The following is a 288,358-nucleotide window of genomic DNA, read 5'->3' as shown; positions in this document are numbered from 1 at the left end:
GTCGGCCGTTGCGCATTTGGCGATAATAAGCGACGCTTGTTATGAATTATAAATGAAGGCATCAGCAACTTTGTTTCCTTTGTTTTCCACTCTCGAACATTACATCGCAAGAAAATAATCCAAAAGTTTTAGGGGCTTCACACACACGTTTCACTTGCTTGCAGAACTTTCAGACAAATTTTAACAGTCGAATTTAAAATAATGGTTAAATGAATTTTTTATCTTAATATGATAAGTCGATACACTTACCTTATTGTGTATAATATTAGGTCAAAGATCAGCTTGCAAAAACTCAGACTGATATTTTCTTGAATATTCTTTTACGAACGTTGCATTTGAATTCGGGCACATGCACGCTAGTTGCAACAAATGACAATCGTAATCGATTGCATTCATCGTCAATATATGGCAAAATCACGATTCTTTAACCTTTAACAGAATAGTATACTTTCATAACACAAACGTATAGAAATCATTATTATATAAGAATAAATTATTATTATTATTTCCTCAATTCTGCAATAGTAGAAAAATATATTGTTGACCTCGAATAAATCAAATCCTATATATAATTATTGAACAATAAATTTGAAAGTTACAGCTGCAAGGGTCGGTTGTCGACTAGACAATTTTTTATAAAATTAATTAAAACAATATGTAGTTTCAATTCGGAGAAATTGTTTGTTAAAATTGTGCATTTCTCGGGAATTCCCCGAAAAATGTTATTCTAGAAATGTCATAGTACTATGAAATTAAACATTTGTGTCATTTTTATAGTTTTTTTTCCAAATATATTTTATTTGAGAAATAGTAAATTAATTTAAAATTTATTTTTAAACACCTCACCGTTGGTCTTCAAACCCTGCAAAAAGAATAATTCCGCTAAACTATTTTTTCGACTGCTTTTATCGCTGTAAAAACAAAAATGAGTCGAGAAGTCTCTACTATACTGTTAAAGGTTAATATTACGGTGATCAAAATTAGGAACGTGTTTCATATTAGGGCAACTGACCCTATACGTTGATTGCAGGATTTAGAAGAATTTACTCTAGTTCAAAGTAAGCGTAGGCGGAAAGAATGTGAACTATCATCGAGCGAATCTCGCTTTAAAAACCTGTGTTCGGTAATTGAACGTGCGTGTTTTATCCGTTTTAGGTAAGTTTTTCGTATTCAAATTCTCGGTAACAACTTTCGCGAAAGTTCTTCATCCCCGAAACACCCGGCGTGGAATTGCATCTGATTTTAAGCGAGTACGAAGGATTGTAGGCAAAATTGTACAAAACACAACCAGTCGAAGGAGAAATCGGATATCTAACTAAATAATTTAGGCGTGAAGAAGCACTTGCGCAAACTATTACGTTTGAGAAACGAAGTTAGTGTCGTCGACTTGGCGACGAAATAATAACGCACGTATTTTACAAGTATTACCGGTAGCAAACAGTCTGGTTATTCGGTGAGTCTTGATTATCTAAAAAATGTTTCGAATAAAAAAAAGGGTTGTTGGTAATATTGATCGCGCGAGACTCTTAAGGTTGCGACAAAAGGATCAATTGGATTTTTCTTTGACTATACACAATGGTAGGGATGGTGGTACGGGATCGTTGAATCCCGGCTAGCCACGTAATGGGTATCGAGAGACATCGTTAAGCGTCGATATCTTCTCCCAAAGTGACCTGGCGCCTCGTTTCTACTTTCCTTTTCCCCTATTCTCTTCCTTCCATTCGAGGGCCTTCCATCTGTTCTCTGTTATTTTCTCTTTATGATATCATTTATTTATTTTCAACCACCCATCAGAGAGATCTTCAATAGCTGCTTTTATATTCATGAAAGATACAGTAGTCACCGTGTAAATCTCAGAATTTTCACTGATATAGAAATCTTATAAGGAATATATATACCAACGAATGTGTAAATAACAAATTTACTTCTCAAATTTAGTTCCCCACTGACGTTCTTCGCTGCACCCTATCTTGACATCTTCCACCTTCTGCTTCCTTGTCCTCCAATGCGTATTTCCTATACCGTTTCATAAATTCATCGTTGCATTTTCTTCGCTTGCTTCAACTTCTGTAAACCTCTCTCCGCCACGGTTTCGTTCTCACAACCCTCCCCCCGTCCTACATTTCATTTTCTTCTCGTTTCTTTTCATATACTTCTCGTTCTTCACAATCAATTCGTCCCTCTCTCGCAGACACCTTTCCTTCTTCTACGCTTTCCTTCCCCATTCGTTTCGTATTTCTCTCGCATACGCGTCTTTACCCTCCCCCTCCTGGTTCCCTCGCTCTTTCTACTATCAGTCTTTCGCCCCTCCGGCCCTTCGTCTTGCTCGTATCCGCCGGAGAGGGTGCTGTAAGGCTATGTCAGTGCAGGTTTCGCTATAGATCGCGATGGAGTCTGCGAAGGTGGAGGACGGTAGGTTGAGGTAGATGGATGCCAAGGAGTGGGGAGGAATGGGGGATAAACCATGATGTCGTTGATTAATACGGTTTACCAGTAAGTGTAACGGAGTGTGCAGAACGCGCGTCTCTGCCCCACCACGAGGAGCTTCTTCTCCTTGTCCTCCTCCACCTCCTTCGACACTGCCACCACCACGGTCAGATTCGAGGGAAGCAAAAGCTGCACCCTCCACCCACGTTGGAATCCGTTGAACCAACCCGGAGCCACGTGCCGATCAATGGCGTCTTGTCTCTGGTTGGTCGAACCAGGAACAACCCCCTCGCGTCGTTTCGACCCTCTCCCTCTGGCTCCTCCTCTGTCTCTGTCGCTCCTACGTAGTACACGTTCCCTGCTCGTCTCTTCTCCACGCAAACAGACTTTCCCCTCTCTGGCTTTTCCCCTCTCCAGCCTTTCTCCGTTACACCCGTTTCTCTCGTTCTGTCTGAAATAGATCTTCCCCTCCCTGTCTCGTTTCATCTTACGGATGTTCTCGCTTGTCGTCTTCTATGCTAGCTCTGTCTCCCCACCTAACTAGCTCGTGCCTCTCCTCCTTTTTGTAGATACAGACCTCACCGCGTACTCCAGAGGAGGGTTGATCCCATAAGAGAGGGTGAGCTTTTCTTATGAGGAGCATTGATTGCCAACAACCCCTTCCGCTGGCCCTGCCAACCCTCCCTCGCAGCCAAGTTTCACCCGATGCTGTCCTCTTCTTCTATTCTTTCCCGCTGTTCGTCCCGTCTTAGGTTCTCGGAGGCGTGCCACGTTTAAAAATCCGTCATTTTTCGAGGATCAGCCGACGAAAGTGGTTTCGAACGGAACACTGATGCGATCAGAGTTCTGATAGCCTATCTGCTCTCCGGCGGTGTTATTTGCGGGGTAATAAATTTTCGAGCTAGTTGCACGAAGACTTTAGGGGGTTAATCTAGCCTAAAAACAATATCAGTTCGACGCTTTGCACCAATTACTAGTTTAGAAGATGCAAATAATTTTTTTTCCTGTTATTTCCTATCTTTGTTAAATGTAATTCCGTTAGTGCATCGTTTGCAGAAAATGATCGCGAGACAATCGAGCAAGTTTAATATCTCTAACTGTGCTTGCATCGTTTCAAACTGATTAGGAATATATCAGCAAACACACGTTGACGATCAATCCTCTCCTTTGTAGATCGGTTATAATTCAACGCTCAATTGCTATTAGATGTTGGTACTCCAGCAAATCTCTCTGATAGGTTCACCATAGCCTTTGATCACTGAGTTGATTCGAGGGATCCCTTAAGTGAACACCTGATCCTTGACAATATACCGCATCGGGTATGTCCTGAAAATTTTAGTCTGTAAGTCTAATAAGTTATAAAATTAATGAGAATCTTGGCTAGGTAACAAAGTACCTCTGAAATCTTGTTTCAAAATAAAATTAATAGTTATCGAAAAGATAAAGTTCTCGGTAAGTACGTTATACTCAAACTGAAGCTGCGACGCGTCGTGTCGCTGATACAAAATAGTATAAATGTTACTTTTACCTAGACTAGCGTCAACCTGAATTTTTTCTTTGCGGTCCGCGTTTCGTGCATAAATTTGCACTCGCGTGCGGTATTAAAAAAAAACAGAAATTTCAACTCTCGTCGCACGTAGGTCATTTTAGATGGCGACAACAAATAAAAGTGTTTTTTATTAATCTTCCGATAAATAAGGGAATGCTCGAGGACTGCTTTCAGAGCAAAATATGCACAATTTTTTTAACGAAATAATTAAATTGCATGCTTCACACGTATAATTTAGAATTTCTTAAACTTTCCAGAGCATTCTACCTCGGATCTAATTTTTAATTTTACGTTTCTACGCTAACATTTGTACTCGCGTTCCGAACACGCTGCAATGCGGGATGGGAATTAAAGAGGCCAGAAAAGACAACAGTTTTTACACAGGCTTATCACGAGAGAACAAGTTTATTCGATAATTCACTACCCACAATTCAGGATACATAATAGTCGCTAGTCTGTAACATGCTGTTATTAGATTATCCTTGATTAGCAATGACAATTCACCGGGATGTAATATACAGGTCTCTACTAGTATCTACGTTCCTTCCGTCGTTATACCTCGGTTCCGTAATCCAGAAGAACAACGGTAATCATATTGCAACGCGAACAAAACGATTTTTACCATTACGAGCATAACTGCCGAGATATCAAAGTGAATTCACGCGATCGTTTTCAGAGTTTCACGATTTTATACCATTGTTCTTCGCGTGTTCCTCTATACGCTCGACTTAGACTCTGCGATTAATAGTATTCGTACAGCAGTAATCTCCCCCCCTCTTAGATTTTTCTAAAATTATATCAATAAATCATTGGCAAGTACATCGTAAGGCATGCACGAATAGCCATCGACTCGTGGGCAATTTGCACATTTTCTACGACTGTGTCGCGTGATCCTGATTCAGGATTTCTGAACGATACTCGAGAACCCTTGATCGTTAGGTCAGGCACGGAAAACTGGAGATTCTTTCGTATTTTGTCGCACGGTATACACATATGTTTTTGGGTTTCAATATTTAGTATCGTACTATCGTATCGATTTAAATATATCGTAATAAATATTGGAAGTGTCAGAAATACTGCACGACTCAAAATAATTAGATCGTCTACACAAGAAATATACACCGATACATTAAAAATCACTGGATAGTAAATATATTGTAATGTTCTCCTAGGTGCCAAAGAAATTGCTTCTTATGCACTAATTTTTAGGATCGATAAGAAGAAATGAATTTTACAAAAGTTTGTATTGTTACAGAATAGTACTTCTTTAATTTTTGGTATCCAATTCGTTTTTAACTAATTATTTGGTTCGTTCCTTCTTTAACATTTCGAAAAATTTCGCAAATATTAACGTTGCAGAGGAATTAATTTATACTATTTTTAAAACAAACTAATTATACCGATTCGAAAGTATTGAACGGATTTATAAATTATTTAGCATAATGTTAATCCTCGATGAAAATAACATTTATATTGAAAATACGAAATCCAGCCGATGAATTCGTAAACCAACAAATTTTTGTACGTTTTGCTAACAGGAAAAACGAAAAGCTTTTGCGTTAATAAAGTTATCAAACGATGTAAAAAATGACAAACGGTTGTGGAACACATTGCTGTGATCCTAAACGAGAAATATTTATTTTATAATTTAAAACAGTCGAATAGTTTGAACCTTTGTTTATGAACGATGAATTTGTTATGAACGATTTATTTCAAATCTTAATTGAAGAACTCTCCAAGCTCCAGTTACCTGTTTTAGGGTTACGAGTATCCACGAATCCGTGCATCCGAATATAAGAGAAACCATGTTGTTTCGCAACGATATCCCTATATTGGCACAATGAAAAAGAAATTTTCATCTATGGAAATATTATTTCTGTTGGCGCGTGCTTGGATCGCGCGATTAAAGCGGATGTCCGTGTTACACGGGTAATACGGATATCCGTATTATTTGAATAATATGATAGAGTAATCATATAATTCAAGAAAATTGTCGTAGACTCGATTTAAGTGTGATATAAATTATTCTATCGCAATATAAATTATCTTGTATATTCAATAGTTTGATTGGGTTGCAACGCACGAGGTATTACCTTTTTGGTAGAAGAAAACTCTTTTTAATTAAACGATTTCATTACCAACGCGTTCATCGATTGAATCGTGATTCTTCAGCCAGCGATTCGGAAAGCTTAGATTCATCAAAGATTCAAATAATTTTACAGAATTCTGGTATTATAAATACTACGAGTTTAAAAAATATTCTGACGAACATATAAATTGTACTGGAATAAATGGAATTATTTCTATAATATTTATGCATGAATTTTAAAGAATTACTTAATGAATATTGTTGGAAATATATTTTATTATCGCGATAAGTTCACCAAACTGGGATGAATTTTTACGTGTTTTTTCCCAACAGTCCAAAAAAGACCAAGAGCTCAAAAATAATTGAATCTGATTGGTAATTTGCGACTGTTGTTTCAATATTGACAACGTATATTTGGATGTTGATTCACAGACACGATTTTTACTGCTTTGTTTGTCGGATAATTAAGTATAGAGCGCATCAGGCACGTATTGGTCTTTCGCAATCGATGATTCGTCTTCACTTTGATCCAAGGAAACTGATTTTTGTACATTTATCTTTTAAACGGAGGGATATTTGTAAAATAAATATTTGATGCAACTATTTGATTATTCATTTCGGTGGACCGTTTATTAGACGCGTCGAACTCGTATTTTTTGATTCTGAAATAAATTCCAAGGAGCTGGGTGAAAGAGCTTCGGTTGCACCATATTTTGATTATATCATCGTTATCGAATTTTAATTAAAATGCGTCGTTTATTTTCTTTAAAACGACTGTACTCCAAGTAAATTTAAAACCCATTATTTTGGAATTAAATTTTGAAATTACTAATACGTAGTTTAAAGCGAATTAAGAAGACACGTTTGAAGAAAATCCATCGATGATACTGGTAAATAGAGACGTCTTTTAAATTAGCAAACGTTTCAGAATATTTAATGTGGAACATTGTAAGATCTACGAATGGGATAAAAAACAGCTGTATATTAAAAAAGAAATTATATTGTCAAATAAGCAGCAGCAAACAGAATCAGATTTCAAAAGTTTAAATCTACTATCGAAGTCTCATCCTCTAGCACTCTCCGTTAATACTCGTCAATGTAAAATGCTATACCATCGTAATCAATGTTACTTACAATTTTTCTTCTTCCTCGTCGAGAATTCAGGTAAAAATATTCGAGGACAACTATCAAACGTAAACATACAAAACCAGGGAACCTGTAAAAGTCGAAGTCTCCTATGGTTTTATAAATTAAAATTCAAAAATTACCCAAACAACTTTAATGCTCGCGAAATTCTAAATTCGACGAAATAGACAAACACAATAGAAAAGAAACGAGATTTCACCCCGAAATATTCGAATTAAAGACTATCTCAAGTAAACAGTTTCCCAACAACTGCATCAACAACACGAGCACGCGTGCCTCTAAAGATCTCGAATGCTCCCAAACACGTTAAGGAAGACAACCATGGCGTCGAATTGAAAAAGTAAGGCAATTTTTGCGGATATTTCCAAGCTCTGGAAAGCTTTTATATTAATTTATCGACGTGCTAAAAATTTTTTATAGCTGCTCGACGAGAAGATCCATCGTCCGTGTGAAATAGTGTTAAATAGTAAAATTTGTGAAAAGAGATAAAACATACGTCTCGATCCTGCACCGTGGTTATCCCCTTTAAATCATACTCTTGCACCGTCGACCGATTCGGAGACCCTCCAACCTTGTCTAAAACATGATCGTCCATAAACGATAGAAAAAGAACAACAGAAACCAGTGTTCAGAAACGTATACGTGCCCAGTTGCAAGGGCCGTGGTGGCCAAAGGTTCAATCAGCTATTATGCGAGTGGCGCCGCGAGCGACGATCTTAGGGATCCTCTTTCGTGGTCGGTTGTATCTGGTGCACTATACTGGGTAGATGGTGATGATGGTGCTCCGGCCTCCTGGAGAGTCCCAGCAGGGGCGGCAGCAATGGCAGATGCAGGGGCAAGGGTAGTCCGCCGGGAAATCCGGCGAGACCGCCGAGAAGCGCGGAAGCGGTCGAATGTTCCTGAGCTTTTCTTCTGAGCTCGGCTAGGCTACTGTTTCTATGAAGATCACCGGTTCCAGGCTTGCAGCAACCGCACATGGAGCCTGGCCAGCCTGCCGGGGACCAGGACAACATGTCCTGCAGGCTGCTGGGTCGATGATCGCTCGTAGTCCACAGCGAAGGAGTCGTCGAGGTTAAAGATGTCGGCGCGCTGCTGACCACCTTGTTACCGAACAGTGGCGGCGAGAATTGGGCCGCCAAGTGCGGGGAGAAGAAGAGCGACGTTGGTGGTTCGACTGGCCTGAAACCCGCTGCCAATCCTGGAGTGCTGGAAAATTCACGAAAACGATATTTATTAATTCATTGCTCCTGGAGGAGAGCTAATTTCCCGTACATGTGTCGGTTCCTGCGTCCATTGCCAGGTGTCAATTATTGGTTTGGCAACTATGTAATTGACTACATAGTTATACATTATATGCATTAATGTATTCGAAACGTGAAACCCATATATCTGATAGTACTTTAATTGTCATTCAGAAGAAACGTTGTATCGATCGATTGTGTAGTTTTGTTTTGGCGTCGGTTGAACAATGGAAATTCGAAACGAGCCGTCATATTTTGTTTTATTACTTCCGTGAAGGAAAAAACGCATCGCAAGCTCGCAAAAAGTTATTTGCTGTGTATGACGACGAAGTCTTAAAAGAGCCTTACATTTCATTTTGATGATTTTTCACTCAAAAGATAAACGTTCAGGCCGTCCAGTTGAAGTTGACGACGACCAAATCAAAGCATTAATCGATTCGGATCGTCGTAGTACAACGCGTGAAATTGCAGGGAAGCTCGATGTATCGGGTACATGCATCGAAATGCGTTTAAAACAACTTGGCTACATAAAGAAACTCGATGTATGAGTTCCTCGAGAACTCAAAGAAATCCACTTAAAACAACGCATTGACATCTGTGATTTGCTTATGAAAACATGTTTACAACAGTATCGATCGGAACAGATCGTGGAGCAAGCAAGATGAACCGGCTCAAACGACAACCAAAGTCGATATTCGTGTAAAGAAGACTATGTTATCAGTTTGGTGGGATTACAAAGGAATTATCTACTTTGAGCTTTGACTATTCAACTAAACGATCAACTCGAATGTGTACATTCAACAAACTAACCAAACTGAATAATGCAATTCAAGAAAAGCAGCCAGAATTCGTCAATCGTAAAGGTATCGTGTTCAGTTTTTTATCAGAACTTTTGTGAACGTGGAATTATGATGCTGTCTGAAAGATGGCAAAAGGTCATTGTTAAAAATGGACAATACATTACTGAGTAAAGTTATTTCATTCCATGAAAGAATTGTTTTTTATTTTATTAAAAAAATTCGCAATTACTTAGTTGCCAAATCAATAATAACGATGGAGAAGCTCTATACTCCTGCGTTAGCTTCATTTTTAAATACACTGCGTGTCATAACTAAAAAACCACTCTAAAATTTTCACTTTTCATATGTTGCTGTGAAAATAATGAAAAGCAAAGTGTGCCATATTTGAAATTGTTTTAAGAAACGATATTCTGTCAAAGAAGGATAAATTGTATCCACTAGAAAGAGGAAGAATTACAGAAAGCTGATTTAATCTTGTTTCATAACTATAAAATCGGAATATCGGGGTATCCTTATTAAACAAATTATACAAATATTGCGCTGAGAATACAATTTAATTAAGCTATAACAATAATTTAATAACGTGTAGGACCTCCTTTATTTTCAACAATTTCAATTAGTCGATTTCTCATACTTCTTATTAGATTTTGTCGTATTGTATTTTGTACTTCGCCCCACGCTGTTGTAATTGTATTTCTTAGTTCAGATATATTTTGATACTGTTTATTACCAGTATAGATTTTTTGAGCAACAATGCTCAGGTTGTTCCCTATTGGATTCTGATCAGGTAAACACGCTGGTTACTTTAACCCTTTGAACTCCTATGTTGAGTGTGACATCAGTTTTTATTTCAGGAGCCCCTTTGTCGAATCCCACTAGACATTTTTTAAGTCCAAATCAAAGAGACATTATACACTTGAAAATTAAAAAATACAATAATAGTGTAAATAAAACAGATATTTAATTGAATTTGTTTGTACCTCTAATTGTTTAAATTGCTCCATTTTTTAGTTAACGTAAATTTCAAATAAAACACTTAAAAGCGTTGGGAGCTGCTGGTACCAAAATTGAAGTATAATCCGGAGTGCAGAGGGTTAAAACTTCAATATTATGGTCCCGTAGCCATGCTACAGTTGCACGACTGTCATTAACGGAGGCGTTGACTTGTTGAAAAGTCCAATTTGTTTCTTACTATTTTAATATATTCGTTGCTATTCATTTTTGTCGTTGGAAATCCTAGAAGTAGGATACTGCCTTTTAACTTTATATACAGGGTGTCTGGATACTCCTGGGAAAAATTTTAATGAGAGATTCTGGAGGCCAAAATAAGATAAAAATCAAAAATATCAATTTTTTCATTGAGGCTTCGTTAGGTTATTAAAAAATTAAATTCAACAATTTTAAATCATTCACGGAAAAATTATTTTCGGTTGCGGGGGTCAATTACAATAATTTTTGGTGAATAGACATATACCTGAATTCCTACGCACTTTCGAGAAAAAAATTCATTACTGAAAATATAATGTCTGACCATAACTGTCTGGTTATACTGAAAAAAAAGACTTTCGAATCGTTCTGAAAAAATTATTTTCGATTGCAGGGATCAATTGCAACTATTTTTGGTCAACAGACATACCCCCGAAATCCTACTCAGTTTCGAGAAAAAAATTCCTTACCGAAAATATAATTTCTGGCCAGAAATGTCTGCCCGAATTTTCATGCGAATCTTTGAAACATCATAACTTTTGAATGGATTGGAGGATTTTAATGTTCGAAAAGGCAAACTACGCGTATTTTGATGGAGAATATGTGGAAATTCAAAAAATATTCCAAAAGTTGTTCCTTGACCCCGCAAAATGAGAAAACCCCCATAAAAATGGTCCAATCTTCAAACAGCCATAACTCTTACAATTGTGAATATATTTCAATGAAATTTTTTTGCAAACTAGAGCTCATATGTACCTAGAAAAAAGTATTACACAACTTTTCTGTAGGGCGTCAAATAAAATTATTAAAAATCAGAAATCAGTTTTTAAGAAAAATCAACAGAGGGTAGCTGCTGAAATTTTTCGGCGAAAAAAAATATTTCAAATCGTTCTGGAAAAATTATTTTCGGTTGCGGGGGTCAAGTACAATAATTTTTGGTGAATAGACCTACCCATGAAATCCTACTCATTTCCTAGAAAAAAATTCGATAAGGTGTGAAATTTTTCGACAAAATTAAAAAATTTCAAATCGTTCTGGAAAAATTATTTTCGGTTGCGGGGGTCAATTACAATAATTTTTGGTGAATAGACCTACCCCCGAAATCCTACCCACTTTCTAGAAAAAAATTCAGTACGGCGGAACTTTAAACGTTAATAACTTTTTAACGAAGTCTCCATCAACAAATTGATATTCTTGATTTTCGTCCTCTTTTGGTCTCTAGAATCCCCCATTAAAATTTTTCCCAGGGGTGGCCGAACACTCTGTATAAAGTTGAAAATTTTAGTGTAGTTTTATAGTTATGACACGCAGTATAGTTATGAAAGTAGATTTTTATATTCAAGCATCGAATAAAATGCTTGCGTTCGGTTTTGCTTTTTATCGTGCGTCTGTATTTGTCTAGACGTCTATGAAATTGTATCAAAACGTTGTCAGACTGTTGAGATGCGGATGATTCGTCCGAGAAGAAATTACAGTTTCCGTCCCTACGAAGTTGTGGGTAAGAGAATGACGAAGGGAGGAGTAAGGGAAAGGCAGAAGGGCCCATGAAAGCGCTAACCCGATTAGCACGCGCGCTATTCCGCATCCTCCGCCAGCCAGCAGAAGCTGCTTCGAGGCGCTGATGATTATCTCAAATATTAATCGCAAATATTGTTTAATTAATGTAACGAGCCCGAGGTGAAGCTCGAGACAGAGTGCAAGAAGGACGGGAACGTCGGTGCAGCGAAAGCTTCGGGGCCGAAGGGGAAAGATAGTTAATTCGACGGAGAGGAACGAAACGAAGCAAGTAAACAGAGAGATACGACGCTAGACAAACATAAACATATACAAGTGGATACAGCGGTTTTGGGGAGGGGAAAAAAAGAAAATTAAGGAGATCTAAGTGGAACTGCGGGAACTCCGAGATTGGGGGAAAAGAGTAAATAATTTTATGAAGATGCCGCTACGGGGAAAGAAAATTGAAGAGCAATATGAGCTTAACGATCGGAATTTCGAACCGAGGAGACGCGAAATTGTAAAATAATCGAGTTAAACTTTTGCAAAGACGAGCGAGAACGATTCGAAATGATTAATTTTAAACCGTTAAATATTGTTACGCGTAGAAGAATTAATTAACATAGAACGGAAAAGAAGCGATTTAAAATTTAGTGGTTTGCGAGTAACTTCTATTTGTAAAAGTTAAAAGGTTTCTTTCGATGGTTGGAGAGACAGTAACGAAATAGGCGGATGACAGTCGCTGGATCGTTACGCGAAAGCGGAAACGGAAGTGGTAGAGTCTATGAGCATCCGGAGAACATGAGTCGAAACAGATTTTAGTTGACGGAAGAAAACTGTGCTAGGGAAACTGCGGCAGGTCGACGCGCGGGGGTGGAGCAGAGGGCGAAGGAGGCAGAAGGCGGCGGTGGAAGCGCAAAGAGGAAAGCCTGAACTGCGGTAAGTGCGATAATTAGCGGCAATTAGCCGCGTATCCTAGCGTGCGCCTTGCTTACATGCGCTCGTTTGCCTCCCTCGCGTACACGCAATTAATTTCTTCGTCTCCATGCGTTTAACCACGACGTCTACACAGTTTCCACGGTTTCAGACCCGTCAACGTCGCTGTAAAAGTGCTTTCAACGTATCGATGCCAAAGTTTTCAACGTTGATCTCACTATAGCGGACGTAATTGTTCCCGTTGTTACCGAGAAGGGAAACAAAATTATTCTTGAAACTTTATCGTCACACCTCGAATATAACCTGCTTTTACATTCACAAGGAAAGCACGTATAAAATGTATAAATAAAAATTTAGTACATATTCGATCGATCGTTTCAATAACGCGCATTTCATAGATAAATTAGCTTGTTCTATTGCGACGTTTCTTTCCAGCTGATGTTTCAAATTTCCTCCCATTTGCATACACTGCTCCAGATAATTCTCTCCAAGAATTTTCTATTCTAGCACGCAAGTAGTATTTCTTTTTTGTCCACGAGTGTAATTAACCCATGCGAATCCGCCGTATATAGGGGAACGAAAATTATTCGACTCAACACAATGTTTTCGCGTGTTTGCTAGTTCTCTGCAGGAATATGAGAAAATTGCGTTTGAAAGTACCGTTCCCGTTTATTAAGCGTAATTTGGGAGTTTCGCGATGTCGGAGATTAGTATTAATCTCGGAAAAGTGCGAGGAAAATGTTTCCTTCTGCTGAATTGTTTTACCAACCAATTATCGTAAGGGCGTTGACCTATGATTTAATTCCAAATTGTATGTCAAATCTTTACTATTTAATTTTGTTTAAATTTCTTTCAAAGAGGTATGGCCATGAAAAAGAATAGATTTGTTTTACGAATACCTCGCGAACCCTGGGAAAAATTTTACTGAGAGATTCTAGAGACCGAAATAAGACGAAAATCAAGAATATCAATTTCTTGATTGAGGTTTCGTTAAAAAGTTATTAAAAAATTAAATTAAAAAATTTCAAATATTTCTAAAAAAATTATTTTTAGCTGCGGGGGGAAATTAAAATCATTTTTCGTGAATAGACATACCCCCGAAATCCTAGGCACTTTCGAGAAAAAAATTTATTACTGAAAATATAATGTCTGACCATAACTGTCTGATTACACTGAAAAAAAAAAAATTTCAAATCGTTCTGTAAAATTATGTTTAGTTGGAGGGGTCAATTACGATCATTTTTGGTGAATACACATACCTCCAAAATCCTATCCACTTTCGAGAAAAAAATTCTTTACCGAAAATATTCTGTGTGGCCGGAAATGTTCCTATAACTTTTTAACGAAGCCTCAATCAACAAATTAGTATCCTTGATTTTCGTCTTATTTTGGCCTCTAGAATCTCCCATTAAAATTTTTCCAGCGGTGGTCGAACACCCTGTATAAGACTCGATGACAAGGGAGTTGCTTCATAATTGTGAAACTTGACATTAAGGACTTGGATTAAACAGACAATACATCGAAAGAAATTTCTGATACTTGAAACTCGTTGTAAACACATAAGATCGATACGGAAATTCAACGAGCAAAGATAGACGTAGACGGAAACGGATCGCGGTGGGCCAAACGCAAACCAATTCCACTGAAGATTACGTTTCCCGTGAGTAATTTAAATCCCACGCTAAGAACGTTATCGTAAAACAAGGAAGATGTGGGGTAAAAGAAAGACGAGCCCCTTCCAGCGTGTAACCCCAGATCCGCCCTTGTTCCGCGAATCGACTGCACGGAGCGAGACTTCTAGGTTGGATGTTAGGTAAGGAGGAACGCAAAGCATACACCCCTGCAGTCGAGAAGCTGCCGAGCCCCTGAATAAATGATGAGGATATATTTACGGCGAGCGGTTTTAAATAAATTACAACTGCGGAGACGGCGAAGGAGTATCTTCGTACCGTTTCGCCCCCTCTCCAAAACGCCCTGTTCTTTGGCCTGTTCCACCATCTTGACTCGAGTCAGCCGTCTCCGAGTATATTCCGTGTGTCTACCTTTTCGGTATTGTTCTTACCTCCCCGTCGATTCGAGGGGAATCCTGTCTGGGATTATAAAAACCTACTGTCGGATACTTGCTGCCCGTTGAAATACAAGGTTTTCCAACAACGGGGATGGAACTTTCAATTTTCGTAGCCGCCATATTTGTTATTCGTTTGTTCGAGTCAATCACCACTAGATACTACTTCAAGTTTTATAAGTCATAATCACATATTTTGCGAGGAACGTGAGTTCGTCTGGCTTGGTTCGACCGGGAAAATAAAATCGATTTTCTTTTTTCGCGTTTTCGAAAAGTTTGAAGTCTTAAAAACGTAATTGTAAAGTATTATGGTGAAATTTGAAAAATTGGCCAAGTTGCGGGTCTTCGAACCGAACTTCTTATACATACGTGTACTGTGACGATGCAGGCCAAACTTTAAAGCTATTTTTCTCGAAACAACATTTTTCAAGCTTCTCGACGTTCCATCTTGGGCACAAATGGACCGAATTAACTTGAAATTTTATACGCGAATAAAATAACATATCGTTCATCGTCTTCGTTGAGATTTTTTTTTTAAGGCTAGTAAAAAATTTGTAGTAGTTTACTCCAAAAAAAGTTACAAGGGTCATGAAACTTACAAAGCTAAGAACTAAATATAACCTTCAAAGGGGTTTTCTGATGTAGAGGATCGAAAATATTGATTTTTGGATTATTGCATTTTCTCCAAGTTTAGACTCCCGGGTATATTCCTAAAGTAGTAGAGCAAAATTCGCAAAGTTCCCAAAGTTATAGATGTTTGAATATTTAGTAATTATAAAGTTTACAAAGATTTATTCTGATCTATTTTGTGTTTTCTCGGCCGTCATTGAACTTGTTTCCATAAATCATAGGTTTAACCTACCGGGACCGATCAAACGACCGACAAAATGATTTTTTAAATTTCGTTTAGAATTCATAACAGACAATATTATTTTAGCACTCCACTTTCATTCTTATTGTATAATAAAATTCTCTATTCACTTCTATTCTTATTGTTTGTTTTCTGAGAAAAATATGTAGTTTGTAGTTTATATTTTAACTGGACAAAATTTGGTATCAAATTCTGGTTAGCTTCCAATGTAGGAGAGAATCTTCAGTTTCCACTTTCTTAGAACAGTCATACAACGCATATTAAAATAGTTAAATCATAGACGCGTGCTGTTCCGAAACTAGTAGTATTTTGTTAATTATTAAGCCATTGTTGGAAGCGGTAAACCTTCCCCTTTAAAATGGTTTTTGGTTTATGTCGATCCGAATTTTCGTTTTTGAGATATCGTAATTTATGTAAAACACCTCTCTCTCGCACGTGAGTCGTGACCAAGTGACTGTTTACTATTCACGCGCGCGAGATCAATGAACTTGCGACGTAAACAATAAAACGTAAACAAACCCTATCTCCGGAACTAACCACGCGATCGACTTGAAACTAAAATCGCTATATCTCCGGACCTAATAAAGCTATCGACTTGTTCGAACGCTCGTTTTAAAGGGCATTCCATCCTCTATCCACTGAATATATCACCTATTATAATTTGTGCCATCTTCTATGTTTATTTTGAAATTTACTTTGACGCTACATACCCAAAGAAGTTTCAGCAAATCCTACTGATCGTACGACTATTGTACGATAAAACTGGATCATAAATCGTTTATTTAATTGAAAATTAATTCAAATTTAAATACAGGATGTTTGCGTTATTACTAGCCAGCACTTTTTCTTAAAAAGGTGCATGTAATTAGTAATTAAATTAAATGTTCGAACTGCATTCCACTTTCTGCAACACAAAGTTCCATTCTTTGTAATAAAGTCTTCTGTGTAAGTTCAATTAGAGAACTTCTTTGTACATTTCTACGTATTTTGTATACATTTTGTATAAATTTTCCTTTTACTTTGTGTGCTAGGTTTTGAAGCTGAATAAATAACCATTCGTAATGTTTACGTTCATTTGTTTACGTCTAAATGCGAGGCCTTGATGTTATATATCGCCGAATTATTTCAAATATTGTGGCAATAAATTCATAGCAATTTTCCCTTCAATGTCATCTAAAAGTTATCGTGTAATATGTAGGTCGCTTAATTCGTCTCGACGTCGCCTACGATACTACGAAATTAAAGATACCTAGTTCCACTTAAAAATATAACAGTGACCTTAATTTTTTATTGAAAATCAATGTGTTTCTAAATTTAAGCAACTGCAATTTCTTGTCGGTTAAATACTGATTAACGTTTGATAGGAAACATTCTTTTGTCAGACTATCGAAAGGGACTAGTTCGTGACTCACCCTGTACAATATATAAAACTCAAGTGCACAATAGTTATACTACTTTGGTTAAATTTAATTTATACGTATTTCATTCACCTGTCCTCTTAATTCTGTCCACGACTGTATATAACTTCAGAATCCCCCGGGGGGGGGGGGGGCGGTAGTGTTCGCGTGAAATGCGCGGCCATCAAAGCGTTGAAACGCGAGGCTTCGTTGAATCGAAGCGGAGAAGCTCGCGGAATCTCTGCCCGTACGCAAGAGGGGTCCGATAGCGATTTAACGAGGCGACGATTATCGCGATTATACGAGTGGCAGCGACTGTCGGATCGAGGAGCGCGCGGCAGGAGGGTTGGGAGGCAGTGAAAGAGGGAGAGCACGGAGGAAGCTGCGAGGAGTGGTTTAATGGCGCGTATCAAGCATCCGGTCGACGTGTTCAGCGGTGCTTGGACCGTGGAATCGCAAGTGACTCTGGATGGCCGGCGACGAAGCGGGAGCAGAGGGGAAGGAAGATATTTCCTAAAGACGTAAATACAAACGAAGCTAAAAGCTCACCTCTCGGCGGGTGGTCCGAGGCCCCCCACGGTGCTAGGTGGTGGCGGTGGCGCCCTTATGGGGGTTGGCGGTGGCGTCGAGACGCCACCCAGGGACGGCTGACTCTGCTGGGGCCGCGGACTGACCGAGGCGGAAGTCGTGCTGGGGCTCCTCGATCCTCCAGCTCCATCTGGGCCGGCGTCCTCCGCGTCTGGGGCGCTGCTGCTCGTTGTACCTTTCGAGGAAAGAACCAGGAATTACGTCAATACGATTTATTCGACGTCGGGTCGGGTTGCATCAAGTGGTTTTTAAAATAACGATGCGTCTTTGGGCGAACCTGACGAGAAGGTACACCCTCACCGATTTCGATAAGGTTAATATTAGGGCGTTCCATACGTTCGTGCCGTTCGATATTCTGAAATTTGTAATTTAATGAAATACAAACAAAATTTGTTAGTTCAGGGGATTTCTGAAATTGTAAACATACTAACAGCAATTCATATAAATTTAAAACAAATAGATATTGTGTCTAAGCTCGAAGTTTGGAATCCACACTGGCTCACGGAACGAAATTTTCTTGATGGTGCTTGAGCCTGATTGCATGAATCTCATGAAGTTCTCATTCCAGGCTTATTAGTGAGTAAAGAATTTGAAAACGTCAACGTTTTAATAAAAAATCAAATAAGTTTTGTAGCGACTAGACAATGGCTTCGCCAAAGGAAGGGGAGACAGTTGTCGAACGAAAAGAGGCTTATTGTTCAAAATATTGTTTTAAATTGTACAAAACTCGGCACGAACATATGGAACGACCTGATATATCATTTCCAATAATATTTCCTTTTCGTATGGAAGACGATCGGGTTTAGTTTCTGAGTTAATCCATTTTTTCGAAAACCGATAGCCCGAACCCGAATTAATATCCTGTGATTATTCCCATTGTTTACCCAGTAATGATATTCAAATATAAGAAGGCATACCGTTAAAACAATTCTCTCGTATAAGTTTGAAAGTAACATCGACCGCCCTATATACGAATAAAAGACACCGTTCGAATCGTTGCGCGAAAGTGTTGGTAAGCGCAAGAAGCTTGTGAACTGTTTTTATTCGCGTACCTTCAGGATCGTGTCCGGTGGGACTTGGACCCGCCGATGAAGACGATGGTGGTGCCAGCCCTGTCGTTTCTAATGTACCAGCACCTCCTCCACCCTCGCGTTTCCTCTGCTCCTCCAGCATACGTTCGGTTTTCCGCCACTTTGCTCTGCGATTTTGGAACCATACCTAAAAATTTACAGTATACCTGTTATTCGGTGTTGCGCAATTTTCGAACAATCAATGGTAAGAAGAGTATCGGAATCGAGCGATTAAAATTTGTCTGTAATTTCTCGAGCATCGAATTATCATCGAGGACTATGTGTGGCCTAATCAGCCTGGAACAGCCACCTACGACGGAAGTGGAAGAGGGCCGTGAAGAAGGTGACGCAAAGGGAAGAAAAAAGGAAACGAGAGTAAGATGAGGAACGGCGCTGAAGGCGGCACTTAAGCTGCTTTAACTACACCTGGCTCTCGTGCGCGAATATGAAAGGATAATTGCATGTACGGGGTGGCATTCGTAGCTGGTCAGAGGGGTGGTCTCTTGCCGGTGTACATGTTCAACGAGCCGACAGCAACCACGGCGGTCGAGTGTTTTTTAAAAAGCTCGAGTTCCGCTAACGAGGCTAACTTGACATAATACCAACTGAAATAGCCTTTATTATACCCAGCGGCCCGCTACGACTCCACGGCTATCTTCACCTAGACAATGTGGCGCGCTATTGCTTTCGATCATCGCACGGAGGACAGTATCCTCGAATTCTCGATGATGATCCTCGCGTGAACGAGATGAAAGCGATTTCCTTGAATTTCATTGACATCGATACTCATTACGAGGAATTAAAATGTATTTTTTATTTGGACAATTCTGTGAATACGTAGCATACTTATCGTACGATTTTGCTCTATCTTTACGTGGAACAGAGATACAGCCTCACCCTGTATAGAACGCAAGATATAAATTAAGGAGGGATTCTCGTGTAACAGCAGTATAAACACATGACTTTTATATAATTCTTCTCTAGCAAACTATTAATAATATTGGCTTAGGCTTTCTAAGGTGTAAAAAGATATTCATAAAGTGCAAACAAAATTTTTTGTTTCTTCTTTTTATTATGAGAGTGAATTTAACGCAATTTTTGTAATCCTTTCTGACGATGTAACTATTATCGGCGTGCCATGCAGTATGTGTAAAAATAAAAAATGAAAAATATGTGTAGGAATTGTTTTACCTTTTATGGAAACAACAATTGAGTTTCTTGATCTGTTACTCGAGAATCCCCCCTGAAGTCTTTACAAACCCGCGAATTTTCATCGAAATCTCGATACGAGGCTATTTCGTTTCAGTCTTCATTTCCCTGTAAATATCACGATAAACGGGTTTCGCTTTTTTCGTTTCTTAATTAACCTCGTTTTAAGTAACTTCGTTATTGCGTAAAGAAATTTCCATTAGTTTTCTTTTTTCATTCCGCAGAGTTAAACGAACGAAACAGTCCAAGGAAGCACGGACGAACGGAACGGGCTCATTAATAGATTTAAATCGATAATAAAATAAACGTAGCTCCGGCGAAGTCGATTACGGTCGTGTAAACAGATTTGCCTCCGGAAGACAAAACGTATTATAGACGGAGCCACGGAAATGATTATCCTTCGTTCGGTAGGAAAAGTTTCACGTCGGGAAGCTTGGGAAATGGTTTAATAAAATAAATACGACGAGCGCCGCGGCTCCGATGGCTCCGAATTCGAGCTCGCGGAAAAAGGACGGGGGATGCTGGTCGACGGGGGAGAGATATAATAATATCCTCAAGGTTACGGGGGCGAGTAATAGCTGAGAACAAAGCCGCAGTTCCGCCGGGACCAGTCGTTCTTCTCTCTCTCTCTCTGTCTCGTTCGTTCCTTTTCTCTCTTCCGCCATTTTTTCCCCAATACGAATTTAATCCGAAAGACGTCGGTAATGGCGCCGGGTTCGCTACCCCGCAAAATAAACGTATTTAATCTTTCGACACTTGTTACTCAATTTTATGAGGGCTTTACGCCGAACGCGTCGACACTACGCTTCGCCAGATGTTTTCCATAATAGCGACTATAAAAATAACCAGTAATTACATCGATACGATAGTTTGTTATCGGATAAGAATAATTGAAACAATATCGCTCTTGAACCTTTTATTCACAAATTATTAAAAACTCATAAGGACTTGTTTATATTTTCGTGTACAGACTGAATGGCAGATTTTTTTTACGAAACACATTTTATCGGAATTTATAAATAAATGTTAAAGTATTTACAGGATTGAATATTTAAATGAGAGTAAAGCTTGAAAAATTGCTCGACTTAAAAAATTAACAGAATTTCTAACAAGTAAATCGCATTGTAAATTTATACTGTACGGTTAAAAACTGCGTGCAAAATTCGTTTGTCAAAGCCTCTTAACTCTTCATTACGCTTACGTTGAAAGAACTAAAAGGAATATTTTTGCGTGTAAATTTGTAAGCGCATTAGTACGACACATAATTTAATGGCAGAAGGTATTGTTATTTTTCTCTCTTGAGTATTTCGCGCGTTCCCTTCTCCGTCATACCTCTGTTCTTTCATAACCTTCTTCCTTTTATTCTTTTTAAATACATTTAATCCAACGTATGCGGATAATGGACGTTACTCCGCTTTGCCCTAAGTTAAATACTTAATATTTCGACACCTGCTATCCGAATCTGCTTTTAATCGTTAATAGATAAAGCATTTCATGATTCAGATTGTTCGAATGAAATTCATGCAGTTTTAATTCAAAGAGCTTGTGCAACGGAGTTGATTTTTCATTTAAGGAAATTCAGTTTGTTCGAGTAATAATTTCTGTGCGTTGTAACGATAGTTTAATGAGGATCGAAAAGCTTCGTGATTATAATTTTAGAGTATCATTTTTTCTACTCATTTTGTGATTTTTTTTTTAATGATAGGCGAGCTGTTTTGTAGTGAGATTTTACAGATATATCTATTCATCTTATAAGTATGCACAATATTTTTTTGATCATAAAATATTTAAAATTGTGGGAGTTATGCTTGCTTAAATGCGTTTTCTTAAACTGACTTTCATGATATTTCAAGATCTAGCAGACCGATTGACTTCGAATTTGGAGAGAATATTCAGAAGACACGCCTTTATCGCTGAAACTACATATTTTAAAAAATATAGAGTTTTACTATTTTGTTTAATATGCTAAAGATAAAAGAAAGGTTAAACAATAGAAATTCGAAACTTGAAGTGCCGTTATTCTTTCATTTATCGGTACTTTGACTTCTCCCTAATTTCTGCTACAATTACACTGGTCCTTATGAAGATATTTTAGCTTTAATTGACTTTATCGTCGAAGCCAGTGGAGCACCCTTTTCAGAAGAGCCGTTAAACAAGAAGTTATAACTCTTACAATTTTTAATATTTTGTGATGAAAAAAATACTGTACACGCTTATAAGATGAATAAATATATCTGCAAAATCTCAGTACAAAACAGTATACCTACCATTAAAGAAAAAATAACAAAAAATGCCAAAAATATGACAGTCTAGACAGCTAATACTCTCTTAAGGGAACCAGGCAGTCAAATGATAAAGTTTCATGACCTGGTGAAAAATAAGAATACGTAAAAAGTGTTCCTTTATGCACTGAACCTCAGTATGAATCTGTAAAAACTTCTAATTTCAGAAAAAAAAATTTATAAGACAAGTTGTTTATCTTAAAATCTCCATTTTCCGTATTTGATGCGCTATTTTCACAATTTTGATTTTTGTCAATATTTAAATAGGTTCAGTGCAAAGCGGGGTTCATTCCCAGTATTTTGCTATTTGGTAGATTCGATTCGCTTCATCTGGAAAAGAGAAATCACTGCAAAATAAAAATAATATCTATTTGTTTAAGTGCTCGCTACATGGTTGTTTGACAAGATTTTGCAATAAAAAATTTGTATTGAAATACATTTCAAGCTATCAAAACATCGTGTAAAAGGGGAATTATTTATACCTAACCATTTTTTTGTAATAAATTTTTACAAAAAGACTTAATCTGTCTGCCTGGTCCCCTTAACACTTTGACTGCCATATCAGCCATATATGAGTAGCAGGATTTTCCACTATGGAACTAGAAAAATTCATTCTCAAGTTGAGATGTCGAGGGAAATAAATTTAGATAGGATTTGTGGATTTTAGCAAACTTACTAAAATAAGTATCGAAACAAATTTTAGGTTGTGCAGTTTACAATCGTCTAAAATTAAAATTTTGGTCTTGCAAAATATTGTACGGTTTTGATCTGCCAGTGAATGTGTTAATCAAGATAAAGTGTACGAGGTGTGTAAATTAAGTAATGAGACTGATTTAAAAAAATTTTTTTATTCGAATAGAATTACAATTCAATATTGTCTCCCTCAAAATAACTTCCTTGGGAAGCCACACAGCGCTGAAGACATTTTTTCCAATCCTCATAGCAGTGCTGGAACTCAGATACTGGTATACATAGCCTTCAGCTGGTCGGTTACAGCCGCAATATGTTATCGTGTGTCCCAAAATGACGTCTCTTGAGGTGATTTTTCAATTTCGGGAAGAGGAAAAAATCACAAGGACTCAAGTCAGGCGAATAAAAGGAGGCTGAGGAGCAAAAACTCATTTACTGAGATTGCTGTGTGACAAGGCGCATTGTTGTTCATCGAACACCCAGTTGTTCTTGATGTTTACCTTCACACGCATGACCCTTTTTCTAGAACTTCTTGGTAAAAGTGTTGATTGACCGTTTGGCCTTGAGGCACAAACTGTTTGTGGACGATTCTCTAGCTATCGAAAAAGCAAATCGGCATGACTTTGGCTCATTCTTAGAACGCACTAGAAAGAACTGTTTTACGAAAACAATTGCTACGAACAACCAAATGACTCTAGCGGGTATAAACTTGTATCGAAGGCGTATCACACGTCCCAAATATTGACAGATTGAACACTACGTTACCAATCTCATTACTTAATTTACACACCTCGTATTTCGAGTGAAAATATCGTTAAAATTCTTCGCAGATCGTATTGTTGTATTATTCAAATATGAAATGCTATAATTCACTTCACGAACATGTGTTTTCTTCGTATAGAAATAGAAAATCCGTCGTCTGAGGTCGCAATCGTCGGGCCGGAAACGACTCGGCTCCGTCGTCTAACCATTCCGCCATTCGAGTGTTAATCGTTTGCAACAAGGAAGAGGCGCTTGGCAACGAGACCAAGAATATCATGCTCGGTGTCGCGACGTTGAAAATTCAGCGTCGGAAAAGCGGCGCGAAAGGCTTCCGGGGTACACAGAGGCAGGTGTGTCGGCTCCCATCTCGTTGGCCCGTAATTCGTATTATTACACGCTTTGAAATTCAAACGGACCAGAGCACGCGACGTCGTGCTCGTCCAGGTTTACTACGCGCATGCTCCTCGGTAGTTTCTGCCGGTGTGCGGCATATAATTGTCAAGCACGGTGCACACAGGCGACGAACAAATGTCAGTAGTGCGCGCCCTCGCAGGGAACCTGCCTCCGACGATCTACCGGGCGATGCTGGCCCACCCCCGCGCGCCCTTCCCCGCACGAGGCTCTAATTGGAGTAGGAGAAGAGAACCGGCACTGCATAAACGCGCCTATTTGTCCATTATTTCAGATTCCCTTTGTCTTCCCTAATGAAACAATGAGTCTGCGCCGTAATTGCGTCATAGCCGCCCTGTCCCTACCTTCCTCCCATTGTGTACACCGCTGACTAGCATGGCCTTCTCGTCTTATAATCCGGACAATGCATTGGGATAATACCGTGACCCTCCGCTGGACGCGACGCTGAAGGATTCTTTGCCAAACTCTCCACCATTGTTCTCGATTTTTCTCGACGATTACCACTGCGGTGGCCCTGTTAATTCCTCGATTTTCGATCAGACGTCGAATTCTCATCTTTCCTTTCCTCTATTCGAGCTTCAATAAACGCTAGAGATATTAGGAAAATCTTGCACTTGGCTAACACTGATGTACAACTATCCTCGATAATATTTCAAAGGCAATTCGGAGTCGTATCGCGTCCAGGTTAACTCGTCGACGACCACGAGGTTCGAGGGTACATGTGGCCTCTCACGCACGTGGTCGCGATGACCAACGGACTGTCATGATTCGAATCCACGCGTACTCGAGACGAAGCAACTTTGACCCTAAATACGAAACTATTTTTTACATGTTCGTTTACATCCTGCGTACCTTAATTGTATATTCGTCTATTGTATGATAACATAGATGTCGCGATTAACCCCACGAATTTCCATGTTCCAACAGTTACGTACCGATGATTAAATTTAGAAACAAACGAGAAAAAGTCCCTCGCAGAATTCCGGCAGCGTTAACGCGCGTAAAGAGTGGGCGGAATTAAAAATTCGACATCGGCGATCAGATATCCTGCAGATGTTCCAACAGGAGTTCGGTAGGAAATCGCTATTACTGCAGGGATTCTCTGCAGCGCGAATTACGCGCGGTGCGAGTAAATATGGCCAGGAGGACGTAGCCAAGGGTACAAAGTAATCCCGGAGATTACCGGCTTACTCTGTCAGCAGATTATGTCAGGTCGAGGGTGTCAGCAGCTTCCTCGGGCATTCGATGTACCCTAAACCTACCCTGCACCTTGTGCTCTTGCCCTTACGGCGGTGATCCACCGTCGCGCATTAAAACAATCGATCATTGCAGTTCGTCCGATTGACCCCTCGTGTTCTGACATTGCTACGCGTTGTTATACACATCGACGAGTTTAACTATTTCCTTTCTGGTTGATTGTTTATGGATTTTCGCCGAAAGTAATTCTGATGATAAAGTCAATAACTTAATTTTAGTAATCAACGCACTTCGTTGAATCGATTAATTCGTAATTTCTACGTAATCTTTTTATTACCCTTTTTCTCAATTTTTGAAGTTGATGTGGGATCACTCAATTCTGTCAAATATAAGAGATTGTAGAATTTTTTAAGCGTTGCACTACTTCATCTATGTGTTTGTATTGATATAAATTGTTTAAAAAATGGAAATCTAATCGTGGTACTATCGCGATTGGTACGAATCCAAGCTAAAATGTATAAAACTAAAAAAATACAAATACTTTGAATTTGTAGTTTCTCATTACATAAGAGAAATTCATTTCGAAGAATATGTATTTTTAAACAATATGTACGGTGTTCGGCCACCTCTGGGAAAAAATAATTTTAAATCGTTCTGAAAAAATTATTTTCGATTGCAGGGATCAATTACAATCATTTTTGGTCATTACACATAACCCCGAAATTCTACGTATTTTCGAGAAAAAAATTCCTTACCGAAAACAATTTCAGGCCAGAAATCTCTGCCCGAATTTTCATGCGAATCTTTAAAACGTCATAACTTCTGAACGGCTTGGACGATTTTAATGTTTAAAAAAGCAAACTACGCGTATTTTAGTAGAGAATATGTACAAATCGCAAAAATATTCGAAAAGTTGGTCTTTGACCCAGCAAAATGAGAAAAACCCCATAAAAATGGTCCAATATTCAAACAGCCATAACTCCTACAATAGTGAAAATATTTCAATGAAACTTTTTTGAGAAGTAGAGCCCATGGGTAGCTACAAAAAAGTATTAGACAACTTTTCTGTAACGTGTCAACAAAATTTATTAAAAATGAAAAACGAATTTTTAAGAAAAATTGACAGGGGGTAGCTGCCTAAATTTTTCAACGAAATCGAAAGGTTTCAAATCGTTCGAAAAAAATTATTTTCGGTTGCGGGGGCTAATTACAATTATTTTTGGTGAATAAACATATCCCCAAAATCCTAAGCACTTTCCAGAAAAAAATAATAGTAGGTGTTAAAATTTTTGGGTAAAATTACATAATTTCAAATCGTTCTAAAAAAATTATTTTCGGTTGCGGGGGTCAATTACAATCATTTTTGGTCAATACACATACCCCCAAAATCCTACGCAGTTTCGAAAAAAAAATTCTTTACTGCAAATATAATGTGTGGCCAGAGATCTGTGATTATATTGCTCGTTTTTATCACTTCATATATAGATATACTCCAATTAATAGGCATATAAAATTTTAATGGGAGATTTTAAAAGCCAAAAGAAGACGAAAATCAAGAATACCAATTTGTTGATTGAAGCTCCGTTAAAAAGTTATTAACGTTTAAAGTTCTGCTTGTAGTATTGGTTCTCACTGAGCATGAGAAATTCATACTTTTACTGACGTATCGACAGTCTTACAGTTTTCTGAGTGAGAACCACTAATTTAAACTAGTATACATATATTAACTAACTTGAAACGTTAATAACTTTTTAAGAAAACCTCAATCAACAAATTGGTGTCCTTGATTTTCGTCTTATTTTGATCTCTAGAATCGCCCATTAAAATTTTTCCTAGAGGTGGCGAAACACCCTGTGTATTTATTTAAACTGTTGTGCTAACCTGAACTCTAGCCTCTGTGAGGTGAATCTTTATTGCCAGATCCTCTCTCGTGAAGACATCCGGGTAGTGCGTCTGCCTAAACGCAGACTCTAGTTCCTCCAGTTGTTGAAGGGTGAACGTGGTTCTGTTTCTCCTTTGTTTTCGCCTTCCGAAGGATTCGTCGCCGACGCCGTGCAGAGCAGGGTGATACGGAGAATAACTGGTATCTGAAACAAAACAGAACGACGCTTTATGGGCTGTCCCAGAAATAAGCAAATCTGGATTATTATTCCAGTTCGAGTTAATCTCACAATATCACTTTCAGAGCTACAGTTTGACATACACAGTTTTATTGTTCGAAGTTTCAATAGCATTCGTAGGGTCGCTTGCTCTAATATGGAATACTTTTATAAAAACTTAAATATTATGAATTTATAGGAAATTTTACGCACTTTTGACTGGTAACAGTCAAATTTAAAATATAACAATGGTTTAGAAAATGTTTACTTTTTTTACCAAAGTCCTAACTTTCCATATTAGGCTCTTAGTGCTTATAATACTATATAATATATCGAATTTACACTTTTATAATTCTGTAATATTCTATAATATTGCAACTGACCCTATACTTTGGCGAGCCTCTATAACGCTGTACAATATAATTGCTCGGTTCGCGATTCAAACGTTGAACGGCTCATTTGCCGGCGAATTACGAAAATACAGACGCGTTGTTTACAAATTCAAAAACCGTAGACTGTCCCGATGATGGTTGAACCACGCGCGGGCAAAAGGACGAGGGGGGGTGGGGGGAGACGACGGTATTGGGCGCACGTAGAACCAGAGAGAATCCGCCGCCCGGCAGGGGCGAACGTTACGAAACCCAGAGAACCGCTTATTAATGATGCAGAGCAATCAGCGCAATTAATTACCGCGGCGCTGAGCCGGGGCTTAGCGAAAAACACAAATTAATTTCCTAAGCTCATAAAAATTCATGCGGTTCGCTCGCTGCCGAACGACAGTCAGGGCCTGCGGAGATCCGCTATCGACTGCATAACATTGTTCACCGCTCGTCCGCGCTCGGTGCATCCACGCGCAACTTTGCGTTTAATTACGAATTTTGCCGTTTTTACTTTTCTACCAGGGCCCTTCGTATCTCGCGTGCGTTTCTCTCTTTACGAAAAGGGCGAAACGACACTAACGGATCTTTAATTAAAATAAAACGAGAGTTCATTGTTTTATTTTTGTACACATTCGACGATATCGTCATGTATACGGGCACCAAATGAGCTCGTTCATAAAATTTACCTTTAACTGCGTTACCGTTAAAATTGACGATAATTACATTTTAACGGTGAATATTTTTTGCAGTTTAAACGTTTCGAGAAACATTCTGAAACGCGAAATTCGATAAAACGCCGGACACGTAAGCAACGTTGGGGAGAGCTTTCTGCGTGAAAAATGCACGGAAAAATTGAAGCTGCGAATTAATAATAAAATTGAGGCAATTACAGGGAATGTTCCGAGGGACATATTTTCCACGATGAAAAGACTGCCATTAAACGCGAGGGTAGGGCATCGATCGCGGGAAATTGAATTGGAAAGTCATATATGCTGCACGCGAAAATCCTCGCGAACGGTCGTATTAATTTTGCAGACGCGAGAGACTATCGCCAGTGACACGATACGGGTTTGCTCAACGGTATAATTGTTCCATGGTAGTTACGAAAGTTTGCCCCCGCTCGTAGACTTGTTGCAAACAGGTCCCCGATACAGGCGAATTTAATCCTTGAATTTTATCTTCTCGTAGACAAACAGTCGTCGATTTCGGTAGGGGGAACGCGTAATAAATACGATATTATTTTTTGTTACTCTATGATAGCTTTTTACAGCTTGATGGGTGTAGGAATTGTTGTTTGTTAGCGTCTTTGTTAAAAACAAGTTGCATGATAGTTTTGCACGTTCCCGGATAGAAATTAGTTTCCAAGTCAATCCTTAATTTGTGTATCTCTCGCGTACTAGAGGCTACTAAATACATTAGTAATCAAAATAACTGCAGTATTTACTCCTGCAATTTCGAAACATTAATGATCGTGGTTCCTGTTGATACTGCGCTGGGCCATGAGCTAAAGACTTCAGGGCAATGAAATACTAGTGGAACTCGTAAGAAGCAGTAATGCGCTATCCATTTACACAGATGGAAGCAAAATTTCAGGCAATAATTGTGTCTGTGCGGCATGCTGGTGTCCCGAGATGAATACTGAAATCACTGTAAGTATAAACAAGATCGCTTCTGTGTTTACGGTCGAGTGACACTGTTGAGACATTGCTTTAAGCAATAAACACCGCAATATATACATTTCTTCCGACGCTCTTAGTGCCCTACAGAGCTTGCAGACCACAAAAATCTCAATCAAAACAAACTCGTACACTCTCGACATTAAGAAACAGTTTAATGGCTTTATTCACAACAATACGAACAATAGTTTTCTTAAAATCTGAGTGTCGTCGCATATAGGAATTCTTGATAATGAGAAAGTAGATAATTTGGCCAAAATAGCTACACACTCGTATAACTTGGATATTTTAAAAATTCCTTTCATCGATATTTTTGAAATTTATAAAGAAAAAGCCAGACAGAACGCTCTGAGTATGATCAAAGACCAGGGTGCCTTTAAAGGGATGAAATACTTTCAATTATGTTTCAATGGCAGTAGCAGACCTTGGTACTATTGAGGTAAACACACAAGAGAATATATTGTCACGATAAACCATATTAGTTCTGGGCACTATAATCTTGCTGCCTATATGTAAATGCAACCATGAAATCGAAGATATCAATCATGTGGTTTGGCAAGGCAAGCTCTACGACAGTTTAAGAATCAAGTTAATAAAAAAGCTCCAAAATATGAAACTGTTTCTCCTACTTAATGTTGAATCGCTAGTTGCTGAACCAAATATTGCAGCTTGCCTGTGTATTTTTTATTTTTTAAAAGAATGTAAACTGCTGATATAATGTACACGTAAACATACATACCACTGTATACAGGGTATTCGGCCACCCCCTGGGAAAAATTTTAATGGGGGATTCTAGAGGCCAAAATAAGACGAAAATCAAGAATACCAATTTGTTGATGAAGGCTTCGTTAAACAGTTATTAACGTTTGAAGTTCCGATCATACTGAATTTTTTTCTCGAAAATGCGCAAGATTTCGGGGGTATGTCTACTGACCAAAAATGATTGTAATTGACCCCTGCAACTAAAAATAATTTTTCCAAGACGATTTGAAAGTCTTTTTTTTCACCCAAAACTTTCAGCACTTACTCGAATTTTTTTCTCGAAAGTGCGTAGGATTTCGGGGGTATGTGTAATGACAAGAAATGATTGCAATTGACCCCCGGAACCGAAAATAATTTTTTTAGAATTAATTAAGAATTTTTTTTTTCGTCGAAAAATTTAGGCACCTACCCCCTGTTGATTTTTCTTAAAACTTCCTTTTTCATTTTTAGAAATTTTGTTTCACACCCTACAGAAAAGTTGTCTAATACTTTTTTGTAGGTACCCATGAGCTCTACTTCAGGAAAAAATTTCATTGAAATATATTCACAATTGTAGGAGTTATGGTTGTTTGAAAATTGTACCATTTTTATTGGGTTTTTCTCATTTTGCGGGGTCAAGGACCAACTTTTCGAATATTTTTGCGATTTGTATATATTCTCCACCAAAATACGCGTAGTTTGCTTTTTTAAACATTAAAATCGTCCAATCCGTTCAGAAGTTATGACGTTTTAAAGATACGCACGAAATTTTGGAGTGACATTTCTGGCCAGAAATTATATTTTCGGTAAGGAATTTTTTTCTCGAAACTGAGTAGGATTTCGGGGGTATGTCTATTCACCAAAAATGATTGTAATTGACCCTCGCAACCGAAAATAATTTTTCCAAAACGATTTGAAACCTTTCGATTTCGTCGAAAAATTTAGGCACCTACCCCCCTGTTGATTTTTCTTAAAACTTCCTTTTTCATTTTTAGAAATTTTGTTTCACACCCTACAGAAAAGTTGTCTAATACTTTTTTGTAGGTACCCATGAGCTCTACTTCAGGAAAAAGTTTCGTTGAAATATATTCACAATTGTAGGAGTTAAGGCTGTTTGAAAATTGGGCCATTTTTATGAAGTTTTTCTCATTTTGCGGTGTCAAGGACCAACTATTCGAATATTTTTGTGATTTGTACATATTCTCCACCCAAATACGCGTAGTTTGCTTTTTTAAACATTAAAATCGTCCAATCCGTTCAGAAGTTATGACGTTTTAAAGATACGCACGAAATTTTGGAGTGACATTTCTGGCCTGAAATTATATTTTCTGTAAGGAATTTTTTTCTCGAAACTGAGTAGGATTGCGGGGGTATGTCTGTTGACCAAAAATGCTTGTAATTGACCCCTGCAACTATAAATAATTTTTTCAAGACGATTCGAAAGTCTTTTTTTTCACCCAAAACTTTCAGCACTGACTCGAATTTTTTTCTCGAAAGTGGTTAGGATTTCGAAAGTATGTGTATTCACCAAAAATGATTGTAATTGATCCCCGCAACCGAAAATAATTTTTCCAAGACGATTTGAAATTTTTGACTTTAATTATCAATAACTTTTTAACGAAGCCCCCATCAACAAATTGGTATTCTTGATTTTCGTGTTATTTTGGCCTCTAGAATCCTCTATTAAAATTTTTCCCAGGGTTGGCCGAACACCCTGTATACTCTTACCTGAGGTTTTCAAATGAAGAAAAAAAAATACGATATTAGACAATTTTCTGGTGTCGATTGCTAGGTGTACGTTTACTCTACGCCTCGTGAATCAATATTTCTTTCGTTGATCGTGTTCTTGAAAATCACGGTTCCCAGACTTCAATTTACACTTAACTCTCCGTAACGGTGTCGTCCCCCGATCGGGAGCGTCGCCCAAAATGATTCGTAGGACAGAAAATTGCGAAGGGCGAAGAATCGAGACCGGTTGGTCGGCTAAGTACATTTATCGACGGCCGAAACCGAAATCCACTCAAGATCTTCGATTAGACTCGGGGCCGAAGTAAAGCCAGATCCCAGACAACTCGTGCAACTCATCGAGAGCCGGCTTGATCCAATTTATTAGCGTGTACCCGGGGCACGGAAGAAAGGCTCCCGCGTTTCCCCGCTGACTTTTGCGCTTTGCACACGCCTGTACTTCGCCTCGTCGACAGCGAGCTTTGTTTCCCCTGGCCCCGTTGGAAAACAATAGGGGGATTAATTTCTTGTCGCTAAGAAAGGACAGAGACGGAACGCACGCACGTGACCCGTCGACGTGCTACGTGCGCCTTTAAAACACTTTGTCCTGTCCTGTCTGTCCTGCGAGGACCGCCCTTGATTTGCTTCCGCTCGGAACGCGTGCTTCGTCGAGGCTACGGGGGTGGCGTAACCCTCTTGATGGCCTTCAACCAGGTACGGCTAAAAGTCTCGACGACAATTTTTCTAATTTGCGAACACCGCGTCGAAGTGGGTCGGTTCGTTAAAGGTGCCGACTAGATTTGCAATAATTCGAATGGAAACTTGTTTTTGCAAAATATACAGTGGTTCGTTTTGTTATAATGTTATAATCGAAAATGTGGAGTAACATTTTTTCGTACCGGAGTTTCTTTTTTGAATAAATCGATATTAAATGTTCGTAGAGTACATGTATATTTGCATACGATTTCACTTATTTACGTTTACGTCTGAATGGTGAAGGATATCACTGTGTTATTCGATTGCTTAGCTTAGATGCCAAGGGATAAACATTGAAATGGAACTACTTTTTGATCAAGAATTTTAAGGTGATTCTCGTGTAACAGGTTAAAAAAATCAATTTTTTTTTGTTTCCATAAATTAAAAGTACGACAAGTTAACTCGAAAAATATGTAATTTGGTCTGGACGTCTCATAAAATAAAGTCTACGCGTCGATCGAAATTGTCGAAAAATTTTACGATTCTATTTATATAGATATCTCTTGATATACTAAAAAATTCTCCAATATCTCGTTATCGCGATATGTCCCTTCATCCCCTGCTTTTGTAATAAAAGTATAAGCAGCATCCAGGTTCACCCGGAAGTTAACACGGTACGAGGACGGAGCTCGGAGAAGGTTCCGTGGAAAAACTAGACACAGAACGAAATCTAATGACACCCCGACCGTTACTAATGACACTAACAAGGTAGTTAGATGTTACAGCGAACGTCGGTGGGTTCGGAGCTGGACCGTGGGCCGAGTGAACCCACTTACCGACTTATCACGTAGTTACCTAATCTGTTTATCCCAACGGGGGGTGAAGGAGGACGAAGCTGCGACCAGGGGACGCTAGAAGGGTGTATGGACGTCCCCGAGGACACCCCTTCACCGCCCCTTTTGCACGAGATCATCTAGCAGGCGTCACTTCGACGCACATGTGCGAACTTACGCGTCTCACATTTTCCAGGGAGCGAAGGCAATCGTTGCGGTTGAATTAATCAAAGGTATCGAAGGCTTATTCGATGCTAAACGAACGTTTGGAACACAAACGTATCTGATACTATTTGTTTCAATTTTTATCCAACACTTTTTCGATTTAAAACAATCGTTACAACGATTAACATTTCGACCCTTTTGACGTTTAATTCGCAGTTCCTAATCTTCTTCTTTTTAATACCGCATCGACGTAAGCTCTGAAATAATTAATGGAGAAAAACTGTATAGCCCACAACAAGATGAAACTTTATAAACGAGTATCCGCTTAAAATTAACTTGCAATTTCGCGTTAAGAGGTTTTTTGCGTAAAACCTAGCCCGATCGTTTTTCAATTTAATACTCAAGCTGCGCGTTGTAACCCGCCGCAATAAATTGCATACATTTCGCGTAATTGTAAGTGGAAGTATCGAGAACATCAACGATAAAGAGAATAATAAATACCCATTAAAAACGTAATTTCAATTTGCGCGGGTGAAATCAATATTTTATTTAAACTATATTTCGAGCCTAGATGGAAGGGCACTTACACGTCCCTGAGGATGGCGGTCTTCTCTTCCCTCCTACACCTATGATCCCCATTCGATTATCTACCTACCACCTCATTAAGGTTCATAATATGCAATAAAGTGAGCATACACGTACATCGATCAACCGTATTCCTAAAGTATACAAATATATCGAACCCCTTTCGTTGCTCCATTTCGTCTCATAATTGTGTCAAGTAAGAATTTTAATCCAAATCTGCGAACTGTCGATTCTATTTTCGATTTCTCGAATATTATACACTTTAATACAAATTTTACTGCTGTGTTTTTGTCAGAGGCATTTGGAGCCCATTGTTCATTTAATTGTTTTGAGGTGGCTTTTCTCATATTCTTCACAATTTTACGTAGTCTTCTGTCATCCCTTTTAGTAGTTACACGAGGATGACCACAACTCTTGCGATTAGACACACTGCTTGTTCCATCGTATTTCCTTTTTAAATCATAATTTCTCTGTGTGTTTCCTTCCTTGAGGAGCTCAATTATTCTTATTTTTATATCTTTTGAATACAATTTACGCGATGGCATTTTGCACACTTCTGTCTTATTTGTTCATTGAATGAAAGGCTACTAACTAGTTTGCTTACATTTTTGCGAACTCATCTTATGTTTACACTTACCCTCCACGGTTCAAACACTCGTAGAACTAATTATTTCAGTCATGATCTTCGAAAATAAATGAAAATTTGTGTTATTTTGTTACTTCCTTCCATTTCTCATCGGTCTTAATTATATGCAATAACATTTTACAATCATAAAACACGAAACTTTCTGCCAGGTTTTGTACTTATTTAATAAAAAGATCAAACAAGAGTAAATTGTACAATTCTTAGTTTTAGTAATTTCTTTTGTCTGAAACATATTTTAGAGGATTGGAGACTTTAGTTAATAGTCGATCCTGTTTGAAAGAGACATCGAAGCAAATCGGTGGAAGATTCAATTTCTGTTAGCGTCGGTGGACGTTTTAAATTGGCATTATCGAGCGTCGCAGAATATCTGCAAACGTGGGGTAACATTCCTCCGACAGAAAACGAGATTCGACTTGGAAAACGATCGTCGAATAGACGGGCACGCTGCCGTCCAAGTTCCGAAGAGCGACTCGGCACCGCCGTCGGGACGCGGTTTAACCGGAAGTTGGTTCGAAGTGCAAATTAAGTTTAGCGACCGTCCAGTTTGTAGCGTCCACTTTGCGTAACTCGGTCTAGTCGGTAATGTAACTTCATCGATGTGTTCCGCCAGAGCAAGTGCCGGTACAATCAATCTCCCTTTTCTCTCTTCCTCCCCCTTTTCCTCGCCATCTACCACCCATACACCTTTTGTGGTCACTGGTATTTCATTCTTTCGCGAACTCTTTTTTATCGAATCCTGTAAAAAGTTCTCCCTTTTTTTTCCACTGCACATTTCAACGTTCGTTTTCAGTTACCGTAGAATCTAGAGTCTAGACAACCAAGAATCATGTATAAACATTTCGGTAATTTATCGAAAGCTTTTTATATCAAATTTAATCCTTGAACGAGCATGGAACATTCGCTAATATTGATAAAGGAGGAATTCAATGCGGACTTTATGCTGATGCTATTTTATGGCTCTTGTTATGTCTAAGGTAACGTGGAAAATTGTATCAAGCGGGAGTTGGACAATTTTTCATGATGTAGCTCGTTTTAAAGTCTACCCCGCAGCGGCTATAGTGAAATTGGGGATGAATAGTGAGGGAGGAAATAGATGAAAAAATGTAAGATTATGGACGGAATCAAATTTTTCTTACAGGGGTAAATCGGGACGAAACAGTACTCTGGGGAGATTGGTAATCGTGTCGCTGGAGGGTACGAAGGAACTTTGATAGAAGAACATGTTTGCAGACTCGATTATTATATTTCACGATCTGTAATATTGGTTTCTTGAGGAACTAATATTTTTTCGAACTACTGGTTCACGTTTTCTTCTCCATAGAATTGGATACGTTTAATAAATAACCATATTCAGCATCATAATCGACCATTTTCATGTTTCATCGAATAATTTTCCAGCTAACAGTCTGAACAAATTTTGCTATCTAATGCGAAGGTGATCGTAATAAATGGTAATCAGTCAAAGCCACGTGTGGACTGTAGAGAGGATGAGTCAGCACTTCCTAACCTAAATCCTTAATTTTCTGTTGGCTGGCTCTCGAAATGCGTAGGCGAGCACTATTATGCAACGGAAATACTTCGGTTTCTGTTTTCAAGCGTCAAACAATTTTCCATTTAATAACCGTTGAGCACGGTCCAACTGTTAATAACATACATTCGAGGTCACGTTGGGAAACGATATTAATTTTTTACAGTCCAATGAAACGTTTTATCCTTTTTTCTCTGAAGTTAAATCGACGCGTACAGTAGGAGCAAAACCAACTGACAGCTCAAAGCCGTGGAGGGGTTATCCATGTCATACGCTCCCTGACGTCTAAAAAAGAGGCAAACTGGCTGGTATAAAAGGGGACGAGTCGTATCTGACGTGATTCATGTCAGGCCTTGAGCGGTCAGTTGATTTTAATACCACCATAGTCGAATACACGCGTAACCAGGGTTTCTTTAAAGTCAACTGTCTCGAACACCGAGCCCCAAATCAAAAGAATACGTTCCATGCTTTCAATCTATTTTCACACGAGTCATTTTGTATACTTTTGTCGAAGAAGAGTGCCGATAAACAGGAGATGGGTCGATTGTTATGGTGTTGCTGGTCCATATTTTGACCCACGGGTTATAGGTTACCGATCAGTGTAGCGGAATATTAGAACAGATGGATTGTCTACTTACAGGGGTGAGTGGCGGTGAAGGGGTAGTCAAGGGAAGGTGGTAATCGCGGTGTTGGGAGACCCGGGGGGCAGTGGTAGCAGAACATACCCCCAGCCCTGGCCACCGTGCCACCCCCCGGCCCTCCACCCCCTCCGACTCCAGGCACCTGCGGCTGACTCGACTGTTGTTGTTGCTGTTGCTGCTGCTGCTGATGGTGCGGGTGATGATGGTTATTGTTTGGTTGGTGGGTGTGAACAGTTCCAATCTGCAACAAATACACGTTCTCGTATAACTCACTGAATCTTCACCGAGACTAATTGTAAGTAGACAATTTCAAGTAGACGTCTTAGGGGGACCAGGCAGTCAGATTGAGCCTTTTTGGAAGAGCTTATTAAAAAAAATTGATTAGGTATTAATAATTTCTCTTTTTTCTATTTTCATACGAAGAAAACACATGTTCGTGAAGTGAATTATAGCATTTCATATTTCAATAATATAACAATACGGTCTACGAAGAATTTTAACATTCACCGCCGGATCAAAACCATACAATATTCTGCAAAAAATTGTATGGCTTTGCCAAACATGCAAAATTACTTTAAAGACATCAACGGGAAGTGCTGGTTTGTGTTTATAGCTGTGTTTTGGGCCTTGTTTTGCTCGCCGCTTGACTAACTGTTCCGACATCTCCGACTTCCGCGCTCGACAATTTCATCTCCTAAATTCTTATTTTTCGCCAGAACGTCATGAAACATTAGCATTTAATTTCTTAATAGTATTACTTTCGAAAAAAAGGAATTAAAAAAAATCGATTTTCTGACTGTCTGGTCCCCTTAAAGTAGAAAAACATACACTTGGTCAGACAGTCCGCTTGCAAGTACGATAGAATTTCCGTTGTTTAAACAGACGGACAACAAGACTGATCGGTTAAACGATACTTACTCTTGTCACATTGATAATTTTATATTTAAAATAACAATAACAATAACAGAAACAAAAAAGAAATACGAATCGAAAGTTTACGAATCCCAGACGATAAAGGTTGGCTAGTAAGGTCACGTACGCGTGATAGCGGCTGTCGACGACTTCGATTTTGTCGAGTGGTACAGAAATGAAAGAAACGCAACGTTTCGAACTCGATAACCCTCAACGTCTTGCCCGTTCTTTGGGTACGTCTACGACAACCTGAGCAACTAGAGCGATTCCTCGGAACGTCCAAATCACCCCCGAAATTCCATTTACTCCCTCTGAAAGGAAACTACGTGCATACGTAAAGCGAAACCCGAGCCGGTAATCCGTCGTCGTGGAAGGTCAGGCAGCCGAAACGAAAATTGGCTGAATTTCGTTAAGTTTGGCAGCAATTACTTTTGATACCCGACACGCGGCCGTAATTGCGTTGGGCCAAGCAGAAGCAAGAGAGGGGTAATAATTCGCTAATATCAATTTCAAATTTCAATTAGTATCATCTCGACGTCTGCTCCGCCCGTTCCCCTCCCGTCCCCCCCCCCCCACCATCTCTCGTCCCCCGCTCAGGTCCCTCGGTTCTCGTGGACCCCAGAAGAGCACGGCATGATCTAAAATTCAATTTGTCCCTTGTAGCGGAGCCGCAAAGGGTGAAGGAGGGACGAAGAGGGGGGGGCGGAAGGAGAAGAAGAAAGAGAGAGAGCGAGAGAGATCGGGGTGGCGACGCGAGGGAGGGTAGGAAGCAAGCAACGCAGAATCGCGCGGCTGCAGAAGCGGGGTGGGGGGGTGGACGTAGTTAGAATACACCGAGTTTAAAGCCACTCGCGTGCACGACGTTATGTAACCAGAGCTACGGCCCTGTAGGCACGCGCATGCGCGACACACCGACCCATTATAAATTGATAACTACGCCGTTTATTAAGTTCCACGACCGATGGCTGCTTAGGCAAAGAGCCCTCCACGCTCCTCGCCGATACGTGCATTATTTATTTACGGGAGTTTACAATCCCTCTAATGGAGATCGGCGTAATCGGCCGCCCATACGCCTCTCCCCCTCCCTCCCTCAACCCCCCACCGCCGGTCGTGAACGGTCACCCTCCATGGTGCCACCCCTGTCGCGTTCCCTCTTAATCGTGTTTCACCCCGCTTTCGAAAATCCGCGTGTCGCCGGTGCTACGGGGAAATCGGAAGTAGCCGGGCCATCGGCGCGCTACGTCCTTCGAACGGGGGTGGAAAGTGTTTGGGAGCTGCAGCCCGAGGAAAATGGGTTTCCACGGACCCGACTAGAGATTATCGAGAACCGTTGAACCTCGATTTTTCGTTCCTTAAGGGGAGGGACTCATGTAAAATGGTAAAACAAGAAGAACATGAGGGTTCGATAAAATTTTTCGCCACTTTCCACATATATTTTTCAACATTTCATGATAGAAATATTTCTTTTTCGTTACGTTTTATCGACTTTGGATGAAATAATTAATCTTATTCCTTATGTTAATGTCTAGCATTTTTTTCCTTTGATTTAGAATAAAGAATCGAACGATATTTTGTTCGTAATAGTACTACGCGTCGTATGAACTAAAATCTTCCCTAAAAAATGAAAAATTGTCGAAGATACGCGGCTCTGAACTCAAAAAAAAAATGATTCTTACAATAAATTTCTAATTTAATTATGCACTAAACATAGTTTATATAATTAGTATTATGAAGAATGTTAGTTTGCAAAGCGATTAAATAAGTATGCAAAGAAATGTTTTTAATACGTAAAGTCAATGCGTTTAGATTTTGTTATGTTATTCCAACTGCGATTAATGTTTGTGTATGAAAATTCTCGTCTAGCTTCTTTACGCCGACTTAATAGTCGTGGAGCCTTAAACTTTTGTCTTCTTATGTGAGAACTCCTTGTAATGATTCGATGTATCGTCGAACGTGACACATTGTGAGTTTCTTTGCAATTTACTAAATATAAACTTGAACAATAGTTCAAAATTCGATGACAACAAAAACTAAACTCTGATTTATAACAAAATTGACTAATTTATAATAAAATAAAGTCAGTCTTCTGCAAGCATTCGATATTGTGAGTTTCTTTGCAATTTACTGAACATAAACTTGTACAATAAAATTTTATAACAACAAAAAGTTATCATCAAAGAAAGAGTACTTCAGTACCTAAGATAAACGATAGAAACTAAACTCTGATAAAGAAATGTTTAAATTATCCACATAATTTTACGTTAAAAATATTTCTTCGTGCCTCGACTAGCAGTTGCTCTCTTCAAACAAAATTTTAGTTTTGTTTGTTTGGTAAATAAAAAGACATCACATTTCATATTTTTCTCATAACTTCTGAACAAAGCATTTATGAATTTTTTGTTACATAACACTTTAGTCTTATTTTTACTTGTAGAATACATTCCTGAAGTATGTTCGGAAAAAACCGCAACATTCTGTATATAAAATTGAAAATTTTAGGGTGGTTTTACAGTTACGACACGCAGTGTATAATTAAAAATTATAAACGTATGAATTTTATAAAGTCCTTCTTCTTTTGTTTCTCGGGTAAAATGTATACACGGTGTACCTATGTATACCCAGATCATTTTAGCCCATCACAGAATTTAGTTTAACTTTTGATTTCATTAGAATTTCAGAACTTTCTCCTAAACTTCCTGTACAGTTCAACTACTATTGTACAGAATTAAATGCATTCCAGAATTTACATGTTGTATAAAAATGATCAAAACAAACGCGTTACGTTTGCTCTCGATACACTTCCATTTACGATGCTGTTGCATCTAAAAAGAAACATCTCCATCTCGAAACGAATGCTTATAACACAATTTCGCCTCACGATGGTTGTTCGTTTCAAAAACAAGTTAACCCTTGGACTTCGAATTACAGATGGCCCTCCTACAACACGATAAGAAAATTGCGAAAACCTTTGTACAACACTGTACTTCTATAGCACTGGATAATATGATTTTTGCTTAGCATATTTAAAAACTAAATTACCTTAAAATAATGAGCTATAGTAGTTTTACATGAAAATATATAAACAAATTATAATTTATTAAATTAAGGTTGTGTTAAATATAAAATAATATTTTGTGTTATACATACATTTATATTTTTCATAAAAATTAAGTTGCTTATGCAGAAATAAAAAAAAAATATTTGTTTTCAATAAGTTTTCGGAACGAGTTCCCCTTTTTATGCTGGCACAGAGTCTCATATAACACGGTTTCACACAACACGGCATTTTCTAGGAACCTATCTACCGTGTTATAGGAGGGTTACCTGTATATACATTTGCGAACAGACGTCGATACCCAGTAACACCGGTTAAACGGATCAGCCGATTTGTCGCAGGTAGAAAGAACACCGAATCATCGAAGGGCCCCCCATCCCCCCTTTTCGAATCGATCTACCCTGTAGGCGTTCGCGTTCGTAACATAGTGGTACGTAATATAGTGGTACGTGTAATGACGGAACATACGCGCCGACAGAAGGGACGAAATGTAGCGAGGCTAATCCGCGATGAGTCCCCGAGGGTGTCCCCCGGAGCTGAGTATCCAAGAGTGGAGAGTGGGGGGCTCGCAGCAAGTCTTTGGCCCCTAAATACACGAGCATACGTGACCCTGCAGCCCCTAAAAAATAAACCTGCATGCGGTACGGGGGTATATTTGCGGTGTTCAACCAGCCGGGCGAAACATTATGCCAGTGTTTTATTGTGCTACCATCCGACTGCACCCTGCATCGGAAGGGATTGTGGCTACGAGTGGTGTGTGTTTACACATCGCCACACGCGTTGGATTTGTTACACGCTCGTTATACTCGTTGCTCTTGTTGCGCGTACGATCGCGTAATCGTTCGTTATACGATCGGGGATCGTCAAGTACGCGGAAATGGAATTCGAATCGATCAGGTTTCGCTAATTCGCACGCAACTGTTGATTCAAGGGTGTCCTCGAGCATTCAATGTATCGAGAAGTTTCCGTACACGGAGTTTTTTTTAAAACTTTCACGGCTTTTCATCTCGAGTTTAATAACACACCGAAGACGGAGCGACGGGTGGTTTCCGATCGAATTGATAGAACAAATATCGTTAGCGTTGCAGTTGCGACTGAAAAGAGTAAACCTCGGCGAATGGAGGTGGAGAAAGCGCGAGGAAACTCGAGATCGACTATAACTGGTTTACTTTATCGAGATCGATAAATTAACACTTTGATGGTCGCTCTATGAGATTGTCTGGATGACCGAGCGAACGGAGGAGGAAACGGAAGCACAGATACGGTTAAACGTGACGTAGAAATAAGGAACGGGTACCGTAGACAATTAGGGGAGGCAATACGCTTTATTAGCTGAATTTGGCAGGTGTGAGAGAAGAAATTGTGTGAGTTCGATGACTTCGAACGTAAACTTGACGGAGACTCGGTCCAGATCAGAAAATTCCAATGTAGGGTTTATTTGCATAGAAAATAAAATTTCAACAAATGTTTCATGAACCTCCGATAAAATATGCAAATTGCATCGTTACGGCGGAACGGAACCATCGATGCTAACGTTGATATCGACGCGCGCGAATAACGTCCATATTGGTCCACTACGAAGTTTACGAAAATTATAGCGACGTTAGTCTCGTATTTCTGTGTGAGTAATGTACACATCCAATGGTTCGGTAACCCGGATTATGGGCATATCCGGGAATGCCAGTATTAAATTATTTGGGTACACGTACGAATATCTTGTTACTCGCAATTCTAATTGTGCAGTGCTTGTGTTATCGAGTTATCGCAGTTTAACGTCCTTCCAAGTAGCGTGCATCGTTCGTCAAAACGGTATATTATTAACGATTCGACGAGGAACCGGCAGTGTATAAACAAACATTCGTGCATAGATTTTCGTCGAGGGCATAAAATGATAAAACTTTATACGAAAAGAACTTGAGAGATTCTTTTTAATAATTTCAATGATTGAAAAGATGAATATTTGCAGCACGAGGGAGGGGGATGCAAATGTTCCCTGGCAAAGTGCTCCACCACGAATAATTAAAGATGAAACTTGGATTACAGGCGTTTTTTTTTTTGTACACATAACCTAGACCTAACCCAGAAATAAGCAAAGAATATTTATTCCAGTCCATTCGAGTTAGTCTTATAATATCACTTTCCGAGCTTGAGTTTAACGAGCACATTTTTATTGTTCAAAGATTCAGTAGCGTTCGTAGGGTCAATTGCTCTAATTTGGAATACTTTTTTTATACACATGTTTCACTTGCTTGCAGAATTTGTATAAAAACTTAAATATTATGAATTTATGAAAAATCTTACGTTGCTTTGACTGGTAAGAATTAAATTTAAAATATAATAACGGTTTAGGAAATGTTTACTTTTTTTACTGAGGTCCTTATTTTCCATATTAGGCTCACAGTGATCGTAATATGGAATATTATACAGGATGTTACGTTTAAATGCGAATGCTGGAATATCCCATGAGGTACTGAAGGTATCAAAAAAGTGTTCTTACAAAAGTTGTTTTACTTAAAGGAGCAAATTATGTGGTATAAATAATTTTTGTATGGGTGGAATGGTGGGGAAGATTTCAAGGTCAATTTTTTTAAATCGAACCATATATTTTTTTGTTCATAGTATGGTAGATCAACGGAAATCATTAGTCAAACCTAACCTAACCCATTCGTATGAAATATTTACCACATCAGAAATAATAAAAGAGTTTCAAACGAGTGTCCCGAAGTAAACAGCAGTTAGTTTCAAGCGTTAGACATATTAAATTCTCTACATCTACTAAATCTTCTGAAACTATACCATTCTTGGGAATTTTACTTTAATATTTTACGGGGTCATTCCTAAAACATTGAAAAGATATAAAAAAAAATTTCGATATTTTTAATCCGTCACAGTGGTTTCCATCCTCAACCCCTTGCCGTACAATAACGACTCTAACTCGTTACAAGTTTCACAATCATGAGGCTACTCACTCATCAAGTCTTATACATATATTAAAATCAACACATTTGTACATTGACGAGGTATTCATGAAACAAATCTATTCCTTTTCGTGGCCACTGTACGAACAAATTTAAATAAAATTGATTAGTATACGTTTGAAAAATTATTTGGAATTAAATCGTACGCGAAAGGGTTAAAACAGTCGTCTTTGAAATCTCAAAGATCAAAGGTCAACAATCTGTTTAACGGTTAAATTTTTATCGACACGTTGTAAAATCTAGATTCTGTAATTGAAATTTATATAGGATGTTCCGCAATTTTCCGTATACAACCGTATATGTTAATTTTAGTAAATTTATTTATTTGATAAATAAAAAAACATCACATTTCATATTTTTGTCATAAGTTTTTAACAAAGCATTTATCGATTTTTTGTTATATAACATTTTAATCTTAGTTTTACTTAAAGAACACACTGCTGAAGTGTATACAAAAATGTGTGGAACAGCTTCTATAATATTTTTATGTACCAAGCGTGGGATGCATAGTCGTTTGTCTTTTAATATTTTCAATTCGTCACAATGGTTTCCCCCTTTAACACTAGATTTACGGGCATCGATCGTACATATATTTATTGATACCTTTCATGTTGACGATTACCTTAAAATACGATTTTTCTTTTAATTAGAATATATATTCACGCCATTGCATCAATCAAATTCAACATAAGTTATTAAAAAATAATATTTACGCGATCTGCAATTTTTAATATGGAATCTGACATCTGACAATACTGTTTCAAATTAGGAATGTATTCCAATATTATGGCAACTGGCCCCACGCGTTACGTTTGGCGACTCCATAAATCTGCGACGCTCTCTAAAAATCGTGGATGGACCCTGCTTGGCAGATGTTCCTTGCAAGTTGCTCGATCATTAATTCAGCGATTCCTTCAATCAACGCCACCGCGCGGTGTCTGTTCGCGGGGGAGTGAAAGAGAGACAGTAGGAATCACACCCGTAGACGTAATATTTGTTCCCGGCTTCAACCCCCCTTCTGTGGCGTAGTCGAATCGGAGGGTGGAAGCGCTCGAGAGGGAAAGAGGGAGGGAAGGTGGCGGGGCTGAGCGTGACGGCAAGCTAATTATAGAATTATCGCTTTTAATTGCGATTCGTGCTATTTGCGCAATGGCAGCGCGATTGTCGTCGCGTGCCGAATTATTGGATGTTGACGTCACCCGATGCGGCACCGCTTTGCTCGTAATTGCCGGCACCAATTATGCAATTAGCGCCGCTCTCTAATGAGCGCAGTGTTATACGCGCGGAATCTAAACACTCGGTTATTCGACTATCGTAACGCCGCGTTGCGTGTATCGTGCTTTTCTACCATCTTACGCGAACTTTCTTCCAGATACAAAATATAGATTATCTCCTGATAAAACGATAGTTTCCGCAGAAGGGTGGCACGTGGGTACCATCTTGCTCTGTTGGGATGGTGTTTGGTTCAGGCCACTCACTATTATACTTAACAATAAACGTACATATCTCTCCACGTGTTCTCTCATATCGCCATTACTCACTACCGGGCGCTCTGCCACGGTATTCCCCCTCATATCTCCGTTCCAACGCTACCAACTACAAACAGTAAAAGTAACTACACACTCACCTCCCTAATTTTTATTGATTTTCAATCTCTAAAATTTTCTTTACATTATTTAACTGTCATTTTATTTCCCGGTACATGCAATACCTCTAAATTTTCCTTAATCACAATTTCCTTTATATAATGACATTTTCTATTTAATAATTTTGATTTTGCTCTGAAATTTTCTCCATTCGCCAATTCTTTTTTACTCTGCTTCCTAATCCTATTTCCTCTAACAGTCTATTGCACCATATTACTTCTTTAACACCTTCGAGCATTGCATCAAGTTCACTCTCTGTTGATGACAATGCTACTGTTGCTTCTTTTTTACTTCGATGTATTAAATCTCCATTCCTATACAATAATAATCCAGTGAAGGATTTTGCGTCCTTGGTACTATTCCACTATCCTATTACCAAAAAACTGTTTCAAACTCGTCATATGCATCATCAAGCAACTCACTGTAAACGATATATCTGGTCTCGCGTATACTGAGATACATAAGTCTTCCCAAGAGTTCTTGGTACTCCTCTCTATTGCACTCATGACTATCTTTGTCATTATCCATTTTTGTTTTGTGAGAGAACACGTGGCGAGATATGTAGGTTTATTGTTAAATTTCAAAGTTAAAATGTATTTAAGTATAATAGTGAGTTGTTTAAAATCAGTGGCTTGAACCAAATGCCGTTCCAACATATTCAAACCACGTCTTGGACAAATCAAATCCACACGAGTCGCGTCAAAGAAAAGATGAAATCGTCTACACTGTCTTCGTTTCGAAGAAAAACAAGGGTCAATAACTCCGTCAGTCAAAAAACCACACCATATGGTAACATTTGGGGGATGCAAGGGTTGCTTGACTATCGATCGAGGATTAGCAGCTCCCCAAATTAGACAATTTTGTTCATTGACAAAGGATCAGTCTCGTCTGCTCTAGAGAACAGTTTCTTTTATATTTAAATTGTCGGTAGAGCAGAATAGATCAGTAGACGGTTTTAGAACTGAGAATGAGGATAAATAAAAATGGAAGTAATTTTTCAGAAAAGTTGCACGTTCGTGCGCTTGTTTGTTATTTGTAGACGAGTAGAAATAAGTTCGTAATTGGAGTAAATTGAGTTAAATTAAGCAAGGTAACCGACTGAATCAGTTGTTATATAAATAATTGACGTTGCTAGATCTTGATACCAACGACACTGTCTTCCAGACATTTCGTATCGTGCTACGTATCGGGGAAATTAATAGTAACAGAGTTATCGAAATACCGTGTATATTAATGTAATACACAGTGAAAAGTAACAAGAACGATATTAAACGATAAAATAAAAGATTAATCGTAAAATAATATTTTCGTACGCTACAGATTATTTTAACTTGTGTATGATTTTGCATTGAATATACAGATAAATTGTATTTCGATATTTTGATAAGCGATAAACACAGAGACAAAATTACCAATTAAATCTAACAGAATTGACATTAGCAGTACTGACGATATTAACAGTAATTAATATTACTTTAAAATGTTAATATTGATATTGTGATTACTGATTTTACCCAGTATTTTCTCGTCCATGGTATAAATAAATAAATAAAATATTCTGACAAAAATATTAAATTTCGACTCGTTTGAGAAAATAACTTTTTTCAAAAGGTATTACTTTGACTTCTGTATGCCTTCGCAAATACTAAACTCTAACTTTTGTTAATTTTACTAATAAAGGGCTTCTTTCTTGGTGTTCGATCATGCAAATTTTCACCTCTCAATATTCTTCGACAAATTTCAACAGAAACCTTCTTATCGAACATGTCGTTACACATTGTAGCTAACTTAGGTGCACTAAAGTTGAGGATTTTGTTGCACTTCACGTATTATAATTTTTCTTTCTCGAATGATTAAAATCTTTGGCCTTTCAGTACATTCGTTATTTAACAAACTATCACTTGTTTTTATTCGTTTAATTATGAATTGGATAGTCGATTTACTTCTGCCCATTATTTTTGCTGTTTCAACATAACTTTTGCCATCTCGGTGTAATTTAAAAATTATTTCACGCTCTTCTAGAGTAGTCTCTAGAGTAGTATTACTACTTTTTTGGCGCTCACTAAACCGATTCTGAATTGTGATTATTATTTTCGATGTGTAATAATATTAAACAAAAGGAAATCGACTTTGCTAAGAATGGTACGAATACTTTAGTAGACTATTATTACGTACTATGTAGAGTAAAATCAATTTTGTTATCAGTTAATAAATTTTGTTATAATTTGGTATAAATAACCTTTATACATGTGTTCACTTGTAGCAAAAAGTTTATTGCAAAATCTTACATGCGTCGTTTGATTTCAACGAGCAATGAAGGTAAGAATACTTATGAAAGAAAAAATAAAGGAAATTATTTTCGATGTGTAATGACATTAAACAAAAGAAAATTGACTTTGCTACGAATGTTACGAATACTTTACTGGACTGTTGTTACGTACTATGTAGAGTAAAATCAATTTTGTTATCAGTTAACAAATTTTGTTATAATTTGGTATAAATAACCTTTATACATGTGTTCATTTATAGCAAAAAGTTTATTGCAAAATCTTGTATGCGTTGTTTGATTTCAACGAGCAATGAAGGTACGAATACTTATGGGATTAACTGTATGCCCAAGAAGCACGAGAGCGTTTGCCCGCATTTTGTCGCGTTCTAGCTGCGAGAAATTCGTGGAGCGTCAATTGGACGATGTCGCTGTACGCTGGAAAACTTGACGAAGACGCGATTAACGAAGATTTCATTAGGAACAATATTGCGGTGGCATCGGCGCTCGTTGACCGCCGGGCCCTGGTTTCTTTATTGGCCGGTCCCGGGGAATAAATTGGAGGGAATTAATTAAGCGGCACAAATTGGATGCAGCGCGTTAGCCCTTATTCCTGGATGATACAGCTTAATAAGAGTCGCCTCTTGTGAACCGGGCGAGTCCTACGTTGGCCAAGCCGACAGGAATGCGGGACGAGGAAACGCAAGGTCGAAGGGCAAAGAAAGGAAGTTTGTGCGTGCTCGGTTAATTGTATTTATCGCGTCACGAGGCAACGGCTGGCTTCTATTTCTGCAGGAACTTCGGTACCGTTTAATACTTGTTTCGCTTCTGCGTAACCGTCGTGAAATACTTGAGAAAATTACGGCGTGCAATATTTCTCCCACTGTGTGGGGTCGGTTCGTGCAAATTTTGCTCGACGAAGCTGCGCATGAAATTAAGCGCTCCTCGAGGTATCTCGATAATAGATATGGAATTTGTTTTGAAGCGGCCTGAGAAATAAAAATGTGGATTTAAGAGCAAGCTTGCTCGAGCTTCCTCGTTTGTTGGAAAACGAACGTTCCTCCGAGAACTGTTTGGCTAGTGGTGGTGCAGCGTCACACATACGCCACTTGAGACGTAAAACATCAAGTGGAACTTCTCCAATAGTTCATTCAATTGACCGCTCAAGAAATTGACACAAGATCGACCCGTTAATTTCCCGTCGAGGAAAACGGGTCCGATCGGATTATCGCCAATTATTTCTGCCCGTACATTTGCACTGAATTGTTGCTGGTGATTCGATCGAAGAATAGTTCTGAAAATCGACTTGGGATTCTATCGCGCGGAGCCGGGCCAATTTTATTCGCGATCAACGAACACTAATTTTTAGATTCGCTCGTTGACTAGCTTCTTCCCCGACTCAATGTCGGTTTAAAAAATCCATGAATGGAGTTTAGTTTGTAAATGAATTTAGCTTGTGAACGAAAACTAAGAAGCGTCGAAAACTGTTCCGACGTATTGGTTTGGCAACTATGTAATTACGAATTTCACGGGTAGATAGCTTTAGTTGAATTGTTACGTATTTGTATCTAGAGGGAGTTCCCCTAGAACAGGACTAATATTATATGATATTTCATGCCTCCTATACTGTTTTATTTCTAATTTAACAATATTAGAAATCGATATAAAGCAACAAAACAAATAATATTATTATAATAGTTAACTGAAACTTTGGTGAAACTTTGGTATAGAATTTGAACAGATCATTAGGTGTCCCCTAGTACCGAGCATTAATTCAGAATGTAACTCAAAACAGTTTCAATGTAATTTACAACGATCTTAAACATAATTATCCACACGTTCAGGGATATCAGCATAAGCTTCGTGTGTTAGAAATTCACTTCACGACTTTTCTTATAGTATACGTGCAATGAATTTTACAATATTCATTATTGTTTGTTTTCTGAGAAAAATATGTAGCCTGTCTTGCCTACCACGACCAGTCATCTGACGGGTTGAATGCTTTATATTTGAACTGGTCAAAATTTGATATCAAATTCTGATTAACTTACGATTTAAATAGGAAATACATGTATAATAAAGACGAAAGGAGAGAATCTACAGTTTCCACTGTCTTAGAACAGTCTAATAACGCGTGTTAAAAATAGTTAAACTTTAGACGCGTGCAGTTTCGAACCTACTCATGTTTTCTGCATAATTGAGCCACCATTGGAAGCGATAAACCTTCCCCCTTAAAATGGTTTTTGGTTTCTGTCGATCCGACTTTCCGTTTTCGAGATATCGTAATTTATGTAAAAGGTGATTTTTAAAGTTCTGGTCTCCGCCTTACGAAAGCCTATTAATGCGTATTAAAAATCATAAAACTTTAGATGCGTGCAGTTCTGAAACTATTAGTGATTTATTAATAATTGAACTACTGTTGGCAGCGGCAAAGCCTCCCCTTTAAAATGGCTTTTGGTTTTTGTCGATCCGACTTTCCGTTTTCGAGATATCGCAATTTATGTAAAAGGTAATTTTTTTAATTCCGCTGTCTCTCGCTATTAGTGCGTATTAAAAATACTAAAAGTTTAGACGCGTGCAGTTCCGAAACTATTAGTATTTTGTTAATTATTGAGGCATTGTTAGAAGCGGCAAAGCCTCCCCTTTAAAATGGCTTTTGATTTTTATCGATCCGACTTTCCGTTTTCGAGATATCGCAATTTATGTAAAAGGTAATTTTTTTAATTCCGCTGTCTCTCGCTATTAGTGCGTATTAAAAATACTAAAAGTTTAGACGCGTGCAGTTCCGAAACTATTAGTATTTTGTTAATTATTGAGGCATTGTTAGAAGCGGCAAAGCCTCCCCTTTAAAATGGCTTTTTGTTTTTGTCGATCCGACTTTCCGTTTTCGAGATATCGCAATTTATGTAAAAGGTAATTTTTTTAATTCCGCTATCTCTCGCTATTAGTGCGTATTAAACATACTAAAAGTTTAGACGCGTGCAGTTCCGAAACTATTAGTATTTTGTTAATTATTGAGGCATTGTTAGAAGCGGCAAAGCCTCCCCTTTAAAATGGCTTTTGGTTTTTGTCGATCCGACTTTCCGTTTTCGAGATATCGCAATTTATGTAAAAGGTAATTTTTTTAATTCCGCTATCTCTCGCTATTAGTGCGTATTAAACATACTAAAAGTTTAGACGCGTGCAGTTCCGAAACTATTAGTATTTTGTTAATTATTGAGGCATTGTTAGAAGCGGCAAAGCCTCCCCTTTAAAATGGCTTTTGGTTTTTGTCGATCCGACTTTCCGTTTTCGAGATATCGCAATTTATGTAAATGGTAATTTTTTTAATTCGGCTATCTCTGTCTTCGTCTAGCGGAGTCGGACCTCCTTGTCGCACGTGCGTGGTGCTGACCTACCTCGCGTACGTGACTGTCGTGACCTAGTTTCGGGGCGTAGTATTTCCAAGAATTTACTACGCATTGATCAATGAACTCGCGAGCGCAACAGTGAAACGTAAACAAACTTCGAACCCTTATATCTCCGTAACTAGCCACCGCATCGACTTGAAACTAAAATCGCTATATCTCTGGAACTAATAAAGCTATCGACTCGTACGAACGCTCATTTTAAAGGGCATTTCATTCTCTATCCAATGACTATACTAGCTACTATAATTTATGCTGTCTTCCATGTTTATTTTGACATTTACTTTGACTTTATATGTTTAAAGAAGTTTAAGAAATTCCTATTGATCATACGACTGATGTGGGATAAAACTTTATTATAAATTGTTTATTTAATTGAAAATGAATTTAAATACAGGTTGTTTGCGTAATTACTAACTAGCACTTTTTCTTAAATAGTTGTTTTCTCTAGAACTAACTACGGTATCGACTTGGAACAAAATTTATTTCCAAGAGTGTTTTATCTTCTATTCGATGAAAATTAAAAAATTTTTTTACTTAGAAAAAAAGATATTTTACGAATAAACATCAAAACACAACTGTCTATACATATAATGCAAAAATTAGAAGTATGTTGCCTCGTAAAATAGAAAAAGGAAAGTCATTTGACCGGTCGTGGTAAGAATGGGTATACATCAAGTGTCGCTAGGTTTAGTGTTAAAAATATTGATAATTGGATAAGAATTTCAATAATGATGATGATATCGAATCACACTTGGTTCAGTTTGTTGTCGATAAAAACCAGAACTTTTATGTACCTGGAACTATGATGTTACCTGAAAGATGGCAAAAGGTCATTGTTAAAAATGAATAATACAATACTAAATAAAGTTATTTCGTACCACGAAACAATTGTCATTCGTTTTATTAAACAAATCCGCAATTACTTAGTTGCCAAACCAATATTAATCTCCGTTAACTTTAGGTTGCACCTAGCTTGCTAAATTTCTGGGTGCGCGATCGACGTAACTACTCGCTGGAATCGTGATCCAATAAACGCAGAGCCAAGCGACGCGTTTCTCGCGTCGGTTTGCTTTCAGAATCTCTCCGATCGAGCAACACGTCGCCGTGCAGCGACATTCTCCGTGGCAGTGTTTCGATTGGCACGGGTCAAGAGAGAAGAGCGCGCCCCAGAACGTAATATCGTGTCGCGCACAATACAATTGTGGATCGGCTTCTTCAATAATATTACGGCCTTAGGCGGTTAACGGGTTAAGAGCGCGCATTGTCGTCTCGTTGAAAAGAAATCGAGGACGAAACGAACTGTGGGTAAATATGCGCGGCGTAAGGCCATTTTCTGCCAATTAGATCCAGCTCCGTGTACGGGGTGTTAATAAATCTCTCAGAAACTTTGTCAGTTCTTTCAAACTCCGCGGTGAAAACTTTCCGTAATCGAGTCCGTAATGTCGTTTCTATTTGTAAAATTTGGCAGGGTAACGCGTTAAAATAAAAAAGTTATTACGAAAAGTTCGATATGAAGTAGATCATTTTTTAAGTTGCAAAGATATTTAGGCGCGAACCATTTTTAAGTTACGACGGAATAAACTAGACGAACGATATCGTAGTTTTCATTTCATTTCGATTCAAAGCTCTGTCGGTCTTGTCGGGCAAACCGTTGGCTTGAAGATCGTTTACGTCTAATCGGGTACATGCGAATACGAACTTCACGGATTGTTTTATTCGTTAACACCCTGTAGAGTACCGTGCGGCCCGGTTTGTGGACCGCATCGAGTACGGTGTAATGTACTTTAGTTAAGCGCATCGGAGCATGCTCGTCGCCGAGTTAACGCATTTAATGGAGGTTAATTTTGCATATGGTATTGCTCCCCCGTGCCCTAACCTCTTTACTCGCGTACGCTCAACCATCCCCTGCATCGTAAGCTCACGACCAAACTACCCGAAATTACGGCCGCAGTACGGGGATCATTATTAAACCGGTCGCTCGATCTTTCCGCGTGATCAAATTATACGGTTAAGTATTACGCTACTTCGATCACGGAATTCTGAGGACAAAGGGGGTGGGAAGAGGAATTAACAGTTCGTTGTTTAACTCGTGTTTGTTTTGCAAATCTGATAAAATCGAACATCGACTTAAACGAGGTTTTCTTTCTGACGAGACAACCCTTTTTGCTATTGCAATACCACATTGGAACTGAAATGCAACCCTTAAATTAGTTAGGCAAATTTTATTCACGAACAACGAACGTATATTGATTCGTAGAGTAACTCCTTTCTACGCTTCATTCGTAAAACAGAAGCTATCAACACGTTCCTTGAACCAATATTTAAATAAGCAAAAATTAACCCTCAAGCACACACGCTCAAATACTTACGTAGAGACACAACTGGATCTTCGATCGCTTATATCTCGAACTGTACTGCATGGATTCAAGTGTCTTTTTTTTTAATCGATACGCCAAGAATTTAAGAATAACACTGTGTTTGTATATTTATCAAAACGTGAAAGATAAAATGAAACATACAAAGGTTGCTGTCTTAGTATCTCAGCAGCTTGACAAGAACTAAGACTACCATGTTGTGGAATACCTGCTAGAACTTTCAAACTTTTTTCAATCGTGTGCTTGAGAGTTTGTGGTGCCTGTTAGAATAATGATTGTGAAGGCATCTATACAAACTCGCGGGAATTAGGTTTTACAAGTTACTGTTGGTGGAGAAGATTTATATATTTATTCCACTTGTTTTTATTTGATATTTATTTATTTTTATTAATTTAAACAAAAGTTTTAATTCATTCTGTCACAAGCTCTCAATGTACAAGCTTATATACATTTGTTGTTAATAAAATGTTCAATGTTTAATGTTTAATTAACGTCTCTATTTAATTTGGTACAAAGTCTGCCATAAGTTAGGTTACGAATAAATGTGATATTTTACTCTGACTGTACTGCATGGATTCAAGTGTCTTTTTTTTAATCGATACGCCAAAGATTTAAAAATAACACTGTGTTTGTACAGTAAAGATATTTATCAAAAAGTGAAAGATAAAATGAAACATACAAAGGTTGCTGTCTTATTATTTCAGCAGCTTGACAAGAACTAAGGCTACCATGTTGTGAAATACCTGCTAGAATCCTCGTACTTTTTTCCAGTCGTGTGCTTGAGAGTTAGGTTACGAATGAATGTGATATTTTACTCGGACTGTACTGCATGAATTCAAGTGTCTTTTTTTTTAATCGATACGCCAAGGATTGAAGGGAGTATTGCTGTTTAGGCTGCCATTTCTTCGGCCTTTTTTGTGATTTTTTTTTAACGATAGGTAGGTTGTTTTGTAGTGACATTTTGCAGATATATTTATTCGTCTTATAGGTATGTACATTATTTTTTTCATCAAAAAATATTAAAAATTGCGAGAGTTATAGCTTTTACTTTTTAAACCAGCTTATATGATATTTCAAGATCTAGCAGACCGATTGACTTCAAATTTGGAGAGAATATTCAGCAGACACGCCTTTATAGCTGGAACTAGAGATTTAAAAAAATATTGAGTTTTCATTTCTTTATTTATCAGGATTTTGACGTCTCCCTGGTTCCTGCTATAACTACAACCTTCCTTATGAAGATACTTTAACCCCCTCTGTTTCAAATTATCTGGAATCCTGGAAGCCATTGGAGCACCTTTTCCAAAAGAGCCATTAAATAAGAAGTTATAATTCCCACGATTTTTAATATTTTTCCATGAAAAAAATATTGTATGTGCTTATAAGATGAATAAATATATCTACGAAGTCTCAGTACAAAACAGCCTACCTATCATTAGAAAAAAAATCACAAAAAGGGCCGTGAAATTGACAGTCTAGACAGCAATACCTCCTTAAGAATAACACTGTGTTTGTACAGTAAAGATATTTATCAAAAAGTAAAAGATAAAATGAAACATACAAAGGTTGCTGTCTTAGTATTTCAGTAGCTTAACAAGAACTAAGGCTACCATGTTGTGGAATACCTGCTAGAACTTTCAAACTTTTTTTCAGTCGTGTGCTTGAGAGTTAGGTTACTAATGAATGTGATATTTTACTCGCGTTAGAAGTAAAAACTATGAAAGATCATAACTATGGAGTTTGTCGATAGCGTGTGTAAGAGAAACGCGTAGCATCCGATTGAATTTCGTTGAAAAGGTCAATCGTCGGATGCATGGAAATTTATTACGAAACAATCAAGATGTCCATTTCGAGATCACTGGCCGCGACAATGGCGATGCATAGTAGGGGAGGGCATTTAAGGGCTATAAACGCATACCGAACGGAACGTTGTCCGGAAGCGGAATCTCTTCTGACCCATCGACCGGAACGAAATCGTGTGGGTTGCTTCTGCTCCGTTGGAGGGTGCTGTGCGTGCCATTAATTGACGGGGGGAATGAATAGAGTACATGATAAATAGATCGTAAAGAGGTGTCAAGAAACCAGAAGTCACGAAATTCCGGGCCACGTGTGTCCCCGAATCGCGTTTGGTTCACTGGAGCGTGGTTGCGGGTGAACCAGAATCACCAACATGAATTTTTTAAGGCTTCCGATAAATGTCGATCGTTTCAAAAATATAAATTTCGCAATATTTAAATCTACAGATACGTCTAAATTAATAAAATCTAATAAGATATTTATACGAACTATTCTATCGAACGAACGTTGTTGCTTGATTATTTAGCAAATAGAATGAACATTTATTTGCCAATACAATAATTTATTAACACTTCGAATATATTAATATAAATCAAGTTAACAGGAAATATCAAATGGGGATATACGGTAAGGAGCTTAACTGAACCAATAACCACAAGTTTTGTATAAATCATTATTTATTGCTAAGAATGTAAGAGAATATTGAAAAATAAACGTTACTTTTATCAGATAAATAACATTCCACGACGTTTAAAAGCAATTTGCAGCAGAGGGTGGTCATACTACATATTGATTTTATATTTTTGTATATTTTGTATATTCTTAAGATAGTAAAGTTCCAAATTCCTTAAATGTAATTCCGGTAAATTCGGTGCAGTTAACTAATTTGAAGAGTCTTAATCCCGTATGTACCAAAACTGTTGACTACGGGATATCTCGTAGTGTCTTTTTTTTCTATAAAAATTACTGTAAATGCCATATCAATACTAAATCTGTAACTTAGTATTATCATATTTTGAAAAATTTCACGTTTTCATTAAAATAAAATCTTGGCTCCCAAAATGCTCTAAATCAGCCTGGCAGTCAATGGATTAAACCCTCGTACTATTAATATTTGAAAGGAATGAAGAACCCGTTCTAAGCTGTTCGACGATAACCACGTTTGGAGTTCCAAACAAACGTGATATTTCTTACGTAATCGCATTAGTTTGTCCAGGTCCCGTAACCCTAATATTGCAAAACTTAATAATTATCGGGATCGTTAGTAGAATGACACTTTTTCTTAAAAATAAAAGCTTTGAATTTCACGTTTTCATAAAAATAAAATCTTGGCTCCCAAAATGCTCTAAATCAGCCTGGCAGTCAATGGATTAAACCCTCCTACTATTAATATTTGAAAGGAATGAAGAACCCGTTCTAAGCTGCTCGACGATAACCATGTTTGGAGTTCCAAACAAACGTGATATTTCTTACGTAATCGCATTAGTTTGTCCAGGTCCCGTAACCCTAATATTGCAAAACGTAATAATTGTCGGGATCGTTAGTAGAATGACACTTTTTCTTAAAAATAAAAGCTTTGAATTTCACGTTTTCATAAAAATAAAATCTTGGCTCCCAAAATGCTCTAAATCAGCCTGGCAGTAAATGGATTAAACCCTCGTACTATTAATATTTGAAAAGAATGAAGAACCCGTTCTAAGCTGTTCGACGATAACCATGTTTGGAGTTCCAAACAAACGTGATATTTCTTACGTAATCGCATTAGTTTGTCCAGGTCCCGTAACCCTAATATTGCAAAACTTAATAATTGTCGGGATCGTTAGTAGAATGACACTTTTCGAGTAAGCAGTCATGCACACCCTGCAGGGGTTAGTGGGTAAGAGAAACAGAGACGGAAGCACTGTTTGTAGGGAGGATAAGACCAGGGGGTAATAAACACTTGATTCAACACCACTCATCTTCCTCTTGTCTATTCGCACCGGTAACGAACTCCATTTGACTTTTGGCTCCACTCGATTCCACCGCATTGCACACGCCCTTACCGATGTGTACACTACAGCGAACATCTATGCTACTTCCTGCGCCCCCTCTGATTCTCACCCCTTCGTACTCTTTCCCTGTCTCTCCGTTGGCTTCTGCCACTCGTCGCTCCCTTCGTTCACCGTTCTCTGTTATTATTTTTTTCCCTCTTCTTCTTCCACACGGTCGTGCATTTTTTTCGCTTTCGTCCCCATTCTATCGCGCCCTCGTGACCACCCTCGACGTGCAACCAGCTCGAGGACCGCTCGATCGTACCCGTCGCACGCTTCTGTTCCTTCGATCCGCCCCGGTGCTCGGTGGTTTTCGGTTTATTTCCCGCTTATCCATTTACATTTGATTTATTTCGTCTGTCGCGTGTCCCTTTCACGATTTACGCCTCGATGATCGCGATGCTCGGCTATTGTCGCGCGTACCGACGCCTCGGCCGTCGATCCCTTTACGTACGATTTAATTGCAATTGCTCGAACGTGCCCCATTCAACTTCTGTTTGCGTCGGAATTGCCGCAAAAGAGGACCGATTCGCTTTAGGAATACCTGGCGAACGCGAAAATGTGTTGATATTAATGTAGGTGATTTGTGCCGCGCTGTAGTTTTGTTAAATGTTAATTTATGTGCAAAAAGAGTTGAAGGTGAATAGATAATAACAGAGTGAGAAAAACGTGTGGTGAAAAACAAACGTGATTTCTATTTAATATTAATTTGTGTAAAGGAAATATCTGCTCATTATGTTTTAATTTGTACAATTATATTGTTTTTATATTTGTTTCAAATACAATTTTCTTCCTTAAATTCTACAAATTTGAGAACGCATAAGTGATTTTAAAGGCTCTCAATTTCAGACAGATTCAGTAGAATATAAAGCTAAATTAATATATGCTACTGGTTTACGTTATAGCAATTTGGTATCTTGTAATATCCTATACTTGGATTGTAGAGTTTGCACTGGTTCAATGGATTTACGTTCTCTGTGTTCCACTACGGAACGTGATACTGAAGACGATGAAGTCGATGGAGTCATTGAAGATGATCAGAGTGAGAATGTTGAAACATCTGTTAAATTCGAAGATATAAATGCATATAACTTTGCTTGTTAATTTGTTAAATTTTACATACATCGAGAGAGTTCGAAAATGCTCTATTATCGTTCTGTGAACATCAAAATCGTAGTTGAACGACGCGCAGTGGTTATTAGCTATTAACAAATACGGTATCTGTGCATATTTTACTGTTAGTTTTAATGTTTTAGTGGCAAACCTTTTGAAGATACTCCAATTCTAAATAGATCATCTTGATTTAGGAAGTAATTTTGAAGCTGATGTAGAAACTATCATGTTTGTTTATCAAAGCAAGTATTATACAGGGTACTCCGGCCACCCCTGGGAAAAATTTTAATGGTAGATTCTAGAGGACAAAAGAAGACGAAAATCAAGAATACCAATTTGTTGATGAATACTTCGTTAAGAAGTTATTAAAATTTAAAGTTCCACTCGTACTGAATTTTTTTTTCGAAAATGTGCAGGATTTCGTGGGTATGTGTAATGACCAAAAATGATTTTAATCGACTCTTGCAACCGAAAATAATTTTTTTAGAACGATTTGGAATTTTTTTTATCGCTGAAAAATTTGGGCACCTACCCCCTGTCGATTTTTCTTAAAAATTCATTTTTGGTTTTTAGTAATTTTGTTTGACGCCCTACAGAAAAGTTGTCTAATACTTTTTTGTAGGTACCCATGAGCTCTACTTTCCCCCAAAATTTCATTGAAATATATTCACTATTGTAGAAGTTATAGTCATTTGAAAATTGAACCACTTTTATGGGGTTCTTCTCATTTTACAGGGTCAAAGAACAACTTTTTCATTATTGTTAGAATTTCTGCATATTCTGCATCAAAATACGCGTCTTTTGCTTTTTTAAACATTAAAATCGCCCCATCCGTTCAGGAGTTATGACGTTTTAAAGATATACACGAAATTTTGGAGTGACATTTCTGGCCTGAAATTATATTTTCGGTAAGGAATTTTTTTCTCAAAAATGCGTAGGATTTCTGGGTTATATGTAATGACCAAAAATGATTGCAATTGACCCCCGCAACTGAAAATAATTTTTTTGGTGCGATTTGAAAAATTTTATTTTTCGTCGAAAAATTTCAACACATACCCGAATTTTTTTCTCGAAAGCGGGTAGGATTTCGGGGGTATGTGTATTCACCAAAAATTATTGTAATTAATTTCCGTAATCAAAAATAATTTTTTCAGAATGATTTGAAATTTTTTAATTTAATTTTTTAATAACTTTTTAACGAAACCTCAATCAAGAAATTGATATTCTTGATTTTCCTCTTTTTTTGGCCTCTAGAATCTCCCATTAAAATTATTCCCAAGGGTGGCCGAACACTTTGTATATTATAATAAAGTATCGTATAAACTATAATTTACTTAAAATTAGAACTCACTTATAGCTTTTACCAGCCAAGAAAATTGACATTTATTGATAATAACACACTATATATTGAATTCCAAAAACATTTTTATATGACATTACATGTTGAAATAACATTCTAAATCAATTGAAAAAACTGTGTATCTTTAGGATGAAATACCCTCTACAGAGGTGGTTCTACAAACTTTGTTTTCCTATCTAAAAAATGACGTCAAAATCAGATTCTACAGGTCAAACAACCCCTAATATCCACCTACTTGTAACAAATAACGTATAACTAATAAAGATATAAATTTTGTCCACGTTTTCATGAAAATGAGCCACTGTGTTCCTCTTTCGTTGGCGAATAAATTCCATAAACGCACGGGTGAAGAGAGGATCCACAATGGCTCTCGGTCGAATCACATTCTAAAACAATTGAGAAAACTGTGTATCTTTAGGATGAAATACCCTCTACAGGGGTGGTTCTACAAACTTGGTCTTCCTATTAAAAAAATGACGCCAAACTCAGATTCTACAGGTCAAACAACCTCTAATATCCACCTACTTGTAACAAATAACGTACAACTAATAAAGATATAAATTTTGTCCACGTTTTCATGAAAATGAACCACTGTGTTCCTCTTTCGTTGGCGAATAAATTCCATAAACGTACAGGCGAAGAGAGGACCCGATAAAAATGATCCGCAATGGCTCTCGGTCGAATCACATTCCAAATCAATTGAGAAAACTGTATCTTTAGGATGAAATACCCTCTACAGGGTATTGTTTTACAAACTTGGTCTTCCTATTAAAAAAATGACGCCAAAATCAGATTCTACAGGTCAAACAACCCCTAATATCCACCTACTTGTAACAAATAACGTATAACTAATAAAGATATAAATTTTGTCCACGTTTTCATGAAAATGAACCACTGTGTTCCTCTTTCGTTGGTGAATAAATTCCATAAACGCTCGGGTGAAGAGAGGATCCACAATGGCTCTCGGTCGAATCACATTCCAAATCAATTGAGAAAACTGTATCTTTAGGATGAAATACCCTCTACAAGGGTGGATCTACAAACTTGGTCTTCCTATTAAAAAAATGACGCCAAAATCAGATTCTACAGGTCAAACAACCCCTAATATCCACCTACTTGTAACAAATAACGTACAACTAATAAAGATATAAATTTTGTCCACGTTTTCATGAAAATGAACCACTGTGTTCCTCTTTCGTTGGCGAATAAATTCCATAAACGTACAGGCGAAGAGAGGACCCGATAAAAATGATCCACAATGGCTCTCGGTCGAATCACATTCTAAATCAATTGAGAAAACTGTATCTTTAGGATGAAATACCCTCTACAGGGATGGTTTTACAAACTTGGTCTTCCTATTAAAAAAATGACGCCAAAATCAGATTCTACAGGTCAAACAACCCCTAATATCCACCTACTTGTAACAAATAACGTATAACTAATAAAGATATAAATTTTGTCCACGTTTTCATGAAAATGAACCACTGTGTTCCTCTTTCGTTGGCGAATAAATTCCATAAACGTACAGGCGAAGAGAGGACCCGATAAAAATGATCCGCAATGGCTCTCGGTCGAATCACATTCCAAATCAATTGAGAAAACTGTATCTTTAGGATGAAATACCCTCTACAGGGTATTGTTTTACAAACTTGGTCTTCCTATTAAAAAAATGACGCCAAAATCAGATTCTACGGGTCAAACAACCCCTAATATCCACCTACTTGTAACAAATAACGTACAACTAATAAAGATATAAATTTTGTCTACGTTTTCATGAAAATGAACCACTGTGTTCCTCTTTCGTTGGAGAATAAGTTCCATAAACGTACAGGCGAAGAGAGGACCCGATAAAAATGATCCGCAATGGCTCTCGGTCGACGCAGCGATATACATTAACGGGGAACCTAAACGAGAACGAGAGCCCGGGACGAAGAAGCATTGGCTGTGATTGAATTAATCTGTCAATTTGCCAATTACACGGATGAGTTTGTTTGGTGGCTGCGGTACGCGTACGTCTCTCCGTTGCGTCTCCGCTGCGTTCATCGATCGCAAGTGGATCGTCTGGTGCGTGTGTCTGCGTGAAATTCGGCTGGCGTGTGCGTGCACGCAACCGTTGCACGGACACGCAGAGACGCGGCTGTGCGCGGATCGGGCATACGTAACCGCGTGGCTCGGGGCACAGATTCAACGAGCTCAATTGGTGCACCGAACGAGGAGGAGGATCGTATTGATTCTCCGGTTACATAGTCGCGAAGTAGAGACGGCTACGAACCGTGTGCCGCCTCGAGCAATCGCTCTCCGCTCAACGCTTTTCCTGCCGCGTGCGACACTCTCCGCCGTGGAATTAAAAAAGTTAATTTCGCAACGGGGTTGTCGAAAGCGATATAGGGGGAGGGACCACCTGGAAAACCCTGTTTTTCTTATCTTAAATAGTGTTGTTGACTCCCACAAAATCCGCGGAACCGAGTTATGTAGCAAATAGATGAGTAACAATAACTATTTACAAACACCTTTTTATTAAGATATATTTATACATATATAAATGGTTCGTAAATTTCTTGACGTCTAAACCGTTCAAAATTTGTTCTATTACACTCTTGTATAATATGTATCTGTAACTGATCTCTGTTCTATTGTAACTTGTCAAGTGTTCTGACTGCCATTTTTAATGTTCTGGATGTAACTGAGTTCTGTTCTTTTGATTATATACTGATTTCAAAAATAGGAGGATTAACAAATCCGAAGTTTGCCCATCCCTCGTGGGCCAGTCCTCCCGAGACTCCAAAATTCCACCCACTGAGGGTTGTACGGGGGTGGACGTCCGCGGTCCCAGGGGGCAGATAAATGGGCCCAAATTACGATGAAACTAATTAAGTGTACTGAATGGCTTTATGATACGGAAATTCCTATTGTCAAAAAGGTACAATGTAATAACAATAATAATGTTTGGAATTCCAAACAAGTGTGCAGTAGCGCATGGTAGTTAGAACAAACGAAATTTGGATTTTGATTTATTTTGTGTTAGTTTTGAAGAGAATAGATTGACTCGGATTTATGTGTATGCTCTTAGCGGTTATTAGCTCTCTGCAATATTCTACAAATATGTACCTAGTACTAATTGACAGTCACAGATGTTGCATAACTATTAACCCATTTGCATCATTGAGCGAAATAATCCGCACACGATAACTATTGCTTATCACTCAAAAGGGAATATTCAAAAAAAAAAAGATCAAGCATTCTACGTTTATAAACAAATTGAACAATATTGTAAAAACGAAAAGATTAGAGAGGTTTTATCTACCAATAGCTCAATAACGAGATAGTCGCCATTTTTATACACGAATACGAATATTAGCCTCCAACAGAAGGTAAAAAAAGAAGGATACCTAAACAATGTAATGTAAATCGATATCAATTAGAAAAGAAACTGTTTGCTATATTTTATTATGTATCGATCATTTTGAAAATAATCATACCGATTAAAAAATTTTACCATCTACTTTAAGATTATTTACCTTACAGCAACGTAAAAAGATAAATATTTATGTTACAACACTACATAAAATGATTCCATTTTAAAATATGTGTAATTTTTTAAAGACTTTCAGTCAAGCTTCTCTGATTAATAAAGCGGGCTTCACATTTTGAGTGAAGATGCAAATGGGTTAACAAGTATTTAAATAAAAAATAAATTCTTCATTATCGACACCTTTAGGTAGGCATCTTATATTTATACACACATAACATTTTGTAAACGAGAACCAAGAATAACGAGGAAATTGATACCTATTACTAATTGTCAGTCACAGATGTTGCATAACTGTTAACAAGTACATAGACTAAATTCTTTATTATCCACACCGTTAGTTAGGTATCTTATATTTATACACACATAACATTTTGTAAACGAAAATCAAGAATAACGAGAAAATTGATATCTATTACTAATTATCAGTCACAGATGTTGCATAACTATTAACAAGTATATAGACTAACTTCTTTATTATCCACACCTTTAGTTAGGTATCTTATATTTATACAAACATAACATTTTGTAAACGAGAATCGAGAATAACGAAGAAATTGATACCTACTACTAATTATCAGTCACAGATGTTGCATAACTATTAACAAGTATATAGACTAACTTCTTTATTATCCACACCTTTAGTTAGGTATCTTATATTTATACATACACAACATTTTGTAAACGAGAACCAAGAATAACGAGGAAATTGATACCTATTACTAATCGTCAGTCACAGATGTTGTATAACTATTAACAAGTATATAGACTAAATTCTTTATTATCCACACCTTTAGGCAGGTATCTTATATTTATACACACACAACATTTTGTAAACGAAAATCAAGAATAACGAGAAAATTGATATCTATTACTAATTATCAGTCACAGATGTTGCATAACTATTAACAAGTATATAGACTAACTTCTTTATTATCCACACCTTTAGTTAGGTATCTTATATTTATACACACATAACATTTTGTAAACGAAAATCGAGAATAACGAGGAAATTGATACCTATTACTAATTGTCAGATGTTGCATAACTGTTAACAAGTACATAGACCAAATTCTTTATTACTTACACCTTTAGTTAGGTATTTTATATTTATACATACAACATTTTGTAAACGAGAGAATAACGAGGAAATTGATACGAGTTGTGAGGAGCCTGTCGAGGAACAAAAATGATATTCTCAGACGATATCACTGTTAAAACAGCCCAAACAGAAAATGTTCTTCGAATCGACAAACATACTGGAATCCTCCGCAAATCGTACGTCCCGGCCGATTACGGCAAAGAGAATACCAAATTACGCTATCGTATTTACCCAGCATACTATTGTACTCGTAGCTGTATCTAATTTGAAGTTCGTTCCAAGACGAGAGAGAACTTGGACTCTCGTCTGCAAGTAGATAGGCTTCCCGGTGATATAATACCGTGGTACCGTCGTGATGGGAGAGGGGGAGGGGGGTGGAAACCCGGTACCAGAGGGTGGGAGGGAGGGTGGAAGTGGCAGGATCGAGTGGCGGCGGTGATAGAGCCGGAGGGTGCGAGGGAACAGAGATAGGGGATGCGCAGTCGAAGGTTTCGCTTCCCGGTTTTGCCCCGGGGGCACCATTTCCAACGGAACCAAGCGTAAGTCGGTAGGGACGGGATCTGGATCCGCTATATTCCAATTGCTTCCCCGTTTGATATGCGCCAATTTCGTCCAATATGTCGCGCCCCCTACGCCCACGCTTCCCAATCTTTCGAGTAATGGTAACCAACCCCCTTGCAATCCTTTCTCGTGCAGCGAATCGACGGCAAGAATTGTTTCGTCGTGCCTTTCTCGCGTGGACTAACGCAAATATGTTTGTTATTGTATCGCTGTTAAGTATTTTCCGCATTTATTTAATCCACTGGTTACGAAACCCTTAAGTGGACTCTCGATCTCAACTGAGTTATTTTACTTAATGTTGATTTTTACCAAATTAGTAAATGGAAATCAATTTTCTTTTAAAGCATTTCAAAAATAATGGAGGATTACATAGATTTTCAAATAATTACATATATTATACGGTATTAGTTTAAACTTGCCCAGGGCCCCAATAATCCACTTAAAGGTGAGACCCATGTAAAATGGTAAAACGAGATGTAATATTTGACGATATTTTCTCAGCATAAGGGTTTGACGAAACTTTTTGTCACTTTCTACGTACATTTTTAACATTTCGAGATACAAATATTTTTTTTCGCTACGTTTTATCAACTTTGGATGAAATGATATATGTTACTCCTTATGTCAATGTCTAGCCTTCTTTTCTTTGATCTAAAATAAAAAATCCAAAGACATTTTGTTCATAATAGTACTATGCGTCATATGAACTAACATCCTTCATAATAATAATTATTTAAACTATGTTTATTGCATAATTAAATTACAAGTTTGTTGCAAGAATCATTTTTTTGCATTTTTAAGGATTTTTTATTCTAGATCAAGGGAAAAAGATGCTAGACATTGTCATAAGGAATAACATTTATTATTTCATCCAAAGTCGATAAAACGTAGCGAAAAAAAATATTTATATCTTGAAATGTTAAAGAATATTGTGGAAAGTGGCGAAAAGTTTCATCAAACCCTTATGCTGTAAAAAAATTGTCAAATATCGCTTCTCGTTTTACCATTTCGCATGAGACTCCCCCCTTATGGGTCAAAATATTCTAAATTGAAAATCATAGTACTTGCTTTATTCTTTTCACCGTTTCTATACCTCGCGGTCAACCCCCTTTTAGGGTCTGTGTCGAATTCGATGAACCATTTCCTGTTCGACCCCGAAATTCGCTGGTCACGTGCTGACGAGTGACCATTTCTCTGCTTGGTCGTCGCATTTTCACGTTAGAACATCATTTACATAGTTTATGGGCCCGCTGTGCTTTTGGACCCTGATCGTGGATATCTGACTAAATAATAGATAAGAGGTTTTCCCATGATTGTACGCGACCGCGTCCCCTGTGAATTCCGATAATGCCAACCACTTTGCGACGTGATTTCGTAGAAATTCGAGCACGTTTAGACGCACAAATTAATAATTAACACGATAATTGCGTGGAAAACGTAAGAATTGTTTTCCATCAAACGTTAATTTAACCTTAAAATGGGAAAAATACGGTGAGGGCTGAAAATAAAGGCAATTTTCAAGAATTTTTTGGCCGTAACTATGAAACTTTTTCTAATAAATGTTCAATGTTTCCGAAAGTACATTTCTTGAGCTACTTCTTGGAAAAATTTCGTATAAAAATATTAATTATTATATCACTGCAAGTTGTGAAACAAGTTATCATGCAATTTTCTTAAACCATAAAACAGTAGCTTCAGTTGTGCGTACGAATTTAAAAAAATAATTAAAAATCTGGAAAAACTCTAATAAAATCATAAATCTGTAACTTTGTAATTTTTGTGAATTTTATTTTAATATTTTAAGAGGTAATTCTTAAACCCTTATGCATTGGAAAGAGATAAAAAAAGTTTCGACTTTTTCAATTCGTCACAGTGGTTTCTCCCCCTAAACGTAAACGACAGAATTATCTTCTAATTTCAGTAATTATCAGAATAGTATTAAGATTTTCAGTGACATTTGCTCGCGACAGGAATGGCAAAGATTGATGGTGACCCATTTTGAAGAGATCATGCAGGCTCGATGAAGCGGAGTGAACTCACTCGACGGAAGCTACGCAGTGGGGATAGCTTGTAAATGTGACATAATGAGCTAGAGAGGGGAATAAGCCAAATTTCCACCGCCACGTTTGCAGCCAACCCTCGCTGCGTACTCTAAAAATCTTGACTGGGCCTCGATCGTTATCAATATTATTTTTAATAATATCTTATTCGCGAGTGACAACATTTACGTTTACTTCCTATCAATCGGTTGTACATTCCACGCGAAAGGAAATCCGTATATTTCGTGTTCCGTTAAATCTGAAAAATTATTCTTTGAACGTGAGCCTCGTCTTATCTGCATGAAAATCCCCATATAATCTTGATTTAGCCTTCCGTGACTTCTTCGTAACAAGATCAAGGAAAGATTAGAAGAACGTCGTTTCGAGTGGCATGAGGACGCAATTGTGTCACTTCAGGAGGATGTAGATCCTCTATTAAAAGAAGCTGAATAACTGCTTCCAGTGGATCTGACTGACAATGACGCAATTACCGCAATTACTAGAAAGACAATATACATATCTTGCAAAAGTTGAATAGACAATTTCGCAGCGAATCTGTTTGTCACGACATGGATACGCGAACTGGTGATTTCAATAGCGATTGTTTATAAATTATTTCAATAGTACTAAGAGAAAGAACTCTGGCGCTCTTTTCATTTATCTCAAATTTTCTTTTGTAATGTAACAAAAGTCCTTTTGGTAGATTTCTAATTTAACTACGCGTTAAATTTATTTTTATTTTAACAAGTAAAGGATCTTGGGCGTTGAAGGTTTAAGGAGAATGTGGCACGATGATTAAGTAGAATGCGTCGCGCAACTCCACCGTACGAAGTCTGACTGTAATGTCTGACCCAGTACGTCTTGCGCGGAAGATCTCGTTTGCTCCGCGGAACAGTAAGGAAACCGACGTAAGTAGAAACAGTAATTAATGGACAGACACATTAGCCAAGGAGTGCTCTAATCGCGCGGCAGACGGATTTTCAGTCTCGATTTTCTCTCGAAAACGAAGCCTCGCTGTACAAAATTTTATTCCACATTTTCGATTTATTCTTCTAAGAAGAATCAAAGTCCAGAATATATTTAAAGACAACAACGAAACAATGATATATTAACACTTGCGTGCACGTGTTCGCCAGAAACTAAGAAAGCCACCGATAATCGGCAATTTCTAGGGCCCAAGTCCCTCGTCACCGTAGCTAATTAGATTCATGGACATAGATTGCAGCTGTCTCTGAAAAACTATGCCTATCAGGCGACCACGTCGTATACCCATGTTGTAAAGTCTTTAACACCTTGTAAAAACATAAATACTGTACAGTCATTGTCCTCGACGAGCTTACGACGACGATATCCGACTTGGATTTTTTTAGGACATCAACTCGATGCGAGACAATCATAGTTTGATACGTATTGCACAGAATGTTCACGATACGAGAAGAATTTGTTCTTTTGTCTATCAAATACATTTCCACGATAGTAATACAGTCGATGCTTTATAAGACTAGAAAGGTGTAGCCCGAATAGGGGGTTAAATCTTGATCCAACTGTAGAGCATCAAAATCAAACATCCTAATTTTCGACCCTCTATTTTGTTTGGAAGGGTAGTTATAGGGATAATTCGAATTATCGAATCTGTGCTTATTTTCCGTATTCAATCGAGTACGAGACTTACGCAAAAAATTTGGTGCATTGTGGTTATCGACACACGTGTTCAAGAATTTTTTCCGATTCTTCGATTCCAAATCCTAGGCGTGAAAAATTAAAAACGTAAACAAATACGGATTTCGTATTGGAGCGTTCGAAATGCTGGATATACAGGGTGTTCGGCCACCCCTGGGAAAAATTTTAATAGAGGATTCTAGAGGCCAAAACAAGACGAAAATCAAAAATACCAATTTGTTGATGGAGGCTTCGTTAAAAAGTTATTAACAATTAAATTCAAAAATTTCAAATCGTTCTGGAAAAATTATTTTCGGTTGCGGGGGTCAATTACAATCATATTTTATGAATACACATACTTCCGAAATCCTACCTACTTTCGAGAAAAAAATTCGAGTAAGTGCTGAAAGTTTTGGGTGAAAAAAAAAAACTTTCGAATCGTCTTGGAAAAATTATTTTTAGTTGCAGGGGTCAATTGCAAGCATTTTTGGTCAACGGACATACCCCCGAAATCCTACTCAGTTTCGAGAAAAAAATTCTTTACCATAAATATAATTTCTGGCCAGAAATGTCTGCCCGAATTTTCATGCGAATCTTTAAAACGTTATAACTTCTGAACGGATTGGACGATTTTAATGTTTAAAAAAGCAAACTACGCGTATTTTGATGGAGAATATGTGCAAATCGCAAAAATATTCGAAAAGTTGGTCCTTGACCTCGCAAAATGAGAAAAACCCCATAAAAATGGTCCAATTTTCAAACAGTAGTAACTCCTACAATTGTGAATATATTTCAATGAAACTTTTTTCTGAAGTAGAGCTCATAGGTACCTAGAAAAAAGTATTAGACAACTTTTCTGTAAGGCGTCAAACAAAATTACTAAAAATGAAAAAGGAATTTTTAAAAAAAATCGACAGGGGGTAGGTGCTTAAATTTTTCGGCGAAAAAAAAAATTTCAAATCTTTCTGGAAAAATTATTTTCGGTTGCGGGGGTCGATTACAATCATTTTTGGTGAATAAACATACCCCCGAAATCCTACCCACTTTCTAGAAAAAAATTCAAGAAGGTGTGAAATTTTTCCCCGGAAAAAAAAATTTCAAATCCTTTTGGAAAAATTATTTTCGGTTGTGGTGGTCAATTACGATAATTTTCGGTGAATAGACGTACCCCCAAAATCTTACGCATTTTCGAGAAAAAAATTCAGGATAGGCGGAACTTTAAACGTTAATAACTTTTTAACAAAGCCTCCATCAGCAAATTGATATTTTTGATTTTTGCCTTATTTTGGCCTCTAGAATCCTCCATTAAAATTTTTCCCAAGGGTGGCCGAACACCCTGTATATAACTACTGTAAATGCGTATTGTCATTGGTTATGTCCCTGGATTTTTTTAGATTTTGTGATAGAGCGAGTCAAGGATCAATTTCTTCGGCGTTTTTCACGTGAAAAAGCAACTTATACTTTGAATTTTTGTATTCCCTTTAATGGATAACTATATTCTATGGTTTTAAACAAGTCCGTAATTGCAAAAAATCAAGGACCGATTTTTTCGACGTTTTTCGCGTGAAAAGGCAACTTATACGTTCTACTTCGCGTTTCGGTTGGGTACGTTGAAGGGATCGTCAGAAGTTTAGCGGTCTAATATCAATGTTTTTGAAAAAGTGTAATGAGAGAAAATTATTCACCTATTAACACTAATCTTCAAACAGTCCATAATAGAAGAAAAATTACAGATATTACGTTTGTAAGTAAGTTAATCAAAGGTCATATTTCGTGATCAACGATTACTCAATCTATAAATCATCAAGATATTTAAGAAATCACTTTCTAATTTATTCTGAAAGTTACCGCACAACGTTTGGATCTCAGAATTGTGTAAATAGAGTGATTAGTCATGCAAATTTTGTCCACGCTAAAACTGATATAATTGAACGATCATTAGAAAGTCTAAAATTATCCTTGCAACGTATTGCGAATTAATTTATTTTGTTAAAACTTTATAAGCTATAATATTTGACTATGTAAAATCCTAATCTGTAGTTTCCTACATATTACATTTTTTGTACTAAAGGGTTTATTCCCGTTAATAAATGAACACTAATAACAGTAATAAAATGTAAATGAAACTGTGTAAGAAATGGAAAACGTGGTGTCAAAGGGCACCCCAGTAAAGAAAAACTGACACTGAAATGTCTTCCAACTTTTCAGTACGCGTACGCAACTTTTGTCCAGCGTCAGGATGATGTTCCAAGATCCCCAAGATTCCCAAGATTCCTCGTTGATTTCGTAGTCGTCGTAAAATTGTCCGGTACAATGATTTTCCAAGAAGTCGTTCGAGGCACGATATAAAGCGCGCCAGGGTACGAGATGGTCTGGCCAGGGTTTCCGTGGGGCGCCACGGGGGTGGAGGACTAAAGAAAATGCTCGAGGAAGAGGTGGAAGCAGTCAGTCAGGTAGAGAAGAAACCGGGAACGTGCCGGGAATGTATGTAGGCTCCCTTACTGTTACTCGACCGGGTGGAGCTTCCTCCTCGCCCCTGACCCCGGTGGCCTTCCACCCCCGCGCGAGACGCTAGTACGCCGCTGCTCCTGTATTATTGCCCGACCGTAAATTTCACCCGGAAAGCGATTTAGCGAGGAAGCGGCAGGGATAAATCTTGAAAAAGTCGAAAAGCGTAAAACAGGAGCCTCGGGGCTGAAAGTGGGGGTGGGGAAGAGGTGGTCGGTTCGAAGGGGCGAGGGGGAGGGTGGTGAAGAGGGAGAGAGCCTCCGGGAGTACCGATATAAGGAGCCGCTCTCGTTCCACCTTTCGCTTCCCCCTTTTGCCCACGGTTTCTTTTTTCCAGGAGCTATCTTCCCTTAACCTTTCCTACCCCGTGCACCTTTTGCGAGGCAGGGGCGTGTCTGCGCTCTCCTTCCAACCCCTAACCCCCATGTGTGCGCATTTCCCCGTGTAAACGGGCCGCTGTCCCCCTTCGCGTCCCCTCTGATCTTACGCCGTGCTGCACTCCTCCGAGGGAAGAAGCGTTCCCGTCGTTTCCAGGGCTGCTGGTTTGCATGCGTTTAAAGACGTACGCGGGGCGGTGAATTGAACCACTTAATTTTTGACACGGTCTGTCTGGCAAATCCTTTCCTCGCGCGGCACGGCTACGCGGGCGTAGGTTCGGAGCTTACGCTATTCCGCATCGCTATACTGATTTCGCGTACGAGACTGTTCGATCTTTTCGCGACTGTGTAGCTGATTTCATTCAGCCTTAAGGGAGTATTGCTGTCCAGACTGTCATTTTTTCAGCCATTTTGTGACTTTTAACAGTAGGTAGGCTGTTTTATACTGAGATTTTGCAGATATATTTATTCATGCTTATGTACAGTATTTTTTCCATTAAAACATATTAAAAATTGTGGGAGTTATAGCTTTTTGTTTAATGGATCTTCTCAAAAAGGTGCTCCAATGGTTTCCACGATTCCAGCAGATTCGCTAATGTGAAACAGAGGGGGCTAAAGTATTTTCATAAGGAAGGGTGTAGTTATAGTAGGAATTAGGGAGAAATCGAAATCTCGATAAATAAAGGAATGGTGGCACTTTAAGTTTCGAATTTCTATTCTTTAACCTTTCTTTTGTCTTTAGCATGTTTAAAAAAATAGTACAACTCAATATTTTTAAAAACCTCTAGCTTCAATGATAAAGGCATGTCTGCTGAATATTCTCTCCAAATTTGAAGTGAATCGATCTGTTAGATCTTGAAATGTCATGGAAGTTTAAAAAAAAAACGTTTATACAAGAAGTTATTATATCTCCCACAATTTTTAATACTTTTTGATGAAAAAAGTTCTACGCATACTTATAAGATACTTATAAGATAAATATATCTGCAAAATCTCAGAACAAAACAATCTGCCTATCATTAAAAAAAAAATCACAAAGAGGCGAAGACAACAATACCCCCTTAAATAGCACGTGTGCAAAAACGTTCAAAACAAAATGAAGCAAAATGGCATTTTTCAAAGTAACGAATATTGTTGATTATTGAATTTCTTGATTGAGGCTTCGTTAAAAATGATTCTGAGTGTGTCTACATTTTGGTTCATTTATTTTACGCTTCGATTTGTTCTTCTATCTCAGCACTGCTCCAATTCGACTAAAATTGGCAATTCCAGAAAAATCGATGATCGTTAACAGTTCCAGGAAATATCGAACGATTTCAATGATTAAATTAATCTTGACCATTAAACGATTTATTTATTATTAAATTATGTTTTTACTGCCTATTTTTAAGAAAGAATGTAAATATTCCTACAATCTTTTGAAACATGCACGAATAAATTAAAAAATCTTAAAATTTTCTTAGCTTTTTAGCTCGACGCACTGTACGCCGTCCCAAAAGCAATTTATTCGTTGACTTTTTCATTTATTACCAACTTTCTATTTGTCTTTCCATTTGTTTACTCTCGAATCGTAAATTACGAAAGATATACTGAGTGTATACTTAACAAAGATGATTTTACTCTGAAAAATAACAAAGTTAGACTCGCCAGAATTGAAAAGGTTAAATTAAAAAAATTCCTATGTTATTCCTCGATCGAATCACCAGCAACAATTCAGTGTAAATGCATGGGCAGGAATAATTGGCGATAATCTGATCGGACCCGTTTTTCTTTAAGGGAAATTAACGGGTCAATCCTATGTCAATTTCTTGCGCAGCCAATTGAATGAACTATTGGAAGAAGTTCCACTTGATGTTTTACGTCTCCAATGGTATATACATATGTGACAGTGCGCTATAATGTTTCAACCGAGTAGCCAAGATAGTTCTTCAACGAATGATTTCTCAACGAACAGATGACGCGAATTCTATTAACTGACCTTCTCGATCCTCGCACTTAAATCCTCGGAATTTTCATTTGTGGAAAACAATCTATTTAATACGTATTGTCAGACAAACATCTGGAATTCCTGAAAGATCAAGAAGCGACACGACACGATGACTGCACACTTACATTCAAGTTAAACGACTTCTGGCTGTTCTCAAAATTGAAAGTATCGGAAAGTGAACATGGGGAAATCACAATTGGATACAAAAATAAATCAAAATGTTTCTTTATAAATGGAACGAGAAACCAGATGAAGTGTACGTTAAAAAATAAATGTACATACAAATTTTAATGGGAGATTCTAGAGGCTAAAATAAGACGAAAATCAAGAATATCAATTTGATTGAGGCTTCGTTGAAAAGTTATTAAAAAATTAAATTAAAAAATTTCAAAACATTCACGGAAAAATTATTTTCGGCTGCGGGGGTCAATTACAATCATTTTTGGTCAATACACATTCCCCCGAAATCCTACGCACCTTCGAGAAAAAAATTCTTTACCGAAAATATAATTTCTGGCCAGCAATGCTTCCTCGAAATTTCATGCAAATGTTTAAAATATCATAACTTCTGAACGGATTGGAGGATTTTAATGTTTCAAACGGTAAACAACGCGTATTTAGGTGAAGAACATGTAGAAATTCCAAAAATATTGGAAAAGTTGGTCCCTAACTCCGTAAAGTGAGATAACCCCCTTAAAACTGGTCCAATTTTCAATCAGCCATAACTCTTACAATAGTAAATATATTTCAATGAAACTGTTTTCTCAATTAGAGCTTGTGAGTACCTATAAAAAAGTATTAGACAACATTTCAGTGGGACGTCAAAGAAATTTATTAAAAATGAAAAACGAAGTTTTAAGAAAACTCGATAGGGGCTAGCTGCTGAAATTTTTCAGCGTAAAAAAAAATTTCAAATCGTTCTGAAAAAATTATTTTTGATTGCAGGGGTCAATTGCAATCATTTTTGGTGAATAGACATACCCCCGAAATCCTTCGCACTTTCGAGAAAAAAATTCATTAATAAAAATATAATGTCTGACCATAACTGTCTGGTTAACCTGAAAAAGAAAATTTCAAATCGTTCTGAAAAAATTATTTTTGATTGCAGGGGTCAATTACAATCATGTTTGGTGAATACACATACCCTCGAAATCCTACGGACCTTCGAGAAAAAAATTCTTTACCGAAAATATAATTTCTGGCCAGAAATGCTTCCTCGAAATTTCATGCGTATCTTTAAAACACTATAACTCTTGAACGGATTGGACGATTTTGCTGTTTAAAAAAGCAAACAACGTGTATTTTAATGAAGAATGTGTAGAAATTGCAAAAATATTCGAAAAGTTGATCCTTGATACCACAAAATGAGAAAAACCCCATAAATATGGTCCAATTTTCAAACAGCCGTAACTCCTACAATAGTGAATATATTTCAATGAAACTTTTTTCTGAAGTGGAGCTCATGGGTACCTACAAAAAAGTATAAGACAACTTTTCTGTAGGGCGTCAAACAAAATTATTAAAAATGAAAAACGAATTTTTAAGAAAAATCGACAGGGGGTAGGTGCCTAAAATTGGCGAAAAAAAAAAATTTCAAATCGTTCTAAAAAAATTATTTTCTGTAGCGGGGGTCAATTACAATCATTTTTGGTAAATACACATACCCCCGAAATCCTACGTACTTTCGAGAAAAAAATTCTTGGAGCCTCAATCAACAAATTAGTATCCTTGATTTTCGTCTTATTTTGGCCTCTAGAATCTCCCATTAAAATTTTTTTCACGGGTGCCCAAACATCCTCTATATGTTTGAGATCAGTTTCATTAATTCCTCGGAGATGTTTTATAAAAAGTGGTATCTTGGTTCTTAATTTCGTAGTCACGTGTGTGATCGTTTTACTCGGTGGCACAATTAAACACAGTTCAGAGCGATCGTTACGCGTTGTGTCAGCATCCGTTAAGCTCTCGATCGAACGGTTCGATCCGAGGAGTGTTTGCAAAGACTTTCGCGCGCGGATGTATCTGGCCAAGAACGAAATTGGCTCTTAATTGCAGTGGCGCCACGCGGGCATGAATAATTGGCGGCGTCAGGGACGAATTCGACGACGGATAATGCAGCGATCCCCGAATCGGGGCGTATCATTTATTCAGCAACCCATAGCCGGCGGTGGCCGTAGCTGTGGATTTGCAAATCGTATTAACCCGAGCGCGAAAAAAAAAATCAACCCCTTCCATCCTCCGCGACCCCTCCACACCACCCCCCTCCCGTTCCGCAGGGATCAAAGCGCCGCGATTTTCATTTGCTCTTAACGCGAGTGCCTGCCGCGATTTTTCCCCGTTGTCGTTGATTTAACCCCCTGATAATCTGCTGACATTCCTCGTTACCTTTCAGCGTCCCTGTTTTCCTTCTTTTTCGACTCTATTTAATTAAATAAAATTCCATGTACATTGATAACTAAGAGTCCAAGCCTTGGTAAATATTTAAAAAATACGTTCATTCGAGAATATCGAGTCGCTTATGATACAAACAAATTTAATGGTAAATTGGGCTCGATGGTTCCTGTTATCTATGTATGTTGTTTAATTTGGCCCTTATTAATTTCTATCAGTATTCATTAATATGTTATTTTACAGAATGGAGACCAATATAATACATACTATTACTGTATTATGCATTTCCAATTGCATTTATTATCAATAAATGAACTAGTCTATTTGGTCATAGTTGTGGGATTCATAATCTAAAGCTATTAATTACGTAATGATAAATTAACATATACTTTATATTCCTGATACATTTTTTAAAAAATTGATAACTTGAGAGGAAAAATAGATTATTTACAACAATGTCGATCGAAAAAGATCAAACAACAATTAAAGTTGATATTCCTGTAAAGAAGACTATGTTATCAGTTCGATGGTATTACAAAGGAATCATCTACTTTGAACTTTTACCACGCAACCAAACCATCGACTCAAACGTGTACATTCAACGACTAACCAAACTAAATAATGCAACTAAAGAAAAACAACCAGAATTGATAAATCGTAAAGGTATTGCGTTCCACCGTGCCAATGCAGACCACACGCATCTTCGATTTACGTTTTCGTGATAAAAAAAAAAAGAAGACACCGTTGAAATTTAATAATGCCTTCTAATCGTCTTCACTTAGTCCCATCAGCATCGTCGTGGCTGCATTTTATCCAATTTTCCTTCATTCCCATTCAACCGTTGCACAAGTACCCGTAATACAATGTTACGCCCGTATCGAATTAAATATTACCAACGGAGACACCGATGAACCAATGCGAAATTAAATTAAATTTAAGTTACTTAAGCGCAATTTAGAGCGAGCTATCTGCTTTGCTTCAAGCGCATTAAACGTATCAGGCATTCTAAGCGCGTCGTTCAATTCTCGTCCATGCGAGAACGATTAAATTTTCGTGCTGGCTGTCCATTTTTTGAACGTTCGAGATTTTTCGAATCCGACGGTCGTCACCAGCGCGGCAGCGAGCGCTCGCAAACAAATCGACCAATTTGTAATTAAATCAGAGAGCTCGTTGCACTCTCTGCAAACGCTACGGTCAACACTGGGCGCCGTCGATTTATTTAAATTCGATTCGAATCTCGGCGAGCTGTGTACTTTTCGCCCCGAAAATAATTAAACAGCCCCCCGGAAAAATGTTTATTCCTTTTTTTTTACCCTGATTGTAATTGGCGAAACCGAAACGGAGGCGGAGATCGGATTAAAAGGACAGCTCGCGGAACGGTTAATTCTGTCGCTGTATCCGCCGATAGTTTATTGAATAAACTCGAGCAGTTCCGCCGACCGAGTTTCGAGAAGATTTCGAGTCATCGGAACTTTTTATCGGATTACCGGAACGACTTTTACCGGTTTCTTATGAAACTGGAACACTGTATTTAATACTTAAACGATTTCGCATTAATCGATGCATGGCCCGTTAGCTTCGATAAGTTTCCACCAGCGTGCCGTGTGCTTCGACTGAAGTTTTTTTCTCAGAAATCAATGACGATATCGACTTCGTATTTTCGTTATTAACACTAGGTTTACGGTACGCGTCAATTTGACGCATTCAGATTCTAAACTTAACGTTATAGAACTCGTAAATATTATTTGTTAGCAATTTATGTTGAATTGATGGAATGATATGGATGTATCCTCTGATTAAAAGAAAAACTGCATTTTAATGCAACTGTCAACGTAGCGAATTATAATGAAAATATGCGCAACGAGTGCCCGTAAACCTAGTGTTAAGGATGATCAGATAAAGGAACGAGATTTTCACTTTAATATCTACACTCCACTGAATCGTTTATTCCGTATAATATTAAATCATTTTGACGATTCGTTAATTTTATAAAATCTACAGCCTCTTCGTCTTGAGGGTTACATTTTAGCGATGAACTTCTGACGGATGACTTGTCAATTGCCAATTGTTTTGCTCAATTTTTCGAATCGATCTACATTAACACTAGGTTTGACGCACTCAGATTCTAATCTTAACGTTATAGGACTCGTAAATATTATTTGTTAGCAATTTATGTTGAATTGAATTGATGGAATGATATGGATGTATCCTCTGATTAAAAGAAAAACTGCATTTTAATGCAACTGTCAACGTAGCGAATTATAATAAAAATATGCGCTACGAGTACCCGTAAACCTAGTGTTACGGATGATCAGATAAAGGAACGAGATTTTCACTTTAATATCTACACTCCACTGGATCGTTTATTCCGTATAATATTAAATCATTTTGACGATTCGTTAATTCTATGACATCTACAGCCTCTTCGCCTTGAGGGTTACATTTTAGCGATGAACTTCTGACGGATGACTTGTCAATTGCCAATTGTTTTACTCAATTTTTCGAATCGATCTACATTAACACTAGGTTTGACGCATTCAGATTCTAAACTTAACGTTATAGAACTCGTAAATATTATTTGTTAGCAATTTATGTTGAATTGATGGAATGATATGGATGTATCCTCTGATTAAAAGAAAAACTGCATTTTAATGCAACTGTCAACGTAGCGAATTATAATGAAAATATGCGCAACGAGTGCCCGTAAACCTAGTGTTAAGGATGATCAGATAAAGAAACGAGATTTTCACTTTAATATCTACACTCCACTGAATCGTTTATTCCGTATAATATTAAATCATTTTGACGATTCGTTAATTTTATAAAATCTACAGCCTCTTCGTCTTGAGGGTTACATTTTAGCGATGAACTTCTGACGGATGACTTGTCAATTGCCAATTGTTTTGCTCAATTTTTCGAATCGATCTACATTAACACTAGGTTTGACGCATTCAGATTCTAAACTTAACGTTATAGAACTCGAAAATATTATTTGTTAGCAATTTATGTTGAATTGATGGAATGATATGGATGTATCCTCTAATTAAAAGAAAAACTGCATTTTAATGCAACTGTCAACGTAGCGAATTATAATAAAAATATGCGCAACGAGTGCCCGTAAACCTAGTGTTAATAAAAAAAAAAATAGCTAAATAATTAGTAATAATTAAAGATTCTCTAACAGCTGCTTTAGGGATGCGAATGTAATATGAAACTGAAATGTTGAAATATAGTCCGGTGTGAATATTCGTTTAATTTTATTTATTAAGGGAGAAGAGGACCTTTAATGAAAAAAAACCTAACAAGGTTCAATTTTGTTGGTTTTAGTAATCTGAATTATTTAAATACTGGATGACAGAACAGAGATATCGTGTTGAAAAATCAGTTCAATCGTACTTTCATTCCAATAGACTCCATGTATTTATCAAAATTTAAGTGGGAAGAGGAACTTTAATAAAAAAGAATAATTAAAAATTCCCTAACAGCTGCCTTAGGGATTTAAATAAACGAGGGGCGAATGAATCGACGAGAATGAGTCGCGTTCTGATTCGGACGTGGGCATCGCGTGATTGATTTCGAAAATATATTTAAGAAACGTTTCGAATAAGTTTATTTCTTAAACGAAATCGCTAACGTTCTCAAATGACTAACAATTCGCGTTCGGATATCCACTGTCTAATGACAGTTGCGATTGAAGCAATCCGTAGTAAAAAGGCTAGGTGCTCTAAACAGAGGAGGACTTTATAACCCAATTGACGTAATTGTTTAGAGGTTTGCATTGCCGCGTATGGTCTTGCGTTATCGTGGAGCAGAATTGACCCGGTATTATTCACTAAAGTCGACCGGTATATAGATAGTCTTTGATGCACGATGTCAAGTTCATTGCAATATTTTTCTGCAACGACGTATTCTTAGATAGCGTGAGTAATAACTCCTTTTTGCAACATTAACACTAGGTTTACGGACACTCGTTGTACATATTTTTATTGTAATTCGCTCTGTTAACAGTTGCATTAAAATGCAATTTTTCTTTTAATTAGAGTGTATATTCATATCATTACATCAATTAAATCCAACATAAATTGCTAACAAATAATATTTATGAGTTCTGTAACGTTAGGTTTAGAATCTTAAGAAAATTGACGTATTCCGTAAACCTGGTGTTAAATTTCGAGTACTTTTCTGTAATACTTAAATTTTAGAGGTAGATATGATTGAAACATGCGATTTTAAACGCTTCGAATATGATTCCTATTATTATTTATTATAATATAAAGAAGCTATCGATCGACGCTGTTAATTACGTCGCGTTTCTACTAACGATTCAGGTAAAAAGTTTATTAATATCAGCAATATTATCGCATATGTAATTTATCGGCAAATTGCTATGTAACAGTGTTATATTTTAATCGACTTTGCCTCCAGAGTAAAAAAAAGGCTTGCGATACTTTCTGATTAACCAAATAATAATTACAGTTCGATTGATTTCTTTCGTTCCATTTCACATTTTGCTCGTTTCTCGAGAATCGCGGAGTCTGATTACCTCGATAAAGTTTATTGACGCCATTAATGAGGAACGAATATAAATTACAGAAAATCGATCGTCGAGCTTGTAACATGGCGAATCCTATGTTGTCGACATTAAATAGGAATTAATGGGTATATTGTCTAAATATTTATCGGTTTGGTAGATACAAATTGTTACGAATTTAACTATAACGTTGTTCGGATCGATACAATTGTTGACGCGAGTTAATTTTGCACAAAAGTGAAGATTTCAATTCCCCGTTAATTCATAACTCAGAAATAGTTTGTAACGAAATTTTCATAAAATTGATATTTGCACGTTTGCTCGATGATAAAAATACACAGAGCAAATATTTGAATATTTACAAAATGGTGAATTTAAAAATCTCGTTATATCCATAACAGTCATAACATTTTTCAGGGTTCTCGTAACAGTTCCAGTAACTGAAACCAACATTAAAACGATTCTCAACCCCCCAAACAATAAGCACAAGATACATTTAATAAAATTGATATTCGCACGTTTGCTCAATAATAAAAATACACAAAACTAATATTTGAATATTTACAAAATGTTGAATTTAAAAATCTCGTTATATCTATAACAGTCACAACATTTCTCACGGTTCCAACAACTGAAACCAACATTAAAACGATTCTTAACCCCTCAAACAATAAGCATAAGACACATCTAAGCGAATGGTTTGAAAAATTCATGATACTCGATTAATTTCTTCCGATAATAAATTTCAATTCCCCATTAATTCATAACTCAGAAATAGTTCGTAACGAAAGTTTCTGTGAACAAAGAAACATACAAACTTGTTCTCTCTGATTTCAAAAACAATATCAACGAGCTACGTGATTTAATAAAATTGATATTCGCACGTTTGTTTAATGATAAAAATACACAGAGCTAATATTTGAATATTTACAAAATGTTGAATTTAAAAATCTCGTTATAACCATAACAGTCACAACATTTTTCACAATTCTCGTAACAATTCCAGTAACTGAAACCAAGATTAAAACGATTCTCAACCCCCCAAACAATAAGCACAAGACACATTTAATAAAATTGATATTCGCACGTTTGCTTAATGATAAAAATACACAGAGCTAATATTTAAATATTTACAAAATGTTGAATTTAAAAATCTCGTTATATCCATTATAGTCATAACATTTTTCTCGTAAGAGTTCTAGTAACTGAAATCAAAACTAAAACGATTCTCAACCCCCCAAACAATAAGCATAAGACACATATAAGCGAATGGTTTGAAAAATTCATGATACTCGATTAATTTCTTCCGATAATAAATTTCAATTCCCCATTAATTCATAACTCAGAAATAGTTTGTAACGAAAGTTTCTGTGAACGAAGAATCATACAAACTTGTTCTCTCTGATATCAAAAACAATACCAACGAGCTACGCGATTTAATGAAATTGATATTCGCACGTTTGCTCAATGATAAAAATACACAAAACTAATATTTGAATATTTACAAAATATTGAATTTAAAAATCTCGTTATATCCATAACAGTCATAACATTTTTCACAATTCTCGTAACAATTCCAGTAACTGAAACCAAGATTAAAACGATTCTCAACCCCCCAAACAATAAGCACAAGACACATTTAATAAAATTGATATTCGCACGTTTGCTCAATGATAAAAATACACAGAGCTAATATTTAAATATTTACAAAATGTTGAATTTAAAAATCTCGTTATATCCATAATAGTCATAACATTTTTCTCGTAACTGTTCTAGTAACTGAAATCAAAATTAAAACGATTCTCATCCCCCCAAACAATAAGCATAAGACACATATAAGCGAATGGTTTGAAAAATTCATGATACTCGATTAATTTCTTCCGATAATAAATTTCAATTCCCCATTAATTCATAACTCAGAAATAGTTTGTAACGAAAGTTTCTGTGAACGAAGAATCATACAAACTTGTTCTCTCTGATATCAAAAACAATACCAACGAGCTACGCGATTTAATGAAATTGATATTCGCACGTTTGCTCAATGATAAAAATACACAAAACTAATATTTGAATATTTACAAAATATTGAATTTAAAAATCTCGTTATATCCATAACAGTCATAACATTTTTCACAATTCTCGTAACAATTCCAGTAACTGAAACCAAGATTAAAACGATTCTCAACCCCCCAAACAATAAGCACAAGACACATTTAATAAAATTGATATTCGCACGTTTGCTCAATGATAAAAATACACAGAGCTAATATTTAAATATTTACAAAATGTTGAATTTAAAAATCTCGTTATATCCATAATAGTCATAACATTTTTCTCGTAACTGTTCTAGTAACTGAAATCAAAATTAAAACGATTCTCATCCCCCCAAACAATAAGCATAAGACACATATAAGCGAATGGTTTGAAAAATTCATGATACTCGATTAATTTCTTCCGATAATAAATTTCAATTCCCCATTAATTCATAACTCAGAAATAGTTTGTAACGAAAGTTTCTGTGAACGAAGAATCATACAAACTTGTTCTCTCTGATATCAAAAACAATACCAACGAGCTACGCGATTTAATGAAATTGATATTCGCACGTTTGCTCAATGATAAAAATACACAGAGCTAATATTTAAATATTTACAAAATGTTGAATTTAAAAATCTCGTTATATCCATAATAGTCATAACATTTTTCTCGTAACTGTTCTAGTAACTGAAATCAAAATTAAAACGATTCTCAACCCCTCAAACAATAAGCACAAGACACATCTAAGCGAATGGTTTGAAAAATTCATGATACTCGATTAGTTTCTTCCGATAATAAATTTATCTCGCGATCGATCATCGACTGTATCGTCGCGTTCGGTCGTTCGCCCCGATTATTTCGAAAGCAGCGGAAAATGGCGCAGCGCAACGCCGCGCGGAGGAAAATCTTGGGCAATGTCGAAAGGTGAATCTCGCTCGTCGAGATTTCACGACCTCGCGAATGTCCTCATCCTCTGGTTATGTAGTCATACATACGCGTCTAGAGGAAGTCACCACACCGTGCACGGCGTAGAATAAACGGTCAGTGACGCGCGGTAATGGCCGACATCCTAATCCTGGCCCCCTACAGCTTAATGCCATACACTCCGCAATGATAATGCTGCATGTGCTTTTTGTCATTACCAGTCGCCATGCTATCCCGTAATGAGCACCGCCGCGGGCTCCTTCGCTATTAGGATTCTCGGCCCGGAAGACCTTGCCTCCTCTTCGAACAGAATCCTCCAACCCAGCTGATGGGCCCGATATCCTACAGGTTTATCCAAAAGTACCTTTAGGATACTCGTTTGTTTCTTGTCGCTTTCTTTTATTTCTAACGTACAATGATAGACAATTTCAACAATGGAGTCGTATATAATCGAAGAGAGTATTAAAGTTATTAGAATTTATTTTGAACATCAGTGTTCAATAAAAAATACCCATCGTGAATTACATACGTGATTTTTTATACATAATCGTCCATCTGAGCAAACAATTCGATATTTGGTTAAAATATTTGACGAAACTGGAAACCAAAGTCTAGCAGACCAAAAACAGCTCGTTCGAACGAAAACATTGCTGCTGAACCATCAACATCAATTCAACATCAAGAATTGAGCATTTCTTATGGCAGTTTATGGCGGATTTTGTATAAAGATTTGCAATTTGCATGCTTACAAAATTCAATTAACACTAGAATTGAAAGAACGCGACCATTTGCAACGCAGAAATTTCGCTGACTATTTGTTAGAACATCCTTCGATCGATGCATTGTTTTTACGCGACATCATTTTCAGTGATGAATCTCATTTCCTATTGAATGGACGCGTCAGTGAGCAAAATTCTCGCATATAAAGAGATGAAAATCCAAGAACCGTTCAAGGAAATTCACTTCGTCCAGAAAAAGTTACCGTTTGGTGTGGATTTTAGTCGAAAGGCATAATCGGTGCATTCTTTTTCGAAAACGAGAATGAAGATGCAGTTACAGCGAATGGTGCATGTTGTAATGAAACTGTTACTGATTATCGCTGAAATTAAATGGAATCGACGTAAGCAATGTTTATTTTCAACAAGACGGAGCTACGCTACACACAACATGTGAAAACATCACTTTATTGTGATCGAAATTCAATGGTCGATTAATTTCAAGAAACGGTGACGCGAATTCGCCATCTCGTTCGTGTGATTTCACCCCAGTGGACTTTTTTCTGTGGGGTTATTTGAAAAGCAAAGTTTAATCCAATTAACCAGCAACGGTTCATAACCTGAATTAGAAATGAAATTGTTGAATTAAGCGAGCAAATATACCAATATGTCATCGAAAATTTCCACGTTCGAATTGATGTCTGTAAACGTGGTGAATACTCGATAATTGAGTAAAAAAACCAATAAAATTCAGAATAGTTTGTTTTTTATTTAAAATAAAACTTGCTATAGTTTATTTTCGATTACTCTATATGAATCATTATGGTGCCAAACAGGTGGCAAATTATCGTTGATTTCATACGACGAATTGGCTGATATTTTTGATGATATCGAGACAACAGAAGCAACAATTGAGATTTTCTGTAAAGTAATACGGCTTCCTTATTTACTTATATATATACTATTTAACAAAGGCTATCAAAATGACGAAAGAATAAACCACCCTTCAGTTGAAGAAACCTATAGCATTCAACAAAAGAATTAACCAGCCTGCATCATGGAAAAGAGAGTCTTATAATTTGTATTGTATCGAAATTTTCTACATTTTTACAAATCTCTGTTTTGAAAATTGTCAGACCAACTACGAATCGTTTACTATTTAGTGTTTGGGTTAGGTTTTCTATAAAGTAATACGACTTCCTTATTTATAATACCAAATCCCATAAAAATTACTGAGTATCGACGAAAATCGCAAAACTGTATGCAACAAAAAAAAATTATCAGTTTGACAAGAACTATCCAAATGACGAAAGAATAATATCAGCCCCCACTTGAATAAATCTGAAGAACTTACCAAAACAATTAATCCACCTTGGACCCTGGAAAAGGGAGTCTTACAATTTGCATTCTATCGAACAAATTTTCTACATTTTTGCAAATCTGTGTCTCGAAAAATGTCAGACCAACTAAGTAACCGTTTGCTATTTAGTGTCTGAGTTAGGTCTGGGTTAGGTTTTCTATAAAGTAATACGACTTCCTTATTTATAATACCAAAACCCATAAAACTAACTATGAGTATCGACAAAAATCGCAAAAATGTATCTAGGCAATAAAAAAAAAATTATCAGCTTGACAGGGCTATCGAAATGACGAAAGAATAATATCACCCCTCACTTGAGTAAATCTGAAGGACTTACCAAAACAATTAATCCACCTTGGATCCTGGAAGAGGGAGTCTTACAATTTGCATTCTATCGAGCAAATTTTCTACATTTTTGCAAATCTGTGTCTCGAAAATTGTCAGACCAACTAAGTAACCGTTTGCTATTTAGTGTCTGAGTTAGGTCTGGGTTAGGTTTTCTATAAAGTAATACGACTTCCTTATTTATAATACCAAAACCCATAAAACTAACTATGAGTATCGACAAAAATCACAAAAATGTATCTAGGCAATAAAAAAAAAATTATCAGTTTGACAAGAACTATCCAAATGACGAAAGAATACTACAACCCTCCACTTAAACAAATAGGACTTCCCAAAAGAATTAGCCAGCCTGGAACATGGAAAAGAGAGTCTTATAATTTGTATTGTATCAAAGTTTTCTACATTTTTGCAAATCTCTGTTTTGAAAGTTGTCAGACCAACTACAAATCGTTTACTATTTAGTGTCTGGGTTAAGTTTTCTATAAAGTAATACGACTTCCTTATTTATAATACCAAAACCCATAAAACTAACTATGAGTATCGACAAAAATCGCAAAAATGTATCTAGGCAATAAAAAAAAACATTATCAGTTTGACAAGGGCTATCCAAATGACGAAAGAATACTACAACCCTCCACTTAAACGAATAGGACTTCCCAAAAGAATTAGCCACCCTAGACCCTGGAAATGGGATTCTTATAATTTGTATCCTATTGAAGTTTTCTGCATTTTTGCAAATCTGTGTCTCGAAAGTTGTCAGACCAACTAACTAACCGTATGTTATTTAGTGTCTGAGTTAGGTCTGGGTTAGATTTTCTATAAAGTAATACGACTTCCTTATTTATAATACCAAAACCCATAAAACTAACTATGAGTATCGACGAAAATCGCAAAACTGTATCTAAGCAACAAAAAAAAATTATCAGTTTGACAAGAGCTATCCAAATGACGAAAGAATAATATCAGCCCCCACTTGAATAAATCTGAAGAACGTACCAAAACAATTAATTCACCTTGGACCCTGGAAGTGGGAGTCTTACAATTTGCTTTCTATCGAACAAATTTTCTGCATTTTTGCAAATCTGTGTCACGAAAGTTGTCAGACCAACTAAGTAACCGTTTACTATTTAATGTCTATAATATCGTGGAACGATCGATCGAAAAAGTAGTCTTGAACTGTCGCCCGTTATCGTACATGAAACTGATCCACAAAATATGGAGTCGATGTAGTTCATAACGAAAAGACACCGATTAACGTCTCGCAGTTGTTCGGAAGACGGGAAAACGTGCGGGTTGTCGCGAGTGGATCCGTGTGATCGTCGCAAGAAATGACGTCACGGGTCTTGACCCCCCCATGGTAGATATGTATATAGAGTGGCGTCCCGAGCGTCATCTGCGGGCCCAGAGTAGACGAAGAAAGACGCAGAAGACGAGGGAAGGAGAGGTGGCCCGCAGCTGCCGCCCTGGCTGCCAACACAATAATATCTAATTAATTTATTAATGAGGTTAAGTTGGCAGGATTGGACGGCAGACAGCGCGAGCCAGCAGTTCGACCGCGGTTGGGGCCTTTTTCTGGAACGACGTTCTGTTCTCTTTCGCTGCTCGTCGGGAGAATGAATTAAGCTTAATCAGAGCGAACGTGTCGGGCGCGTGTGCGAGCTACTCGCAGGGCCGCAAGGGCCCTTCGTTCCCTCCTCGTGCACCTTCCCTTTTCACCTTTTTTGGGGGTAAAAATTCCGGGATCGGGACCAGAATATGCTCGGGAGCGATACACTCTTTTATTTCTAATATTCTTGACTGTCAACCCTTCTAGAACACTATTAATTTAATCTGTGTTAAGCAAAATGTAAAAGATCGATTCTGATGGGTCGATCGCGTATCATCAAACTTAGTATTATTATTGCGAATCTTTATGTAAAATATTTTTATTAATGGAAATAATGAAACGGGGGTAGAGGGTTGTTTCGACCTGTAAATGGAATAATTCGTATCTTACTTTAAGCATTTCTTACATTTTTTAAATTTCCCATAAGTGCATAAATATCCGCAGTCTATAATTACACTGTTCTACAAATAAAATGTTTTTTCTGTTTTTCAATATCCACTAGGTAATTCTTATAGAGCTTAGTTCCCTAAACACGAATCTGGAAACGGAATTGCTGTATCACCCTCAGTTTTCGAAAAACACAAGTTTTTGTAAAAACGCTCAATTTTGAGCAAAAACGAGGTATTACGCGAAAATTAAAAACATCAGAAAGTTCCACTTTGTCTTAAGAGATAGAGGAGAGATTCCGTTTAGAAGCACAAAATATTATAACTATTGATGTTAGCATATTCAGGAATCTCTCCTCTATCTTTTAAGACTAAGTGGAACTTTCTGATGTTTTTAATTTTCGCGTAATACCTCGTTTTTGCTCAAAATTGAGCGTTTTTACAAAAACTCGTGTTTTTCGAAAACTGAGGGTGATACAGCAATTCCATTTTCAGATTCGTGTTTAGGAAACAGAGCTCTACAAGAATCACCTAGTGGTTATAAGAAAACAAAATTCGTGTTGAACAGTGTTATCATCCATTCAATTCTATATAGTTTCTATTCTCCGAAATTATTATGCACTTTAATGCAATGAAAAATAAATCACCTCGTGTCTGTACACGGGGTGCCCCGTAGCGTGTCCGCTTCAGAGACGAAGTCTGCGCAAGAAAACAATAACGAAAGCTCTTGACACACTGTCTTCATGAAAATTGCTTATAATAGCACACATTCAAGTGCATTCTGTAGTATTTTGGGAATTAAAATCTCCCATAAACGTATAAACGTCCGCAGTCTAATTATTATACACGCTAACCCAGTATCGATGGTGCATCAAAACAAATCGAAACTAAATAATAAAATCGACGCGTTTCGTAAATAAAAAAGGTATTAGTAAATCTCGTTCGATCGAAGCCGCGCGAAACAGCTAGTTAACAAATAAACCAATTCGCAACTCGGTCCCCCTCGAAACCAGTTCATTTCGCGATCTCGCGGCGGTGAGCCGGGACAGACGCAAAGCCCGGTGAAGTATCATTTGACAAAAATCATACCGCGTTAAGTTTCGACGAGCTTTTCCAACGGGAGCTTTAGCCGTAGACAGCTGCCGCTTGGGCTCCCGGAGGGATTCACCGCGTTGCCTGACGAAAACGAGTTCGGACAGCCGTCCTTATACCCATCATCGTCAACCTCTTTCTCTCTCTTTCGACTGCCTTTCTATCTCTCTCTTCGCTGTTCATGAAAATCCCCTTGAACGGGCGGTCGGTTATTACGTGACCATAAAGAGCAGCCGCTTTCCCAACGACGGTATCGCATTGCGCGCGTCGCGACGAATACCGACGCCGTCTTTGATTCCCGGAAGCAGAAGGGAAACTGGGTTCGAGTCGCGCGGGACAGGGAAACACCAACAAACGCGAATCGATGGTTCGTGGCAGGACAGTACGAGTTTACAGTAATTTCTTTCAAAGTGTCAGGATTTTCCTCGTTCGAGGTGCCACAAAGTTATCCCCGCCGCACAGAACGAAGGAAAATAGCATTCTTCAAAGTAACGAATATTGTTGATTGAAGAATTTCTTGATTGAGGTTTCGTTAGTTATTAAAATATTACATTAAAAAATTTAAAATCATTCTGAAAAAATTATTTTCGGTTGCGAGGTTCAATTACGACCATTTTTGGTGAATAGACATACACCCGAAATCCTACACACATTCGAAAAAAAAATTCAGGTGTGTGTTGAAATTTTTTGAGGAAAAAAATTTTTCAAATCGCTCTAAAAAAATTATTTTCAGATACGAGGGTCGCTTACAATCATTTTTGGTTATTACACATGTCCCCGAATTCCTACGCGTTTTCGAGAAAAAAATTCCTTACAGAAAATATAATTTCTGGTCAGAAATGATTGCCTGAGATTTTATGCGAATCTTTAAAACATCATAACTCCTGAACGGATTGGACGATTTTAAATTTAAAAAATGCAAACAACGCGTATTTTGATGCAGAATATGTAGAAAATCCAAAAATGTCGGAAAAGTTGTTTCTTAACCCCGTAAAGTGAGAAAAACCCTATACAAATGGTCCAATTTTCAAACGGCCATAACTCCTATAATAATGAATATATTTCAATGAAATTTTTTCCTGAAGTAGAGCCCATAGATACCTGCAAGAAAGTATTAGGCAATTTTTCTGAAGGGCGTCAAATAAAATTACTAAAAATCAAAAACGAATTTTTAAGAAAAATCGACCAGGGGTAGTTAAATTTTTCGACGAAAAAGAAAAATTGTAAATCGTTATGAAAAAATTATTTTCGGTTACGAGGGTTAATTACAATAATTTTTAGTCATTAGACATACCCTCGAAATCTTACTCACTTTCGAAAAAAAAATTCCTCACTGAAAATATTATTTCTGGCCAGAATTGTTATCCCGAAAGTTCATGTGTAGCTTTAAAACGTCATAACTTCTGAACGGATTGGACGATTTTAATGTTTAAAAAAGCAAACTACGCGTATTTTAATGTAGAATATGTACAAATCGCAAAAATATTCGAAAAGTTGGTCCTTGACCCCGCAAAATGAGAAAAACCCCATAAAAATGATCCAATATTCAAACAGCCATAACTTCTACAATAGTGAATATATTTCAATGAAACTTTTTTCTGAAGTAGAGCTCATGGGTACCTATAAAAAAGTATTAGACAAAATTTCCGTAGGACGTCAAACAAAATTGTTAAAAATAAAAAACGAATTTTTAAGAAAAATCGACAGGGGGTAGGTACCTAAATTTTTCAGCGAAATTGAAAAGTTTCAAATCGTTCTGGGAAAATTATTTTCGGTTGCAGGGGTTAATTACAATCATTTTTGGTGAATAGACACACCCCCAAAATCCTACGCACTTTCGAGAAAAAAATTCGAGTAGATGGACAAAGTCGACAAAATTAAAAAATTTCAAATCGTTCTGGAAAAATTATTATTGGTTGCAGGGGTCAATTACAATTATTTTTGATGGATAAACATACCCCCAAAATCCTACGCATTTTCAAGAAAAAAAATTCTTTCTCATAGCGTGTAAAAACATCTGAAACGCGGACAAAATGAGCAAAATGACATTTTTCAAAGCAACGAATATTATTTATGCGAGTTAGTATGTCATTAGTTAATAGTTCAAGCTACAAGAAATCATAAAAATTAACGAGAAAAGTACGAACTTGTCGAATCATAGTTTTATGTCTTTTATTCGTTCAATTGATTTGAAAGGTAATGGGAATTTATTGAATCTGCCTTTAATGTGTACACTTAGGAACACTATTTTTGATTGAAAATGGTACTTCTGGTGATTGCATAATGAAATAGTAGCATTAGTATTACTTTCCTGATCCTGTTTAAGAACATGCGGAGCTTAAGAATTACAATTTTGCGAAGAAAAATCAGTTTCACTAACTTTCATTCTCACTATAAAAAACAGATACACGGATGTACACTCTGGTTTTGCATGAAAATGATTTCTGATTATCTACATTAATATTAAAAAAGAAAATCTTGCAGAAGTTTGCCGAGGAAAAAGAAAATCGTGATTTAAGTGTTAGTGATTTACACTTGTTCCGAATTTATTACGTCCGCGTTCGTATTTGGCATAGTTGCAACGAATTCACTCACAGTAATTATACCTGAAATATTTTCTGTGAATTTGTGCAAGAGTATTTTCAATCTGATCAGCAATTAAATGTACACATACGTATAGAGTTATTGTTTCCAATAAATAACATTTCAATGTTATTAACTGCTTCATTCAGATCCTTATATTTCTCTTTCTGGTACAAACTTGAAAAAAACTAAAAATAAGATATCATCTGATGTTTGGGTGATGCTGTTAGAAAATAAATCATTTTTATGCAAAATTGTTTCTCTCCGTTCGTTGCAAAGCCGAGCTTAGCTCGCTTGCATTTAACAGATCGTAGTTATCGAACGAATTTCATTATCTAACATTGCATTTCAAACGACCTTGGGCTCTGGTCTCCCTATAACTAATCATGCTCCCATCTGCGTGCCTTATTTAATTTACGAGTACATTATACCTCTTCCACCGACTTATCGATGATACCATTAAGATATCGATATTATTACTAAGTGTTATAACGCAATAGAGAGTTCATAAGCCCGTTAACGGTTGCTAACGACGTCAGCGTGAAGTATTTTGCAAACCCTTGATTTCCACCCTATCTTAAGGGCCCTGTGTATTGTTAAAAAACGTAACTTTCAATTTACAATTACGGAGTGAATCGATTACGAGTCTATTCAGCCATCAAACGAATAACCTACAGCAATTTCATACAACCTCAATCATTAGAGTGCACTATTGTCTAAAAATTCCATCGTTCAAACCGAACATATTATTAATTCTCGTATTGCGTTTGACATTATCTTGCAGTTTCCAAACTATCGCGCTCGAGACGTTCGGACTGCAATCCGTCGGGCGAGAAACTGGAAGCCCGCTCGAAGTTAATTTTAAATAAACTTGTTTTACAAATACTTCGCGAAGGATAACGTACACAGTTGTTTGTACATCGCGGTCTACATCCGTCGTTGTAATAATCGTGACACTAAAAGATACAAATTAAACAAGAGTAAGGAAGTGGCGACGTAACAGCTTCGAAGAAAGCTATTCTAAACTTGTAAATTAAAATTCGTAATTTATTAGTATATTAATCCGTGTCATTTAGAATTAACAGTTTCTAGCAACACGATTGTAACAAAATGATCGAAACACTTGCTCCTTCCTAATATCATCCAATTTTCTCAAGCACCCCATCAAACATAATTGAAAAAATAGCCAAATGTCATTACAGCGGGTTCAAACCGGTAGATTAATTCGGTTCAAACCAGTTATGTTTCGAGAAATCCCTTACTGAATTAATTTGTTTCCGGCTATGCTAGAACAATTTTACATCTTTCAAACCACAGCCAAATAACTTTTCTTCCTCAGAAGATAGCATAAATTACTCTTGATCAGTGCAATTGTTCACCCAAAATCCGAATTTTCTCAAGCACCCTATCAAACATAATTGAAAAAATAGCCAAATGTCATTACAGCGGGTTCAAACCGGTAGATTAATTCGGTTCAAACCAGTTATGTTTCGAGAAATCCCTTACTGAATTAATTTGTTTCTGGCTATATTAGAACAATTTTACATCTTTCAAACCACAACCAAATAACTTTTCTTCTTCAGAAGATAGCATAAATCATTCTTGATCAGTGCAATTGTTCACCCAAAATTCGAATTTTCTTAAGCACCCCATCAAACATAATTGAAAAAATAGCCAAATGTCATTACAGCGGGTTCAAACCGGTAGATTAACTCGGTTCAAACCAGTTATGTTTCGAGAAATCCCTTACTGAATTAATTTGTTTCTGGGTATGCTAGAACAATTTTACATCTTTCAAACCACAACCAAATAACTTTTCTTCCTCAGAAGATAGCATAAATTATTCTTGATCAGTGCAATTGTTCACCCAAAATCCGAATAACGAATAAAAGACAAACGACTACCCATCTCACACTCGTTACATAAAAACACAAGGTGTTCTGCACATTTCTGTATACACTTCAACACCGTGTTGTACAAGTAAAACTAAGACTAAAATGTTATATAACAAAAAATGCTTTGTTAAGAAATTATGACAAAAACATGAACTGTAAAACTCGGTTGAGATTCAGGACATTAAAATGAGAAAAGAATTTATAATAAAATGAAATTAATCTGTCGCAAGCTTTCGATATCGTGAGTTTCTTTGCAATTTACTGAACATAAACTTGAACAATAGTTCAAAATTTTATAACAACAAAAAGTTATCATCGAAGGAAGAATACTTCAGCACCCAAGATAAACGATAGAAACTAAACTCTGATAAAAAAACGTTTAAGTTATCCACATAATTCTACGTTAAAAATATTTCTTCGTGCCTCGACTAGAAGTTGCTCTCTTCAAACAAAATTTTAGTAAATTTGTTTGTTCAGTAAATAAAAAAACATCACATTTCATATTTTTCTTACAATTTCTTAACAAAGCATTTATGAATTTTTTGTTGCATAACACTTTAGTCTTGTTTTTGCTTGTAAAATACACTGCTATAGTGTATACGGAAAAATACGGAACATCTTATATAAATTTCAATTACAGAATCTAGATTTTACAACGTGTCGATAAAAATTTAACCATTCGAACGAACCTCACGGACAGATTGTTGACCTTTGATCTTTGACATTTCAAAGATGATTGTTTTAATCTCTTGGCGTACGATTTAATTCCAAATAATTTTTCAAACGTATACTAATCAATTTTATTTAAATTTGTTCGTACAGTGGCCACGAAAAGGAATAGATTTGTTTCATGAATACCTCGTCAACGTAAAAGTGTGTTGATTTTAATATATGTATAAGACTTGATGAGTGTGTAGCCTCAGTTATTGTACGGCAAGGGGTTGAGAGAGGAAACCACTGTGACGGATTAAAAATATCGAAATTTTTTTTTTATATCTTTTCAATGTTTTAGGAATGACCCTGTAAAATATTAAAGAAAATTTCCCAAAAATGGCAAAGTTTCAGAAGATTTAGTAGATATAGAACATATAATATGTGTAACGCTTGAAGTTAACTATTCTTTATTTCGAGACATTCATTTGAAACTCTTATTATTTTTGATGTGGTAAACGTTTCATATGAATGGGAAGTGTTTTGGTCGAGATAATTATGTGAATCAAGAGTATTTAGTTTAGAGCGATAAGTGGTGTGAACGAAATGTACCGATACACGACTAAAGTGCTCCAATTGGCAATTTATTTAGCCATAATCCAATTTAACGATGGCTATTCAGGATTATTACAAATAATAAAGGTCATCGATATTACAATTGGACCACAGGCAGACGCATATCGACGCAAACAGGGCACGCTTCGCCTTTCCGCTGCTCAGCGAAATCACAAAACAGCGACGCATGACGTTCGGTTGAAGGAAAAAGGAGATATAAATGACGATGATCAATCTACAGAAGATACCCTTTAGAAATTTCAAAAACTCCAGCGTTATTTCATAGATAATTTGTTGCAAAACTTTAAACGCGTTTTTTTCAAAACCACATTTTTCAAACTGGACGGCTCGATAACTCAGTCACTTTTCATCCCATTTACTTAAAATTTTGTATGATGGTTCCTAATACTATTCTCTTCAGTTGCACTTATGGAATTTCCGATCGAATAATTAGTTTCGACGTGGTGTTAAAAGAAATATTGATTTTGTGTTTTGAGATTCTTCCTTCAAACTTCCACCATTTTATAATAACTAATTATTTTTTAAAATCCGGTACGTGCAACCAAAGCTACCGTCTTATGTCTTGTTTCACAACTTGCAGTAGAAAATTACACGTCCACCCGTTTCTAACAAATTTTAGGAGCCCTCTCACGCTGGTTCCTATTATATCTACAATAATTAATATTTTTATAAGTTTTACAAGAACTAGTTCAAGAAAGGTACTTTCGGAAAACATTAAACATTTATCAGAAAAAGTTTCATAGTTACGCCCAAAAAATTCTTGAAGATTGCCTTTCACAGTGGTTTCCTCCCTTAATACAAACAATGGAAAGTAATTTTATTTCACCGATCAGTAGAATACCGTAGTCGCGATCGTTTCAGTTTCCTGTAACCTAAGGACTACGGGACAAATATCATACCTTGACCAGTGGTGGACTGTGCGCTGGTGGATGATAGTGTCCCGAAGAAGGGCTCGCGGGCGGCCCCGCGCCCCCGGGCGAAATGGTACCGCCTCCGGGGGTGAGAATCCTGGACTCGTGGCTGAACAACACTTTCCTGATTTCCTCCGCACCCTCGCGGACCACCGTCGACCTACGGAGCCGCTTTTTTCGACCGAAACGATCGCGATCTCCACAATCTACCTGAACCGCGCGGTCCCGTGGAGCCTGATCACTGTCGGAGTCTGAAAGCACGACTCGAAAGTCTGTCTCGTTCCTCACTGGCACCGGTTGTCGTCGAATAATTCGACGAACGAGCAGTTTACCGTCGACACTCGTGAAACATCGGACTGGCGTTGCTCGATCTCGCCCGTCTTCGAGCGCGCCGATTTTTAAACACTCGTGGCTAACTCTTGGAGGGAAGTGTTGGGTATCCTTCGGAGCAATACCGTATCAACGATCCGCGAAAGTCTATCTGGAGTCTACAGTAGAGCCTTCGGAGTCCAGAAACGGAAGAAGAAGTGAGAGGACGGTTCCTGGAGCCAACCGATCGCGGTCGAAGAGGACACAATCGAAGGCATAACCTTGCTCGAGCCTCGACGAAGGAATCACGTTCTACTTCCGCCACTGGGGTTCCCCGATCCTTCGTGAATACATGTTCGGGGTAAAATTCCTTCCTCGGTTAGGATCTCCGTCTGACCAGGTTTCCAGTAAACGATCGAAGGGAAACTTCCACTCTGGAGCGCGTCCGGTTGAGAGTAAAACTATCACTGATCTCGAGTCTGACGGTAACCGTGAATCGCGGGTATATCGTGGAGGCCGAGAAACCGGAGGTATCGCGTTCGAACCGTCCAAGAAGGTCCCAGCTGGATTGTGTCGCGTTCTGTGTCGCGTTAGACAGCCGTGGAAAGCGTGCTCGATAGGCGGAACCACGCAGGCGTCGAGCAGCTCGCGAGGCGTGGTCTACGATCTCTTCTCTTTATTCGACCATAGCTGGCGATCGTCTCTCTACGACGTTCCGTGCGGGGGTGGTGGAGCCACCACGTGGTTTTATTGGCCAAATAACGCGTACGACAAACATCCCTGCTTCTGTGCGGAGTGTCTCCCTGTGTTGTAACTCACCCTCGCTCTGGCTACGCGTAGCCCTTTGGACGAGAGGAGAGGCAATAGTCGTCATGGTGTAAATCGTGTTTACCCCTCGTCCATAGTGATTCTCGTGTGTATCAGCTACCGACGCTCCACCTCGAGTTATATCCTCTACGCTCGGCCCGCCGCTTCGTTCCACGCTCGTTTTCCTTTTATCGCTTTTTCTTTCGCCTTCTCTCTTCTCTTCCGCGACACGCTTGTCCTCGCGGCGGTTACTTCCTCCCGGCTGTTTCTTGGACGCCGACTACGCGATACGCGTTTCAACCGTGACGTTTGGCCACCAGACGGATTCGTCACTTCTGTAACCTACGAGCTTACCCCGTAATACAAACACCATTTGTTTCTTCGCGGTTCTTGCGCTCGCGTCTTCTTACGCCAGTCTTGACATTTACTATTGGAAACAGGTGGTGGAATAAAAATAAAACACACAGTTTAAATATCTTTTTAAACTGAACTTTGTCTTTATTCGAAACACTTGGAATGGGATATCCACGGACCCAATCGGTCCTATTCATTGTCTAAATAAGCCAAGGAAGGGGCACGACTGCACCCTCTTGACTTGTGTCTCGAAACATGAAACGCAACACGCACTTTGAGTCACGACTCGATAAAATATGGCGGGTTTTGTGATCGCGTACTCAGAAAACGAGCACGTCGATGGTTTTTGTAAATGAAAGAAAACTCCCTCTTTTTGAAAGAGACAAACCAACGTTTACGAACAATTGTTGAGAATAAGCATTGCATGCATGTATTTCTAATGAAGTATCCATTGGTGCAGTCCCCACCTTTGCAAAGGTCAGTACTACCTGAAGAGGACACTCGTTTATTGCACCCCCTGAGCGTCTCGTTTCTTTTAACCAACCGTCAAGCTAAGAACAGCATTTTCGTTTTGCAAAACTACGTACTTGGGTCGAAACTGTGTTGTATTTATTTAGCAAATAAATATTCACTATAAATACTCTTGGTTCATGATACAGGGTTATCCAAAATAGACTATAGGAAGTTCTTTTTTAAATAAAAAACTGGGTTGTTCGGAGAGTAGTTTCGTTTTCTTATCGACAGAGACGTTAATTGTGTTTTTAATCAGCCAACTTTATTCTAAATCGTATTCTTATTATGTATATTCACAGCTGACGCTTCAAGGCTTATTTGTAGAAAATTTTGTTCGATTCTGAGCAATTGTATTTTTTTGGTGTCCCGTCAAATATGAAAAATCAGAGGTATTTTTATTACAGAAAAGGTAAGAATGCTGTTCGAGCAAGAATACAATTGTGTGACGTGTATGGAGATGTTTTAACAGAATGGCAGTGCCAAAACTCGTTCGCAAATGTTTTCGTTCGAACGAGCTGTTTTTGGTCTCCCAGACTTTGGTTTATCACGAACAGATCCAGTTTCGTCAAGCATTTTAACCAAATATCGAATTGTTTGCTCAGATGGACTCTAATTTACGATGGGTATTTTTTATTCAACACTGATTTTCAAAATAAATTCTAATAACTTTAACACTCTGTTCGATCATATACGACTCCATTGTTGAAATTATCTATCATTGTAGATTAAAAATAAATGAAAGTAACAAGGAACAAACATGGCGTTTGACAGATATTCTCATTGAACATCCTAAAGGTACTTTTGGACGGCTAGGATGGCCCTTATTTTTGATTATCGAAATTTTTATGGACTCTCTTGATTTGGATTTGTTCAACTTGATGAAAAAATAATTTCCGCAAAAGGGGAAGTCGATTGTACAATGGGAAAGGGTGACACAATTGACTTAAAGTTTGGGAATTTCTGTAATTTTACTTCAATACTATCTGTAACTCTATTTCAAAATTTCGCATGAAATTAATGAACTTTGTGAAACTAATGTTCTTACCTAATAAGTGTTATTATCAACAATAACAAATAGTAAAACAAGAATACCACACTGGAAGAATACATTTAATTCCTATATAATGGTTCAATCGTAATTAATTTAGAATCCTTCAGAGAAGAATGTTCGAAAATTGATGGTTTGGTTTCGTAAAAGAAAATCATTCCATAAATATCGTACGTATACAGGGTGTTCGGCCACCCCTGGGAAAAATTTTAACGAGGGATTCTAGAGGCCAAAATAAGACGAAAATAAAGAATACCAATTTGTTGATCGATGCTTCGTTAAAAAGTTATTAACGTTTAAAGTTCCGACCATACTGAATTTTTTTCTCGAAAATGCGCAAGATTTCGGGGGTACATTTATTCACCAAAAGTGATTGCAATTGACCCTCACAGCTAACAATATTTTTTTCAGAACGATTTGAAATATTTTAATTTCGTCGAAAAATTTCACACCTTTCGAATTTTTTTCTAGAAAGTGGGTAGGATTTCGGGGGTATGTCTATTCACCAAAAATGATTGTAATTGACCCCCGCAACAAAAAACAATTTTTCCAGAATGATTTCAAACTCTTCAATTTTCAGGGTGACAGACAGTTATGGTCAGACATATTTTTAGTAATAAATTTTTTTCTCGAAAATGCGTAGGATTTTGGAGGTGTGTCTATTCACCAAAAATGATTGTAATCGACCCCCGCAGCCGAAAATAATTTTTCCAGAACGATTTGAAATTTTTTTTTTCCCCTGAAAAATTTCAGCAGCTACCCCCTGTCGATTTTTCTTAAAAATTCGTTTTCCATTTTTAATAAATTTGTTTGACGCACTACGGAAAAGTTGTCTAATTCTTTTTTGTAGGTACCCATGAGCTCTACTTCAGAAAAAAGTTTCATTGAAATATATTCGCAATTGCAGGAGTTATGGCTGTTTGAAAATTGGACCATTTTTATGGGGTTTTTTCTCATTTTCGAGTGTCAAAGAACAACTTTTCGAATATTTTTAGAATTTCTACATATTCTACACTAAAATACGCGTCCTTTGCTTTTTTAAACGTTAAAATCGTCCAATCCATTCAGAAGTTATGACGTTTTAAAGATTCGCATGAAAATTCGGGCAGACATTTCTGGCCAGAAATTATATTTTCGGTAAGGAATTTTTTTCTCGAAAGTGAATAGGATTTCGAAGGTATGTGTATTCACCAAAAATGATTGTAATTATCCATCAACAAATTGGTATTCTTGATTTTCATCTTATTTTGGCCTCTAGAATCCCCCATTAAAATTTTTCCCCAGGGTGGCCGAACACCCTGTATAAATCGATGGCAGTTAACTAGATATTTTCGATAGAAGCTGTATCAAATAGGGTGGGCAAGGTATGAGATTCCCGACTATGTAGTTACGCGTGGTACATGTACTCTGTGTGCACCGTGTACATAGTTCGAAAGCATGGCGTGGTGTAATCTAGTCACCACGAAACAAGATTATTCTCCTAACTCGGCGTCTAGCTCTTTCTGTACCTCGTTCCCTCTCCCTTTCCCGATTTCTTCCTTCCACGTTCTTCAATTGCTTCAGTCGAGTTTCAGTTTCGCTGCCTCCAACAATAAATACTCGCCCCCTCCGCGGTAACTACCCTTATTTTCGCGTTCACCTTGTATCCCGTTTCGTCGTTCCGCCGTTGATATTCTACTCGCGGTTATCTTTACATTTCCGTATCCGTAATGTGTTTACCGGAACGCTAGAATTTCGATAGTAATGTTTCCCCTTCGAATCAATGCCATCCGACAGTGTTTTCCTATCGCGTCGACTTATGTGCGCTCTCAGGCATCGAAAATCGTAGTATCCCCGAAGGGTTGAAAGAATCGAATAGAAAGAGAATATATGGACAAGGATAAGTGCGTGCTCGACGTTGGTATTCGACTCGAAACCGTCATTCGGCGATGCTTCTACGTTTTTGCGAGCGATATACGAGAATCTTGAATTCCCGGCAAAGTACGATTCGATAGGGGATGAAATTGGAGTCGATCAAACCCGGGGAAATTGCGGAAAAATCGAGACACCTGATTTCCTCTATCAGATTGCATTCCTATCCGTTTCTTTCTCCTATAATTTTTATTTATTCGTGTATTCTTAGAAAACTTGCGATAACCTGATGAATATGCAGAGTGTTCAGCCACCCCTGGGAAAAATTTTAACAGGAGATTCTAGAAGCTAAAATAAGACGAAAATGAAGAATATCAATTTCTTGACTGAGATTTCGTTAAAAAATATTAAAAAATTAAATTAAGAAATTTCGAATCATTCTGACAAAATTATTTTCAGTTGCAAGGGTCGATTACAACCATCTTTGGTAATTACAAATATTCCCGAAATCCTACTCACTTTCGAGAAAAAAAATTCATTCCTGAAAATCTGATGTGAAGCCAGAAATGCTCCCCTGAAATTGCATGCGAATCTTTAAAATGTCATAACTACTAAACGGATTGAAGGATTTTAGTGTTTAAAAAAGCAAACGACGCGTATTTTAGTGTAGAATATGTAGAAATTCTAACAATATTGAAAAAGTTGTTCCTTGACCCCGTAAAGTGAGAAAACCCCCATATAACTGGTTCATTTTTCAAACAGCCATAACTCGTACAATAGTGAATATATTGCAATGAAACTTTTTTCGAAAGTAGAGCCCATGGGTAGCTACAAAAAAGTATTAAACAACTTTTCTGTAGGGCGTCAAACAAAATTATTAAAAATCAAAAATGAATTTCTAAGAAAACTCGATAGGGGGTAGCTGCTGAAATTTTTCAGGGAAACAAAAAATTTTAAATCGTTTTGGAAAAATTATTTTATGTTGCACGGGTGGATTACAATCATTTTTGGTCATTACGCATATCCCCGAAATCCTACCCGCTTTTGAGAAAAAAATTCGAGTATGTGCTGAAAGTTTTGGGTGAAAAAAAAGACTTTCGAATCGTTATGGAAAAATTATTCTTAGTTGCACTGATCAATTGCAAGCGTCTTTGGTCAACAGACATACCCCCGAAATTCTACTCAGTTTTGAGAAAAAAATTCCTTACTGAAAATATAATTTCTGGCCAGAAATGTCTGCCCGAATTTTCTTGCGAATCTTTAAAACGTCATAACTTCTGAACGGATTGAAGGATTTTAATGTTTAAAAAAGCAAACGACGCGTATTTTAGTGTAGAATATGTAGAAATTCTAACAATATTGAAAAAGTTGTTCCTTGACCCCGTAAAGTGAGAAAACCCCCATATAATTGGTCCAATTTTCAAACAACCATAACTCCTACGATTGTGAATATATTTCAATGAAATTTTTTTTTGAAGTAGAGCTCATGGGTACCTACAAAAAAGTATTAGACAATATTTCCATACCGCGTCAAACAAAATTACTAAAAATCAAAAACGAATTTTGAAGAGAAATCGACAGGGGGTAGCTGCTGAAATTTTTCAACGAAAAAAAAAATTTCAAATCTTTCTGGAAAAATTATTTTCGGTTGCGGGGGTCGATTACAATCATTTTTGGTGAATAGACATACCCCCGAAATCCTGCTCATTTTCGAGAAAAAAATTCAGAACGGGTGGAACTTTAAACGTTAATAACTTTTTAACGAAGCCTCCACCAACAAATTTGTATTCTTACAATCTTACATTTCTTACAATCTTTTTTCAAAACAAATTTAACATTTGTGATACCATTATTATTTCTCTTCTTGCAATTTTTTTTCGTGTATTCGGTTTTGCACCGCAGCTAATTTTTAGTAAACATTTCGGATTTTGCTATACTTAATATTTCGTTCGTAAACCTTTAACCTTGATAATTGTTTCGATACGTTTAGACATATTAAATACTATATTTTCGTAATACTCTGGTGCGATAGAATCGCATAAATATAACGTCATGAAACCATTATCTAAAGATATAAAGAATAATATAATTTTCCAATTAAAGTTGAGTTTATCAACGCAAGTAATTGCTAGAAAATTTGCTGTTAGTCAGGGAGTCTCTGCATCTTTTCGATGCCTTTCAAAATTGTTATCTTGTCAGGACAAGTGAAGATTGACAGGATACATTACTTCAGAAATTGCAACGACAGCATTAATAACTGCAAAGCTATTAGAAAGCGATTTTGGAAAGGAAATTAGTAAATGGACATTAAAAGAAGCCAATTTTACAGCAATTGAGAAGAAAAAAAGAACCTGAATGTCAAGATCTGTCTGAATTTTTCAAAAAAACATTTAAGCTTGTATATGGAGCAATGGAAAAAAGTAATTACTTCCAACAAATCAAAAATCAATCGTATTTCATCGGATGAACGTTGTTGGTGTTGGAAAAAGCAAGACAAATCTCTTTTATTGAGTCATATCAAGCAAACAGTGTTTGGTGGTGATTCACTTATAGTGTTGGGGTACTTAGTAATTATTAATTATTATTACTGCGTACAGTGTAGATTCACTACATTAAATAGATGATACGGTGAACCATTATACGTATAAGGATATTTTAGAAAAAAATTTACTAAAAACCATTGAAAATATACCGGTACCAGAGTGTGATGTATTCCAACATGACAATGCTTCCAGTTGTCATGTCAAAATTAATTGTGGTGCAAAATTGACTACTTGTACGAAGCCAAATAATAAATGTTAAATTTGTTTTAAAAAGCCAGAAGATTGTAGATAATACTAAGTATTTTGTTTTTTTTGTATTCTACATGCAAATATTGAATGAAAAATTCAGTATATAAATATAGTATTCCACATTACGAGGACTATGAGCCTAATATGGAGAATGAGGATCTCAGTAAAGAAAGTAAACATTTCCTAAACCGTTATTATATTTTAAATTTGACTGTTGACAGTCAAAAGAGCATAAAATTTCCTATAAATTCACAATATTTAAGGTTTTATAAAGATTCTGCAGGCAAGTGAAACACGTGTACAAAGAAGAATGTTCCACGCTAGGGCAACTAACCCTAATTAAATTAAATATTCCCCGACAATAACACTGTTGAAGGAATACGGTCGAGATGTCCTAACGGATAACGACAACGAAGCCATCTCCGTCGCAACGATAATGCCCCGAGCGTTCAGATTTCCGATCGAGCGCCCGCATCAGGGTTCCACCATGCCGTAGAATTCGTCTGTGATCCTTGTCGTTAAATACGAGGGTCGTTCAATAAGTCCTTAGAAAAGAATAGAAAAACAAATTATTTTAGCTAGATTTTTTTGTTATTTTTCAACACAATCTCCTTTTATCTCTATACACTTTTCCAGGCGTTTCTCCAACTTTTTTAAGCCATCTAAAAAGTAAGATTTCAAAAGTTCCTGAAAATAGGCACCTGTTTGAGCGGTGACCTCCTCGATCGACCTGAACCGTTGTCCACCGAGGCATTCTATTAAGTTTGGAAATAAAAAGAGTCGCTGGGGGTCAAATCCGGTAGATACGGTGGATGTTGTAATAACTCGACCTTTAATTCCATGATTTTGGCCATCGAAACTGCACAGTGCACCCGTGCATTGCCTTGATGCAAGAGGAAGTTTCTTGCTTCGATCGACGATAAAAATGAAACCATGTTGGGGATATAACTGAGACTTTGACAGGTGTCTAATGAGCGATGATACTTGCTAAGGTCTTGGATTATCTAAGGACTTGTTGAACCACCCTCGTACTTCGATGGCATCCGTGTTGGCTGGTCCGTTTTCCTCGCGTTCGAACACGACCGCCTAAAATGATTCCGCCACGTGCGGAAGTATCCGGGTGCATCGTCGTTGAGGATGCTCGGTCGCGGTCTCCCCCCGCCCCCCTCCGTGGCCCCCGTCGTTCCACCTAGAATTCCAGCGACGCGGGGAAGAGGCGGAAGTTGTTTAATAAAATAACCTCGTTACGCCGCAGTCATAGGAGGGCGAGAGAGGACTGGGAGAGGGGGCGAGAGAAGCGGGTTGCGGGGGCATCGCACGAGGGGGTGCGAGAGGATCCGTCGGAGTGTAAAAGACTGAGTCGAACCGTGGCTGGCGGGGGGATGGCTAATGTAGCAGCGGTGGCTGTTCGCCTTGGCTGCCAGTAGGAAACGAGCAGACCAGATGAACGAACAGGGTGGTCGAGGGGGCGATGGGGGGTTACTGCGGATCGTCGAAAGGGGGAACGCGGAGGGGGACGACCATGAGAGAGAGAGAGAGAGAGAGAGAGGTCCGCGGGAGGGGTACTAATACATAAAGTAGCTTAAAGTAGAAAATTGTGGAAGCGTCGTGATGCCTGGTGATTGCGTTACCTCCGGGGCTTTGATTTAAAATGCAACGAGGGGCCAACCAGGCGCCGTGGGTGGGGGTGTCGGAGAAAACGGGGCGAGCTGGGGGCTGAGCGGGGGCGGCTGGGAAGGATGGTTCCTGCCTGGGAGCCATGTTCCTCCTGCGGGAACGTCAGCCAGCCTCCGGTGTGGAAGAGCAAAAGGGACGGCGGGGAGAAAGAGAGCGAAGAAGGGCAGAAAGAAGAAGGTGGTGGTGGTGGTGGTGGTAGTGGCGGTAGCGGCGGGTTAGTGGTTGTGCCGGGAGCGTAGGGGTTGCTGGAAGCTTCCACGTCGAAGGGCAAGGGGCTGGAATTCTTTCCCGAAACGCGCCGGATCGACTGCTTTGTTGCTCCATCCTTTTATTTGCCTCCCCTCCCGCGCTAACAACTTCGACGCGGGGGCAATAATGCCTCGCGTTGGGTCAACCTTTTTATCATTCGCTTCTACGTTCAACTTCTTTGTTCCCGCGGTTTATTCGCGACAGCGAAATCGTGGGAATTTCTGTCCGCTTCTTTTTCGCTTTGCGACCTGCAGCCGGGGGATTGAAAACTGTTACGATATCGAGTCTCGAAACGGGTACGTGTTACGACGAGATGTTATACAGGGTGTGTCGTAGTATGTGGGACCCACTTCAGGACTAGATTCTACATATGAAAGCAATAAATAAAAGTCCTATTCGACCTTGTTTTCGAGCTATGACAAGTTGTATGTTGGTATATTCATTGGTTTTACAACTATGTAATTGCGGATTTTACTGATGGATGGCTTTAGTTGAATTGTTACGTATTTGTATGTGTTTTTATAGACCTAGGAAATGGTTTTATAAAAAGAAGCTTACTAAGAAAATAGTTACAGTCAGCCGCCTAAGATCGAATCATTATGACTCAACAGAATCTCTAGCTTCAAGACTAGATTCTACAAATGAAAACAATATAAAAAAGTCCTATTCGACCTTGTTTTCGAGCTATGACAAGTTGTATGTTGGTATATTCATTGGTTTTATAACTATGTAATTGTGGATCTCACTGATGGATGGCTTTAGTTGAATTGTTACATGTTTCTATGTGTTTTTATAGACCTAGGAAAAAACCATGGTTTTATAAAAAGAAGCTTACTAAGAAATTTATAGTTACAGTCAGTCGTCTAAGATCGAATCGCTATAACTCACAGCAGCAGAATCTCTAGCTTCAAGACTAGATTCTACAAATGAAAACAATATAAAAAAGTCCTATTCGACCTTGTTTTCGAGCTATGACAAGTTGTATGTTGGTATATTCATTGGTTTTACAACTATGTAATTGCGGATCTCACTGATGGATAGCTTTAGTTGAATTGTTACATGTTTCTATGTGTTTTTATAGACCTAGGAAAAAACCATGGTTTTATAAAAAGAAGCTTACTAAGAAATTTATAGTTACAGTCAGCAGTCTAAGATCGAATCATTATGACTCAACAGAATCTCTAGCTTCAAGACTAGATTCTACAAATGAAAACAATATAAAAAAGTCCTATTCGACCTTGTTTTCGAGCTATGACAAGTTGTATGTTGGTATATTCATTGGTTTTACAACTATGTAATTGCGGATTTCACTGATGGATGGCTTTAATTGGATTGTTACATATTTGTATGTGTTTTTATAGACCTAGGAAATGGTTTTATAAAAAGAAGCTTACTAAGAAAATAGTTACAGTCAGGCGCCTAAGATCGAATCATTATGACTCAACAGAATCTCTAGCTTCAAGACTAGATTCTACAAATGAAAACAATATAAAAAAGTCCTATTCAACTTTGTTTTCGAGTTATGACGAGTTGTATGTTGGTATATTCATTGGTTTTACAACTATGTAATTGCGGATCTCACTGATGGATGGCTTTAGTTGAATTGTTACATGTTTCTATGTGTTTTTATAGACCTAGGAAAAAACCATGGTTTTATAAAAAGAAGCTTACTAAGAAATTTATAGTTACAGTCAGTCGTCTAAGATCGAATCGCTATAACTCACAGCAGCAGAATCTCTAGCTAGATTAGGTATAATTGAATGTACCCACCCCATCCAAGATATCAGTCATATAATATGGAAATGTCCACTGTTAACCCATTATAGAGATACTATGATTTCTAAACTGGAAAAAGCAAACTTCAAGCCTCAAACCTAATGTACAAGCACTTAATATTATCCATGAGTTTCTTGATAATCGTAACATTAAATTATAATTATGGTTTATTGTAATATTAAGTTGTATATGTGGTCTGTAAAAGTTAGCTAAGAGACATATACACTGATGTGATGTGAGTAAATATAAAAATGTATTAAAAGCTTGCTGCAATGCATGAATGTGTGCAGTAGATAAGATAAAGAATGTACATTCTATCTTTTTACCTGTGGATCTGAGGAAAAACTAAGGCTTATTAATAAAAAAAAAATTCAATTACTTAGTTGCCAAACCAATATTTCGAAAGATATTAACGAATGAACTACGCGAAATTGCATATGGCTCCCATGAAATTCAAACAATTTCTGAACAAATGGAAAGAGTAAGAAAGTTGATAAAACGTCCCCAAGCCTCATTTCGAATATTTGTTGCGAAGGTGAGCAAACACGGTGTGTTAACCCCTTGACGTACGATTTAATTTCAAATAATTTATCAAACCTGTACTATTTAATTTTGTTTAAATTTCTTCGTACAAGGAATAGATTAGTTTTATGAATACTTCGTAAATGTAAAAATGTGTTGATTTTAATACATAAGACTTAACGACGAGTGAGTAACCTTACGATTGTGAAACTTGACATGAAGAACTTATATCGAACAGGACTTTTTTATTGTTTTAATGTGTAGAATCTATTTCTGACACCTTGTATATTCAATTACTACTATTCCGGTTCCATAAGGGTTCGAAAACGATAATTATGCGATTTCCATTTAAAACTTTCGAAATAAATAAAATTCCAAAAAATTATTTTCATTCTCGAAAGTACGCCAATGCTCTGTCGAACCGATGCAACGTTGCTTTAAGCAGAGCGGAGCACGCAAACGAGGTCAGATCGTTGACAGAGACAGTGTCCTTTTAATAAATTGCTCTCGTAAAATAATTAGACGTAAACACGGTGTTTTAAGGGCGAAAAGCCACGTAGGGGTGGTTCGTAACCTGATAGAACAGCCTCTGAATGACGTAGGATAGACGGCTCGAGACTTAAGGTTCCCGTTGGTGCTACAGGGGTGAATTTAGGGGCGATAGATGATTTAACGCGGCGTTTCTCGTGTCACCGTATCAAACATCCAAGGAAGTTGTCAACTCGAAGAAGAACCCGACATTTTCTGTGCTTTCCTTTTTCCAAAGCTACTACAGGCTTTCCTAGTAGAACTTTGAATCCAAATAGAACGAAAACTACAAGAGATCTAGTTACTTTAGACTAATCTAATCTACTTTAAAGTAGATTGTACGGTTTGAATTTAGGAAATCGTATTTGAAAACTTTATTATACCCGTCGCGACCCGAACGAGGGAATCAAACGACCGCGAATGCCACGATAGGTGTCGAATATGATGAACCTAGTTTGTTAGACCGCAACTCGAACGCGGATAAGAAAAATGACCAGACGAATGGCGGATCCTTTACCGGAGGAATTCGAGTGTCAATCCATATCTCTTTCTCCTCTGATCCCTTCATCCTCGGGGACTTGGACACAGAGGGAACGCGAGACGGGAAGAGGATCAACGCCGGAGTCTTGGCATTCGGAGGGTGCAGAAAATGAGAGCACGGGAAGGGTGGAATTAGAGAAAAAGCACAAAGAACGCTGGTATGAACTTCCTGACACAGATTGACGTCCGGATGGATGTGGAATGCGTTGAGAAATTGTTTGCCTCGAAGATATCGGGAAACGCAGTTCTATCTTATTATTTCTTAACTATTGGGTCGCTGCAGGGATTTCTACGAATATTCTATAACACTAACGTACTGTATTTAGTATCGAATCTATTATAGTTTGCGTTCGTCGAGCTTCGTCAATTTCAAGATGAAAATATTTAAAAGGTATTTATTTTTTGTTTGTTTTTGAATTATTAACCCTTTGCACTCGTATTTATAGTTGAAAAGGCTACCGATCAACTTGGAATTTTTTTTCATACGCGATCAAAATGAAAACATTTTTATGGGAAAATGTTTAACTTGACGGTTCAAGAAAAAAACATTAGAAAAATACTCTTGAACAGTGAGAATCTATCTAATATGTATATATAAATTTTGATATTTCAAAATTGTTGAAAAATAAATAAAACTAACTTCTAAATTGGGAGGAACACATAGGACACGCGGGAACTGTACTAAATGAAATATGAGGCTTTAGTATATTTTTTATTACCAGCCTTTATGAATGTATGAAATATAGTTTCAATATTCCCTCCGAAAACACAATCTTGTATTATTTTTTTTATTTTTCTTTGATGATTTTTTTTTAATAAACGAATGATCTCGGGAACAAAACCAATTAGCCAGGACAAAAGAGAAAAAATCTTTTACCATTTATTTATTTTATTTTATATATACACACACATTTAAGCAGAAACTGAAAGAAAACATTGTAACGAGGCTCCCTAGAATGAAATACTAATGTAAATAAAATGCAAAAGGTTAATATACATTTTCTGCATTTTCTTAGACTTTAGAATCTTAATAACGTCTTAGTAAAATGTTAAGTCGACATACGAAGAATTGACAAGTTACGGGAGTTCGAAGAAAACTGTTGTAGCAAAGAGTGGAGATTGGAAACTTTAATGTCGTTTGTCTCGAAACCACATTTATCAAGTTTCGAGAAGTGATCTCTGAAAAACTGATAAATCTTTCGACTCGAAAGTTCGGCAGTCTTAAAAAAAAGTCCCACACACAGTGTACAAAAATAGCCAAAACGCGGACAAAATATGAAATCGATATTTAATTTGTACGAAAATTAGTACATTAGAGTTTTTGGGGTCGTTGATTACGAATCTAAAAAATATTTTCAATATGAAATAATGAATTTTTTAATTTGCTATTAATAAGGTATTAAAGCACGACATGATACAAGTGAGAAACAAACGGTATATTGAAAAACTAATAATATTTATAACTATGTAGAACAGATATTGTTTAATGTATAAAGTATATGTAAAAGACACATTTACATATATAGATATTTTTCGATATATACTAATAGTATAACAATGAAATATGCTGATATTAATGGTAACAGTAAATAACAATAAAAGAATGTTTATTCAAACAAAACCTGTACAAAAATATTCAGTACTTTTATCTAAACGTGCATTAGTACTTTAACTTCGTACAGAAAATTTACAAACTACGTCGAAATTTTTTAATTTTCATCGGGTAGAAGATAAAACGCCCTTGAAAACGAATTTCTTTCAAATCAAAATAAACAATTTATGATTCAGTTTTATCGTACACTAGTCGTACGATCAGTAGGATTTGCTGAAACTTCTTTGGGTATGTAGCGTCAAAGTAAATATCAAAATAAACATAGAAGATGGCATAAATTATAATAGGCGATATATTCATTGGATAGGGGATGAAATGTCCTTTAAAACGAGCGTTCAAACAAGTCGATAGCTTAATTAGTTCCGGAGATATAGCAATTTCAGTTTCAAGTCGATGCGGTGGCTAGTTACGGAGATAGGGTTTGTTTACGTTTTGAGTTCATTGACCTCGCGCGCATAAATAGTAAACAGTCACTCGGTCACGACTCACGTGCGAGAGAGAGAGAGGTCCGTCGCGACGCGTCAGACGGAGACAGAGATAGTCCAAATTAAAAAATTACCCCTTTACATAAATTACGATATCTCGAAAACGAAAAGACGGATCGACAAAAACGAAAAACCATTTTAAAGGGGAAGGTTTACCGCTTCCAACGATGGCTCAATAATTAACCAAATACTACCAGTTTCGGAACAACACGCGTCTAAAGTTTTGGTATTTTTAATGTGCGTTATATGACTGTTCTAAGAAAGTGGAAACTGAAAATTCTCTCCTACATCGGAAGCTAACCAGAATTTGATACCAAATTTTGTCCAGTTCAAATATAAATCATTTAACCGGTCAAATGATCGATCGTGATAGGCAAGACAGACTACATGTTTTTCTCAGAAAACGAACAATAAGAATAGAAGTGAATATTTTAAAATTCATTGTACGTATACTATAGGAAAAGTGAAGTTAACTGGCGCTAAAATAATATTGTGTGTTAGAAATTCTAAACGAAATTTTAAAAACGGTCATTTAACGATCAGGAAAGTAACACTAATGCTATTATCTCATTCTCAATCACCAGAAGTATCATTTTCAATAAAAAACAAGAGTGTTCCAAAGTGTACACATTAAAGGCAGACTCAATAAATTCTCCTCTCAAATCATTTGAATGGATAAAAGTTGACACAAAAATATGATTCAACAAGTTTGTACTTGGGTTTTGTCGCTAATTTTTATAATCCCTTGTACCTTGTAACTAATGATATAACAACTGATATAAACAATATTCGAGACTTTGAAAAATACTATTTTGAACGAAGTATTTTTGAAAAAATTGTTCAAATCGAAACAGTTAGGATCGTGATTTCTTATCTCGCCCCGTTTTGGTGAAACTATCGATTGATGCGTAATTCTTAACGTAGAATGGGTAAACTTGTTCGCGTTTGCCCGATGCGTTTCGCGGCGCGAAACATTTTACCCTCTCGCGATTCCGTCTTTCCGTCGTTCGTGCTCCTCGCGATGCGACGGGGGCACGCTCTTAGAATTCTTTGAAAAACTACTTTGCAAAATTGGAGCCGCGGAAGGAGCGAACGAAGCGGCTGAATGAATAATAAATACGGTTATCGTTTAGTTGATATTTTGAGGGGCACGGACGGGCAGGATCGAGGGTTCGAGAAGGGCGTTACGGGGGTGAAACGGGACAGTTGGGTCGAGTATCGGTGCCAGAGAGAGAAGGGACGAGGGATCAAAGCGTCATATCTTTAGGGGGGCGCGTAAGGATATTTCTCTGCATTTTTATGCTCTTTCATTGGCATCGAGACGCCTCGATCACGAGCGAATCATTTTATACGATCACTTATGAAATTACGCCGTGCTGGCAGTCGAAAAGGAAGACAAACTTTTTCGGAGAACGTGTAAAGTGTCGTCTAAAATCATACACCTAGCAATTCAGACGATTTTCATTAATGAATCTTGAAATGTGATGTCAATAGTGTTGGAAATTTATTATTTATAAATAATGTAATGGATAAATGGATCTATGTGAATTTATTAAAAAATAATTTAAAGACTCGCAATATAATTTTTACGTGATCCAAAGTTGGCTATCGACTAACTGCCCTAAAGTCCTTGAAAAGTCTCCCAAATTATCCGAAATTAACTTTTTCAATATTGTTAGAATTTCTACATATTCTACACTAAAATACGCGTCGTTTGCTTTTTTAAACATTAAAATCCTCCACTTCGTTCAGGAGTTATGACATTTCAAAGATACGCAAAAAATTTTATAGTGACATTTCTGGCCTAAAATTATATTTTCAGTAAAGAATTTTTTTCTCGAAAATGCGCAGGATTTCGGGGGTATGTCTATTCAACAAAAATAATTGTAATTGGCCCCCGCAATCGAAAATAATTTTTCCAGAACGATTTGAAATTTTTTTTTTTTATTTTTCTTAACAATTTGTTTTTGATTTTTAGTAATTCCATTTGATGTCCTATAGAAAAGTTGCCTTATACTTTTTTGTAGGTACCCATAGGCTCTAGTTCAGAAAAAAGTTTCACTAAAATATATTCACTATCGTAGGAGTTATGGCTTTTTGAAAATTGGACCTTTTTTATAGGGGTTTTCTTATTTTACGGGATCAAAGAACAACTTTTTTAATATTGTTAGAATTTCTACATATTCTTCACCCAAATACGCGTTGTTAGCGTGTCGAAACATTAAAATCCTCCAATCCGTTCAGAAGTTATGATATTTTAAACATACGCATGAAATTTAAGGGGATTAGACATGAAATTTCATTTATGGTCAGACATTGTATTTTCGTTAAAGTTTTTTTTTCTCAGTAGTGCGTAGAAAATTGGGTGAATGTCTATTCACCGAAAATGATTATAATTGACCTTCGCAACCGAAAATAATTTTTCCAAAACGATTTGAAATTTTTTCTTTACGTCGAAAAATTTAGGCACATATCCGAATTTTTTTCTCGAAACGGGATAGGATTTCGGGGGTATGTGTAATCACCAAAAATGATTGTAAATGATCTCCGCAAACAAAAATAATTTTTCCAGAACGATTTGAAATTTTTGAATTTAATTGTTAATAACTTTTTAACGAAGCCTCAGTCAACAAATTAGTATTCTTGATTTTCGTCTTGTTTTGTCCTGTAGAATCTCCCATTAAAATTTTTCCCGGGGGTGGCCGCACACCCTGTATATGATTTAACTTAAATTTTTATAATTTCTGCAATATCGAAATTAACGATCTTTATGAAGTGAAGGTTCTCGAAATATTATAATCACAGTTTCAGATCGTTATTGAATTATCCAGTAACATTTCTTCGAACGTGAGAATTTGTAATGTAAAGTCTGTTGAGGGAAAAACTAATTTGATCGATCGACGATGGATCGTCAGTCAGGAGTCCTTAGATTTCGGAAAAACACGATTCGAGACGGGGCGAACGAAGTTAGCATTTAATTGATCGTTCGGTCGCACGTAATTCGGCGCCGATGCGAAGGTATCAACTCTCTCGGGTGCTAAAGCTTTGACAAAGCGTATAATCAGATTTTATCTTGTTAGGACAAAGAGCCGTAACGGTGACCGAAACGACACGATCGTGAAAATAGAGACAGAATATTTAAACGAATAGAGTCAAATGGAGGACGAAATTTGTTATCGAATTTTGGAAAAAGTATCGATTTAAACAAAATTATTTTTACAAGTATCACGCATTAAGTATCACACTTTTCTGCATTTAACAATCGGTAGCCATTAACGCGATACCACGAGCCTTCGCGATCTAAAATCGAAATCCGATAGCATTAGAATATTATTAGGTGTCTCGGAAAGCTTATGTTTGCAATCTTCGAAATAAGATTATTTAAAAATATATAACTAACGATTGACTATCAAGATCTTGCGACCTGATGTCATTAAACTTTTCGACATAAACTTTAAGACATAAAGGGTCGTTTAAGAAAATTCGAAAATTTCTACGTTTCTTTTCTCCGAAATGAAAATGTCTCTATCTAAAAAACGTATGTATGAATTGTGCATCAAAATAGAAACTCTGATAAGTGACTTAGAATTTTTACCTTCCCTTTATCTTTTTATCTTCTTAACAAACCATAAACTACTGGCGATCTCAAATCAAACATCGTTTGTATTATTGATAAAATACATCTAATCCAAAACTGATGTTAAATATACAGTTCGAATGCTTTTATGATATGCTATTCAATCTAATAAATGCATTTTAACTCGAATATGCGTTACTTAAGGGAGTATTGCTGTCTAGGGTGTCATTTCTTCGGTCTTTTTTTGTGATTTTTTTTACGAAAGGTAGGTTGTTTTGTAGTGACATTTTGCAGATATATTTATTTATCTTATAGATATGTATATTATTTTTTTCATCAAAAAATATTAAAAATTGCGAGAGTTATAGCTTCTTGTTTAAAAAAACGCATTTAAACAAGCTTACATGATATTTCAAGATCTAGCAGACCGATTGACTTCAAATTTGGAGAGAATATTCAGCAGACACGCCTTTATAGCTGGAACTAGAGATTTAAAAAAATATTGAGTTTTACTATTTTTTTTTGATACGCTAAAGACAAAAGAACGATTAACAAATAGAAATTCGAAACTTGAAGCGTCGCCATTTCTTTATTTATCAGGATTTTGACTTCTCCCTAGTTCCTGCTATAACTACAACCTTCCTTATGAAGATACTTTAACCCCCTCTGTTTCAAATTATCTGGAATCCTGGAAGCCATTGGAGCACCTTTTCCAAAAGAGCCATTAAATAAGAAGTTATAATTCCCACGATTTTTAATATTTTTCCATGAAAAAAATATTGTACATGCTTATAAGATGAATAAATATATCTACAAAGTCTCAGTACAAAACAGCCTATCTATCATTAAAAAAAAATCACAAAAAGGGCCGTGAAATTGACAGTCTAGACAGCAATACCTCCTTAATTTCAATGCAATTTTTACATATTGTACTGGCATATTCCCCATGCACGATATACACTCCAATTTTAAAATATTTAGCATATCATATGGTTTGTGTCAATTTCCAATTAGGAATATGTCATCGTTCGAATACTTTTGTGACCTACGATATGCTATTCAATCTAATAAATGCATTTTAACTCGAATATGCGTTACTTAATTTCAATGCAATTTTTACATATTGTTCTAACATATTCCCCCATGCACGATATATACTCCAATTTAAAAATATTTAATACACTGTACAATTTGTGTCAATTTCAATCAGAAGTATGTCACCATTCGAATACTTTCGCGAGCCTCTGTGTATTGCCTTCCGTATCATCGAACGTGCATTAAAACTATTGGGATAGGTAGGGTTATGGGACGTATGATTGATTAGAACAACAATAATTACTGGTAGAATTATTAATGCTTTTTATTTAATACACTGAGGTATATCTCAGAGTTCCGTACCGTTCTCTAAGAGATCTGTTACTAGACTGTGACTTCACCCGCAGAAGAATGGCGAGAGTGAAGCGCTTATAATCTTATCTTCGTATACTAAATACCATGAGTTTGTAGAACCCATGGCCAAAACTAAAGGAAACTCCAGACATATACAATCGTCACTGGAGATGATTTTTGTAACATAGTAAGACGGTTAGGAAATCCAACAAAAACAAAGGATCATCTCTCGTAGTTTCCAATGGATGGTGGAATAATAATTGAAGAAATCACGGTTCTATATTCACAGAATTTTATAAAACCTAGATGGTAGAATACAATGTGTCGTATAGTAACACAGATATCGCGATTATCCCCATACTGGAATTTCCATATTCCAACAGTTTTCATCCGTCGTTATGATCTGAAAAGCGTATACCCGAGACCGAACGCAATATAAAGAAAACCTGTAAGGCCGTTAAAATGAGAAAACGTTCGACAACGAGCGGTGGAAGGGGAACAACATCGAGAGAGCCGAGGTTGCTCTTCCGTGCGCGTTATCCGGGCGATGGAGCGACTAATAACGATAACGATGCCAGAAACGATAATCGAGTTAGGGGTTTCCGCGGTTTCCACGGTTCTCCCAGGGCGCTGATTGCTGGAACGGCGGCGGTTTTGGCGTCGGGATGGTCGGTGCGCGCCGACGCCGACGCCGACACCGACGCCTATGACTGTGACGCGCGGCGTTACTGGCGCGCACGTAGACGCATACCCGGCTCGGATGAAGGCGTAACGAGTACACAATGCGATGCAAATTGGGCCTCTCTCCCGGCTGTGCGCGGACCAGTCAATCGGCCGGTTGCCTACGCCGGTGCATCGCGATGGTATTACTAACATCGCTATTCTATTATGACATTACGGTTCCCCGAGCAGCAGGCTGGGCTATTACCAGCCCGGACTCCCTCCAGGCGTTCGATTCGGGATAACTCTATAGTGGTAACTATATAGCCATCGAGACGCCAGAGACAATACCCGATCGGACGCCCGAGGCCAGTCTTTCAATTTATTTTCATACATTTCTATCCTACCTCCAATACGCGCACCATCCTCCACAATCGAACCAATGCAGCGAGATTTTATGTAAATCATTATTTATTTCAGCAAATAATCGGTAATGCAAACGGTGTGATATTTAAAACTGATAACGTGCTCGAGTACGTACCTTGCATCGTAATTGTAAAATTATCGGCAATTGGAAGATAGTGTATCGAAATTGTTATCATACGTTGAGTCACATGTAAAATAATCAGTACTTGAAGGAAAATGGAAATGGAGATAGATGGATTTTTCATACTCAAGGTCGTTTGAAAGTCATGCTACGCACCATTAGTGTCCTTGCAATTCGCACACCATCGTACACAGTCGAACCAATGCAGCGAGATTTTATGTAAATTATTATTTATTTGAGTCATAATTGTAAATTGATCAGTACTTGAAGGAAAATGGAAATGGAGATAGATGGATTTTCCATACTCAAGGTCGTTTGAATGTCACACTATTGTGCACCATTAGTATCCCTGCAATACACACAAAATCGTCCACAATCGAACCAGTGCAGCGAGATTTGATGTAAATCATTATTTATTCCAGCAAATAATCAGTAATGCAAACGGTGTGATATTTAAAACTGATAACGTGCTTGAGTATGCACCTTGCATCATAATTATAAAATGATCGGTAATTGAAAGATAGTGTATCGAAATTGTTATCATACGTTGAGTCACCTGTAAAATGATCAGTACTTGAAGGAAAATAAAAATGGAGATAAATGGATTTTCCATATTCAAGATCGTTTGAAGGTTACGCTATTGTGCGCCATTAGCCTCCCTGCAATTCGTGCACCATCCTCCACAATCGAACCAATGCAGCGAGATTTTATGTAAATCATTGTTTATTTGAATCATAATTGTAAAATGATCAGTACTTGGAGGCAAATGGAAATGGATTTTCCATACACAAGGCCGTTTGAAGGTCACATTATTGTGCACCATTAGTCTCCCTGCAATACACACAAAATCATCCACAATCGAACCAGTGCAGCGAGATTTTATGTAAATCATTATTTATTTGAGTCATAATTGCAAAATGATCAGTATTTGAAGGAAAGTGGAAATGGATATGGATTGATTTTCCATGTTCAAGGTCGTTTGAAGGTCACGTTATTGTGCACCATTAGTCTACCTGCAATACGCACGCCATCCTCTACAATCGAACCAATGCAGCGAGATTTTATGTAAATCATTATTTATTTCATCAAATAATCGGTAATTCAAACGGTGTGATATTTAAAACTGATAACGTGCTTGAGTACGTACCTTGCATCATAATTGTAAAATGATCGGTAATTGAAAGATAGTATATTGAAATTGTTATCATACACATCATTGAGTCACATGTAAAATGATCAGTACTTGAAGGAAAATGGAAACGGATTTTCCACACACAAGATCGTTTGAAGATCGCGCTATTGTGCACCATCCTCCACAATCGAACCAATGCAGCGAGATTTTATGTAAATCATTATTTATTTGAATCATAATTGTAAAATGATCAGTATTTGATGGAAAATGGAAATGGATTTGGACGAATTTTCCATACTCAAGGACGTTTGGAGGTCATGTTATTGTGCATCATTAGTATCTCTGCAATACGCACAAAATCGTCCACAACTGAACCAGAGCAGCGAGATTTTATGTAAATCATTATTTATTTGAGTCATAATTGTAAAATGATCAGTACTTGAAGCAAAATTGAAATGGAGATGGACGAATTTTCCATGCTCAAGGTCGTTGGAAGGTCACGTTATCGTGCACCACTAGTATCCCTGCAATACGGACACCATCGTCCACAATCGAACCAATGCAGCGGGATTTTATGTAAATCATTATTTATTCCAGCAAATAATCAGTAATGCAAACGGTGCGATATTTAAAACTGATAACGTGCTCGAGTACGCACCTTGCATCGTAATTATAAAATGATCGGTAATTGGAGGAAAATGTATCTATCGAAGTTGTTATCGTGCATTGAGTCATAATTGTTAAATGATTCAACGTCTATCTCAAGAGACTATCTAAACTATCAACTGACTATCGCCTAATGACTAAACGATATTTAAAATAATGTGCTCGAGTAGGATCGTCGTATCATAATTGTAAAATGATCGGTAATTGAAGGAAAATGTATCGAAATTGCTATCGATCGAGGACATCCTGGATTTTCCATACTCAAGGTCGTTTGAAGGTCATGTTATCGTGCACCATTAGTCTCAATCTTCACCGTTGCGGTGATTAGAAATATTGATGACCTTGAAATCTCATATATATGACCTTGAGGAAAATATGAATTACATCTGCTCCAAAACTATGAACCGCTACGCGCGATTTTTTTTACCTCATCCTTATCGTATTACCATTTTCGTATGGTGCAAATTAATTTCTACGTTTTCAATTCGCAAGAAATGGTTCCAAGAAACGGTCTCGATGCGTATTGTCCTTATCAATAAAATTCATATAGAGAATTATGAAAGTGTTTACAAACAGTTAGCAAGATCATGTACGAAGTACGTGTTGGTAGTAAATAACCGACAAAGTGAAATCAATTACGCAACTTCAGTTTCACATGAGTATTATTAAACCACTAAAAACGTCTTTCTCGGATACAAGGTCGAACAGATTAAACGAACCGATTGAATTATACGAACTTTTTTCATTATTCTTTCGATAACTGAAACGTAAACTGAATCGCCGTTCACGCGATCAACAATGAGTCTCGATTGTCGCAAACGTAAAACGAATTACGGTACAATTTTGTAGGTGAAAATAAGTAGAAAATCACTTTAAAACGTCTTTTATTTGTCGACAAGAAGATAAGTTGAAAATCCATTCAGTGCTGTATCCAGTCACAGGCAAAAAAGTGATTGGTTATTATCAACAACAAAGCGTGTTACGTGTAATAACTGGTTTAAACCTTCCAAGTATTATAATCCATTTTATGAACCGGTCGTATCCAATAAAACGTGCTACGTTCGCTTGATTAGTTGATATACGAAGCAAACATTCCTTACTATTTAAATATTAAATTGATAAAGCATCGCTATCGGATCCTATGATTTTAATCAGTTCAATCGAAATAACTGCTACATAATATAATGCAATAAGGTCAGCAAACCACGTGGCGTCATCTCTAGAGATCTGACGCACATAAATAGCAGGATAAACTCACGCGTGTTTGTAGAATTAATGCTCATGAAATTCCACTTCAATTGTACCGCGTGTCTTCGCCTATTAAAACTCAATCTTTCTCTATCACTAATCAATGTGACTCATATTCCTCGCCAAACACTCGTTTAGTTAACCGTAAAAACTGAAGTTGTGATAAACGAATGTTTAATCTGGTATCTTCGTGCACGATCTTGACAAGTGTTAATATATTTAGAGTAGTTACTAGTACAACTATTTAAAAAACAAAACTTTTATTTAGTCAGTTTAAATTAATTTTATCTACTATTTGAATTAATTTTAAAAGTTACGTAATTACGTTTTGTATATAACGAAATTTATTACGGTACGAAACGAAGGTGCTAATGATCTTCGTATCTTGTTTAAAGCGCAATTTATATACTTCGTTATCAGCCTTGGAACGAGCTATCATTGGCGACGGCTGCACTGAATTACCGACATGGATAAAATTACAGTTTATAAAATCTGTTCCACGCAGCCACGGCGTGGCGTGATATGCAAGAAATACGTTGTAAAAATCGCCTCGCCTTTATCCAAAATAAATACAGACGGTAATATTGCAATAATTTATATAGCCAGTCGCTCAAAGTACGATTAAAGCGGTTAAACCCCGAAAGTACGCGAAAATATCCCGTAATAACATTGTGACCAACGACGATATACTGAGCTCGACTTAAAAAAGTTATTTTTTTAGAAAAATTCATGTGTTATTATAAATTCAATGAAAAAATACAATTACGCTGACGTTGACGTTATTCTTAGCTTCTTCTGTCTTTCGAATCGATAACGTACCAATTAGGTCAACTGTAATAGAGTTTGTCGTATTTAAAAATATTAGGCGGGAAGAATTGTAATTCATTTTTTGTAAGAATTCCTGCAATGAAAAGAAATCAAGCAGCCGATAAAGAAGTCGGTCGTCCACATCGACCTTTCTAACGGAGTCGAAAAAGGCAGATGGTGCTCGAATCGTGTGGCGCGAACTAAGAACAAATTTGAATTATAATCGCAATTCGCGGCGAAAGAAAATTTGGTACCCTTGTTATTATGTTGCTGACTCGTTTAAACTTGCAAATTACCTTTTCGCGGTATTAGGAGGAATAAACATTAAGATAAAACGCAGAAATTTCTTGAGGGTAAATTTTATTAATTATTTGTGTAATGACCACAAAATCTTACAGCTGAGATTTTTAATTTATGCAAAAGTATTTTATTGTTATAAAGGAAATTAAATTGTTCTCTTTTTTTAGTTATATTTGTAAAACGTAGTAAATATACTGAAATTGATGAACTGTAATTGGTACAGTAACGATAATTTCATAAGAACGTTAAAAAAGCAAATACTAATCACACTATGCACAACACATAATAGCATTCGTCCCATAAAAACTACACTTAAGTATATGCCTTTCATTTCTGATGTAACAGAAACGTGGAGAATTTAAAAATTCACTGCTACGCGTTTCTAGATATCCGCTTTTAAACCAAGAAATGTCGGAAAGATTTCTCAATCTGAGCAAAGAAGTATGTTTCTTATGGGTTAATGATTGCAATTTAATTATTTCATTATGCGAATACAAAGTAATCTCTCTCTTTCTTGAAGACTTACGTAATCCAAAAATGTATGCACGAAATTTTTCCAAATTCGGTATCCAACACATTTAAATAAGATGTTTGATGCCCATCGAGTATTTTAGAATGGTTGAAAATATTATTTCTTTCTTTTGTGCAATTGAGTATTTTGTACATGATAGTCTTAAAAATGGATTTTGTGACATGCACGTATAAATTTAATATATTACATTACATGTATATTATTTCCAATATACAATGTTATAGTGAAACATCACAGACACATTTGCATCATGTGTATTGGAAAGTTCGACAAGGTTATCGGCATCAATGTGATTGTGCCATTGAAATTTAAGATAGAACTTTATACAATATTTTATTTATCGTGTAGTTTGCAAAATAATCTAATAATAAAACGCTTTCGCTAATGCATGTACATACATATATTGCTGCTACTATGATTCGCGTATCAGTTTAACGAGTTTTCACCAATTTCAGTTTATCTGTTTATATTTTGTATTGCGTATCGTAAATATCATTTTAGTTAATTTCCTGAAAGGGACTTCCACAAATTACGTTACATTTTTACATTCTTTTTCAATTTCGTACGGCCTGCGAAATTCTTTAGCGTCAACAATAATGCCGGTGCGAAACCTTGAAAAATTCGAGATGACATATTCTGGTCCCAAATGCGACAGTCTGGTATACGCATGCAGTAAGATACGTTTCGTGTATATCAATGATATCTGCGTTATAAAAATCGCACGTTATATGGTAACAAGACTTACCAAGTAAAAAAGTAAAAAAATTCGACAAATCTCAGAGTACCGACGGTGGTAAAGAGGAGCGAAAGAGAAGGACGGATGCGTCGAAGAACAAAGACGAGAGACAAGAGGGAGAACAATTTACGCGTAGCATGAGTGGGAGAGAGACAACTACGGTTACATGTAGAGCCAGATAGAGATCGACCGTAGGAGCGAGAGAGAGGGCGCCACGGTGTGAGAAGCAGCGAGAAGAGGCACGAGCGAGACGAGGCGCGCTGCTCCGACTGCGCAGGAGTGGGGATGCGCGGCGATCAAGAGGGAAAGGCGAGTCGCGGCGAGAGTAAGAAAGATGGCCGCAATCGCTGGAGCCGCGTCATGGGAGACGGTGGAGAACGTTGGTCCTCCGGCGTCGAGGAGCGCGGAATCGTGGAGTAGAGCGAGCCGACGCGTATCGTCCGGGTCGCGATTCTCGTCGCGGCTCCTGTTTCTTCTCGCGGCTGTTCGTTACGGGTTGAATGAACGAGGGTACCAAGTGCAAAGTGCCGATCGGCGACGCCTGCGTGTCTATGCGCATGTGCTTCGACTCCCTGTGCTTCTCGTCGACGCAGCAGCGGCTCGCCGACGAGGACGCCTCGCAGCTGCCGACACACGGCGCCGTGGCCGTGGTCGCCGCCGGCCAGAGGGCCATCTCGAACGTCACCGGAGCGACCGCGATCACGACGATGGGCACACTTCGGGAACTGCAGGAGTTGTTGCGCGTCAAAGACGAGAGGATCGCCGAGCTCGAGGCGATCCGTTGCCGTCGCGATGCCGAGATACAAGAGCTACGCAGCCACCTGGACAAGTTTTTGAGCGTGTTGCCGTTCAAGTCACCCCTGACGCCGACGAAACCGCGGCCCAGGAAACAGAGGGCACAGGGGATCTCCGCGGAGCCGCCGCTCCAGGAATTCGCCTCGCTGAAGATCGTCGACAAGAGCGAAAGGTTAGTGCACGCGCGAGCGAACCAGCGAACGGGATATTGTTTTCTCGCGCGTTACGATTAGACGCTTTTTTGTCAGCACGACGATCAATGATACCGACGAACGTTGAAAATATCAATTTTAGTTTTTCCTTCTTGACAGTTTGTTTGTTTACGATAGCATTTTTTTTTGGTATCGGTTGCAGTATCAAATGATCAGTTTGACTCGAGTTGGCAGAAAAATGCAACACGTATGTATTCGAGTACACTCGGGTTAGAGCGTTAAGTGGTTAGAAACTCGTTAATAAGCAGGGCTGGAATTTCTTGTTGAATTTTTCTTCGTTCGAATACTTCGGTGATTTGAACATTCGGATAATTCGAATACCGTTTGAATATTATCGAAATGCTTTTCGGTATTTAATCATTTGAATACTATTCGTATGTGGTTGAAACCTTGAAATAGTTCGTGCTTAGGTTAGTAGGTTTCAGTTATTATGATCGTCTATTTACACTCTTGGAGAAACTAAAGATCTGTTAATTCGAACTTTAAAAAATTCTTAATTATAATAATGATAGTGATCATCGTCGAATGTAGATCTAAATCTAAAATTACTTACATAAATATTTAACATAGTACTATCAAAGGATTCGTCATGGAGTATCGTCGTGTAGTTGAGAATTTTTAGGTTATATTATTAAATCAAATCAACTCTGCTATTAACACATCCACGGCGATAATATGTGAAAGTAAATAGAACATCTCACAAATCGCTCTTAACAATGAGTAAACAATTTCGTGCCACGATCAAATATCTGGATATTCACAATATTTGAACAACGTGATGTGTGCTCATAATTCAGATTCTTTATAGGTCTCGATAATGTTTGCTCTCGTGACTGTGCAAGTATTTATTTATTTGTTGTCGTTCGGGATTCTAAACAATCGTACCTTTCCACTCAAATTTTTCGGTATCTAAGATATCGATGACTAAGATTTGTCGAATTTTTTTTACTTTTTTACCGTGTTAACGACCTCGTCAATTTTAACGTCCTCGGAGTATGTGGGAGGGAGAAGGTCACCGAGGGGTCCAAAAAAAACATAATTGTCACTTGCTTTTAGATTTAAAAGTATAATTAATAAAAACTTGAGTTACGAAACCACGCCTCCACATTTCGACTCCCGATTGGTGGAATGGACAGTCACCATGTTGGTTCCACCAATCGTAACCTTGTGTTTTCCGTGGCAAGCATCAATTCGCTCAAATCAAACACAGATTCAATCGATACGTTTCAATTCTATTTATTATTAAATAGAAATTCATAAAACAAGGGAAAATGAAAAATTAAAAATTCCATAATTCGGACGACTGTTGATTTAGATACTCAAATATTCGTACATAAACTAATCGAATAATCCTAGGCTCGGTTAGAAGATATCTTGATGCAAATTCGAGAAGCAAGTTATGGGTCGTCCCGACGGGAATATCGTTGGTTTCGACTATCTTGGAACTGTTAAGTTGCAGGTTAACCACTTGACGCCCGCGCATGCGTGCAAGACTGTACGCGTGTTTACTCGATCGCGCTCGCTTCTTCGCATTCGATTGGTAGTCGTGATTTAACACCGCTCTCTATGTGGAAAGACACAAGCAAAGAAACTCCCCGCTGACGAATTCCAGCATTTAAAGAGTTAACGAGTTTTCACGGAACAGCGAGCTTTTTGCTACGTTCGTCTGCTTGTTTGTTTGCGTTGGGCCGGAGCAAGCGACACGCCTTTCCTTTTAACGCGACAGCTTTTCAGAGCTTGGAACTTTGGAAAAATCGATCTTTTGTTGTTGCATTTTTTTTGAATTTTTAAGTATAGCGAATAGATATATTGAGAAACGAAATGCTCTAAAATTCTCATTCTTTCTTAAACTGAAAAATCTATAGAATGTTTAGGCGCGGTGCACGTCGGTAGCCATTTATTATTTTCACAACGGTAACGAATAAATGCTGCAAACGTAGCGATGATTTCAGCGTGCTCTTTGTCCGTTCTTCTTTATTATGCCATTGTTCTGACCGTTTCAATTTTTCGTCACGAACGACAATTTATTCCGAAAATGGAGTTTGTTTACTCTCCTCTATTAACGCGTGAGGTATCTTTTTCCTTGTAAAATTTTAACCCTCGGATCTAAATACTCTTGCAACATGAAATAATGATATAGTCTCACGCATAACTTGGTGTGGAACCGATTTGCCTATCTTCTTCGCTGTACTAACCTTTGCCAACTAGCAAATCATCGTAAAACGTCCAACATAAATTTCTGGAACTGTTTCTTGCACGGTTTCACGCGGATTATTTTAAACGATCTGTTACAAAACACCATTCCCTACAATTTCATTCGATCTTCGCCTCGGTTGCATTTCCAGCGACGCATCAATTTCGAATTTTACATTAGTTTCTCCGAATTGTGCAATTTAAATTCCCAAGTAACGTGCAAACATACCGATTACTCGCGACGAGAAATCAGAAAAGTTCAACACAGTTTTACACAAATTTTTGGCAGCCGTTTGCCATTTTGTCGTCCGTTCGAGACTCGTAAATTGTACAATGTCGCGGATACGTTTTGTCAGTGGGCATATTTGCTCCGTAATAGATTACTATTACGTAAAGAAATTTGAAGACTCTGTGTCAGTTTAAAGTTTTTTCAATTACTAAGCGTAAAAGTGATATCTAAAACTTTTTTCAATGAAAATTGTTTACGTGGATACGAATACGAATCGTGTCCAACTCTGATTGTAGTTGAGCGCGCTAGTGTGCGCATGCGCACATTGGGCACGTCGTTTTGTCATGGAACGTCGATGCGCGTCTGCGACGCGCATCCCCACCACTTTTAATCCTTTCGCTGCGGGAGACTCCAATGCAAAACACGCGCTACGCGCAGTGAATTCCTAGCAGCAGTCGACGCTGTGTGCGGGAGATCGTTTTGTCCGCTGGGCACGTACGCTCGCTGAACGCCCATGGGCGTTTATCGCACGTGGAACACCGATCGAACACGACTAGTATTTTTGTCGAGCGCCACTAGGCGCCAATAGTAATTTAAAGGTTAGAATCGAATCTTTCGGAATACCATGAGCATTCTATACCGCGAATCGCGAATCGAACATTCGATACGCGTACCAAGTAAGGCTCGATACGTACCTAACGCACGGTGTAAATAAATGACGTGTCAAGTTGGCACGAATCGTTCGAAAAAAGGTCTATTCGGAGATGAGGAAAAGTCTTAATTGAACAGAAATTAAAATTTCAATCGTAGGATGAAAAATATTTGTTTAATTTTGTCTATTTCTTGGTCTCTTTTTACAGCAATGTTTTTAGCTTTTTTTTTTTAGCACGATCTGCGTGTCTGAATTCGATATATTTGCATAGCAAGACACGCGTCTTTCACTTGCTAACAAGTTGTAAGTTTCCGGAATCGTTCCTCGGATTCTAATTAGAATTTGAAATCTTTTTGTCCATAGATTGAATAGCGCCAAGTCAAATAGATATGGAGATTCTACGAGGCTTTACAATAATGTTGAAAATTTTACGATAACTTCTATAACCCTCGATCACAAGTAAATTATTTCTTCGATTAGAACAGCAGCATTAACGTGTCCACTGCCACGTGTACTGATTTCGATACACGCTGAAACTTATTTATACGTCAAACGATTGTTTCCTCGTTCAGAGATAAAAAGATAAAAATTGATATCGCTATTATAGTCTCTATAATGATGTGTCTGACATTTTTTAACGCGATAGTAATCAGTTATCATATATTATTTCAGGTATCGATTATTGAATCAAACGACAGCATCATAGTAATTCATTATTCCAATATTTACAAACATCAAAAAATACATTTCACGAGTAGAAATAAATAGATAATCTATGCAAATTTAACAAATTTTATAACGTGTATCGTTTCCTTAAACCGAAGCGACAAGCTATATATTCTTTGGAACAATAAATCGTATGCAAATTTATTCGAATAATAGTGAGCTCAGATTTAGAGAAGCTTCGCGACGAACGCGCTGAAACGGTTGTTTACTCAGATGTTGAATATTGAAAGAAAACAAGAAACTATGCAAGGAACGAGTAACAGGCGCGGAATTTATTTTAGAACGGAATTGGAAACACCTCTTTCCTCGTCGTTCGATATGCAAATCCGCTGTTTCGTTATTTAATATTCTAAACGCTGTTCTATCTGAATAACAAAGCAAGGTTAATGTATTATGCGTTCAGTCGAGCCTGATCGAAAAATCACGGCTCGCATATATGTATGAATGCAGAGATAAAAAAATAGATATCTCACGGCGTTGCGCGAATTTTCGAACGTCGCGATATTCGGGAGATATTTCGAGTTTGATTTTATAGCGATTTTATCGCAATGCGTAGCAAGATTTCACCATATTTTTAAAAAACGCACTTTCACCGCGCCGAACTTGAACCGATTTTTATAAAATGAAGGGATCACAATTTACAGTTGCTTTAATAAAAATTGAAATTGTTTACTATTAATTCTCGAAATTGAAATGATCGAAATGATTGAATATCTCACTTGTTTTTGATAGTAGGATAAAATATTAGAGAAAAACCATTCATTATTGGGAAGTGGTAAATATTATGATAAGCAATAATTTTTTTCAGTGCCTTATTTTACTAGGTTGTATTTTAACCTTCAAACGATTTTACATAACAAAAATTACGTTTGTACGAAAGATAAAAAACTGTATAATTTACGTGTCTCGGTGCAAATATGTACCCGTTTTATTTCAAAAAGCGTTCAAAATGATTACTTAAATATATTCTCGAGCACGGCGAACGAGCACATGAATGAGCACATGAATGCTGAATCTTTCCTTGCATCGTTTTCTGGCGTGGTGGGGATATCACGATAAACTTGATTTTTAAGTGTTCTCGACGGGAGAAAGTTAATTCGAGGTTAACGCAAGTTATTTTAAATACGTCCCAAAATAAAAACCACGCGTTCCTGCTAAAATACATCAATTTTATTGCTGCTTTTCTCTCATATAAACAATAGCTTTTTTTATATTTTTATAAATCATAATAAATATTCTCCATTATTTCTCTTTCGTGTTACAGTTTTCCCCACAATTAATTTCCAATCACATTTTTCATTTCCCAATGTTTTAATTTCAATTGTACCCGATGTATAATTCAACAAAAAACTTAGTGCACGTTGAGAGCAAAGAAACAGAAACACAATACGTACAGTAAGGAGCATAACTGAACCAATAACCACAAGTTTTGTATAAATTATTATTTATTACCAAGAAAATAAGAGAATATTAGAAAATAAACATTATAGTTTCGTCCAAAATTCGGCAACATTTCATAACAAACAAAGAACAATTAAAAGAAGCGTTGAAAATAGAATGGAATAAAATTTCTTCTGAATATATCGAAAAATTAGTAAAATCAATTAATAATAGGCTTAGAGAAGTAGAGAACAGTAAAGGAAACCCGACCAAATATTAGAAATAAAACTTTTTATAATTAGTGTTTAAGTTTTTGATTTGTAACTAGATGGACGATTTTCATTGTGAGGTTCATTTCATACATGTACATTTAGAATGCTGTAATGTAATTATTATTTTACAAAAATTTGTATTTTTAGGTTATATTACGTAATAATAAAAACAAAATAGTTCGCTATTCACAACATGTACATATTTTTTACTCGTATTTAGACTTTTATAAAGATTGATATATGTATACGAGGGTGGTCCCAGAAGTATCTGGCCTGAGGTATAGATGGCGGTTATTGTTTAAAAAAAAGTAACTATTCTATATATGTTCGGAAGTACCAACCTTACAAAGCTTAAGTTTCAAGTTTGAACACGCTACATTGTTTGTCAGCCATTAATAGTGAACGCTCTCAGTGAATTTGTAAATATGGACAAAATTGGTCATCGTTATGTAATACAATATTTTCATTTGAAAAGTCTCAGTCCAACCAATATCAAAATTGAGCTAGATTCTACTCTAGGGGAGTCTGTTCCTTCATTTACAATAATAAAATATTGGGTGGCAGAGTTTAAACGCCAAGAACACCGCAATGGTCGACCAAATGAAGTGACCACACCGGAAATGGTGAAGAAAATCCTCAAAACGGCGTTGGACGATCGTCGACTGAAAGTACACGAGCTTGCAGACATAGTAGGCATTTAAAAAAGTGCTGTACAACGCATATTGACTGAAAATTTGGACATGAGAGAGCTGTGCGCAAGATGGGTGCCGCGTTTGCTCACAATGGAACAAAAACAGCCTCGTGAGGATGTTTCAATCGAGTGTTTGGCGATGTTCCACAGGAATAAAGCCGAGTTTTTGCGTCGATTCATAACCATGGATGAAACCTGGACCCATCACTTCACACCTGAGTCGAAGGAACAGTCGAAACAATGGACTGTAAGGGGAGAACCAGCTCCAAAGAAGGCAAAGACAGTTCCATCTGCTGGCAAGGTCATGGCGTCAGTTTTTTGAGATGCGCGTGGAATAATTTTCATTGATTATCTTGAAAAAAGAAAAAACAGTCAACGGCGAGTATTATGCGAATTTATTGCAGCGTTTGAGTGACAAAATCAAGGAAAAACGGCCGCATTTGGCGAAAAAGAAACTGTTGTTTCACCAAGGCAATGCACCAGCTCACACATCCGTTATCGCGATGGCCAAAATCCAGGAGTTAAAGTTCGAATTGCTCCCTCGCGCACCCTATTCGCTAGATTTAGCCCCCTCGGATTATTTTCTCCTTCCAAACTTGAAAAAATGGCTCGGTGGTAAAAGATTTTCCAATAATGAAGAGGTGGAGTCTGCGGTTAATGGCTATTTTGAGGAATTCGATGGTTCTCACTATAAACAGGGTATCGAAGCTATTGAACACCACTGGGAAGTGTACCCAGCTAAAAGGAGATTATGTTGAAAAATGAAGACATTTGTTTCCAAATTTCTTGTGTTCTTTTTGTTAGGCCGGGTACTTCTGGGACCACCCTCGTATTTCTCAGGTTAACCAAGAATGATCAGTTTTCTTTATTGGATTTGCTTCTAAAAATGCGGTTTTTGTTGCTTACAATGTTAATTTGAAAGAAAACAAATATTATCGTCCCTTAAACCATTGGATAAAACAAATATCGTTTTTCAAAGCAGTCAGACTTGGACGTGAACGTTAAGGGGTTAACCACGGTGGACGATTTTTGCTGTGAGCCACTGTATGGGATTAACTGTAGATAGGACTTTTGAAGTTTAACGAGTCTGTAAAGATCAGTTGAGTTTAAAAATAGAAATATTCATATCTTGGTCCAGAGATCTTAATATACTATGTTGTCCGGTAATTTTTGTGAGCATAAGCAGGACGTGCCGCGATTGCGAAAACGCGCGGGCGTTATTGAAGCCGGCGCTTAGGCTCTCCTGCGAGCCTCACGGATTTACATTCCATATTCTAAGGCGGGCGCTTATGGTAGGCGTAGTCTCAGCATCGGTAAACGCGACTGACTCGTTGAATGCACTTCTCCTGATATATCGCCGATTCCTCTTGCGCAATTCCTGTTTTGCTAAATTTATCGCGCGAACTGTACGAAAGAATTAATATCCTAGCATTCGCGTTAAAAAATACGTCGACACACTCATCTTCGATCCACGAATTAAAATAGAAATACAGATATTAACAATCTAATCAGGAATAACGAATAATAAGCAATAAATCGGTCACTATGATTGAATAAATCAGTTGTTTCACCGAAAACAAAAGCGTGATTCAACATTATTTCGAATTTCTTTTCTCCTCTTTGCCATTCGATGTTTTCAAGTATAAACGAAGAGTTTTTCTCCGGTTCATTGCATGAGATTAACCCCTCGCGTTGAAATGACGAATCTATCTCGTCGCGAGCTCTCTCTATGCCAAAATGCAAAAAGACGAGTTGCATTCGTCGGACAGTTAGAAGTATTGAAGTATTTTTACCTAGAATGACAATGTTGGAATGCAAACGATGCAAGAATAGCATCGTCGTGTGTAACCGTGTGTTTTATTTGTGGTTATAAATGTATGTTACTATTGCGAATATGTACTAGTTTGACCCAGGATTTACGATCAAATTGTGCCAATATTTCCTATGAGTAGAAACAAGATAAAAATATAAAAGGTAATCCTTTACCAGAGATTTCTTACCATTTTCTCTTTGGTTATTTCATATGTTATAGTTTCTTTTTTTATTATGAGATGTTCGTTAGTTCGTAATTGTGTTTATCTTTTGTTTTCCGATGATGCAACGAGCGAGCGGAGTCATCGATCGTATCTTTAGCGTCATATTGCAAACGGTGAATTTACAAATCGTCAATTTGCCAACGAATTTTACGATCCGATCTCGCGTACAATCGACAAAAAATAACTTTCGTTTATTTATTTTGCATCGTAGTTTTTCTAAAGATAAAGTAGCGGCGGCAAACGATCGAATAAAATTGCGTGGGTGTCGAGGTACGAAAGTAAAAATAACGTTTGCTTTCATTCGGTGTATTAGCGAACGAAAATTGAAAGTCTGTTTCTTGTTTGCGTTGCATAAATAACGGACAGCTTTATTAATAGAGTAATAGATTAAACGGAACACTTCGAAATTAATTTTCACAGGAAATATTTAATATAATTTTTCTCCAACTTAACAATCTTAACAAATATTGAATACAATTTGAATTAATAAGATTTGGAGCTCGTAGCAGTTAAAGCTTCATTGATGATTACGTTGAAAAGCTTGTCAGTTATTGTTTTTAATTAACACGCTCGATATTTCCTATATTATTTGCAGCGTTACGGATAAAATATATTTTTATCTCTAGTTTTATCTCTATTTGCGCATAAAACTACGTTTGATTGTAGTTAAGCAATAAAGATAACTAAATTCTGGTCTTGTAACATTCCGTTGTCCGCGCGTATCGGAGTTCGAATAATTTCGAAGAAATATTTATTAAAAACTTATTCGTTGCCATCGAAATGAAAATTGTCCATCGATCTTGCCTCGAATATTTAATATTTATCCAAATGAAATTGTAAGCAAGAGTGTATATTAAAATTTGTTTCCTTGATCGTAATCCCTTGGCGCGTGGAAAAGTGGCGAATACAAATTGCAAAGTACAACGCACTTGTCCAAATATTGGAATTCTCACTTTTCACGAGATCTAGAAGTTTTATTTCAAGCATAAGTTCGTTAAAGAATTTAAGCTTTATTATTTATTTTATTATTTCGTGGCTTTTACATCTATCACTGTTTTTATTTAAATGTATCGGCGTTCGTATAGCTCCTGTTTTAAAACTAGAGTCTAAGAAGAGAGAATCGACGAGGATTTTTATTCGATGAGCTTTTACACGATCCATAGGCTACGTACCTTGAAATACCTAATTTGCATCGATGTTTACTATGTAGGATCAATTGCCCTAATATGGAATATCTTTTTTTTATACACATGTTTCACTTGCTTGCAGAACTTCTATAAAAACTTAAATAGTATGAATTTATAGGAAATTTTATGCTCTTTTGACTGGTAACAGACAAATTTAAAATATAATAACGGTTTAGGAAATGTTTGCTTTTTTTACTGAGGTCCTCATTTTCCATATTAGGCTCATAGTGCTCGTAGTATGGAATATTATTGTATGTGCCTAATATGGAATAGCATAATATGGAAAAATTCTGGAAAAATTATTTTCGGTTGCGGGGGTCAATTACAATCATTTTTAGTGAATACACATATTTCCGAAATCCTATCCACTTTCGAGAAAAAAATTCGAGTAAGTGCTGAAAATTTTGGGTGAAAAAAAAGACTTTCGAATCGTCTTGGAAAAATTATTTTTAGTTGCAGGGGTCAATTGCAAGTATTTTTGGTCAACAGACATAACCCTGAAATCCTACTCAGTTTCGAGAAAAAAATTCCTTACTAAAAACATAATTTGAGGCCAGAAATGGTTCCCCGAAATTTCATGCGAATCTTTAAAACGTCATAACTCCTGAACGGATTGGCCGATTTTAACGTTTAAAAAAGCAAACTACGCGTATTTTGGTGGAGAATATGTACAAATCGCAAAAATATTCGAAAAGTTGGTCCTTGACACCGTAAAATGAGAAAACCCCCATAAAAATGGTCCAATTTTCAAACAGCCATAACTCCTACAATTGTGAATATATTTCAATGAAATTTTTTTCTGAAGTAGAGCTCATGGGTACCTACAAAAAAATATTAGACATCTTTTCTGTTAGGCGTCAAACAAAATTACTAATACTAAAAAACGTATTTTTAAGAAAAATCGACAGGGGGTAGGTGCCTAAATTTTTCGACGAAAAACAAAATTTCAAATCGTTCTGGAAAAATTATTATTAGTTGCCGGGGTCAATTTCAACCATTTTTGGTGAAGAGACATACCCCCGAAATCCTACTCAGTTTGGAGAAAAAAATTCCTTACCGAAAATATAATGTCTGATCATAACTGTCTGGTTACCCTGAAAAAAAAAATTTCAAATCGTTCTGAAAAAATTATTTTTGATTGCAAGAGTCAGTTATAATCATGTTTGGTGAATACACATACCCCCGAAATCCTACGTACTTTTGAGAAAAAAATTCTTTACCGAAAATATACTATGTGGAAATGTTTCTATAATTTTTTAACGAAGCCTCTATCAACAAATTGGTATCCTTGACTTTCGTCTTATTTTGGCCTCTAGAATCTCCCATTAAAATTTTTCTTGCAGGTGGTCGAACACCCTGTATAATTGTACTCAGTCCTTAAAATAAAAGATTACAAGAGATCGTTAATCTAACCTCTGAAATTCAAGAAAGATACATTACAAAATGGTATTTAAATTAAGGAAATGAATGCAATCAATTAGACCATTAATGTCGTTGAAAATTTCTACCCTACTGTGGCACCAAATTATTTTTCGTAATATTTATTTTATTTCAATTTAAAGCTCTACGTGTCGGTTTTATTGGAGAAGCCTGTAGTTTCCGCGAGGCTCGATCGAAATCAGCGCGTATAACACTTGATCCAGCGTAACACTTCCCTGGAGAGCAACGACGTTGATGGTTCCAGCAGCGTGTCCGGCGCTAGACTTCCACTCTCATCGACGGTTTACATTCCACTTTCTAAGACTGGCGCCCATGGTAGGCGTTGCATTAGTCTCAGAAACGCGATACGTTTGACTGCACCTCCGCGTTTGCTGCAGCCAGTCTCGACAGAAACTCGCGTGCATTGCGAAACAGATATTTCCTTCGTCTTCCCGCGAACGCTATTGTGCCTGGTTGCCTACTTTTTGTTTTCTATTTAAACGGGTCGACAATAAGAACGAACGCGCGAAACAGACAAACCGTGCCACGATCGTTCGTGCTTTACGCTTCTCAAGGAATCGGAATCGTTCGAGAAATAGTTACTTCTCATTGCCAACTTGGTGATTCGAACGTTCGATGATCGATTTCGGACGGAGAAAACGAGAGAATAAATAGAAATCTGAATAAGATAGGTGAATACATAGTTTATAACAGTATTACGAGTTAACACGTTTGCTGCCACGCGTCACATGACGAGGGACCAGCGTCACGTGTGTGTAATTGCGATAATTAGCTATTTTATGCTCGTGTAAACAAATGATCTTGTGGACTATGGATCATTGTCACGTTATGTGGGGCATCGAATTCAAAATACTCGGTTGGCCTGTTATTTTATTTATATACAGGGTGTTCGGCCACCCCTGGGAAAAATTTTAATGGGGGATTCTAGAGGCCTAAATAAGACGAAAATCAAGAATACCAATTTGTTGATGGAGGCTTCGTTAAAATGTTATTAACAATTAAATTCAAAAATTTCAAATCGTTCTGGAAAAATTATTTTCGGTTGCGGGGGTCAATTACAATCATTTTTGGTGCATACACATACCTCCGAAATCCTATCCACTTTCGAGAAAAAAAATCAGATAGGTGCTGAAATTTTTCGGTGACGAAAAAATTTTTCAAATCATTCTAGAAAAATTATTTTCGTTTGCGGGAGTTACTTACAATCATTTTTGGTCATTATAGATACCCCCGAAATCCTACTCAATTTCGAGAAAAATATTCCTTACCAAAAACATAATTTGAAGCCAGAAATGGTTCCCCAAAATTTCATGCGAATATTTAAAACGTCATAACTCCTGAACGGATTGGATGATTTTAACGTTTAAAAAAGCAAACTACGCGTATTTTGGTGGAGAATATGTACAAATCGCAAAAATATTCGAAAAGTTGGTCCTTGACCCCGCAAAATGTGAAAACCCCCATAAAAATGGCCCAATTTACAAACAGCCATAACTCCTACAATTGTGAATATATTTCAATGAAATTTTTTTCTGAAGTAGAGCTCATAGATACCTACAAAAAAGTATTAGACAACTTTTCTGTAGGGCGTGAAACAAAATTACTAAAAGTAAAAAACGTATTTTTAAGAAAAATCGACAGGGGGTAGGTGCCTAAATTTTTCAACGAAAAAAAAAAATTTCAAATCGTTCTGGAAAAATTATTTTTACTTGCAGGGGTCAATTTCAACCATTTTTGGTGAATAGACATACCCCCGAAATCCTGCACATTTTCGAGAAAAAAATTCAAGTAGGTTACAGTTTTGAGTGAAAAAGAAAAGAATTTCAAATCGTCTTGGAAAAATTATTTTTAGTTGCAGGGGTCAATTGCAAGCATTTTTGGTCAACAGACTTACCCCCGAAATCCTACTCAGTTTCGAGAAAAAAATTCCTTATTAAAAACATAATTTTAGGCCAGAAATGGTTCCCCGAAATTTCATGCGAATCTTTAAAACGTCATAACTCCTGAACGGATTGGACGATTTTAACGTTTAAAAAAGCAAACTACGCGTATTTTGGTGGAGAATATGTACAAATCGCAAAAATATTCGAAAAGTTGTTCCTTGACCCCGCAAAATGTGAAAAACTCCATAAAAATGGTCCAATTTTCAAACAGCTATAACTCCTACAATAGTGAATATATTTCAATGAAACTTTTTTCTGAAGTAGAGCTCATGGGTACCTACAAAAAGGTATTAGACAACTTTTCTGTGGGGCGTCAAACAAAATTACTAAAAATAAAAAATGAATTTTTAAGAAAAATCGACAGGGGGTAGGTGCCTAAAAAAAAATATTTCAAATCGGTTTGAAAAAATTATTTTCGGTTGCAGGGATCAATTACAATCATTTTTGGTGAATCGACATACCCCCGAAATCCTATCGACTTTCTAGAAAAAAATTCAGTACGGGCGGAACTTTAAACATTAATAATTTTTTAACGAAGCCTCCATCAACAAATTGGTATTCTTGATTTTCGTCTTATTTTGGCCTCTAAAATCCCCCATTAAAATTTTTCCCAGAGATGGCCGAACACCCTGTATAATTGAAAGCTTTGTTAAATAACATGAAATAAACAAATTACTACAAACTGGTGTATTTTTGTGCTCTGAAAAAAAGTGGATTTTGAATACAAATTATTCTGTCTTGTTTGTTAACTCACGATAGCTTCACTAGTCTTGGTTTCAAAAGACAATACTGTAAAATTGTATCAAAATTAGAAACAGAGTTCCGCAAATAGTTTCAAACGTTTCGCGCCAAGATGATCATCTTTCCTGTAGAGGTCGACACATAACTTACATAACTTTTGTAGAAAGTTACAGAAATAAAACGCATTTCGCCATATGACCCGCAGGCGATAAATGATTTTTCTGTGCATAGCGCTTCAATCCTTTATCACAGTCGACGAAATAATTTCATTTCTGACCTTAATTCGTATTTATCGCTTCCGCGAGAAAAAGAAAATATCATAGAACAAAAAGCTAGACGAGCCTGACTTTCCTTCATCGGTTGTGTCATAATTATTATCATCGTTATTGAGATAAAAATAGTTCGATCGTTAACGTATCTTATTAACTGGACTTTTGTGTCGCCAATACCGTAATCGATACGAACGATCTGACTCATTTCACATTTATTTACGACATATGATTATTCGTCGTTTTAATTCGAACAAAATCTGCTCAGGTGATCGCGTAAACGTGATTCCCAGAGCGCCTACCTTGGTATTTCAGACTTTGTGACTGAAACCTGGTAAGATAAGATCCAATCCGATACTTTGCATACGCCAGAGTTGGGAAAAATGTCATTCTAGTAATAGATAAACGACAAAACCAACGTGTAGCAATTTATTCGAGACGTTTTTCGATCGAACAGTTAAATCTGTACCTGTTCGTTGGAAAATACTTAATTCGACAATGTAAATTCTTATTTTTATTTAACGAGTAACGAATGTATATGATTATTCAAAATTTGTATCCGGATAAGAGTTTTCAAAGAAGTGCTTTCCTCGACCACCGTCGAATCTCTTTAAAAATGGTGGTCGTGCGATTCTTATCTTCTTCGAAGTAACGTACGGTGAAATGTTTATCAGTACACAAAAAGATTACCTTAGACAGCTGATGATGAATAGATCTAGTTGCATTTTGATAAGCATAAGCAGTTGTGTTCTATCTGGAAGCTCGAAAATTACTTCGAACATCAAGCATTTCAAACTTGACATTAATAAAGCTGACACGATAAAGGCAATAATTTCGTGATTTATAACACGTATTTACGTATATTGTGGATAGATCATCAAAATTGTCATTATGTGATTCTGAATATTTTAAGTTCAAGGTCATCTCAAGGTCATGCTATATTACACTGTTAAACAAAGCGTGACAATAACTATGATATAGAAGGGATAAAAGCATAAGATTTCATTAAAAAAAAATCTCAAAATAGTATTCTTATTTCTCGAGACTCACCATTCGGAATTCGAATGATTTTCTGCAAGACGAAATGCTCAATTTAACGCAATATACCCACCATTTAAGAAACTTTCCTCGAGGAATTCACGCGAAAGGTGGCGAAACGTCGAAAGGTCGATAAATAATTTTCAAAACTCGCCACGTGACTATTTAGGTTAAATCGTATATGCGCGTACTATTGCACGATCCACGGCTGCATTTGTACATTCTAAAGTTCACAGTTCACACGTACTTAATATCACATTGTTTTTTTCGAGTCGTTCATTTGCTTCTGCTAGGAGGAATCAGGAATTTTTATTCGCGAAATTAATTATGCCGACGAAATAGAGTTTACGAGCTCCGATACTCGTATTTTCGCCACGATCGACGAATAATTAATTGATAATTGCGAGTTTCGTCGTACGTCGAACAGCATTTTAAAGTACAGAAGCGATTTAGATTCGGCTCGCATTTTGACACTCGAGAGTTATACGATCTAAACCCAGGTCAGGATCAGGTGCTAATTTTAGATCCCGCCTGCTTCGTTATGCGAGCCTTTTGTCACGGTGCAACGTACGCCATATCACTGTGTTTCTCTTACTTCGATTCGAGGGTGTGGTTTTTAATGAGAACTTTTTCGAATACCTTATGTAAATAGTAATTAACTCTTCAAATATGGGATCGTCGAGCTAATTTTTTTTTTATTATTAATATTAAACTACATTTACAACTAGCTTTATTGATCTAACCAGAAAATTTGATGAACTAAAGACATGGCGTCCATGCAGTAAACGCTCTATAGCGCTGCCACTTTCATTACATGTGATGTTAACTGTGAAATATAGAATGACCTTGAAATGACCTTGAACTTAAAAAATTCAGAATCACATAATGACAATTTTAAATGTATTCGATTTGCTGAAATCTGTTTTTGAAGAAATCATTACACTGTATACACCTATTCACAATATACGTAAATACGTGTTATAAATCACGAAATTGTCTTTATCGTGTCAGCTTTGTTAATGACAAGTTCGAAATGCTTGATGTTTGAAGTAATTTTCGAGCTTCTTCTACTTAATTTTGTAAATCGGTCGGTTTGTTCTCTTTTAGTCTTCTGTGTTGCCTGATTTAGATCCTGGACGTTATCGTTGGGGTGATTTAATATTCGTTTCTTGCGTGCTGTAGCAAATTTTTCTATCTGTTGTTTGATATTATGTATGTCCAAATCATTATGTAGAGAATCTGAGGTGAGGCAGCAATAGTTCTCAGTGCTTTGTTCTGAAACCTTTGGATGATATCTATGTTACTTCTCTTGGCGCATCCCCAGAGTTGTATTGCATATGTCCAAATTGGAATAATGACGACCTTACACAGGAGTAGTTTATTATAATAGTGTAAGTTTCGGTTTTCGACCAAGAACCCAATATATGGTTCTCATTTTATGGTTAAGTTGCATTGTTTTCTTTTTTATGTGGTCTTTCCATGTGAGTCTCTTATCCATGTGCAGACCAAGATATCTGACAATGTTTCTCCAAACGATTCGTTCGAAGTCGTTTGGCGCCTCGATTGTTTCTTAACCGATTAAAAAATTGCGCTCTTCGCGAAAGGCGTGTATCGTTATCTAACGGATATTTAAACTTTTAACGTGTGAATTCCTCTTTTTGTTACCCGGACACAGTACGAAATGTTCATGTAAACGTGTGACCTATTGGCCCTCGTAACCGAGTTACGAGTTTCGCGTTCTAGCAAACTGCGTCTGTTTACATTCGCACGAGGCGTTTAAAACGATCGTTCTGCATTTCAATGTAAACCTGTAAACGTCTTATCATCGATTTTTCTTATCGTTTCGACGCATCCAGGTGTTTTGCTTTGATTTGCTTGAAAGTTTCTGCGATTCTACGGTGTAGTAGTTTAACTCTTACACTGAGATACTGCGTTCTTCGCTTATTTTTGTTTATACAGTGCGGTGCATGAGTCAAATACTGAAGGAAAATAATTTTAACGTTTCTCGATGTACATCGACTTCTTAAAAAGAGTCTTAACATTATTAGACAAAAGTTAGTGTTTGGTTTTAAACTTTTGAAACGGTATAAAATTGCCAGATTAAAGTACGTTCGACAAAATACACATCTAGATTGGAAGACCGTACGTTCATTTTAGAGACTAGATTATTTAAGTAGTTTAAGGTAGAAAGTAGAAAATTGTGTGTTCTGATCAATGAAACGATCGACAGAAAAATTCGAGCCGCCAAAAATATTTAAAAATATTGCTATTTACATACGTAAAAAATAAATTGTATAAATTCTATCTATGCATGTCTGTTCGACGAATATCTCTCTGCAAATACAGCCTCGATGTGGTCACGTGATTCTACTAGCTCGGTCTTCATATTTTATCTTTAAGCACGGGGATCTGCTAAACCCCTAATTTGATTTTATCTAGTTGTGTAAATAGTGTATTCAATTTTTTTAAATTTAATTCAAAATTAGCCAATCTGTATCAGGCAGCAGCACATAATGTGCTCTAGTAGGGTCTACTAGACCCCCGCGCGTCTACTTAAGAGTTAAGTGGAATAATAAGCTTAGTTTGCCGAGAGAGTTACTATAACACGAAACACTGCAACAAGATGGAAGAGGACGTACGTTTATGTGAATTTATATTATCACTTTGTGGGTTAAATACGTCTCTGAAGACGAATCATGCAACCTTATGTTCACGATTCGGATGCAAATTATTTCCAGAATATTAAATGGTCAGCCATTTCCATAAAATATACTTGTGTTAGGTTTGGAAGCACATTGCGTTTGTTTTCTGAAGATCGCTGGATTTTTGCTAGATTTTGGAAACGTTTGAATAATTTGTCATTCTTGGACAATATTATTAGCGATGGTTGCTGGAATAACTTCGATGATAGGCGATGGTAGATTTATTTGGTCTGTCGCCCAAATTAGACTCTGTTGATAAATAGTTGAAATTAGTACAGTAGCGTCGTTTATTGCATGTGCTACGTAGCTACCGAACGCATTAAACTTTAATGTTCGGAAGTACAACAGTTGATTTGTTACCCAATCAAATCTAATTCTGGGATTTTGGTATAATATTATGGCCACGCGGTGGGTTTCCAACCCAGAATCTACTATATTATTTTATTTATTTATGGCACAGTATAGTAGCTTTATAACGTACTCAGTGCTTACAAAATTTAATACGTACGAATACATTTGCCTGTGTTTTAATTTATATTTTAAGATTTAAAAACTGACAAAATTGCGTCCGTTCGCCTAATCTTTTTTACGCGCAATTTAATTCTTTTTACGGATTTTAAATGTCTGGGAAATAAGTAACCAAGAAGTAACCATTGTTATTTATAAATCGATTTTATGCAATTTACGAAAAGTGTTAAGACGTGAATGTAAAACTTAAATATGAAGTTTCGTTGAAATCCATTTATCGGTACAACAGACATATATACAGGGTGTTCGACCAACCCTGGGAAAAATTGTAATGGGAGATTCTAGAGGTCAAAATAGGACGAAAATCAAGAATACCAATTTGTTGATAGAGGCTTCGTTAAAAAATTATAGAAACATTTTCACATAGTAGATTTTCGGTAAAGAATTTTTTTCTCGAAAGTACGTAAGATTTCGGGGGTATGTGTATTCACCAAACATGATTGTAATTGACGCCTGTAAACAAAAATAATTTTTTCAGAACGATTTGAAATTTTTTTTTTCAGGGTAACCAGACAGTTATGGTCAGACATTATCATTTTAGTAATGAATTTTTTTCTCGAAAGTATGAAGGATTTCGGGGGTATGTCTATTCACCAGAAATGGTTGAAATTGACCCCTGCAACTAAAAATAATTTTTCCAGAACGATTTGAAATTTTCTTTTTTTGTCGAAAAATTTAGGCATCTAACCCCTGTCGATTTTTCTTAAAAATTCGTTTTTCATTTTTAGTAATTTTGTTTGACGCCCTACAGAAAAGTCGTCTAATACTTTTTTGTAGGTACCTATGAGCTCTACTTCAGAAAAAAGTTTCATTGAAATATATTCGCAATTGTAGGAGTTATGGCTGTTTGAAGATTGGACCAGTTATATGGGGGTTATCTCACTTTACGGGGTCAAGGAACAACTTTTTCAATATTGTTAGAATTTCTACATATTCTATACTAAAATACGCGTAGTTTGCTTTTTTAAACGTTAAAATCGTCCAATCTGTTCAGAAGTTATGACGTTTTAAAGATTCGCATGAAAATTCGGGCAGACATTTCTGGCCAGAAATTATATTTTCGGTAAAGAATTTTTTTCTCGAACCTGAGTAGGATTTCGGGGGTATGTCTGTTGACCAAAAATGCTTGCAATTGACCCCTGCAACTAAAAATAATTTTTCCAAAACGATTCGAATGTCCTTTTTTTCACCCAAAATTTTCAGCACTAATTCGAATCTTTTTCTCGAAAGTGGGTAGGATTTCGGGAGTAAGTCTATTCACCAAAAATGATTGCAATTGACCCCCGCAATCGAAAATAATTTTTCAGAATGATTTGAAATTTTTTAATTTAATTTTTTAATAACTTTTTAACGAAACCTCAGTCAAGAAATTGATATTCTTGATTTTCGTCTTATTTAGGCTTCTAGAATCTCCCATTAGAATTTTTCCCTGGGGTGGCCGAACACCCTGTATGTACGTGATATGTACACTCAAGAAATATATTATTTTTTAATAATAAGGACGCAATTAATGATTTTAAAATGTGTTTCTCCGTAAGAAAAATTGTCTCGAAATTCTGTTTAATTATTACACTCTTGATTGCGATATCTTATTTACACATAAAGAAAGAAAAAAGCCGCAAACGTAGTTTCGACATTCTCAGTTTTGCTCTTATTTTAGCACATCATACATACATAACTGGTAAAAATCTTTGCAGCAACGTATGGTATTGTTTTCGAGATCTACGAATGTTTAACAAAAAATAACCAAATAGTTTATTACGTTTATCGCCAGAATAGATTTCATGCTATGATATTGCAAAATGTTGTATTCAAAAATAACACATTGCTCTCAATGTATACTAAATATAATATTTTAATATATTCGTATAACTTGTATCGAACATTTTATTAGAGATTTAAAACTCGTACTTGTGACGTCTTCCTGATTAAAATGAGACCAAACACGACATAATGTGGATCATGTTTATTTATTTAGCAAGCAGATAATAACGCGTTATCTTCCACTTATTAAATAAGTAAATACACTCGAAATTAAATCGTGTTTAGTCTCGTTTTAATCGCAAAAATCCCACGAAATGCGACAATAATATCAATACTCGACAACAATAAAAAGTAATAGAATTTCAACGGCATCGTTTCATCGACGCGAAGGCTTAACTCATCCGTTGACGTCATAATTCACACAAATCTCGGAACATCGTGATTAGTCGCTCGACTGGTTTCAAGGGGAATCCCCCCTGATAGTGGGGATAAAATTTTCACGTTTATCGGGTAGTAACTCGTCGTTGTTGCTCATCTTGCTGCGAAAAGTGCTGTGGAAGACAATACTAGTCGAGTTTATCGGCTATACTTGCCGCGTACAGGAGGTTGACGTAATCGTTACACGCCGTTGGCGCGCTAACGATCGATTTCATAAAATAGCTTGTGTGTGCCTTGCAAAATAACTATGCGTGCCCTGCAGGAAGTTGCCCTCGAAAGGTTCACACCCGAGGCCGAATTCTCAAGGTCGTTGCACCGGGAACGCAGCCTGCTGCACTTGACGCCTATAGCGCACACACACATGCCACCAGCCATAAGCAGCGATGGAATTTCAAGCACTTCGAATCGGTTCGAAGTTATGCATACACAGAGTGTTCGGCCACCCCTGGGAAAAATTTTAATAGAGGATTCTAGAGGTCAAAATAAGACGAAAATCAAGAATACCAATTTGTTGATGGAGGCTTCGTTAAAAAGTTATTAACAATTAAATTCAAAAATTTCAAATCGTTCTGGAAAAATTATTTCCGGTTGCGGGGGTCAATTAAAATCATTTTTGAGAATCAGTTTTGGGTGAAAAAAAGACTTTCGTATCATTTTGGAAAAATTATTTTTAGTTGCAGGGGTCAATTGTAAGCATTTTTGGTCAGGAATGTCTGCCCGAATTTTCATGCGAATCTTTAAAACGTCATAATTTCTGAACGAATTGGACAATTTTAATGTTTGAAAAAGCAAACTACGCGTATTTTGGTGGAGAATATGTACAAATCGCAAAAATATTCGAAAAGTTGGTCCTTGACCCCTCAAAATGAGAAAAACCCCATAAAAATGATCCAATTTTTAAACAGCCATAATTCCTACAATAGTGAATATATTTCAATGAAACTTTTTTCTGAAGTAGAGCTCATGGGTACCTACAGAAAAGTATTAGACAACTTTTCTGTAGGGCGTCAAACAAAATTACTACAAATGAAAAAGGAATTTTTAAGAAAAATCGACAGGGGGTAAGTGCCTAAATTTTTCGGCGAAAAAAAAAAATTTCAAATCGTTCTGGAAAAATTATTTTTGGTTGCGGAGGTTAATTACAATCATTTTTGGTGAATAGACATACCCCTGAAATCCTGCACATTTTCGAGAAAAAAATTCAAATAGGTAGACAAATTTTTCGTGGAAAAAAAATTTTTTCAAATCGTTCTGAAAAAATTATTTTCGTTTGCGGGGATTAATTACAATTATTTTTTGTCATTACACATAACCTCAAAATCCTACTCAGTTTCGAGAAAAAAATTCGAGTATATTTGAAATTTTTCGAGGGAAAAAAAAAATTTCAAATCGTTCTGGAAAAATTATTTTTGGTTGCGGAGGTTAATTACAATCATTTTTGGTGAATAGACATACCCCTGAAATCCTGCACATTTTCGAGAAAAAAATTCAAATAGGTAGACAAATTTTTCGTCGAAAAAAAATTTTTTCAAATCGTTCTGAAAAAATTATTTTCGCGTGCGGGGAGTAATTACAATCATTTTTTGTCATTACACATAACCTCAAAATCCTACTCAGTTTCGAGAAAAAAATTCGAGAATGTTTGAAATTTTTCGAGGGAAATAAAAAAATTTCAAATCGTTTTGGAAAAATTATTTTTGGTTGCGAGGGTTAATTACAATCATTTTTGATGAATAGACATACCCCTGAAATCCTGCACATTTTCGAGAAAAAAATTCAAATAGGTAGACAAATTTTTCGTCGAAAAAATATTTTTTCAAATCGTTCTGAAAAAATTATTTTCGTTTGCGGGGATTAATTACAATCATTTTTTGTCATTACACATAACCTCGAAATCCTACTCAGTTTCGAGAAAAAAATTCTAGAAGGTTTGAAATTTTTCGAGGGAAATAAAAAAATTTCAAATCGTTCTGGAAAAATTATTTTCGGTTGCGGGGGTTAATTACAATCATTTTTGATGAATAGACATACCCCTGAAATCCTGCACATTTTCGAGAAAAAAATTCAAATAGGTAGACAAATTTTTCGTCGAAAAAATATTTTTTCAAATCGTTCTGAAAAAATTATTTTCGTTTGCGGGGATTAATTACAATCATTTTTTGTCATTACACATAACCTCGAAATCCTACTCAGTTTCGAGAAAAAAATTCGAGAAGGTTTGAAATTTTTCGAGGGAAAAAAAAAAATTTCAAATCGTTTTGGAAAAATTATTTTCAGTTGCGGGTGTCAATTACAATCATTTTTGGTGAATAAACCTACCCCCGAAATCTTGCGCACTTTCGAGAAAAAAATTCAATACCGACGGAACTTTTGACGTTAATAACTTTTTAACGAAGCCTCCATCAACAAATTGATATTCTTGATTTTCGTCATATTTTGGCCTCTAGAATCCCCCATTAAAATTTTCCCCAGGGGTGGCTGAACACCCTGTATATGCGTGGCGGGAAAGAATTAATTCGAACACGATTCGTAGCTTAGAACTTTTGGAAGTCTTCCATGATGAATGGTGGACAACAGAAAGTTTAAAACTGGCATTCAGGATACACAACAGTTTGTGTACGTACGTCTAAAGAGTATTGCCCACTTAATATCAGAATATTAACTGTAATACTTTGGATCGGTAAACTGATTTTTATTTACGAGAAAGCTATTCAAAGAATCAGTCTCTTATTTTTTGAATATTCCTCGTTCGTGTTTTCGAATTTATCGACAGGAAACGTAACGCAGTTTATCCAATTCGTGCTTGTAAATAGTCGATAAGGAAACAATAAAGTATTTCAAAGTAACCAACGAACAGGATGTAACGATGCATTATCGCGCTGAAAATACCAAGTAAGATTACGGTTCGAGTTATTATTTCCCAGAAACTTTTGGAGATTAGATAGTAACTAGAGAAACATACAATACACCTTCGAGTCGTGAAACTTGTGACGGAAGGCTATTAAAGCTAACGCGAAGCACCGTCTGCTAAAAATAAAAATAATAGATGTCGTTCGATATTAGGAATATTTTAAATCGTTTGGAGGTTTCGTTTGGCGTACGAGGCGATTTGTCAGAAAACGTGACGACCATAGTGAGGTTTCTAAGGGAAGGTAGAAGGTAATTCGAACACCTGCTACGACATCCCATGGCGCTGTCGAGGATCCCATAGACCGGTCGCACCTAGCTCCTTCCTCGTTCCCCGCACTTCTCTACTATTTCTTCACCGCGCTTGAAACTCGTTTCTCGATAACACAAACGGATCTTTAATGGCCTCATTTAATGCACTGGGGCAACCACTGTGTCTTCGACTCGGGGACCACAAACAACTAGGTGAATATTTTCGAACAACTTCTTTCGCCGCTGAGAATTAGCTCGCCATCTTTCTGGGTCTCGACTGGTCAGAATTACGTACCAAACGAAACTGAAGCGTTAAAACAAACGCGGACAAAATGAAGCAAAATGGCATTTTTCATGATCAACAACTAAATGTACATGTACGTATAGAGTTATTGTTTCCAATAAATAGTACATTTTGTTCGTAAATGCATTAATAACGGAGTTATAACCTGAAACAGTTGCATGGACTACCCTGTTTATTAAAAAATATGTAAATGTGCCTTTTACATATACTTCATACATTAAACAGTAACTGTTCTACATAGTTATGGTTTAAACAAATAAACTATGAATATTATTAGTTTTTCAATATACTGTTTGTGCCTCAATCATATTGTGCTATAATATCTTGTTAATGATAGATTCAAAAATTCATTATTTCATATTGAAAATATTTTTTATTGATGAATGGTTGAAATATTTATTTATAAAAATTCTAATATACTAATTTTCATGCAAATCAAATATCGATTTCATATTTTGTCCGCGTTTTGGCCATTTTTACGTAACGTTCGTCGTAGTTGATACGTACCTTTATTTTTAATTGTAACGAAAAAAATATATACGAAGTTAAATATAGAAAATAAAAAATTATTTTATATTAGAAACCCACGATAGTAGTGTTTGTATATTTATTTAATTATTTTCTTCGTCAAATGAAACAAGTTTATAAGAAGAAATTAATCTCACATATAAGTTTAATTACTTTAAATCTCGTGTTGCAAAGTACTATAAATTTTCTTAATATTCGCTTGGTATTGCAATAGCCAAACCTTGCGTATTATTTTATAGCTCACGCGAGCAGCGTCCAGCTTAGATTGCCGCCGCTTTGGTTCATTTATTTTACTTCGCTTCGATTTGTTTGTCTATCTCAGCACTGCTCCAATTCGACTAAAATTGGAAACTGTAGAAAAACCGACGATCGTTAACAGTTCTACGAAATATCCAACGATGTTAATGATCAAATTAATCTTGATCATTAAACGACTAATAAAAATTCGAAGTAAAAACAAAATGGAACTAAAACAAGATAAACGACGATGCTTCTTAAAAATTAAATACGGATATTTTGCTATAGAAAACTCTTTTATGGACGATTTTGATAAGAATTAAGCACCACGGGCAGTCATTCTTTCGCTTCCATGTTCGCCATAGTTTGAGAAATATTGACCTCATCGATCATTCGATTAGTATGTCTGCTCATCATCTATTATTCGCGCAATAAATCCGACATAGACGAATGAAATGTTATTCGCGTAATGGGGAGTGAATACAAACGACGAGTAATTTATTCGTGACCAAGAATTGTATTTTTATTTCACTGTTAATCAGAATTCAGGGAAAATAGTATGTCATTCGCATCGAATTTTTTCAAAAATAGCATTGTAATTAGTATTTCTTAATACAAAAATTCTAATCAATTTTAAAAGAAAATAAACTAATATACAGGGTGTTCGGCCACCCTTGGGAAAATTTTTAATGGGGGATTCTAGAGGCCAAAATAAGACGAAAATCAAGAACACCAATTTGTTGATGGAGGCTTCGTTAAAAAGTTATTAACGTTTAAAGTTTCACCAGTACTGAATTTTTTTCTCGAAAGTGGGTAGGATTTCAGGGGTATGTCTATTAACCAAAAATGCTTGTAATTGACTCGTGTAACTAAATATAATTTTTTTAGTATGATTTGAAATTGTCTAATTTCGTCTAAAAATTTCAGTACCCACTCGAATTTTTTTCTCGAAAGTGGGTAGGAATTCGGGAGTATGTCTATTCACCAGAAATGATTGTAATTGACCCCCCTAGCTAAAAATAATTTTTTTAGAACGGTTTGAAAACATTTTTTTTTCGCTGAAAAATTTAGGCACCCCCTGTCGATTTTTCTTAAAAATTCGTTTTTTATTTTTAGTAATTTTATTTGATGCCCTACAGAAAAGTTGTTTAATACTTTCTTGCAGGTATCTATGGGATCTACTTCAGAAAAAAATTTCATTGAAATATATTCATTATTTAAGGAGTTGTGGCCGTTTGAAAATTGGACCATTTTTATGGGGTATTTCTCATTTTACGGGATCAAGAAACAACTTTTCGGACATTTTTAGAATTTCTACATATTCTGCATCAAAATGCGCGTTTTTTGCTTTTTTAAACATCAAAATCGTCCAATCCGTTCAGGAGTTATGATGTTTTAAAGTTTCGCATGCAATTTCAGGCCGCCATTTCTGGCTAGAAATTATATTTTCGGTAAGGAATTTTTTTCTCGAGAATGCGTAGGAATTCGGGGATATGTGTAATGACCAAAAGTGATTGTAATCAACCCTTGCAACTGAAAATAATTTTTTTAGGGCGATTTGAAAAATTTTATTTTTCGTCGAAAAATTTCAACACATACCTGAATTTTTTTCTCGAAAGTGGGTAGGAATTCGGGGATATGTGTAATGACCATAAGTGATTGTAATCAACTCTTGCAACCGAAAATAATTTTTTTAGAGCGATTTGAAAAATTTTATTTTTCGTCGAAAAATTTCAACACATACCCGAATTTTTTTCTCGAAACTGGGTAGGATTTCGGGGGTATGTGTATTCACCAAAAATGATTGTAATTGACCCCCACAACCGAAAATAATTTTTCCAGACCAATTTGAAACTTTTCAATTTCGTCGAAAAATTTTTATGCACCTACCCCTCGTCGATTTTTCTTAAAAATACGTTTTTTATTTTTAGAAAATTTGTTTGATGCCCTACAGAAAAGTTGTCTAATACTTTTTTGTTGGTATCCATGAGCTCTACTTCAGAAAAAAATTTCATTGAAATATATTCACAATTGTAAGAGTTATGGCTGTTTGAAAATTGGACCATTTTTATGGGGTTTTTCTCATTTTGCGATGTCAAGGACCAACTTTTCGAATATTTTTACAATTTGTACATATTCTCCACCAAAATACGCGTAGTTTGCTTTTTTAAACATTAAAATCGTCCAATTCGTTCAGAAATTATGACGTTTTAAAGATTCGCATGAAAATTCGGGCAGACATTCCTGGCCAGAAATTATATTTTCGGTAAGGAATTTTTTTCCCGAAACTGAGTAGTATTTCGGGGGTATGTCTGTTGACCAAAAATGCTTACAATTGACCCCTGTAACTAAAAATAATTTTTCCAAAACGATTCGAAAGTCTTTTTTTTCACCCAAAACTTTCAGCACCTACTCGAATTTTTTTCTCGAAAGTGGGTAGGATTTCGGAGGTATATGTATTCACCAAAAATGATTGTAATTGACCCCCACAACTGAAAATAATTTTTCCAGAACGATTTGAAATTTTTTAATTTAATTGTTAATAACTTTTTAACGAGGGCTCAGTCAAGAAATTGATATTCTTGATTTTAGACTTTACCACGCTATTTGACTACGTAACAAGAGTGCTATACTGTACGATATTTGCTTTACTATCGCCAATTATGACAACTCGGTAATATACTGTTGCTACAAGCGTGTGTAATTGTTATGCGGACAAACAAATACGTATTAAATGCTCCGCGGCCACGTGTCACGTGACCGTTTCTCGTGTTGGAACATGATGACCGCGCGTTTCAAAAATACTCGTGAAACGCCTGGCGCGCAGAATTTTCCTGATCTTAGATTACATACCTGAGAAGAAAGGGCACGTCTAGCATAACTGTATCTCTACTCGCGTATTTATAGTCGACCTACGCTCACGCATGATTTAGTGAATTATGTTTCGAGACAGAGCTTTGATCCGGATTACTATAAATACCCGCAGACGTTCCGTTTAATTGCAACGGTGCGTCTTAAACGAATAATTCAAGGACCAGCGATTATTTTCCATTTATTACACTGTGATTTAAATCGTTGAATATTTACACGAATTATCGAAATGTTTAATCTTCCTTAAATCTTTAGGATGTTATCCAAATGACCAATTATTAATGTTCCAAATAAATTTGATTACCGTGGCTGGTTCACATCCTCAATAATTTAGTCAAATGACGAGCACTTAATACTAAACGGTTTAGTGGATAGAGAACGAGAAAAAATATACGGTATCATTAAATTTCAAGACAGCATTTTAAAAAAGGTCTAATAATTACCAGTGTACGGCACGTGACTCGAGAAAACGAAAACAAAAACGAGCATGCACGGAGTGACCTAATATAGAAGAACTGACGAATATTGCAAACAACAGTCATCAATAATGGAACGAGTGAACGACGAATTATCGGGACATTAAAACGAATTTCAATTATAACGTGTTTCGATATTACACTTTCAAATCGGGTGACCAAGTAGAATCGTCGACGATAGACTGTACGAAAAGGAGGGACGAAAATTCGAATGGTTACCTGCGCGATGCGGAATATTTATAGAGACTTAAATATCGTCACGTTCGAAGTGGACGCGACGGACGCGTTGCAAAAAGATTTGTATGCCGTCGCGTAGCTTCCTCCTGTTCCGTTCGGCCAGAAACAGTATAACCCGCGAAGGAACAACCAGAATTTATATGGAAGTCGCCATCGATGCTTGTAAATAATCTGCCCTCTGACGTCTGCGGATAACCCGCGATAATTGGACCATCGTGGACGACGATCCGTATACCTGGCCGACATTATTTATCTGCACGTGTGCATGCATGTACGCGCTACCAGGCGGCATGAATCACGTGAGTCTATTATCCTCGTCTCCGTGGAACGTCCCCTTGATAATGCCACTGGGTCTGAAAATAGCAACTCGTCACGGTTAGTGACGACACCGTGTGCCCAACGTGGGCCCGTCACACAGTGTGTCCAGCAATGGACGAAAGTCAAAAGACTAAAGTCTATGTTTTATAAATTTTTACATCTCAAAATGTTAATAAAGGAACGTAAATTTTACCGAATTTACCAATTTTTTGTTGAAAATTATGCCAGGCTGCAATTTTCGGTGCATTTTCTTAAACTTACGCCCTTTACACGAAAGTTTGGGTTTTTAATTTGATTTTTGCAAGTTAGATTTGCATTGAAGAAAAGCAAAAATGTAGAGAAAATATTAGTGTCGTCCGGGCATTCCTAGATAGCAGTTTTTAATGGCGTTTATTAAGTTTGTTTTTTTCGATGAAACTCAGTGAGTTGTGTATATTGTGGGCGATACAAGATTATATTAAATCCTTAGTTTTCACCACAACGCAGTGTGTCCAGCAATGGACGAAAGTCAAAAGACTAAAGTCTATGTTTTATAAATTTTTATATCTCAAAATGTTAATAAAGGAACGTAACTTTTGCCGCATTTACCAATTTTTTGTTGAAAATTATGCCAGACTGCAATTTTCGGTGCATTTTCTTAAACTTACGCCCTTTACACGAAAGTTTGGGTTTTTAATTTGATTTTTGCAAGTTAGATTTGCATTGAAGAAAAGCAAAAATGTAGAGAAAATATTAGTGTCGTCCGGGCATTCCTAGATAGCAGTTTTTAATGGCGTTTATTAAGTTTGTTTTTTTCGATGAAACTCAGTGAGTTGTGTATATTGTGGGCGATACAAGATTATATTAAATCCTTAGTTTTCACCACAACGCAGTGTGTCCAGCAATGGACGAAAGTCAAAAGACTAAAGTCTATGTTTTATAAATTTTTATATCTCAAAATGTTAATAAAGGAACGTAACTTTTGCCGCATTTACCAATTTTTTGTTGAAAATTATGCCAGACTGCAATTTTCGGTGCATTTTCTTAAACTTACGCCCTTTACACGAAAGTTTGGGTTTTTAATTTGATTTTTGCAAGTTAGCTTTGCATTGAAGAAAAGCAAAAATGGAGAGAAAATATTAGTGTCGTCTGGGGATTCCTAGGAAAAAGAAGTTTTTAACGGCGTTTATTAAGTTTGTTTTTTTCGATGAAACTCAGTGGGCTGTGTATATTGTGGGCGATACAAGATTATATTAAATCCTTAGTTTCCACAACAACGCAGTGTGTCCAGCAATGGACCAAAGTCAAAAGACTAAAGTCTATGTTTTATAAATTTTTACATCTCAAAATGTTAATAAAGGAACGTAACTTTTACCGAATTTACCAATTTTTTGTTGAAAATGATGCCAGATTGCAATTTTCGGTGCATTTTCTTAAACTTGTGCCCTTTACCGAAAGTTTGTGTTTTTAATTTGATTTTTGCAAGTTAGCTTTGCATTGAAGAAAAGCAAAAATGTAGAGAAAATATTAGTGTCGTCCGGGCATTCCTAGATAGCAGTTTTTAATGGCGTTTATTAAGTTTGTTTTTTTCGATGAAACTCAGTGAGTTGTGTATATTGTGGGCGATACAAGATTATATTAAATCCTTAGTTTCCACCACAACGCAGTGTGTCCAGCAGTGGACGAAAGACAAAAGACTAAAGTCTATGTTTTATAAATTTTTACATCTCAAAATGTTAATAAAGGAACGTAACTTTTGCCGAATTTACCAATTTCTTGTTGAAAATGATGCCAGATTGCAATTTGCGGTGCATTTTCTTAATCTTGTGCCCTTTACCGAAAGTTTGTGTTTTTAATTTGATTTTTGCAAGATAGCTTTGCATTGAAGAAAAGCAAAAATGGAGAGAAAATATTAGTGTCGTCTGGGCATTCGTAGATAGCAGTTTTTAATGGCGTTTATTAAGTTTGTTTTTTTCGATGAAACTCAGTGAGTTGTGTATATTGTGGGCGATACAAGATTATATTAAATCCTTAGTTTTCACCACAACGCAGTGTGTCCAGCAATGGACGAAAGTCAAAAGACTAAAGTCTATGTTTTATAAATTTTTATATCTCAAAATGTTAATAGAGGAACGTAACTTTTACCGAATTTACCAATTTTTTGTTGAGAATGATGCCAGATTGCAATTTTCGGTGCATTTTCTTAAACTTGCGCCCTTTACACGAAAGTTTGGGTTTTTAATTTGATTTTTGCAAGTTAGCTTTGCATTGAAAAAAGCAGAAACGGAGAGAAAATATTAGTGTCGTCTGGAGATTCCTAGGAAAAAGAAGTTTTTAATGATGTTTATTAAGTTTGTTTTATTCGATGAAACTCAGTGGACTGTGTATATTGTGGGCGATACAAGATTATATTAAATCTTTAGTTTCCACCACAACGCAGTGTGTCCAGCAATGGACGAAAGTCAAAAGACTAAAGTCTATGTTTTATAAATTTTTATATCTCAAAATGTTAATAAAGGAACGTAACTTTTACCGAATTTACCAATTTTTTGTTGAAAATGATGCCAGAAATTTATTGCAATTGTCGGTGCATTTTCTTATACAGGGTGTTCGGCCATCCCTGGGAAAAATTTTAATGGAGGATTCTACAGGCGAAAAAAAAAGGAAAATAAAGAATACCAATTTGTTGATGGAGGCTTCGTTAAAAAGTTATTAAAAATTAAATTCAAAAATTTCAAATCGTTCTAAAAAAATTATTTTTGATTGCAGGGACCAATTATAATAATTTTTGGTCAATAGACATACCCCCAAAATTCTACCCACTTTCGAGAAAAAAATTCGAGAAGGTGTGAAATTTTTCGACAAAATTAAAAAATTTCAAATCGTTCTAAAAAAATTATTTTCAATTGCAGGGACCAATTGTAATAATTTTTGGTCAATAGACATACCCTCGAAATCCTAACTATTTTCGAGAAAAAAATTCCATACCGAAAATATAATTTCAGGCCAAAAATGGTTCCCGTTAATTTCATGCGAATCTTTAAAACACCATAACTTCTGAACGGATTGGACGATTTTAATTTTCAAAAACGCAAACGATGCGTATTTAGATGAAGAATATGTAGAAATTGCAAAAATATTCGAAAAGTTGATCCTTGACACCGTAAACTGAGAAAAACCCAATAAAAATGGTCCAATATTCAAACAGCCATAACTCCTACAATAATGAATATATTTCAATGAAACTTTTTTCTGAAGTAGAGCTCATAGATACCTACAAAAAAGTATTAAACAACTTTTCTGTAGGACGTCAAACGAAATTATTAAAAATGAAAAACTAATTTTTAAGAAAAATCGACAGGGGGTAGGTGCCGAAATTTTTCGACGAAAAATAAAAATTTCAAATCGTTCTGGAAAAATTATTTTCGGTTGCAGGGGTTAATTACAATCATTTTTGGTAAATAGACATACCCCCGAAATCTTACTCACTTTCGAGAAAAAAATTCAGTACTGAAAATATAATGTCTGACCATAACTGCCTTTTACCCTGAAAATTGAAAAGTTTCAAGTCATCCTGAAAAAATTATTTTCGGTTGCGGGGCTCAATCACAATCATTTTTGGTGAATACACATTCCCTCGAAATCCTACCCACTTTCGAGAAAAAAATTCGAGTAGGTACTAAAATTTTTAGACGAAATTACAAAATTTCAAATCATACTAAAAAAATTATATTTAGTTACAGGGGTCAATTACAATCATTTTTTATGAATGAACCTACCCCTGAAATCCTGCGCATTTTCGAGAAAAAAATTCAATACGGACGGAACTTTAAACGTCAATAATTTTGTAACGAAGCCTCCATCAACAAATTGGTATTCTTGATTTTCGTCTTATTTTGGCCTCTAGAATCACCTGTTAAAATTGTTCCCATGGGTGCCTGAACACCCTATATAGTATAATCTATAAAGTATTTTTTAATATATACTAGTAGTATAACAATGAAATATGTTAATATTAATGGTAATGCCATATGAGAAATGCCATTTTGCTTCATTTTGTCCGCCTTTCGGACATTTTTGCACACCGTAGGTCGGTTCTCCTACATTCTTATTTAATTTATGATTTCCCTGATTATTTTTCACGTTGAAAAAAATTGAATAATCGTAATCCCTTTTCGTCTCGATTAATCGCGTAACGCCGTTAATGCTCGCGGAGCACCGCTGCACACGAATGCCAATTTTCCTTCAATTCATCGGTGTCGTTAGGAAATCGGTTGTTTCAGTTCCCCTTGGTCTATCGTGTAGCTAAGTAGAGTAAATTTTCCGTTTCTAATGAGAGGCGCATTAGCATCAGATCATTAATCAAAAACGTGCGTGTGATTGTATGCACCGTGGACGGTAAATCACGCTCGTAAACAGTTTCTTTCTACTTGCGAAATAAAGGTAAACAATACGATTTATGCTGCCGAGCGAGTTACGCTTTATGACTGCTTTCTCAGATTACTCGTAGTCTAAAAATAATCTGAGCAACAAGCGCGGAATTGAAATGTACTCTTGCTTTGTTATCGATTCGAAAAGAAATTTCTAGACAGAGCCCCGCGTAAATTGTTGGTTCGCGGTGAAATCTTTAATGGTTAATACTTATATAATACATCATTTTCTCGCGTACTATTCATGAGAATGTTAATTGCCACCTCATTGTAAATTCAGATTAAGATCGATGCGAAAATATTTATAGAACAATGAGTAATACTACATAATCTGGTTGCAAGAATGTATTGGTAAATAAGTTCAACTGTATATGATATAAATATTGGATCGTAATATCTTTTCCAAGTAAAAAGTCTTTGATAATCTTTTTTTTTTATTTCAACTTCCTTGATGTATGCAGTGGCCATTTTGATCGAATTTTCGGAAGGATTTCTTCTTTGTTTTGTTTTTAAATAGTGTTTTAATCGAAATATTATACTACAGTACAAAATTTGCTAGTTATCGAAGGTAAAGAGTCGTCTCAAAAGTAAAATTTAGGCATTTGTATCGTTATACTTTTTTCCTCTTCGAACAAGTCTGCAGTCTGACGCCCTCTGTATCTGAAACGGAGAAGCAAGCTTGTGTACCGTAAAAATAGAATTTGTAGTTTATGTGATTCGCAATAAAAAAAAGTCCTTGAGCGACGAAACGAGTTTGCTCCGACCGTAACAAGTTGCAAATTCACTGCAAGTATCCTAAAATCCTACGGATTTTAATAAATCGTTCTTTCCGCCTACCTTTGGCGAGAAACACGAAGTTTCCTTAATATTTTAAATAATTATTTAAATAGAGGATAAGACAACGATCTAACAAGTCTAATAAAAAGATATAAACAAGTGTAATGGTTGAGATCGTTTTATTTAGCTCAAATAAGGTTACAAATACATTTTGATATAATTTTTAACATTTACTGATCCCGTTCCGGGAGAAGCTCCGCCATCGTCCAACCAATTAAAACGTTCCACGAATTCCAGAAAAACGTGTGACACTCGCGCGTCCAAATTCGAGACTTCCACGTCACGTTTGCTAATTGTTAATTAAGCTTTCATTGCATTTCCTATGCGACGTTGGCATTATTCCAGTTCAGGATGCTTGGATTCTTGGAAACAAATCGATTTTGAATCGAAATTACTAGAATTATTGTCCTAGTCACCTAACCTATATTTTGAAATCGTTAAATTATATCTTCATATTTAAAACACCACGTTTACTAATTGTTAATTAAGCTTTCATTGCATTTCCTATGCGACGCTGACGTTATTCCAGTTCTGGATGCTTGGATTCTTGGATACAAATCGATTTTGAATCGAAATTACTAGAATTATTTTCCTAGTCACCTAACCTATATTTTGAAATCGTTAAATTATATCTTCATATGTAAAACACCACGTTTGCTAATTGTTAATTAAGCTTTCATTGCATTTCCTATGCGACGCTGGCGTTATTCCAGTTCTGGATGCTTGGATTCTTGGATACAAATCGATTTTGAATCGAAATTACTAGAATTATTTTCCTAGTCACCTAACCTATATTTTGAAATCGTTAAATTATATCTTCATATGTAAAACACCACGTTTGCTAATTGTTAATTAAGCTTTCATTGCATTTCCTATGCGACGCTGGCGTTATTCCAGTTCAGAATGCTTGGATTCTTGGATACAAATCGATTTTGAATCGAAATTACTAGAATTATTTTCCTAGTCACCTAACCTATATTTTGAAATCGTTAAATTATATCTTCATATTTAAAACACCACGTTTACTAATTGTTAATTAAGCTTTCATTGCATTTCCTATGCGACGCTGGCGTTATTCCAGTTCTGGATGCTTGGATTCTTGGATACAAATCGATTTTGAATCGAAATTACTAGAATTATTTTCCTAGTCACCTAACCTATATTTTGAAATCGTTAAATTATATCTTCATATTTAAAACACCACGTTTACTAATTGTTAATTAAGCTTTCATTGCATTTCCTATGCGACGCTGGCGTTATTCCAGTTCAGGATGCTTGGATTCTTGGATACAAATCGATTTTGAATCGAAATTACTAGAATTATTCTCCTAGTCACCTAACCTATATTTTGAAATCGTTAAATTATATCTTCATATTTAAAACACCACGTTTGCTTATTGTTAATTAAGCTTTCATTGCATTTCCTATGCGACGCTGGCGTTATTCCAGTTCTGGATGCTTGGATTCTTGGATACAAATCGATTTTGAATCGAAATTACTAGAATTATTTTCCTAGTCACCTAACCTATATTTTGAAATCGTTAAATTATATCTTCATATGTAAAACACCACGTTTGCTAATTGTTAATTAAGCTTTCATTGCATTTCCTATGCGACGCTGGCGTTATTCCAGTTCTGGATGCTTGGATTCTTGGATACAAATCGATTTTGAATCGAAATTACTAGAATTATTTTCCTAGTCACCTAACCTATATTTTGAAATCGTTAAATTATATCTTCTTATTTAAAACACCACGTTTGCTAATTGTTAATTAAGCTTTCATTGCATTTCCTATGCGACGCTGGCGTTATTCCAGTTCTGGATGCTTGGATTCTTGGATACAAATCGATTTTGAATCGAAATTACTAGAATTATTTTCCTAGTCACCTAACCTATATTTTGAAATCGTTAAATTATATCTTCATATGTAAAACACCACGTTTGCTAATTGTTAATTAAGCTTTCATTGCATTTCCTATGCGACGCTGGCGTTATTCCAGTTCTGGATGCTTGGATTCTTGGATACAAATCGATTTTGAATCGAAATTACTAGAATTATTTTCCTAGTCACCTAACCTATATTTTGAAATCGTTAAATTATATCTTCTTATTTAAAACACCACGTTTGCTAATTGTTAATTAAGCTTTCATTGCATTTCCTATGCGACGCTGGCGTTATTCCAGTTCTGGATGCTTGGATTCTTGGATACAAATCGATTTTGAATCGAAATTACTAGAATTATTTTCCTAGTCACCTAACCTATATTTTAAAATCGTTAAATTATATCTTCATATGTAAAACACCACGTTTGCTAATTGTTAATTAAGCTTTCATTGCATTTCCTATGCGACGTTGGCATTATTCCAGTTCAGGATGCTTGGATTCTTGGATACAAATCGATTTTGAATCGAAATGACTAGAATTATTTTCCTAGTCACCAAACCTATAATTTGAAATCGTTAAATTATATCTTCATATTTAAAACACCACGTTTACTAATTGTTAATTAAGCTTTCATTGCATTTCCTATGCGACGCTGGCGTTATGCCAGTTCTGGATGCTTGGATTCTTGGATACAAATCGATTTTGAATCGAAATTACTAGAATTATTTTCCTAGTCACCTAACCTATATTTTAAAATCGTTAAATTATATCTTCATATGTAAAACACCACGTTTGCTAATTGTTAATTAAGCTTTCATTGCATTTCCTATGCGACGTTGGCATTATTCCAGTTCAGGATGCTTGGATTCTTGGATACAAATCGATTTTGAATCGAAATGACTAGAATTATTTTCCTAGTCACCAAACCTATAATTTGAAATCGTTAAATTATATCTTCATATTTAAAACACCACGTTTACTAATTGTTAATTAAGCTTTCATTGCATTTCCTATGCGACGCTGGCGTTATGCCAGTTCTGGATGCTTGGATTCTTGGATACAAATCGATTTTGAATCGAAATTACTAGAATTATTTTCCTAGTCACCTAACCTATATTTTAAAATCGTTAAATTATATCTTCATATGTAAAACACCACGTTTGCTAATTGTTAATTAAGCTTTCATTGCATTTCCTATGCGACGTTGGCATTATTCCAGTTCAGGATGCTTGGATTCTTGGATACAAATCGATTTTGAATCGAAATTACTAGAATTATTCTCCTAGTCACCTAACCTATATTTTGAAATCGTTAAATTATATCTTCATATTTAAAACACCACGTTTGCTTATTGTTAATTAAGCTTTCATTGCATTTCCTATGCGACGCTGGCGTTATGCCAGTTCTGCATGCTTGGATTCTTGGATACAAATCGATTTTGAATCGAAATTACTAGAATCATTGTCCTAGTTACCTATTATTTAAAGTCGCTAAATTATATCTGCATATTTAAAACGTTACGAAAGAAACAATTGACTAGTAAATTCCCTGTAAAACCTGTGTAGTAGTAATTTATTCAAAACATATTAGGACGAGCAAACTTGAAATAAAAAATTTCGTCGCCTGTAGTCGCCCGCGAGTGATCGATTTTCGCAGTGGAATCAATTTGTAATCGAACATTCCTAATTCCGTTTCATCGATCCACTTGGAATGGACGGCTGGTGACAACAGGCCCAACGTGCCACTGATTTACCGGCCATAAAATTTGGGAATTGAGTTTTTGCCTCCTTCTACCTCGTCCGTGGCAAAAAGACCGAGTTCTCTCGTCGCAGACGCAGCTTTCGCCGCGGTTGCAGCTACGCGGGAAGAAGAGGAAAAGAGAGAGATACTTCTGGCCCACTTGCCGTGACTTGACTCGAGTCGACTTGTTGCACTCGACTCGTCTGTAGAAACCAGCTGAGTGACGTCACGCATAATTAGTTCTTTGATTCTCTCTCTTTCTCTCTCTTCTTTTTCTCCCCCTCCATCGCGCGTTCGCTCTATCCACGGTATTGCTCCTATTCCAACGAGACTGTCGTTCCTATTCATTGTCGGCGATGTAATTGAATCAGTCTCAAAAATTAACAGTTTTAGGCTGTGATAACGGCGATTGCATAATCGAAGTCGTCTCTACGCCGTGCATATTGGACGCTTTTGCAGTTGAAACGGATTCTGGGATTCTGAGGTTGTAAAAGTCGAAATTGCGCTACGAATTTTACGTATGCAAGCATCGAAACGATCGACGGAAGAAACGGTGGTCCTCGATGCTCCCGTCTGGGGATAAATTCCCTGTTTTCGCGAACCGTTTATTACCAAACACAGAAACATTCCGTCGACGCGTTATTCCCTATCGTTTGCGCGCGCAGCTCGCGACTTTCCACGCGAATTGCGCAAAGTACGAACAGACGCAATTCGATCCCGAGGAATACGATCGTTAGAAACGCGCTATTTTTTCAAACGTACGTTTGCTGATACCTCAACGCCAATAATTATCCGCAAAGAACAGCAAGATGGAGACCATTCGTTCAGTTCCATCGATCACGGTGCACTCAGAGAGCTAATTAAACAGGTGTTTTTTTCAAGTGCCTACTAAAATACCATCCGGTTACGCTACTGGATGTTCCACTCGTTATCTTCGTCTCTCCTGAGGGTGTTCCCTCTCTCTATCTCGCTCTCAGCCTCTCTCTCTCTTTTTCTCTCTCTTTACCCGTCGTCCCTCCCGCGCTTATCTCGCCGCGGCTAAAAATAGAAGCTGTCACGGCCATCGGCGACATTTTAAAAAGTTAAAGCCGCACAGGCGGCCGAGCGACGAGCTTCAAAACGAGCGAACGAACGAGCGAATTAGCGCCTCCTCGAGATATCTCGACTGGTTGGTGGCGCCTTCTCGCGAGCTCGTTTCACCGTCTGCTTCTACCTGTTACACTCGGCCCGTTTTCTAGATCGACCCGGTCGGTATCGTCTTTATTACCCCGCGAACGGGGACTTATGTACATCAAAGACGACGTATACATGTAGACCTTCCTTCCAATGGACTTTTTCGGCCCATTTTTATGCGGTCCTAGAGTCCCATTACCATTTTCCTGTCACTCGCAATGTTACCAACAGATTTAGAAATGAACACAAGAAGAAGTGAGACAGAAAATAATATTACAGATACATTTCCGATTACAGATTATATTTTCAGTAAAGAATTTTTTTCTCAAAAGTGGGTAAGATTTCGAGAATATGTCTATTCACCAAAAATGATTGTAATTGACCCACGCGACCGAAAATAATTTTTTCAGGACGATTTGAAAATTTTTTTTTAGGCACCTACCCTCTGTCGATCTTTCTTAAAAATTGGTTTTTCATTTTTAGTAATATTCTTTGACGGCCTACAGAAAAGTTATGTAATACTTTTTTGTAGGTATCTATGAGCTCTACTTCAGAAAAAAGTTTCATTAAAATCTATTCACTATTGTAAGAGTTATGGTCGTTTGAAAATTGGACTACTTTTATGGGGTTTTGTCATTTTACGGAATTGAAGACCAACCTTTCGAATATTTTTAAAATTTCTACATATTTTCCACCAAATTATGCGTTGTTTGTTATGTGTACTTCTCTTATCTTTTATATGTAGGGCAGTCAGATTGGTCTACGAAAGTCCATAAAGTGTAAGATCTAGTATTTCTCGTCTGTGCTTACATCGAAATGTAAAATACCGTCATTATATCGGAACATTTTGCATATCTTATAAATACGTTCCCATGGCATGCTTACTTTATGGCAATTTGGTAAAAGTTTTGTCGATTATAATAAAGTTGATAAAACATAATTCTAAATTTCATAAAATCACCTATTACTCGTTGAGAATTGAATTTTCCATTTGGTTTTTGAATTTAACTGTACATTTTTTTACACAAGTCGATTCTTCTTATTATTCTGCATATGAAAGTATTATGACCGTGAAAACGTGGAACCGTTGCAAGATGGCGATGCAAATGGTCACCGACGATGGGTACCACTGTGCTTGAATGGACAATTTTCTAAACGATCGTGCTGCAAAGAGTTACTCCACAATATGTGCAATTCACCCCCCTCCCTCTTTGAATCGAAAGTCCGCAAGAGACGTAAGAAGCATTGCCATTGTAATTCGTGTCGAATTGGTAATCCTAGTCGACACACGGGATTTTCACCGACACGCAAAAATAGTTTCGTCATTTCTACTAAATCGAGGCAATACGCGGCCCGAGGCACCCCGGAGATTATCCCCACTCGAAATATTAGTAAAAGTGATACACGGTAAATAGAACGACTTCCTTTCTCTCACCCACGCGAAACGTTGGAACGTTGTGTAACCATTGTTCACAAATTATTACCGAGGATAATTTTTGTTCTCGGTGTATCCCTGTCGACCTTGCTGTCTCCCGAATCGTTTCTCACATCGACTTGCTTACGTTGCTCGTCTAATCTCTTCTCACCGACGAACCACTAGGTTCTAGTTAGCAATCTGTTGAAAATAAAAATATCTTAAATGCAATTTCGTCATTCTCCCTACAAAAAAGTTGTTTAGTACTTTTTTGTAGGTACCTATGAGCTCCACTTCTCCCCAAAATTTCAAGGAGATACACCTACTATTGCAGGAGTTATTGTCGTTTGAAAATTGGACCATTTTTATGGGGGTTTTCTCACTTTAAAGGATTAAGGAACAACTGTGCGAATATTCTTCAAATATCTACATATTGCTCACTAAAATACGCGTTGATTGCCTTTTGAAACGTTAAAATCCTCCTTTCCGTTCAGAAGTTACGATGTTTTAAAGATACACATGAAATTTCAGTAGATCATTTCTAGGTCACACATTATATTTTCGGTAAGGAATTTTTTTCTCTAAAGTGCGTAGGATTTCAAAGATATGTCTATTCACCAAAAATGATTGTAATTGACCCATGCAATAGAAAATAATTTTTTTAGAACGATTTGAATTTTTCTTTTTTCTTCGAATTTAGGCACCTATTCCTTAACAATTTTTCTTAAAAATTTGTTTTTCATTTTTACTAATTTTATTTGACGTCCTATAGAAAAGTTGTTTAATACTTTTTTGTAGGTATCCATGAACTCTAGTTTTCTTCAAAATTTCAATGAGATACGTTCACTACTGCAGAAGTTATGATCGTTTAAAACTTGGACTATTTTTATGAGGTTTTTCTTATTTTGCGGGGTCAAGGAACAAGTTTTCGAATATTTTTGGAACTTCTACATATTCTCCACTAAAATACGCGTAATTTGCATTTTTAAACATTAAAATCGTCCAATCCGTTCAGTAGTTATGATGTTTTAAAGATGTGCATAAAATTTCAAGGAACGATTTTTGGCCAGAAATTATATTTTCGGTGAGGAATTTTTTTCTCGAAAATGCATAGAATTTCGCGGTTATGTCTAATGACCAAAAATGATTGTAATTGAGCCCTGCAACCAAAAATAATTTTTCCAAAACGATTTGAAATTTCTTTTTTTCAGGGTAACCAAACAGTTATGGTCAGACATTATATTTTCAGTAATGAATTTTTTTCTCGAAGGTGTGTAGAATTTCGAGGGTATGTCTATTCACCAAAAATGATTGTAATTGACACCCACAACCAAAAATAATTTTTTTTGAACGATTTGAAATTTTTTTCTTTTGTTGAAAAATTTCAGCACTTACCCCCTGTCGATTTTTCTCGACGAACCACTTGATTCCTCTTAGCAAGCTGTTGAAAATAAAAATATCTTAAATGCAATATCGTCATTCTCTAATTTTCGCCTTCCAACGTGTGTCATCCTCTAAAAAATTACGCAAACAGAGACGAATTACCGAGAAACGGTTGGCTCGAATCCGGGTGACGTTTTCGAGAGCAACGAACTACGATTTTACAAGAACAAATCGATTTTTACGATCGACGGACGTAAGTGATTATCGCGACGAATCGACGTCGCGTTATTGCGAAAACCTTTCATTGATGTCTTATCGCGAGCGCAAAAAGTTTGTTCATCCATTGAATGGTACGTCACTGCGAAATAAATCGATTATTCGCGCTTTGTAGTCAACTGTTCGTCAAGGTGCAACGCTTTTTTATATCAATGAGTGTCCGCGCGATTCAATTGACTCTCAAGAGGTGAAAATTGTGCACAGTTTGCCTTACTTGAAAGTTTACACTGGCCATTTTATTCGCGCTAATTATATGCAAACAGTGATAAGATACTCTTGTGCTACGACGAAAGATTATTTTGGAATTTGTGCAACGAATGAGAATCGTGCTCTTTGATCCTCTTTTCTTAATCCCATGATTTTTACGAGAATAGTGTGTGAAATTTCTGGTTTATAGAATATTTCAATTGGATGGTTTAATTATTTAATTCCGTGTGCGAATAGCGTATAAAATATTAAATACAAAGAATTGTGTTTGTGTTTTAACCGAAGGAAAAGCAGAAATTAAAACTGAGATGAAACGCGAAGAGAGTTGAAAAATGAAATTCCAGAGGCTTAACGAGTTAAGTAAAAATATTACTTTTATAAAATTAATATACTTTACTAGTATAGTTTATTCAGCATATTTATCGATGTGTTTCTTTCGCTTATTTTGCAACAAGCCTTGTGGCACTTATTGCAGTAATATTTTTTTATCGCAGACAATAATACAAGTTTTTTACATAGTAAACATCACCGCGCGTTGCAAAATAATGCACTCGATAAGAAAGAAAAAACGCGTTTTTCACCGTCTTGTTTCGATACACGTATAATTTGCAGCAATCGTTGGGCAAGTTAACGAAGCTGCTTGCAAAACGACGCCGGATTTTAGTTAAATTCAAACGCCTGTTTCTCTCCGCATGTATCGTCGCGATTACGAAATGGAAATACGGAGGTTTCGGTGTACGCCGCTTAAATAATTCAAATGCTGCGTCCCGTAATCGGTTCGTCGAAGGATCTTGTCTACGTGCAAAGCCAACGCACGATCGCGGATCGGTGTGTTGTGGGTACACCTTCAAAAGTGAGGCAAGGTCTCGTTCGAAGACCACGTGCATCCTCGTGGGAACAGTGCCAGAGACGAGCAGAGAACTACAAAATACGAAAAACCAGGTTCACGGAACGGAAATTACACTGTTATCCGCAACTGTAAATTAGTTACCCGAGCTGCCTTCTGATGTTAGCAATTTTGATTCAGCATCGGAGGACAGAAGTCTCGAAAATATAGTCTGACCAGAAATAATCTACTGAAATTTCATATGTAACTTTAAAACATCATAACTTCTGAACGGATTAGAGGATTTTAATGTTTCAAAAGGCAAACAACGCGTATTTTGGTGAAGAATATCTAGAAATTCTAAGAATGTTGGAAAAATTGTTCCTTAATTCCGTATAATGAGAAAAACCCCAGAAAAATGGTCCAATTTTCAAACGACCATAACTCCTACAATAGTACGTGTATCTCATTGAAATTTTGGGAGGAAATAGAGCCCACAGGTATCTACAAAAAAGTACTAAACACCTTTACCATAGCACGTCAAACGAATTTACTAAAAATTAAAAACGAGTTTTGAAGAAAAAGCGATAGGTCATATGTACCAAAATTTTTCGACGAAAGAAAAATATTTCAAATCGTTTTGAAAAAATTATTTTTAGTTGCAGAGGTCAATTGTAAGCATTTTTGGTCAATAGACATACCCCCGAAATCCTACTCAGTTCCGAGAAAAAAATTCCTTACCGAAAATATAATTTCTGGCCAGAAATGTCTGCCCGATTTTTCATGCGAATCTTTAAAACGTCATAATTTCTGAACGGATTGGACGATTTTAATGTTTAAAAAAGCAAACTACGCGTATTTTGATGGAGAATATGTACAAATCGCAAAAATATTCGAAAAGTTGGTCCTTGACCACGCAAAATGAGAAAAACCCCATTAAAATGGTCCAATTTTCAAACAGCCATAATTTCTACAATAGTGAATATATTTCAATGAAACTTTTTTCTGAAGTAGAGCTCATGGGTACCTACAGAAAAGTATTAGACAACTTTTCTGTAAGGCGTCAAACAAAATTACTAAAAATGAAAAAGGAATTTTTAAGAAAAATCGACGTGGGGTACCTGTTGAAATTTTTCGGCGAAATTAAAAAGTTTGAAATTACTCTGGAAAAATTATATTCGATTACGGGGGTCAATTACAATCATTTTTGGTCATTACCCATATGCCCGAAATCCTACGCACTTTCGAGAAAAAAATTCCTTACCAAAAATCTAATTAGGTGCCTTTTTTCGATGAAAAAAGAAAATTTCAAATCGTCCTGGAAAAATTATTTTCGATTGCAGGCGTCAATTACCATCATTTTTGGTGAATAGACATACCCCCGAAATTCTACGCAGTTTCGAGAAAAAAATTCCGAACCGAAAATATAATTTCTGACCAAAAATGATCTTCATGCGTATCTTTAAAACACCATAACTCTTGAACAGATCACACGATTTTAAGGTTTCAAAATACAAATAACGCGTATTTAGGTGAAGAATATCTAGAAATTGTAAGAATGTTGGAAAAGTTGTTCCTTAATTCCGTATAATGAAAAAACCCCAGAAAAATGGTACAATTTTCAAACGACCATAAAATCTACAATAGTAGGTGTATCTCATTGAAATTTTAGGGGGAAGTGGAGCTCAGTAATACCTACAAAAAAGTGCTAAACGAAATTTCCGTAGGACGTCAAACAAATTTATTAAAAGTCAAAGACGAATGTTAGAAAAATCGACAGGGCCTAAATTTTTTGGTGAAAAAAAGAATTTCAAATCGTTCTACAAAAATTATTTTCGGTTATGAGGGTCAGTTACAACATTTTTGGGAATAAGTACTCCCTCGAAATCCTACGCACTTTCGAGAAAAAAATTCGTGTAGGTAGATAAATTTGTCAACAAATTTAAAAAATTTCAAATCATTCTGGAAAGATTATTTTTGGTTGCGGGTTGTTTAATAGTTCAAGCTACAAGGAATCATAAAAATTAACGAGAAAAGTACGAACTTGCTGAATCATACTTTTGTATCAACATACTTTTATTCATTCAATCTGCCTTTAATGTGTACACTTTGAAACACTCTTTCTTTATTGAAAATAGTACTTCTGGTGATTGTATAATGAGATAATAGCATTAGTATTACTTTCCCGATCCTGTTTAAGAAGACGCAGAGTTTAAAAATTACGAATTTGCGAAAAAAAATCAGTTTGAAATCAAAGATCAAAGATCGAGATTTGATTTGTCAAATCAAAGATGGATTTCACATTTGCATACTGTTCGTCGTCGATGCACAGAGTTGTCGAGATAGATACACGAATAATACGCTTACTGACAAAAGTTAAAAAATTGAATAATCGTTTGTGAATTCTTGTACACATTTGCATAAAAAGTTAATTAGCGTTACTAGATAGCGACACGAACGAGTATTATTCAAACTGCCAATTACTTTTTCTTCGCATTATCGCACTACGGAAGTGACCGATTTGAGAAAATTAAAATTCAATGAACGGAATAAACAGTAATATTTCTCTGTACAAATGATAAGAAAAAAATAATCGTATTCGTCTCTTGTCTATTAATAGCTAATTATCTACGTAGACTCGATGGTTATAATTTCCTGTCAACGATTCGTATTTTTCCGCGTGTTTCGTAATAAAAAGGGAGAAAAACAACAAATAATTGCTCTAAAATTATGCCATTACGTGATAGCGACGAACACGACGTTTTTACCATACGTAGCAGTATTTCTTCCTATTTACAATACACGATAGAATGTAATTTTATACGGATTGATCCGACGCTATTAATATCCAAGCAATTACCAAGCAATAAATCATACTTATAAAACCTAATAAAAAAAAGTAGAAAATTACCTACGGTCGTTTGAATAATGAGAATAACAAGAATTTTTTTTACACAGAAAGTCTATTTTATTACACACAGTTGGTTCTTGCCAAGTGCGCTATTTCACACGTACAGTGCATCGTAATTAAGCTGTTAATCTTATCTCGAGTACAGTTTTCATAGTGTGCGCTGTGACGTAACGTGTTACACTTTCTCGTGCATGAATATAGTTCAGGGTGAGACGTTGCTCTAATTCGAATTGCAAAAAAGAAAGAAAACAAAATAACGCGATATAAAATTCTATATACCTTATTTTTAATAAAATTTTCAGACACTGCGCGTCCCCTTTTAAAAATCGTAATTGTATTCGCCAAAGTCTTCTCCGCTGTGATTTCAGATATTTTCGATCCTCAAGTGTTCCTCTGTGCTTTTTGGTGGTTCAAAAATAAACTCGAGAAAACGAGCCGCGAAAAGAATCTCGCGCGCAACAGGTCGCGCGACAAGTGACGATGTCGAGCTCATATTTTATGCTTGAAATGTGTGCTTGATGAGCGATCGGAGTGGCTACAGTAGCTCAGTGCCTTTTATAGTCACAGCCAAGTGGGTTCGATATCGTGTCGGTATCAAATAACGGAGTCCATAATCATAATTTTTTATTTATATTTTCCGTGCAAACTATTTCATTCGGAATCGTGAGGCTTTTGTGATAAATGATTTCACCAGCGAGCTTGTAAAATAAACGACATTTTGAAATACGTTACCAAAACCTTACGATCATACTAATGACTGTATATTACCATCCGTTCCATCAGAAAAACGTACAACGATTCGCAGTTCTTCCACGTTTCGAGAATCCTAGATTTGTGTAAAATTGGTCAACCGAATTTGAGAGGATAACTGATGGGGTCTCTCAAAGGACCCACGATTAAAACAACGACAAGCATATAAATTAGGTCGCGGAGACAGCGACGTACATATGGAACAGACTTTTATGTCTTTTAGAGAGATTTTATCAATCTTGGAACCGTCTAATATCCTACAGATTACTTCCACTGAATATTTAATATCCTACAAACTAGTTTTCAGAGTTTCTAGAGCAACCACCTTCTTCGTATCTGGTCTTCTGAAAACTGGTTTCTGCTACTAACGTTCCAGAGACTATTGTATGTAACGTTACTTGTCTTCGAAGGATGCTCGAACAATTACAAATTAAATTTCACACTGGCGAAAAGAAAATTGCTATTAAGGTGTTGAAATAATGCGTGATCCTTGAAACAGGATAGACACTGTGGTAAACGTACGAAGCACATGATAGAGTCGGTGACTTAGAGATTTATAGGTTTATCTCTTTAGAAGTATGTTATAATTTTGGAAACCGTTTAATGTAGCGAGGCCCATTTCATCTGAGCGACTGCTTTTCTGAGTTCCTCGTATAACTAGCTCTATGACTTTGCAGTCTTCCAAAGACTTCTGTCAGCTGCCAACGTTCCAGAGTCTTGGTATACCAGGAAAGTCGAATATTTTTAGCAGACGCTCGAACAATTACAAATTGAACTTCTTAACGGGATCTTCTACTGTAAACCGCCAAAAAATTCGAGCTTATTTTTTGCATTGTCTTGAAGGATGTAGTCTTAGAAATATGTGTGCAAACGCATACCACCAAACTCCTAAAATTAACGAAGGTATACGTATTGCTCTTTCTGTTTAGATGCGTTTTTCTCAAAACTATCTTTTCTGAATTAGCTTCCATGGTATCTCGAGATCTACTTGACCGATTTCACTATAGCTTGTGCTACAATGAAGTCAAAATCATTATTCCATTTAGAAAGAAAAAAATCGATACTTCAAAATCAAAATGTAGTCATTTCTTTAATTATCAATGTTTTCTGTCCTTTTAATACCGACTATAGAAAAATGTATTCTAATTGAAAATCTTGGCTGAAATCATGGAAGCTCTGTCACCAATTTTGACAATCTCTCGTTGTAAAAATTCGCGAATATTACTAGAAGAGTAATAAATATATACGCGAAACGTCTATGCAAGAAGTTGCATAGTTTCTGTATAAAAAAATGCGTTTTACGGTAGAAGATCCCCTTAACTCGATCGATTGAAGTCAATATTATATTTGGTATAGCTTTGCTGGCATAATATCGGTACAGAAATCGTACTGACATTCGATCCTTGCTTGGTTGTTCAAATTTAACAAATTGGACGTGAAAAATTTCTCTAGTTCGATCGGTGGGCCCGATGAATACCGATCGAGCGTTTGGAGGCCCACGTGGACGTCGTTTGGGGCCCGGTGAAAGGGGGACCTTTCTCGAAAGACGTCGCTCGTGGAGTCGCTGGTGCGTTCTGGCTTCGAGGAAGCCGCGAGTCGCGATTATATCTCAAAAATAGACTGTGCGCGAACACGGTGCTCGTTAGTCGTTGCCGCCCTAACCAACAGGCTTCGCTCCTTCCCCTGGTCCTTTCTGATCAGTTTGACGGTAAACCTTTGAGGTGTTGGCTGTGCCACGATTCGCGCGCTGCCATCGTTCGTCGGAGTGGTTTTACAATAATCGACGAGTCGTACGATTTTTAACGATCAGTTCGGTTGACCTGCTCGACGCTGCTGGGTTCCTCGCTCTGCTCTGTTCGTTGATTGAATTAAAAATAATCGAGAGTATCGGGAATATCGATATTTAATAGTGTAATTTTCGAAATCCGATTTTGTTCGCTGAACGGATCTCGGATTGTTTTTAGTGATTATTTTTATTTGGTGATTGATGGAAAAACAAAAAATTTCGAATTCCTTCTAAGTTCTAATTCCTTCGGTAAATTTAATTGTTTCAATTTTTTCGGTGCTATGAAATTGAGGGATCGGATCGATCGGTACGCCGCGTGCGGAAAACGCCTTTGGGCGTTTGGCGGTTGTGTCTCATAAATAGTACCATAGAGTATCCGCACACAGCGCGAGCTGAGCGTACGAATCTTAAAACTGAAACAGTTAACGCTGATTCGGTTCCTCGAAAATTATCTTACATCGACCAGGATTCGCAACACTTACTTTGAAACAGTTTATGTCGTTTAGGATTGATTTACGGGACTCGCGGTCATTAATCATTTTTTTCTTCGCTTTCGTAAGTACCGTATTCTATTTCGATTTACATCTAGAGTGCTATTAAAAAGGCATGGTTCCTGGATGATATTAAAAGCGATCTATATTTTTCTTTATAAATCGTTTCATTGTTTCTGATTAATACGACCACAATAATGTGTCTCGTTCGTTTGTAATTTTTGTCGACACTAGGGATACAATTTCTTTTAAAGAATCTTTTCTGTACACGGCTATTGATAATTTACTATTTTGTGTCATTAAATGAACGTTAGGTGCATTCGTTGTTCATTACAGTGACATCAGCTTTTTTTTCCTTAGTCCGTAGACCATCGAAATCTTTCGACCGAATCTACGGTCTCAGTTTGACAGAGACTCTCCTAAGCGATGGTTCTGCGTTCCTTTGTGTCGCGATTAATCGATCAAACGTGATTCTCTTACGATAAAACCATGATCAATTTTACTTAAATGATTAGTGCCTGAATTGTACCAATTGTCGACGATGCGTTAACCTATAAACTTTTGCATTAATTAATCAAGAATGACAGATTTTAGTAACCGTCTACTTAACATCGAGTATCATTAATCTTTTTCGACGCGTCGAACAAATTGTTCGGTTAGTAAAATGTCTATCGCGACGAAAGAAGTATTCTAAAATTATTACCACGGATTTTGTGAACGGCGTTAACGATTTGTGGTTATTCTATCGGAAAAAAGTGATTATTGTGGCACGTGGGAGTTTGTGTAAAAATGATAGTCCTCGGTTAAAGATAAGATTACAGGGAAAATACTGTTACAGACGTAAATCAAGATAATCGTTCGATTGACTTTTTTAAAATTACTCTAGTACATTAAAAAACTAAATTTTATTAATTTTCAAATTACTCGAATCATCCTAATAAATTATAATTTCGTAAAAATCAAAGTTCACGCGTAAAAGGATTCGCCCATGAGTCAGAATTACTCTTATTATTTACAAATCACTCTGATATTACAAAATAACTTCAAATAATAGTCAGTACGTCGCAAATTAATAATAATTCCAGCACATTTAGATTATTCGATGAATATCCGTATTGCATAAGAAAGGATTAATGTTCGCCAGATGACAATGCTCAACATCAACAAGCAAGTTTCCATCGAATGACGCAACAGCACACTCTATTAATTTTGCTTCCCAATTCAAGACGGAGCGCCTTTCTTTCTATTACGAGATCGCCTATCGCAAAAGGCATCAATCATTATTATTCCACGGACATTTTCGAAAGTACTTCGCAGAGGTACCCTTGCTTTGTTCGAAGAAGCTCAAGAACGCTCACTGTCTGAAATTGCTATTATATAATCCCAGTACGTTACATCTGAATTAGAAAAATAGCCGCAAAAATTGCCGACAGCATCTTCCTCGTCGCGTATTACTCGTCACGCTAATCGTTTCTTCAAATCAAATTTTCTTCGAATTTTCGAGGTCTCCAGTATCGTTTCATCACGCTACACAAGAGTCATATATCGTTACATTTACATAACAGAGAGAAGGGTTGCTTTCAGTTTTGGTACACCGAATAAATAAATAAATGAGAATAATTACTATAGTACAATTCCATGCTTCGTTTGAAATTGAAACGATCACGAACCCCGAAAAGGATCGTTTTTTTTAAGACTGGAACCGTCGCGACACGCGATCCAGCGAGTGCGAGCGGATAATCTCGATCGAAACGAACAACGACAAATAATCGAAGCATCATGGATTCGATACGAGACCTGAAGAGGCTTCTCTACGAGAGAACGGAGGCTCTTCGTCGCCGCGACGAGATCATCGACTTGCTCGAGAAGGCGCTCGAGGAACGGGACGTTACCATTCGTTACCTTCAGAACGAGATCGACAAATTCCGGCAGATCGTCGATTTCAGTCTGACATCCGGTGCCATCGGACCTGGCCAAAGGGCCAAGAGGCAGGCCATATCCGCGGAGCCTCTACCCAAAGACGCCAAAGTAATCGTCAAATTTCAGAAGTCGCAAAGGTACATCTTCGATCGGTTGCTCCAAGAACACGCCAGTCTCAGAAAATATTTAGATCCTTACGCGTTCTTATCATTCTTTATTGATAACCGCGAGTTTACATCCCTTACGCGTATTTGAAAAGTAATCGTGTCAGAGAATAATTATAGTTGGCGTGTAAACAAACGATCTGTCGAATTCGAGGCCAATCGAAGAGATCAATGACTCGAGTATCGCCATAGCTATTATTAAGAGTGAAATTTGGTTCGTGGCTTACGCAATCTAGAATCATGGTTTCGCCCATACAAATTAGGTTGCTGACAATGTACGTGACGAAGAATCGCGCTCGAACTGTTTCCAATGCAAATCACGCGACTTCGTTAACCCGCTCCGTGCTATTTCTTAATCGTTCCCCGGAGCCTCCAAACTTTCGTATTATTTTCCCAACGATTCTCGAACCTCGTTAACGGTTTTTAACATTTTAACAATTATTGTTTATCTTCGAACTTCGTTTCGTGCCCTCGTAAAACTTACTCGCGTTTTAATTGGCGTCGTTTCGCAAGAAGAAAAGATACTCTTGCCAATGTATCAGCGAATTATAATATTCGCGCGCGATACACACCGTGTATATGTTTCTTTTCATTCTGGTAGGATTACATAAATATTTCATTGGACCGTACGTGGCATTAATTACGCGTCTGAGACGGAGATCCATGCTGCACACTGATTTATCATCGTTCCTTTTGCGTTTCATAATTTTTCACTGATTATTTAATTTCCGTAGTTTCGTGTTTGACAAACGATTCTGTATTAACCGCGTGTTCGAAGATCCGGAAAACGTCTATCAGCGGATCGTTTCATTACGTAAATCGGTTACTGAATATTTTTGTATATTATAAATATCATTATTGTTACTTTGTTAGACTCGATTTCATAACTCAGGCTTAATCGACGTTGACCACACTTGCTTGAAGTATAGCATGTGGTATCACAGAACGTACACATAACAGGTGCAGCGCAATAAACGATGTTCGGTGCCTTTGATGTTTCTCTCTGCGAATAAACGCAAGCATTACCTTCGTAATATCATCTGTACCATAATGTTAAGAGTTTGGCGCGAGTTGCAGACGCGAAAATTACTATAAACGATTCGTCGGATGGTACGATTATTATTATTTATTCGTGGAATACTAAATAGTCGACCTTAAATGTTTTAAAAGAGTCATATTATTGACACACGCTTTATGGGGGATGCTGTACCTATAATATTTTAAGGTTAACATCAAATATTATACAGAGTGTTCGGCCAATCCTGGGAAAAATTTTAATGGGGGGTTCTAGAGGCCAAAATAAGACGAAAATCAAGAATACCAATTTGTTGATGGAAACTTTGTTACAAAGTTATTAACGATTAAAGTTTCGCCCGTGCTAAATTTTTTTCTCAAAAATGCGTAAGATTTCGGGGGTATGTCTATTCACCGAAAATGATTGAAATTGATCCCCGCAACCGAAAATAATTTTTCCAAAACGATTTGAAATTTCTTTTTTCCCGTCAAAAAATGTCACACGTTCTCAAATTTTTTTCTAGAAAGTGGGTAGGATTTTTGGGGAATGTGTATTCACCAAAAATGATTGTAATTGTTCCCTGCAACTAAAAATAATTTTTTCAGAACGATTTGAAATTTTTTTTTTCAGGGTAACCACACAATTATGGTCAGATATTATATTTTTAGTAATGGATTTTTTTCTCGAAGATGTGTAGGATTTCGAGGGTATGTCTATTCACCAAAAATAATTTTAATTGACTCCTGCAACTGAAAATAATTTTTCTAGAACGATTTGAAATTTTTTTTCGCTGAAAAATTTCAACACCCACCCCCTGTCAATTTTTCTTAAAAATTAGTTTTTCTGTTTTAATAAATTTGGTTCGCGCTGTACAGAAAAGTTGTTTAATACTTTTTTGTAGGTCTTCATGGATTTTACTTCTTTCCAAAATTTCAATGAAATACATTCACTATTGCAGGAGTTATGGTCGTTTGAAAATTTGACCATTTTTATAGGGTTTTTCTCATTTCACAGTGTTAAGCATCGACTTTTTGAATATTTTTAGAATCCCCACATGTTCTTCACTAAAATACGCGTCGTTTGTATTTTGAAACATTACAATCACCCAATCCGTTCAGGAGTTATGACATTTTAAAGATTCCCATGAAATTTCAGGGAAGCATTTCTGGCCTGAAATTAGATTTTCGGTAAGGAATTTTTTTCTCGAAAATGTTAGCATTTCGGGGGTATGTGTAATGACTAAAAATAATTGTAATTGACCCCTACAACCAAAAATAATTTCTTTAGAACGATTTGAAAGTTTTTAATTTTCTCGAAAAATGTTACACCTTCTCGAATTTTTTTTCTCGAAAATGCGTAGGAATTCGGGGGTATGTCTAATGACCAAAAATGATTGTAATTAACCCCCGCAACCGAAAATAATTTTTCCAAAACGATTTGAAAATTTTTGCTTTTTAACGAAGCCTCCATCAACAAATTGGTATTCTTGATTTTCGTCTTATTTTGGCCTCTAGAATCCCCCATTAAAATTTCCCCCAGGGGTGGCCGAACACCCTGTATATTGCATGCAAATAAATGAAATATTTCACGACGTTTCTAAAGTCAATTGTTTCACAAACATGGCTGTCTTTGACAGAAATTTTGCAACATGTTTCATCCGCCGACCAAAGATATTTTAATGTATATTAGATAGTTGTAGACAGTACTGTCTTATTATATTTTTGTATAAATGTTATTATTTGTACCCAACAGTGTAAACGGATATAAAAGCTTGATATTGCGTGAAGCAGAAATGTGGTTAGAACTTTCGATTTACAAGTGCGTCGTTAACATAAAGCGTGAAAACTATTACTTGGCCAAGTCCACGAGCCTCCGGAATAATGAACTTCGAATTAATACTTGATTTCTTCCCGATCGTAAAATTTTGCAATTCCTGGCCATCCCGTTTTTAAGAAGTCATATTTGCAGGCTATTCCATCACGTTTACTTGATTTTTTCTAAACGCATTTATATTCTAAAAATTGTTCTTCATTTCTTAATTTGAATTACGAAATTTTCAGCGTTATTTAAATAATTCAGTTTCTCCGTGAGTTGTAAATATATGAGAAATTTTGGAAAATTAATGCGCAGAATACGTTTAAATCGGTATCTTTAAACTATCGATTAATTTTCTAATTTATTTAGTTATTCTATGGATACGTTTACAATGGACACCCGAAACTATAAATCGCGCACGAATGTATGCGCATCGTTCATCATACCTTTGTAGAATTAGAAAAGCGTGAAAGTTGTTGGCAGATTTACAAGTCACAAAAATTGTAAGCAACAGGCATTTTGACTTAACGAGTTAAAAGCAATTTACTTTCCACTTTCGTTTCAAACGTTGAAATCTCAAGTTCGTAGACCTCGAGAAACTTCTGAGTTTTATATTATACTTTTCATTTCGTTCCCAGTGTTTTATTAGCGTGGAAGTTATTATTTTAACCCGTCTGTGTTTTATATTATACTTTTCATTTTGTTCCCAGTGTTTTATTAGCGTGGAAGTTATTATTTTAACCCGTCTGAGAAGGATTTATTTCTGCTGCACAAAAACTCAAACCGATATTGACTCGTGTTGCTTTCTTATACTGAAGATTTATTTACGAATATTTGCTTCCTTTATTCGTAGTCACGTTCTAAAGATTAAGATAGTTCGGTAAAGCGAGTAAGATTGCGATCGAACATTCCAGAACGCTATCGTGTATGATAATAATATTTCTATATTTTCCTCGGTTCACGAGAAAACGTAATTTTCAGTTTTTCATTTTATTTATTGTACCTGAGAAACTTTGAGTAACTGTAGGGTCTGATAATGAATTTTATATACTAATAACATTCTATGCATTATTAAGTTACAAAATAGATGCCAATAGGCGTTTAAACGAATATGTTTAATAAATACAACTACGGAATTTCCGCACATGAGGTATGTTGAGCGAATCTCAGCAACGAAAGGGTTAAATTATTCGTTTTATCATGTTCTTCGTTGAATTATTATTCGAAGAGTAATTTAACATATTAAATACAAAATAGTTTCACATAATACTTGGATGACGTAAAATAATTCCATAGAAATAATCGATTTGTTTATTATCGTGGAAACGAACGGTGTACTAAAAATTCTATTTTGTCGTTACGTTAAAGGTGCCGTGAGCTGATCAAAGCTACCATTTTGAACAATGACTTTATGAAGAACTTGGAGCTGACGCAAATCCGGGAGATCGTTGACTGCATGTATCCTGTTACGTTCTCGGCCGGTTCGACTATCATACGCGAAGGAGATGTTGGGTCTATCGTGTACGTTTTGGAGGGTAAGTTTTGCTCTATACTAGTTATTACCATAATTGTTCTAAAGTATACTGAAAATAAGTAAACGAAGCTTACATGGAAATGAAACTGGATCGAGTCTGTGCATCGAAAACTTGCGTGGAACAAAAGAAATTTTTAACTGAATTCCCAACAAATTGTGTCATGAATGTTTCTGCTGTGGAAGCACGTATAAAGATATCAACACATTTTATAGTGGACGTCCCCGATAACCCCAGTCTTTATTAATAAAGTGTAATATAAACTTTGACCGAGTAGAACAATTATCAAAATCGGTACATCGAAATTTCCAGGATTATTGATAAAAAGAAGAGTGGAATTTTGTCATTCGTACTTTATTCTACTTACGAGTTACTGTTTTCGTTCGATCAATTTTGCATATTTCAATCAAGAAACTTTCCTAGCGAAAGTATAATGACTTCGTCGAGGAATGTTATTGAACGACATGGAGATTATGGTTTTTTATGTTTGAAACATTCTTTGGAATTCTGTTACCAAAATTTACGTGTTTTGGTAAGATCGATTCGAGTCAGTTCGACGTCAGCTTCATTAGATGGAACCGCACGCGAGCATAGTTTTCTAAGCAACCGAGTTATAAATGGTATAGCTAGTCAGACTTTAATAGGCACATTGAGCGCATGGGCGGAAAATCGTCTCGACCAAAGGAGCTCTGAGTGGCAGAATTGCAATGGCTTTTAATCTCGGTCGCGGTGTGTAATTGCAGTTGATTCACCAACCGTGCACGAAGGTCGACCATTGTTTCGTCCAACTGCACACGCGCGTACGCAGGTTGCACCGTTACGCCCTTCTGCGCCCGCGAATCTGAAATTTCGTGCGAGCAACGTCTGACATTTCGCGTGACACGCGCAAGAATATTTGCGTGTACTTATTTAACCGGTGCCCCGGTTACAATTACACTGCTCGACTGCGCGAAACCGGCACAGACTTCCTGTTAGTGTCACGAAAACGCGTTAGTTCGCAACGATAGGTTTCCTGGAATGGCAGAAATTCGAGACAGTTCCCCTTCAGCGATCGAATATTCGTAAGACTCCCGTCGTTAAGGATGGTTAGAAAATTTCTTGATTCGAAGGAACACGAAAGTAATTTATTTTCGTTGTTTAGAAAATTAGAGACTGATCCAAACTTTTGAACAACGGTATACGTCGTTGTTACGGTTGTACAAGAGGGCTTTAAAAAAAAGAAATTCGGTGAACGGGACTGAAACAGGCGGCCTCGAACGCACGAACCGCTCTCTTATGGCGTCTGCGACACCGCACCGGCTACTTCCATGACAAAGAATGATATTTATACTTTGTACGATACACGTAACTTCAATTATATAATCATATATTTGTGTCTCTAAAATTATAGTCATTACGCCTACTGTTTTATACATAGCTGCAAGAACCTGTAATCCACCATCCTCTAAATGTAGGTTTCAATTAGAGGGAGACAGGTCGAGTGCTTCCCTTATTAGATATTTTCCAACTACAAAACCAAATAAAAACAGTAGATAATCGAGGAACAGGGCCATACGCGATTAAAAAATCTTATACAGGGTGTTCGGCCACCCCTGGGAAAAATTTTAATGGGAGATTCTAGAGGCCAAAATAAGACGAAAATAAAGAATACCAATTTGTTAATGAAGGCTTTGTTAAACAGTTATTAACGTTTAAAGTTCCGACCGTGCTGAATTTTTTTCTCGAAAATGCACAAGATTTTGGGGGTATGTCTATTCACCAAAAATGATTGTCATTGACCCCCGCAACCGAAAATAATTTTTTCAGACCGATTTGAAAATTTTTTTTTTCGCCGACAAATTTAAGCACCTTGTCGATTTTTCTTAAAAATTCCTTTTTCATTTTTAGTAATTTTGTTTGACGCCCTACAGGAAAGTTGTCTAATACTTTTCTGTAGGTACCCATGAGCTCTACTTCAGAAAAAAGTTTCATTGAAATATATTCACAATTGTAGGAATTATGGCTGTTTGAATATTGGACCACTTTTATGGGGTTTTTCTCACTTTAGGGGGTCAAGGAATAACTTTTCGAATATTTCTAGAATTTTTACATATTCTACACTAAAATACGCGTCGTTTGCCTTTTGAAACATTAAAATCGGCCAATCCATTCAAAAGTTATGATGTTTTAAAGATTCGCATGAAATTTCAGGGAAGCGTTTCTGGCCTCAAATTAGATTTTCGGCAAGGAATTTTTTTCTCGAAACTGAATAGAATTTCGGTGGTATGTCTGTTGACCAAAAATGATAGTAATTGACTCGCGCAACCGAAAATAATTTTTTCAAAACGATTTGAAATTTTTTTTTTCCGTCGAAAAATTTCACACCTTTTCGAATTTTTTTCTAGAAAGTGGGTATGATTTCGGGCATATGCGTAATGACCAAAAATGATTGTAATTGACCTCCGCAACTGAAAATAATTTTTCCAAAAAGATTTGAAATTTTTTTTTTCACCGAAAAATTTCAACACCTACTTGAATTTTTTTCTCGAAACTGAGTAGGATTTCGAGGGTATGTCTATTCACCATACATGATTTTAATTGACTCCAGAATCTAGAAATAATTTTTTTAGAACGATTTGAAGAATTTTTTTTTCGTCGAAAAATTTAAGCACCTACCCCCTGTCGATTTTTCTTAAAAATTCCTTTTTCATTTTTAGTAATTTTGTTTGACGCCCTACAGAAAAGTTGTCGAATACTTTTCTGTAGGTACCCATGAGCTCTACTTCAGAAAAAAGTTTCATTGAAATATATTCACAATTGTAGGAGTTATGGCTGTTTGAAAACTGGACCATTTTTATGAGGTTTTTCTCATTTTGCGGGATCAAAGACCAACTCTTCGAATATTTTTGCGATTTGTACATATTCTCCACCAAAATACGCGTAGTTTGCTTTTTTAAACATTAAAATCGTCCAATCCGTTCAGAAGTTATGACGTTTTAAAGATTCCCATGAAAATTCGGGCAGACATTTCTGGCCAGAAGTTATATTTTCTGTAAACAATTTTTTTCTCGAAAATGCGTAGAATTTCGGGGGTATGTGTAATGACCAAAAATGATGGTTATGGCCCCCCGCAACCGAAAATAATTTTTCCCAAACGATTTGAAATTTTTTAATTTTGTCGAAAAATTTGTCCACCTACTCGAATTTTTTCTCAAAAGTGGGTAGGATTTTGGAGGTATGTCTATTCACCAAAAATGATTGTCATTGACCCCCGCAACCAAAAATAATTTTTCCAGAACGATTTGAAATTTTTGAATTTAATTGTTAATAACTTTTTAACGAAGCCTCCATCAACAAATTGGTATTCTTGATTTTCGTCTTATTTTGGCCTCTAGAAATCTGTATTAAAATATTTCCCAGGAGTGGCCGAACACCCTTTATATTAATTTGTTCGCGATTTTATTTTTTATTAAATTCATTAATAAGAATCTTTATTATATTTGTAAACGTTAATGAATTAGAATCGCGTGAAAAGAAGAAATTATGTAGCAAGGTATAGCTATATGCTATTAACCTACCCTTAATGAACTCTGGCGCTTGCTAGAGACTTCAATGCGTGGTACGTACGATGAAGTGACAATAACAGATGCTCTGTGCGGAATATTCTTTCATACATTGAGTGTACATATTCGTTGAACGCCCATAGGCGTTAAACGCACACAGTAGTACGTCTATAGAAAATACTATTTTTTAAAAGATCACGTTCTTGTATGCAAATCAAGTAGTCCATTTCCAAAGGTTCCCGTCTTGGTGGTTATAGATAAATTGTTATTGAAAAATATACACTCCATGATAAGAATTTTGAAGTATTTGGTTAGGTTTACTCGACACCCGTTTATTACGACCCTGTACACATGCTTTCATGTCCTTATAACGTGCACGGATCACCTTGGAAAAGGATTGAAAAAGCAACATGTATTTATTTATGTTATGCTCCGAGTAATAATAAAAATATGAAATAACCGGATGCACGTTTCATGTACGGCGTATTCAGTACGTATGGAACCTGGCATTATCACCTGAAATATAATATTTAAGTTGACATCTCGTCTCTTTTTCAGATTAAAATTAAACACTAGTAGTTTTTGAATAATTACGGTAAACAGTAGGTGTGGACTATTGTTAAATTTCATTTGGCAATACGAGAAACTTTCTTGTACAATCTTTTGACTCTGTTTTAATTAAAACATCAGAATCGAGTGCTGACTCCTTCGTTGTCATTTATTAAATTCTGTTTCGATATAAAAATGTTTACTTTGTTCAGAACTGTATTTTATAAAATGTTGCGTTGGTATGGAAATGAATGAAGTACCGATGGAACGATGACACTTATGAGGACATTTACCTTATTACAAGCATAAATGGACATGACACGTAAGTAATTGATGAATGAATAATTCAATAAAAGACGAAGCAAATACCGTGCACTATACTCTTTCGATAATTACCCAATGAATACATAATTCTCAAGAAATTACACTTCTCCATATTGAAACAGAACTTAATAAGTGAAAACGTAGGAATATTTTCCACGATATAAAGCGGTTGCATAATGATAAAAAATTCACGTTGGGTTGCATGGGAATTATCTTCAGTAATTTCCCCGTGAATGCTTCGTATCTTTCTGTTTCGCATAACCATAAATATTCTTGAATTATGTTATCATTTTACAACTTGGAAAACCATAAATTCGATCTTCCAACGTTCGCCACATAAATATATTCTGCATTTAAGTTTAAAATTCCATTTCAACTATTAATTTCTTTAATTGCATTGCCCGAGTTTCTCCTTTAAATCACAAGTCCTATGTTTAATTAATTTTTAAAAAATCGACCGCATTGATTTTCAACGATTACTTCCTCGTTTTTCGTGAGCATTTTAAATCAGTTTTGACGAGTATTCACGTCACGTTTCTACAATCAAACAAATTTATTAGACCGATTGTTGATAATACATGCCAATTCGCGTTTAAATTTGAATTCTGTCGCGCAAGGTTTTCGACATGATTCACACAAAGTTTTCACGTGTAACGGTTAAACCAACTTTGTACGAATCGCGTCACACCTTGCATCATCGTATCGCGTAACAATTACGCAAATGATTTGCGAATTCAAGGGAACAGGAAGAGATTTATCGTGATAAAAATTTGTATAGAAGTAAGTAAAACGTCACACACGCAGACGATATTAATGTTTGCTTTTGCATAATTACACGCGCCTTGTATTTCGTCTTCATTGCACAACAAGTCTCGTTATTTGTTCTCGTATCAGTGCTATTTAAAATTGTAAAAATTGATTCGATAACGAAGACATAATCAGATCCGCCTTTTAATAAAACTGTTAGTTCGGTATCAACTCATCCGTAACTAGCATTATCTAATAACGAAATGAGAACCGCTGTCCTTTCTCTCGGAAGTTCGCGAACTATAATGGCATAGCAATTAACGCATCGATTCAATGTATTTGTAAGGTAAATACATTTCATATGTGAAATTTTTCTATTCTGTGCAAATAAGAAACTATTGAATATAATATTTTTATATAGTCGATGGTTTCTTAATCGTATCGAGCGATGTAATATTATTACGTATATTATAATAATATTTTGCAATGAAAAGAAATAAATAATTTAGGTACCCGTTAATTACAATCTGTACTATCTAGACACGAAGCGTCACTGATTAATTAAATACTACGAAATGCAATCAAAGATTTATTATTCCGTGTAATTAGAAACAGAGGACGAATTAGACCCAGGCCTGGCAATGAGATTCAACAGGGTCTAGGTTATAAATGAACGCAATAATAGTGCGAAAATAAAAACGCTGAAAGATCTTATCAGACAGAATTAATTGTGAAAGGAATTGAAATGAAAGTGTGAAATAACGAGGTTACGACGCACCGTATTAAACACCAGCAGTCATCTGAATAAAAATACACGGTGATATTATGTTCTAACCTTGTAATTTTCATAAAATTACATCCATACTTTAATTTTACAAGACGCTGTTATTGAAAACCTATATAATTAATCCACGATGAAAACGAGAACATCGCAGCGAACGTATATAAGATTTACACTGTCAAACCTGCTTTTCAAGTGCATATGCAATATGCAAAACTAATAAAAACTGAATTAACACAATCTTATTATTTAATATTTTAAGATGGTCCAAATAAACTGTTATAAGATATTTTCTCAAAAACCAATGAAAATATCAACTTTGTTTCTTTTAAAATTAAATGGTCCAAGGGAGAGGGGGTAATCTTTTTATATGCAATTTCTTAGACCCCTCAATTCATTCAAATTTATACAGAAATATTATTTTAAAAAATCGTAAGGTTCTCAAAGGGTTAGGACATTTATACTAATAATTTTAAAGTCATCCAACGATGCTTCCCTATTCCGATCAACCAGATAGGATCGACGATAGTTTTGCTGATAATATTTACAAAATAATTTTGAAAATATCCCCCTTACCTAATGCCAAGGAAAAGAGGATTAAAACAAGAGCAAGAAGACGTGAAAGTAAATAAATAATTGACCAGAAGGAAAGAGAATAAAAAGTAATGAAAAAAGAAACAAAAAATTCGAGAAATAAGCGTAAGAAAACCAGAACATTCAAACTACGAGAATCAAAGTTGGAAACTATTTGCGTAGTTTGTTTAGAAAGCAACGAAGAAGACTGGATTCAGTGTTGTAGCTATGAAAAATGGGCACACGAAGCTTGTGTCGATATCCCTGAATGAACAGATAACTATGTTTACGATCATTGTAAATTACATTGAGGCTATACCCCCTGTCGATTTTTCTTATAAATTCGTTTTTCATTTTTAGTTATTTTGTTTGACGCCCTACAGAAAAGTTGTCTAATACTTTTTTGTAGATACCCATAAGCTCTACTTCAGAAAAAAGTTTCATTGAAATATATTCACTATTGTAGGAGTTATAGCTGTTTGAAAATTGGACCATTTTTACGTGGTTTTTCTCACTTTACGTGATTAAGAAACAAGTTTTCGAACATTTTTTAAATTTCTACATATTCTTCATCAAAATACGCGTTGTTTGCATTTCGAAACATTAAAATTCTTCAATCCGTTCAGGATTTATGATGTTTCAAACGTACGCCATGAAATTTCGAGGAACTATTTCTGGCATCACATTAGATTTCCAGCAAGAAATTTTTTTCTCGAACGTACGTAGGAATTCGGGGGTATGTCTATTCAACAAAAATTATTATAATTGACCCCTGCAACCAAAAATAATTTTTGCAGAATAATATGAAATTTTTTAATTCAATTTTTTAATAATTTTTTAACGAAGCCTCAATCAAGAAATTGATACTCTTGATATTTCGTCTTATTTTAGTCTTTAAAATCTCTCATTAAAATATTTCCCAGGGTTGGCCGAACATCCTGTATAACTTAAAACCTGTCGTGGTACTTTCGTAACTTCGCTAAAACTGAGAAAGCCTATTAAAATTTATTTTCTTTAACATTTCAACTTGAGAATTAATTGTTTTAGTTCCGCGGTTAAAAGTTCTGTCACCCATTTATGGATGACGTGACAGTTAAAGTGTCGAGAGAAGTCAGTATTCACGGACACCGCGTATATACGTGGGAGTGGTTGTAGCCAGTGGATGGAGCTCGATTGAGAGCCACTGTCCTTTCTCTCGCCTAACAGCCGCGATGGTGGGGGATTGGCAGTCGGCGGGGTAGGGAGTTTCTCGTGCACGGACTTTGCGGGCGTACTTTTCACCAGTCGTGAACGCTGTCAGTGAGCGTCAGTCCCGAAGGAGTGGTCCTGGCAGTGTCCTCGTTCGCGCGACGCCAGGATCCTTGCGTCGTCCTTTGTGAGAAAATCAGTGGTACCCGGCGTCGGTTCGTCGATTTTCGGAAATTTTCGACCAACCAAAGCCCCGAAAGGGTCGACGATCGAATAGTTCCGACGCGAGTGAGAACGGAACCGATTCCGCGGGCGCCTATTGTTCGGACAGATTGCGCAACCGAATCGATCCATCGATCTTTATCGTGTCCCGACTATGACCGTTCTCGGCATTTCACGGCGCTACGCGGAAACGAGAATCGACCAACGAGAATGGTTCTACGCCACGGAAGCGTGACAATGAAAATGTGTAAAAGGTTACCGTGACGAGGGCTGCACGGACGCACTCGATGGACCAAGAATGCCAATACGCGTTACGGAAATAGAAATTGCACTTTGCCCGCTGGAACGAACGACTACGGTTTCGCAACGGTGATTGCTCTCCTGTACGGAACGCGAAGTCTCGATTTGTGTCGAAGTCGACTGCAACTGGGAACAAAAACAATACCCGGATCGTCGTTTCTGGTCACTGTCAACCGGCTGGAAGATTCCCAAGGAACGCTGTCCGCGTAGAAACGATGGAAACGGGAAACCCCGGTGACGCCGCGGAGCACGTGTCCGCGATTTACAGTTGGAACGAACCCGAAATCGATCCAAAGCGTGCGAACGACCTGTGACTCCGTGAATCCTGTCGCCGTAGCAAAACGGAAGCGATCGCGATCGAAAGGAGCACGCATCGATCTTCTCGGTTGGACGATTGCCAGGATCGACGCGCTACGGCTCGAATTTCGCGTTCCCACGATAAATCGGGGGGAAAGAGTAAGAGAGCACGTTTGTCGGGAAATTTTTGATTAATTTTGGGATCCGTAACGATTAATAAACGTCGTGAACACGCGAGTGAAAAGCGCAGTAACTATCATGCCCAAGGTCTAATAAAAACGCAATTCGACCAACGAGAAGGTTGAACAATCCTGAGATCGAGGTATAGAAGATGAAGGTCCGCAGTTATCCTGGCAGAGCGGTCCTGGAGGACCCGGAGCTGCTGCTGGATCCTGACGCGACCCGCGGTAGGGCGATGGAGCTTCTGTACGAGGCCAGCTGGCGCGAATGCGGAGTGAACTGGACGAGCAACGCGAGAGCCAAGGCTTCCTCGAGAGAGCAGGAAGAGAAGTGCAAGCAACCGTACGCGGAGGTGATCTCTCAACTGGAGGACGTTTTGGAGGGCGGTCGGGTCAGCGCGTCCGCGAGGGACGAATCGGAGTCGAGGAGATCGAGCAGCACAGGTACCACCGACAGCGAGTCCTCCGAGGTGAATCAGACTGGTAATAATCAAGGTGGATTCCTTATACCGAGACCGAGGTTGATCGTACCGGTTCACACCTACGCCAGGAGACGACGAACCGGCGCCCCTCCGCCAGTCAGAAGGCGACAAATACGCGAAGGTAATTCGGAGATCTCCAATAACTTTATCGGTGATTCACAAACAGCCGTTCCGGGCAACCGTTTCAAGATACTACAGATATGGAAAATTAAAAAAACTATAGCATTTTGAGGAAAAATGATTTTTAATTTTCCGTATTCGTAGTATCTTGAAAATTATTATCGCTAGATTGAGAAATCAATTTGATCGTGTAAGTTAATCGTGAAAATGAATAAATCAAAAGATAACATTATATTATTCACATTTAGTATACTTCATTAGGTAATACGTTCCAAAGAGAAACAATTAATATGGAAAATTTTAAAAACTGTAGCATTTTGAAGAAAAAAGTTTTTTTTTGCTATATTCATAGTATCTTGAAGATTATTAACGCTAGATTGAGAAATCAATTTGATCGTGTGAGTTAATCGTGAAAATGAATAAATCAAAAGATGACATTATATTATTCACATTTAGTATACTTCATTAGGTAATACGTTCCAAAGAGAAACAATTAATATTGAAAATTTTAAAAACTGTAGCATTTTGAAGAAAAAAGTTTTTTTTTGCTATATTCATAGTATCTTGAAGATTATTAACGCTAGATTGAGAAATCAATTTGATCGTGTGAGTTAATCGTGAAAATGAATAAGTCGAGAAATGGCATTATATTATTCTTTCCCATTTAACATCCTTCATTAGGTAATACGTTCCAAAAAGAAACAATTAATATGCAAAATTTAAAAAATACTATAGAATTTTGAAGAAATAAGTTTCTTAAATTTTCCATATTTATTGTTTCTGTTTGGAAAATATTACCTAATAAAGGACGTTAAATGGGAAAGAATAATATAATATTCACAGATTTCTCAATCTAGCGTTAATAATTGTAAACGCGAGAATTAAATTTTTACTGAAACAGTAAAATTTTATTGCACTTTATTGCATTTTAATTCACATTGCTGGTCAGATTCAAACGTGGCGAGAGTACTATCAATGTATCGGCGAGGCTCCTCCGATGAAAATGAGTCCAAACACGACCTGGTTCGGACTACTTTCAATTTTGGCTTGCTCAAACTATTTTTGAAAAATTCTTAACTACGTATGATTAAAGTTTGTCCAAATGGTGTCGTGTTTGGGCTCGTTTTCATCGGGAGGATCTCGCCAATCTCATTTTGCAGCAGATTGTTAAGAGTTTGTTAGTTTAATTTTAACGCTGTTATACAAGAATTCTCTCCTATTATACAAGAATGACTTTTTAACGATAATAAATTATAGGCTTAAACGATCGTTGTATCCGCGAAAAGTTCGATGCGAGGGAATTCTAGAGCTCGTAATTTACAAACACAGGCTGGCGATAATGAATAACCAGAAAAACGATCATTGCCAATAGTTAATGTCATAGTATACACTTACGGACAGAATTAAGTGGACAGGTGAAGGAAATAAATATAAATTAAATTTAACCAATGTGGTATAACTATTATGCACTTAAGTTTATACATATATTATATATCTTTATGGTACATAGATTATGATTGAAATTAATATTGACATTTGTGTTCAAATAAGGTATATCTAACGAAAATGATGGTTAATTGTCGAGGTGCAAACCTAAGTGGACAGGTAGTAAAATATATAAAAGTATAAAATTAATATTTAGCATGACCACCTTTTACTGCAATAATTGCTTTTAAACATCGTGGAATGCTATTTATCAGATTTTCAATGTAATTTTTCAATCGTAAATATTTAAACTAATCGTTTAAACCAATAATTTATTGCTGTTAAAAAGTAATTATTGTATAATTAAGGGTAAATTCTCGTGTAACAGCGTTAAAATTTAAAGTTTCCTTTTTAATTTTTTTCATAAAGAATTAAAAGTTCTATTATACTAGAATTCTCAAGACACGAAGAGAGACCCTTAAACTAACCAACTCTTAACAATTTGCTGCAAAATGAGATTGACGAGATCCTCCCGATGAAAACGAGTCCAAACACGATATCATTCTGACAATTTCTAATCATACGTAATTGAGAATTTTTCAAAAATAGTTTGAGTAAGTCAAAATTAAAAGTAGTCCGAACCAGGTCGTGTTTGGGCTCATTTTCATCGGGAGAATCTCGCAGATACATTGATAGTACTCTCGCCACGTTTGAGCCAGCAACATGATTTTCAGTAAAAATTGAATCCTCTCGTTTAATATTATTAACGCTAGATTGAGAAATAAATTTGATCGTGTAAGTTAATCTTAAAAATGAATATTATATTATTGTTTCTCATTTAACATCTTTTATTAGATAATATTCTCCAAAGAGAAACCAAAAATATGGAAAATTTAAAAAACTGTTTTCTTCAAAATGCTATAGTTTTTCAATTTTCCATATATTTTGTTCAAAATAGCTTCAGTACCAGTGAAAACCAACTAGTTTCAAGAAAAATTTTCTAATCTGTCTGATGGACACCAACTGTGGTAAACATCGTCGGATATGATTAAAAGACTTCACTATTTGATAAAAGATAACAAGAAATGGACTAAAAAGATATTTTCCTATAGTTTGAGGGTCTCCCTTCATATTCCTAAAACTCGAGTACAATAGAGCTTTTAATTCTTCACGAAAAACGCGATAATCCTCCTTAAATAACTTAAAATTGATAGAAGAGCGATTTTCCGACCACGAAACATCGTGGATGGCTTTGCAAAACGACATATTTCTCACTCGTGCATGAACCGAGCTTCCGTGTCCACGGAATCGCTAATACCAACCACTGTTCGCAATCGAAACGTAATAACCACCCATCCAGAACGTGTATTTATTCGCAACCGCTGCAAACGATTTTACGGATCGTTCGATATTACCCACCGGGTACGTAAGATCGGTAGTAATAATCTTTGCATCTACCGTAGCATATTTGGAAGCCGTAAAACGTAATTACCCTATAAAAGCCCCTCTATCTAAACAGAGAGGCTAAGCAATATTTTCACGAACCTATAATTATTCGACCACTGTACGCGCTCGCAAGAAGTTCCACGTTTTTGTGTGCAAAGTAATCTGTAATCTGTGCCCGAGCAACGCTTGACATTTGCTCCATATTTTCTATCGTCGAGGGTAGTCGTGTACGTGCCCTCCGTTTATCCGTACTCGTAACGCTCCGCTTACCGCGGACGTTAAAGACGAAAAAATACTTATTTACCCAAATAGAATAATCTCGGCTGGAATTAACTTCGCGCTCGTTCGATATCGACTTGTTTATTTTTTCTCAAGGCTCCCCTTCGATACATAAAACGCATCGAATGCGAATCTCGATCGACGTTCAATGATTTTATATGCAATTTGATACAATTTATCAAGGACGCAATTTCTATTCGATCGTTTCGTATTCTCTTTTATTCGTATTCCGAACCGGTCGTCGAAACGGTTAAAATATCTGACGAACTCAGAATGCGATACCTATTTAGGTAACGTGTACTCATGACTGGAATGATTATGTTGTCTATCGAAACGTTGATTGGTTACTGCAGCTTCTAGCGTTAGAATATTATAACATTCGATTGAAGAAAATTTTATACGAATTCTTATTAATGCCCCTTGACAAATTATAAAAAAAAAAGATTATACAGGGTGTTCGGCCAATCCTCGGAAAAATTTTAATGGGAAATTCTAGAGGCCAAAATAAGACGAAAATCAAGGATTTGTTGATTGAGGCTTCGTTAAAAAGTTATAAAAAAATTTCCGGTCACACTGTATATTTCCGGAAAAGAATTTTTTCCTCGAAAATACGTAGGATTTCGGGGGTATGTCTACTGATCAAAAATGATTGCAATTGATCCCGTAACAGAAAATATTTTTTTTTAGAACGATTTGAAAATACTTTTTTTCAGTAGAATATTCTTGATCAGACATTATATTTTCAGTCATGAATTTTTTTCTCCAAACTGAGTAAGATTCCAGGGCCATGTCTATTGACCAAAAATGATGGCAATTGACTCCCTCAACCGAAAATAATTTTTCCAGAACGATTTGAAATTTTTTTTTTTCGTCGAAAATTTCAGCAGCTACCCCTTGTCGATTTTTCTTAAAAATTCGTTTTCCATTTTCAATAAATTTGTTTGACGCGCTACGAAAAAGTTGTCGAATACTTTATTGTAGGCACCCATGAGCTCTATTTCAGAAAAAAGTTTCATTGAAATATATTGACTATTGCAGGAGTTATAGCTGTTTGAAAATTGGGCCACTTTTATGGGGTTTTTCTTATTTTCCGTAGTCAAGGAACAACATTTCGAATATTTTTGGAATTTCTACATATTCTCCACTAAAATACGCGAAGTTTGCCTTTTTAAACATTAAAATTGTCCAATCCGTTCAGGAGTTATGACATTTTAAAGATTCGCAGGAAATTTCGGGGTAACATTTCTGGCCTCACATTAGCTTTTCGCTAAGGAATTTTTTTCTCGAAAGTGCTTAGAATTTCGAAGGTATGTTTATTCATCAAAAATGATTGTATTCGACCTCTGCAAACAAAAATAATTTTTTTAGAACGATTTGAAATTTTTTAATTTCGCCGTAAAATTTCAGCACCTACGCGAATTTTTTTCTGGAAAGTGCGTAGGAATTCGTGGATATGTCTATTCACCAAAAATGATTGTAATTGAACCCCGCAACCGAAAATAATTTTTTCAAACCGATTTGAATTTTTTTTCTTTCGTCGAAAATTTCAGCAGCTACCCCTTGTCGATTTTTCTTAAAAATTCATTTTTTATTTTTAGTAATTTTGTTTGGCGCACTACAGAAAAGTTGTCTAATACTTTATTGTAGGCACCCATGAGCTCTACTTCAGAAAAAAGTTTCATTGAAATATATTCACTATTATAAGAATTATGGACATTTGAAAATTGGACCACTTTTATGGGGTTTTTCTTATTTTCCGTGATCAAGGAACAAGTTTTCGAATATTTTTGGAATTTCTACATATTCTCCACTAAAATACGCGTAGTTTGCTTTTTTAAACATTAAAATCGTCCAATCCGTTCAGGAGTTATGACATTTTAAAGATTCGCTAAGGAATTTTTTTCTCGAAAGTGCTTAGGATTTCGAAGGTATGTTTATTCATCAAAAATGATTGTACTCGACCTCTGCAAACAAAAATAATTTTTTTAGAACGATTTGAAATTTTTTAATTTCGCCGTAAAATTTCAGCACCTACGCGAATTTTTTTCTGGAAATTGCGTAGGAATTCGTGGGTATGTCTATTCACCAAAAATGATTGAAATTGACCCCCGCAACTGGAAATAATTTTTCCAGAACCAGTTGAAATTTTTTAATTTAATTTTTTAATAACTTTTTAACGAAGCCTCCATCAAAAAATTGATATTCTTGATTTTCGTCTTATTTTGGCCTCTAGAATCTCCCATTAAAATTTTTTCACAGGGATGGCCGAACACCCTGTACAAATGCAGGATAGAAATGTTATTTTGCACAGTTACTGATCCCTTATACGTAGGTATAGTGATTGACAACTGCAGGGATGGATGGGACAATTATTACGCGTTTCTTTTTTTAGTTTCCACGAAGAAACGTTAAGAAGTTCTCTAATCGTGAAATTAGATACAATACACACATAAGCAACGAACGTCAATTAGATGGTACATATCCGTGAAGACTGGTTTCCAGCCACTCCTGGAGTCCGGATCCGGGTCGGATCACACTTGCGACCAGCCTTTGTGACGCTGTGGAAAAATTTGTCCTCAATTTTGCTTCGAACGAATCAAATTTCCTACGTCGAATACAATAGTAGCTGCTTTACTGGTTCCCTTGTAATTTTTTACATTTGAATTTCAAAAGAACCACCGTATCGATGGGATTTACGATCTTTTTCTCGCTTTCGTATTCCATAAAATACGGCTGTAAAATACACGAAACGTTCTAAACGCAGAGCCAATAACGAATATTTTTGCGGAGAGCACACACGTTTCGCTTCGATTTAAATATTCTTGAAGAAATACGTAACAATATTGGAAACTCCGTGTTTTCGTAAATTATTGTCTATCTAATTTGACTTGTTACGACCATAAAAACCAGTATTAGCTTTGGACGGTTCTGTTGCAAGAGTATCATTACTCAATTTCTGGTAGTAATCGCGGCTCGGATATTTACATCCATTTCTCTTGCTGTTCTTGTGCAATAAAAGTGTCTGATAACTTCAAACAAAATTGGATACTGCAACGCATTTTTGTTCGCTAAGAATTATTATATCACATAATTTAGAGGAATAGAAAACAAGCATCGAAGTCACTCGTATTCGTATTCGATGCAGAAACACTTTTACATCGCCTGAAACTTAATCTACCGTAAATACTGGTCGGCTAACTTCATTCTTATAAATAGATCGTAGAGGTAATTGTATATCATTTTATAAAAAACACCTAGAAACTAACCGAATTCTCCTTGGTACATAATACGCGTTTTTATACCGTTACATAATGTTACATTTATCTATTCGATGCCCTGATTAACGAAAAAAAAAGAAAATGTTTTAAACGAAAATATTCAGAATTGTGATCGTTCCCAGATATTTAATTTCCAGATTCGTTCGTAACGTTAGCTCAGAAATTTCTGCTGGACTTTCTCTAGACAATTTATGATGCAGGATGTCACAAAAACATTCCAACGCCACTGTATTATACTTTTGACAATCGTGCTCATTCAAAACTTTGGTTCTTGTATACGGTGATTTAAATAAAAGTTTCATCAAACTCAAGGAACGATCGTTTCAAGATCCATAATTTTTAGCACTTTTCATCAACGTTCAGTCACACTATAGTGTAAAAAATTTCACTTTCTATTATTTTATTTCTTCGAAGACGTATCATTCGAATCATCGAAGTTTCTCAAAAGTTTACAAGCACGTGTGTCAGTGTTCATTTCTGCCAAGCGTTTGATTGTTCATGAAAATGCAATAACACATTTTCATTACGAGTTATTATTCGAAACGCAAGCGCGAGTTCCGATAAAATCGGTAAGAGATTTAATTTTTTTACTTTCTGGAGCACGGAACACGGTTATTTGTTAGCACGGTTTCCTCGTCGACTCCATTTCACGGTAAATGTTATCTTATTCTGTAAGTTGCTCGTTGTTTTTATTCGCGAGAGTCCGATTTGTTATTCATACGATACTCTCTTGCTGAAACTTTCACGCTTTTCGAACACGTATCGATGTTTTCTTAATATTTTATCTCTGCGATGATCAGAATGGCAAACTGTCTGTCGGGGATTTGTAATTTTAATGCGCTCCCGCGGAGGAAAGTAGGCAATTGCATTTCTTTCGATCCGTAGCGTGACAAGAAAACGTTTCGATTCTTTTGTGTGATTCGACAAATGCACACGAATAATAAAAACTGATAATTAAACATAACTGTTGAACCGATATAAAATGAGATAATGTCGCAGAAATATTAGATACGCGTAGAAGCGAGTGAAATTACAGATTTTATAGCTCGATACCTAACTTATATACTTTTCTATTCGTGCTCTCTTATTCCTCTAATTTTAACTAGCTCTAATTATTGCTTTAATAAACACGATATCTTTACCACTCGAGATAATTAAATTTATGGTGTAGATCAGGCAACTCTTCCATGCGCTACTTTTCATATACAGGATGTACGGCCACCCCTGGGAAAAAATTTTAATAGGAGATTCTAGAGACCAAAATAAAACGAAAATCAAGAATATCAATTTCTTGACTGAAGCTTCGTTAAAAAGTGATTAACAATTAAATTAAAAAATTTCAAATCGTTCTGGAAAAATTATTTTCAATTGCAGGAGTCAAGTACAATCATTTTTGGTGATTTGACACACCCTCGAAATCCTAACCATTTTCCAGAAAAAAATTCATAACCGAAAATATAATATGTGACCAGAAATGTCACTCCAAAATTTCGTGCGTATCATTAAATCGTCATAACTTCTGAACGGATTGAAGGATTTTAATGTTTAAAAAAGCAAACAACGCGTATTTTAATGGAGAATATGTAGAAATTGTAACAATATGGAAAAAGTTATTCCTTAAACCTGTAATGTGAAAAAAACCACATAAAAATGGTCCAATTTTCAAACAGCCTTAACTCCTACAATATTGAATATATTTCAGTGAAACTTTTTTCTGAAGTAGAGCTCATGGGTATCTACAAAAAAGTATTAGACAACTTTTCTGTAGGGCGTCAAATAAAATTACTAAAAATGAAAAAGGAATTTTTAAGCAAAATCGACAGGGGGTTGGTGCCTAAATTTTTCGGCGGAATTGAAAAGTTTCAAATCGTTTTGGAAAAATTATTTTCGGTTACAGGGGTCAATTACAATCATTTTTGGTCATTATACATACCCTGGAGATCGTACCCAATTTCTAGAAAAAAATTCGAGAATGTGTGAAATTTTTCGACGGGGAAAAAAAATTTCAAATCGTTTTGGAAAAATTATTTTCGGTTGCGGGGGTCAATTACAATCATTTTTGGTGAATAGACATGCCCCCAAAATCTTGCGCATTTTCGAGAAAAAAATTCAGTACTGACGGAACTTTAAACGTTAGTAACTTTTTAACGAAGCCTCTAAAATCCCCTATTAAAATTTTTCCCAGGGGTGGCCGAACACCCTGTATAATTGATATTTTTATTGTATTGTTCTCCAGTGAATATTCAATCCAAGTTCAAGCGTTAAGATAAAGCCAACGCGATAAAAACAATAAGTCCAATGCTAGGCGAGCCATTTCAAGCGACCATTATACAATATTGAGCTGGAACGAATTGCATTTCGATTAAAGTTTTCGCGTTTCTCGCGTTCTCACGAAATCATGCTTCTAATTGGAGAGATCTACTGCAGTTACATCGAACCCTGGATAGCTTCGATCCGTAATCGAATCGCCAGTTCCACCATGACACTAGTTCTCCGCTGTTTCTTGCAATCGTCGAACGACATCGTCGGAGAAAGTCCCACGACCGTGTTTCAAGGATAATGAAAAACTAATTAAGAGGAATGGAATTGTGTTCGTCAGCGGTTCAACGCGACCGCAAGTTTTTCATTTCCGGGACTCGTTTGATAATCTTCAAATATTTCTTTTTATATCATTTTAACGAGTTTTATTATTGGATTATAATTGGCAATTTCTTTTCTTTTAACACGTTCACTGCCGAACCAAAACCGTGAATTGTACCGTACACAATTGTAAACATGAATTAAAATTTGTATTAGCACTTATTTTCGTAATTTAGCTAAATCCTATTCAAATTTATTTCCGCTAAGGTTTCAACCTGAGAATTAATTATTTTAATTCCATAGTAAAAAATACTGTCACCCATATGTGGATGACGTGGCAGTGAAAATGTTAATGCGATTAAATTAAACGCGAATCTTGGTGTTGTATCCAAACGTCAAACTCATAAAGTTTCTGTATGAATAAATAATACTCGTTCGAGCAAGTCGAAAAAATAGAAGACTGGACAATTTTATTGACGAAACTACCACCTTGAATCAGTCACTCAATTTGGGAAAAGTAACATGTGGCCACCCGAATTCCCAAAAGGTTTCCTTTCGTGTAATCGTAGCTCTAACATGGAAGGCAACAGCTGTCGCTTGAGATTCCTCGCGATTAAAATCACGCTTCCAGCCATGCAAATGAACAAAATTGATACTTTAATATTTATAAAATATTTGAATTTAAAAATTCCGTATTGGAAATCGGTTGGGGAATTTTCGTCAGGTTGGAACTTCCGCGAAAATCATCGAAGAATGACATTTTATAATACTATTATCTCATTACAATCACAGAACAATTTTCAATAAAAAAAAAAATTTTCCAAAGTGTGATTGATATAAAAATTTTCCAATATATGATTCAATAAGTTTGAGCTTACCCTGAACTATTAACTAATGATATTGCAACTCGTATAAGCAATATTCGTGACTTTGAGAAATGCCATTTTGTTTCATTTTGTCCGCGCGTTAAAAGGTCCGTGTCCCTGCGATCGTCGAACAAATAAACTGTACGCGAGGAAAGATCAAGGAAAAAGTCTCGCATCCTTGACAACGGTTTCGTGGCATCTTCGTCCGCTAATGACGTGGTCGCAGCTAAAAACGCGGATGTGTCGACCTAATTCGCGATCTCGTGCGTCGCGAGAGACAGAGAAAAAAGACGTCGACGTCGGTCTGCTTTCGCAAACCCGCTAATCAAGGTTCACCAGCGATGACGTAAAGATTCCCTACCTTTGTCGTTTTAATTACTGGGTCTTTCTTGCTGTATTTTTCACCTTTAATTGTTCCCAGTCGATGTGATGAAGTTAACGTCGCGTCTTGAACAACTTCACAATGCGACGTGCTTGTAACCAAGGACGCGCTTAAGAGATTACGCAACCCTGGTAACGAGTTAATAAAATCAGAAATTCTTTTCCATGAAACGATTGGGCTATTAACGCTAGATCCATCAAAGTAGTAAAAATCTATTTTTAGAAGTGAACGATCTCATAAAACAGTTTTTCTTTTTTTCACCAAAGTAGGTCATTCCTAAACCCTCGTAGAATCTAGGTGAACTCTTGATTTCATTAGAATGTCAAAGTTATAACACGTGCACTACCCCTTTTTACTGAACTGGACAATCCATGGTACAAATTTTATTTGGTGGGGCCTACTCGTATTTTCACTATCTAAAATATCTTCTTCATTCCATAACACATGCACTAGCCCCTTGAATTCCTACCAAACTGGACAATCTACAATAAAAATGTTATTTAGTAGGACCTATACCTATTTTCACTATTTAATCCCCAAAGAAAATTTATTGTCATATTAATAGAAAAGTGTGCTTTGCATTTAGCGTAGATTACAGCTCCCACAGGGGGGTCGAAACGCAAAGAAAAATATCTTCCTTCCATAACACATGCACTAGCTCTTTGATTCCTACAAAACTGAACAATCTACAATAAAAATGTTATTTAGTAGGACCTACTCCTATTTTCACTATTTAATTCCCAAAGAAAATTTATTGTCATATTAATAGAAAAGTGTGCTTTGCATTGAGCGTAGATTACAGCTCCCACAGGGGGGTCGAAACGCAAAGAAAAATATCTTCTTTCCATAACACATGCACTAGCCCTTTGATTCCTACCAAACTGAACAATCTACGATAAAAATATTATTTAGTAGGACCTACTCCTATTTTCACTATTTAATCCCCAAAGGAAATTTATTTTCATATTAATAGAAAAGTGTGGTTTGCATTTAGCGTAGATTACAACCTCCACAGGGGGGTCGAAACGCAAAGAAAAATATCTTCCTTCCATAACACATGCACTAGCTCTTTGATTCCTACCAAACTGGACAATCTACAATAAAAATGTTATTTAGTAGGACCTACTCCTATTTTCACTATTTAATTCCCAAAGAAAATTTATTGTCATATTAATAGAAAAGTGTGCTTTGCATTTAACGTAGATTACAGCCCCCACAAGGTACTCGAAACGCAAAGAAAAATATCTTCTTCTTTCCATAACACATGCACTAGCCCTTTAATTCCTACCAAACTGGATAATCTACAATAAAAATGTTATTTAGTAGGACCTACACCTATTTTCACTATTTAATCCCCAAAGAAAATTTATTGTTATATTAATAGAAAAATGTGCTTTGCATTTAGCGTAGATTACAGACCCCACGGGGGGTCGAAACGCAAAGGAAAATATCTTCTTCCTTCCATAACACATGCACTAGCCCTTTGATTCCTACCAAACTGAACAATCTACAATAAAAATGTTATTTAGTAGGACCTACACCTATTTTCACTATTTAATCCCCAAAGAAAATTTATTGTTATATTAATAGAAAAGTGTGCTTTGCATTTAACGTAGATTACAGCCTCCGCAGGAGCTCGAAACGCAAAAGGAAATATCTTCTTCCTCTTCCTTGCGTCCAGTCGTCGTTTCGCTCATGTTTTGTCAAGATTCTCCGCCAACGGTCGAACGCGGAGATTTTCTCGATGAACTCTGTTCAGTTTCTGCCAGTGATAGAAACATCGTCGGCGATAAGAGTCCGCTAGACCAAGAGGGAGTTCGGTTACGCGGCTCTCAAATAAAACCTCTCGACGGGGGTATCGTATGCGAGGCGTAAACTCTTTGTTCTGTTACGTCGTCATGCTAGACTGTCCGTTGCTCGTTGCATACGCGGTGTGCTCTTTGCATCCACTCCAGTCGATGCTTGCATCTCTGGATCGAACGTGCCTAGGGCAGACTTGATAATTCGTTAAAGTAGCATCAAAGCGTCACCCTTACAGCACGAATAAATTAATGCAATTTAATCTGGTCTCCTCGACCGTCCAATTATACGAAAGGTTGGCTCGTTGAATCTGTTAAAAGCACCCCTATTATTAAAACCATCTATTGCGCTTTCAACGGGCCCTTTTAAATTGATAGCAATTCTCTGTTTGTCCCTTCGCCTTTTTCTTTTAAATTGACCACGGTATCTCTTTGGTCACTTGTTTTCGTCGCTTCTGATTTTAAAAAGATTCTCGTTATCTAACATTATCCTATTCTATCATGTGTAGATATTCTATCATTTATTCTATTGAATGGTGCATCGATAATTCAAGTGCAAGAAGCTCAGACCGTGTCTGATATCTTGTAAAAATTGTTTGAAAAATCAAGAAGCAAATAAAGGATACTCGATACAGTCGGATTACAGTATTCTGGAAGAACACCCTGTATAATCATCGTGTATTACGCTCACAAACTGGACAGACCTCGAAGAAGGATATCTTTTTCTTTCTCTTGTTAGTTTCACTCGTTCGAGGGCTCTGCCGGGTCAAATGTACCGGGGGATCTCTTTGTTCGCGTTCCATAGCTTTGGAACATCTGCGAATACCTGATGTGAATTCAAGGATTCCTTTTCCTCAAAAATCTCTGCCTCGAAGAGCATCTGCCAGGTGTCACGCTTTTTTCCATCAATCGCTCGCTTGGCTGTGCAAGTGCAATAACTATTTACTAGATTAACTGTACACTTTTTATAAAATTCTTTATAATATATTGACGAAATTAATAACTTCATTACCCCTTGTTATGCTATTTAAAAAATTACTACTACCATTACTGTACTTCAACGTTTAATTCAGTCAATTAAGGAGACAATGGAGACAGTGTAATAAAACTATCTTAATCAATTTAATCATCTTCTTAAAGGAGTCTGAATTAAAGTATATTTTAAACTTTTTATCTTGAAAATATGAAAGAAACAATTGCTTGGCGCAAGAAATGGGTAAAAATTGAAATACGTGCAGGTTTAAAAGAGAAGTAGGATTCGAAAGAACGTGTGCACGTCGACCAGGATAGAATTGAAATAGTCAGCGGATACGTAAGAAAAGTAGGCTTGAAATTCAATAGTGCGGTGAGAGGGATACAGAAAGATTTAGACAGACGCTGATGATTGCAGTATTCTCGGTATGCGAAGATAAATTGGAGAGGAGTAAATTAAACAACTAGATAGGAGTCTTTGAGTCAACGACCTTGTAAATAAGACAGCAGAAGAATCCATCTCTGCGGTACGTGGTCAGAAAAAGTAACGAAATGTTTAGCGCTGAAACTGATAACAATATACGCCAAGAAATTGTAAAAGGAATTTTTTACTGGAATACTATAATGGAGTATTGTACTCCCCATTTTATTTTTGTTTTATGCTACCGTATTTTATGGACACGATTCAGAAACGGTTGGAAAACACTGTATACTTAAAAAAATCTCATAAAGAACGATATCTTTCATAACACCAAGAAATAGTAGCTACTAGCATTATCTTACGGTTAGTTTATAGCTCTAGAGACATTTTATCGACCATCGATCGATAGCATTGCGCTGCCCAAGTGTATGCAAAACGATGAATTAGATATCGATGCTAGTTTTATTTCCTTGACCAACGAGCATGCGCTTCGATACAACGACACGATTCAATTGCACGTGATAATTTTCAAAACAGAGCTTAATCGACGTTTCCACGCGTGTAAACAGTCTCTTTGCTCCGGACTCGTAATTACACGCTGCCTTACGTAATTTCAATAGAAAGTTATGTTCTTGTTTCGCGGGCTAAATACATGGTTAATCGGAATGGTAAAAAGCAGTCGAATCGCACTTTCTATGGTGCACATATTTACATTCGTAAATCAAAGAGCAAAAACGATACGCTTTTAATTGCTGGTTTGACCATTTTTAACAAGAGTTCTCGCGTGAAATTGTACGTGGCGTTGCGAGCGCGCAACAGAACTCGAAGAAAACCGATTTCTTTCGTTTGGGAAAAAGTTGGTAACTTCGTGAAGCAGAACTTTCCCGGCAGTCGTTTAGAAAGTATCAAATTTCCCCGACTTTTCTTTACGAACGCTTCTATACAAGCTCGGTAACGATTTTATCCACTTTGTTTATGTTTTCCAACTAAACGTAAGGTGTAATCAAATTTTTGCGTCCCGGCTATCCGCGAGCTCTTTATTGGAACTGATTATGCACTCGAGGAATAATAAATTAAACGCGTGAAACAGTTTTCCAATGGAAGGCTGCATTTTCAAGGTAATCGACTTCGACCACGCACGCTGGCGCTCGCGCAGACCACGTGTTTTTTCGAAATAAATTTTCTCGTGAACGCTGGTACGATACACTTTTTCGAGAAGAAACACTTTCTTTCGAGTCGCGCTACTTACGTACCGTGCAATTTCGGTAATAAAACTGTTCTACGATTATCACGAACCCGTGAAACGCATTAATGAGACGAAAACTGCGGGTGATTTCAACGCCTGGATTACCGCGGTACGTATTCTAAATCAATCGCGTCGCTCTTCATGCGATCGTGTACGACAATGCAACGCTTTGTGAACAACTTACAAATGTCATTACAAATGTCACGTACGTGTACGGAGAACCCCGCGGAATTTCACGGATTTTTTTCTTTCGTAATCCACGATTCGTCGTGACCGGGTAACGTTATTCCGTTAGTCGCGTAATTATGCTCACTTTCCAAAGCTTATCGTGTTTCGCGCGAAATAGGAAAGCATTGTCTGTGCTTTCCAAAATTCCTCTTATTTTCTTAAAAATTAAAGGACACGAAAAAGCTGAGAGAAAGTTCTATTTATCCTATATAGTACTATCTTCGAGCTAATTGAAAATCAAATTGATCTCACTCGTTGTATGTTCGAGCAGTCCAAATAGAAAGTAATGCAAGCATTTAAAAAATATTCGAGTTATTAAATATTTATTCGAAGCTTTTCGTCGAGATCGAGTAATCATGGTGAACATATAATTACTTCAGATAATAGAGGTTATATCGTAGCCAGTCAGAAGCTAATTTAAGCTCGAAATAATTCTTATCTTCCGCTCGTTTTGGTTTATTTAATCGCCCTCGTTGCTGCAATTTAAATACAAATATAATAACGGTATTGATACTGACGAGTACAATATTTACTAAAGTAAAGCGTGGCCTCGATGCTTATTATAACAATTGTGAAGATTGCATAGCGTCAATTAAAGTTGGGAACTGTTGAAATAGAATGAGGATTCCTGTATCAGGGGTCAAGAGACATTGAATCGAGGCAAAGGCGTAAACTACGAGGCGTGTAATCGTGTCAGAGTGTTACGAAACGCGATAACGGATGTGTACGAAACGATGATTGTTCTAGTGATCCGCCTTTTGAGACAGTCGCACTCGTTGAACGTCTTCGTCTACTTAGACCTCTTAACTGCTGGCAATCTGAACCACATTAACCCGTTTACGACTAATCTTTCGGAGCGGGAAACAACAACTTTACGCTCGTTTTCCGGTATTTCTTTCTCGAACGATTATACGTGGCCGTTAGTCGAGCCATGAAATCTTCGTTAACCGTTGATTAAACTAATCGCGATGCTTAATTGCTCAAATTGTTTCTCGTAAAACATTCATTAGAAATTTTTTTCGACGAACCGTGCAGCAATTGATATGCACCATTCCCCTTCTAGATCATTGGTTTACGAACTTTTTGTTTAAAAAAGAAATAGTCTCTGCGCTCTGGACTAAAAATGAAATGGATAAAAACTCGTTAAAATGATTAAAAACAGTTGTATAGTTTATTTATACTAAAAATCGCGACAAATTGGTGGATTATTCGTAAACACAAGCTGCTCGTAGCTTTTCACAGGCGGATGAACTTAACGTTCGGCCTGCTGAAAGCAACATTTCCCATTTATATTTAAATGGGAATGCTAATCGCATCGCAAATTAGAAATGAAAGGGAACCTTGATTATACGATACCGCGGAGCAACTTGTGTATACAAATGAATAAGTTCTGCATTACAGTAATGCAATACGCGCGATACCAGGGTTTTCAATCCCCCGTCCTTTTTGCGAAACATTCAAGATTTTCCTTTCATCCTTCTGTATGCTAATGAAACACCGTGTTGGATCTAATCCTTAGAGCCCCCTGGCTCCGATGCGATTTCAATTGTTTCGAATCTAATCAAATCTCTCGTCTAATTAATTATTCAACATACACACTCTGTGGCAGATACCCGACAAGAATTCACCCCTTCGTATTCGCAATTAGCGCGCCTTGCGATCATAAAAACACACGCGATGCATCGAAATTATTTTCCTACGTATTTCAGTGTTTGAAATTTCAGGGGAAAAAACATCAACGTTCGAAGCATCTATTCTCTCGAATCGACGTTGATATATTGCAACCATCCGAAATAAATTGTTTCGTACACTTTCTATTTCCGCTCGACGGTTATTCCCACAGTGTAACGGAGAAAACGAAACTCGGTGCACCTGAAGGTTAAACGTTCATCCACGATGAAAGCATGTATTTCGATAAAAATTCCTCGCGTGACGGATGCTCGAGAAAGTTATTTCCTCGTGAGCTATAAATAACGATGGCTAGAATCTCGAAGGACAAGGTTTCGTTCGCGACCAACTTCAATCGGTACTTTCGAGCTACAGACGAATGCAAAATTTGTGAGTCACCTGTGATGACATCGTGGTAATTTTATTCGTTTCCATCCTCTGTAATAATATTTTATTTATCTCAAACCGGTGCTCCGAATGCGTTTCCTCCACAGTGGAGGACGACTTCGATATTAGCAGTAGAAAGAGCGAGCAATGGATAAACGCGCCAGGCAAATTCTCGAAAATTATTTCTAAACGTAACGACAAAACTTTTCTTCCTTTCGTTTCTTCCCTAATATACTCGCCAATATACTTCGTATCTGGGTCGCAGAAATATTCCTTCCTCTCTGAAGGTTTGTGGCGTAGCCTCCCGTACTCGCCGCCAGAGGGCTACGCTCTTGTCTCTCTCGCAAGCGCTCGAGTGACCACTCCACGACCAATTCTAAGCTCGCTAGAAAGCCTCACTGACGAGTCCACTAGCAATAACGCGTCCCACAGGTTCCCAAAAAGTCTAAAAACCAACGTTTCCTGCGCTTTCTATTTCGATTCCGTTCCGAAGCCTCGTTTTCCACGTCGGCTGACTTTCCACGGCTACTGGAACGCCGAGTTTCAGCGATTTTGAAGTGTACTAGTCATCCTGGAGATTCGCATTGATTCGAAACCGGTTCGAAGTCGCTTTGTATGACTCGTTCTTGACAGGATACACGTATGCGCGAGGAAGTGAAAGCACCGTTCACGGGACAATACGACCGTGGACTGTCCCCTTCTCTCTCGATCCACGGCTAAAATATCTGCATACTGACGAATCATCGACGTCCGTGGTGAAAGAAATAAAAAGAGCAGCGCGCGACTGTCTTGCGTAACGAGACACGGCGTTTCGTTACGATCTTCAACTATTTCATGGACGTTCTTTCGCGTTAGTGGAATAATTAGAATCACGAAGGTGCCATTAGCAGCTGCTCTATCATTAACCTATCTGCCGGGAGAATAATCGTAACGCCTCGTGCGTAGTGAAGTTGCTTCTGAAAACGCAAACTGGCCACGAAAGGAATGCAAATCGAGCACTGTTTCTCGAGTTGTCGCTCAGATACCCCATCGTCGCTTCCTGAAACTGCTCGTGCTCGACGTTATCTACACGCCACGATCGGCCATAACTTTCCAAGAACCCTCGGAAGATCAATCTAAATCGCTAGATCTCGATAAAAATGGCGGACAACGCCATTCTATTAAACATTAAATAGACTTTCTTTAATATTCAAGATTTCATGTTGTTCATTCGCAACATTGGGGTAGTTTTCAGTCCTTGAATATAAAAATTAATTCTCCTCGAAACACGTGAAAGGAATTGTTTTATTTTCCACGTTATTGCAAACGATATCAAAACGAACACTATACAAAGTGGGATAAAATAATTGATTCGAACGCTGTGCCATTTAATTGTAAGCGCAAAGAGCAAAACTAGCCAAACTCGTAAACTCTTTTCCTCGAGTATCGCGTCAACGTTTCTAAAGTGAATTGTCTTCGACGCTCTAAATTATACCGAACCAGCTGTAAATCAAGTACATGTTTCAAGGAAGACAAGACAACGTGGAGATCCTGTACTCGAAGAGGCGGCTTGTTTGGCCTCGTTTAATCGAGAAGAGCACGCCTCCGCGACAGATATACAACGAACGCAAAAACGAATTACACGAATCGCGGTCTAACTTGCAAGAGCTTGTTGAACTTTGCAAAAACGAACCTTCCCCCCCTCCGTTCCTAAATCCTTACGAAATTCATATTCTTACGATACGTAATAAAATCACGACTGTGTAATTAATAGACAATGTTTATACATTGCATGCACTTAACGTGCAAAAATATAAGAAATTCTTTAAGTAAGACAAGTCTCTCATATTAAAATTATTCGTAAAATACTTCTATTCTTTTTCGTGACCATTCCTCGTACGAACAGATTTAGACAAAATTAATATACGTTTGGGAAAATTATTTGAAATTAAATCGTACGTCGAGGGGTTAATAAAAATATAAGTGTAATATTTCTTAGGTATTCGTAAAATACATCTATTCATTTTCGTGGCCATTGCTCGTACGAACAGATTTAGACAAAATTAATATACGTTTGGAAAAATTATTTGAAATTAAATCGTACGTCGAGGGATTAATAAAAATATAAGTGTAATATTTCTTAGGTATTCGTAAAATACATCTATTCTTTTTCGTGGCCATTCCTCGTAGGAACAAATTTAGACAGAATTAATATACGTTTGGAAAAATTATTTGAAATTAAATCGTACGTCGAGGGGTTAATAAAAATATAAGTGTAATATTTCTTAAGTATTCGTAAAATACATCTATTCTTTTTCGTGGCCATTGCTCGTACGAACAAATTTAGACAGAATTAATATACGTTTGGAAAAATTATTTGAAATTAAATCGTACGTTGAGGAGTTAATAAAAATATAAATGTAATATTTCTTACGCGCGAAGAAACCAGCCTCCGTACGTTGTCCACTTTTTGCACAAACGTGTGTCATCCATCGAATGAAAATTTATCGGTATTAATAACTTTCGCAACGGTCGTCGATTCTCTTCGCGCAAGAACGATCGTCCTTTTTCTAAAGCTATTTCTCCGCTTGCGTTGTTCCAAGAAAAAAATGCGCGCGACTAACGAACGAGATGAAGTCGATTCATTTGCAGCGAGAGCATCGCCACGAGCGAATATCGTTTCTCGGAATTGCAACACGACAGCGTGTATATCCCATTCGTTAATCGATTCTTAGATTTTCTCCGATGCGCTTCTGCTGCACTTTCTACATGGATACTCGTGACATAGAAAGCTTCGGTGAAAATTGCTCTTCTGCGCCACGAATTCACCTCGAACCACTTACGTAATCGTTAGTACGACTGGTAATTAAACCGCTGCTCTCCGAACCGTATTAAAACCACATTTTTTTAACGTAGAAATTAACCCCTTGCCATGTAACGACGAGTCTCACTCGTCACAAATTCTTGATGTTTCACAATTATGAAGCTACTCGTCACCAAGTCTTATAAATTGAAATCAACACATTTTTACGTTCACGAGGTATTCGTAAAACAAATCTATTCTTTTTCGTGACCATTCCTCGTACGAACAAATTTAAACACAATTAAATAGTATACAGAGTGTACCTCTGGGAAAAATTTTACTGAGAGATTCTAGGGACCAAACTAAGACAAAAATCAAGAATACCAATTTGTTGTTTGAGGCTTCGTTAAAATGTTATTAACGTTTAAATTTCCGCCTGTAGAATGTTCGCAGATTGCCGTTCTACAGGCGGAACTTTGGACGTTAATAACTTTTTAACGAAGCCTCAATCAACAAATTGCTATTCTTGATTTTCGTCTTATTTTTGCCTCTAGAAGCTCCCATTAAAATTTTTCGCAGGGGTGGCCAAACACCCTGTATGTTGGAAAAATTATTTGAAATTAAATCGTACGTCAAGGGGTTAATAAAAATACAGTGATTCTACGTGAAAAATTGAATCGAAAATGTAGAATAAAATTGTTTCGTATGACTCTTTATTTTCGATAAAAATAAGTTTAAAAATTTGTCGAGTATGGGTGCACTTGGACCAGCTTCGACGGATTTAATTGTAAATCACCTCCATTCTTGTTCGTAAACGTTGTCAATGGATCGATAAATAGATTTCCAGAATTTATGAACTGTTGGAAGTGATGTCCACGTTGTTGCAAACGTAACTGTGCTCTCCTTATTAAATTGCATCGAACGTTTTCTAATGTGTTGTTGTTCAATTTTAATTGTCCAAACGCTATAATAATTTTTTGTTTTAATTGTTCAACGCTCGTCGTATCATCACTGTACACAATCACTGAAACTAAGTCAAGTACATGCGTACTCGACAAATTTTCAAACTTATTTTTTTCGAAAATAAAATTTTCACCCCTTACTCGCTTGTACCACCAATTACGAGACACCCTATAATGTAATATTTCTTACTCGCGTAGCTGTTGCAAGGAAGTATTGGTAAAATATATCTATTCTTTTTCGTGGCCATTTCTTATACGAACAAATTTAAACAAAATGAAATAGTATATGTTAGAATAATTGTTTGGAATTAAATCGTACGCCAAGGGGTTAATGTTACGTAGCGTTTCGAAGCGTTCGGTTATGATTTTGATATCCGGTGGCAAAACAGTTGTATGTCGGTTATATTACACGTTTCGTTTGTTGTATACAGCTTGTACGCGAGTTTATTTACATTTACCAACTGTCATCGTTCGATCGTGTGGATTCGGTTGTTCAGTTCTGTCCGTGAACCGGTGAGAAACGCTTCAAATTTCTTAATAAGGGAAATCATATCAGAGACATTCCCAATGAGGATAAATATTGCGTTAAATTGACAATACTATTATATATATATATACTAGTATACAGACGCGAGTGATAATCGAAAAAGTATTGACATGGGCCAAAGAAGCTTCAACATTGTAGGTGAATATTTTCAAACGTACGTCGTGTTATTTGTTTTAATATTTATGCGTCGAAAAAGTCGGTCCAGTCGATTCAAATCATCGAAACTAGTTAATTTTCGGCCTGAGACCTCTTACACTTGTTTAGAAAGAATACAAAGATGCATCGATTGAAACGACCTTGATTTTTTGTTAAATAAAAATTGTTTTGCTAATTTCTACTATTGCAATTTCTTGTCAAGTGATTGCTGTGTAACTTTTGTTCGAAAAGTTTTTTGAGTGTATGGGTATTCAGGAAGAAAATCATAACTTTGCATCTGTGTAATTCCTTTATTTATTTTTAATTAAAATATAAAGTAGATACAGAAACAATTTCTTGTTCTGTAAATAAATAAAATTTTTTATTAGATTAATTCCGTTTCGGGCAAATTCAGGCAGCTAAAATTGGCGTTAAATTAAAGTTTAATATGCCCTAAATTAATATACATCAAATCATCGTATTTTTTCAAAGTTGATAAATATTTAACACAAAAAATTGGGACCAATTGTTTAGCAATAAAGGTACTATAATACTGTACATAACTTGCAAAAATCAAATTAAAAAGACAAATTTTCGGTAAATGGCACATGTTTAAGAAAATGCACCGAAAATTGCAATAAATTTCTAGCATCATTTTCAACAACAAATTGGTAAATTCAGTGTTAAAATCTACGTCCCTTTATTAACACATTACCAACGGGAAACGAGTATTCTCGTTTTACGACAAATGTGTGTTTTTCTAGTAATTCCTCCGATAACACAAGAGAAAGATTCTATTATCCACGTATGACTTTTGAAAATTTTAATAAACTATATTAATTACAAAAACACATCACATTTTTAGTGTACACATGTTGAAGGAATTCTATGTTATTAAAATTATCCTATAGTAAAGTTTTAATCAAAATGCCCCATCGTTAATGTGTTAATTTAGTTACCATTAGTTTAGAAACATTAGTTTCTTGACTTTGGTCCATTGCTGGACACACTGCATCGATTCGATTCGCAGATTCCCTCGTCGCGACTTGACGAGAGTGCCTAAAGAAAGCTCGTTATTTAAATAAAAAGGCTCGTTCCACGCTCGTCGAACACACGGCGGTTGCATCACGTGGCGCAACTTTCGAGTTGTTTACTGTCATTAACCGCAATATAAATAGCTTAATCAAAAGAGCAAGAACGTGGGCGAGATCCAGTACAATGCACACGTTAACCGTAAGCGGACAGAAAACTGCACAGGTACCGGATGCGTTTCATGAATAGGCCCATTGTGCAGAAGGGATTGGGTCTGAGATAACTGCATACGTTCGTTGCATCCGGTCCACATACACATCGGCACGTTGAAAAGAAATGTTGATTATTGCGAGACGGTGATCCTTGCACGGCGATCTATGACGCAAGTTTCCCCCATCCGACAGCTACGATTATTGGGGGTAAAAAGGTTCTGGTAACTGGGACCTTTAACGCTAGATTTACGGAAGCCGTCAATTTTACGGATGTCAGATCCCATATTTAAAATTGCAGAACGCGTAAATATTATTTGTTAACCCTCTATGGGCCGAATTTTTTTCTTGAATATAAACTTACGAACCACTTTGATATTTGATGCTGCCTACCGTCATCAATATTGTTATTAGTAGACTGCGGATCTTTATGCAAATTCGTATTTTTATTAATAGAATTAATGAAATGGGAACTTTATAGAGGGTTGTCTCAACCCCTAAATATAATAATTCGTATCTTACTTGAAACATTTCTTATATTTTAGCATATTAAATGCATTCTGTAGTTTTTTGAAAATTTAAATTTCCCATAAATGCATAAATACCCGCAGTCTAGTTATTAGTTATCTCAGAAACATTAAATAATTAATACGTACACGTCATCTTGTGAGAAAACTAAAATTATTTTGTAAAATGTCGATATATTAACATGTGACCTGAAAGTTACACGGGCCCATAGAGGGTTAACAACTTATGTTGAATTTGTTTGATGCAATGGCATGAATACATATTCTAATTAAAAGAAAAATCGTATTTTAAGGTAATCTTCAACATGAAAGGTATCAATAAATATACGTGAGTTCAATGCCCGTAAATCTAGTGTTAAAGGGACGAACACTAAATAATAATATGAGCCGTTTATTTTGAAAGTGGCGTAAGTCCATTTATGTTCGAATCGAGATATTGAAGGGTTTGCGTTGGATTAAATTTAAAAATATGGGTAACAGATGACATAGTAGAATAATATTTTTAGGTTTCTAAGAGTGTCAAATTTATCATCCCAATTAGCATAATTAACATTATTTAAGAAATAATATGTTTTTGATGGCAACGATTGGACTTACGCCAATGAAATGACGTTTTCAGTTCTTAAGAAAGCACAAGTCCATAGGAAAACTAAAATAAAAATTAATGTATACACTTTTATGTTATAAAATCAAAAAAATATTCAACTTTTATTCTGTGTTAAATAATTTTTACATTAAAATTAATATTGTTTTATTTATTATTATTCAGTCTTCTCCAGTTTGTGTATGCAGGAGGAATTTAAAATAACTATGGTGGTATATAATGTAATAAATCCATGTAAAAATGTAACTATTAAGGTAGCTAACTCGATTTTTTTGGAAAATGGACTTACGCCACTTTCAAAATAAACGGCTCATATCATTTAAAATTTCACCATGTTCTAGAATCGAAAATCGTAATATTAAAATCGTAAAAACAAGTTGTCTACTTTCGAGAGTGGAAAAATCGAAGAATTTAAAAGTGTCGTTATAGTTCTAGTCGACTGTGTCAGTGTTAGGGGAAACAGAGTGAAACTGCATCGAGGAAACATCAAACTAACGGTTTAATTATATCAATCGACTATGCTGAATATACAGTGTGTTTTTCGAGAGAAAAAATTGCGATGACTTTCGAACGATAACTAGATCAAAGTATGTTAGGAAACAGGGGCAGAGTACGGTTAAGTGGTATTCTTTTTATTTATTGTGGATACGAGAGTCCATATTTAAAATATTACGCGAAAAATGATAGAAGAATTAAGTTAGACAAGAAACTTGGAGATTATGGTCGAGCTTTGTACTGTATTGAAACTAAAAAAATGTTAGAATTCTAAATTTTGTATTTATTCATTAAACAATCGATTATCAGTGACTGGAAATGCACGTTGAAACGAGGAGCTATAAGCGAATTTCTTACGGAATATGTTCTTTCCCTGCGAATATTTCGTATAAATGTCACGTTGTAATTGCACTATCCGCGACTTTAGCTAGAAACGGACAACCGGCGTTGACCTAATTGCTTATCGTAGAAATGTCAGTGGTCCTTCGACTTCTAGAGTCGTTTGTAACTGGATTAAATAGGGAAAAATTCACTCGTGACGTGCAAAGTTAATCTGCAAGTTCCATCGATGCTCGCTAGACCAGCCAATACTACCGATCCGACAAATCTTTATGGATCATTTTGTGACGCAATCTGTTGGAAATTAAATTTAAAAACGTCGAGTGGAGAACATATTCGGAGTTTATCGCCGGTCGTGCAAAAGGGAAGAAAACATTACTGTTAAGCCGATCCTTTTACGAAATTCTACGATTTCGAAGCTAATTGGGAAATGGTGTTTGCAGCGGGTAAAGTCGAGGTGTCGCGAGATGGTAAGTACTTGAGTACTCTGGCGCAGAGAAAAGTACTCGGTGAGCTGGCAATCCTTTACAACTGCAAGAGGACAGCAACGATAACAGCAGCTACCGATTGCCAATTATGGGCCATCGACCGACAATGCTTCCAAACTATTATGATGAGAACCGGCCTCTCGAGGCAAGCCGAGTACACGGATTTCTTAAAAAGGTAAAGTCGTTTCCATTAAATAATTATAAATTAATAACTGAAAGCAATCGTTGTAAATAATTACAGTCGAAACCGTACGATCAACGTGCAATTTCGAAGAATTATTTTCTCAAACCTCGCACATACTAATAACATTATTATACAGGGTGTTCGACCACCCCTGGGAAAAATTTTAATGGGGGATTTTAGAGGCCAAAATAAGACGAAAATCAAGAATGGGGGCTTCGTTAAAAAGTTATTAACAACTAAATTCAACAATTTTAAATCATTCTGGAAAAATTATTTTCAGTTGTGAGGGTCAATTATAATCATTTTTGGTGAATAGACATACCCCCGAAATTCTACTCAGTTTTGAAAAAAAAATTCCTTACCAAAAACAATTTGCAGCCAGAAATGGTTCCCCGAAATTTCATGCGAATTTTTAAAACGTCATAACTCCTGAACGGATTGGACGATTTTAACGTTTAAAAAAGCAAACTATGCGTATTTTGGCGGAGAATATGTACAAATCACAAAAATATTCGAAAAGTTGGTCCTTGACACTGCAAAATGAGAAAAACGTCATAAAAATGGTACAATTTTCAAACAGCTATAACTCCTACAATAGTGAATATATTTCAATGAAACTTTTTTTTTAAGTAGAGCTCACGGGTACCTACAAAAAAGTATTAGACAACTTTTCTGTAGAGCGTCAAACAAAATTACTAAAAATTAAAAGTGAATTTTTAAGAAAAATCGTCGGAGGGTAGGTGCTTAAATTTTTCGACGAAAAAAAAATTCAAATCGGTTTGAAAAAATTATTTTCATTTGTGGGGGCCAATTACAATCATTTTTGGTGATTAGACATACCCCCGAAATCCTACTCAGTTTCGAGAAAAAAATTCCTTACCAAAAACAATTTGCAGCCAGAAATATGCAAATTTTTAAAACGTCATAACTTCTGAACGGATTGGACGATTTTAACGTTTAAGAAAGCAAACTATGCGTATTTTGGCGGAGAATATGCACAAATCACAAAAATATTCGAATAGTTGGTCCTTGACACCGCAAAATGAGAAAAACTTCATAAAAATGGTACAATTTTCAAACAGCTATAACTCCTACAATAGTGAATATATTTCATTGAAACTTTTTTCTGAAGTAGAGCTTATGGTTACCTACAAAAAAGTATTAGACAACTTTTCTGTAGAGCGTCAAACAAAATTACTAAAAATTAAAAAGGAATTCTTAAGAAAAATCGACAGGGGGTAGGTGCCTCGACGAAAAAAAAAATTCAAATCGGTTTGAAAAAATTATTTTCGGTTGCGGAGGTCAATTACAACCATTTTTGGTGAATAGACATGCCCCCGAAATCCTACTCAGTTTCGAGAAAAAAATTCCTTACCAAAAACAATTTGCAGCCAGAAATATGCGAATTTTTAAAACGTCATAACTTCTGAACGGATTGGACGATTTTAACGTTTAAAAAAGCAAACTATGCGTATTTTGGCGGAGAATATGTACAAATCACAAAAATATTCGAATAGTTGGTCCTTGACACCGCAAAATGAGAAAAACTTCATAAAAATGGTACAATTTTCAAACAGCTATAACTCCCACAATAGTGAATATATTTCAATGAAACTTTTTTTTTAAGTAGAGCTCACGGGTACCTACAAAAAAGTATTAGACAACTTTTCTGTAGAGCGTCAAACAAAATTACTAAAAATTAAAAAGGAATTCTTAAGAAAAATCGACAGGGGGTAGGTGCCTCGACGAAAAAAAAAAATTCAAATCGGTTTGAAAAAATTATTTTCGGTTGCGGGGATCAATTACCACCATTTTTGGTGAATAGACATACCCCCGAAATCCTACCCACTTTCTAGAAAAAAATTCGAGAAATCTTGCGCATTTTCGAGAAAAAAATTCAATACGGGTGGAATTTTAACCATTAATAACTTTTTAACGAAGCCTCCATCAACAAATTGATATTCTTGGTTTTCGTCTTATTTTGGCCTCTGGAATACCCTATTAAAATTGTTCCCCGGGGGTGACCAAACACCCTGTATTAATCATAGCATAATCAAGCACAATACGTTTGTATAAACGTTTACAATCTCCTTCAATATCTTGCTAAATGACAATTGATGTTCCGAGTTCCATAACAAGTTACTTCAGCATTAATTGATGTACAATTGCATATTTATCGAGACGAAATATTCCACTGACATTTCGCAAGGTTAAATTAACTTCAGCCTATCAATTATATAAGTGCACCACCCTACTCGTCGAGGTCTAATTTACCGTCTTGCTTTTTCTCTTACTTATGCTCAGCACTAAGGAGAATTTGACTGTCAGAAACCACTGCTGCTTCGAATAAAAATGACGAACATTTATTGTCCGATTGAGAATTCATGACTCGCGTCAAATCAGTATTCATTTATTATTCAGTCATTGACAACTATCGACTTCTTGTTACTCTTCTGATAACTAAATACTACGATAATTCCCGTGTGCGTCTACTAAATTAAAGACATTTGTTCAAACACTCTAATTCGTTAAAATGTCACAGATAAGATAAAACTTAACTTTATTGCATTCAGTAATTTTGTTGAACAAAGCTTCTATGTAGCGTCTGACGTAATTCAACATTCGGTACCATTTAGTATAAAACGCAAAGAAAAAGTAAGAAATCGAATAGAGAAAAAATTGGGACAACAAATTTTGCAATCGCTTTTATACGTAAAGCTTATTATGCGTGATTATACTTCTATTTGTACGAATAATATAATTTAGCTCGTTTATCGCAGAATTAGGTATACTTTATCATTTAAAATCCTGATTAATTAGGAATAATCGTAAAAGTAAAAATCAGATTCCAAGCAAACGCAAACAAGGATCTTTTCAAATATTTTTCAACCTTCCATTGTGCATTCTTCGCAAGATTCTCTTCGAAATTTATTCAAAAAATAAACTGTTGTTTATCTTGAAAACATGGATACTCTTTACCCAAAAAGAATTTCAAATGAGTTTTTAGAGTTCTCTGAAACCCTAATCTCTGATCTTGTGTTAGAAAAGAATTCCACAGCTTCTAGTTTCTAATACGAAACAGTAATTAAAAAATATTCTACAGTGGAAGGAAATAAGCTAAAGTCGGAGAAAAAGAAATAAACTGTTGTTTATCTTGAAAACATGGATACTCTTTACCCAAAAAGAATTTCAATTGAGTTTTTACAGTTCTCTGAAACCCTAATCTCTGATCTTGTGTTAGAAAAGAATTCCACAGCTTCTAGTTTCTAATACGAAACAGTAATCAAAAAATATTCTACAGTTGGAGGGAATAAGCTAAAATCAGAGAAAAAGAAATAAACTATTATTTATCTTGAAAACATGGATACTTTTTATCCAAAAAGAATTTCAATTGAATTTTTAGAGTTCTCTGAAACCCTAATCTCCGACCTTGCGTTAGAAATGAATTCCACAGCTTGATTTCTAACACGAAACAGTAATCAAAAAATATTCTACAGTTGGAGGGAATAAGCTAACGGTTAAACTGATAGATATCCCGTGCTTACTGAGAAAACTATCCGCGTGAGTAATAGCCAAGACGAATGGTTCCATCTTAACAAATCCCTTGTTTTCGTATCTTCCTTTTGCGAAGCGCGATGAAACGAATCCCATTAATCACAGGCAAAATTAACAAATGCCAATTCGATCGTATCGTAATAAATAAACATCCACTACGTGGCTGAAGAAAATTAATAACTTCGTCTGTAATTAAAATTAGACGCTACCAAGATGGCTAAAACGAAAACGTACAGTTAATATTACGTAAACCGTTTTCAATTTTTTATTCTTTCTTTGTTTCAGCGTTCCTATATTCAAGAATTTGCCCGAAGAGACACTAATCAAAATTTCGGACGTCTTGGAAGAGGTAAAATTACTAACCCTAAAGTTTCTTTGCTCTTTGAAGTTTGTAATATTTCATGCACGTCAGTGTGTTGTTTGTACTTTTTTTTTAGACATTCTATAACAATGGGGATTATATAATCAGGCAAGGAGCAAGGGGAGACACGTTTTTCATAATAAGCAGAGGACAAGTGCGTGTTACGATAAAACAACCCGACTCCACGGAGGACAAGTACATCAGGACGCTGGGCAAGGGTGACTTCTTCGGTGAAAAAGCCCTTCAAGGGTAAATTATTTCATCTCAACTTAATTTAACAATTACCATAATAATGTATTTCAATTTCTACTTGCACTGTTCTATATTAACACTTTAACGGCCGCTGTCACGTATACGTGACTTGGTGAGCTAGCAGACGTTGGCCACTGTCACGTGTGCGTGATTTCATCATACATTCAACTTATTACGTTTGTTGAGGTTACATGTATAATTCTTCATCTCACTTTGGTCTACAATATCAGTGGTGACTGACAACGGTCTTCGTGTGATACGCGCGGCCATTAAAGTGCTAAATTTCAAAGTTTCGTGAGTGTATTGGAAACTAAATTTTAGTGTCAATTAATTACACAGGGTGTTTAAAAATGAACTGAACGCATTTAAGCATCGATTACTTAACGAATAAAAGAATTGTGCTTTTATAAAATAGAAAAAATAATGTTACGTTTAATTTTTCATTGTGGTTGCTCGATTGTGTTCGCAGAGACGACCTCAGGACGGCGAACATAATCGCCGACGACCTGGAAGGAGTAAGTTGCCTGGTGATAGACCGTGAAACGTTCAATCAATTAATTTCGTCCCTGGACGAAATTCGCACACGGTACAAAGACGAGCTCGTGGAGGGCAGAAGGTGAGCGCGTTAGCTTAATTCGCGGATCGTAATTCCATCGCGCTTGTAACAGCGTTGTTACTAATAACCACGTTGACTCTCGTTAACGCTAATTATACTCGACTGCAATCGCGCCATGAATGGTTTGTTAAATCCCCGTGTGTGTGTGTGTTGTTTCACGCTTACCCTACTAGGATGGAAGAATAAACCGCACGATCTCAGAGTAAGTTACGCGTTACGGTACAACCGTGATAATAAAATGGCAATTAAGTTAACGTTTCGCTTTTTCTGAAACCGCGCGTTGCAGTCTGCATTAACTCCTGCGAATTTAGCCGCTACGCGAGGTGGATAAAGCAAAATGGAGAACTATTTTCAAATTGAACGAAATGCTTTATCGATTGTACGGTCTCGTTGCATACGTCGTGTTTTAACTCTTTGGGGCACGCTAGGGATTAAAAGACATTTTAAGTCCCACCTCGAAATATTGCAATAGCTGCATGTTCATAGGTTTATATTCACTTGTGTTGGCAACATTCAACGTGCCAATACAGGTTCATCAATTGTTGCAAGCGGAAGGTTTATTGCGACAATCTTTTTTCCTGGTTTTCCATATTTTTATGTTTTTACATTACATGATACCTTTATTTAATATACAATAGAATTTCTATGCAACGTGGGTCTATTTTATTATCCGAAATCCTGTGCCGCAAAGAGTTAAAAAAACAGCAAAAACGTCGATGAATAAATAAAATAAATTTGTATTTTACGCAACCTAATCGCGCAAAAGGAGCAAACCGATGATCGTGGTGACATTTAACGCAGATTGAACGAGGAATTCAGGGACCTAAAGTTACAAGATCTTCGGCCACTGACCACCCTAGGCGTGGGCGGTTTCGGAAGAGTCGAATTAGTTCAAATGGCCGGCGACAGCACGAGATCCTTCGCTCTGAAGCAAATGAAGAAAGCCCAGATCGTCGAGACGCGACAGCAACAGCACATCATGTCCGAGAAGAGAATTATGGGCGAAGCCGATTGCGATTTCATCGTAAAACTATTTAAGACCTTCAAGGACAGGAAGTATCTCTACATGCTGATGGAGGCTTGCCTAGGTGGCGAATTGTGGACCGTGCTTAGGGACAAAGGGCACTTTGACGACAGCACGACGCGGTTTTACACGGCCTGCGTCGTCGAAGCATTTGACTACCTGCATTCACGGAACATAATCTATCGAGATCTCAAACCAGAGAATCTTCTTCTGGACAGCCAAGGGTAAGTTTCTAGCAAGCCGGACGTTCGAATTTAAATGAAACTTTGTAGGTGGACGAAGAATCGTAAGTAATTGATCCGTGCATTACCATAAAAGCGTAGGCGGCCAATCGTTTAGGACATATTTAACAATAAAGATAATAATCGTCCGTTGCTGTGGTAAGAGCGTTTGCTTCGACCAATTGAAACGATTAGCCTAGCAACCGTGGTTACGACTTTCCGTAGTGTAATATAGTAAAATTCCAATTATCTGGCATACTCGGGAATGAGACAATGCTAGAAAATCAAATCTACCAGATAGTTTGTATATAACCACATATGAAATGATAAAAACGAGGAATATAATCACAAACAAGGTATACGAGTTGACCTTACAATCAATGGATTTTTTCGGCCATTTTTCTGAGGCTCTAGAACTCTATTACCACCTTCGTGTCCCACTGGCAATATTACCAACAGGTTACAGAAATGAACGGAAAAGGAAGTGAAAAAAAAAATGAAATTACAGAAAGATTTCTGGCCACACCTTATATTTTCAGTAAAGAATTTTTTTCTTGAAAGTGGGTAGGAATTCGGGGGTATGTCTATTGACCAAAAATTATTGTAATTGACTCCAGCAGTCGAAAATAATTTTTTCAGAACGACTTGAAATTTTTTAATTTAGTCAAAAAATTTAGACACCTGTCGATTTTTCTTAAAAATTACTTTTTCATTTTTAATAATTTTGTTTGACGCCCTACAGAAAAGTTGTCTAATACTTTTTTGTAGGTACCCATGAGCTCTACTTCAGAAAAAAGTTTCATTGAAATATATTCACTATTGTACGAGTTATGGCTGTTTGAAAATTGGACCATTTTTAGGGGGTTTTTCTAATTTTACGGGGTCAAGGAACAAGTTTTCGGATATTTTTGGAACTTCTACATATTCTCCACTAAAATACGCGTAATTTGCATTTTTAAACATTAAAATCGTCCAATCCGTTCAGGAGTTATGACATTTTAAAGATTTGCATGAAATTTTCGAGTGACATTTCTGGCCAGAAATTATATTTTCGGTTAGGAATTTTTTTCTCGAAAATGCGTAGAATTTTGGGGGTATGTGTGTTGACCAAAAATTATTGTAATTGACCCCCGCAACTGAATATAATTTTTTTAGAACGATTAGAAATTTTTTTTTTACTCCGAAAAATTTAGGCACTTGTCGATTTTCATTGAAAATTGGTTTTTCATTTTTCGTAAATTTGTTTGGCGCTGTACAGAAAAGTTGTTTAATACTTTTTTGTAGGTATACATAAACTCTAGATTTCTCCAAAATTTCAATGAGATACGTTCACTACTGCAGGAGTTATGGTCGTTTAAAAATTGGACCATTTTTATGAGGTTTTTCTTATTTTGCGGGGTCAAGGAACAAGTTTTCGGATATTTTTGGAACTTCTACATATTCTCCACTAAAATACGCGTAATTTGCATTTTTAAACATTAAAATCGTCCAATCCGTTGAGGAGTTATGACATTTTAAAGATTCGCATGAAATTTCGGGCAGACATTTCTAGCCTGAAAATTAGATTTTCGGTTAGGAATTTTTTTCTCGATAATGCGTAGGAATTCAAGGGTATGTCTATTCACCAAAAATGATTGTAATTGACCCCTGCAACTAAAAATAATTTTTCCAAAACGATTTGAAATTTTTTTTTCCGTCGAAAAATTTCACACCTTCTCGAATTTTTTTCTAGAAAGTGGGTAGGATTTCGGGGGTACGTTTATTCACCAAAAACGATTGGAATTGATCCCCGCAACCGAAGAACGACTTGTAATTTTTGAATTCAATTGTTAATAATTTTTTAACGAAGCCTCCATCAAAAAATTGGTATTCTTGATTTTCGTCTTATTTTGGCATCTAGAATCCCCCATTAAAATTTTTCTCAGCGGTGGACGATCACCCTGTATAATTCCTTTACGAATAAAGTCATAAAATGTGACAATAAAGTTTGATGAAAAATGACAATATATATTAACGTAAATGTTATGTGCTGATGATGAACTAGATAATATACAGGAATGTGTAATTGTTGTCAGATATGTGAAACTCGTCGACTTTGGGTTCGCCAAGCGTTTGGATCATGGAAGGAAGACGTGGACCTTCTGTGGCACCCCCGAATATGTTGCACCAGAAGTTATTTTAAATAAGGGACACGACATCAGCGCCGATTATTGGTCTCTTGGTGTTCTCATGTTCGAACTCCTTACGGGCACACCACCATTTGTCGGTAGCGATCCGATGAAAACTTATAATATTATATTGAAAGGAATCGACGCTATTGAATTCCCGAGATCGATCACACGGAATGCAACTGCTTTAATTAAAAAACTTTGCAGGTAATAATTTACATCTGCCAGTCAGTTGGAATTAAATATACGAATTAAATATATTTAATAGACCAACAACTTTTCGAATTGCTCTGCACAAACAATCGTAAATAAAAAGAAAGTAAACTATTTTTTATATTATCTATATTATCTATATTTATTTATTTTTTTTAAGGGACAACGCGGCGGAACGTCTCGGTTACCAGAAAGGTGGAATTAGTGAAATACAGAAACACAAGTAAGCATACTAAATTTCTAAATATAACTAAAAACCTCATTTGTTAACAATTATTTTCCCCCGTGTAGGTGGTTCGATGGTTTTAACTGGGAAGGTCTGAGAGCAAGGACACTTGAACCTCCCATCATGCCACGCATTCAAAGTGCCATAGACACGACGAATTTCGATGAATATCCGCCGGACTCCGATCCACCACCCCCCGACGACACATCCGGATGGGATAACGACTTTTAAGAATTGTGACTTTCTGTTTATCGAAACTGTTACTTTAAGAAGAAAGTTAAATGAATTCATATATTCAGAGGATCACAAGATAGTCAAATGATCGCTGAGAAACGTGACAGTCCATCACCTGCATTTATTCTGCAAGCTAATACCATGTGATGTGTAGATAATCGCCTAAAAGTAACATGGAATGTGTGCAAACGTGCTTGTGATAAAGATATTAGATCGTCGAAGAATTGAATTGCAGAGGTACCGCAATTCATGTTGCACCGCGCAGAGATTTATTACACCGGCAACAAATAGAATGCTTCTTCTATCGCGTTATCTATAAGGAAACATGAATTTTCACGACGTTTATCTGTACAGTGCGAAGTCAACGCGCGTTGAATTTAAAGAAATTCTTTCGCCCGCATGGTCCCGCGTTTTATGGAATTATAATCGAACGTATCGTCTTAAGATCCGCATGAATGCGTCAAGTGCCATACCTAACAGAGGTAAAGTCGGATACGACATGTGCGTGCAACGCCTCCACGCGGAACATGCTCGAAATGTAGTTAGCTTAACCGGAAGAGACATCTTGCCATCGGACGCAAAATGTGCATACGATTCTCGCGAAGTAAACTACGTCAGATTCTTCGCGTCCGGTTCATTGCTGTTTGAATCACTTTATAGTTTATTGTAACAGTCCTATTTTAATTAATTATGCGAGAAAGTGACCCCTGTAAATAAACGACTATAAATATATTAGGTAAAGCCCAATGTATATCGATATTAAATAAAGTTTTATTAATGCTAACTACTTTAGTTCACGTCGCTCACGGTAATGTACGCAATTACAGAGTCGGGAGGTAATTTATTGTTTTGTCATCACTTTTATAATTATTTAATAAAAGCACAGACGAGATATACGAGCAGACCTTACGCCTTATGGACTTTCGTGGCCCAAACTGACTGTCATACTGACTTGAAAATTGAGAGATGATTCCAGATGCAATTTGCATTATTTGCATAGTTACATTTAGAGTTGCGAATAACGAGAACTTTTCGTGTTTGCTTTTTCAAATTGCGAATAGTTTCTCAACTGACCGCCATTCATGGGAAGAGGGCGCTAAAGTCACCTTCGAATTTTCAGATCAGTATAGCAATCACATTGGACCACGAAAGTCCATGAGATGTAAGGGCTACTTGTATACCTCGTCTCCGGATGTAATGTCTACTTGTGTATCTTGTCTGTGATAAAAGTAATCCATAGTAACAATTACCATTAACCAATAAAGCAAACCTGACATTAACCAATAATCTTAAAGAACATTGGATAAATTGTAATTATTCGATGAAAAGTAACTTCAGCTTTTATAACTCTTTTTGAAACTTTCTCCATTTGTTATGATTAACGATTTGAATAGGAGAGTTGACTACAGTTCTTGGAGTCATCGATTTAAGTGAAGAAGATGCTCTAAAATCATTGATTTTTTATGAGGTTGGTATTTCAGTTCGTATAACACAAAAAGTCCCATTAAATGAGACCTATGGAATTATTGTAGCCTAAGGTGTTTTATAATGTTTTCTTTGTCTTCTCAGTGTCAAAAGCTTATTAATATTATAACTATGTAATTCACTGTATATCTATATATATCAAGACGACATCTACGATAAAACGCCCAAGTTTGTCGAGAAATAATTCACCTTTTTTCGCACTAGATGGTGTTCCAATTATTTACGATCGAAAACTAACTTTAATTTATTTATTAATGCAACAATAGAGTACTCAATAGTTTAGATCACTTGTAAATGCTTCACTATTAACGCCAATGGCCCAAACTTACCTAGAAACAGTCATATTCCTGTCAGAAGACATCGCGAACCTAATGCCACAGGTTAACGGTGTCTTCTGACAAGAATAGTGTCTAAATCTTGTTATTATTATAATAACAATGTAAAGCACTGTACATATATACGTCCTCCCTAGAACTAAAATAAATTTATACGCTTGGAATTTATATACACAGAATGTTTGTTATCCCCATTTTAATAACTTGTTGCTAGAAAGAGTCATTAGATCCCTTAGAATACAAAGTAACCGCGAGACAATCGTACGTTAGTCCCTTTGGGATTATGAGAATTGATCAGGACTTCTACACGTTGCATAAGGAATCCCATATGATTTTAACAATGGCCAGTGGCTCAGCTAGATTATAGTATTTTGATGCTGTTTTGTTGGTTCAAATAATTAAATATCGAGGCAATATATTGCATTGTATTTATTAAACGAATAGAGATCTTACATCTTAGGCTTACAAAGAAAGACATATTTGTAGTTTGCATGTTTATTTCGACAAGAACATGGTTTCACATCGCGTTAAGCATAATACACATTAACTTGAGACTATATGTACGTCAATCTAATTAGTAAACAGTGTCTAAAGCTTATTATTATTATAATAACTACAGTAGTGACTACATAAGTGACTGCAATGTCCGTTTAGTTTCTCCGTGATGCTCCCTGTGCATAAGTAAAGAAAGTGTGACCCATCGGTGGTACATGATTTGCACAGTCATCTACGGCAGAAACCCAAGTTTATCGTGGAATAGTTCGTTACTTTCAACGCTAGATGGCGCTTATTTTCCGACCTGAAACCCTCTGGTGCTGAAACGCCCAAGTTTGTCGTGGAATAGTTCGTTAACTTCAACGCTAGATGGCGCTTATTTCCGACCTCAAACCCCCTGGTGCTAAAACGCCCAAGTTTGTCGTGAAATAGTTCGTTACCTTCAACGCTAGATGGCGCTTATTTCCTAACTCTATGGCAGACTTTGTGCCAAATTAAATAGAGACATTAATTAAACATTAAACATTGAACAATTTATTAACAACAAATGTATATGAGGTTGTACGTCGAGAGCTTGTGACAGACTGACCTCAAACTTTTATTTTAATTAATAAAAAAGAATAAATATCAAACAAGTGAGATAAATATATAAATTTTCTTCACCAACAGTAACTCGTAAAAACCTAATTTTCGCAAGTTTGTCGAGAAATCCATTTAGCGTGGACGATACGAACTATTCCACGACAAACTGGGGCGCTTTAACACCAGAGGGTTAGAGGTCGAGAAAGAAGCGCCATCTAGCGTTGAAGGTAACGAACTATTCCACGACGTACTTGGACGTTTTAGCACCAGAGGGTTTGAGGTCGGGAAATAAGCGGCATCTAGCGTTGACGGTAACGAACTATTCCACGACAAACTTGGACGTTTTAGCACCAGAGGGTTCGAGGTCGGAAAATAAGTGCCATCTAGCGTTAAAGGTAACGAACTATTCCACGACAAACTTGGGCGTTTTAGCACCAGGGGGTTTGAGGTCGGAAAATAAGCGCCATCTAGCGTTGAAAATAACGAACTACTACGAAATTATTTCGGGTTGCTTCGGAGAATGGAGAAAGAGAGCATGTGTCAGGGCCAATCGTGGGGTGCCTCAGAAGTAAGATGTGATCCCACTTTTCATGAATCTAATGTCGAATTTTTTCGTTTTCATGTAAGCGATAATTATCGCCTAGATTAGTTTCTATTAATGGCTGTTACTTTTTCATTTAATAAAACAATGATTATATGCAGAAGTTACAGAAAACACTTGTTCATTCAAATTGAAAATCTTAACTACCGCTATATTTTATGTTCCGCACAGAGCTTTATAAAATGTTCTTTGAAAATTCGCAATATATAATAAAACATTCCCCATCACTAATGAAATAAATGTAAATTCTTCTTAACCTTTGACTATTCCATTTGTTGTTATTTTCTAAGTTTTCTCCTTATTTAATGATATTGTGATATTAAAATACTTAAATAAAAAGAATTTAGTTAAATATCGTATAATTTATAACGAATATTTTAAAATTCTATTAATAAAAATCCCTTATTTCTAATCTACTTTGTATTAATATGAAAATGTGCATATTTAATTTTAATTACTTATAAATTGTTATGTGTCAGCTGTAACATGATACAAAAAGTGACAAAATCTGCTGACCATTTTGATAGAAATAAACATTTCGTTCGTAGAAGAATTATATCGAATCAGTTATTTGGGCAACCATGTGTCTGTGTTTTTTGACAAGTTTGTAAGTTCTTTGTTTGAAGATTATATTTTAAAGTAAGTAACAAACAAATTCATGCTCGTTCCTCAAATTTATTGTTCTTCCTTTCTACATACTTAAATGATATCTTAAAAATAAATATCTAAGAAATATAACTGAAAGCTTTATTTATGCAAGTATTCCTATGGTGTGTGATTCTAAGAAAAAGATTTTAATATATCTGATACCCGATAATAACCTTCATATTTATATTTCATTATTTATAAATGAAATAATTTAGATGAATATTATTTATGTTTAAAATATTGAAGTTTCATTATGTTTATCGTCAAATAGATAAAAAATTTAGTTTTCTATTAATTTATAATTGAATAAATCAGGCATCTATACACGTGTCCCGATTTTTTTACTATTTAATATACATAATGTACAAATTTTGTTTAAATTTTCTAAAATAAATATACATTGTATACATCCTCATTGCACAATAAATTTTAGTAAACACACAGCATAATAATTATGAAAAATGTTGTATTAGATATAAACGATAATATGGTTATAAGAAAAGATATTCTTTTAAACAAGTTTTTAGTACACTGAACTTTCATTAACCTGTAAGCTTTTTTTATTAGTTTATCTTTATGAAAGTATCTAAGGCAACAAATAGCAGTGGCTATTGCCTATTTTTCTATGGATTTGCTCTTTTTATAAGTGCAATGAAACCCTTAAAAAATGCAAATATACTATTTTTACGTATATCAACTCCATTAAATATTTTGCGAAAAAAAGTATTCAAGAACAATCATTAGGGTGTCACTATATTCTAACACATCACATTTTTAATAAGTTAAATTTTAATTTACTGTGATGATAAATAAATTTTGTTGATTATTTGAGGTATTGCCTTTAAAAGGCTGAATGTTATTAATTGCTGGCGTATTATATGTTTGCAAGTATTTATGATTAATATGTGGAATATCTTTTACAAAGTAGCTTTAAAAATGATATTTTACAAAATATTAATTTTTTAAATATTATACCCTAATACATTTATACACAGAATGAAAAATAGAGATTAACGTATTGTTCAACTTTTCCCTTTATAGCTTTTTCTATTTATCGTCAAATTTTACATAGAACCAGTTCCAATTGCACAATGCAATCTTTATATTTATTACTTTTATTTATTTAAATTATGTAACAAATAATATTATTCTTAGCCGTTATACTGTGCTTTAACTGTTGTTTATTAGGTTCATCTATAAAAATTAGATAGGAAATATAAAAAATGGAACACGAAAAAAATAAAAAGATTGGCGTGGGAAGAGGAACTATCCTTTTAAAAATGTTAAAAGAGAAAGAGAAAGCAGAAGCAGAAGCGCAAGCTGCAGCTGCAGCAGCAGCCATAGCCACAGCCACAGCCACAGCCACAGCCACAGCCACAGCCACAGCCGCAGCTGTAGTTCCATCTTCGTCAATAGCCAGCGCTTCTGCTGTCGATGTTGTTACCCCTTATCCAATGGCAAAGGGAAGAGCTAGTCTGTTGGATGTAATGAAAATGAAGAAATCTGAAGTATTAAGCCCTACATCTGTACAAACTGTTGGTCAAGGTAGAGCATCTCTACTTAGCCGAATTAAAACTATAAGGTATGCGTTCAAAATATAAATTGAATTTTTTAATACTAAAAGACAAGTAGAATAATTCATAATGCACTTTCTTAAACCTAATCAAATTATCACTTTTAGTTTATTTTATATTATCTGTTCAAATAGTAAAATTAATAATACTTAAATGAAAAGCTTGCTGCAATAAATATGTACATCATTGTATAATTATATAAAGCACATCGTACAATTAAGGTGGCTTATATTTCTTATATTTCCATAAAATTTTCTACGTCGAAATAATCGTAATGTATCTTTACAGTTCAGTTGGACAACCCGTTGAACAGCCAAGCATCCCTGCATCATCTGGTGATGATGCAGGAGTATTAGGTAAATTGTCAGATATTACAATAGAAGAAACTTCTAGTAAAAAATATGCTGAAGATTCTAAGTCATCATATCAAAGAACTGAACCAATTAACCGAAAAGGAACTGGGGGAAAACCGTAAGTTAATATTTCTGGATAATACAGTAGTGCCCACTTAAGTGTCTGCGGTTATTCCCACCAATTCTTAGAAAAGCCAAGCGGCTTCCAACATCGAGTGTGTCGAGCATAACTTGACGCTAGTCGTTATTGATACATTGTATACATATATGGTTTCAGGTGCTAGCTGTTGTACCTCATTCGCACTTATCTTCTTTCCTTATCTCCGTTGAATTCTGAGAAGTAACCATGCCCACTTAAGTGACCGCGACCGGTCCCGAGCGTGGTCATTTAAGTGGACACTACTATATTTGCTAGATCTTTCTACTAACCCACCCAATAATAAAATACTTTTAATAAACCCTCTAGAGTAGAATTCAGTTATTATTTTTTCAATATATTTTAAATGGTTTTCTAAAAAGAAACTGTGTATAATTAAAGTTCTTGTTTGTTTAAACTTTTGGTATGTTGTTTATTAAAATAATGTAGACAATAAATATAGGAAAATTTAGTGAACACAGGCTCCAGTTTGGAAACATTGTGCTAGATTATTTCAAAATAGTAATAGAACGAATTAAAAAATAGTAATAAACTTTTAGGATTCAGTTAAGCGCAAATTATATAAATCTCAAATTAGAGCGTGGAAAAGGTTTATTCAATTACGAAGTGAAATTTAATCCTGACATAGATTCAAGGCCACTTCGTTCAAAACTTCTCAATCAACAGTTAGAAGTACTTGGACGAACGAAAATATTTGATGGTGTTGCACTTTATTTGCCTCAAAGATTAAAAGACGATGTAAGTAACAATAGTAATAACAGAAAATATGTACATAAATGTACATTACATACAATTTTTAGATAACTACTTTTCACTCTACGCATCCTATCGATCAATCAGTTGTAACGCTTACCGTAATATACAAGAAAGAGCAAAGTATGACTGAGAACATTTCATTTTTCAATGTTTTACTTGGTCGTGTTATGCGAGCCCTTAGTTTAGTTCGCATTGGTCGTCACAGTTTCAACCCAAAGGGTATACAATCGGTGCCACAACACAAATTGGAAGTGTGGCCCGGTTATGTTACGGCTGTCAATGAATACGAAGGAGGCCTAAAGTTATGTATAGATGCAAAGCATCGTGTCATGCGAACAGAAACAGTGCGTGATCTAATGTAAGATTCACAAATAATTTTGTTAAGTACCAGCTATTATAAAATGAATCTAATATTATTACAAACCACCATGATATAGGATTAAATTTGCGAATAAACCAAATTATCAAAACATGGTAATGAAAGAATTAATCGGTTTATCTGTTTTCACGAGATACAATAATAAAACTTATCGCATTGATGATGTTGCATGGGAAAAAAATCCAACATGTACGTTTCAAAAAGGAGATAACGAAATATCTTTATTAGATTATTATAAACAGCACTGGAACTTACAAATAAAAGACCAAAACCAGCCACTTCTAGTTAATTGCGCTAAAACTAAATTAAAAACTGGCGAAGTGAGTAATTTTTACAGTACACAACTGTACGTATGAATAGAAAATTTAAACATTAATCGCTTTAATTATGTAAATTTTAAATATAGACACAGGAACAATTGGTACTATTAGTTCCTGAGTTATGTTATATAGCAAGTCTTACTGATAGTATCCGTTCGGACTTTAGAGTAATGAAGGACCTGGATGTAATAACTAAAATGTCACCAAATGCTCGCCGCGATGTATTTAGACATTTTATCCAAGAGATACAAAATAACGAAATATCACGACAAATATTAGCTGAGTGGGGCTTACAATTGGAAACTGATTTAGTCGATTTCGCAGGAAGACTTCTCGAACCCGAAGAAATTATATTCGGAAATAATAGAAAATTTACACCTCCATCTCACAAACCTGCCGAATGGAGTTCTGCAATGTGCAGAAATGCTATATTACGAACTGTAAGTACTTTATGTGTGTATAATTTGGTAACATCACATTTTAATTGTATTTTTTTCATTTTTAGCCTAATTTAAATCAGTGGTGCATCTTATACTGTCAAAAAGATACAAGATGTACACAGGAATTTATTGGTATGTTCAGAAATGTGTCAAAAGCTATGGGTCTATCTGTTAAGGATCCAAACAATATTTGTTTAAACAATGATAGAATTGAGACATACATACAAGAATTACGTAGAAACATTAACAAGGCACTGAGTTTAGTGATCATTATTTTTCCTACAAATCGAACTGACAGATACAATGCTGTAAAGAGGTAGATCGCTATTTTGTACATTTTGAAATTATTATTTCCTATTGTAATTACGTTATTTATATCTCAGAGTGTGCTGCGTAGAAATGCCTGTACCATCTCAAGTAGTTATGTCTAGAACTATTAGTCGTGCTGACAAGTTGAAAAGTGTAACGGAAAAAATTGCTTTGCAAATTAGCTGTAAATTAGGCGGGGCACTTTGGGCATTGGCCATACCAATGGTATGATATAAATACTTATAACTTTAATTTCATTTACAAAAAATAGATATGAATACTAAATTTCAATGTATTAGGAAAATTGCATGATATGTGGGATAGATGTGTATCATGCAGGTGTTGGTCAACAAATGAAAGGAAGCGTCGCAGGTTTCGTAGCAAGTTTAGATAGACTACTGACAACTTGGCACAGTAAAATTTGTCTACAAGGTCGACATCAAGAATTAGTCGATATGCTACAGATCTGCTTAATTTCAGCAATAAAAGCTTACTACAAGGTAACTAATGATTAATATTGTATATGTATTAGAATTCTGCAATATCATTACATTATTTATTACAGCACAATAAACGGTACCCAGATCGTATTATTGTGTACCGGGATGGTGTTGGCGATGGCCAACTAGAAACTGTTACCAAATATGAAGTGAAACAGTTGTTAGCAACGTTTAAAAATATAGAATCAAGTTATCAGCCAACTTTAACTGTTATAGTAGTTCAAAAACGTATTAATACACGAATATTTGCAAAATCTGTAAGTTTGAAAAAAAAAAAAAATTTAATATGTCATACTATTTAATCATGCTAATTTATTTATGTACACTTAGCAACAAGGCCTGATAAATCCGCCACCAGGAACAATCGTGGATTCCAGTATAATAAAATCTGATCTTTATGATTTCTTTTTGGTGTCCCAGAATATACGAATGGGTACAGTGTCACCAACACGCTATATTGTTATCTATGATAATAAAAATATGAAAGCTGAACATATACAACGATTGACATACAAGCTTTGTCACTTGTATTATAATTGGCCTGGTACTATAAAAGTTCCAGCTCCTTGTCAATATGCGCATAAACTGGTTTCTCTTGTTGGACAAAATTTACAATTGGAGCCTCATCAATCACTTTTTGATACATTGTATTACTTATAAGGTATTACTATCCATGACTAATTGATCTTATTAAAAAGTTGTAAATGTACATATCATATAGTTAATACCAAAGATAGTACATACAATACACATTAGATATTTATTGAATTGATTAGTTACAATAGAATTGTTATGTTTATATACATATCTTCATCATTAATTCAGTTTCGAATACATTTGTCAAACAGTATTACAAAAAATTAATACATTTTTTTTTTATTCAGATATTTTTTAAGTTCATAGTATTTTATTTAAATAATAAATAAATTATACAACTACTATCTTAAGAAATCATGCTAAGTACACAAAAAGAATGTTCCATTAAGTTAATAAATACTATTATTTTTGTAATTAATATTTTTTAATAAAAACCTTAAATTTGCATAAACGTAAATAATTTTCGTTGAACATAAATTTAAATATTTTATTTGTATATGCATAAACTCTATGCATTTTTTTTTTCTTTTAAATAAAAGATAAATATTTTATACATTTCTAACAATTATTAAAATTGAAACTCTTAAACGAACGGTGTGAATCACATACAGAGAAACGTTGGTCGAGTACGAACTCTGGACCTTGCGTATGAATATCTAATATTTTAGCGGCTTTATCAAACGCGTACTTCACCTTAATCTACATATAACAGGACCATTGAATTACACAAATAAGTTTAACGGCCATGCTTGTCTTTTGATTTAATGTAAATTTAACCACAATTATGTTTCATTTTAATGTTATATAACATTACGAATCACTATTAGAAATTATATTTTTAGCAACACTGTTAAAAACGATTAGTATGACCGATTAGTGTAGTGGAATTTATTTATGTGATTACGAATGTGTTTACAAACGACCCTGCCGATGAGGATCCAATACCTAGAACGACGCGAACAAAATGCGTGTATCCATAGTCGTCCACCTTGACTTAAAAGCACGCATATATGTTCGTGCAAGCGCACGTCTCTATATTACAACGCCTTATGTCAGTGTGAGACATTAAAGGAAGCAGTGGCGTACTAAATATTATAATGGTTGAAAATTGAAACGATCTAAGTGCCGCGCATGTTTTCAATTGTGTTAATATGTATTTCTTACAGTTGTGTTAAGTCATTCATTGATCGATGCATAGATAAATGCATTACTGTTACCGATAGTATATTAAATTTCTTGTAACCATAAAAATAAAATGACCTTTGAATTCGTACACAGTTTCATTTACGATTAAAATTTATCGAAATTTAATCTTGATATACCAGCAATACAATTGTAATATATTTTAAATAATAAATGCTAAAACACATACAAATGAACTAGTATCTCGAATGTAACATGAAAACTTAAGAAATCAAAATAATTGTATTCTAGTTAAAATGAAACAAAAATATTTTACTATGGTTAACATTGCCAAAGTGCCAACTGAATATTTTATTACCAATCGTGAAGTACGTAAAATATTTCAAATATTTTATCTTGATGAAAACAAGGCTAAAATAACCTAAAAATCAAAGCTGGGTAAAATTTGAAATAGTAGTATTAAAAATATTATTTTAAAAAGTGTATATTAAAGTGAATACAAATAGAATAATATTTCAACTACAACACGAAAATTTAACAAATAATATAGTTTTATTTGAGTAATCTAATAAAGTTCTTTATTAGTAAAAATAAAGTAGAGGAAATACAAAGAAAAGTATCAGGTTCACAAACTGTTGCTCAAATCATATGCTTGCATTTGATTGTGCAATTCTTTCTTGCAACTTAATAGTGAAACTACATACGTATTTTCTTACAGACTCGAAGTGTATATAATTTAAATTATTACAAAGTTACGAAATCTACCACCTTTGAGTGTACAAAAATTGGAATCAGGCTGAACCTACTTTTTTTTTTCTATTTTATTTCTTAAGTTTTCATGTTATTTTTAAAATGTTATTTTAGTCGTATTCTATTTGGCGACTGTTATTTAAAATAGTATCTGGGTCTAGTTATGTTTATTTCAAATAAACTAGTTTAAATAAAATCGAATTTATATTCTCAAAGGAACACAACAAAAAAATAGTGTTCCTGGATACTTTCTCAGAAATTTAATCGTAGTATTTTGTTAAAATTATAATGGATCAGACATGGCGATAACACAACGCATTTATTATCAACTATTTAAAAGGCACATTTTAACCAGCTCTGATCATCGATAACTTACGTTTCTTAGAAGGATGTAGCGCAACTTGAATGACCTCCGGGAGGATCCACCGCATTGCGGTGTTTAGTCGACACGATAGTTACGCCACTGCAAAGGAGACAACCGCATGTGTATGTACGTAAATACGTACGTACGTTCGTGTATTTACAGTCGTGGCGTATCGCGTATCGAGTCGCCGCCATTCGAGCGGTTAGCGCCTGCGTACATCTTGTTTACAACTGCGGAGCTTACCATACACATGACCTTTACAAGATGGACATGAGCGCCTATTTAGCTGTCTATGCGTGCGACGGAGAAAAGTTCAAGATACGTGCGTGTCGTTCGTGAACGTTGACGTGGGCGGAAGGAACCACGGAATCGGGTGATCTTTGACTTGGCTATCCGGAAAAATAGTCAAGCCACAGGTTCGTGATCACAAGTGACGCGGTATTTGTCGCTCGCACGCGGGCGGAAGGGGGAAGAGAGGGATGGTGGGTACGAAAGGAGACCCAAATTTTTCACCTCGGGCAGATGTGATTACCGTGAACAGATTTCGCGTGTGTTCGATCGGGAGTTCGCGTACAACGGAAGGCGTGCACGTTGCCGTAATGTTGTTAACGGCACTGTGAACTCTATTTATGTGTTTTCTTCTGCAAAGTGTTCGATATACAAGGGGTGTGGGAAGAATAGTGCGTGTTCCTCGCATCGACCTGGAATGTTACCGTGTTTTGATGTGCCTACTATTGCGCATGAAAAAATCGTCCTGCCCTTGACAATAGCCTATTTACCCGAAGCAGGCCGCCTTTATACCGCGCCAACCAACGATAACAGGGGTTCAACCACCCACCTGCGTGTACGTTGTCTGTCCCTCTCTCTTTTTCTCTACCTCTCCACGTATTTCCTCTAAACATACTCGCAAACGAGCAAACAAGCCAGCAGCCAGAAGTGCGCGCGCGCGCGCATGCTTCCGCGTGTGTTGTGTACACGTGAACACGCCCGCGTGTGTCTATCTCTCTCTCTTGTATCATCGTGTATACAACCGTTTCTTTATATGTGGCCGCCGCCTGTGTATGTATACGCGCCACCATTGTAGACCACGCAGTAAATTGTGTTATTCGACGCGATAAACAGGTGCACGAGCCTTATAGCCCAGAAAAACAATTCTCGGAGGTTTAAACGGTTTTCTGATAAAAAGACGTTCAGACAAATGTGAAAACGCGTGAATGGTGGTAAATATTTTTGACCTTAAGCTGCGCGCAATCCGCCCTGGGATATCAGAGCTACGAATCGTGGCGGGCGAAATTAGACGAAAACGCGTGACAGGTGGAACCCGGAGCTACGGAGAACGGCCATCGCAGAAAGCTGTCCATGTATACGATCCGTGTTTTCCAAGAATCCGTCACGAAGGGTTTTCGGTTTTCATCGTAGGATTAGCAGTCTCTTAATTCCCTAACCTCGGAAAACGTGGTCAGTCGATAATGTACCTTTGTCCGAGCTGCATCGGAAAGACCGATCTATGCGACGCCCTTAGTACACGTTGAGTGCACATGCACCGTGGTGGCGTGTTATTGCTTATTTACCCCCGACACGTGCTTCCACCGTTAGCGTGCTTCGAGTACAACGATATCGACGACGACCTTTTCGCGATAAAAGCAGAACGGCGGACACGTTGCGCGGAGAAAAACAATACAATACGATTACATGAGTTTTAAGGGAACGGTATTATTTTTTTTTTATTCGAATTTCGTTATGTGCGCGAGAACGGTGAAACGTGGTTACACCAAATCGTATCTTCCAGTCGTATTCTCCGTGCAATAATCGTCGAGGACGGAAGTGTTTCCCTGTTCGAGCTTCTTCGACAACGTGGGTGGGATTACGCATTCTGCTACGATGAACTATCCAGAATAGCATGTTTTGGTACAAGATGCACACGACGAATTGATTATTCACGATCGCTTCGTACCATGTAAATGGTACAAAAGAACGTGTCATTAGAGGACTAGCAAGATTCTTCGCAACGACGGCCTTTTTGACCGTCACCGCGGCGATGTCTTCGGGCAGGGGTTTAGTCTCCCCTTCAGGAGGTCCCGTTGTTCGCTACGGCCATGTAAAGAAACTGAAGACCCAAAAGAAGAAATTCTTCGTCCTGCGAGGCGAGGCGCCAGGATACCCCGCTTGCCTCGAATATTACGATAGTAAAAAGAAGTTCGAGAACAGACAGCTGCCGAAACGTAGCATCATGCTGGACAGCTGCTTCAATATCAATAAACGCGTGGACACTAAACACAAGCACGTTATCGCGTTGTACACGAAAGACGAATGCTTCTGCTTGATTCTCGAAAGCGAAAAGGAACTGGACGAATGGCTGAAGGCGATGCTTTTACTTCAGAGTGGAGATGTGGCCGATGGAGAGCAACCTCGGCCTATATTTGGTAATGCGCTATTACGGTTTGAATTAGAATTAGATCGCATATTGGAGACGAAACGTTTTGCGCGTAAAAAATTCTTCGATATTTTCGGTAGGTGAACACGGTGTTCGTAAATACGGTACTAAACTCCGATGTTTTGATGTTTCGGGCCAGTTATTTACCTGTATTTCAAATGCGTCATTGTCTATAATTTCGCAGCGCAGAATAAAGAGACCGAGGATCAAAATAAGAATTTATGCTTGCTTTGACAAATTGAAAAGGACATTTTCTCGTGCATTTCTTGTTTAGGTTATAATCCCGATTTAATTTTTAGGATATAGAGTATTTTTTGAAGTGTGCCCAATTTTTGTGTTGGTGTAAAACCATACTCTATAACAATAATAAAAAGTTAGCTATTAAACTTTCACATGCATATTTTTGAGAAGACAAAAATAATAAATATTCTTAATAGCGACTATTGCCCAACAGACATAATAAAAAAACATTAAAATATGCAGTATACAACAGATTTATAAAAGTAACAGTAAAGATTATAATAACATTTTTTTCACATAAAATTCATCAGATTAGAAAAAAATAAAACTCCAAAATTGTTTCTTAACATAAGAACAGTTTAAACAAATACATAAAGTCCATTAAAGACAAAGAAACCAAAGAATACAGCAACATTTTATGTAAAGTTAATTACAAATAACTAAATAAATCGTACATTGAACGATACATAATTTACTTTCCATAGTTTTTGTTACATATACATATTATTATATAATTATATTAAACAATTATTTTATTTCTGACTCTATGATTAGCAGATAAAATGACTTACATCAAAATTTTTTAAAATTTATTGATTATACACATGCAAAGTAGTACAATAAGTATTTGTAAGACATTCTTTTAGAATGAACATTATAATTGTATTATGGAGAACAAATGTAATTGTTTTCATAGTACTATGTTATATATTATCAATTATAGTGAGATATAATATTTTATTTCAGAACATGTATGGCAAGTTACAATGCAGAAAAAAGGACTAGGCGAACGAAAGAATATTCATGGTCCCTATAGGCTATGTTTAACTGATCGCACATTAAGTCTGGTGAAAATAGGAACGAAGGATAATTCAGATACTATTGAGTTTCCTGTAAGATCGCTATCTTAATAAATAACATTGTCTGAGATTTGTGAAATAGTCTATTAAATTAAAAAAATTGAATTAATGAAATATTTTTATTTCATAGCTGAATTGCATCAGACGATGTGGCCACATGAGTCGTATCTTCTACATGGAAGTAGGTCGTTCCGCGATCACTGGTGGTGGAGAATTGTGGATGGAAGCTGAAGATAGTAACATAACACATAATATGCATGCTGCTATTATGAATGCTATGAGTAATTCTAGTAACAGTAAAGACGATGTGGAACCACGTCAAAGAAAACGTAGTTCTTCTGCAACCGAGGCCAGCAAGCCAATCTTTGTCTTACAACGTCGCCATGCTGGGCCAAAGTTCCATAATTTTTCACCATTGGGTAAGTTTTAATTATTAAACAGTTTATTTGTTTCTTTGTATATCTCAATGCAATATAAGTTATGGTTTATTACAATTTCTTCTCGCTATCATTGATCACAGAACTACATTTTCAGTTATGTAAATAAGTTTATTATGTGTTTATGATATTCTAGCGTTTAGTTTTTGTTGAACACTCAATGTTTTATGCAGAAGCACCTTAATATAGGAATTACCCTCTTACGAATTCCTTTTTAATCCATGTGTAAGTTGTCCAAGATACAAGTTTTTTTACACCGTACCATAACTATGCTATATTATATGCTTTAAAATATCAACTGAAACACGATATGTACAACTGAAAAATCAGCTTTAGAATAACACAAATGGGTTGCGGGTATTACAGAGGAACACAAGACGCACGAGGAGCACGTGGATCCACTGCAGGAGCAGGAGAATTCTAATCAGACTCAGAGTACCTCTTCTTGCAATACAGTCGTGGGTCTGTTTTCTGTCATTGTAGTTGTATGCTTTTTTCTTTTCATGACACGCGGGTATCGAAAGGTGTTAACAGCGATTACAATTTAGGACATTTACGCATAATATCAAAAAACAATTATTACAAATTGTCCATTTATCATAGAAGAAACTTTCATTTTTAGATAAACTTTCTTAACAAAATTTCTTTCATATCAACTATCAAAATTTAATTAACTAATGCTTTTGTTGTATTATAAAATATATATTTCACTCTATACAGAAGAATATAACAATTAGATAAGATTTACACTATCTTTATACTTGTATAGTATTGTAACAAAATTGACGACATTTTATCGATTATCGTCGCGAGCTCGTAGGCGAGTTCCTAGTATTGCACAATATGTTTCAACTTCACATTAGCAAACATTAGTAGACGTATATATACATTAACGAGATCGAGTAGGATAAAAACAAATTTGAATCGTATACTTTGCAACAAAGAATCGTTGATTACTTTAAAAATTGATCAATAATATTGTCTGATAGGTAAAATCCATCCATACTTCATAAAATTCGTATAAAATAATCATTACTTTTATAAAAACTTTCATCGAATCATTATTATTATCAAACATCGAGTCGATTAAACTTTCTGAAAACTAAACGGAAAAGAAAGTAGTTGTACGACAGTGAGAGCTGTGTGGTTTGCAGTCGTTGCTGGTACCGGGGCTGGAACTGCTGGGATTGCCTCGACTAATACCAACTGTGCCACTACTACTAGACGTCGTCATTCGGTAGCGAGTCATCCCCATTCCGTCAATAATTCCCAATCCGTTCATGTCACAACAACAAGTACAACTACAACAACAACTAGCACCACTATCACCATCACTACGACCGCTACCGTGACCACCACAACCACAACCGCGACAATATCCCATCAGAGAACCCTGTCGCTGCCCTTAGCTGCCGTTATTATCAATCAAATGCAATCATCTAAAAGATCAGTTTTACGCTGTATGTATTTTTATTTCGTCATACGATAAGTCAGCAAGAGATATTCTTTGTTTCTCTTTAAGTGTCTCTGCCTCGCTGTGTCCTGTTTTCTGTTACCCCTTCTCTATATCTTCATTCGTCTTGTCGGACTTAAAGGTTGCGTCATATAATTACGGTGTGTTGCGAGATCGTCGCGATTGCCGTAGATATGCAAGCTTCTACTCGCATGCGATCAGTTGCACTTGACTTCGTAACGAAGTTACGCTTCCTTTTGTTTCTTCCGTTTCTTCATTGCGCAAACCGGTCAATGGAATATTTCGTGCAGCATTCCTTTCGAGTAACGTTTTATCGTCGTTACCTCTGTTCACTCCGAATGCGACACATTCTTCCTTGATTGTTTTGCAACGTCCTGCGCAACGATTATATTCCGCCTGATTTTTCCCCGCCGTTTTCGAATCATCTCTTTGATCACTATTTCATTGCTTGATTTAAAATATATGTTTAAACGAATAACAAATTGTATTACATGAATATGCATAAATATATACAGATATCTATATGGAATCATTTGGATATGCAAACGAACTAACCGCTGCTATGCTGGGAAGATGGATGTTTTTCAAATTTTGTTGCCTGGGTTTGGTGTTCCACAACGATGTTTCTGACCGTAATATTTTTAGGTGCAAACGGGCGCGACAGATGCGACAGCCTACCGTCGAGGGCTCGTACCACCAGCGAGAGCCATCCTGCATCGGTATTGAGTCATTCTCGAAATACTCACTTTGTGTCTCACATCCTGAGACCGCATTCTATGTATGTGAGAGGCCTTTCCTATTCGCCACCGATCAGTTCGATGCCTATCAGTCCTGCTTCCGGGGCTTGCTCCACGGATTCAGCGGGCTCATCTCTTTCAATGGACGATGGTGGCGAAAACGTATTAGAGGAGGGCACGGTATCCAGATATGGACATTCTTTGACGCCTGACGAGCCTGTCATTTTGGAGGAGAATGGCGACGATTATGCTCTGTGGTCCATATCACACTCGCATCACAAATATTCGCCAAATTTCAAGTCACATTCTCCTTCCCAGGTAAGTAATTAGTATTCCTCAAATAGTCGAGAAAGGGACAATGAAAGAAATCAATTGTACGTGACTTTTATTTTTCGTTTATTAATCTGAAGTCGGAAGTTCAATCTTCTACCGTGATGTCTCAATAAATCTATGTGCAATTATATTTTTTATGTTGTTGATACGCAAAATAATATGAACTTTGTTCTTCATCTTCTATAAATTTGCTAACCCCTATAATAGAGGGTTAAATTTTGTCTACTAACAGTGATAAGGCGATGAACTTAACGCCTGTTGTTTATTGTATGTGCAGCAGAGTTCCTATATAGATATGTACAGTCCTTATGAATCAAGTCCTGGACGTGGTGGTGGAGCCTACATGCCAATGAGTTCAGGGACAGGGCACTCGCATTCGCGGGCGTCATCGCTCGTTGAAGAAACCAATACTTTACCAGAGGGTTACGTACCTATGGCACCCGTTGGACACAACGGATATGTCGATATGGATCCTTCGCATAGTCACAACGGCCATTTCTCTGACGATATGTCGCAGCATGGTGGCAGTAGTTGTTCTGTTACTTCCGGTACACCTAGCACCGACTTACGGTTTTCTGAATATCATTTGGATAAAGTGACCAGTTTTCTGCCGCCTGGAGAAGATTTACAATCCAGACCGACGAGAGCTTATTCCATTGGATCTCGACCAGAACCTACAAACAGGCATCGTAAAAATAGGTACGACTTTCATGATAAATGTTAGAAGGTAGCAATGGAAAATATTGGAATAGAAATTAAAATTTACCACCTTAGTTTTCTGTTTTCTTTGTTCTTTCACAGAGTTAGATGCCTTATTCTGTATATAAAATTAGACAAAGGTATGTTAAGTAATTATGTATTTCTATTTTTTTTGTTTGTTTTTGGATAGGTTGGACATTACTCAACAGGAAGCCAGCAGGGTACGAGCGTTCTCTGTAGGCAGTAGGTCCAAAAAACCTGAGATCGGAAGGTTAGTGAACGTAATCACTGCACCTTTGCCAGCTGGTTCTGAGAACTCGAGTTCTAACAAATCAAACTCGGCACCATTGCTATCCAGTTCTTGGGGGCACAACTCTGGTTGTTCCATAACTTCCGAGCGCATGGAAGATCTAATGGAATTGGACTTTACGAAACCCAGTATTTCTACAACACTTCATTCATCGCCTTCGTCTTATTCGCAGTCACACTCTCAATCGCATTCATACTCTACTGCCACCGACACCAGTTCCTATGTTGATATGTCTCCAGGACAACCGCCTTCATCGACCACTGCCCCGTACGTCGATATGTGTCGCATTAATAAGGTACTTGTGAATTTAAAATTATTATATTATCAAACAGGATATATCAAACGGTATATCCAATGAAAAATGATTTTATGTTACAAATTAACTACATTGCTTGCACGCTATGTTTCAAAGTTTCCTGAATTTACATGTTCGTGAACGTTTCTTATGAGATACAGTTCAGCTGAATATATGTAATTATCAGTGTTGTGCATAAATAATAGTTAAATAATGAATTTTGTATTTTAATTTTTCAGATCAATCGTAATAACAATAATAATACAATCACTGCCAATCAAAATCATAGTCATATACATGTATCGTCTTCTGCCCCCACACATAAACCCGAGTTTACTACTTTGAAGCCAGTGGAAGAAGCAGAAGGGCCTTACATGAGAATGCATGGTGTAATGGAGGATTGGTCCCACTCCGACACGAGTCCTAAGCAAATTTCGTCGCCTATGCAAGAAGAATGCGTCCAATCAAACGGACCACCAGGTGAGATATTTGTTCGAAATTATTCAGTATATTTTTAAGTATAAATTTAGTTGGTTAAATAAAACTTGTAGAAAAAAACCAAACAAGTCTTAATTTATGAACTAATTGTTTTCGATATATTAATTCTTTTATTTGGACGCGATTTTTAAACCTCTCTATTTGTCATATTTTCAAACTGAATGAATAAAATCATTGGGTCATAGAAAGATAGATATTGTTATATCAGTCAAATATATTCTCTACTTTGCGTTTTTTTTTTATCGTCAACCGTGCAAGAGATATGATATGTGTAAATTGCATCACTTGTGTATACTAAAAAATTGTATTTATCAGTATATTTACAATTTTGTATATAGAATAAAGTTACAATCCTTTCTTCAAACCACCATCGATAGCTAATATTAAGTCAATTTTAACATTTTATTGTAAAACAGCCACTCCTTTAATTTTTTTCACACACTTATGATTCATATGTTTTTCATAGGCACGATAATAATCGTAAATAGTAACTATATTTAAACGTAAACGTGCGAGGATATTGTAAATAATCGTATAGCATATCTTTATAATCCTGAAACATATAAATTGACGAATTGATTTTTAGCATTTATTTTTTTAATCATTGTTCTTTTTATTAACGTATAGTGGTTATTTACATTTCAGGGGTCACGAGAACGGCACCAGTCGATCTTCCACGGCGTCCACCCGTCGACTATGTCGAGATGAACTTTAAATCGAGAACAATCTTAGAACAAGACTACATAAATATGAATATGAGTAATCGAAATAACCGTAAAACAACGCGGACGGGTAGCCGAAAGGAGAAGTTGCGTTCTCAACCGATCGCGATCCAAGCCGGCAACAAACCTCTAAAAGCGCCTAGTTTCTTACCCCTAAACGGAAGTCCGGAATCAGAAAGTTTGTCGAGTACTCCCGCCTCGCCTCCACAGGCAACTCCGACAGGTTCCTCGGCGACTATCTTCCCCTTCTCTTTAAACAGTCCTCAGTCTCCCGAGAAATCTTTCATTCATCAAAAAAATAACGCCGGATCATCAGAGTTAAATGTGACTTCCAAAGTTAACGAGTGCGCGATCGTGGAACCCACGAGCAGGGTGAACACGGCGAATAGTTCCGTTTCAGCGACGGAAGCGAACAATACTTCGTCTAAAGTAGGCAGCGATAGACCGGCTAGTCCTGCAGGAACGGATAATCAAGTAAATCAAGTGATATCGAACTTGTTGGCCTCGCAAGATCATATATTGAACACTGTAACGAAGAGGTTCGCCGACTTGAACTTGTCGAAACCACGTTTGGTAACCGCGTCTCCTAATACCAGTCCCACGCTATCTGGATTTAAGGCAACCGTTGAAAGTCCAACCCTCGAAAAGCAACCGTCGTCTCCGAAATTGTCGGACGAGACACCAACGCCTACGCCTACAGCCACGCCAAGCCCGTTAGAGAACGAGAGTTACGACAAGCTACAATCCGGCGCGACAATTTTGCACTACGCTAGTCTTGATCTTCCCGAGGTTGGGAGCACGGCGCCAGTTTCGCCGGTGTCGCAAGAAAGCTTTAATTACGCCGAAATCGATTTCGAAAAACTTAAGCAAAATTAAAACGCCATCTTGGATGCGGTCAGCAGAGGTGGGCAAAATTTTATTGGAATAATAGACGACGGATAAAATCTCTGTACGGTGATGTATTTGGATAAGCTTTTATTCGTTCAATGAAAAATATAGGTTGACGGGTATCGAACAAGTAATTAATTGGTGGTTGTTTGCCTTTTATTTGTTAGTCAAAATTTTTATCTGGACAAGAATTTTGCTCATCTCTCACGGATAGTAGTTGTGTCGGTGTAATACGCGCGTTGCGTATCGTGAGGTGCTCGGATTGGCTCGTTGTGCCCGTTCTCGACGGTAATAATGAACAGATAGGGCATTTGATCGGTCTAACATTGGCAGAGTCGGATTAATGAATTAGCAGGGTGTCGGATACGAACTGTAAATAGTGAATTCTTTTTATCCTAACCTTGAGTCGTGATCGTTTTATCAGTTACGTAGTCCTGACTTCCCGAAGACAAGATTAGTGCCTATACTTCTGGTTAACACTGTATCGGATATTGTTTCTCTTTTATCCGCATGAAACGACTCCGTTGTAAAATTGTGTACAAAGGTGTTGCGAGTTTTTGAACTTTTGATGTTCGTGACGTTCGTTTACTTTTTTTTTTCTTTTTTAAGCGAAATGTTTTGATAAGATTTATCGATATTGTCTGCGAATTTGAAATTTTATCTCGTTTAAGTTGTTTTTATTGATCGAATGTTATCGTGAAGTATTCTTATGATTAGTAAGCGCAAAATGTTTTCGATTCGAGGGAAAAATTGAATAGTATTTATCGGCTATTTTAAATGTATTTTTTAGACGTTATAGCGATTATCGTAACTGGTATTATTAATCATGTTAATTTTAGAAAATTTGAGTAGAGATCGATCGAAACGTGGAACGATACACTACCAGAAACATGAGTACTAATTCCGAGTACACGAGGGTAGCATTGTTTCTTCACGGGAGGGGCTATGTGTTGGGCGCCAATGTTGGATCGATACAACTCACGGAACTCGTATTCAGAACAGACGGCTCTCGAAGTGAAGTATAGTTATGTGTTATCACGCTTTTTCGTATAAATTATGAATTGCCGAAATTACTGTCAGATTCGTTTACACGTACATACATCTTAGGTGCGCGCGCGCTCGCGCACTGACATGTCACATACAAATACACACGCATTTACAGGGTATTCTGTAAAAGATGGTACAACCAGAAAGAGAGAAAAAGAGAGAAAAAGAAAGAAAGAAAGAGAGATGATTGGTTGTGTAAAAATAAATGTAACCAGTCTTACGATGTTACTGAAGGTAGAAGAGAAAATATTTCTTAATACTACCACGTTTTATGGGTTCGATTTTATGACATACTTCTCCTCGCATACAGTTTAAGATAGTTCAGTTATAAATTATATCATATCGTGTATATACATATGCATTGTCTAAATAATGCTATATGTATATGTATATGCGTATGTATATATATATATATGAGCGTGTATGTGTGTATGCATATGTATATGTATATATATAGCATTAATAAGTATATTAATGATGAATAAAGCAGTATGTATTGCTGTTCTTCATTATACATATATTCCTTATAAAATAATTCCTTCTTCTCTGAAGGTTTTTTGAGAAATGGCATGTTAACCCTCCGTGGACAACCATATTTCTTTCAAACACGATAGGCAACCTGGATCTTTTATTCTTCCGCCTGATTTTGTATTGTCCTAGGTTTTGAAACAAACTGAAAATATTCTGTGATACTTAGCAATGTTTAAAAATGCAAACTGTTAAAACGTTTAAAATGTTTAAAACTTTTTTCAATAAAAATGAAAACACGAAAGAATGTCGGGGAAAAATGGAAATTTATCTGTATCCTGAATGAGCCCCAAGTTGTCTACGGAGGATTAATTTGCATCGCTGTATAATAATGTTGTTGTAATTGTACATTGTCAGATTTAAGATTATTATTTTGACTGACACTAGCTAAAGTAAGTTTTATTTCATTTGAAGTATAGGTGAAATCATTTTTTGTTGCAGATTAACAAAATGTCCGTCCACTTGAAATAGATCGCGTTGTATAATTTTTAGTTTCTCGGTAAAAGGAGTTTTGTTTGATTTAAAATATTAACATGTAAATATAGACTCTTTTACAAATTAAATATTTGGATGATTTTATTATTTTGTGAACGTAGGTTTAATATCGTATCTTACGAAATTCTCGGATTAATCGAATATTCGAGAACAGTATCAATGAGCCGTATAAATGTATCGATATTATGAGTAATTTACATTAGTGCGAATTTTAATGCCAAATAAGATATTAAATTTCATTTTTGCATTCAAAATCAGTATTTATGTTTGATTGGAAAAACTTAAAAAATTCTCTAAAAAAAAAAACTTAATTCGTAAGTTCAAATTAAGTATCATGCATGATTTCTGCCTATTTATAATTCGTATATATAATTCCTAAATTAATAATTATATTAATAATAAAACACGATAATTTCTAAATTATACGCAATTGGTAAATTAAATTAATTTAATAACAAAGCATACAAATCAGAATATTAAACGCTTTATGGTAAACATGATTTATTGTAAATTTATTAACTATATCATACACATTGTTATTTTTATTTGCTTATGCTAGATTTTCATTCGTGATCCCAATATAATAAAAACAGTACAAGATTTCTTCAATTATATTTGATACTAATAATCGATATGGTTGTTAAAATCCTCGGATTAATTCAATTCAAATAGATATGTTACCTCAGTATAAGATGAATGAATAATGTACACAAGAAAATGACGAAAAGATTTTCCATTAAAATCGTGAGTATAGAGGTTATTAGGGAAGCATGAAAATAAAGGGTGTAGCAAAAAAGTCGATGTTTAAACGTTGCAATTGATAAGGTTAAAGCAGCTGTCTATACGGAGATAGCCACACTGCGATTCATAAAATTCTGCGAATCGTGGATATTTTTTCACCGTTTCGCGTAATACAGTGTTGTACTTCGAGTTATTACGTTGTTATTTCTATCACTACCTGGAATTGCTCGTACAGATCCTATTTCTCGCTTGCTTTCACTATTTCTCATTTGTTACCGCTATTTCTCAGTGTGGTCTCGAACTTGAGGCGACCAGTAACGAAAGAAAAGAGGTTCTATGGTTTGGAATTCTACAATATGGAAAATTATAACACTTTCGTAGATCATTTCTATAGCGTTCTTTTCAAGACTGTTTCCAAACCCATCTGATTACATTTACATCATTCTCCTACAGAAACTTAGTTATTTATAATTTCAAAAACACGTCTGTCATTTGAGTAGATAATTTTTTTAAATTAAATAATTCAAAAGCAGCTTTTATTCTCACGACATGATGAACATTGCTTGGAAATATGTTTTACAAACTTCGAATCTAACTATAGATGTAGGTATACTTTTTCTTGTATCGTTTTAAAAATATCACTTATCTCTGACATCGAAATTTTCTTGTTTTTTAGGAGAACGCGTTCCAATACTTACAAAACCACTGTTTGAAACTGTGACACGACTTAAAGAGGTTAAGAACCACCGCTGCACATCTAAATCGACCTCGATCGATCAAAAGTAAAGTTCTTGCATTCTACTTATTACCAACTACCCTCCTTTTTCATTTCTCATTAACGCTACAATCTGGCTCAGGAACCGTGCCCCTAAAATCACATAATCTGGGACCTCTGCTCGACGCGTGTACACCATCCAAACACCGATGGAGGCAAAAGTCACGAATAAACTCTATTCACGGTGCTCTGCCGTGAATGTCGTGCGGATTACGTGCCAGCAGGGCGAAAAGGGGGATGAACGTGCATGTTTACAGAAACTGTTAGGATTCTATGCGTTTGGAGTAGCCTCCCTACGGCGTTTCCCTTATTTGTGCTAAATTGGCCCGTCCTCGCCGTCACGGACGAGTCAAGGTACTTAACTGCAGGTAAACATACCCTAAATCATGAGCTGGGGCTGAGGGAAGAGCAGCGGGTCGACCTTACTCCTCGTAAAATTGCACCGTATCGCGAGCATCCATTGTTGCACCCTTGTATAGACACTCGCTTCTGTACAGGCATGGCCTTTGTACCGTTTACGCTGTGCTCTTGTTACGGCACAGGTATACGCATCAATGCCTCCTGAACGCTCCCTAATCGCGAGCCGTTCCTGAAACAGATTTTTCTTGCATCTTGAAATTTCCCTTCGATTGCCTTTTTAACCCTTACACCAATAACCAGGCCATCAGGCTATTACTTTTCCCATATTTTACAACACAATCTCAATGCAAAGTTGGTTTGGATTCTCGTTTGTAGCACAATTCCATATTGAGTCGCGTTTTAAAAATAAATATTTATGAGGGAACTATTGTGCATACTATTTAAAACAAAGATAATGAGTAAATGTAAAACGAATATTCATAACCTAACAATCTACATTACTTTACTTGTATCTCTAAAAATAAAAGTTTTTAGAGCTAGTAATGCACAGTTAACAACCAGGGCCTATGAACTATTTTGTTACTATTGAGTCACGTTTTAAAAATAAATATGAGGAAACTATTGTACATACTATTTAAAACAATGATAATCTGTAAATGTAAAGTGAATATTCATAGTCTAATAAAATATGTTACTTTACTGGTATCTCTAAAAGTTTCCAGTTTTTAGAGCTAGTAATGTACAATTAACAACTATGAACTATTTTGTTACTATTGAGTCACGTTTTAAAAATAAATATGAGGAAACTATTGTACATACTATTTAAAACAATGATAATCTGTAAATGTAAAGTGAATATTCATAGTCTAATAAAATATGTTACTTTACTGGTATCTCTAAAAGTTTCCAGTTTTTAGAGCTAGTAATGTACAATTAACAACTATGAACTATTTTGTTACTATTGAGTCACGTTTTAAAAATAAATATAAGGAAACTATTGTGCATACTATTTAAAACAAAGATAATAACTGTGAAGCGAATATTCATAACCTAACAAACTATGTTACTTTATTTGTATCTCTAAAAGTATCAAATTATTACAGTTACTATTGTATATTTAACAACTGGGGTGTGCGAACTATTCTATACAAGCGGGTTAAAATCGTAGTTGGACAGGTTGAGTCTTTCCCTTGTAAGCAGAAACTCGTGTACCACAAGTGGTACGTCTACCGTACTTTGGGAATTCCTGATCCAGTGAACAGATTTAGATTTAGATTCAGAGTAAATGTTCTTTGTGCCAAAAATAAGCATACGAGCGTCGAGGCAGCGTGGACACGTTCCAAAGATAGGCAAAATTTTATTCGAATAGCAAAATATCAAATAAAACGAACACACGAAATTGAAGAAACAATTGTCGACAGAATTCCACTGTTAATTTAAGACTACGTCTTCTTTATATTGTAATGAATGAATAAGCGATAGTGTCGAGCACACGTTCCAGAGATAGGCAAAATTTTATTCGAATAGCAAAATATTAAATAAAACGAACACACGAAATTGAAGAAACAATTGTCGACAGAATTCCATTGTTAATTTAAAACTATGTCTTGTTTATTTTAGATTAATTAAGTGTTAAGTGACTTACGGACGGAAGTATGCGCCCCTTTTATTTTTGCTCGCCGTTCGTTGTTCGAGATCATCGAGCAATCCGTGAAACGACATACAATTTACGAGAACACGTTACCATCCCCCCAAGTATGGACAAGCTGATTAAGGAGCGGTCCGTTTTACGAGGGTTTCGTTGACATGTCAACCCCTGCACTTTTGCTGCGCATGTACGAGATACGTGGGTGGAGCTGAAGTAGGCGTCGCGACGCCGGTTGCCGGGCTTTCATAGGTACCTACATGAGGGGAGGAAAGATCGATTCAGATATTTTCAAGGAGAAGCGCTACCATTGCTGGCGGCTTCCACCATCTCGCGCTTCAGCAGACCAAGGTATCTGCATTCTCCTACAGAGCAGTGCTTTCCAAACTCTTTGGGAAGTCAAAAAAATATGGGGTCTTCCAACGAGAGCGACAGAATTTCGAACCAAAACAAAATCAGAGCCACAGGGGTTTCCCAATGGGGGACCGACACAGACCATTCGATTGCCATAGTCGCCATGTTTGTTCGAGACGATACAATTATTAAAATGTATTATAAACGTTTCTTGGTTCGATTTCTGATTAATAGAATCGACCAACAAAGCTCACTATTCGTTGTTTATGAGAATTCAAATTTATTATAAAGACTTATTTACTTTATTTACTTGTATCTCTAAAAGTATCAAGTTGTTAGAGCTGGTACACTTAACAACCTACAAACTATTCTGTTATATTGAGTCGCGTTTTTAAACTAAATATAAGGAGACTATTGTTTATACTATTTAGAACAATGATGACTAGTAACTGTAAGGCGAATATTCATAGTCTAACAAACTTTGTTACTTTATTTACTCGTATCTCTAAAAGTATCGAGTTATTACAGCTAGTACTGTAGTAGCTAGTCATTTTAACGATATCATCAAACATACATCTAAGTGAAAGAATGAGCACACCGGATTGTCTTTTGTAGTTATCGTCTTATTTAAATTCAAAGACTGTGGTCAGTGTTGAAGGGTCGTGTCGGATTTTTGTCGCGTTCAATCATAAACGCTGCACCGTTTTAGACCAAAGCCAGAATTTGTCCTACTGGGAAGGTCGAACGCGAGCGAGGAGGTTCCGTCGAGGGCTTGGATGCATAGGTAAATCGACTTCGTCGAGAGAGCTGTGCGCGTGTGAGTCGCGTATTCACCGGTAAACGAGAAGGGGTGCCGGGCCTCGGGGGTCGGAGGCCAGGGGTTGAAGCCATTACCGTCACAAAGCTACCACCAGATTGCCGTCGGGGCTTACGGGTTGCCTATCCTCGTCCCTCTGCCGCTTTCTCCTTTTCCCGTCCCTTTCCTTCGCGCTCGCTTCGTTCGTATTCATGATTTAAATTCAATTGCCTTTTATCTGCCGTCCTGGACCCCGAGAGTCATTGATGATGGAATCGCGGAGATCAGAGAATCCGGTGTGCCTCTGCGTCTCTACCATTCCTCCCCCTCCTCCCTTCGAAACCCTCTGCCACTCGGGTCTATCTACCACGTAGCGCAAGAAATTTCCCTCGAATTTTCACGTAGCTCTTTCAACGTCCCAAAAAACACGTTGCATATTTCAGAAACTTTATTTATAAACGCAGATTATTTCATTCGATTTTATCTTTGTTCCAGGGCTCCAGAAAGTCAGTATCCTGACGATCAGCTACAGAATCCCCAACAAGTGCATCCTGGAAGGTCGACTGTCCCTGCTGTTTCTCGGGAAGAATGCGTGGCACGCGAACAGGAGATCCTCGAAGGGATGAGATCCTTCAGGGACCTCGTGGCCCTGAGCTCAGGGACACGGTCGCGTGGCGTTGACGAATCTGTTTAGTGCCATCATAATACCCATCCGACGGCGTCCTTCGAGAAATTGACGGATTCGATTCTATGAAGATGTTTAAGCCAGGGAGCAACTACCGTGTCGGTTTGTTTGTGCGGTTCTGCGACGACGTCGGCAAGGACGCGTGTTTCCTTGCGAGAAATTCCATTTTCTCGCTTGGTTTCTTGCGTATCTTTCCTCGTCGACTCTGCTTTTACAACGCAACAATTTCATAAGCCTTGTCTGTATCTGTCTAACACGTAACCTTTTCTGTTTAGGTGGTGGACAGTGTTCTGGAATGCCGTGGAGCCAAAATCAAGAACGTTAAACACTGTAAAATTGCCTTATACTATGGTTTTTCACCCCTGGGAACAATTTTAATAGGAGATTCCAGATACCAAAATAAGACGAAAACTGTAAATGGTACTTTTATTATGTTTTATGTTGAAATTCACGAGTCTATAATAGACACCGATTGGTGATCTACAATTGTTCACCGCGTGTAAATTTACCAAATGTCACGGAAAAACCCCGTTTCCAAGAACGTAGCGTAAAGAGCGAGGATCCTTTCGAAAACGAGCGCGAAAGTTGCAATAAAATTGGGTGCGCGTTTATTGCGGGAATAAAGTCCGCGGCTCTCGGTGTTCGTTGCAAGCGAAAAGAAAGATTCCCATGCATCGACCGGAACAAAATCACCCTTATTAATCTGCACAGGCGGTTGTTGGAATCCCGGAACGTCTTCGACCTACCGAACGGACTAGAAATAAAAGGAGGACCGAGTGCCGGCACGGCCTTGGAGCCACGCGCCTAGGAAGGTGTTTTAAGGGCCCTATAATGGGGCCCAGAATACCCATTCCGTTTCTTTATGCTCTGGTACCTTTTTCATCCGTCCTCGTCGCGTCCCTTGGCTTCCGGCTCGCTCCGTCTCGACTTTCTCGGTCAGGATCGTTGCAGTTTACGGCGCACAGACGGGGAAAGAGTGGGCACTGCTCGGAGAAAGGGCGATAAAGAGGGACAGGGGGAAAGAAGGGCAAAAGACAGCCGGGAAACTTTCATATTTACGAGGTCGTTGCGCGTCCGTTTACGATGGTACAATTCCTGTTTGCGAGATTACTTATTTTCATTAAAACGGTTGCCGGTGGGTGGCTTCTCAGGCAATAGGGTCCCAAGGTCGCGAGTCCCGGTAAGGTAGCAAACGCGTACCGTTGCCTGTTCGCCTTATGGGCCCGCGCTGATGCACCCTAATGATGCCCAGAGTATCCTTCTTCGAGCCGAAGGCCTGTCCAGGATAATATAGAGCGAACCGGGCCACGCGCGCCGTTGTAAATTGCAGAGGAGCTTCAGAGGATCGTGCAAATTCTCTCTTGGGCCAGCCATTTTTTTCTCCCACTGATCTTAAGGGGTATTCTAGTCTAGAATCTGTAAAAAATCAATTTTCTTTTATTTTATCTGGTGAAAGTATACTGTTGCATATTGTTGGATCTGAAAAATTAATGGAGTTACAGTAGTGTGTTCACAACATTTTTTGTTGTCTAAATAATCCAACTACAAACTAATCTATGTGCATGATTAATGAGCAATTCTGTGTCTGGTTTTAGTTGGCTGTTGACTTCTTCCATTTTTAGATTCCTCTGAGTGTATCGTTACTATTTTATTTTGGAGTTTTTTTAATATTTTTACACTCGATTTTCTCATTCATCCCCATATTTGTGCACCGTATGTCCATATTGATAAACAGACAAACTATAAACTAATATGTGTGCATGACTAATGAGCAATTCTGTGTTTGGTTTTAGTTGGCTGTTGACTTCTTCCATTTTTAGATTTCTATGAGTGTAATTGTTACTATTTTATTTTAGATTTTTGTGATATTTCTACATTTGATTTTACGTCCATATCGATAAATAGTCAAATTACAAACTAATCTTCGTGTGTAATTATTAGCAATTCTGTGTTTGGTTTTAGTTGGTTGTTGACTTCTTCCATTTTTAGATTTCTATGAGTGTAATCGTTACTATTTTATTTTAGAATTTTTGTGATATTTCTACATTTGGTTTTACGTCCATATCGATAAACAGTCAAATTACAAACTAATCTTCGTGTGTAATTATTAGCAATTCTGTGTTTGGTTTTAGTTGGTTGTTGACTTCTTCCATTTTTAGATTTCTCTGCGTGTAATCGTTACTATTTTATTTTGGAAGTTTTGTAATATTTTTACATTTGATTTTCTCGTACATCCTCAAAATTGTGCACCGTACGGCCATATTGATTTTGATACCACTTTGCATAGTAGGAGCTTGTTGCGTAGCGATGGATGAAATTTTCTATTTAGGAACCAACGTATTTTTTTGAATTTTATATCCATTTTTGCATCTACATTTGGGGAAAAACCGCAGCTCGCTTTAGAATCGCTTTGTACAGCGAAACTAGAAGTGTTCTGCGATAAAAAAAACGTTTGGGACACGGTGAACCTTTCGAAGGCTCTCGCTGTTCGTCACAAAAGGCCACAGTGCGACCAACGACCGTGCATTCGGTGAATGGTTCCTACTGCGTCGTATTTTACCGCATCGTCGAGTGACACGAAGCAGACGCTGCACGGACAGCAACCACCCACGCGTTTTTGACTTTTGTTTTTCGGCCGCCAGAAGCCCCGCCACTTTGTTAAAACGGAGACCACGTTGCAAAAACAGAGCTTCTCGACAGATCATTTTCAACAGACTTTCGTTGATACGTGGTCCGATTCCGTCATTAAATTCTCATCAAACTCGTTAACGGGCAGTATCCAGACATTATACAGAAGCACTGTTCGAACTAATGGAGACCATAAAGCTTTTAACACGTTCGAGTAATCATTATAATTTTTTCCTTCGTGGGCATTAATAATCGCACTTAAAATGAGCTCGACCACTTAAATATATCGTCGAGTTTTATGCAGATCACGATAAAGTAAATTACTCGAAGCACTCAACGATATAAAAACATACAATTACTCCCACTCGTATTCGTACACTATAATTCACTATAAACGAAAAGAAATTTATCTCTTATGAATTATTTTCCATTTATTTTCATCAAACGTTTTAACGGGCTAGTGTCCAATTACAAAACTTATAGAAAGGTATACAAAAATCAACAATACTTGGTGATCCGTTTTTCAGTGGCATAACCGTTGATAAATTTTTCTTTTAATTTATTCAAATATAAACCCATAAATATCTTAATGTACGACAAATGGATTTATACCAGCTCAATTCATAAGAAACAAGTTTCTTTTCATTTGGTAAAGTGAATCGCCATTATATAGGTAAATCACCATAACTGTAGGTAAAATGTAGTTCTTAAATTGATTACACCAAGTTGTTAATGAAATGGTACAGTTGTTTAATGATACCAAACAAAATAATCGTGAAAATCCAAGTAAAATTTTCTCACAATTTTCTTCGACTAATATATTTGCGAAAGTAATTTAATAAAAGTAGTATCGAATCGATAGGTAGGAATTGTCTTTGTTAACTTTTAAATGTTTCATCCGTGAAACTTTGTTATCGATGGCGGTTGGAGGCACCCATTACCGCGGATAATCGAGACTCTACCTTAGTTTTAAATGGCCTCCGATCATTATAAACGAAAACTTCGATAAGAAAGTCGGAACATTCGTATAATAGAAGCGAAATCGACGATAGTGGTTCCTATCGGCGATAACGGGCGTGTTGTGAGCGTGAAAAAAGAAGCGTACATTGTGTAGTTTTAAGTAAATTCTGTAGAAATCCGGCGAAATCGTGGCGACAGAACGGGAGCTATGACATCATCGGTGTCGACAGAGCCGATTATCCGTTATCTAAGGAAATAAAGGATCGTCGGGTCTCTTTTTCGTCGAAACGCTTCCAGGAACTCGAGTTACCGCAATATCGCGGCGAGCACACCCACATCAAAGTGCCGAAGAACTCTGCCATCGTGGTCCTCGTGTGCTTTGCACAACGATAAGATTTCCTCGATACGACTTGACCGTACCAGCCCGTTTGTGTGTATAGGTCAAGTGTATGTGTCGTGCATGTGAAACACTTCGTCCGAGAGACTTCTGCAATAAACTAATAAAAAAAATTAGTCACCCAGTCTGCCAGGTGGCACGACAAATACGATAAATTAACGGAGAAATTATAGTGCTAGACATAAGTGTGGGTATATAGCACGGTGTGGTGGTACAAATGCTTATAACTAAACAAATTGATTTGATGGAAAAACTGTTTTACATATTTATTTATTATCTATTTTAGTTTATTGTATAATAGAAGCAATAATATAAATACATTGATTTACAAAACAATAACAAAAATGTATTTACAGAAATTACAGTGCTGGACATAAGTGTGGGTATGTAGCACGGTGTGGTGGTACAAATGCTTATAACTAAACAAATTGATTTGATGGAAAAACTGTTTTACATATTCCTTTATTATCTATTTTAGTTTATTGTATAATAGAAGCAATAATATGAATACATTGATTTACAAAACAATAACAAAAATGTATTTACAGAAATTACAGTGCTGGACATAAGTGTGGGTATATAGCACGGTGTGGTGGTACAAATGCTTATAACTAAACAAATTGATTTGATGTAAAAACTGTTTTACATATTTATTTATTATCTATTTTAGTTTATTGTATAATAGAAGCAATAATATGAATACATTGATTTACAAAACAATAACAAAAATGTATTTATAGAAATTACAGTAATGGACATAAGTGTTGGTATACAGGGTGTTCGGCCAACCCTGGGAAAAATTTTAATGGGGGATTCTAGAGGCCAAAATAAGGCGAAAATCAAGAATACCAATTTGTTGATGGAGGCTCCGTTAAAAAGTTATTAACAATTAAATTAAAAAATTTCAAATCGTTCTGGAAAAATTATTTTTCGTTGCAGGGGTCAATTATAAGCATTTTTGGTGAATAGACATATCCCTGAAATTCTACCCACTTTCGAGAAAAAAATTCGAGTAAGTGCTGAAAGTTTTGAGTGAAAAAAAAGACTTTCGAATCGTTTTGGAAAAATTATTTTTAGTTGCAGGGGGCAATTGCAAGCAGTTTTGATCAATAGACATACCCCCAAAATCCTACTCAGTTTCGAGAAAAAAATTCCTCACCGAAAATATAATTTCTGGCCAGAAATCGTTCCCCGAATTTTCATGCGAATCTTTAAAACGTCATAACTTTTGAACCGATTGAACGATTTTAATGTTTAAAAAAGCAAACTACGCGTATTTTAGTGCAGAATATGTAAAAATTCTAAAAATATTGGAAAAGTTGCTCCTTGACCCCGCAAAATGAAAAAAACCCCATAAAAATGGTTCAATTTTCAAACAGCCATAACTCCTACAATTGTGAATATATTTCAATGAAACTTTTTTCTGAAGTAGAGCTCATGGGTACCTACAAAAAAGTATTAGACAACTTTTCTCTAGCGCGTGAAACAAAATTACTAAAAATGAAAAACGAATTTTTAAGAAAAATCGACAGGGGGTAGGTGCTTAAATTTTTCGACGAAAAAAAAAATTTTCAAATCGTTCTAAAAAAATTACTTTCGATTGCAGGGGTCAATTACAACCATTTTTGGTCAATAGACATACCATCGAAATCCTATCCACTTTGTAAAAAAAAATTCGAAAACGTGAAATTTTTCAATAAAATTAAAAAATTTCAAATCGTTCTAAAAAAATTATTTTCGGTTGCGGGGGTCAATTACAATAATTTTTTATGAATAGACCTACCCCCGTAATCCTACCCACTTTCTAGAAAAAAATTCAGTACGAGTGGAACTTCAAACGTTAATAACTTTTTAATGAAGCCTCAGTCAAGAAATTGATATTCTTGATTTTCGTTTTATTTTGGCTTGGAGAAACTCCCATTAAAATTTTAAGGACTTCTTTTAATCGTTTGGGCATTGAATCAATTAATTTTTTTGTAAAATCTGGCTCGATTTTGCTCCATTCTTCTAAAAGAACATCTACTTTGTTTTCTATATGAAATTTTCTAACCCTTTTTTCTAATTCGTTTCAGACATGTTTGATTCATATCTGGACTCTGGGGTGGTATATTTAGGGAATGGGAAATATTACAAATGATCCAATGGCGTACGATGTAAGCGGTGTACTTTAGATCGCGATCTTGTTGGAAATAGAAATTCCGCGGAAAAGGTAAACAAAGTGGATAGTTTTTACTTATTTCAGAAGAACCATATCATATAATATTAAATATCTTTCGCAGAGTCGTGTGAAACAAAGGAGTTCGCAAAGTACGACCGATTTTCGTGAAAATATTTAATCAATGACACTTGCCTCGCACGGTTCTCAGATATTCTAAACGCAGATAAGATTTCTTTAACTTTGCGCGAGAATTATCGTCCTCCGCTTTTATTTCTTTCCAGTAATGCGCAGAAAGGAGCAACGATTCTATCTTGTACAAACAATATTACCGGGCAGTATTAATTTTTTTACGAAATATTTGTTTTGAGCGTATTTTCTTTTGCAATTGCGGGGACACTCATCCACGGTGTGTACACGGAAACGAAAGATAGGAACGAAAAACGATCGTTTTCCCGCGATTTTCTAAGACAAAGAGAAATTTCTCTTGGATTTTTGGATTCTTGAACTGAATCTCTTTTCTGAATATTAATTCACAGCGAATAGGCCTTTTTGTTTATACCTTACACGTCGTAAAAAATTAACATTACACGGATGAACTTTCGTCCATCGACCAATGTTCGTGTCCTTTTCTTTAAAATTCCGATAAACTGCACTTGCCCTTTGTACTCAATAAAGTCAACGACGCGTCAATAATAAAACCATTACGAGGAACATGTCGAAGCTACTTTATTATCAGCCGAGCAATAAAACGAACAATATTTGATCGCCGTTATCAGTCGCGTAAAGATCACTGAAACGAATTTTCAAAATTAAACCTTTTATCGAATCGTGACTTCCTCCGACAGCTACAATCCACGCCAGTCTGTTAAATAATAAGGAAAAATAATGTAGACGAATATAAATAAGAAAGAAGAAGAATTACAATCGTAAATCGATAAGAGAAGACGACGGTGACACGATTGATTGATAACGTAGCGTTTAACTATTTCATGTTTCTTCGAAGACTTAATTTCTAAAACTTTCCTTTAGTCACGATGATTCGATCGACAAAGGCTAAAATATAATTAAACACCTTCACTGTCTGTGGCCCGTATACGGGTCATAGCACCACGCTTTTGGATACGCCGCTAAGAGACCGGACAGTGAACGCGTTAAGCTTGGCGACGGCCCCATCAAAGAAACATATCACAGATACCATAAGCTTCCTAAACGGCACAAATCCCTACAGTAGCATCTAATCACAAAAATGTAAACGAAATATAATCCGATGATTGGATATAAAAATATCGGAAGAAAAAAGGAAATCGTCGATCAAAACCGTAGCAAAAGTACAAAGTTACGTAAAATCGAACCACCGCGTTTCGCGAGAAGTACGAACACGATTTTCTAAACGACTGTCTCCCGTTGTAATCGTAAAATGACATATCGCTGTTAAGGCATCGATAAATCTAGGGTTTATTGCGACCCGACGACGCATACAAGAAGCTCAATAAAACCACGAACAACACGTGCGCCTGTTTGCACGTTTTTCCTGTTCTACAAAGCCCCGTAGACCGATCGTCTATGTCGAACCGATCAAATTAGCTCGCTGTGCTGTTCGAAAGAGGAGGACAACGCTAACGAGGAAGTGATAAGAAAGTGGCACGGAATGATTTACGTTCGCCACAAGAGCCGAGGGTGTAATACTGTTAATGCGAATAATGAAACGTTCCTAGGAAAAGGGCACGTTCTTCTTACGAACGCCGACAAACTTGTGCAAACCGGGCGAACAGAAATATATTTTCTCCCGTAACAGACACCTTACGTGTTACTTTCTTCCTCCATACGCATTAATTAATATAATACGTATCGTACCGCGTACTGAAATTAGGCGACAAAAAATGCTACTAAAATTGTCCACGAAAACGAAATTTTGTTTTTAAAGGGGGGAAATTGCGTAGGAACCTGTTGGAATGAAACACCAAGGGAGCACAAAGGGTTAAAATGGGTAAAGGCGAGGTCCGCGAGGCTTGTTAGAATAAGGTTCGCCATATTGAAGTATCGAACGGTTAAAACATTTTTATATTATTCTAATTAACACGATTCACATCCTACATTTTGTTTCTCTTTCACCCTAATTATTTAACATCTCAACCTACGTATTCACCAGTATACGTCTCTTTGTCTCAGTCAACGTATTTACTAAAAATTCCCCCAACAGAATTGATCGTAAATTTAGTGATGTAACAATAAAAAGAAGTTTTAGAATACAAGCAGAAATAGCTGAAATTGCGTAGGAACCTGTCGGAACGAAACACCAAGGGAGCACAAAGGGTTAAAATGGGTGAAGGCGAGGTCCGCGAGGCTTGTTAGAATAAGGTCCGCCATATTGGAGTATCGAACGGTTAAAACATTTTTATATTATTCTAATTAACACGATTCACATCCTACATTTTGTTTCTCTTTCACCCTTATTATTTAACATCTCAACCTACGTATTCACCAGTATACGTCTCCTTGTCTCAGTCAACGTATTTACTAAAAATTCCCCCAACAGAATTGATCGTAAATTTAGTGATGTAACAATAAAAAAAAGTTGCAGAATACAAGCTGAAATTGCGTACGAACCTGTCGGAACGAAATACCAAGGGAGCACAAAGGGTTAAAATGGGTGAAGGCGAGGTCCGCGAGGCTTGTTAGAATAACGTCCGCCATATTGGAGTATCGAACGGTTAAAACATTTTTATTCAATTCTAATTAACACTAGGTTTACGGTACGCGTCAATTTGACGCATTCAGATTCTAAACTTAACGTTATAGGACTCGTAAATATTATTTGTTAGCAATTTATGTTGAATTGAATTGAATATGGATGTATACTTTAATTAAAAGAAAAAACTGCATTTCAATGCAACTGTCAATGTAGCGAATTATAATAAAAATATGCGTAACGAGTGTCCGTAACCTAGTGTTAACACGATTCACATCCAACATTTTGTATCTCTTTTACCCTCATTATTTAACATCTTAACCTACGTATTCACCAGTATACGTCTCCTTGTCTCAGACAACGTATCTATTAAAAATTCTCCCAACAGAATTGATCGTAAATTTAGTGATGTAACAATAAAAAGAAGTTTTAGAATACAAGCAGAAATAGCTGAAATTGCGTAGGAACCTGTCGGAACGAAACACCAAGGGAGCACAAAGGGTTAAAATGGGTGAAGGCGAGGTCCGCGAGGCTTGTTAGAATAACGTCCGCCATATTGGAGTATCGAACGGTTAAAACATTTTTATTCAATTCTAATTAACACTATGTTTATGGTACGCGTCAATTTGACGCATTCAGATTCTAAACTTAACGTTATAGGACTCGTAAATATTATTTGTTAGCAATTTATGTTGAATTGAATTGAATATGGATGTATACTTTAATTAAAAGAAAAAACTGCATTTCAATGCAACTGTCAATGTAGCGAATTATAATAAAAATATGCGTAACGAGTGTCCGTAACCTAGTGTTAACACGATTCACATCCAACATTTTGTATCTCTTTTACCCTCATTATTTAACATCTCAACCTACGTATTCACCAGTATACGTCTCCTTGTCTCAGTCAACGTATCTATTAAAAATTGCCCCAACAGAATTGATCGTAAATTTAGTGATGTAACAATAAAAAGAAGTTTTAGAATACAAGCAGAAATAGCTGAAATTGCGTAGGAACCTGTCGGAACGAAACACCAAGGGAGCACAAAGGGTTAAAATGGGTGAAGGCGAGGTCCGCGAGGCTTGTTAGAATAACGTCCGCCATATTGGAGTATCGAGCGGTGTGTTAGCATTTGTTGGTTAGCCATTCGTTACAGATCAGTCCGGGTTACTTCTCAGACATACTGTGTATGGTAATCTAAGCGTCGTGTGTATAAAACCAACCCGTGTGCGAACGTTGCAACCCGTCCGGCCTCGAACTTATCCCCCCCCTGTTGGTTGCACCCCCGCTGGAAACGCGGAGGAATTTATACGATCCAATATCTGCCGGCGCAATATATTACGGACAGTTCGAAGCAGAGGCGGGCCGGTTCGTCTGTAGACGCGGTACGTACGCCGGCGTACAACGGCACACGTACAGAAATGACACGCGAGCATAAAGCGGCTTTGCACCGATAGCGGCGCCTTTGATGTGCCTTCGTTCCGACTACCTCCGGCATAAAATCGTGAAACACACCGTCTAGGTGTCGTACGTCGTGCCGCGCCGACAACGTTCCCTTACCTCCGACCTCCATGGAGATTTCGCCGCCTTCCGTCCCATTTTTATCCCCCTCGATTAGAGGATTCTAACTTTTTTACCCCTGTGTCAATGGTTACAGTCTTCTAAAACGCGGTGTGTTTGTAAAACAAACTGTTGTGTATTCATGTTCGTTTAATTTAACGATGGCTAGACTAGTTAATTTTCTATCACATCACTTGACCCTGTCTACATTGTTTCTCACCATTAAGTCAAGTCAAGTAGCGTGGTGTTTTTATAAAATAAATTTTTGTATGTTCATGTTCATTTAAGGAGGTATTGCTCTTTGGACTGTCAATTTCACGGCCCCTTTTGCGATTTTTTTTTTTAATGATAGGTAGGCTGTTTTGTACTGAGACTTTGTAGATATATTTATTCATCTTATAAGCATGTACAATATTTTTTTCATGGAAAAATATTAAAAATCGTGGGAATTATAATTTCTTGTTTAGTGGCTCTTTTGGAATAGGTGCTCCAATGGCTTCCAGGACTAAAAAAATTATATTTAGTTACAATGGGCAATTACAATTATTTTTGGTCATTATACATGCCCACGAAATCCTACTCATTTTCGAGAAAAAAATTGTTCACCGAAAATATAATTTCTGGCCAGAAATGTTTGCCCGAATTTTCATGCGAATCTTTAAAACGTCATAACTTTTGAACTAAATGGACGATTTTAATGTTTAAAAAAGCAAACTACGCGTATTTTAGTGTAGAATATGTAAAAATTCTAAAAAATTTCGAAAAGTTGTTCCTTGACCCCCTAAAATGAGAAAAACCCCATAAAAATGGTTCAATTTTCAAACAGCCATAACTCTTACGATAGTGAATATATTTCAATGAAACTTTTTTCTGAAGTAGAGCTCATGGGTACCTACAAAAAAGTATTAAACAACTTTTCTGTAGGACGTCAAATAAAATTATGAAAAATGAAAAACTAATTTTTAAGAAAAATTGACAGGGTGCCTAAATTTTTCAGCGAAAAAAAAACATTTCAAATCGTTCTGAAAAAATTATTTTCGGTTGCGGGGGTCAATTAGAATCACTTTTGGTCATTATACATACCCCCGAAATCCTACTCATTTCTGAGAAAAAAATTGTTCACCGAAAATATAATTTCTGGCCAGAAATGTTTACCCGAATTTTCATGCGAATCTTTAAAACGTCATAACTTTTGAACTAAATGGACGATTTTAATGTTTAAAAAAGCAAACTACGCGTATTTTAGTGTAGAATATGTAAAAATTCTAAAAAATTTCGAAAAGTTGTTCCTTGACCCCCTAAAATGAGAAAAACCTCATAAAAATGGTCCAATTTTCAAACAGGCATAACTCTTACGATAGTGAATATATTTCAATGAAACTTTTTTCTAAAGTGGAGCTCATGGGTACCTACAAAAAAGTATTAGACAACTTTTCTGTGGGGCGTCAAATAAAATTATGAAAAGTGAAAAACTAATTTTTAAGAAAAATTGACAGGGGGTAGGTGCCTAAATTTTTCGGCGAAAAAAAAAATTTCAAATCGTTCTGAAAAAATTATTTTCGGTTGCGGGGGTCAATTAGAATCACTTTTGGTCATTAGACTTACCCCTGAAATCCTACTCACTTTTCTAGAAAAAAATTCAGTACGGGCGGAACTTTAAACGTTAATAACTTTTTAACGAAGCCTCCATCAACAAATTGGTATTCTTGATTTTTGTCCTGTTTTGGCCTCTAGAATCTCCCATTACAATTTTTCCCAGGCGTGGCCGAACACCCTGTATAAGTAAACTTTATTTATAATACGTCTACACGTAACTGTATGACACATAGGTTATTTGATAAACAATTAAACGAAGTATTTCCATTTTTATATAAGTAAATTGCGTTTAATAACTAATGCAAACAATTGTAAAACGACAAAGATAAGTGGATATCTTATAACACACGTGATATTTTGTATTAGCACCTTTTGTCCTAATTACTGTCTCAAAACGTCGTGCCGTATTATTTATCTAGTTTTCAATATGATTTTCGCTTATAGTTTCACATGCCAACTGTATTCTGTTAAAAAGATCTGAGATATATCCACTTTTTAATAAAAATACATGCAATCGATCCGTAAATCTACCGAACACGTTGAAAACCATATTCGAAATGCTCGGTCGATAAAACATTTTCGTAACCGAGGACATTCGATCAGTCATCGCGCGTCCAAGTTTTGCAATCGAATAATAATCCGTGAAACTTTATCCTGTATAAATAATTTCTCAACGACCGTCGAATTAACAGCGTTTCCCCCTCGATCTTCGCCGCCACTCGCTATTTACGAAAGCTTGTGTATACACACGGGACGATGATAAATTAAAGTCCCTCGAACCGTTTCACACCGGGACCAATTAAGGGAGTTTGTTTTTCTTGAGTGTGGCGCGGCTGCAACACTGTGGATCATCGCGATCATCGTGGCCAGCGAAAATTTATCTCCGATGAATTGCGCCGCCGTCTTTACGACCGATAAATCTTTTCGGTTTCTTTTTCTTTCGATCGACGATAAAGTTTCCTACGAACGGCAGCTCCTATTCAGCTGGGGGGAGGGCCACGCCCTCGTCATTAAATTCGCTATCGATATCGGGTGACTCCGTTTATCGCTTCTTATCAGCCGCACGCTGATTCACTGATCATGCATCCGTGCTACCGTGCCGATATCAGCTTTATTTAGACTGTGTTATTTTCTCAGAAAATGCCAACTACCGACCCAACGCGTGTACAGGATGTCCCAGATTTCAATTCTCAAATGTTATCGATACGTTCTGTAGAATTGAACGACAAAAAAAGATTTTACATGAACGTGAATCGTCTGAAGTTTTATTGAGAAGTTATCGAAAAAATACGAATGTATTCGATGACGCACTAATATAATATGTACTAATATGATATTAATTTTACTGTTTGTTTCTCAATTCTATCGTGTTGTGCAATAATATCATATAACAAATTAAAAAATTCATTATTTCATGTTGAAAATATTTTTTATCGATGGACAGTTAATTCAAACATTAATTTGACGTTAGATTTGTGAGAATATCTTTCACATGCCGTGTTTGTTTCTTGCCACTTTCTTTTATTTCTAATCTACAATGATAGACAATTTTAACAATGGAGTCGTTCAGGATGGAAGAGCGTAAGAATTATAGTATTAGTATACAGGGTGTTCGGCCACCACTGGGAAAAATTTTAATGGGAGATTCCAGAGGCCAAAATAAGACGAAAATCAAGAATATCAATTTCTTGACTGAGGCTTCGTTAAAAAGTTATTAACAATTAAATTCAAAAATTTCAAATCATTCTGCAAAAATTATTTTCGGTTGTGGGAATCAATTACAATCATTTTTGGTCATTACACATACCCTCAAAATCCTACGCACTTTCAAGAAAAAAATTCGAGTAAGTGCTGAAAGTTTTGAGTGAAAAAAAAGACTTTCGAATCGTTTTGGAAAAATTATTTTTAGTTGCAGGGGGCAATTGCAAGTAGTTTTGATCAATAGACATACCCCCAAAATCCTACTCAGTTTCGAGAAAAAAATTCCTCACCGAAAATATAATTTCTGGCCAGAAATATCTGCCCGAATTTTCATGCGAATCTTTAAAACATCATAACTTCTGAACGGATTGGACGATTTTAATGTTTAAAAAAGCAAACTACGCGTATTTTGGTAGAGAATATGTACAAATCGCAAAAATATTCGAAAAGTTTGTCCTTGACTCCGCAAAATGAGAAAAACCCCATAAAAGTGGTCCAATTTTCAAACAGCCATAACTCCTACAATTGTGAATATATTTCAATGAAACTTTTTTCTAAAGTAGAGCTCATGGGTACCTACAAAAAAGTATTAGACCATTTTTCTATAGGGCGTCAAACAAAATTATTAAAAATCAAAAACGAATTTTTAAGAAAAATCGACAGGGGGTAGGTGCCTAAATTTTTCGGCGAAAAAAAAAAATTTCAAATCGTTCTAAAAAAAATACTTTTGATTGCAGGGGTCAATTGTAAGCATTTTTGGTCAACAGACATACCCCCGAAATCCTACCCACTTTCTACAAAAAAATTCGAGAAGGTGTGAAATTTTTCAACGGAAAAAAAAAATTTCAAATCGTTCTGGAAAAATTATTTTCGGTTGCGGGGGTCAATTACAATAATTTTTGGTGAATAGACATGCCCCCGAAATACTGCGCATTTTTGAGAAAAAAATTCAGAACGGGCGGAATTTTAAACATTAATAACTTTTTAACGAAGCCTTCATCAACAAATTGGTATTCTTGATTTTCGTCTTATTTTGACCTCTAAAATCTCCCATTCAAATTTTTCCCATGGGTGGCCGAACACCCTGCACGTGAATGTGTCTTTTATATATACTTTATATATTAAACAATATCTGTTCTACGTAGTTATTAATACACTGTTTGTTTCTCAATTGTATCATGTTGTGCAATAATATCTCATTAATAACAAATTAAAAAATTCATAATTTCACATTGAAAATATTTTTTTGCGATGAACAGATAATATAAACATTAATGTGACGTTAGATTCGTAATCAGCTACCCCGAAAACCATAATGTACTAATTTTCGTACAAATCAAAGATCGATGTCATTTTATTTTTGCAGACTGTGCGACGTCGATTAAAAAGATCGTGAATTGACGATACACAAATGAAAATAGAAAATACATCTTCTTCTTGTTCACAAGTTCCTTAGTTTCTCACAATCCACCAGATGGAATTACAAAAAGAATATGAGTAATAATCGCGTAATAATTACATTAGCTGTACGTTCGTAATTTATTTTGTTTTCAGATCAGTTTCGTTTGTTTCTCGCGTCTGAAGCATATTTATTTTTACGAACCGTTTCCAATTCAGCTCCCAAGATTGTTGTCCTCTCAAGAGAAATTGAGAGAAGAAGTGCCCCCTTCTAAAAAAGAGATTCTCGCTGGTGAAAAATCGAAAGGATCGTCGAAGTGATTCGAGGACTGGAAACTTTTTTCGAGGGTGGATAGAAAAATGTCTGCTCGGCCGATGCGTAAGTTGCGGGTTGTTGGGGTTCGTGGGTGTCACGTACATGACGGCCTACGATGGCCACACACGCATCATCCGAGCGTGGCATATGACACCCCCGATGAACGGAGCAGGAGCAGTGGGCGTCTGTTCTGCCATTGAGACTAAGCAGACGATATCACCAGTAAACGGTCCCAACGAGAAACAAGAAAAGGGCGCATAGCTGAGGAAGGCTACCTCCTCTGACAGCTCCTTGAGTGTCGTGTGAAATCCGGGAAAAATTATTGCTTCTGTAGTAGGCTTCCAACACCGCGGATTCCCAGCATTTAGGGCCCCTCAAATTATGAAAGGAACGCTTAGCAATCTCGAGACTATTGTGTTTTAGATATTTTTCGTTCAAAATTCTTAATTACAGTAGACTCCCGCTTAACTGACCTCTGGGAGTCTATCAGTTAAGTGGGAGTTTACTCTATTTATAATATATTGATAAAGAAATCTCTTACAGAAAGAATGAAAACTTTTGCGTACCGTTAATGTAGTAGACTCCCGTTTAACTGACCTCTGGGAGTCTACCAGTTAAGCGGGAGTTTACTCTATTTATAACATATTGATAAAGAAATCTCTTACAGAGAGAACGAAAATTTTTGCATACTGTGAATACAATTGACTCCCGCTTAACTGCCCTCTGGGAATCCACCAGTTATGCGGGAGTCTACTGTATTAACGATATGTAAAAGTTTTCATTCTTTCTGTAAGAGATTTCTTCATCAACATATTATAAATTTTATACTTTCCACCATTTTGATAGAAGGTAGATACCACGATGGAAAAAGAATCTTTATTTCGAAAATAATTCAGGCGAGCCCTGCATATACATATCAGTATCATACTCTTTGACAGAACGATGGCGTCTACGTAAAATATCTACACAATTGTTGCAGTCACGACAGACTGAAAACTTTGCTGACAGATTTCGAGTTCACCGTTCGACTCTTGGGGGGACTGTTGTGCCACAAACGACGACGGTAGTCAAAATAGGTTCATCTCCCGGGCGATCCAAACCCCTTTTGGTCGAATTATTATTATTTCCCAGGCAACGGAGACAGTCTTGAGTATAACCCTACGAAGCAGTTCATAAAAGGAAAGAGAATTGTCTGTACTTTGGGTCTCCTAGCTCGTTCTTTCGCACAGTGTCCCCCAGATTTCGGGGTTGCATCGTAAAGCTTAATGGCGTCCAATAAACACTCCAGCTGACCCAATTTTTCCGAGGGAGGTCAGGTATTGGATTCTTTTTCCGGAATCGTGGAAAGCCTGGCAATGAAAGAGCTAACGGTGTCCGTTCAACGTCGAGGAACTCGCTCGAACCTGACGCAATGTCGTTTAAAAATTATTTGTAAAAATCTGCACAGATCTCAGATCGACATATTCGTTCTTACAAATTGTTAACGACTATCTTGCAAAAGTTTCGAACTCAGGAAGCGTTTAGTTGGTCGGGAAGTGGTCCTAAAGAGCGTAGAGATCGGAGGATTTCTACTTTCAACTTTTATTTTCCGTAGCTAGTACAATAATCACGCGAAAGCGCAGCCGTGGCAATATTTTCTGCGGAACGGCAGTTTCGCTGGTCCGTGCCTCCGGTGGGTTTGGCTAGGTAGGACGGGTTTTTACTCCATAATCCTCAAACAATGGTTTATGCATTTATGTTTATTATTTTTACGACTCTACAGTAGGGGTAACCGGGCTTCCTAACGAAACTGCTCCCGCTAGAAGGAACTTTAATATCGGCTTATTTTTCCTACAAATCTCACTACTGAGTGTTCTGATATCCAGCATCGAATCATGCAGATATATACAAAAATACAATAAAATAAAAACTGATATTTCAATTCGAAGAAATATGTTTTTCTAGTAGAAGATGGACAAATTTTTCGGCGAAATTAAACAATTTCAAATCATTAAATTATTTTTAATTGTAGGGGTCAATTACTATCAGTTTTGGTGAATAGACACACCCCCGAAATCCTACGCATTTTCAAGAAAAAAATTCTTTACCAAAAATGTAATGTGAGACCAGAAATAGTTGACTGAAATTTCATTCATATCTTTAAAATATCGACAAACGACGCGTATTTTGGTGACGAATATCTAGAAATTTCAAGACTAATCGAAAAGTTGTTTCTTAACCCCGTAAATAGAGAAAAAGCACATAAATATGGTCCAGTTTTCAAACGACCATAACTCCTACAGTAGTAAATATATTTCAATGAAATTTTGGGGGGAAGTAGAGGCCATGGGTACCTGCAAAAAAGTACTAAACAACTTTTCCGTACAGCGTTAAATAAATTTATTAAAAATCAAACACGAAGTTTTAGGAAAAATCGACAGGGGGTAGATGCTGAAATTTTTCGGCGATAATGAGAAGTTTCAAATCGTCCTAAAAAAATTATTTGGTTGTGGGGGTCAATTACAAGCATTTTTGGTCAACAGGCATACCCCCGAAATCTTACGCACTTTTGAGAAAAAAATTCTTTACCGCTATTATAATATGTGACCAGAGATCTGTGATTATATTCCTCGTTTTTACCACTTCATTTGTGGATATAGTCAATTTATCCGGCATATAAAATTTAAATGGGAGATTTTGGGGGTCAAAATTTTGCAACAAATGATGATCGTAATCGGTTCCATTCGTCGCCAAATTAGGAACGTATTCCATATTAGGGCAACTGACCCTACCTAACAAAAAAAAAATAATTCAAGCTTGATCAAATTCCTCGCAATAAACAAGAAAATTTCATCGTCAGAAATTACCTGGACGAAAAGGTAGCTTGACCCAGAGACCCAGAAGCCTTCTCGTAGACGAAAAAAAAAATAAGAACCTCTACTCGTTCCCTCCCCTCCTCCTTCCGTTGGCAATAAAATCATAAAACGTTCGGCATTGTAATCCGTCTAGGCTGCAAAGACAGTTACACGGGCTCGTGCCGCACCCGCTTCCGGTTGACCTCGTGGAAGTCAACGGTTTGAGGAACGACTACGCGAAACGATAGTCGAAAAGGAAGAGTACACACAGAAAGAACAGAACGTGAAGACGAAAGGAGAGCGAACGGGGGAAGGAAAATGACTTCAGGATTTCCGGAGCGACCTAGACAAATTTGATTTTGCACGACGAGCCGCGTTCATTTTCATGGAAACTCCGCTGCTAAGACAATATCCAATATTTTACTGGCAAACATCTCGTCCGACGCTTCCTCGCTGACGGGGGAATTCCCTGGTTGTGTGAAACGGTACCAATCGTGGATTTACGGCGGGGGGTTCGTTTGTCGGTGACTCGAGACTGTTAAAAATCTTTAATTACGGGGGTTCATCGATAACTGAGGCCTTAAGCAACGCCATTTTGCGAGCAATAGGGATGCAAACAAATTCCAGTTCGCGAGTGATTAGTCTAAACGTAAGAACTTTCAATTTTTTTATAGCTTCGTTGCATAAGAGTGCGATCTATCAATTAGTTTCAAGGACATCGAACTTGACGTTTTTTTTTTAAATTAATTATATTAGAAATGTTTTTCTAGAGCCTCGAGTTTCTCAGTAAATAGAGAAATACGATTCTTCAAATTCTTTGTCTATTCAATAGTTTCGAATTTAACGTCTTTTGTAGAAATTAATTATATTGTTGGAAATGTTTTTCCACAGCCTGAAGTTTCTCAGTAAATAAGGAAACACGATTCTTCAAATTCTTCGTCTACTTAATAGTTATAAACTTGACACGTTTTTCAAAAATTAATTATATTAGAAATGTTGTTCCCCAGCCTGAAGTTTCTCAGTAAATAAGGAAACACAATTCTTCAAATTCTTCGTCTACTTAATAGTTATAAATTTGACACGTTTTTCAAAAATTAATTATATTAGAAATGTTGTTCCACAACCTGAAGTTTCTCAGTAAATAAGGAAACACGATTCTTCAAATTCTTCGTCTACTTAATAGTTATAAATTTGACACGTTTTTCAAAAATTAATTATATTAGAAATGTTGTTCCACAACCTGAAGTTTCTCAGTAAATAAGGAAACACGATTCTTCAAATTCTTCGTCTACTTAATAGTTATAAATTTGACACGTTTTTCAAAAATTAATTATATTAGAAATGTTGTTCCACAACCTGAAGTTTCTCAGTAAATAAGGAAACACGATTCTTCAAATTCTTCGTCTACTTAATAGTTATAAATTTGACACGTTTTTCAAAAATTAATTATATTAGAAATGTTGTTCCACAACCTGAAGTTTCTCAGTAAATAAGGAAACACGATTCTTCAAATACTTCATCTACTTAATAGTTTTAAATTTGATATCTTTTTCAAAAATTAATTATATTAGAAATGTTGTTCCACAGCCTGAAGTTTCTCAGTAAATAAGGAAACACGATTCTTCAAATTCTTCGTCTACTTAATAGTTATAAATTTGACACGTTTTTCAAAAATTAATTATATTAGAAATGTTGTTCCACAGCCTGAAGTTTCTCAGTAAATAAGGAAACACGATTCTTAAAATTCTTCGTCTATTCAATAGTTTCGAATTTCGTTTGTTTCAAGTTCAATACTCCGGGCAAAGCGTAGGTTGCGTGTGGTCTAAATAAATTACGAGACAATCCCATTTTAATTAGTGCGACCGGTACAAGGATCGCAGCCACTAGAAAGAAATCTGCAGACAAGCAGGCTGGGGTTTAAAAACGAGGCACGAAGTCCTTTTTCATGTTTCTGTTGTAACACGAGTCCTGTCGCGCAGGACATCTGCGTTGGGAACGTGAAACGGGAATTTTAGGAATCCGAAAATGTTGCTCGAGACCCTTCAGCTTAGACTCCACTTGAAAACCATACCGATAACGTTCTTTCCCATTGTTTGTACATCTAACACTTAGCAATGAATTGCTGTATATTCAATTTTAGTAAGATCGTACAGTTTTATTCGATTCTAATTAACACGATGCACATCCTATATTTTGTTCTTCTTTCATTCTTATTATTTAACATCTCAAAATATGCATTCACCAGTATACTAGGTGTCATTTTCTCAGTCAGTATATTTACTAAAAATTCCCCAACGGAATTGATTGTAAACTTAACGGTGTAATATTAAAATAAAAAATATTATTAATATTGGCAAAGATACTAATACACTTAGGGATAGGTTGTTGTTGATCCCAGAGCGTGGTTAAATAAATTTTCTCGTTAACTATATGCATATATTGCATGAAACATATTTTTATTAAACATTTTTATTCAATTCTAATTAACACAATGAACATCCTATATTTTGTTTCTCTTTCACCCTTATTATTTAACATTTCAATCTACATATTCACCAGCATACTATTCGTCTCATTGTCTTACATTGTTAGTCAATGCATTTACTAAAAATTCCCCAACGGAATTGATTGTAAATTTATTGATGTAATAATGAAAAGAAAAAAACAAAATTAACACGTTGATGACCACAATAAATTTTTTAATAATGCTACTGACATTAGGAATACTACATACATCGAAATACATTGCAATAATCCCCAGTGGAATTGATTGTAAACTTAATGATGTAATAATGAAAAAAAAAACAAAATTAACACGTTGGCCACCACGATAAATTTTTTAATAGTACTATTGACATTAGGAATACTACATACATCGAAATACATTGCAATATGTACAACATTACATTATATTACGTTGATCTTTCAAGCGTTAAAGATAGTGTAAACTTTTCACTGTAAATCTGTATCCATATATTTATCGAATTTTTTCGTAATCGTCGACAGTAAGTTTCCAGTACGCTTCGTCGATAAAGAAAGAAAAAAAAAAGAAAGGGAAAAAACGATGCCAGAATCAGTTTGCATCCAGAATCGAGGAACGACAAGAGGCTGCCATACCGTTCACGTCGTTCGAGATAAACTTTTCGATCTACCGCGAAGGCGGTGATTAGCCACGAAAGTTATATTACAAACAGGCTGTCATCCCTTGGCGCAGATAGTCGAGTGCCTCGAGTGTTCCACGGCTTCGAGAGAAGCTGCCAAGGAGAGGAAGATAAAGGACGAGACGCTGCGTGACCGTGGTGCCACGTGGCCTGTTCATCTTCTTGCGCAATTTACGCGTTGCGTCGTAGAATCGACGGGAAATCCGTTCGAGTGTCCTTCCCCATTTCTCGAAACTTTTTCCATACAATTTACACCCAACTGGAATTCAAACGGAAATTATTGCATAGCGGAGAATTACGTATACAGTTGCGTATTATAAAAAATTCGGACAATCGCCCAGAGAAAATATTTCCGATGATCTCTGTTTCATCCAAGCCGTGACTCGGTTCAATTATGAAAGAAACATATAGAAAAATTTTTCTACGATCTAGCATTTGAATATTTTAAAAATTTATGCCTGTAAGTTCTTTCGAACTTCTCGAGGTTTCTGGGCGATAAAGACGAGTGATATAAAAGTTAATTCCTACAAAGGACTCATCAGTTTTCGTTGGTTATTTTTTCTTTTCAATAAAGTTTGTTCGAGTTGATAGTTGAAAATTTTAAATAATATGAAACGAATTACGAGACAAAGGATTGATCGCTCGAGAGGACTCGAAAGAAATAGTCCACGAATAATTTTGGATGATATATTGTTTCTCTGACATATATATTTGCGTTAATCCGAAGTTAACAAACAAATCTTATTAATAAAATTGTGTTTTAGAAAGTAACACTTACTTCTTAGTAACAACTTACCCCAAGGTGATAACAACTTGCCCCACGACGGGGTAAGAAAAAAACGAGTTTCTATGAAAAACTTATTGCAATATATTAAACTTGAGCCGAAAATCTTGAAATAGAATTTTAATAATAAATTGGTCAGTCAACTACAATATTTCCTAGTCATTTTTTGTGCTTTCTCAAAATCGGAACTTCTAGCATCGGTCTCCCCTACATTTAATCGTGACACTGTGAAAATATTTTCGATAATTTGTATTACATCCCAGCCGTGACTCGGTTCGTCCACGAATTACGAAACAAGCATAATTAAATATAAAATTCATCCGTTTGTATTTACCGGTAGATTTCAACGAGGAGAACGAACGAGCAGACGCGTCTATGGAGAGAGAAAGAGCAACGACGAGGACGTACAAAGACGTTCAGGGATGACGAGAGCTTAGGAAGGGGGTGCAGAGGCAGGCAAGGGCTGTCTGGCTGATGGAGCCTGAAACTGAATTAACCATCCCCGCCCGAGGCCCGTGATCTCGTCGCAACCTCATCTCGGCGACCATTATATTTGTCTTTGTATGCTAAACATTTTCCAGAATTATTCGAGGCAAGTTTTCAAGTATTTTTTGCCCGTCTTCCCCTCCATTTCTCTTTGGGTAATGCACGGTGATTGCACGCCATTCGCGTTTTACAAAGAATACAGAAATTGTTACACGACGTATTCATAAAATACACCGTACAGCAGTGGCTTCCAAATTTTTTAATCGAACGAAGCTCCTCATGGTTACCGTAAAAGTCATATTTAATAAATAATACAGTTATGTAGTTTCGTACGATTACTGCTTCGAGGTAGAAAATAACGTCAAAGGATTATATTTAATATAATTATTTAACAAGTTCGCCAAACTCGGATCTTGCTCGAAGAGTAGCGAATATCGAAACGCAGCTAGATGGAAAATAAAAATGTTCCGCGAGACAAATAACCGTATTTTTTGGGGATCGATAAAAGAGGCTGATTCACGATATTTCGCAATATCGACGGTTCTGTTTTCTTTTTTACGATGGCGGCGGCAGACACAAAGGCACGACGAAGAATTGTTAGATCTGCAAGCGTCGTTGTAAATATCAAAAGATTCGTTCTAATCTTGCGAATATGCCGACGAGTTTGTACGTCGGTGTCACGCTGTCTGCACCGTCATAAATCGATAAGCGTGTTACCATGTATTCTTATCGATAACGGCATACCGCCTACGATATCGCAAATTGATAGATGCTCGCTTTCGTTTCGTATACCGGCGATATTACATTGGCAAATTTCTGGAAATTTGCCAAAAAATTTATGAGATCGTCGCCTTGTCAGATAATCTTTCGCGCATGCTGCTCGAAGTGCTTTCGCGTTTCCACGTACATACGTTTATCGTTCGCTCTATCGATTTAATCTTATTATTATACTTTAAATATAAAAATTATTTTCTTCTTCCTAATAAATGTTATTCTTATAAGGCATTTATAACTTCAAATAGTGTGTTTCTCTTTCCTTTTCTGACGTGGACGCAAAATCTAGGGTTGAAAAATTATGTATTACATTGCAAGTGATCGAACATTTACACGGGGAAACAAATATTATAGTTTTAATGAATATAAAAATTAGTTTTTTCTTCGTTCCACGTCAAATGTTATTCTTAAAAGATATTTATAACTTCAAATAGTGTATTTCTCTTCCCTTTTCTGACGTGGACGCAAAATTTAGGGTTGAAAAATTATGTATTACATTGTAAGTGATCGAACATTTACACGGGGAAATAAATATTATAGTTTTAACAAATATACAAATTATTTTCTTCTTCGTTCCATGTTAAATGTTATTCTCATAAGAGACTTACTTTGGCTTCAAATAGTATATTTCTTTTTCGTGGACGCAATATCTAGGGTTGAAAAATTATGTATTACATTGCAAGTGATCGAACATTTATACGGGAAAACAAATATTATAGTTTTAACAAATATAAAAATTATTTTCTTCTTCGTTCCACGTCAAATGTTATTCTCAAAAGATATTTATAACTTCAAATAGTGTATTTCTCTTCCCTTTTCTGACGTGGACGCAAAATTTAGGGTTGGAAAATTATGTATTTCATTGCAAGTGATCGAACATTTACACAGGGAAACAAATATTATAATTTTAAGTGCTTTTTTCCATGGCATTTATCGTTCACTCTATCAATTTAATCATATTATTATACCTTAAATATAAAAATTATTTTCTTTTTCGTTCCACGTTAAATGTTATTCCCATGGAATATTTACTTTGCCTTCAAATAGTATACACTAGTAATAGTTGGAAGTTACCAAAGATCGTACACTTAAATGGGGAAACAAATATTATAGTTTGAATTAATTCAGAATTACAAATTCAGTAAATGTCCTATAGAATTATGTACGTTTGTCTGTGGTATAATCGATCGTTTTAACACAAATGCAGAGAATACATTATTCTTGCATGGTAATAGAAAAATAGGAATATCCATTTTGTAGAAAAGTTTGAACAATAATTTAGCATTCATCGGATGTTTCAGAATGAATAAAAAATTATGCAAGATCACGGTGCTGTGTATAAATTGTAAAATAAGTATGCAGTCGAGTATTAATGCATGCGAATCTTCGACAATGGAATTTCGCTTTCAATCACGCCACGTGCATTGCTTTTTTTTTTATCGCCAAACCATCATCGCCTCTCTGGTTCGATTATTCGCCGTTTTAACCATGCATATTCAATTTTCTTTTAGCAAATTGTTGTACGTAACTAATAACTTACGCCGCGCGATATTTCCAACAGTACGGTTTACAAATTTTCGACGATCTATAACGAAAAACGCGTCCAACCATTTTATATTTTGGATGGTATGCATGCTTCGGGATCTATTTTTCTAACAAGGTGTAATACTTTCCACGTAAAATTGCACAAAAATATTAAACGAAGAGTCACGTTGGTAAAATACTTCTACTAGCGTTTCGAAGTTCGCGAAGATGGCGGCTTTAAACCTTCTCTTCCATATTGGTAGCTTATCAGATTGACGTCGGTCACTGGTGACCGATGTTTCGAGCTTACAACGTTTATAAAGAATGAACGTTAACAAACTTTTAAATAAAAGTAGCGTCGATTGAAATGTTGATTGTTTTTAATATTGGCCAAACATAATAATCCTTTATTAATCTCTGTAAGTACAATCTAGCGCTTAAATACTTAAAAAATTTCTAAGATCCTTCAAAGTTTTCCTCGTACGATCGATAAAAAGCGATCGAAAGGATCGTTCGAACGAGTGGATCGCCGGTCCAATAAAATTCGGTCTGTTAATCGCTAATGAATTCGTTGTTTTGATTCATTATCTGTTTATCCGGGCGAAATTGTGATCGTCCGCGGCCGATGCGTAGGAATCGGTAGCGGCGGCGTCCGAAACACCATGCTGGGTTACATCGTTAGCGTATAATGAGATTACGAAGGCAATCTTGACTGGAAGGCCAGTATTACGAAGAGCCACGAATAAAAAAGGAGGCAGCCCGTGCTGTCGAACAAGCGAGAAAAAGCCGCAGCACGTTCCAATTAATACTGTTCGGAAACGAAACGTGTTCCTGTCGCGGTTGAAGCTCCTTGATGCCTTGTCGATTAATCGACTCCCTTTTCGCAACGCGTCCTTATTGATTTATGACAGACGCTCTACCTTAACGTCTGACAGACATAAATTACGTCTACCGTTTACGCTTTGTTTCAATCGGGAATGATACTTTCGATAATTCAATTTTACCTTGTGAAGTAACTTTGTCCTCTTGATTATGGTCGCAAATATTAACGAAACGTTTGATATTTACATGTACGATAGATAAAGTGCATTAGATTTCAAAGTGAGATTCTAAGGAAAGTGGAAGCAAAGAACGTACCATATGTGGACAAGTCACAAGCAATTTACTTTCGATGATTCAATTTTACCTTGTGAAGTAACTTTGTCCTCTTGATTATCATCGCAATTATCAACGAAACGTTTGATATTTACATGTACGATGGATAAAATGTATTAGATTTCAAAGTGAGATTCTAAGGAAAGTGGAAGCAAAGAACGTACCATATGTGGAAAAGGTACAAGTAATTTACTTTCAATGATACAATTTTACCTTGTGAAGTAACTTTGTCCTCTTGATTATGGTCGCAAATATCAACGAAACATTTGATATTTACATGTACGATAAATAAAATGCATTAGATTTCAAAGTGAGGTTCTAAGGAAAGTGGAAGCAAAGAACGTACCATATGTGGAAAAGTTACAAGTACTTTACTTTCGATGATTCAATTTTACCTTGTGAAGTAACTTTGTCCTCTTGATTATCGTCGCAATTATCAACGAAACGTTTGATATTTACATGTACGATAAATAAAATGCATTGGATTTCGGAGTGAGATTCTAAGGAAAGTGGAAGCAAAGAACGTACCATATGTGGAAAAGTTACAAGTAATTTACTTTCAATGATACAATTTTACCTTGTGAAGTAACTTTGTCCTCTTGATTATCCTCGTAATTATCAACGAAACGTTTGATATTTACATCTACGATAGATAAAATGCATTAGATTTCAAAGTGAGATTCTAAGGAAAGTGGAAGCAAAGAACGTATCATATGTGGAAAAGTTACTAGTACTTTACTTTCGATGATTCAATTTTACCTTGTGAAGTAACTTTGTCCTCTTGATTATCGTCGCAATTATCAACGAAACGTTTGATATTTACATGTACGATAAATAAAATGCATTTGATTTCAAAGTGAGATTCTAAGGAAAGTGGAAGCAAAGAACGTACCATATGTGGAAAAGTCACAAGCAATTTACTTTCGATAATTCAATTTTACCTGACGAAGTAACTTCCTCTTGATTATCCTCGCAGATATTAACGAAACGTTTGATATTTACATGTACGATAAATAAAATGCATTGGATTTCGGAGTGAGATTCTAAGGAAAGTGGAAGCAAAGAACGTACCATATGTGGAAAAGTTACAAGTAATTTACTTTCAATGATACAATTTTACCTTGTGAAGTAACTTTGTCCTCTTGATTATCCTCGTAATTATCAACGAAACGTTTGATATTTACATCTACGATAGATAAAATGCATTAGATTTCAAAGTGAGGTTCTAAGGAAAGTGGAAGCAAAGAACGTATCATATGTGGAAAAGTTACAAGTACTTTACTTTCGATGATTCAATTTTACCTTGTGAAGTAACTTTGTCCTCTTGATTATGGTCGCAATTATCAACGAAACGTTTGATATTTACATCTACGATGGATAAAATGTATTAGATTTCAAAGTGAGGTTCTAAGGAAAGTGGAAGCAAAGAACGTATCATATGTGGAAAAGTTACAAGTACTTTACTTTCGATGATTCAATTTTACCTTGTGAAGTAACTTTGTCCTCTTGATTATCGTCGCAATTATCAACGAAACGTTTGATATTTACATGTACGATAAATAAAATGCATTTGATTTCAAAGTGAGATTCTAAGGAAAGTGGAAGCAAAGAACGTACCATATGTGGAAAAGTTACAAGTAATTTACTTTCAATGATACAATTTTACCTTATAAAGTAACTTTGTCCTCTTGATTATCGTCGCAATTATCAACGAAACGTTTGATATTTACATGTACGATAAATAAAATGCATTTGATTTCAAAGTCAGATTCTAAGGAAAGTGGAAGCAAAGAACGTATCATATGTGGAAAAGTTACAAGTAATTTACTTTCAATGATACAATTTTACCTTGTGAAGTAACTTTGTCCTCTTGATTATCGTCGCAATTATCAACGAAACATTTGATATTTACATGTACGATAGATAAAATGCATTAGATTTCAAAGTGAGGTTCTAAGGAAAGTGGAAGCAAAGAACGTACCATATGTGGAAAAGTTACAAGTACTTTACTTTCGATGATTCAATTTTACCTTGTGAAGTAACTTTGTCCTCTTGATTATCATCGCAATTATCAACGAAACGTTTGATATTTACATCTACGATGGATAAAATGTATTAGATTTCAAAGTGAGGTTCTAAGGAAAGTGGAAGCAAAGAACGTAACATATGTGGAAAAGTCACAAGCAACTTACTTTCGATAATTCAATTTTACCTTGTGAAGTAACTTTGTCCTCTTGATTATGGTCGCAAATATCAACGAAACATTTGATATTTACATGTACGATAAATAAAATGCATTAGATTTCAAAGTGAGGTTCTAAGGAAAGTGGAAGCAAAGAACGTACCATATGTGGAAAAGTTACAAGTAATTTACTTTCAATGATACGATTTTACCTTACGAAGTAACTTTGTCCTCTTGATTAGCGTCGCAATTATCAACGAAACATTTGATATTTACATGTACGATAAATAAAATGCATTAGATTTCAAAGTGAGGTTCTAAGGAAAGTGGAAGCAAAGAACATATCATATGTGGAAAAGTTACTAGTACTTTACTTTCGATGATTCAATTTTACCTTGTGAAGTAACTTTGTCCTCTTGATTATCGTCGCAATTATCAACGAAACGTTTGATATTTACATGTACGATAAATAAAACGCATTAGATTTCAAAGTGAGTTTTCAAAGTGAGATTCTAAGGAAAGTGGAAGGAAAGAAAGTACCATATGTGGAAAAGTTACAAGCTATTCCGAGCAATGGCGGACGTAGAAGAGCCAACGTCGGACGAATGTGTTCAAAATGGCAATTTTCTGACCCTTACACTGCAGCTACAATGGCAGAAAACGGAACTTGGAACTCGTACTTCATTCGAGACTGCAAAAATTTCGGTTCCAAGATTGTAGAAAGATCCATCCAACGCACACGAAGCATCGACAGCCATCTCTATAATCCTTTCCCTTCAGAATCCAAGTATATTTTTATATTATTTCGTTTCTCATTTTACGTTCTAGTTATATTTATGTTTCGTTCCATAAGGCTTTCATTTTTGCATGTAGAATACAGTATTTCATCTTCCAAAAACGAACTTTTATTCGATGCGAAAATGTTACGAATTTTAATCTCAAAACTTCTTTCTCCTTTTACGGAAATTATCCTTTTCTCTCACGGTTGAATCAATCGTGTTAGATCGGAAAATATAAATTTTCAAAGTTATTAATGGTTTAATTGATTGCAGACAGCAATTATAAAGTATAAACTTCTACGCTTCTTCCTGGTTTACTCGCACTTTCATTTCAAGGAGTATATATCTCATTTCCTTAATTCAGATACTATTTTTTAATGTATCTTTCTAGAATTTCAGAGGTGGAATTAACAATCTCTTGTAATCTTTTATTTTAAGTACAATTATATGTAAATCAGTGGGTTCATTGCCCGTGAAATAAATAATAAATAGAGTCAGTTGTCCTAATATGGAATACATTTCTAATTTGGAACATCGAAATATTAAAAGATCGTGATTTTGTCTCCTATTGGCGATGAATGCAATCGATTACGATTGTCATTTGTTGTAACTCGCCTGTACATGAAAAACATATTTCTTCAAATAGAAATATCAGTTTTTACTTTATAAAAACGTTGGCAGCGTAGTGAAAATATGAAAATCGCAGCATGTCATCTTCCATTGTTTAACTACATGTATGTCAAATTTCATAATAATCGGTTATGTAAATATGGAGTAATTGATGGTTCCATAAATTCTGATTCCTAGAAACGAGTGATTTCGCGAGTACGAAACTTGCACAAAATTCTGTTTTAATTCGAAGAAAAATGCAACTTAAACAGCGAAGATGCTTCAAAGTGCCTGTCGGTAATGCTTGCATGAGTTTTGCTGTGTTTACGAGAAGTGGTGAGAAAGAAATGACCAGATTTGTGGAGAGAAAAGTCGTGGCTATTGCATCGTGACAATGCACGGCCTCATATGGCGATACTCATTCGAAATTCAATACCTGCCGGACACTAAAAGGGCATTGAAAGCACGACGTTTCGACAATCGACAAGACATAATTGCAAAGAGGATTATTCCACAATCGGCTTACGAAGCATTCACAAGTTGGAAAAATCGATTCAACAAATGCATTCGTGCGGAAGAAGCGTATTTTGAAGGCAATAAATTGTAAATAACGTTAAACATTCGAATAAACGATATATAAACACAGTCCGATTATTTTCTGAACGCGCCTTGTATTTTAAATTTGACCGTTACCAGTGAAAAGAGCATAAAATTTCCTATAAATTCATACTATTTAAGCTTTTATAAAAAAAAAGTATTCCATATCAGGACAAGTGAGTCTAATAAATAATAAATTTACAATTTTCTAGACCGCTGGGGTCCCGGGGCTCGACTTCCGATCGACGCGAAAATCCGGCCGGTAATTGGGACGTTTACCTTACCCACCGATCGATCCGCGAGTTTCGAAAATAATTGTATAAAATAATAACAGTCGCGGTGCAGCGTCCCGGGTGCCGCGGACGCTACTCTCTGGTCGCAAAACGGCAATTTCTGGGCATCCCCGGAGCGCAACCCGTTAAACGGAATCCGCTCGGAAAGCGATGGAAGACCCGGAGAAGCCGTGCAGGGACGTCCGACGGCGGATGAGCGTCGCGACGCCCGGAGGGGTCACCCTGACCCGGAAGCTCCGCCCCTGTGGAAGTCGAGCCGCCAACCGGCGTATCCAGCGTTCTGGGCACGGTAGGAGGAGCCACCGTGTCCCCTTGGCGCCAGGTAAGCGGCGACCCTGGAACCTCCGACGACTGCCTGTTGGCATTTAGTACTGCGCCAACTCTCGTGGCAACGTCGTCTTCGTCTTTTTTTTTTTCTCCCTATAGTCGGAACTTTGAACCGTCTCTGCGCGTCCCGTGAGGGGACGCGTGAATCCGCGTAAACAGTCGGACAACGAACGCCGATCCTTCGTCTTGGCCTAGCGTCTCGTCAACGAACCGGAGAAAATCGGCCAGGAATCGTTCGAGAACGTTTTACAAAGCATGGAGGCGAAGATGGAGCCGCTGACACCCCCGCACACGCCGCCCACCCTCGACAGATCGATCCACCATCAGCACCAGCTGCCGATCACGTCTCCAAGGTGGATCAGGTCTCAGCAGCTGGCCGGCAGATTCGTCCAGCAACAACCCACCGGTCAGAACGTCGGCTACCAGGCTGCGTTCCTCGACAATTGGCTACGCGGAGCAGCGCTCCTCGCCGTCAGGGGTTGTTGCCCCCAGACGTCCTCCCCGCATCCTTATCACCACCAGGGTCATCAGGGTCTCCATCCAGCGATCCCCGTGCCGCCACCCGCGTCCTTCCTCACCAGGCGACTGCCGGGCCAGAGGCCCAAGAAACAGTTCATCTGCAAGTTCTGCAACAGACAGTTCACCAAGAGCTACAATCTGCTGATACACGAGAGGACGCACACCGACGAGCGACCGTACTCCTGCGACATCTGCGGGAAGGCATTCCGCAGGCAGGATCACCTGAGGGATCATCGGTGAGTTCGAACGACGACGGTGCATTTCGTTCGTTGGTTGTTGACGGTGCTTTCTTGATGGGACTTTTCGAGACGAAAATTGTGTTTTTGTGCGGGGAAACGTCCGACGACTCCGGTGGTGCCTTTACCGTCGTTCGTTTTCACGCGTTTGATTGTTATAATAATCCTAGTGTCGTCGCGGAACACGCTTTAATCCTTTACAGTCGTTTGTCTGGTGGCTCTCGGTCACCAATACTTTTTTACTGTTCCAGTCGTGTGTTTACTCTCAACAAGCAATACTTTTTTACCGTTATAATCGCGTATGCCTGGTCGCTATCAGTCACCAATACTTTTTTACCGTTCTAGTCGTACGTCTGCTCTTAGCAACCAAAACTGTTTTACCGTTCCAGTCGTATGTCTGCACTCAGCAACCAATACACTTTTTTACCGTTCCAGTCGTATGTCTGGTCTCAGCAATCAATACTTTTTTACCGTTCCAGTCGTATGGTCTGGTCTCAGCCACCACAGCAAAGAACCATACTGGCATCTTATACTATACCAAGTCGACAAGCTTCGGAAATACACAGAATACGCAATAATATTTCACAAATTGTGTTTAACCTTTAAGTGGATTATTGAGGTTTAAACTAATAATTATTTAATATATGTCAGTGTAATTATTTGAAAATTTATGTAATCCTCCATTATTTTTTAAATACGTTAAAAGAAAGTTGATTTCTATTTACAAATTTGGTAAAAATCAACGTTAAGCAAAATAATTTAGTTCAGATTGAGAGTCCACTTAAGGGTTACGTGTAATTAGGCATTTAATTTCGTCCAGTATGGCACCCAAGTATAAATACGACCGCAAAGGGTTAAACCGTAATTTAACAATTTCGCGATCTTTCGATATCGAATTTTAAAGAGACTCGAGTTCACGAATCCTCGAAATCTAGATTTAGTTTTAGTTTTTTCTTTATTGCATAGTCTCTTACACTCAGAACTCTTACACCACTGATGCAGTTAACATTTTCTCTTATATTGTATAATGTCATAAACTTTTCCTATAAACTTGTGTATAAAAAATATTTTCTATTTCTATTTACAGCCAACTTCATTCCTATACTGTTATTTAGCTGTTTTTGTTTCCTCGGCTTATTGCACTACCTATTACATATTTTCTTATTTAACCCTTGAGTAGATTATTGGATCCTCCACAAGTTTAAACTAAAATTTATGTAATCCTCCATCAGTTCAATGCTTTTTAAATGCTTTGCAGGAAAGTTGATTTCCATTTACCATTTAGAATAGTTCAGTTGAGGGTTCACTTAAGGGTTAAACAAACGAGCAAAAAATAAACGTTCTTACATCGTTGCAAATTTTGATCTTCGTTTTTAAACTCTCTTATCGAGATATTAAATTAAAATTCAATATATACATTTAATATCTATTTCAGTCGTCGAAACTCTATTTCAGTTTTCAGAAACAAATATTACCATAAAAATCACAAATGTCTATACTATTTCGCTTAATTTTTCTTGTCCCTGGTTTAACTACTTTTATCACTGTTCCAACTACTATATTTGCAAGTGTTCCTCGTAATCTCTAATTAAACGAACTCTTCCAAATGAAGAATTCTGGAATGACGAGTCGTTTCTCTTCCTCCAGGTACATCCACAGCAAGGAGAAGCCTTTTAAATGCAGTGAGTGTGGCAAAGGATTCTGCCAGAGCAGGACTCTGGCCGTGCACAAGATCCTGCACATGGAGGAGTCGCCTCACAAGTGTCCCGTATGCGCGAGGAGCTTCAACCAGAGGAGCAATTTGAAGACCCATCTCCTGACTCACACGGACGTCCCTCAGGATCTGAGGATCGAGGCACCGGTCACGACGGAATCGAGGATCGCCGCCTCCACGACCGTCAAGCAGATGGCGGAGAGGGTGAGCAGCTTGATCCCGATCCAAAGGACCGCCACCTCTGCTCCTAAGCTCGGTTTCACTATAGAAGATATCATGAGACGTTAAACGATTTTTAATCGCCAATGGTATACTCGTCTCAAGGAGAGTGCTGGATCAGCGTGCTCGATTCGTATTCAACGTACCCGTAAACGTTGCTACGGACGATAAAGCCTCGGGAATTTCGATACTGAGAGAAGTTCGTGGGAAGTTTTTTAAAAAGATATTCTTGCTTCGAAGTAAACCCGAGTTGAGATAGTTTGAAGTAGCTTCGAGCCAAAAGCTGACTGGAAATGTATCATACGCCACGTTGTAAATATGGGTTCGTTTAATTTATTCGGCTCGTAACCTTGTAAATAGTACTTATTTAACTGTAAAGTAGTTAGTCGTCGAATCGACCGAGAGGAACGTTCCCTGATCGTGTTTCTGGAAATCATAACCACCGACGTTTCACAAATTGCGGACGTTCATCGAATCTTAATCTTCGAGGAGCAACGGACGGGGGAAAGAAAATAGAAATTCCGGGTTACGGAGGGTCGAGGGAGAGAGTCTCCGGCGATAAGGGCCGAGAACAGAAAGGGAAAAGGGAAGTCTGCGTGAATAACGAGGCGTCAGTGTATCTTTCGAGGCGTCAAAATAATTGGTCACTCTGGGCCCAGACAACGATCTGTCCCAGGAAGCCGCAAGGTGTTCCCGTCTATCGAGACGTAAATCGAGTTTCCTGTCCGTGTACCACCACCCTTCCCCCCTCCCGTATCTTTTCCCCCACGAGGAAAATTAGGAATTCTCGATCAGATAAGCCCGGCCAGGGACACCTCCCGGTGGTTAACTACGCCACCTCCCCCTCCCTTTACCCAACGTCTCTCACCAGTGACTTGTAAATAGCTCCAAAGATCTTTTCTTCCCCTCCTTTTTAATCTACGAAAGGTCCCGGCACCCCGTCGACCACCCACGTCTTTGTACATACGGGACAGTTTATACCTGATGCTCGTGGACGATGTCGCGTTTCCCTTGTTGTGGCTTTCATTTAATGGCCGGAGCGTACTCTCTGGTCCTATCTGGTAATTCAACGCGTTACCGATCACGTAACTTCGGGGCTGTTGCTCGAAATTCTATTTGGTTTACAGATAATTTTGTGTTCTGTTTCTTTGGTCGTCGGAACGAATTTGATTAGAATTTAAATTGGTAAATGGTAGTACATTTAATTTAGTAAAGACGTAGAAAATTCAATGATACCGTACAGAAATCGATTCAAAAATTAGTATAGAAGATGCAATTGCAATATGTCTTTTTTATTGACTTGACGAGTTTTACAATCAATAAATACGTAAATCGTTACATCAGTTGATTACTTGCAGAATGTACACTACTTGTAACTACTATGAAAACCAGTTTTGTTATTACTCTGATTTTATGCCTCCGTGCTATTATTATGCTCAATATTTATGAGTTTATACATCTACCATTTATGAATTGATTAGACTTGCGAAGCTGGAGTTGGTTTTTTCTTAAATTTCTTACAAAGCATCTAAATATGGATTATTTAGATTTATATGCAGAGCATAATTTCGACGATCGATGATTTATTTTGCAAATATTGTCGCGTTTAATGGTTTTCAGAGCAATCTCCAGCGAGCAACCGCCCCTGAATGTACAGTTTTCGTCTTCGTTGAAGGTTTCTCGTAGATACGCGTTGTCTCTTGTTTTGTGTGGTTCGGTTCGTTCGCCTTTGGGCCTGTTCAGTGTGTAAGGATCGCATTAGTGTTCTAATTAAGTAATCAGCGTGTTGTGTAATCGCGAGTCGAGTGTTTGGAAGTCGTACGATGAGCGTTATCGCGTAGTCATACCAAAAAGGGGTGGGAATTGGAGGATACTGTCAGCCTAGTCTACTATAATGTATATTTAAATATTGTTGTTATTGATTGGAAATAGAAATTAATTCAAAGGAACCCTCGACCTGCTACTAATACTTTACTACCCCTATCCTTAATTTTTCTACAATTTACAAGTAATTCAATTTTCTTCCTTTTCGAGGATACATTATGTCTATTTTTTAATCAATTTAAATCGTATGAATATTTTCTGTCTTACCAAAAAGAGTTTATTTTTACCAACGAATAAACGATGACCACAACAATTTAGTGTTTCAAATTTAAATTAGAAAAACACAATTCTTATTAATCTCTTTACTTGAATTTACGAATTCTGTGAAACTATTCATGATTCAATAAACTACCATCGAACGATAATGTACAAGTTTTATCCGATGTTGCAACGCAACAATTAAATGCAATCTAAACTCGAGGTGAATCGTAAATTTAAATAACAAATGTGCCTGTGACAGTGAAGCGTTTAGATACCGGGAAACGTTAACGGTTTTTGCTATAAACGTTTCCAAACACTTTGTCGTGAAAAATCGGGCCGTGCTCTTCCCGGAATTGCTTTTAGGAAGGTAGATGACCCTTCGTGCATCCCTTTGCGACCTCCTTTCAGCGTCCTTTATTGCGCACACATACTGTTAGCGTTCTACTTTCCGAACTATCGCGTTTGCCCGACGCAGGCCAGCAGTTAACCTGCTTGCCCTGCAGTTAGCAATGTTTAACTTTAATTAATTCCGGCACCCTCCCGGGACGATAAAGCATAATGAAAAACCGGGCAAACATTTCGCGAACCCATATGCTTTTTCATCGCTTGGGATCTTCGTTGCTCGCGTCCTTTCCTTTCCGTGTTTGGGTCGATTAATATTTCCCGATCTCCTTTTATTACCTTGGATATCCGCCATTGTCGACGTGGAACGTTAAGATGCATAACGCGAATATTGTTTTAAACTTGTTCATCTTTATTGCAGAGTTTATTGGGTATTTTGGAAACTAATTGCCTCCAATAAAATTCGAAACGATTTTTTAGAATGGTTTGACACGAGGGTGTCAATTTAAAACTACACAATATTATACTTTCCATCAAAACACGTTACTATCTACCTTACTTTACTAGTGTCCATGTTACCCCCATTAGTGCCCTGATTCTTAAATCTGTAATGAAAGATGTGATATTACGAAGCTTTTGAAAGCAAATAGACGTTTCAATCTTTTAAACCGATTTTCTCGAAAACGAAGCTTTGCATGAAACTGTTTTATTGTATATTTCCGATTTATTTTTGCACGACAAAATGATCTTCTTTCAAACTATACCTCGATTCATACGTACTAGGTGTTTCAGAAATATATATAAATACTTAACCCCTTAACGTTCATGCCCGAGTTTAACTGCTTTGAAAAACGATATTTGTTTAATCTAACGGTTTATGGGATGATAATATTCGTTTTCCTTCAAATTATACGTTAGATACAACATTGTGATTAACAAAAACCGCATTATTAGAAACAAATCCAATAAAGAAAACTGATCATTCTTGGTTAACCCGAAAAATATGAGCGTTAAGGGGTTAAAGAAAATAATGTAATAACAGAGGAAATAAGAAATACAGGGTGCTCGGCCACCCCAGGGAAAAATTTTAATGGGAGATACTAGAGGCCAAAATAAGACGAAAATTAAGAATATAAATTTCTTGACTGAGGCTTTGTTAAAAAGTTATTAACAATTAAATTCAAAAGTTTCAAATCGTTCTGGAAAAATTATTTTCGATTGCGGGGACCAATTACAATCATTTTTGGTGAATAGATACACCCTCGAATTC

The 288,358-nt window shown here is 36.6% G+C and overlaps 5 protein-coding genes across 14 annotated transcripts; 4 read left to right on the top strand and 1 right to left on the bottom strand.

Annotated features, from left to right (window-relative positions):
- Nucleotides 1–4,374: 4,374 nt before the first annotated feature.
- On the bottom strand, nt 4,375–96,829 carry Drgx (Dorsal root ganglia homeobox). Its single transcript, XM_076779192.1, has 6 exons — nt 95,899–96,829; nt 37,143–37,386; nt 27,312–27,517; nt 18,862–19,027; nt 17,771–17,984; nt 4,375–8,417 (listed from the first exon to the last, which is right to left on the bottom strand). The coding sequence occupies exons 2-6, from the start codon at nt 37,225–37,227 to the stop codon at nt 7,928–7,930; spliced, it is 1,161 nt and encodes a 386-aa protein (XP_076635307.1). The 5' UTR covers nt 37,228–37,386; nt 95,899–96,829; the 3' UTR covers nt 4,375–7,927.
- Nucleotides 96,830–122,924: 26,095 nt separating this feature from the next.
- Nucleotides 122,925–222,707, top strand: For (cGMP-dependent protein kinase for). 3 transcript variants are annotated; one of them, XM_076777187.1, is made up of 10 exons: nt 122,925–123,534; nt 178,305–178,471; nt 212,825–213,044; nt 216,894–216,957; nt 217,046–217,218; nt 217,691–217,837; nt 218,639–219,085; nt 221,158–221,457; nt 221,624–221,686; nt 221,755–222,707. In XM_076777187.1, the coding sequence occupies exons 1-10, from the start codon at nt 123,068–123,070 to the stop codon at nt 221,918–221,920; spliced, it is 2,214 nt and encodes a 737-aa protein (XP_076633302.1). In that variant the 5' UTR covers nt 122,925–123,067; the 3' UTR covers nt 221,921–222,707. The 3 variants fall into 3 exon arrangements, with proteins under 3 accessions (XP_076633302.1, XP_076633304.1, XP_076633303.1); XM_076777189.1 differs by lacking the exon at nt 122,925–123,534 and adding an exon at nt 173,764–174,079; XM_076777188.1 differs by lacking the exons at nt 122,925–123,534; nt 178,305–178,471 and adding an exon at nt 186,082–187,773.
- A 3,103-nt stretch (nt 222,708–225,810) lies between these two features.
- Ago3 (Argonaute 3) lies at nt 225,811–232,771 on the top strand. 3 transcript variants are annotated; one of them, XM_076778812.1, is made up of 12 exons: nt 225,811–226,060; nt 227,258–227,651; nt 227,932–228,114; nt 228,693–228,891; nt 228,954–229,267; nt 229,347–229,608; nt 229,695–230,048; nt 230,114–230,364; nt 230,432–230,582; nt 230,657–230,857; nt 230,923–231,114; nt 231,188–232,771. In XM_076778812.1, exons 2-12 carry the CDS (start codon nt 227,293–227,295, stop codon nt 231,515–231,517), a joined length of 2,796 nt encoding a protein of 931 aa, XP_076634927.1. In that variant the 5' UTR covers nt 225,811–226,060; nt 227,258–227,292; the 3' UTR covers nt 231,518–232,771. The 3 variants fall into 3 exon arrangements, with proteins under 3 accessions (XP_076634927.1, XP_076634929.1, XP_076634930.1); XM_076778814.1 differs by having other exon boundaries at nt 225,811–226,064; XM_076778815.1 differs by having other exon boundaries at nt 225,903–225,919; nt 227,277–227,651.
- A 711-nt stretch (nt 232,772–233,482) lies between these two features.
- On the top strand, nt 233,483–245,776 carry Chico (insulin receptor substrate 1 chico). Of its 6 annotated transcripts, XM_076778808.1 has the most exons (11): nt 233,483–236,134; nt 237,133–237,278; nt 237,376–237,664; nt 238,049–238,144; nt 238,837–239,142; nt 239,802–240,211; nt 240,504–240,925; nt 241,116–241,196; nt 241,284–241,530; nt 241,770–242,010; nt 242,674–245,776. In XM_076778808.1, the coding sequence occupies exons 1-11, from the start codon at nt 235,750–235,752 to the stop codon at nt 243,624–243,626; spliced, it is 3,576 nt and encodes a 1,191-aa protein (XP_076634923.1). In that variant the 5' UTR covers nt 233,483–235,749; the 3' UTR covers nt 243,627–245,776. The 6 variants fall into 6 exon arrangements, with proteins under 6 accessions (XP_076634923.1, XP_076634922.1, XP_076634921.1 ...); XM_076778807.1 differs by having other exon boundaries at nt 240,507–240,925; nt 241,116–241,530; XM_076778806.1 differs by having other exon boundaries at nt 233,484–236,134; nt 241,116–241,530.
- A 36,452-nt stretch (nt 245,777–282,228) lies between these two features.
- Odd (odd skipped) lies at nt 282,229–284,730 on the top strand. Its single transcript, XM_076777225.1, has 2 exons — nt 282,229–282,728; nt 284,376–284,730. Exons 1-2 carry the CDS (start codon nt 282,229–282,231, stop codon nt 284,728–284,730), a joined length of 855 nt encoding a protein of 284 aa, XP_076633340.1.
- Nucleotides 284,731–288,358: the final 3,628 nt, after the last annotated feature.

Source organism: Colletes latitarsis, chromosome 11 (assembly GCF_051014445.1).
Source record: "Colletes latitarsis isolate SP2378_abdomen chromosome 11, iyColLati1, whole genome shotgun sequence".
In the NCBI taxonomy this organism is placed as follows: Eukaryota; Metazoa; Arthropoda; class Insecta; order Hymenoptera; family Colletidae; genus Colletes; species Colletes latitarsis.
The sequence above is the reverse complement of the archived record's forward strand: the minus strand, read 5'-3'. Positions and strand labels throughout refer to the sequence as shown.

What these genes read in the sequence shown, in the direction of transcription:
- Drgx (XM_076779192.1), bottom strand. Translation starts at nt 37,227, where the DNA reads ATGTTCTGCTACCACTGCCCCCCGGGTCTCCCAACACCGCGATTACCA. An exon ending in CTTCACCGCCACTCACCCCT is followed by an intron (nt 27,518 to 37,142) that starts GTAAGTAGACAA and finishes GTTTTGTTTCAG; the next exon opens with ATACCAGTTATTCTCCGTAT. An exon ending in CTCGGACCACCCGCCGAGAG is followed by an intron (nt 8,418 to 17,770) that starts GTGAGCTTTTAG and finishes TGAATTTTCCAG; the next exon opens with CACTCCAGGATTGGCAGCGG.
- For (XM_076777187.1), top strand. Translation starts at nt 123,068, where the DNA reads ATGAACGAGGGTACCAAGTGCAAAGTGCCGATCGGCGACGCCTGCGTG. An exon ending in ATCGTCGACAAGAGCGAAAG is followed by an intron (nt 123,535 to 178,304) that starts GTTAGTGCACGC and finishes GTTACGTTAAAG; the next exon opens with GTGCCGTGAGCTGATCAAAG. An exon ending in AGTGAAATACAGAAACACAA is followed by an intron (nt 221,687 to 221,754) that starts GTAAGCATACTA and finishes TCCCCCGTGTAG; the next exon opens with GTGGTTCGATGGTTTTAACT.
- Ago3 (XM_076778812.1), top strand. Translation starts at nt 227,293, where the DNA reads ATGGAACACGAAAAAAATAAAAAGATTGGCGTGGGAAGAGGAACTATC. An exon ending in AGCCGAATTAAAACTATAAG is followed by an intron (nt 227,652 to 227,931) that starts GTATGCGTTCAA and finishes GTATCTTTACAG; the next exon opens with TTCAGTTGGACAACCCGTTG. An exon ending in GAAACAGTGCGTGATCTAAT is followed by an intron (nt 229,268 to 229,346) that starts GTAAGATTCACA and finishes ACCATGATATAG; the next exon opens with GATTAAATTTGCGAATAAAC.
- Chico (XM_076778806.1), top strand. Translation starts at nt 235,750, where the DNA reads ATGTCTTCGGGCAGGGGTTTAGTCTCCCCTTCAGGAGGTCCCGTTGTT. An exon ending in CCATAATTTTTCACCATTGG is followed by an intron (nt 237,665 to 238,048) that starts GTAAGTTTTAAT and finishes CGGGTATTACAG; the next exon opens with AGGAACACAAGACGCACGAG. An exon ending in TAAAAGATCAGTTTTACGCT is followed by an intron (nt 239,143 to 239,801) that starts GTATGTATTTTT and finishes TAATATTTTTAG; the next exon opens with GTGCAAACGGGCGCGACAGA.
- Odd (XM_076777225.1), top strand. Translation starts at nt 282,229, where the DNA reads ATGGAGGCGAAGATGGAGCCGCTGACACCCCCGCACACGCCGCCCACC. An exon ending in GATCACCTGAGGGATCATCG is followed by an intron (nt 282,729 to 284,375) that starts GTGAGTTCGAAC and finishes CTCTTCCTCCAG; the next exon opens with GTACATCCACAGCAAGGAGA.